This window comes from Drosophila teissieri, chromosome 2R (genome assembly GCF_016746235.2).
Source record: "Drosophila teissieri strain GT53w chromosome 2R, Prin_Dtei_1.1, whole genome shotgun sequence".
Taxonomy (NCBI): Eukaryota; Metazoa; Arthropoda; class Insecta; order Diptera; family Drosophilidae; genus Drosophila; species Drosophila teissieri.
In genome coordinates, this window is record NC_053030.1 from 19,409,277 (window position 1) to 19,685,919 (window position 276,643).

The 276,643-nt window shown below is 44.6% G+C and overlaps 35 protein-coding genes across 52 annotated transcripts in view; 19 read left to right on the forward strand and 16 right to left on the reverse strand.

Annotated features, from left to right (window-relative positions):
- The first annotated feature begins 10,161 nt into the window (after window positions 1-10,161).
- Window positions 10,162-11,209, forward strand: LOC122614509. Its single transcript, XM_043789074.1, has 4 exons — window positions 10,162-10,306; window positions 10,360-10,578; window positions 10,641-10,903; window positions 11,021-11,209. Exons 1-4 carry the CDS (start codon window positions 10,162-10,164, stop codon window positions 11,207-11,209), a joined length of 816 nt encoding a protein of 271 aa, XP_043645009.1.
- Window positions 11,210-16,596: 5,387 nt separating this feature from the next.
- Window positions 16,597-16,834, reverse strand: LOC122614551. Its single transcript, XM_043789114.1, has one exon. The coding sequence runs from the start codon at window positions 16,822-16,824 to the stop codon at window positions 16,657-16,659; it is 168 nt and encodes a 55-aa protein (XP_043645049.1). The 5' UTR covers window positions 16,825-16,834; the 3' UTR covers window positions 16,597-16,656.
- An 826-nt stretch (window positions 16,835-17,660) lies between these two features.
- LOC122613299 (5-hydroxytryptamine receptor 2B) lies at window positions 17,661-24,678 on the forward strand. Its single transcript, XM_043787410.1, has 8 exons — window positions 17,661-18,210; window positions 20,080-20,213; window positions 20,680-20,789; window positions 20,870-21,059; window positions 21,235-21,372; window positions 22,306-22,650; window positions 22,933-23,487; window positions 23,691-24,678. The coding sequence occupies exons 1-8, from the start codon at window positions 17,874-17,876 to the stop codon at window positions 23,787-23,789; spliced, it is 1,908 nt and encodes a 635-aa protein (XP_043643345.1). The 5' UTR covers window positions 17,661-17,873; the 3' UTR covers window positions 23,790-24,678.
- Window positions 24,679-38,588: 13,910 nt separating this feature from the next.
- LOC122612676 (RING finger protein nhl-1) lies at window positions 38,589-61,093 on the reverse strand. Of its 9 annotated transcripts, XM_043786432.1 has the most exons (14): window positions 60,731-61,093; window positions 58,376-58,468; window positions 54,096-54,236; window positions 52,988-53,123; window positions 51,050-51,192; window positions 49,682-50,983; window positions 48,159-48,173; window positions 46,269-46,975; window positions 42,850-43,128; window positions 41,037-41,825; window positions 39,911-40,070; window positions 39,445-39,585; window positions 39,158-39,234; window positions 38,589-39,078 (listed from the first exon to the last, which is right to left on the reverse strand). In XM_043786432.1, the coding sequence occupies exons 3-14, from the start codon at window positions 54,228-54,230 to the stop codon at window positions 38,865-38,867; spliced, it is 4,098 nt and encodes a 1,365-aa protein (XP_043642367.1). In that variant the 5' UTR covers window positions 54,231-54,236; window positions 58,376-58,468; window positions 60,731-61,093; the 3' UTR covers window positions 38,589-38,864. The 9 variants fall into 9 exon arrangements, with proteins under 9 accessions (XP_043642367.1, XP_043642371.1, XP_043642370.1 ...); XM_043786436.1 differs by lacking the exon at window positions 48,159-48,173 and having other exon boundaries at window positions 49,718-50,983; XM_043786435.1 differs by lacking the exon at window positions 48,159-48,173.
- Window positions 61,094-69,294: 8,201 nt separating this feature from the next.
- On the reverse strand, window positions 69,295-70,865 carry LOC122614109 (E3 ubiquitin-protein ligase Topors). 3 transcript variants are annotated; one of them, XM_043788590.1, is made up of 3 exons: window positions 70,790-70,865; window positions 70,500-70,677; window positions 69,295-70,418 (listed from the first exon to the last, which is right to left on the reverse strand). In XM_043788590.1, exons 2-3 carry the CDS (start codon window positions 70,610-70,612, stop codon window positions 69,410-69,412), a joined length of 1,122 nt encoding a protein of 373 aa, XP_043644525.1. In that variant the 5' UTR covers window positions 70,613-70,677; window positions 70,790-70,865; the 3' UTR covers window positions 69,295-69,409. The 3 variants fall into 3 exon arrangements, with proteins under 3 accessions (XP_043644525.1, XP_043644526.1, XP_043644524.1); XM_043788591.1 differs by having other exon boundaries at window positions 70,500-70,658; window positions 70,790-70,807; XM_043788589.1 differs by lacking the exon at window positions 70,790-70,865 and having other exon boundaries at window positions 70,500-70,731.
- A 421-nt stretch (window positions 70,866-71,286) lies between these two features.
- Window positions 71,287-75,775, reverse strand: LOC122612225 (E3 ubiquitin-protein ligase Topors). The gene is made up of 4 exons (XM_043785686.1): window positions 74,873-75,775; window positions 74,355-74,815; window positions 72,816-74,287; window positions 71,287-72,609 (listed from the first exon to the last, which is right to left on the reverse strand). Exons 1-4 carry the CDS (start codon window positions 75,269-75,271, stop codon window positions 71,732-71,734), a joined length of 3,210 nt encoding a protein of 1,069 aa, XP_043641621.1. The 5' UTR covers window positions 75,272-75,775; the 3' UTR covers window positions 71,287-71,731.
- Window positions 75,776-76,096: 321 nt separating this feature from the next.
- LOC122614105 lies at window positions 76,097-77,291 on the forward strand. Its single transcript, XM_043788585.1, has 3 exons — window positions 76,097-76,370; window positions 76,429-76,786; window positions 76,843-77,291. The coding sequence occupies exons 1-3, from the start codon at window positions 76,182-76,184 to the stop codon at window positions 77,013-77,015; spliced, it is 720 nt and encodes a 239-aa protein (XP_043644520.1). The 5' UTR covers window positions 76,097-76,181; the 3' UTR covers window positions 77,016-77,291.
- A 367-nt stretch (window positions 77,292-77,658) lies between these two features.
- LOC122613595 lies at window positions 77,659-79,409 on the forward strand. Its single transcript, XM_043787830.1, has 3 exons — window positions 77,659-78,007; window positions 78,072-78,666; window positions 78,761-79,409. Exons 1-3 carry the CDS (start codon window positions 77,795-77,797, stop codon window positions 78,991-78,993), a joined length of 1,041 nt encoding a protein of 346 aa, XP_043643765.1. The 5' UTR covers window positions 77,659-77,794; the 3' UTR covers window positions 78,994-79,409.
- A 10,256-nt stretch (window positions 79,410-89,665) lies between these two features.
- LOC122613186 lies at window positions 89,666-93,530 on the reverse strand. The gene is made up of 4 exons (XM_043787235.1): window positions 92,914-93,530; window positions 91,568-92,806; window positions 90,706-91,441; window positions 89,666-90,525 (listed from the first exon to the last, which is right to left on the reverse strand). The coding sequence occupies exons 1-3, from the start codon at window positions 93,528-93,530 to the stop codon at window positions 90,952-90,954; spliced, it is 2,346 nt and encodes a 781-aa protein (XP_043643170.1). The 3' UTR covers window positions 89,666-90,525; window positions 90,706-90,951.
- Window positions 93,531-93,593: 63 nt separating this feature from the next.
- LOC122613188 lies at window positions 93,594-171,379 on the reverse strand. 2 transcript variants are annotated; one of them, XM_043787237.1, is made up of 5 exons: window positions 171,185-171,379; window positions 169,707-170,010; window positions 146,592-146,637; window positions 135,985-136,034; window positions 93,594-94,076 (listed from the first exon to the last, which is right to left on the reverse strand). In XM_043787237.1, exon 5 carries the CDS (start codon window positions 93,939-93,941, stop codon window positions 93,594-93,596), a length of 348 nt encoding a protein of 115 aa, XP_043643172.1. In that variant the 5' UTR covers window positions 93,942-94,076; window positions 135,985-136,034; window positions 146,592-146,637; window positions 169,707-170,010; window positions 171,185-171,379. The 2 variants fall into 2 exon arrangements, with proteins under 2 accessions (XP_043643172.1, XP_043643171.1); XM_043787236.1 differs by lacking the exons at window positions 135,985-136,034; window positions 146,592-146,637; window positions 169,707-170,010; window positions 171,185-171,379 and adding an exon at window positions 101,213-101,694.
- Window positions 137,640-140,584, forward strand: LOC122613185 (V-type proton ATPase 116 kDa subunit a). Its single transcript, XM_043787234.1, has one exon. The coding sequence runs from the start codon at window positions 137,790-137,792 to the stop codon at window positions 140,523-140,525; it is 2,736 nt and encodes a 911-aa protein (XP_043643169.1). The 5' UTR covers window positions 137,640-137,789; the 3' UTR covers window positions 140,526-140,584.
- Window positions 171,380-181,775: 10,396 nt separating the features above from the next.
- Window positions 181,776-182,146, forward strand: LOC122614049. Its single transcript, XM_043788511.1, has 2 exons — window positions 181,776-181,905; window positions 181,962-182,146. Exons 1-2 carry the CDS (start codon window positions 181,810-181,812, stop codon window positions 182,043-182,045), a joined length of 180 nt encoding a protein of 59 aa, XP_043644446.1. The 5' UTR covers window positions 181,776-181,809; the 3' UTR covers window positions 182,046-182,146.
- On the reverse strand, window positions 182,076-182,603 carry LOC122614048 (diptericin A). Its single transcript, XM_043788510.1, has 2 exons — window positions 182,444-182,603; window positions 182,076-182,386 (listed from the first exon to the last, which is right to left on the reverse strand). Exons 1-2 carry the CDS (start codon window positions 182,558-182,560, stop codon window positions 182,141-182,143), a joined length of 363 nt encoding a protein of 120 aa, XP_043644445.1. The 5' UTR covers window positions 182,561-182,603; the 3' UTR covers window positions 182,076-182,140.
- A 1,207-nt stretch (window positions 182,604-183,810) lies between these two features.
- On the reverse strand, window positions 183,811-184,337 carry LOC122614102 (diptericin A). The gene has a single exon (XM_043788580.1). It carries the CDS (start codon window positions 184,281-184,283, stop codon window positions 183,963-183,965), a length of 321 nt encoding a protein of 106 aa, XP_043644515.1. The 5' UTR covers window positions 184,284-184,337; the 3' UTR covers window positions 183,811-183,962.
- Window positions 184,338-184,833: 496 nt separating this feature from the next.
- LOC122614709 lies at window positions 184,834-185,222 on the forward strand. The gene is made up of 2 exons (XM_043789340.1): window positions 184,834-184,948; window positions 185,025-185,222. Exons 1-2 carry the CDS (start codon window positions 184,895-184,897, stop codon window positions 185,154-185,156), a joined length of 186 nt encoding a protein of 61 aa, XP_043645275.1. The 5' UTR covers window positions 184,834-184,894; the 3' UTR covers window positions 185,157-185,222.
- Window positions 185,223-185,474: 252 nt separating this feature from the next.
- Window positions 185,475-186,120, reverse strand: LOC122614727. Its single transcript, XM_043789372.1, has 4 exons — window positions 185,999-186,120; window positions 185,800-185,945; window positions 185,666-185,747; window positions 185,475-185,606 (listed from the first exon to the last, which is right to left on the reverse strand). The coding sequence occupies exons 1-4, from the start codon at window positions 186,099-186,101 to the stop codon at window positions 185,557-185,559; spliced, it is 381 nt and encodes a 126-aa protein (XP_043645307.1). The 5' UTR covers window positions 186,102-186,120; the 3' UTR covers window positions 185,475-185,556.
- A 748-nt stretch (window positions 186,121-186,868) lies between these two features.
- On the reverse strand, window positions 186,869-187,322 carry LOC122614670 (small ubiquitin-related modifier). The gene has a single exon (XM_043789290.1). The coding sequence runs from the start codon at window positions 187,263-187,265 to the stop codon at window positions 187,026-187,028; it is 240 nt and encodes a 79-aa protein (XP_043645225.1). The 5' UTR covers window positions 187,266-187,322; the 3' UTR covers window positions 186,869-187,025.
- A 738-nt stretch (window positions 187,323-188,060) lies between these two features.
- Window positions 188,061-189,751, forward strand: LOC122613104 (juvenile hormone epoxide hydrolase 1). Its single transcript, XM_043787112.1, has 3 exons — window positions 188,061-188,597; window positions 188,656-188,860; window positions 188,933-189,751. Exons 1-3 carry the CDS (start codon window positions 188,197-188,199, stop codon window positions 189,731-189,733), a joined length of 1,407 nt encoding a protein of 468 aa, XP_043643047.1. The 5' UTR covers window positions 188,061-188,196; the 3' UTR covers window positions 189,734-189,751.
- Window positions 189,752-191,025: 1,274 nt separating this feature from the next.
- On the forward strand, window positions 191,026-193,138 carry LOC122612570 (juvenile hormone epoxide hydrolase 1). Its single transcript, XM_043786278.1, has 4 exons — window positions 191,026-191,305; window positions 191,516-191,715; window positions 191,832-192,039; window positions 192,208-193,138. Exons 1-4 carry the CDS (start codon window positions 191,108-191,110, stop codon window positions 192,994-192,996), a joined length of 1,395 nt encoding a protein of 464 aa, XP_043642213.1. The 5' UTR covers window positions 191,026-191,107; the 3' UTR covers window positions 192,997-193,138.
- Window positions 193,139-193,771: 633 nt separating this feature from the next.
- LOC122613116 (juvenile hormone epoxide hydrolase 1) lies at window positions 193,772-195,448 on the forward strand. The gene is made up of 4 exons (XM_043787135.1): window positions 193,772-194,022; window positions 194,085-194,284; window positions 194,339-194,549; window positions 194,608-195,448. Exons 1-4 carry the CDS (start codon window positions 193,813-193,815, stop codon window positions 195,409-195,411), a joined length of 1,425 nt encoding a protein of 474 aa, XP_043643070.1. The 5' UTR covers window positions 193,772-193,812; the 3' UTR covers window positions 195,412-195,448.
- Window positions 195,449-195,741: 293 nt separating this feature from the next.
- Window positions 195,742-196,891, forward strand: LOC122613285 (microtubule-associated protein RP/EB family member 1). The gene is made up of 2 exons (XM_043787389.1): window positions 195,742-196,145; window positions 196,204-196,891. The coding sequence occupies exons 1-2, from the start codon at window positions 196,016-196,018 to the stop codon at window positions 196,818-196,820; spliced, it is 747 nt and encodes a 248-aa protein (XP_043643324.1). The 5' UTR covers window positions 195,742-196,015; the 3' UTR covers window positions 196,821-196,891.
- Window positions 196,852-197,920, reverse strand: LOC122613284 (coiled-coil domain-containing protein 130 homolog). Its single transcript, XM_043787388.1, has one exon. The coding sequence runs from the start codon at window positions 197,837-197,839 to the stop codon at window positions 196,889-196,891; it is 951 nt and encodes a 316-aa protein (XP_043643323.1). The 5' UTR covers window positions 197,840-197,920; the 3' UTR covers window positions 196,852-196,888.
- Window positions 197,921-198,186: 266 nt separating this feature from the next.
- Window positions 198,187-201,955, forward strand: LOC122612586 (methionine--tRNA ligase, cytoplasmic). The gene is made up of 6 exons (XM_043786300.1): window positions 198,187-198,420; window positions 198,507-198,628; window positions 198,705-199,540; window positions 199,599-199,703; window positions 199,767-200,918; window positions 200,980-201,955. Exons 1-6 carry the CDS (start codon window positions 198,318-198,320, stop codon window positions 201,725-201,727), a joined length of 3,066 nt encoding a protein of 1,021 aa, XP_043642235.1. The 5' UTR covers window positions 198,187-198,317; the 3' UTR covers window positions 201,728-201,955.
- A 241-nt stretch (window positions 201,956-202,196) lies between these two features.
- On the forward strand, window positions 202,197-211,973 carry LOC122612124 (protein dopey-1 homolog). The gene is made up of 11 exons (XM_043785526.1): window positions 202,197-202,331; window positions 202,886-203,136; window positions 203,273-203,451; window positions 203,503-204,735; window positions 204,811-205,111; window positions 205,170-205,938; window positions 205,995-206,103; window positions 206,159-210,456; window positions 210,562-210,757; window positions 210,813-211,155; window positions 211,221-211,973. The coding sequence occupies exons 2-11, from the start codon at window positions 202,984-202,986 to the stop codon at window positions 211,440-211,442; spliced, it is 7,803 nt and encodes a 2,600-aa protein (XP_043641461.1). The 5' UTR covers window positions 202,197-202,331; window positions 202,886-202,983; the 3' UTR covers window positions 211,443-211,973.
- LOC122612125 lies at window positions 211,942-213,374 on the reverse strand. Its single transcript, XM_043785527.1, has 4 exons — window positions 213,141-213,374; window positions 212,413-212,480; window positions 212,187-212,349; window positions 211,942-212,119 (listed from the first exon to the last, which is right to left on the reverse strand). The coding sequence occupies exons 1-4, from the start codon at window positions 213,259-213,261 to the stop codon at window positions 212,019-212,021; spliced, it is 453 nt and encodes a 150-aa protein (XP_043641462.1). The 5' UTR covers window positions 213,262-213,374; the 3' UTR covers window positions 211,942-212,018.
- A 432-nt stretch (window positions 213,375-213,806) lies between these two features.
- LOC122613127 lies at window positions 213,807-215,138 on the forward strand. The gene is made up of 4 exons (XM_043787151.1): window positions 213,807-214,097; window positions 214,175-214,260; window positions 214,413-214,566; window positions 214,745-215,138. Exons 1-4 carry the CDS (start codon window positions 213,911-213,913, stop codon window positions 214,876-214,878), a joined length of 561 nt encoding a protein of 186 aa, XP_043643086.1. The 5' UTR covers window positions 213,807-213,910; the 3' UTR covers window positions 214,879-215,138.
- A 129-nt stretch (window positions 215,139-215,267) lies between these two features.
- On the reverse strand, window positions 215,268-217,427 carry LOC122613126. 2 transcript variants are annotated; one of them, XM_043787150.1, is made up of 3 exons: window positions 217,292-217,427; window positions 215,849-216,358; window positions 215,268-215,718 (listed from the first exon to the last, which is right to left on the reverse strand). In XM_043787150.1, exons 1-3 carry the CDS (start codon window positions 217,344-217,346, stop codon window positions 215,393-215,395), a joined length of 891 nt encoding a protein of 296 aa, XP_043643085.1. In that variant the 5' UTR covers window positions 217,347-217,427; the 3' UTR covers window positions 215,268-215,392. The 2 variants fall into 2 exon arrangements, with proteins under 2 accessions (XP_043643085.1, XP_043643084.1); XM_043787149.1 differs by having other exon boundaries at window positions 215,268-215,721.
- A 1,479-nt stretch (window positions 217,428-218,906) lies between these two features.
- Window positions 218,907-225,977, forward strand: LOC122613781 (kelch-like protein 17). Its single transcript, XM_043788160.1, has 6 exons — window positions 218,907-219,251; window positions 222,578-222,772; window positions 223,179-223,362; window positions 224,007-224,103; window positions 224,241-225,573; window positions 225,630-225,977. The coding sequence occupies exons 2-6, from the start codon at window positions 222,747-222,749 to the stop codon at window positions 225,841-225,843; spliced, it is 1,854 nt and encodes a 617-aa protein (XP_043644095.1). The 5' UTR covers window positions 218,907-219,251; window positions 222,578-222,746; the 3' UTR covers window positions 225,844-225,977.
- Window positions 225,978-226,570: 593 nt separating this feature from the next.
- On the reverse strand, window positions 226,571-229,356 carry LOC122613782 (prohibitin-2). Of its 3 annotated transcripts, none has more exons than XM_043788162.1 (7): window positions 229,277-229,356; window positions 229,032-229,176; window positions 228,294-228,640; window positions 227,995-228,228; window positions 227,714-227,791; window positions 227,549-227,648; window positions 226,571-226,849 (listed from the first exon to the last, which is right to left on the reverse strand). In XM_043788162.1, the coding sequence occupies exons 2-7, from the start codon at window positions 229,162-229,164 to the stop codon at window positions 226,725-226,727; spliced, it is 1,017 nt and encodes a 338-aa protein (XP_043644097.1). In that variant the 5' UTR covers window positions 229,165-229,176; window positions 229,277-229,356; the 3' UTR covers window positions 226,571-226,724. The 3 variants fall into 3 exon arrangements, with proteins under 3 accessions (XP_043644097.1, XP_043644098.1, XP_043644099.1); XM_043788163.1 differs by having other exon boundaries at window positions 229,300-229,319; XM_043788164.1 differs by lacking the exon at window positions 226,571-226,849 and adding an exon at window positions 226,996-227,343.
- A 4,745-nt stretch (window positions 229,357-234,101) lies between these two features.
- On the forward strand, window positions 234,102-240,571 carry LOC122613861 (putative inorganic phosphate cotransporter). Of its 2 annotated transcripts, none has more exons than XM_043788273.1 (4): window positions 234,102-234,431; window positions 238,781-238,917; window positions 238,989-240,074; window positions 240,148-240,571. In XM_043788273.1, exons 1-4 carry the CDS (start codon window positions 234,344-234,346, stop codon window positions 240,310-240,312), a joined length of 1,476 nt encoding a protein of 491 aa, XP_043644208.1. In that variant the 5' UTR covers window positions 234,102-234,343; the 3' UTR covers window positions 240,313-240,571. The 2 variants fall into 2 exon arrangements, with proteins under 2 accessions (XP_043644208.1, XP_043644209.1); XM_043788274.1 differs by lacking the exon at window positions 234,102-234,431 and adding an exon at window positions 237,535-237,629.
- Window positions 240,572-246,876: 6,305 nt separating this feature from the next.
- Window positions 246,877-252,484, forward strand: LOC122612337 (putative inorganic phosphate cotransporter). Of its 2 annotated transcripts, none has more exons than XM_043785882.1 (4): window positions 246,877-247,310; window positions 250,190-250,380; window positions 250,666-251,742; window positions 251,803-252,484. In XM_043785882.1, exons 1-4 carry the CDS (start codon window positions 247,262-247,264, stop codon window positions 251,977-251,979), a joined length of 1,494 nt encoding a protein of 497 aa, XP_043641817.1. In that variant the 5' UTR covers window positions 246,877-247,261; the 3' UTR covers window positions 251,980-252,484. The 2 variants fall into 2 exon arrangements, with proteins under 2 accessions (XP_043641817.1, XP_043641818.1); XM_043785883.1 differs by lacking the exon at window positions 246,877-247,310 and adding an exon at window positions 249,197-249,270.
- Window positions 252,485-252,843: 359 nt separating this feature from the next.
- Window positions 252,844-254,892, forward strand: LOC122613329 (putative inorganic phosphate cotransporter). Its single transcript, XM_043787455.1, has 4 exons — window positions 252,844-253,027; window positions 253,104-253,240; window positions 253,339-254,436; window positions 254,499-254,892. Exons 1-4 carry the CDS (start codon window positions 252,967-252,969, stop codon window positions 254,694-254,696), a joined length of 1,494 nt encoding a protein of 497 aa, XP_043643390.1. The 5' UTR covers window positions 252,844-252,966; the 3' UTR covers window positions 254,697-254,892.
- Window positions 254,893-255,330: 438 nt separating this feature from the next.
- LOC122614510 (mucin-5AC) lies at window positions 255,331-260,170 on the reverse strand. Its single transcript, XM_043789075.1, has 4 exons — window positions 256,787-260,170; window positions 256,544-256,729; window positions 256,200-256,486; window positions 255,331-256,147 (listed from the first exon to the last, which is right to left on the reverse strand). Exons 1-4 carry the CDS (start codon window positions 260,168-260,170, stop codon window positions 255,331-255,333), a joined length of 4,674 nt encoding a protein of 1,557 aa, XP_043645010.1.
- A 12,636-nt stretch (window positions 260,171-272,806) lies between these two features.
- On the forward strand, window positions 272,807-274,167 carry LOC122613366 (probable 3-hydroxyisobutyrate dehydrogenase, mitochondrial). Its single transcript, XM_043787509.1, has 2 exons — window positions 272,807-272,923; window positions 273,004-274,167. The coding sequence occupies exon 2, from the start codon at window positions 273,006-273,008 to the stop codon at window positions 273,978-273,980; it is 975 nt and encodes a 324-aa protein (XP_043643444.1). The 5' UTR covers window positions 272,807-272,923; window positions 273,004-273,005; the 3' UTR covers window positions 273,981-274,167.
- A 1,221-nt stretch (window positions 274,168-275,388) lies between these two features.
- LOC122614871 (multiple C2 and transmembrane domain-containing protein) overlaps window positions 275,389-276,643 on the reverse strand; it is a 7,561-nt gene continuing 6,306 nt past the window's right edge. For both annotated transcript variants that reach the window (XM_043789575.1, XM_043789574.1), the window contains exons 11-12: window positions 276,627-276,643; window positions 275,389-276,568 (exon numbers count right to left, since the gene is read on the reverse strand). The exon at window positions 276,627-276,643 is cut by the window's right edge and continues 191 nt beyond it. In XM_043789575.1, the coding sequence (XP_043645510.1) occupies window positions 276,488-276,568; window positions 276,627-276,643 (98 nt within the window). In that variant the 3' untranslated portion in view covers window positions 275,389-276,487. The remainder of the gene's footprint in view (window positions 276,569-276,626) is intronic.

The window sequence follows — 276,643 nt, forward strand, 5'->3', positions numbered from 1 at the left end:
TTTCTTTGCTTTTCTTTTTTTCCGCATTCCGGGCCGAGAGCAAAACTCATCATAATCCAGCGGCAGCAAAAGGTTATCCGAAAACACACAGAACGGCACATTTGGGGACTTGTATCTACGTGTGTCCCGCCACTTGTGAGATGTTCTTGCCAAGAAACTTTTTTGTTGACGCCGTTGATAAGGACAACAACTACTCAAAGCTGCCAGCTGAGCCTTATGTCCTTATATATCTATATCTATATGTATATGTGTATATATTATATTTATGGATTTTGGCAAAGGTGGTTGGTGGGTGCCAAGCCGCCAGGCGGTACATTGCTGGCCAATAAAACTCAATTTGCCATAAAATTGTTTCACAGTCTACATAATTATAACAGCTATAGACGGGCATAAATTTGATTTCGCAATTTACGATAACGCCGAGCTGCCAGTTTCAGTGCCATTTAATATAGCCGAGCGATGAATGTAAAATGTACACAAGAATATTAATATCTGAGTGAGGTAAATTTAATTTCACTTCCAAGGCAAACACCTTTCCTTTATCGCCTCTTCCCTCTTGCTCACACCCAGCTGCCTCTCGCTCTTTCCCACCCTTTCACCCACTTTCACTTGCACTTTCTATTACTCCGTCAGCTCTCAACGAAAATCCACTTGCCACTGCGCGAATTTCATTGTCCTGCTCATGGCCAAAACTGCTGCCTGCGAAATCGAAGGCGTGGCGCTGGGCTTAGAGCTAGTTAGTGGTAACAAAAGCAACTTAACCTGGCCAAAATCGCTTTAGGATGTGGTCGACCTTAGCTGCCATGCCATTCTCTACAAAGGGAAATCATTGGGGGCTCCGAATTCAATGCGGAATTTGTTTGAATTTGTTTGAATTTGTTTGCTCTCGGACCGCCCAATAGCAGCAGTTGAAATTCGTCACAAACCTGTTCGCCGTATACTTTCAAATTATGGCAGAAACAATAAAAACTATGAGAGCTTTTTGATGGGGGGGAGACCAACTTAATTGCAAGTCCTTGAGCTGCATTCGTAATCGAAGTTTTCCATTGCAGTTAACTATTGTGAAAGTGGGTAGCGAAATGAAAGTGCCACCCATCAGCCAACCAGCAAACCAAGCGACATGGCAAAGACAATGGCTCACTTACGGCTCTTAGCCGTAGCTGGCTGTTGGCCAAAATGCATTTGGGCAAGGAAATCCCCTGCTGATTGCCGCTGCTTTGTGGTGGATATCCCACAGCTCTCTGGCATTATCCGAATAATCGCAATCACCAGAAGGATGCTTTGCAACGGTAGCAGCAGCAGAAGCAGCAGCAGCAGCATACGTTGCGAATACGCAACGGAATGCCTTGCAAACCGGAATGGCTGAAAGGCATTTCATTTGCGCCACATTTGTGTTGTGTTGTGTTGCACATTTTCAATTATAATTATTAACAGATCGCTATTTGGCTTTGGCTTTGACTTCGTCGGGGGAATTATTTTACATTGTCTTTTTTTCTGGATTCCTTTTTGTAACATTTTTTTCCGAGCCCAACTCTTTGCGAAATCACCTGAGTAATGCACTTGATGCTTGCGCAATTTCCCCTTCTGCATTGTCCTTGCGCGTTCTGTACTGAAATCATTTTTTTTGTTTTTAGTTTTGCAACCCTCTCTACCGGCTGCTCTTGTTGTTGTTGTTGTTTTAAGTGGTTGTTGCTGGTTCTGGGCACTTGTAGTTGCGATTGCTGCTCCTCCCCCATTTTGCCAAAGGCATCTTTTAACATTTAATGATGCTGCTTTGTATTTTAATACGCTTTGCCTGCCTGGCATGCCCACAGCCCACAGCCCCCTGCCCACCTTCTTTCCACCTGCCCCCCTTTTATTTTTTTCTTGCCCCAACCCAAGCCAACTCAATCCATGTTACCACACCCACCCACCTTCGCTGCTCTTCAGCCAGCACGTGCCATAAGCAGCGCTTTGAAAACTTTTAAGTAGACAAGCCATGTCCTACGTACCCCACCACCCCTTTTTTCCGGAGGTGCACCATTCTTTCAACATCTTCTATTACTTGTCCTGCCTCCTTTTTTTTGCGCTTTAAGTTGTCTGCTCAGTTCCAATTTTTGCAGCCGCCTGCCAAGGTGTTTGAAGCAATTTGCGTCGCCCGTCTCGGGTTGCAGTTGTCTGTCCGGCTTCTCGACTTCTCGGCTCCCCAGCTTCCCGGTTCTCTGGTTCTCTGGTTCTCTGGTCCTCTGGTTGGTTGTCCTGGCCACGTCCTTGACAGCAACTCTTCGGCCTGGCCAGCCCAAAAGCCTTCACCCAACGCCTCTCACGTCGTGCGGTGTGCAGATTGTGCCAATTTCACCTGTTGCCTGCAGGGCGGCGTGGGAATAAGTGCACAGAAAGAAATATCAACAAATATGGGCTCACAAGTCAAGACTTAAAATACATATGTAAGCATTATTTATTTCATTTTGTATTGAAATTAATTTATTTTAAACCAACTTATTGACTTTACTTTAAATCTAGGCAATAAAATCATTATTTTGTCTGCGTGCAACACTGTGGCATTTTCAAAAGCGCAAAGTTTTGTGGCGGTTTTTTCGTGGCTCCTGAGATCAGTGGTTTCGCGGGGGTGGAGGGAGTTGAGGGGGTTCCGCACTTAGCCGGAAATGAGGTGCATGTGCTGCGCCTCCTTCTAATGCAATTCCAATTTAAGTTGGCCCCCAGTTTCAATGCATTTCGAATCCCCGAATCGCACTCGTGTACCAGCGAAACGGAACGAATCGAAACGTAACAGTAACAGTAACAGTAAGAAATGAATGAAAACTTTCTGCCACTTTGGAAATCACAAAGTAATTGCATTTCGAAGAAGAATTGCCGAACAATTTAGGAAATTAAGTTCCAACAAAGTTTCGGGCGAAAGGTTTAATGCGCCCGATGACGTGAACCAAGTGAAACTTGGCCGGGTTTCGTAACTTTCCACGAGGGCGCAATTTTCACTCAGCCCCAACCCATCTACTAACAGGAATGGCAGTACTGCATCCTGACCTCCTTGAACCCACTTGGCACTTGGCACTTGGCTGCTGGGGTCAATCTGCATCAGCAAATGGAATGCAGGCGGCACCCACGCAAATGCAAATGACGCTGCATGGGACACATAGTCATTACAAATTAATTTCACACGTGAGTAGGTCGCTGCAGCTGAAACATTCTAGCAAAATCAGCCAAGACATCGAGCAGAACGAGGGAAGACAGCACATCGCACATCGCACATCAGGCATAATGTCAGTCATATGACATTCAATTAGGAAAGTTGTTGCATCCTGATGAGTAAATGTGCCATATAATGTGTGCCAGGCTAGCTGAATATTCCAGTTGAAGGTTTTATCCCCCTTCCTTCAGCCAAGTGTCACGTCATTGACGTTGACTGGGCGAAGCTAATACACTTCGCTTATGGCAGGCAAACACTACCAGGAGGTAATTCAGTTCTGGGCTTCCAATTTCTGCATCAAAACAGGGTAAACACAATTGGTCAAAAAGTCGGGCTGTTTTACAGCAAACGTGACCAACAATAATGAACTTAGTTTAGGCCTGGTTATGATGTTTTCAAGCTGGTTCTGCAAAACGAAACGAGTAACTTAAAGTGGCTATTATAAATCACAGTAAATAAAAAGCACTGTTTCTTAGGCATATGATTCCATAGAATGGAACTTTTTTTCGCTGCAATCCGAATGCGACTTTTCAGCTGGAACTGTTACGTAAGTCAAGGCGCCACATGGTTCACTTCGAGAGCCAGTTCGCAGAGCTTAGTTATCGCATCCCTGGTGGCACTTCCGCTGCAGCTTTCCTCTGCTGTTCCATTGCGAATCAATGGAGCTCAGGTGGGTTTCACTGTGTCTGTGTGTGTGTGTGTGTGTGTCTGGATGTGGGAGTGGACAATAGCTGGCCGGAGCTGCAGCGGTAAATCTGCTTCACTCACCTAAATTGCAGCTGCAACAAAGCGGTGTCCTGCCTCGACCGCTCCTCCCCGCCCATTTATCACAATGGACGATCCTGTGGTGGCGTTAGTCAGTGGGTGTCCTTGCTGAAATTTAATTGTTGCATTTGGCCAGGGACAGGATGTGCGTTAGTGGATGGCCAGACACCTGCTTAGCTGGCACTTCATCTATCCTGTGAAATCCCCTCAGCTTCCTAACCCTTCCTTTGTATCTCCCCTGTGACTGGATTTTCGTCCTGACTCCCCGGTTCAATCAACTGGCAATTTTTTGTGCACTGCTGCTTCTTCTGATGGTGATGCTGCTGCTGGTGCTGCTGCTGGTGCTGAAGGGACTTTCGGGCAAAATGAAACTGCCAAGAATATATCCCCTCGTTAAATATTACACATCAACAGCAGAAGCTGTTTCAGCTTCTGGTTCAGTTTCCTGCTACTGCTGGTGATGCTACTGCAGCAGCTTTCACAGCAATGAAAACAACGCGAATCGTTTTTATTAAAAATTTCATTTTCATTTGCAAAAGCGAAAATGTGGCAAATATGAAATATGAGCAATAAATGGGCGAACGTCCATCAAAGTCCTTGAACTGGCCTTCTTCCATTCGCCGAGTGCTACTGGACACCACTTGCAATAATGCTCTTTTGCCGCAGGCTAAAAAAATACCAGTAAAATATATATAATATATATTAATATATATAAAGAAAAAACCATAATAAAGACAAATAAGCGTCCGAGTTCGAAGAATTAAAATAACGCAGACCAGTCGAAGAAAAATATGCGAAAGCCAAGCCAAGGCAAGCGGAAGTGGAAGTGGAGCAAAGAAAACATAGCCGAGAAAATTTATTAAGAGCAGCAGGAAATGCCGCTTCCCAGCATTCGGCGTCCATGAGGACTATGCTCGAAATTAAATGGGCAAAAATCGAAACGGAAACGCCGGAAACAAGCTAAGGATATCAACACACAGAAAGAAAACCTGTGATTTTCCTACCAATTACATATTGGGATTATCAAACTCAAACTATAAGTAATCATATGTTAAACATTTACCTTAAACGAATAGTAACAATTTAATAATCATTTTAATCCCATTTTTAACCCAAAATGTATGTACCCAGATAAATGGTATTTTTTCAAGGAAGTGCTCTGCGAAATTCTCAACACATTAATTGCAGGATTTTTCGGACGGCTTTCGCTGGAGTGTTGGCCCAAGTCAAAATGTCGGCTGCCAAAGTAATATGGCAGAACAATTTTTTGATTAATTTAGAGCCAGCGGGCACGGCCCCGCTTTCCGCCGCTCACGCACACACTCTCACGTGGTGGGAAAACGTGGAAAACGTGGAAAAGCGTGGGAAAACATGGCAAGGGTAAAGGCGGTGGAAAACTCGAGTGAGCTCGAAGCGCCAAGCACCGCACTCTGTGCGCAATTAGCCCCACAATGGCCGAGCGCGTCGAGTGAGTGGCTCGCTGAAAACTGGCTGGCTGCGTGGCAAACTGCCTGGCAGGACGTCGCCAACAGGTAGCAGCCAATGCCAATGCCACTGCCACTGGAAGTGGAACAGCCAGGTTGCAGGTGCAGGGGCAGTTGCAGGTGCGACACGCGGCCAAAAACCCAAACGCAGAGAACATACTCGGCGGCACTTAAAATTTAAAGCGTTTCGAGTGTAATTGCGCGGTTGCCGTTAACGAGCCGCTTGTTAAAGTCCAGCGATGCCAAGAAAAAAAAAAATAAACAAGAAAGGAAGGCAGCCTTGGCAAGCCGAAGCTTGTATACCCTTGCAGTAATTATATGCAACACAAAACAATCGATGTACATAGAATAAGACAACTTTTTGATCAAAAACAACGAAGAAAATTGAGTATGTAGAGGGAAATTAGCTGGAAGACTAATGGTGAAAGTAACATAGAAACTTATGTATTAGAAGTAAAGGTATTATTATGTTGTAAGCACTTCTTGTATTTCTAGAAATGCTTATTGATTTAGTACACTTTATTGATAAGTTTTCATACATTAATGATGTTTGCATTTGTGTCCCGATTTCGATTTGATAGGAACATATATAACTTCAGTAAAAAACTACAATTCCCGCTGAAAGGGCATTGAAAGGCAGAAAATTGTTCGACACAGCCCCTTGAGCAGACAATGTTTTAACCCTGTTCAGCGTTACTCGGTGCTGATGAAGATGTAGATAAAGCTGGAGGATTGGATTGGAGCGGGAATGGCGGAAACAGTGGCCACGCCGCTCCGCTGAAAATGAAGGACTTATGCAACTGGTGCGTAAAGTGCATCCGACCAGGAGCTGCCTCATCATCCGCAAGAGCCGCAGAGTTCGACGATGGCTGGCCGGTTGGCTAAAAGTGACCAGCGACATGGCCATTATAGAACTCGATTCCTGGCCAAGGTTCCTTCTGATGCTATTGTTGATGTTGCTGCCGTTGCGTTCCTGCCAGGGCATTAATTAACATTTCAATGGACGACCGCAGTGAAAGAATAATTTCGCTGCATTTAACTGAACGACCTTAAAGTGCGCTGGAAAATGGTAACCGCCGAGTGGAAAAAGGATGTAAGAGGTGGAAAACCGACAGGCGTTTTTCTGCGCATAATTCAACTTTTTGTGGACCCGCGGGGGGGTGGGGGGAGAGGCCCCACAGCATACAATTCGGGGCATTTGGGCCAGAAATGTGCAGGTCCAGCGAAAATGCAGGAAGGTCGTCCGTCTCTGGGCCAACTCGGCGTAATTTACGGACAATTCACATATGAAAACCGCAGAAATCCGATTTTTGCAGGCGTAAGAGACGACATCTGGCCAAATTAATCACAAATTGGAGCGGCTAATTGACACCTGGCCGTAAAACCAGGACCCCCCCAGGCAATCGGTCAGTCAGCAAAGTGGCCGCAAGACCGCAGCCTAAACAAACAATCCACCGAGAGATATAAAACAAAAAAAAAAGAACATAAAAACAGGACGAAAATAACGTTAACAATGTGCAGCAGCAGGCTCGAAAGGGTGCAAATGGAAAATAAACAAGGTTTATACAGAATCAACATGCGCTAAAGGCGGATTTAATCGGGGGATGTTGTGTATTACGTTTTTTTTTTATTTTAAAGGTTTCCTCTGATTGATAGCCACATTGATAGATGGCCCACTGGAGGAGTCATTTCATTTTACTGCGGCCAGTGGAGTAATTAATATTTACCTCTCTCATTGTTTGGCCCTTTTTTTTTGTGTTGCCTCGGCTTTCTTGGGCTTTCCACTCAGCCGAGTTTTTCCTCTTTTCTTCAACTTACAAATTACGCACTAATTAAGCAGCTTTCGCCGACTGCCATTTTTCAAAGTCATTCGCGCACTCAACAAGGCCTGGACTTGGGTTAGTTGCCATCCGAAGTCCGCATCCGCATCCGCATCCTTATTTCGTCCCTGAATTCGAATCAGTCGCTCTCACCTCAGTTTTGTTGTTGTTGGCAGCGCATTAGGCGGCAAAAGTTAATGTGCATAATTAATTCGCTTTTGCACTTTGCTCGGCTCCCCGTTTTGTTTGGCGGTCGCTTTTGTTTGTTGCCCTGCTGCCCCAACTCAAGTCGCATAAATCAAGTTGAAACGCAGATAGACCGCATCCAATGACAATTCTCAAGGTCATGCCCACCGAAAAAGCATCCATCATACCGTGTAAGCGTATAATATTTTTTAATTGCCTTTGCCACCTGCCATTCCCTCAGTCATAGCTAGAAATTCAATTGGCATTACATCAGGCACAATAAACAACTTCATTTGCAATACTTACTGCCAGATAATTGAATGGCTTTCAGCGGGAAAACCAAGAGAAAAGCCTCTGATGCTGCGAAGGTGGCTTGGCATTTCAGGAAGCTCACATGCGCGACACGACTCGTCTAACATGCAAATGCCAAATTCAATAAACCGAATGGCAGGCAACAAATAGACCAAATTATTACATAGCCGCACGCACACACACACGTGGCTGTGAAGTGGGGGTGGGGGGGCATGCCACACCCCAACGAGCGAAACCGCTGAGCTACTTAGCAAAAGCCGAAAAAACCCGTAGAAAAAATAAACCCACCAACGTGGGGGAAAAACAAGAGTTTTCCGACTCAAATTGAACGACAAAAGTGCGTGCAATTGGCAGCCATATTGCGATACGTAACCAAACCGAAAAGGAAAGTCACCCAACCCAAGCCAAGCAAACCACTCAGCCCACCCACTAAGTGGAATATACTTCTACTTATTGCGGCCATAAGTCGCACGGGTCGTATGCGTGATATGAGTGTAAGTTAAACAGTATGTCGCTCCCCTTCGAAATCGAGCAAAACTCCGCTCGGCGGCCCCCGGGGAGTTGTGTAATCATTTCTCGACTGACAAAATTCATTTAGCAACACCCTTGCAGCTCAACTTGAAACTTGATCAGCAACTTACACACATTTTTTTTTGCATTCACTTTGCAGCGATGGCTCCGAAAATCGGTGGCGTTTTTGCCTTTTGCCCCCCATTTGGCAGATTACTTTTGTTTTGTTTTTAGCTCTCGCCTGGGTCGGGACTATTAATAAATTTCTCACCCGGGAATTAACATTTACAGTTAGCTGACCGAACAACTTTGGCCGACAAACTTCAATTGCGTCACATTTATCAAATCGCCGGCCCCTCGCAGCTCGTCGGCCGTTTAAGCAGCCCCCTGGGAGTGGAAAACCACTCCACGAGCCTCCAATCTCTGCTCGCATTTTGGGCCTTTTTGTTTTTCACTCAGCACACAGAGAAATATGTGGCTGGAATTAAGCATTCAGAAAAAAAATAAATGCAATTAATTATCATATTATTAAACAAAAACGTCCTAGCCCTAACATGCAACTTAAGTTTCGAAGCAATGCTACAAACTAAATAAGTATGAATAATAAGTATGAATAAATATGACATTTCCTGAGTTTGGTTCTTATATCTATTTGATTAAATCCGGAACTAATAACAATTTCTCTCTGTGCATTGCAACGCTTGAAGCGATTTTGATTTCGGCGCTGAGTAAGTGTATAGTTTACAGCTGCCATGTCAGAGGACCGACGGCTTTAAGCTTTTTGCATATTTCGGCTGCTGCTGCCGCTCATAAATAATTCAAATAATTTACACGCTTACTTGAAGTCCATGTGCGTGTGAGTGTCGGTGTCAGTGTGTGTGTGAGTGCATAGTGTGTGTGTGGGTTTTGTGTGCGGGTGTGGGTATGCCACATTATGTGGTTCATTGGTTTGGGCCAAAAACTGCAACCAGCCAGCAGCAACAGCAGCAGAGCAATCAAGTACGTACGTTGATGCTGCAGCTGCAGTTAACTAAACTGAACTCAACTGAACTCAACTCAACTCAACTTTCCACTACACACGCACATGCACACACACACACACACACACACACGCACACATGCAGCTGCACCGCACTAACATAAACAGAAACATCTATATAGGACTCTTGTTGGTTACTGCGGTTTGCATTTTCATATCGTACTCTCTAATATTTCACAACAAGTTTTGTTGTTGTCCCCTTGGCTGGCGCATAAAAAGGCGAAGCTGCTGCGTTTTATGTTGTCACGTTGGCTGCAAGTGCCCCAAAGGGGAAATCCCCCCCCATTTCCACCCATATATCATTGCACCCCTCTCCCTCACGTCACGTACCACCACACACACACACACATACGCACCAGTTTATGGATTAAGTAAGCACAAAGAGCGCAAATGAACTTTTCTTGCTCTCGCTGAAATTTGCAGTTTTAATTTTTGATTTCACTGCGGACAGGAACGTTGAAAGCGAAACTTATATGGCTGGAGTTTGTGGCAACTAGGGTCCCTTTGATACACTTAAACTAACAAGTAGAAGCTACTAAAAGGACAAGGAAAATCGCTAGTAATATTAGATACTTAATAACTCCCAATCCAATAAATATAAATCCAAATAAATGAAATACAATTTTATAAAATACTTTAAAAATTAAAGAGCACATTGCTATTCCAATTTGTACTACATTATTTAATTTCATAAACATATTACTTTCCCTCTTTCTGTAGCACATGCTATAAGCCATTGGGAATTCAGACGCAATTAAGCATTTTCCAGTGCGCGATAAGCGAATTCCAGAAAACTTTTAGGTTGTTTTCCTAAGCTGCTTCACCCGACTGCCAGTCAATTGGTGGCATTTGTATAGAATGGACGCAGCTTATGTGAAATTTATGTTGTGCCAGTGCCTTATAAATCGGGCGGATTGGGGCTTGGCCCTTGGCTGCATGAACATCGTGTACTCCTTTTTCCTCTTCCAATTTTGGTCGGTGGAGCTCTTCAGATGCCTCCACAGTAAGTTCATTGTGCCCAAGAAGGAACTTGTAATAACTCTGACAACTACACAGATTATCCAATCAAGTGGGTTTTGTTGTACGGATTCAACATAGTGTTCAATGTGATCGTCATGACGAGGATAGTGAAGAGGGAGAGTATCTCGGTCTTCTACTGGATGTGCGAAACAGGTGCCCTCTTAATATTCCGCGTACATTTCCTATATTACAATGAAGACGACTTTTGGCTAGCCAAACATGACTATTACCACGTGTCCAACTTGGTAATCGATGGTGAGTTCAATGCCAAAAAATATAATCCGAAACTGAAATACTCCCTACATGTATTCTCACAGTTTACATTGGACTGTCTCTGCTGGCTATGATTTATGTTATATGTGGCTTGCGTTTGAATCTGGAGGGCCAATTCCCCGAGGCGGAAATGGGCAGAGATTGCAAATTCGATCCAGAGATGGCCAAAAGAGCAGCTCAAAGGCATAAGGAGGAGTTTCTAGCAATGAAGGAGGAGGAGGAGGAGAAGCAGAGACAACTGGAAAGTGATCTAGAAATGGAGGAATCAAATCGCAAAGCCGCCTTAAAACTTGCTCAACTCGAGGAGGTGGGATCCCTCTGCAGCCTGGAGATAATCCCCACTGCACCCGATGAGGAAAATGTGTATTCCAGTGATCGAGAAATGGAGGAATTAAATCTAAAATTCGCTCAGCTCGAGGAGGAGGAGGGATCCCTGTGCAGCCTGGTGATAACACCCACTGCACCCGATGAGGAAAATGTGTATTCCAGCATTTTCCTTTCGCCAGACTTTCCCGGACCTTCAGCTCCGCCAGAAAGTTCACTTTCCATCGAGCCGGATTCCTGGTACGAGATCAATGATACAGCTGCCTACGACGATCAATACAATGATTAATCATTTCCTAGTATAGATAGCTATAAGTTTTTAGATTCACTGGCAACATAAACAATCTAAATGGAAGTAAATAACATTTTCACTTGACCCCCAAAAAGTCTGACCGCAACTTTGGGCAACAAAGCCCAGAAGCCCAGAAACGAAGAACAACAAACAAACAAACAAATGGAGGAAAACTTGACTTAACTTTTCCGACGGGGCTTTTGCCAGGGAGACGGGTGGTGTGGGGGGGTTTCCTCTGTTGGATAAGGGATTACGATCAAAGCGTTCGATTGAGTGTGTCAATAAATTCCTGCCAGTCGACCGAGTGTAGAACATTTGTCCGGCAGCGGCGATAAATAGTTGCCACACGCTTTCGTTGCCCGGGAAAAATCCAAAAGAGACAGATCCCTTTTCTGGCCGGAAAGTTTCGTGTGAATTTAGTGCGGCTCATTAAGCCGGACAGTGTCAGTCATGTGTGTATGTTTGTCCTGCTGCCCGGCCGGCGAATGCCAGTGGACCAATGGCTTTCGGTTCAAACTTCATTAAGCTGGCGGAGGAAATTGCCGGGCCATTGTCATTCTTATTCCCATTCCCAGTCACAGTCCCATTCCCATTCCGAGTCCCAGTCCCACTCCTGATCCTGATCCTAGTGCCATTCGCACTGTCACTGCAGTAGACTTCGTTTAATAATGGCCTGCCGGGCATTTGTCAACGGGATGCTTTGGGAGCCGGGCTTTAAATGAGCGCGCTCATTAAAAAAAATTAATGTTTGGGATTCATTAAAAGTGTCAAAGTGCGCACATTAAAATTATATAAAACACCGGGGTGGAGCGACGCCCATCGTAACGAAGCGAACGTCTCTCGACTCTTGTCGATTTTATTAACAAAACAACGCATTAAAGGCGCATAAAATGTTGACATAGCACCGCGGCTTTCTTCCTGTCTGCTCATAAAAACCGTCTCATATTGACAGCTCAAGGACTTACGCACACAGCGATCCCTTGTATGTGTGTATTGTATGTACATACATATGTGCTATGCGTACACATATCTTGTATCCTGTCGCAGCATCTCATAAAACTAAACCGCAATTCATCAGTAAATTCCATTCTATGCTTTCTTTCGTTTTTTTTTGTGGTTTTTGGCGGAGAATATGCTACAATTTTATGCGTCTCGTAAAATGCGAAAAAAATTGTTTTTATTATAATTATTATGTTAAGCATGGTGACGAAGCACGTTTATTGCACTCGCCCATAAAAGTGGCTACCTCGATGAAGTGATGATGCTGTCAGAAACTTAGTTGCTCTTCGGTTTTCCCCCAATGTTCACTCGAAACTTGCTGCTGCTGCAGCTTATCTGCTTGCCATTTATAATGGCAAATTATTTGAGATTTTCGCTTAACTTTTTGCCATTTGAAACAATGACACACGCATTGAGGAAAGTCAACAACCTTCGCCTTTGCAGTTGCATTGCGTCCTTGCAATAACCCGCTGTTATCTTACACTGTAAGAAGTTTCCTCATATAGACATGGTTAGAAGTTTCCCGAATACTAGCTTTATAATATGAAGAGTTTTCATGATATTATAGTGTTATATCACAACGAAGGCATTCCAAACTTAGTTGGTAATCCAGAATGCCATAGTTTTTCGCTGCGTGTAGTGATACCACTCGAAGGGGCCGCATGTCACGCACTGGAAAATGCTTAACGCTCCCCAGCACCCCACTCAAAAGTTCGATCCTGGAAAGGGGATTCACATAATGGGAGTTTTACGTGCTGGCTGCTCCGAAGGACGTCGCGTGTATGGTTAAAGTTTCTGGCTCATTAGTATGATGCTTAAAAATATTAAATGTGCGCAACTCGGGGGCATCGCCAAAGCAGCAAAATAGTTAGTTTTAAGCGCACATTAAGATAGTTGCGGTCATGGAAATGAATTGCAATGCCTGTGGTTCTAATGCCACTATCCACAAGATGTGGCAGCTTCAATCAGGGCCCACGCGTCGTATGCGCAATGGCCAAGCAATTGCAACAATCAATGTTTTATTGTTGAACAAATACGGTAGGCAAGACTCGATGCCTCGATGCCTCGATGCCTCGAAGCCGCAAGCCACAAAAGCCAGGAAGAAGCTGGGAAAGCGGGGAACAGCCGAGCAGGCAAATAAATGAAGGCCGTAATTATTGGCAAGGAAAATACAGACGCCGGAAACGGGGCCAAAATGTCACGTACTGGCAATAAACCGCTGCTAATTTACGATGCTGCCCGGACTGCTGTTATGGTACTCCCGATTCTGGCCAAAGTCCGAGTCCTGGCTGGAGTCCTGGCTGGATTCCTGCTGCTCCACGGCCAACAGCCACAGCCAACAAAAGGCGAAAGAGCGGAAGTCAAAAGGCAAACGCCTAAGCAGTTTGGCCAACTCAAGAACTCCGGAATGTGGCGCATTACGGTCGCTGCATAGAAATGGCCATCAAATTGACGTCGGCCCACCAGGGCGAACCTATCGAAACTGCCAATAACCAGGACAAAGGCCTAATGCGCATTAGCCGCCCTGGAACGTGCATTAGATATATTAAAATCGCTGCTGCGAACCACGGCAAGGACCTGAGGTCCTGCGAAGCCTGCATTGTTCGCCATTGCGTTTTGTTTGCATCCATTAGCGGGCAACGCACTGGTGCAGAAAATCGTGTACCGAGGGTTTTCCCATTTTCCTCGGCTCTAATTTCCCAAAAAAAAAAAATAATTGCCTCGAAACTCAACAGGCAGCAAAGAGCGCTGAGTGAAAAACGGATTTTCGAGTTCGAAAAACGCTTTCTCTTAAGTGGAGACTTGCCAGAATTGGCGTATAAGAGCACAAACTCAGGCGCCTGCGTCGGCTGGGGGCCAAAAGTCTACAGGAAAATCAGCTGGTTTTCGGCGATTCCATCTACTTCAGAACGGCCACATTGAAGCAGTTTGTCAATAGTTACGCTGAAGACGCGACGCGTCTGCCGAAACGTTTAAGCAAAAGCGCCGAGCATAAAATCTGAAAATTATTCAAATAATTCTATAATTCAATAATTCGAAACACCCCCAACGCCGAAGACTGAAAAGCCGTAATCAAAAACAAACTCTGAACACTGAATGCTATGAAAACGGGTATTAAATGCTGTTTAAATGTTAAGTGAAGTCCTTACAAACGCGAGTTATTACTAACCTTTTTATTCCGCCTAATTGAATAACCAAGGCCCGCATAATTAGCGGACGAGCGAAAAAAACCGAGACTGAGTACTAAATGTAAAATAAAAAAGATAAATACAAATCAACCATAGGCGCGCACACACACAACGCCGAACGGAAGCTGCGTCCCTGTGTGCGTGTGCTTGTTTGTGTGCGTGTGTGTGTGTGAGGTCCTCAGGAGCTGGGGAACATCATAATCATCGTTATCAGCTGGAGCAGCGTCATCTTCATATCCTTGGTGGTCGCCAGTGCTGCTGTCGTCATCGTTGTCACATCCCGGCATAAATATTTATGTTGACGAATCTACCTGCGGCAGCGCGTCGCTAATGAAGCGGGCGAAATGAAAATGAAAGGACATAATTATGCTTATGTGTGAGTATAATGAATACGAATTTCATTCCACAAGGCCAGCAGCAGCAGAAGCAGCGGCAGCAGCAGCGAAACTACCAACAACAGCGACGAGTGCACTTTGTTCAACGAAAATCGCTGGGGGGAATTTTGTGCATTTTCGTTTGTTTGTGCTTTCCGTTACGCTTGAATGTCTAGGACTTCTCCTTTTATTTATTTTCAGCTTCTGTCCAGGTGCTTTTCCCCCCTGAATTGCACTTTTCACTCATTGGGGCGAGTGGGGGGATGTGCGGGGGCCTGGTTTATTGCTGCCGAACTTAATCAAGTTGTGGTGATGGTGGTGGTAGTGCAATTAGGCAACTGCATTAGAGCAAACTTTCCGCCGGCAAGTTGGTAACTTGAGTGCAAATTGCTGTCGTCCAATCATCTTCATAAACTTGCCGGGCGGCCATGAACTCGCTGTCTTTGTGTGGTAGCCAATCCATTGTTTCCACTCAGTCGCTAACTGAGTTATGACCCCATTCATACACAGACATATGTGTGCACCATCCCTTCACCCCTCCTTTCCTACTAATTGATATATTGTACGAGTCATTCTGGTGATCATGACCAAAAGGCAGCTAAAAGATTACGCTGACACAAGTGGAAAAAGAAGGAAAGCGCACTGCCAGCAGCAGACATTCAGCAGAACTTTTTGTATATTTATTAGAGTATGAATTAATTCAAGGGTGTGTGTGTGGGTTGTGTGTGTGGTGTGTGTGTGGGTTGCGGGAAAAGAGTTAAGCCTTCGAGGCATATTCCGAATCAGATTCGTTGAATGGAAAGGGGAGTGGTTGGGGGGTAGGAGGAAAAGCCACCGCAGCCCGACGCGATTTTCCTTTTTCTCCTTGATTTTTTTTCGACTATTCCCTGGAGGGAATTTTGTTGCAAACGTTAGCACATCTTTTTTTTCACTCCACGCCCACTGTGTATGGCGAATGTAATTCATGTACACGACCTTGTTACATAACACAAAAAACAAAAAAAAAAAGAATAGAAAAATGAATGGCTGAATGTGAGTCTCGCTTTCATAATTAAAATGCAGAAAGATGTGGCCCAGGGTGGCGACCTCAAGATACCCAGCCAAATGCCCAGAGGAAACAATTTATGTTTTCGATTAATTGGTTTTTCATACACAATGCACATCCATATAGCGATAACTGAACCAGATGTTTCAAATACATCAGATTCAGAATACTTTAAGGCTGCACTAAATAAACTATATATTTTGCTTTATGGGTGTGAGCCTTGAACTCCAAACCGCACAGACATTTATAGTGCTTTTATTATTAGCAGCTTAAGCTGGCGTGCCAAGAAATCCTCCGCAAAAGGATGACGATTACCTTGACTATGAAAATATTTCTCACACATGAGCTGCTCGAGCGCATCGCACAGCCCTCCTTCCGTTTCCGGTGCCCCTTCCCCCTTCCCACTTCCCATTAACGTTTTAGTCTACGGGCAAAGGCGAAACCGAAAGGCAGCCACTATATATTCAGCGAGGGTCGCGCGAAGTGTTCCCCGCGAATTCGACTGCAAACGGAGATTGAGACTTCCGACCGAGACTGCAATCCATCAAGCTGCCTTCGCAGCTGTTCAGCTGTTCAGGTGTTGGTTGACCCGAGTGTTCGCCTCAGACTGGTTAACTGCCTTCACCTGGGGACACACCTTGACACAGACAAAGGTCAGGGCAGATGTGTGTGTGTGTGTGTGTGTTGGGCGCCACAAAGGCCAAGTGGCATCCAAAGCCCGGCTACGACTACGACTATCCGTAAGTGAATTAAGCAGGAATGCAGAAAGCAGATGCCTTCGTGTTTCGCTAGTTTATTGTTCGTTCTTTGTGGAACCTGTTCTTATAGTTATGCATATCAGTTCCGCTCCAAATTCCGCGGTTGGTTCAGGCCAGGATTACCGTCGTATCTGTCGTATCTATAGGGCTGCCTTAGTTCCCTGGCAAATCCGGGCAGTGGAAGCAGCAGCAGCAGCGAAATCAGCAGCAGCAACTGCATCGCAAATCCAAGTGTTAGCGGCCACATTCTAAATGAAACTGAGCTGAAAAACAAGCTGATAGCACAAACAGCGTCAGCAATAGGGAAATATTAATAGCACACCGCAAAAAACAATATTAATCAGAAATCATTGATCAGATATCGAAAATAATGATGTAACCTTGAGTACCGAGATTGAAATACATTTTTGGGAGATAACAATATGTAGGTTATAGATTAAAGCCGTAAAAAATCAATATGAGCAAGTGTATGATAGCATATATGTGCCATTAAATTTGTAATTCAAGTGTTGAATCTTTTTAGGAATATATTTGATAAGCAACCATTCAAGCACGGTTTTGGAAAGTGTGGGGGATTTTCCAGCTGCAATCGAGATAACGATTCTGGGGGTCAAGGGACTGGCTCACAGTGGGTTGGCAGCTTGTAAAAACGGCGTGAAAGAGTTGGGCCCGATTGAAATGATTAATTAATTGGTGGCATCGAGGTAAGCTGAGCGCGTCCAGACGACCATCATTTATCACGGTGTGGTCTTAATACGAACGCCAGCAGCCCAGCTTTACGGGGAAAATGGGAAATATGGTTGGGGAATTGTGTTATTTTAGGGCGGGCACACATTATGATTTCGTCTAAGGCTTTTATTTCTTGTTTTCCATAGACTTTTCCACCATTGTTTGCCATTCATCTCTGACTCTCCATTGACTCTCGCACCGCCCTATGTTTTGCAGTTTACGTGTTAAGTGCTTGGCAAGCACGATTAAGGCGCTTTATCACCCGCAACAACGGCAGCAACACGAACGACAAGCACGCCAGCAACAGCAGCAGCAACAGCAGCAGCAGCAACAGCAGCAACAGCAACAACAGGAACAGCAGCAGCAACAACAACATCAGCAGCAACAGAGTCAACAGCAACAGCTGCGACGGCAGCAACATCAAAAGCAGCAGCAGCAGCAGCAGAATCAGCAAGCCATCCCGCTGTAGTCACACACATTGACACGCCCCCAACCCAGATTCATACACGTACATATATATACAAACATAAGTATATAGCCGGATATATATATACATATACACGCGAGATGCTGAAAACTGTGACAACAGCAATGATGGCTGCCAGCAATGACGATGTGCCAGCGAGCATTTTGGAAATAGAACTGCCAGCCATTTTGCTCAACGAGAGCCTCTTCATCGAGCTGAATGGCAATCTCACCCAGCTGGTGGACACGACCACCGCCAATCTCAGCCAAATCGCGTGGAATCGCAGCGAAGTGGCAAACGGTAATGGTAATAGTAACAGCAACATTTTCGACCTGGTCGATGACGAGCAAAAGCGGGCGGCGGTCGAGTTTTGGCTACTGGTCAAAATGATCGCCATGGCCGTGGTGCTGGGACTCATGATACTCGTCACCATCATAGGCAAGTACAAGTACTTAATCAAAACCAAATTTGGATCCAAATTTAAATTACCAAAGCGAAGTGGGGGAGTGGGTATGCACATTAAATTATCCTCAAATTTATGCCATGGGGATATGGCTGTGAAAAGTTTCCATATCGCCGACAAAAAAAAAGTAACTGAGCTGTAAATGAAGTAAAATTTATGATGCAGAAGATTTTTATTGCGCCCTCTTGGAAGATTTTTATTGATTTTTGGGCTTGCAGAGATGATTTGCAGCCGCTTGCTCTAAGCAATGGGCCTTTTGGAATTTCTCGAAAGATGGGCGTCGGGTGCTCAAGGATGGTGGCTGATTGTTTTGGTTGGCTAGATGATGTACGAGGAGTTCTTTGAGTTAAGCGCCGCAAAGATGCCGGCAAAAAAAGGAAAATGGGAAGGAAAAACGAGGAAAAGTTTCCAAAAAGTGTTTGCCGCGGCACGTGAAAAGCTATTAAAATGGCGCCAAGGCGTCAAATGCAAATTACGACGAACACACACTTTCTGGCACACGATGTGAAAGAGGTGTGATTATACAGCGAGAAAAATGCTCAGTTGATTCTGGCAGTTTGCTAGTATTCGAATATTTCCTATATGCAAAAAGGAAGTGGGAAAAGGGACTAACTTTAAAAAACTATATAAGGTTTAATAACATAGTTAAGCTACTGGAAGTTAGGTGCATATTAATAACTTTAAATAACATACTAAAATGACACCCAAACTAAATTAATTAAGATTTACTTCCAACCGCATAAGGCCGACAAGTGATGATATCACATTGCACGTTTGCCACAAATCTAGTAATTAAGTGATTTTACTAAGAATTCAAAATCATAATTAGTAAGCTAGAAAACAATTACTAAATTTGAGGCAGTAATTACGGGCATGTCCATTTATCATGTCGGGCATGGCAAAGCCATTTACTCAAAGGACATAATTACCCTATTTATTCCCAGACATTTTCTTTGCATACTCTTGTTGCACAGACAGCTCAACTTAAATAAGGTTTTAATATCAGCGAGGATTGAGGGCTGCGGGGAATTCTGACAGAAAGCAATACCTAACCAAGCACCGAATTCATAAACATTTTCCTCTGTACGAGCACACACACACACATACACACATCTAGAGCTGGGAACACACGTCGTATGAGCAATATTGCAGTGCATTTTCTGGCAGGGGCCAAGCGACGACAAAACGTTTTGACAACCTGCAGACAAGCTCGCTGTCTCAGCAGCTCCAGTCTCCCAGGTTCTCCGAAGCTCCAAGGGGGGCTGCAAGGGGGAGGGGCTGGAAGTGGTGGGTCTGGTTGGTGTTCGGGCGCCACTGTGGCTGCCACGGCAAAGAAGGGTATGGATGAGATGAGGTGGCAGTGCGGCAATTACAATTTGCCAAGTTGCATGCGCTTAATCAAAGCAAGCAACGACAATGATGATGGCGATGATGGAGCTTGGAGCAGCCATCCAGTTCTCATTTGCATCCCACAGGCGCAGTGGGGGGTTGCAAGGTAGAAAGGCAGCGGGGGGGGCACATGCACGATTGCCTGCAATTAGGCCGGAAAATGAAGACTCCTTTGACACGAAGCCTTTGCCACTGATTGATTTTGCACGTCTCCGTGGAAAGTTTTCCATCGCCCATTTCCCATCTGCCCAAAAAACGAACACACATATGTAAGTTAATGACTCCCGGCCACTCAACGTTTCCAATGAACTGCATTCGCATTTGCTTACCCATTCATTGGCACTCGAATGGAAAACTTAGTGCGGCATTTACCGCTTCACTTAATATTATATATATCAATTTATCAATTTATTGCTTACTGATGGCGCTCCTTTCTCATATTCAACTATCCACAGGCAATGTATTCGTAATTGCCGCCATTATACTCGAGAGAAACTTGCAGAATGTTGCCAATTATTTGGTTGCATCTCTGGCAGTGGCTGATTTATTTGTTGCCTGCCTCGTCATGCCGCTTGGCGCCGTCTACGAGGTAAGTACTACACAGAAAGAAATAATTTGCCATTAAATTGCAAAGCATTATCTAGAGAGTATTGTAGACAAAGGCAAGGCGAACTTGTAAAAATGATATGCAAAATAGGAACAGTAAGAAGCCATTTTAAATCCATATACATTTGCACACATTTCCAATTTATTGGATAGTTAGACCTTTTAGGGCATTTCAAGAGTTTGTTACTGTGTACCCCCACTGGTATTGCAGAACCAACTCGATTACCCTAATGGAAACTTGAGCAGGAATGCTGGCAAATGAAATTAGGCGCCAAAGAGTTGACACTGGCCCAGGGCAACCTCGTTTGCCGGGCGACTAATTGTTTCAATTGCATCATCGCAGGCAAACAATGTGTTGCTAAAAGTCACTCCTTTCTGTCTCCTTTCTCCTGATTTCTCTACGCCCTCCACTGACTCTTCAATGACTCTCCTCGTTGCTGTGCCGGTAGATAAGTAATGGATGGATATTGGGACCGGAACTGTGCGACATTTGGACGTCTTGCGATGTCCTTTGCTGCACAGCATCCATACTGCACCTGGTGGCCATTGCGGCGGACAGGTGAGTGCTGCCATTCAGTCATCTCTTTCCCGTTGCGACAAATGGCAATTTGAACTTCCTTCCTCCTCCTTCCGTTGCAGATATTGGACCGTGACCAATATCGACTACAACAATCTGCGGACGCCGCGACGCGTATTCCTCATGATTTTCTGCGTCTGGTTTGCGGCGCTGATTGTTTCCCTGGCCCCACAATTTGGCTGGAAGGATCCGGATTACATGAAGCGCATCGAGGAGCAGCACTGCATGGTGTCCCAGGATGTGGGCTATCAGGTGAGCAACACTGATTGCCGCAATCTGCAGTGTGGGGGGTTTAGTTAAGATACCTGGTCTAAGTATTGAATCATTCATTGGGTTCGTTCTCAGCTCATTTACATAGATATATGCACATGCCTTACCTTGCAACTGATTATAATAGACATTTGTGTTCCCTTTCTGCTTCCCTTAGATATTTGCCACCTGTTGCACCTTCTATGTGCCGCTGCTGGTGATTCTGTTTCTGTACTGGAAAATCTACATTATCGCCAGGAAGCGCATCCAGCGACGCGCCCAGAAGTCATTCAATGTCACACTAACCGAGACTGACGTAAGTGAATCAATGACAAGACAATCGCAGTTAGAGCTAAGTGCCTCACCAAACGCGAGTGATGAATGCCAAGTGTCCACTTAGCCAGCCAGCCTCCCATGGAGTAGAGTGGAAATATTACTCATACGCCCAGTGGCACAAATAATCATACATGTGCCACAAGTTCCATTCTGCCACATCCCTTTTATACTATTATTTCTTCGTTTTTTTTTTGGCTGGCTAAGTGGATGTTGAGGTTGCTGTTCGAGAAGTGTATTTGCCTGCCTTCCATAATGAGTGTGTCATTAACAGAATGTCGGGGGAAGTCCTCAGTGCTCAGATGCTCAGCTGCTCATTAGCATGCCCAAGTGAGCACTCGAAGCGAGCCGCTGCCGCGAAAGCCAAACAAATGCCGACCGAGATTTATGATCACCCCAATGTGTGGCGATGTTTGAGGGGCAGATAAATACACTGGCAATAAGGCATTAGAAACTTATCATATAATTTAGATAATAATAGTTAAGCGTAGTTACTATTTCCAAAGTAACATTCCTAAGCTGATCATTTATATTGAAATATTGGCTTACACAAAAAGCAGTACTTATAATATAATGATTATAATAATAGTTAAGCTCAGTTACTGTTTTCTAAGTAACATTCCTAAGCTGATCATATATATTGATATATTAGTTTACACAAAAAGAAGTCATATTTACATTTTAAGTTTTTTATTTTGTTCCCAAAGAAATTCGTATATTTTTGTCAGTGTACCTAGAGCAACTAAACCCAAAGGAACGTCGAGAATTTCGCATAATGCATTTGATTTGTTTTCATTTCGTTGACAAGACACAAGCCAAATGTGCTTCCCCCGAAACGTTTTCATCGAGTTCGTAAACAAACAGTACCCATAAACTAAGTACTTACCTTATTTATTTCTATCGATCTTTCGCGCAGTGCGACTCGGCGGTGCGGGAGCTGAAGAAGGAGCGCGGCAAGCGGCGGGCGGAGCGGAAGCGTCTGGAATCGGGCGAGCGGACCCCCGTGGACGGCGACGGGACGGGCGGCCAGTTGCAGCGACGTCCGCGCAAGCGGATGCGTATTTGCTTTGGCCGAAATACGAACACGGCCAATGTGGTGGCGGGATCGGAGGGCGCGGTGGCCAGATCGATGGCGGCCATTGCCGTGGACTTTGCCAGTTTGGCCATCACGCGCGAGGAGACCGAGTTCAGCACCAGCAACTACGACAACAAAAGCCACGCGGGCACCGAACTAACCACCGTGTCCAGCGATGCGGATGATGTAAGTACGCCCATTGGGTTGGAATGTATAATTAAGAACTGCAAGTAGGGCTACACTTTAAGACTGGTTATATTTTTTCATGGCAAATAAGATTTAAGTTGTACCAGCCGAACTACAAGAAAAATCGGTAGAATTGAATTTACTTTCAAGCAGACAGATTTAATAACTGAGAACCATTTAAGTGCTTAAGCAGGTCCGTCTTATATTCATAGTCATTTGTGCTCGTGGCGCGCCCTTTGTTCGTGTGAGATTAACCCGTATTACCCCCGCTTAACCCCTTAGTATCGCACCAGCAACGCGAATGAAATCATCACGCTGTCGCAGCAGGTGGCCCATGCCACGCAGCACCATCTGATAGCCTCGCATCTGAATGCCATTACGCCGCTGGCCCAGTCCATCGCCATGGGTGGTGTTGCCTGCCTGACCACGACCTCGCCCTCGGAGAAGCCAGTGTCAGGAGCAGCAGCAGCAGCAGGAGCGGGAGTAGGAGCTGGAGCAGCAGGAGGAGCGGGAGCGGGAGCTGGCGGCAGTGGGAGCGGAAGTGGTGAGGAGGGGCCGGGAACGGAGGGCAAGAGTGCCGGAGTGGGACTGGGCGGAGTGCTGGCCAGCATTGCCAATCCGCACCAGAAGCTGGCCAAGCGGCGACAGCTCCTGGAGGCGAAGAGGGAGCGGAAGGCCGCCCAGACACTGGCCATCATCACCGGCGCCTTCGTCATCTGCTGGCTGCCATTCTTCGTGATGGCGCTCACCATGAGCCTGTGCAAGGAGTGCGAGATCCACACGGCGGTGGCGTCGCTCTTCCTCTGGCTGGGCTACTTCAACTCGACCTTGAATCCGGTATGTAAATTAGCTCCTGGCTCGGGTATCCTTGGATTCGCCTTCAAGTGCTACCCTTTACTGCAAATAGCTTTGAAATCCAATACCTTTTTTTTGTGTGACATTTATAAATACCTTTTTAGCTTGCTATTAAGAAACGAATGACAAAAAATGACTTTATTTTTAACATTTTCATTGTCTATAAATAATTTCCATTGTACCAGGTCATCTACACCATCTTCAATCCAGAGTTTCGACGGGCCTTCAAGAGGATTCTCTTCGGTCGCAAGGCTGCCGCTCGAGCGCGCAGTGCGAAAATTTGATTTCAACTGAAGGATAACGAGGACCAGTATTTGTAATTAAGGTCGAAGGAAGGCGAAGGATTTTCTCCTGGTCTATACAGACGGGCAGACAGGCAATATGCCACGGAATTGGCATTGTATAAAGGCAAACTAGAGAGTAGAGACGATGTTTTAGCAGTGACAATCCTAACTAGCTGTAACTAATTAACTAAAATTCCTCACCACACACACGTGCCCCAAAAAGACAAAAACGCGATAAATGAAATATGAATAGAAACCAATCGAGAAATGAAATCGTGGAATTATGGTAGCTGATACTCACTAACTCTAAGCTATGCGTATGTATTAGCAATTAGTAATTTATAGATATTTCTAAAGTCTTCCCTGTGTCTTAAAGAAACCCAAAAGTAGTACGCTTAGATACCCTAGAAACCCTAAGTAGATCGGATGAACAGTGATTGCAGATCGAAGATAGTGATCGGTGGTTATATATACGAGTATATATAGGCTGGGTCCAAAGAACTTCTTACGCTTTCATATTCTGTGTTAGTTAAACGCGTTTGTTTTCTAGCCTAAGCTGCAAAATGCTCAATTATTTCAATTGCAAAGGCACATTTACATAACGGTCAATATCAACAATGATTATCGAATTTACACAGCTAACTCATAACGACACTAAAAACCAAATGCAAATCGGAAATGTTGCATAACAGCAGAAAGGATAAACCGCTAACGCAATGGCTAATTAGGCAGTACACCCAACTTTGTTCGGCAAAATTAGCATAAATCCGAAACCGAAAGCTGAACTTTCGTTACTATTATATTTATCACACACATACACACACACACACGTGCCACTTGAAATCCAGGAAGCCGCAACAAAAAGTTTGACCCATGAAACACGCATTCATGCTGGTACACCATCACACACACACACACACACCTATATATATATATTAAATATAGTATATTTATTGTTAAATTTTGGAAAAGTTTTCTTGTAAATAAACGGACTTACAGTTTTAGCAAATAGTAAACCAACCGAAAAACCTGCAACCACAACAAGAGCAACAACCACTCGAATAACAACCATGGATATATATATATATATATATATAGATATATACACGTCGGTCTGTATGTAAGGGCCATTAAGTCAATGCTGCAGTTGAAACCTAATACGCTTCGGTATGCACATGTATGCGTACCCACACATATGTCTATCTGATATGTAAATGTATTTGTATTTGTATTTGTATGTGTTTTGTCAGTCAGTGTGTGTGTCTGTGTTTATGCAACTTCTCGATGTGTACTTGATGTCAAAGTTATTAAAATTGTGTTTTATCAAAAGCGTACACCTGCATTCGATATTTTATTCATGGATCTGGGATCAGGGATGAGGGATGAGGGATATGATGGGGATTTATTCGAGGGTTTTTGGTCACTCGATGGGTGGGGTGTGTTTCGGTACTCGGCTCTAAATTGACTAACTTTTCAGCCCAGTGCCGACCGCACGCACGTCTGTATTGTTTGTAGCTGGGCGAAATGTCAGCGCATTGAAATGTCAAAGTTCAAGTGCACACACTTACGCCCCCAAAAAAGTGGGTGTGGCCGGTCGGGCGGCAAGGGAGATGGATTACGCATTATCAACGCCGGAACAGGCCAAAGCCGACAAATGGCCCAAAAATCGATACATCATGCAGGGCCACCCAGCGGCTCGGCATGCGGAATTGGAATTCGTGTAATTCGTTTCGGTACTTCACGTTCCCCCCTCGCACCATCACGTACTTTTCCCATCCGACTGTCTCTGGCTGCAAGTAAGCTCATTACCAGTGGCCCTCTGCAGATGGAAAATGGGAAATGGAAAATGGAGCGGGTGAGTGTTGAGTGCCTGGTCGGTGCTTAAGAGCCGAAACTCAGGTGTGCCATTCAAGAGCCATCAGTCAATGGGCCGTAACCACATTTGCCACTTCACCAGTGCTGAAAGTGCGATGAAAAATGTGGAATCGTATTAGAAACATAAGCATGCAACGCGATACTTTCAGTAGTTTAATTCCACTACCTCAATGTAGTCCAACAATTATGAGATTCACTGTAGATCCGGACACAATCAAGTATGCCAGGAATAATATTTACCAACACTTTTAATTTCCTGTTGGCACGGGGACAAATGTCCTGCGGCAGCGCCATTATTAAAGGCAAAAAAAAAAAAGAATTACAAAATCTGCCTGGAAAGTGAGTGAAAATTTCGGCTGGCAGCAAAATTCGGGGTAATGACAAATTAAATAGCTTCAACTTGAGCAGTCGGGCCATGCAAATAATAATAATAATGCCACTCGGGAACTTTTCGAATGGAAGCGAACGGCAAATGAAGCAGGAGCAACTGAAAAGGACGAGTGTCCCAAATGTGTCATATCATCGATATATCTACCTCACACACACATCCACACACACACACACAGACACACGCACACACATGTGAAGGTGCGTGCCTGTGTATGCGGGCCTTTATTAGCCTAGTAGCATTATTAATTTCCTCTCTGGCACACAGCAATGGCAATAGCTGCAGGATAATGCCAATAAAATTCGTTTTATTAAAAAATTCTTTTGCCAAAAAATTCCATAAATCGAATAAATATCGAGTGGCACTTCGGCAATCGTTAAGGGATGACGGCGGCGGCAGGCGGGGCATTTTTCGCAACTGGGGGCAGTTAATATGCCACATGAGTGGGGCAGGCATTCGACAGGCGGCAGTAGGACCAAAATCCCGCTCTGTTTGCTTGGGCATCAATTTTTTTTTTGAAGTCTCCTTGAGCCGCCGCACGAAGCGAACTTTGGCCAAGCAATTCAAAAGGTATTAAAAGTATTAAAACGAAAATAAGTGTGGCCCAAGTAAATATATATATACATCTATCTCTCTATCTAACGGTGGTTCGCATTAGGATCCTTGAGGATGTGTGGGTAACTTTTAATTGAATTGCATTGAGGGAGTGCAAATTGCTTTAGATGATTAAGGGCTTATAGCCATGGCTTTTACTAAGACCCAACCACATGCTTATGCACAGGGAAAATAACCTTACAGTTTAACTTGATATTAGCTTACTAATTTAAATCAAATATTTTAAAACATTCTTACTGACTACTTTTAAGCAGCTTTAATTATTATTACGTTTATTCTATTACGCATATTCTTGCTTTTATATTTCTTTATAATTCCAGGTTCTTCAGCAGCTTACTTTTCAAATTGAACTTAAATTAACATAATATTTATATTGTTAGGTATGTTCCAGAAACTGTATTGCTTTTGCGCTTAACTACAGTGTTTTGTGACCTGATACTATCTAGGTGCTATAAACCTGAACGCTATTCATTAAAATGCTGCAGGTGAGACAGCTCATAAAATCGCGTTAACATCTCGGTGCGGTAAAAAGGAGAGATGGGTGAAAAAAAGTATGCAGTTAAGTACGAATACTTAAAGCTTCTGGCGCCAAACAAACTCATTGCGAAGTTGTTGACACCAACAGGGGGAAGGGGGGTCCATTCAATGGACTTGGCTTGGCCAGGACACAAAAGATGAGTGTCCACCGCCCTGGAAAACTTCGACTTTGTGAAGACTTTTTGCAAATTGCGGCCAAGTGCACTTTTCGTTGCCTTCGAATCTGATGCCGCATTGTGGTGCCTGCTCCAGCCATGGACATTTGACAGGTGGGCAGGTTGGACAGCTTGTTGGCGAGGTGGAGGTTCTGCGGAGGTCCTGTGGAGGTCCTGCAGAGGTCCTGGAAGGACAGGACGGCGAACTACGGCTGCTGCCTGTCTGCACTAATTACGAAATAATTGAAATCATTACGCAAAATGAGTGCCAGCAAGTTAAAGTTCCCAAACGGTAGGGTAGGGTTTCAGTTAATGAAAGCACCAGCTCAATATCTCAGCGAATGCTCTGCCATCTCTGCTCTATCGCAAACACGAGTCCTTGGCGCACTTAAATCATCGACGATTGCGGCTATTGCAACGAATCGGAAATATTGCAGTTTGCTACTTCAATATGTACGGCAGAACCTCGTTAGATGCGACACCTGCCAGACTGCATATATTTCCAGATAAAAATGAGTATATTTAATACTTTATCGACAATTTGAAGCGTCGAAAAGTGTGGCCAAAGAGTGACGACTGTAGCTGCTGGAAGTCTGCTATCGCTGTTGGCCAGCAGCTTTTGGCGCTAACAACTAGCGCAAAATGCCAAAAAGGACACGTACGTAATGAACACAAACACGTACGAAGCAATAACGGCAGGAACATCAGCGACAACGCTCCAGACTTGGTCCACAGATAGGACCTGGCTTAAAGTTTCAGCTGGCAAAGTTGCAATAGCGCAGATGAGGCAAAAAGACAGGACAGCCAGCCTTTTGGCCAAGCACGAACGGCAGAGCGGAAGAAAAAACTCAAACTTGCTGGCAAAAGTTTTGCAGTTGCTGCATTTGTAGTTTCTCCTACCCGAAGGGCGTTGGGAGCGGTCTTGGGTCTTGGGCTAGGGTTTCTCCTAGGTCCTGTATCCAAAAGTGGGTTTGGGCCAGGAGCAGAAGGATGTGCAGTCGGCGTGACGCTCAACGCCAGCGGAAGTTGCCAGCCCGTCCTGTCGACTGTTGCATTTTGGAAGCTTCGAAGCTGCCAACTGGGAATGGAGATAAACACAGAAAAAAGGGGAAAGCCCATGGGATTTATTTTATTAGCCACTTCGGGGAATGTTAAATAAATTGTTGAATATTCATATTTATTAAACCTTTTTATTGCTTTAGTGAAAGTATAACAAGTTTTAGTTGATAATGAAAATATGTTTAATTAAATGCATTGTACAAGACCATTATAGATATTGTTGTACTAGTAATTCAATAATTATTACAAATTTAAACATTAAATTGAATTGTTACTGTCCTAGTGGATATTACCTAATTAAACATAGAAACTTATAATTAAATTAATGATATACATTTTATATGTACAAGTAGGCTACCCCTTTCTTTCAGTGTACGAGTTAGGAAGCACTTGTGGGTAGCTGCTGTTGTTGCACTGGCAGTTGTTGTTGCCGTCCTTCTTGTTGCCAGTTACAAGTGCCGTTTGCTTAATTTTTATGCACTTTCCAGGGTGTGCATGTGTGCGTATCTCCCGAGCGTGTGTGCTGGTGTAGTGCAGTTATAGCTCTTGTTGGTTTTCTGCATATTTACTTGGCGGTGTAAAGGGGGGGAGTGGGGCACTAGGGGAGCTATTGCGTAAACGAGGCGCTGCCCTGTTGGGCTGCCAAGTTTCGCACAGTTGAAGGGTGAACTTTCCGCCGAGCGGCGTGGCCTTGGCTAAGTTCAGACACTGACATTGTGACTTCCGTGCCAGCCGCCCACAGCCACGATAAATGAACCCGAAATTGAAATTTAATGTAGCATCATCGGTTGCAGCGGCGGCGCAACATCTGCACGGGCATCATTTGCATACATATGTAAATATACGCAGCTGATGGGATTTATGGCCATTACCATCACGCGATCTGATTTCAATGGAGTTTCGAATAATTCGTATTAACAGAGCTCCTTACATATAGACGCGTATTTCGTATATCCATCAGCTTGTGAGTTTAAAGAGTGCTGGTCTTGTGCCATTGCTTGTAAATTTTTAAAGGATTTTCTTTACAGCTGTAAAATGTATTGCTTTCCTTTATCAATTAATACCCAATTTCAGAAGCAAAACATAATGCTTACTCATTTTTTTAAACGGTTGTTGAACTTATTGATTTTCACTCAAAACAAAAAAAAAAACGAACGAACGATTGGCAATTTGATAAAAGCTTTTTCATAATAGACAGCTAAATTATAAAAAATGTCAATGAAATGTATGTTGTAAACATATCACATTTTCAAAAACTAAGCAAAAACAACCAATTAAAAGACGCATCAATTATAATTCGATATAACTACAATTTAAGCAAAAAACCAAAGAGAACGCTATAGTCGAGTTCCTCGGCTATCAGATACCCATTACTGAGCTAGTTTATAATTTCTTTGGTAGTTCTTAATGCTTGTTTATCATTTTACCCGATAATACTTTTTAGAATCAGCATTAACAACTAGAAATCAGAATGCATGTCAATAAGGCCACTCCCTGCAATCTGGTAAGTAATGGCCAGAACACTTGTCTGGTGGTACAATGTGCTCAGTCCTTTGGTCCTTGTGGTCCTTGCATGTCGCTGTGGCGCCACCGACATCACACCACGCCTTTTTCGCACCTTTCTGGCTTTGTTGTGTGCCGCTTGCGTGTTTGTTTAAGTTTTCAGATTCGTTTTCGCTTTCGTTTCGCCATTCATCGGCTGTCTCGGCTTCCCCCTCGATTCGCCTTTTTACCTTTAAAAGTCTACACGCAGCGTAGTGCTCTATGCGTTTTGGCCAAATGCTTGTTTTGCTGTTTACCCCACAGAGATTGAACTGTGTGGCCAGAACTCTCTTATACGCCAGCTCTTATACCAGTGCCACTCGCATCACGTATACGCAGCGTGGCCTGTAGAGTTGTGCCAATCTTATCAGCCACGATGCCAGGTGATGGAAACTCTGGGGCTGCAATTGCCGGTAGACTCGCACTGTCACGTTCCTTCTGGCAGCGCCTTTAACCAGTTTCCCTCATTATAATGAACTCGGTTCCCATTAACTTCCTTTGCTCATTTATCTTTTTGTGTGCACTGCGAATAGGGAAAATCAAGAATCTGTCTAGATTTCTTTGTCCCGCATTTCTACAGCAGCTGTTTTAAATAAAGCGGTTGAAAATAAAAAATTATATTAACACATTAAGTATAAAATTTTACACTAGTTTATCACGTTTTTCGATTTAATAAAATTTTAAGGAATATGTTTGCCAAATATTTTTAACACGCCCAGTTTGTTATTTGAATAATTTGTATATATTTAATTTAGCTTTTAATTACCCAACAATGTAATTTTAATTCCTAAGTTCACTCTTAAAGAACATAAGTTGCATTATTCCTTGGCATGACTTTTCGCAGCCACATCCGTTTGACGTTAATTAGCGGTTATCATATTTCTGCTCCACCACACACCGCAATCAGCCAGTTAGCCAATGCATTGCACCTGGACTCGTTTATTGCAATTTATGGCGTGCAGCGGCGACTTGTTACCCGACTTTTGCCTCTGGCCCGGGCAATCGAAATGGAATGAAAAGCAAACCAAAGGCAGGCACGCCAACCGACTCCAACTCCTAACTCCAACTGGGTTGGCATTTCCGGCCAGGTCGTGTCCAGAAAGCAGGACCCACCCATTTTGCCCGTCTCATTTTCGATTTTCTGGCTGGGCGTTGCGTGCCATTTAGCCGCAAGCTGTCATTTTATTGTTAGCCAAATACAAATCAAAGTGCGCTAATAACAGTCAACAGCAGTGCCAGCACGGGCGCCTCCTTTCCTTTCCAAGTGGGCGTGGCCGAGCGGCCCTGGCATGCAAGGCAAAGTTGACACCTACCGCCCACTCGAAAGCAGTGGGTGTTGGTGGGTGGTGGGCGGTGGGTGCTGTGTTTTTGGTTGGCGGCTAATTCCCTTTGATTGCAGTGCAAAAGTGTGAAATTAAAATTCAGCGCGTGCTAAACCTTCTGGGCACAATAGTTCTCTTGAATGGCTGCACATAACAAAATTAAAGGCACTTTTGTTTACTTTTGTTGCTAAAGAAACAAACTTCTAATTGGACAAAACGTATTAGCAAACTTTTCGTTTAATATTTAATGTTATGAGTGTGTTGTATACTTTTAAAATAAAGAAATATATATACATTATTCATTTTGTAACGTGTAACTGTGTTTACTTTCGTTTCGCTTGCTCTTGTGTTTTGTCAATTTTCTGGATTTTGGATTTTGTTAATTTTTGGCACGTCCCTCGGCTGCTCGCTGCATTTATCTCTTCATTCAGCGACTGCTGGCCATGTTAATGAAGTGACTAATGGCCAGCGTAGTTGGAAGTAAACAGTTTTCGCAGCCAAATCCTAGTACTCGCGATAGCTTTAAGTGGAAGTCAGTGAGTGTTAGAATCTGGCCCATTGAAGCGCTGAGCTTGGCCCAACTCCAGGACTCACACATGCGGGAAAAGTGGCACAGTGGCAACCAAATCCCACTCAGCAATCGAGAGTCGGAGGGAAATGGACGAAGGCTTCAGTTACAAAGGAATCCGCATGTTGCAGCTGTCGAGTGACCCCCCGACCAATATATCAGATGTCAGTGGAGCTTTGGCAGCATTTGAAATGTCCAGAGAGTCCAGACAGCCCAGCCCCGGGAACATAAATTGTATCCGAAAGCCCTCCATTGTTGGCCCAGTGTGATTGTGATGAATGCCGGCAGTCGGCCAGTTGGTCGGTGGAGAATCAGGTATCCAGGTATCATGTGTGTCCTCCTGGGCCAGGTGGGGCAAAACAAATAGACGCAAAATCCCAAATTAATTTGCAGTGACCAAGCGGCGGCCATACCATACACACATTTCTTGCACAATCTGCAGCCCTAACTAATGGCGGTGCATATATCAGGGCCACACCACACCGCACACACAGCTAATAAAATGGCCTCATTATGCAGGTAAACGTGGCCAGCCGCTCCTTTTGATGTTTTTATGCCAAAGCATTTAATATCAATTTTCAGCTCCGACATGCAACAGGGCCGAACATGAACCGGAACTGACCCGCCGCTGACCTCACGTACTCACTCGTATCTGAATCGCCTTTCGTGTGTCTAATCGCTAAATGGCCAAAACAAAATAACAAAAATAGCCCAGGCTACCCCAGAAATAATGTCTGCTCCAATTGTTGCACGCCATCCATGCAGGCCAGTAGTAGTCAGGCATGGATATATGTGCAATACGAGTATATACATTACCAACTGGCCACGCCCCCAAATTGCATGCTCTCACGATAATAGCTTACTTTGCATACAAATTGTTGGCAGCGCCTGTGGAAAAATTGCCTCAAAATAGCCCAGTCTCATGTCAAAGTTGGCAATAAATTTGTAATACTTGCCAAAAGGCGAGCAAACTGGGCGTTCTCGGTCCAGAACCCACCCACAACAACAACAATAACAACAAGAATGAGAAAAAACATAGAAAAGGGCTTACAAAAGGCAAGAGACCACCTTGGAGAATTTATTTAGCCAGGCCATAAATTATGTCGGCCTCAGAAAATAAGATCAGATTCCTGGGCGGTAACCAAAATATTGACAGGAGCTTTAACTACTCCAACAAATTTTAATTGCCGCGGTGGCCACACTCGCAAATCCCTGAAAACACTCACAAAAATATAGCACAGATAAGTTTATATCTATATCTTCAATTGTATAGATAATTTTTACTTTAAATATTACAATAAATGTTGTTTAGTTACTTGAAGCGCTCTTAAAGTCTGAATGCCGTTGTAAAACCACAGAGCTCCAAAATTCAGCCAACGAAATCGAGGGACGGCACTGTGGGGAATTTCAATTTAACACCAAAGGACGCTGTATGATAAATTGGCCGATACAAAGAGTTATGAACACGAGGTGACCCCGATAGGCATTTAAATATAAATCAAATGCCAGGAGTGAATCCCCCTTCCAGGGCAGACAAACGACCATTGCCAAGGTCACTGCGGGACCTTCCTGTGTTGCCAGTGGTTCGTCGGTTTTTATTAACATAAAGTGGGAGTGTGGTGCCCTTTTGATGAATCGAAATAGACCCCGAATACGAATACGAATACGAATACGTAAACGAATAATATCAATGCGATTTCTGTGCTGATTTGCGAGGCCTTTGTTTTTGTGCAACAGCGAAAATGGAATAGACGAATCCGGGGCTGGATGTGATAAATGGATTTCACGTGGCGCATGATAAATGTTAATTCGTCAACAAAAGCCAAGCAGCTGCTGATGGCGCTCCTTTAGCCTGCTCTTCTCCCAGCTCCAGCGAGACTTTGACCTCTGATCCACGCCGTGGGTTACATATACTACACCATGCGAGCACATATGGTCCACAACTCGCTCCGTTGGACAATACACACAATCTTGACCTCACCCATCTGCTGAGCCAGGTATCATCTCAACAATCAATGTAATTACCTAATGCAGGGCCTAAAAACATTGCCATTGATTGCGTAACTGCAAGTTAAATCCATTGTTGGATCTTTGGCTCTAGGCGCCAGCTTACGATTAAGCTTGAGAAATACTCGCTAGTTAATTGTTTAAGTACATGGATACCAACTAAGTTGATACCTACATATACTAGCAACATTAGATAAGCTGGGCTAACATTTCGCATATTCAATTAAATTAAGTTATGTGTGCAAAGTGATTAAGATATAATTTGCCAGTTCTTTTTACATCTCCCTTTATTGTTATGACTTAGCCTGAGCTGTGATTATAAATTGCCTGAAAATACATCAAATCAAAACTCACCTTCAAAATTGGCAGTACCATTCCACGTCGAAATCCATTTAGAGCTCGAAACGGTAAGCCGCTTTTGGTTTGAAGTTTAATTTTCTTTTACTTTGAATTACGCAAACTAAAAAGCACTTTCCAATGTGTTTCCCCTTGGCTTTTCAGCACCCCATGCCCCATTTTTCCATTTCCAGAACTCTCTGAAAGTTAGTTCTTCTCGTCTACTTCGCCTTTGTGTGTGTGAGTGTTTGGAGGGAAAGCGACTTTTTATCTATTGCAGTGCTATTTACACAGATTTTACCGTGTGACCCTTGGCTCGAAAATATATTCCTGTTGATTCTTCGAACTGTTGGTAGTCGGGATTTGGCCATGAATGAAAAGTGGTTATTCCGAATATCTAAATCTCTTTAGCAGATGTGGTCTCGGCCGGATCTGACCATATTATTTATTAAAATATTTATTTAAATGCAGCCAGCTGCTCTCTTTTTGCCATGAGAACGAAAACAAAAGCCAGCTCAAAATGGAAATAATAAAAGTGAAAAGTTCTGGCTGCTCTGTTGGATGCATATAAAAATGTCTGACACGTTGCGAAAATAGTTGGGAAAAAGGCTGGTTTAAAAAATACAAACTGAAACAACAGGAGGCAAAAACTAACAAACGGCGGACAAATGGCAAGGCTAAGTCCAAATGAACACAAAAACAAAATAGAACAAAACAAACCTGGCTAACATACACACGTACACATACAGAGCCCCTCTCACAAACACACATGACTACGTAGCTGGCCATAAAAAGTCACTCAAGTGGTATTAAATGTACCACCAAGTGCAGTCGGCATCGGGAAATGGGAAATGGCAAGTGGCAAGTGGCAAAGGAAACTGGAAGGAGAGCGGAAACGGATGCTGGAAGTCAGGTTGGCGGGGGGCAGGGTGGTAGGGTGCAGAGTGGTAGGGTGGCGGAATGGAAGCTTTGAGGAGCACCTGCCACAAAAGGTTAAGAACACTCACACACACACACACAAGCCATCAGCATCGCATGTGTGAGCTCTCGAAATAGAGAAAGCTGTTTTCCCTGGAATCGAGTCGAATCGACTCGACTTTCTCCGCTTGCCGTGTAATTTTTGATTGAAACCGAGTGAGCCACTCATCGCTCCTGCGGCCCACTTATTTATTTGGAAACTTTTTTGCGGCCATCCGAGGCATTAGGCATTCCTTTACACTTAACTGCCAAAAAGGTGGCCAGCTGTTGCTTCTGGCCTTCGGCCAATCCGAAGCTCAATGGCGCTGCTTTTTACACAATTTTTATTGTGCACTGGCACGAGACAAACACCCTAAAAAAAATGAAATAACACCACTGCACTCCTCCCTCTGGAAAAATAAAAAGCAAAACTCAAAAAAAGGAACCAGGCAAAATAAAAGTAATAAGCGAAAAAGGGTTTTTCATTTTGACCAACACCCGTTTACAGCTGGGTCCAGTGGCACAACAATGGCGAATGTTTAGAGAAATTAAACCAGGACACGACTATTGCGGTGCACCGAAGCCTGCATTACCCTTGAATCCCCACTAAAAGGATGAGGAAATCGAAAAGGTGCAGAAAATGGGAACACCTGTCAGCGACAGCCACTAACTGGGTCAACTCAAGTGACCAGTGACCCGTTTAAGCAGTAAACTAATTTTATAAGCCTTCAAAAATATTTTCAAAAAAATATATCAAATGTATATAGCTCTTCTCTCTATTGGCTTGGGAGTGATCAGGTATACAAAAGCCAATTACAGGATTTTCCTTCTGAACGCCCTGAATCACTAATTGATCCTTTTCGGGTTTTTAGAGACGTTGCCTCAGAAATAACATTGAATAACTAATTGATCCCAATGCCACATTGTGGACTTGTTGAGCCAATACGTTCTTGCCACCAGCCACATTTAATTCGGCACCATGCTTTCGATGCATGCATAAATATCTAAGTAAAAAATCCATTTGCCATTCCATTTGCCATAAACCTACAACTATTTTGGCACTGAAATGTAAGCGAAAAACCAAATCCGGCTGCCAAAAATATATAAAAAACAAACAAAGTGCTCGCTAAAGCCCATCGTCCGAGCACTTGAACAATTTTCACTTTTATGCAACTTTCGCTTAAAGCGAATGCACACATACGTAGTGTACATATATTTATAGAGATGGTTTGGGATTCGAGGCGGTGCATAAACTTTTACCAGCTCATAAAACGAGCAGAAACAAGCGAACAAAATCGAATGCCCGTAAAAATTGCACAGCAGGGTCAGATTCCGATTCAGATTCAGATTCATTTAGAAGGAGGTTTTGCTGCTGCATGGTGCTTAGATTGCGTGGTTCAGCGGATTGATTTTCCCCACACTGGTCGCCCAAAAAAAAACGAAGCCGGAATGTGCAAACAAATGAAAATCAAACGCTGGGCGATGAAAATCACAAGTAACGGCCACCTTGCCACTTGTCCAACTTGGCGCAGCGATAGTAAAAAGATTAAGCTTTCCCCAAAAAGTTGCTTAGCATCGCTCATCCGCCCCGTTGGCGATTGAAAGTTTCCAGCATGCCGCTGCATACTTTACGGCCCTCCAAGTTTTGGAGCTCAACGCCATCAGGAGCGCTTTTTATGGCGCCCTGCCATGTTGGCCGTCGTTAAATAGCTAAGTTGCCGGCATCGCCCGATGTCAAACGTGTTCCAATTAGACGCCCAGTGCCCCGCCCACGCGTATAGTTAATTTAAATGAAATTTGTAAATTTCGTTTGACGGCACGTGACACATGCAAATATGGCAAATAAAAATTACAACTCATAAAAATTGACTCCCCTCCGAAGCGAAGTCATCATTTTGCACATGAAACTGTGTAATACAAGGGAACTACACAGGAAAAGTGTTTCAATAAGTTATGTTAAATTTTATTAAATATTATAATACATACTAATATATTATGAAATAAACTAGTTTCTCACAAATATGATATATAAAGTTTGCGCTTAATTTCGTATTAAATTGTTACATTTAGGTGTGCATTCTTTTTCCTTTGTGTAACATTTGCCAAAATGTCGCTACTTGTAGCTGCCAGCTGCCACGCCCATACGGGCCATAAAATTGTAGAATATGGGAGGAGAGGCAAAAAGCCAGCATGAAACTTGACTACGCGGCACTTTAACAAATTATTTCTGTGCTTTAAATTCTGCATGCGTTGCACACACACACCCACACACACACACATTCCACAGCACACCCATAATTTGACGCTTTTTCTATTGATGCGAAATGTTGATTAAAATGCTGCAAATTGTATGCACTAATTGAAAGGCAAAACTGTCGCATAACAAAGGTAATGGCCAGAGGGTTGGATGTAAAGCGGAATTGCCGGCTTTATCAAAGAATGTACGTCTAGTCAATCAAAGGTTAATTGCAAATTGTTGCAAATCAAAGAATTTTATTGCGGGGAAAGAGGATAAGGGCGTAATGTGGCTGTTGAAGGGCGCCATAAGTTGTAGTAAGTAAGCCATAAACTTTCATCGCAACTCGAACGCACACCCTCGCACTCGCACTCACATGCATTTTAATCACATAAAACTCACTTATCCTGGCAACATTTTGCGTCATTTGTAGGAGGAAAGTGTGAATACGATAGAAGCGGTGGATGGATATGCGAGCACTTTAAGAAATGGGTATATTTCACCAGCTGTTAATTGGAAATTTAATTAATTATTAATGAAATATAATAGAAGATATACAAATAATAAGGCTAGAAAGATTTAAACATATATTTTGTTAAATGAAGGAACCTAAGAACAATTAAACTATTCAGATTTCTACCATAACCAGGTTAAATTTTCTTAATTGACTTATGAAATGTGCAGAGTATTTAAGCTGCCTGCGTTTTTTTAGCTGACTTTATGCCTTCCCTGTCCTTTTTTATCTAACATATTTGCGTGGGAGTATTTGCACCACATACATGGCGTATGCGGAACATTTGCCAGCAAACAAATTTATGCGGCAACATATAAATCCTGTAACTGTAGCTGCCACAGTTGCTGCTACCAATTCGGTTGCCACTGATGTAGTTCTTGTTGTTCTTGTTGTTACACACGCCACACGCAGCTGGCAGTTGGCAGTTGGAGGCAAATAGTTTATGCGAAAAGCTCAGAAAAAAGTTTGCAATTTGCTGGCACAGAACATCTTAATTTAATAAAGTGCCCCGGGGGCAGGAAAAACCGGGGGGGGGGCGTACGGCAGATTTGGAAATTGTTGGGCTGCACGCAGATAAATCTCAATTAGGGAATACTTGAATGCAGCAATAAACAGTTGGGGCCCCCCATTCAAAATGTACGTACATATATACATACATATATATACCCAAAAGGAAACGAAAATTTCATTCACTCAAACTCTGTCGAGTTTTCGCTTTTTTATTCAAAGTTTTTCTTTTTCCTCTAGTTTAACATAAAAGTTTTTCGGTTTCTTTTTTTTTTTGTAGCTGCTTTTCCTCCATTGCTAATTGACACAATTTCTAGGCGTAGAAAGAGGGACATTAATTGCTTTGGCACTTCGTAACCAATAATAATTAAAGAGCAAATAAAAATGGTCGAATCATGATGATGATAATGCAATGGGTTTTCCCTGGATTGGATTCTCGTGGATTCGTGGTTTCCGATCAGAAGACTTGGACGCGGTGATTCTCGCGATCGCAGACCAAGATGTTGCCGTTGGACATGATGGCCACGCCCTCGAGTCCTTTGAACTCCGAGTCGCCGGAGCCCCAGGAACCGAAGGTCTTCAGGAAACTGCCATCCGGATTAAAGATCTGAATGCGGTTATTGCCCGAATCGGCCACGAATATGTAGCCCTGATCGTCCACGGCCACACCGCTGTCGAAAAAAAGAAAGAACACACAGAAGTGCGACCTCATGACTTTGCCAATTAAAAATGGTGATTCGATTTGCTTACCGTGGGAACTTGAACTGGCCATCGTCGGATCCTTCGCCGCCCACCGTGGACAGGACCTTGCCGTTTACGTCGAAAATCTGCGGATACGGATACGGATACGGAAAGAGGTGACAGGCACGGAAGGTGCAGGAAATTCAAATAAATTGCGAAAGAATCTCGATGGTGAGCATATTTTAATTAAAATTGTTCACATGGCCAGACAGGCATGAAAAGCCCAAGGGACCCAATGGCAAACAGAGGCAAGCAGTGGCAAATGGATAGGAGGGGGGTTGATGCTATTGGCTCACCTGAATCCTGTGGTTATTCGAATCGGAAACAATCACACGATTCGTGTTCGATACGGCTATATAATGCGGATGCTCAAGTTGTCCCTCGCCACGGCCGCAGGAACCGAATTTGCCAACGAAGGAACCATCGGATTGGAAAACCTGACGAATGCGAATATTCGTTATAAGTTTGCAAATTGAAATGGGCAGTGCTCCTGCACTCGCAAGGATGGACCATGCAGTCAAAGTACACAAAAACTCGAATATACGTATGTATATTTATATATGCTAGTTAAGCTCATGAAAATTGCTGCTGGATGCTGCAGCTCGAGTGTGACAAATTGGGCAAGGCTCGAGCCTCTGCGCCGCCCCAAACTTTTGCACCTGCCCCAGCGAATATATAAATATTTGCATGCAAATCGAGACCGAAGATGGCTGCTAAAAGGATGGGGTGCATCCTCCATTTCGTCCTCGTTCTCGTCCTCACCTGCACTCTGTGGTTCTCCTTATCGCACACGTAAATGAAGCCGAGTGCATCGGTTGTTACGCCCCAAGGATAATTGAATTTGCCATCTGCGGTGCCCTGCGAACCGAAGGCGCGCAGGAATCGTCCTTGCGGATCGAGCACTTGTATGCGATGATTGTATCTGCAATCGAAGAGAAAGAGCAGTGAAATATATAGTGCCTCATTAAAGTTAAGACACCCGTCGACCAAACTTAAAACTATGCTATAAAGTATCTTAAAGCTTCTTTTATATCTGAAAAATATTATTAAAAGCAACAAATTTAAGTTATATAAAGCTTTCGAATTCCACCAATTCGTATGCCTTACTTTCATACACGTTTACATTAACTGGCCAATTTATAGGGCCATCAAATCGGCGAATTCCCCACGTTAATTGTGAACCGGAGCCAAAAGAGAGATCTCATTACGACGGGTCCCCGAAAAAGGAAAAGATTCGCGGGTTGCCAGCCAAAGGGCGACGCCTTGGAATTCCAAGGTGTTGGACGTGGATTTTTGGTTTCCATCCGTGGGCCATGCCACTGGATGCCGTTCGGCGTGGGCTGATGGGTGTTGGGCTTAGGTCTAAGCCGCTTAACGTGCAAAATCAAAGTTGACTCGCACAATGAGGATACCCCGGCTCTCGGCGCTTAACGAGATTTTGCGTCAAACAATGACAGTGGCAGCCGGAGGCAGGGTGATCGGATCTGGGAACTGGGATGTGGCATGTTGGGGGATGTGGAAAGGTGGAGCTACCGGGAGCACTCGTAAAAAGGTTGCAGATAACATGTGCAGAAGCGTCAAAAACTCGCACTCCGCCGGAATGAACCCGGCACATGTTTCTCATTAACGCGGCTATTATGCGCTTAGCCCTGCCAATTAGAGGAGGAGCTAGAAGCCTGGAATTAATCATGCGCCTTTGTTTCGGCTTAATTAAAACACAGACTGACCACCAGCAGCTGCTCACCCACTCGGAGATTAAGTAGCCAGCGCCAAAGTAGCCAAGCCAATATCAATTTTTTACTTTTTCATACCCTGACTTGGAGTCCGAGCTATTTTATGAATTACTGCTTATTGCTTATATATAGTAGTGTGCTACCCCTTAACTTACCTGTCGGCTATGATGTACTGGCCGATGCGGTTGACGGCCACGCCGGCGAGGCAATCGAACTCGCCCTCGCCGTTGCCGTACTCGCCAAACTCCTTGACAAAGATGCCATTGGAGTCGAAGACCTGGACGCGGTGATTGCTGGAGTCGGCGACCACGATGCTATTGTCGGGGCCGACGGCCAGGCCGCGTGGCCATGTGAAGGATCCGGGCTCGCTCCCCCGGCCCCCCAGCTGGAACAGCTGCTGGCGCTTGCGCAGGTACACCTGTTTAGGGATAGTACCTGCCGCTCCGGTTATACCGGCTGCTGCCACTGCTGCTGCTACCGTAGGGGACGTAGGGGAGCCTAGCCCGTTTTTTGACCCGTCATCGTCGGAGGAGGCCAACTCGTTGGCCTGACGCAGGGGCAATCCCAGACTGAGACGCCGCGACACATCGCTGGCGGTGCTCCGTCCGCTGCTGCCGCTCGTACCGCTCGTACCGCCGTAGCCGTGCGCATGCGAGGACGACGCCGCCGCCGCCGATGACGTCGAGCTGCCCGCGTGCGTATCGCGTGCGCTGCCGCTACCGCCGGCCGAGTCCTTGCTGCTCTTGTTGCCGTACTTGTTCTTCAGGTACCGCGCCCACGAGCTCAGCGCCTCGCCGTCCTTGCTGTCCGTCGCCGAGCTGCCGCCCAGTCCGCCGGACCGCGACGATCCCGCTCCGCGATCGGTGATCGGCGAGTTGTCGCGCGACTTCAGCGCGTGCGAGGAGCGGCTGCGGGACAGGTCGCTGCTGCCATAGCCGCTGTACCTGAAAGGGCATCTCGGATATTTAACACATGGTTCCGGGCACGAGCCCACAGGCATTGGGGATGAGATAGATGGATGGATGGAGATGGAGTGGTACTGACTGATTTTGAATTGGATGAGGCGCTTTCAACTGAGAAAAGGAGCTGCAGTCATAATTGTGATTATTCAAGTATTAGAAAGGATCAAGGTCAGCTGCCCAAGATTTAGTTTATCTATAATTTTGTAATTAAATGATAAAGCTTATTTCTTCTACCGCAATTTGGGACAGTATAAAGAATATTTTATAAATAATTAAATTTATTCCTAACTGCTAATTAGCAACTCCTTTCCCAGTTAACTGATCTGCATGAGTCTGGTGCATGATAACTAGTGCTGCGTATGTACAGAGAGATTCAGAGAAGGGGAAACTTCTAGATTGAATTCCGGTTAATTTCGGTTAATTTAAGAACGCGCAGAATTTTGTTTTCTTCTTAACCACAGGTGAATAATGACTAATAGAAACAAAAAAACGGTACAGAAAGTAAAAAGAACCAAAAAGTAAATCTAAAAACTTGAATTAGTCTAGAGTGCAACATGAACGAGAACAAAACGTGGCGAACTTCGGACGTGGCACGCACAAAACTCAACTTAAAAATAGAAAAAACGATAAAATCAAATGTAAAAGTAAATCTGTAATTTGTAATTTAAGTGGTAGAAAAAAATACAAATATAAACCGGGGGACAGCACACACGCACAATGAAAGCGCCCAGCGCACGACAAAATACCATCGGCGGCTATTTAAATATTTAAATATATTACAGCCGATAAATCACCTATGTACAATTCAAGGCTCTGTACTCAGGCAAGCAAACTGCATCCGCAACTGGTGCATACATAGATCTTGAAAACATTTTCACGATCAGTTTTGATTGGGAATACGTTTTGCCAGCATGAGTACGGAGCCCAAATAGCTGGGGGAGGTGGGGCGGGGGAGATTGGAGATTGGTCAGGAGTTTAGCTGAAAGATCTGGTGTCTCACGCGCACCTTGAGGCCAGGTAAGCGGACGGCGAGACCGTGGTGGGGGACACCGGCTCATCCAGATCCTCGTCATCGTTGCCAAACTGATGGGACGAGCGGCTGCGCGCCAGTCGGGTGCGTCGCTCCTTCATGGCCAAGTACCTGGAGCGGCCCGTTCCATAGCGACTGTCCGAGTCGTCGCCGGTTCCGGTGGCGTCCTCATCAAAGGAGGCGGTGGGCGTGGATAGCGAGGGTTGCGTTACAATGGCGCTGCTCTTGCTCTTGTTTAGAAAGCGGCTTGTGTAGCTGCAAAAATGTTGATTCGGTTCGGTTTTTGGTTTCTTTGTTTTTTTGGTTTTTGGTTTTGGTTTGGTTTGATCCTACGTCTTTTGGTGTTGTATACGTAATTTTCAACAGTCTTTTAACTTAGTAGATGTGTGCTTTTGCTTTTACTTTTGCTTTTGCTTTTGCTTATGCCTTTGCCGTAGCTGTTGCTGTGTGTCTCTTTGCTCGTTTTTCAATTAAGACTAATCCCGCTTAATTAACTAACTTTTAACTAGGTCAGGTCCGTGTCTACAGTTGTGTGTGTAGTTCGCATTTATTGGCCATTAAATTCTATTAAATATCGCAAAACCCGAGCACAAAGTTTATAATTAAATACACATTTCGCATTATCGAAAGTTCAACAAAGTAGTTGGGGAAAAGTTCGGTTAAGTACGTGAAATTATGGCGCCAAAAGGCGTCCTTGTCTGTGAGTGTGTGTGTTTTCATGTTTTTATGTTGCTGGGTGGTTGGGCGGGTTAAGAAACACAAAAAGCAACAACTACTACAAAAATATCAACGAGTACCGTTGCACGGATAAAGAACATAAATTAAATGCTTAAATCTAGGTGAGTGCGAGTGCAGAAAACCAGCGCAAAATGGAGCCAAAACAGCACAAGCAACAGGCAACATTATCGTCAGCAGCCCAAAAAAGTAGGCAACACTTTTTGCTGCAGCTCGCTTTACTTTAAAAAAATGACTGAAATTTGCCAGTGACTCGCTGCTGTTTACACTGTTCAATTGCCAGCGATAAAAAATAGCTTACACAATGGGAAGTCATGTACTCGAATGCGACGTTCATCCGATACCTGCTGCCTAATATTAAATATTGGCTTTATTTTACTGTGTGTACTTATCATAAAAACTTTGAACACATGCTGGGTAGTTAAAGCTTGTATAAGAGTTTTTTTCTGCTCGATGTTGTTAAATGAATTCAGTTTATTACTTAACATAAAACATGAGAGGCTACAATTTTTATGGGATTTAATTCCGTAATAAGTGTCTAAATAAAATCATTAAAATACTAATATAAACATTGCTATAAACATTGAAATAAATATGAAACATTTCAACAAATGATTTTATATCGTATTTCCACATATGATACTACTTAAATACTTCCACAATTAAATCACTAGGTGCGCATATTGAAAAACCTTTTTAATCGGATTTGCGTTGCAATTGATATTGATTTTGATTGGTTCTTTTGAGGAATTTTCGTACAAATTTGAGCTCTAAGTTGCCCAATTAAAACAGCATTTTTATGTGGCCGAAAGCATAAATCCAGCTATAGTCTGACTGAACAAACACCTAGGGTAAATACGGCAGACTGACTGATGGACTCCTGCGAAATGTGTATATACAAGTATATATGCTGCCACTCGGACTGATGGCAAATAACAATTTATCGCATTGTTCCCAGGCAGTAAGAGCGAGTGAGAGTGATTAGGTGGATGGGAAAGTGGGAAGTGGAAATGGGGGATGGGGGAGTGGCAGTGGGGATGGGGTGCGAAATTGGCGGAGGGGTGCGAAGGACTGTTGTAATTACATTACGCTAGATTTGTTTCAGAAGAAAAAGGGTTCTGGTTCGGTGATTGTTGTCGTGCAAAAGTAAAATTAAAGAAGTTTTTGTCGCCCAGGCACAAAGGACTCGCATCGCATCGCATTGGGCCTGAACCGTTCGCAATTGATCCCTTTGAAAAGGGTATTGACAGAGAGACATAAAGGCGGAAAAACAGAAAAGCGGACGGATGGTCGGATGGACGGATGGGAAAGCGAGACGTAAAGTTAATTTCCAGCCCTTTGAGTGGCTCCTTCTGAAAGGCACCATCATCACGAATCTGTTTGCCCATTAAAGGTGACTCCCAGCACTGCTCAAGTTGGCGAACTTGTTCAATTTTATTTTCAGCTAACATTCAAATATGTAATCAATAGGGTGGGTAAGCACTAAGGCACTCGTTCAACATGAGTTGGTTGGCTTAGTGGGTATGGGTTAGGCGGGGGGATCTTGGTACTTTGGGATATAAGTATTTCAAAACGCATTCATCGTTATGGGTTAACAAACAATTGAACTATGAATTGCATTGAATTCGGAGTCGCCTTTGCCTGAGTTTCACATATAGTGTATATAGTTTATATGTATATCGGGCTAGACATCGGCAAGTCGCTTTCGGTAGCGAGCCCGGCTGGGTCTGCTTATGTACGGTATGCTAAAGGGCAGTGCACTGCAAAGATCATTGTATAGAGAACACAAAAGAGAAAGAGAGTGATAGAACGGTGTGTACTGTGTGAGTGGGTGTGTACTGTGTGTGTGTTTATCTATCCGGGAATTGCATGTTGTGCTTGTGTGCGTATGTGTGTGTTTGTCGTTTGCTATGTGAAGGTTATGAACTTGACAATTAGACGCCACACAAGGCGTAAGAGCAACAAAGTGGCCAATGCCATGTTAATGCCAGCACGGAGCACTTGTACAAAGCTGCAGCAGTGAGATACAAGGGGATACAAAAGAAAGTCTTAGAAGTACTCAATAAAGCGCATGGAACTCGTGGGTGTAACCAATCCGAAACCAAACCAAAAACACAATTATCCATTAAAGCTTATCCGTATTAAAGATTAAAGCGGCTCTGCAACTGATTACCTAGTTCAAAGTGTAAATTAACAGCAGGCCGTGTTTTTACAGGCATTTTACAGGTAATTCAATTAGTGTGGCGAACAACGAGGCAATTAATTACCGAACTGCAATATTTGACACACAATTTATTTTCCATGCCCATCAGATATGTATCTTAACTTTGCGTGTTCACAGTGGCAGCTACTAAGCTATTACACAGAGAAGAAAAAATTCATAAGTTTTTAAAACTACACTTTCGTACTTAATGCGGATAATAAATAAACGAAAATTTGTCTAGGGATTTTTTAAGGAAGTAATGTCTGACAAAAAGGAAAGTGCCACAAAACCTGTGAAAGTTTTTATCCTCTGTGCGGATAACCATATGCTTTTTCACATTATTCGAACCTCATTAAACATGCAAATTAGTCGGTTATAGAAACTTCGAAATCACAAAAAAACGCTAGACTTTTTTTTTTGTTTTAAAGGAATAGAATGGAATGTTGTGTGGAAATACCTGCTTCCGGTGCCGCTTCCATAGCGATCCTCGCTCTCACTCGTGTGATGTGGCGCTGGTACCGCTCGTGTGCGTCCGCCGGTGGTGCCGCTGCCACTCCCATAGCCGCTGCTCGAGGGCGTGGCATAGCTACTGCGCCCCGCTGCCGTCGATGAGCTATCATCGCGGGATGCGCGCCGCGCCTCCAGGCGATCCCGGTAGGAACCACCACCAGTGGTGGAGCTACTGGCTGCCGTGGTGGAGCTGGCGGCGCTGCTGGGCGTGGACTTGGTATTGGTGCTGCTGCTGGCCGCGCTGCTTTTCGCCTTGGTCTCCGGTTCCGATTCGGATTCGGACTCCGAGCTGGTCTCCTCCTCGCTGCTGGAACTGGACTCCGCCTTCTTCTTGTCCGCCGAGCCATTGGTGGCATTGGCGGTGCTATGCTGTGGCAGGAAGCGGCTCACAAAGGGCTTCTTCTCCGGCACTGCCGTGGTATCTCTGGCTGTGGAATACCTGGACGAACTGGGCGCCTTGGCATTTTGGCTCGTCGAATTGCTGCTGGATGCGGCAGGTGCTGCCGCAGTTGCGGATGTGGATGAGGATGTGGCTGCCACAGCCGCTGCTGCCGCCGAACTTGCCGAGCTCTCGGTGGAGGCACTGCTGTCACTGCTGCCGGATCTTTGGGTCTTCTTGACCGCTGCCACCTGGGCGGAAACGGGCGGCTTCGACTGTTGGATTGTAGGAGTGGGAGTTGCATCAGAGTCTGTGGCGCTCGCGGTCTGAGTTAGTTCGATTTTCGGTTTTGGCAAGCGACGGAACGAGTAACGAATGCGATGCGGATGCGAAATAGAGAGATTTAAAGATAGAGAAATAGAAATGACGATGCTGAGATGTGGACTGCTGATGGGCGGGTGTCTAGTGAAATGGGGACTTACAGGGAGCCTCACAATCGCAACTATAAAACAGCAGATTGCTTAAAACTGACTATAAAAAAATTAAAGGAATTTGAATTTGCACAAGAGCTGAAATTTAATCTGAGCGTTTAAAATACTAAGTGAAAGCTTTAAGTTGAATTATAAACGTTTAGGAAATCAAATTTACTCAATAAATTGGTTTAATTTTAAATTGCCCCAAGCCTGGTTACAATTATATTATTTCGCCATATTTTGCTTGGCAACATCTATAGATTTTGAAATCGTAGAAATACGGCATAGCCCGGCATACGAGCCTTTTCATTGCGTTTTATATTTCGTCCACTTCCTTTGATGTGCTCCTAATTGATCAGACAACCTTTTCCTATTCCCATTCAGCAAATGCCAAAAACAAGACAAATATGCAGCCACCGTGCACTGTGTCACTGAAGCACAACTCCCTGTATATATGTATGTACATATGTACGTATGTATATGCAGGGTAGTGTGTGGCATATTCATTCACACAGATACACACGCACACACTGGCAACATGGGAAACATTGTTAAACTGACGGAAGCAGCAGCATCGCTGACACTCGCATGATGGTGAAATATTCGCCATTGAACCCGACTCTATCAGCCATTTTCGGGGGGCGGCTGCCTGGGGAGGGGGGCGTGGCAACAATGTGTGAATGCATGACAGGCGAAAAAAGAGGGGGTGGTGAGGTGGGGATATTGGAGGCGGCGGGCGGGTAAAGAAGTACATACACAACAGAAATATTTACAGCGGACATCAGAAATTGTAAACCAACAAAACGGCAACGAAAATATAAAGAATGCTTGAAAAAGTTGTCATTATAATGAGAACGGGAGCAAATAATATGTTGGGAAAAAAACCAAGAGATGTATATCTTGTTGATCGGGGTCTGCGATTTATTCAGCTCGACACCATTTACCAAAGAAATTTAGTAACATTTAAGCAAATTAACATCACTACCACATCGGTTCTCCACTTGCAAGAGTGATTCGCGAGATATGTAGATATAAACATAGATAGAAAGATAGATAGATAGATAGATAGATAGATAGAAAGATAGAAAGATAGATAGATAGATATAGATAGAGAGAAAGAGGGAGAAAAAGAAAGATTCGAAAGAAAATAAATGTTACATCAAAGGAATTTTGTAATTTCTGCTTGCTTTATTTGCGTTTAATTTTTGTGCAGTCTCTAACTAACGTTAAGGTAAAGGATGTTAAACTACATAAATAAAAATAGATATATCCATATATTTGTATACAATATTGTACAATTCTGATGTCCGAGCTTTGGGTCGAAACTTTACCCTGCATTGCATTCAGATTACGATTACTTGGTGGGGGCAAAAGGTTCAGACCCAAAACAGCATTAGGTGAAAGGCGCTCACAAGACAATAAACGTAAGTAAACGAAATGGAAATAATAATAAACAATCATAGTAAATAAATAATGACTGGGAACTTAACGTACACATAAAATAACAAGAACAGAAAACCAGTTGCGTAAATCAAAATAAATAAAAACCAAACGAAATGGGACAAGTTCGGAGGAAATGCTTTTGGTTAGGTTAGATTAAACAGTAAAAGTAACGATGAACAGTTTAGTTAGGTTGCTCCTTCGACAGGATCGACAAAAAAATAAGGATAACACTTACGGAGCGGAGGGGAAGTGTGAACGATGGAGCACAAATAAAGAACGAAGCACACATGGCGTATACGCAATGAACGTTTTAAGTTCTTTTCGGCGGGAGTTTGCACAACACAAGGGTAAAATACTGAGCTAGGCTACAGTGACAGCGATCCCAACTATACAGTCTACACAGTAATTTGTAACTACCTACACGAAAGAGACTTGCTTTTCTTAAAGTGTATGCTTTCTTACCTAGTGTACATTTTGATATGAATTTTATCTTGTGAATTTGACCTACTCCTGATTCTGTAACCCCATTCAATCCTCCTCTTCGTCCTCATCCGTGACCTCAATCTCCTCCTCTGTGTACTCCTCCTCTTCCTCTTCTTCTGGACTTTCTTCTGCAGATTTGTCTGTTTCTTCCACAAGCTCCTGTTGGCTTATGTGGTCCACTGGGTTTTCCTCGACTTTCTGGGCAATGTCATTCTCGGGCGGAAGCACATTGATCACTGGCAGATTCTGACTCTCTATCTCGATTACTCTGCCTTCAACTGCCTCCTGCTCGTCTTCACTCTCAGTGGCTGTTACCTCTTCGTACTCGGATGAGGATTCTTCCTCCTCTGTGGCTTCAGAAGAGGTCGGCTGCAGTGACTCTTCCGGGAGGTTAAGCAATTCCCTACCCGCATCTTCTACAGATTGTTCTACTTGTTGTTCACCCTCCTCCTCATCATCCTCCTCCTCCTCCTCGTCTTCATCTTCGTCTTCCTCCTCTAGATCATCCTCCTCCCCTTCATCGCTGTCACTGCTTTCACTGGCCACGCCTTCTTCTTCTGTATTTGCCTCATTCACACTTACCTCGGCTCGCGTCGTGGATGCCGCACTATTACGCACTGGAGACGCCGCCTGGTTGGAGCTGCCATCACTCTCCTCGCCTCCACGATTCTTCAGAGCTGCCACCCGCTGATCGCTGGCGGTGTCGCCACCGCCACTGGACGTCGATGTAGCTGCTCCACCTGTCGATGATGAGCCGGCATTCTTGCGCTTCTGGCGCGCCAGCTCCTCCTCGTCGGCGGCGGCGGCGGTCTGCTGATTCTTCTGCTGCTGCCGTTGCATGGCCGCCTTTTGGGCCTGAATGGCGGCTTGAACGGCCGCTTGAGCTGCGGCAGCGGCATCGGATTTCTTCTCCTTCTTCTCCTTGCCGATATCGGCCAGACGCTGGACAACGCGCGAACAGTCGCTCAAACGGATGATGCCGCTCAACTGGCCGCGGGACACATCCTCGCTGTCCAGGACGCGATCCTTGCGCTCCTTGAGCTCCTGCTGCCGCTGCTGCTGCTGCTGCTCACTGTCGGAGTCGTCGTTCTGGTGGGATCTCACGAATCGCGAGCGGAAGCGGGACGACTTGCCCGCCCTGCCCGACGAACCATCGTTGTCGTAGTCGTTCTCATAGTCGTAGTCGCCACCACTGCGTCCATAGCGGTCGTTGTTCGCCTGGGTGGCGCTGCGCTGCGGGCGTTCGCCGAACTTGCGACCGCCCAGAACGGGCTCATCGTTGTAGCCACTGCGCTCCTCCTGCTGGCGGAACTGGGTGGCCAGGCGGTGGTCGCTCTTCGAGCGCATCAAGCCCGGCTGCAGAGCACTGGGCGGTGCCAGGTGGGAACTGCTAACCGAACCGCCACTTGGCGTCGAGTGAGGCGCTATGTTCAGGTCACCGAAGGTGGCCAGGTTCATAACCAGCTGGTTGGGATCTATGGAGACCAGGAACCGCACTCGCCGACTGTAGTCGTTATTCTCGTACTCGAAGTGACGCAGGAACTCGACCGTCTTCAGGAAGATCTCCTTGGTGTCCATCAGCTCGCAGTCGTCCCACTCCACGGTCTCGTTCATGTACTTGTCCACCGTGTCGCAGTTGCTGGTGATGTTCGTGATTTCCAGATCGAGATTCTCCTTTAAGGTGGTCAGATTGCGCAGCTCCACGGCCAAGTAGCGATCGATCTCGCCCTTCAGCTGGTCGGAACGATCCTTGATCGCCTTGGTGATCCGCTGGTAGATCTCATCGATCTCCTCCGTCACACTGATGGCGTTCGTCTGCAGGCTCATGGTGTTCTTCTCGATGATCGCCAGCGAGTCCTGAAGGCGGTGCAAACTGCGACGGATCTAAGGACATACCATGGATAAATGTAAGTTAAGTCGATTTTAAGTAGCTCAAGTAGCAGTTCTCACCTGTGAGTTGAATCGCGTGATCTCACGTCGCAGAATGTCCATGTGGGCGCTCTTGCAGTCCTCGCAGATCTTTTTCTCGCAGTGTGCACAGTGGGACAGATAGGCCTTTTCCGAGCAAACGCCGCAACGCTCCATAATTTGACCTGCAAGAGGCGAAGGGGGAAGACACACAATTACTTATCACACCTGACTGCCAAAAAGTACACTCCACTCAAAAAAGGGGCATCGCAAATGACTTTCCGCCCACTTGGGTTGGACAATAAAATGCCAAGTATGCCAGCAGCAGCTCATCAATTTGCACTCTTGGCAACAATCTTGCCACATGCCACGGATGCCAAGCGGAGTGGAGGGTGTGAGGTGTGAGCAAATGTCGAGGCGGATGTCTGTTGCATTCACTAATGCGATTTCAAGAGCACGAAATCAACTGCACCTAAGCGCCAGTTATGCAGCTATACTCGAGTGCATATCTCTGCACTGCGACAACTTTCCTGATCCTGATCAACAGAGACAAAACCAGGATTTTAAGAATTTTTTCTACTGCAAAAAATAGTGTTGATTGTTCGAGAGCTTAAGGGTTAAAAATAAAATGACTTGGAATTTTCACTATATCATTTAAGCTCTGTTACTCATCATAAATTTAAAAAATCGTAGGAAGTACGGATTTTTGTAAGAAGTTTTCGGTGAGCCTTCCGTTCGCAGGGGGTCACATCCCTTGGCAAAGGATCCTGTGGCTCGTCGACTACAGGATGCCTTCAGTGGGGCAATGCAAATAACGAGCCTCAGCAATGGAGCTGCAATGCAAACATGGCGATGAAGATGTAGATGTCGTCCTGCTGCTGCAGTCACAGCTTGAAAAAGTAAACTTTTCTGCATCAATTGCTGGCATTGGCAATGCCTGATGAACACCCCCCTCCCCCAGTTGCTTTCCCAGATTTCTCGTCCTCCTGGTTGACAATAAACCGGTGGAGGAGAAGATGGAAGGGAAGCTGGAAGGGAGTGGCTTGTGCCAATAGTTGGCTTCTGTATTTTCTCATGTAATCATATGGAAAAGTGAATTTGCAAATTCCACATGAAAGTTGTACGAGTGCTCGTTGTCCTTTGCTATATCCATAACATGAAAAGGATTCCTTTGTTTCACACATTTGCATAGCTTAGGAAATTTGTGCAGCAAGAGTACAAAAAAGAAGAGTTTCGTATGCACAGTAAACATTTTTCAGCTCTACTAACGAACTGGCTGAATAAACACTATTAATGAATTTCATTTAATATGCCCTCAAAGGTGAAATCTATGTCTGAATTCACTAACATTTAGCTATTTTAAATTGAATTGCAGTCATTTTTCTTTCTGTGCGACAGTTAAGCTAAGAACTTTGTCTGCCTTATTAACTCACACTTGATCCTGATTGCAGCTCAAAAGTTGCAAGCCATTTGCATATTTACTCACCACCATCGAGTTTTGTCAGATGGAATTGCGTAGTCATGCCTAAGAGGAGGTTGTTCCACCAATTGGTTTTGGCCAAATGCAAATTGCTCAAACGAAATCAATTTGGTTTTGCTTAGTTTTAATTGCTATCAGATGGTTGCTATCAGGAGCGTCTGACTTTTTAATTGGAAAGCCAAACATAATGGCAAATGATAGTTTTTCGGCCTTGCTTTCCATCGGCATTCCTCGCAAATTTTCCGCTCGTTGTATTTAGTGGAATTTAATTAAAGTTACAACAATGACTACAAGGCAATGCTTTTTATTAATAACATTTTTGTTTGCCCTTTGCCTTTGTGCACTCAGCGTTTTTTTTTTTTCTTGTTTGCGAACTAATCTGTATGCCAGTCGGAATTTGCCAGCCAATATTTAATATTTATTACCAAAGGGAGAAATTTGCATTGTTTCTGGCATTTACCAAATAAAATAAGAAATACAAAAAAAAAAAACATATTTACCTGAAGTGGGATCGGGCAGCTCTCCGGTGATTTCGATGTGCAGCTCGAGGAAGCGTTGCAGGGTGACATTCGTTGGGAAGGCCTGGACGCCATTGTAGGGTATCCGGTGTTCGGCACGACACTCCGGGCATTTCACCTAAACGATTCGCAGCAATGGCAATGGTGTTATTAGTCAAGGGGATATAATTGGCCGAAGGCGCTAATTTAACGCTAAATCCCTTTTAAGGTAATTGAAACACTGTTGAGCAGCGGGCTTTTGGCAGTAAGCTGCTTTGAATTTCAATTGCATAACCCTAAGCCAACTATTAAAAGCCATTGTTCTGTATGATATACTCCTATATATATTTGTATATATACTCGTATATTTATTCGAATTGTTCGCAACTTTAAAAACCTTGCACATTTCGTTAGTTGCATGTGCAGGCATCTTGAGTGCGCTTTTCATATCCTGTCATCTCAATTTTGCCATAAAGATCCATTTCAGTTGTGGCTCTTTCATTCGCATGACAGGTATTGCAGCCAGTGATTTCCCCCCTTTATTAACATTATTTTTGGATAGCATTTTTCTTCTTGAGTTTGGCCAACACAATGAAAATGCTTTCCAATTATTTGCGTGGCGCTGGCCAAAAGCCAAAACAAAATTTATAAATACACGCAGACTGAGGCGCTCTATAAGTAGCGCGGCACACAGATACACACACACACACGTACAACTGTGGGTTCATTCGAGCCTACATATGTATGTAGGTGTGTATGTGTGTATGTATATATGCACGCCTTTCTATATAATTTTTCAACAAGATATCTACGCAAATGCGCCGCAAGCAACAAGATAAATACAACATTTTCGGGGGCGTCTTGTTGGGCGCCTCTTTGTTTTTCCACCCATTTTATTTTCCCCCATTTCCCATGCGAGATTTCAGCTTAAGCAGTTACACTGTCGCAACATTGGGAATCTACTATTGCTGAAATACCATATAGAAGCTTAAGCTAGTGCCAATTTTTTTGCAGTGTACATCAGCGATGTGTGACGTCGTCGGCAATAACCAAATTGCCGCTCGCACACAATGCAGCCGCACAGTGGGATGATTAATGATGATGGGCTTACCTGGCGTCGCACGTAGTCCACCAGTCCCTCCATGCAGGGCTCCATGCAGAAGGAGTGCTGGCATGGCAGCAGCTTGGGGATCCGGTACCTGTCCAGGCAGACGCAGCACGTCAGCAGCTGCTCGAATTGCTCCATGGCTCACTGACATGAAAATTGGAAATCGAAATTTAGACAAATGCAAAACACTCATTACAGCTGATTCGATTAGACCGCACAAAAAGCGCTGTCAATTTGATATTCATATCATTATAAATTCAGGACTCCCCGGCCCTTCCTAAGCTCATCATAAGACGACAGACCGTCTGTCAGCCGGTAAGCCTCGCCACAAAAAAAAAAAAAATACAACAAAAAAAGAAAGAGAAGAAAAGTCGCAAAAATCGAGAAAAGCAGGATGAATCCGATTGCCACGAAATTCTTGCATTTGAATGAACACGACAACGCAACGGCACGGGACTGAAAGCCAGAACCCAAATGTCATACAATAAATTGACCATTTCGTTGTCGTAAGTCGCGAGCCGGCTTCATTTGGCCCGGGTAAATACACTAAGCCACAAATCTGCTTATGGCTGCTTCATTAAAAGCGGATCTGACAAGTTTATTTAGACGAAACCGAGATGCTCAACAGTATCAGATGTTTGCCCACCCACCCATTCCACCCACCAACGTTTTGCCCCTCATCAGCAAATGAAAAGCGACGCTCTCAGCTGAAAATTCTCTGTACGTTGTGTATCCCTAATTTCGCTGCACATGACTTTTGACTTCTTTCGAATGCCAGTCAACATTTTCATTAAATAATGAGAAGTACATACGTTTAAAGGACCTTGGGAATGGCATGGATAATAAGGTAATTGCATTTATTAAACCATTTTAATTTCTGATTCACAATGTTAAACGTGCAACATGATTCACTGCGACTGGCAACAAATATTTGCATTAAACGTTTCACTTTTATGATGTTTACTATATCCATGACGTGAAAATAAAAATGAACTATATAAATCAGCAGATGAATATTCATTTCTTTGGCAAATTCAAATTTTCTGTTTGTTTTATATCGTTGAATAAATAAATGTGCACTTTTTTGTAACAAAAATTGTATACGTTGGTTGTATTCGAAAATGGTTTGAATATTTGAAATAGCTTAGTTGAAAGGGACTTTACAAATGGATTCTAAGTAAGTATCTTTCAGTAATAGCCAATCTGATTGAAATAAAGTTGAACAAGAAAACGACTCTAAACAAAACCCTCTTATTACGAGTAAACTTGTCTGTGGCCATAAATCACATATTTAAATCAGTTTCCATTGCACAATTTCATAAGCTACTTGCAACATTTTTTCAGCACTCTGCAATATCTTTCACACATTTGGAAAAGGGAACATTGCTGGCCGCAGTTGAGATTTTAATAATAAAAATGACACACATTTCGTATTAAGAGGGAAGAAAAGCAAGCGGCAGCCGCATATATGAGGTATAGTATAAATATAAATACGATTTCGCCGTTGCTGGCAATATGCATCGCGTATACGCCGCGTGTGTCGCGCACAAAAACGCGAACCAATGCGCACTTCCTGCTCGTAAATAAACTCGAAGTGTGGGCGGATGAGGATGTAGCCATGGAATCGTGGTACCGTGATGTCCATGATGTCCATGATGCCCACCGCTAATTGTCGTGCGCCTGTTTGCCATTATTGTCGTGTTTGGCTCGGTTTGGTTTCGGATATTTAAAGCATCCATTTAATGCGGCCAAAAGTTCACAATGAAGCTATCGCAAAAAAGCGGATATATGTGCGAGTATGTGCTTATCGGCATATGCGAACAACGTGCAATTAACTGGAAAATGCGCTTAAAATCAAATTGAATAGAAATTCTGTCGTCCTCTCAAATTGTGCGTGGTAAATAAAGGCAAAACGGTTGGTCCTTTCAGAAAGTGCAGGTCCTTTTTCTGGTTTCGACCGAAGTGCAGTGTGTGTGTGTGTGTGTGGCGAAACTAATTTAGCCATTGCATTTGTGAATCGCTGCTGAAAGGATTAAAATGAATAGCGAAAGCTGCTCGCCAGCATAATGAAAGCCACCAGAAGGCGGCATAACTACCAAAATCCAGCCACCCCGTTTTACATTTCCATTTAAAGGGTGGAGAGGTCATTCATACATATACATATACTCGTATAAGTATAGTGCTGAATGCATTCGCAGGCTGTGTGAGTGATTTTCAGAAATACCAAACCAATTATCCGTGAAAATGTTAAATGCTCTTGAAGCTGAAATCTGTGTTTTCTGGTTTCCTTTGAATGCTCGCACGGCTCTTTGCCTTCATTCAAATGCCAAATTGACGGCGACAGTTGTTCAATGTTTTGTTTACAGAAGAAAAGAGCACGAGAAAATCATTAACCTTGGCGGGGGTTAAAATTAAGTCGAGTTATGCGGCAGGAAACAGTAAATGGGCGAACAGGAAACGGAAACGAATCACTTGACCCTGGGAAAGTTCTTTTGCCAAATGTGAAAAACTAAAATGGGTCAAACTTCACGCTCTGTTGACAGTTGGTGACAGAAAATCATCAACGCAAAGCACTGAGAACTGAAAATTGAAATCAGCACAACAATATTGAAATGAATTCGATGAAATTTGGGTCAGCCAAAACTGAGCAGAATTCTCACACAAAAAATAATAAAAAAAAAATTGAAATACATAGAAACCTCAACAACTTACCAATTGAAATGGAAAACTATTTGGCAATCCTTGCTGTTGCTGTCAAAGCGGCACTCGAAGGCAATCATAAAATGCAATTGGTTTTGGCAATGCGAGAATCCTTAAAACTCAGTCCTTTTTCACTCGTTTTTGGGGCACTTTCATTTAATGAGTACAATCGTTTTCCGTTCGCCTTTCTTTACTTTCAATATATCTAATTTGGTGCGATTTCGTTTAGATTTTTTTCTTATATTTCTTTTTTTGTTTCGGTTTTTGCTGGGCAACAGGGCCTAGTAGAATTCGATTGGAAATGTAAAAAGCGACTGATGGCAAGTGAAAATTGCCAAGCACACGAGCTGAGCAGTCTACAATATTTTAAATATATACAATCTGCGGCATTCTCTCCCGATTTCGCTGTGTATCTGCAGATATATACCGTCTATATATCGCCCGAGAGCGAAACAAAACAAAATGCGCGATCGTCAGAACCGAAAAGACACAAACGCAAAAATATATTCTTGGCATGCGTGCGTATGTATCTGTATCTATACGGTGTGGCTGCAGCACCATTAATGAGATACAAAGATACAAATGAGTACTTCGCACTGCATGTTACTTCCAAATGGAGTTCCCTTTTCTCGCCTCCAACCTGGACATCGGCTACTTATTGGCTTTACCATGAAAATTTTCCTCCATTTCCATTTAGTACGAATACATGCACGCACCCTCTTGACGTCATCAACTGAGCTGATTTTCTCATTCGGACGCACGCCGGCATTTTCCATCTATATATCTCATTGCTGGGCTATTTGTGTGTCTATTTTGTGTATCTCGCTGTAACGGGCCCTAAAAATACATTTCATTGAAAATTGGAGCGGACATCGCTCGAATTCGCCTGTTCCGTCAAACTAGTGAAACATTTCTCAGTGCCAAGTGAAAAGTTGATACTTCCATCAGAAGTTTTCGCCAACTTAAGTAGCAGTAAGCCATCAGTATATTTCATATTCCATTCAAAAAGTTGTGCCTAAAAGTTGCAATTATGCTTTTCTCAAGTAGCATGTTCAAAATACCTTGCATGCTCAAAATATCTGTATATATTTATTTATTACATTTAATTGCATAATATCTTTTCAGTCACAACTTTTCAACAGTTACAAACTATTTTGTTTGTTGCTTATATTGTTGTCCCACTTTTCACATTAAAAATCATTTGAATAACTTTGATACTTTTACAATTAAAACTTGAAGACGGTTGCAATTTTCACTTTTACCAAAGTATTGTTTTTTTCCGTGCATGCTTCTCAAGGTCAGAACTTCGCTGCTCCGGCTCTGTATATATCTCTTCATCTCCCTATGGGAATCTACCGAAAATAGAACTCACTAGCCCGGAATTCACAGACTGCAGCCTGCACTCCTAGGCCAAAAGCGAGGAAAAAAAGAAAACTGCACTGTATTTTTGGGCTATAAATAAACGGAGCAGACAGAGAAGCAGATGCAATCGAAACTTTTCGAAACTTTAGCTGCTCACCCAAAGGAATACTAGAAAAACTACAAAGTATTGTGACGTTCCAATTTCTGCGGTGATAACTTACGTTTCCAAGTGGTGTTGTTTCTTCTTATTTTATACTTGGCTATCCGAGGCGCCCTTGAAAGGGGCCTGCTCCTGTGGCTGTTAACTCTGCTGGCTGAAATTAAAAAGAAAATATATATTACATTTGGAGGTAAAGGCAATTGTCAGTGCCAATTTTGATGAGTAATCGATGGGGTTCTTGGCCAGAGCTCAACAGGAAATGCAGCAGTGAAATGAGAGAGACAACCTGGCGACACCAATTGAATTGAATGGCCGCCATTTATTGGTTAGCTCGATTTCGAAGAATTGGGAGACGGGGTCGAGTAGCCATTTACCTGGCCATTAACACGCTGCGCATAAGCCGCATCATGCCAACTTAATTATACGGCCTCAAAGGCTGCGGCACGCAAAACAATGATGAAGGTGGGCGGTGAAAGTTGGAAATACGAAATACATTGGTTGGCATTGGATGGTATTGAATGGTGTTCGATGGGGCGCGGTTGACAGTCGAAGATAATGAAGTTCGGAATGCGCTTGAGGTTCGCTTATTGTGCACTGCGACAGATAAGCTCCTTGCTGGGCCACACACTCTTGACCAGGTTAATGAATAATCAGCTGGAGTCGCCCATATGGCTGCGAAGGTAGATCATTTTAATTAACTCGCCGTGGCCGAGTTCCTTGCAAACCAAAAGGAAACAATTAAACAATGGAAAACCAATTTCCGAAACTATAATAACATGATTGCATCGAACGCGTAAGGGAAATTAAATAGAAATAAATTGTTCACATAATTGCATTGATTTCCCTTACAATTAATTTTCCTTAATGTGCACAATTCTGAGCTTCATTGCGTTACTAAAACGACACCGTAAAATGTGGCGTGGGAAATTATACATCAATTCATACACTTTATGATGATTTCGTTTTTAATTATCATTGCACACAAAGTGTATTTAATGATCCGATTATATTTGCTTTTATTCGTAGAAATAACTAGAGACCTGAATATAGCAATGTATAAACATAATACATAATTCATACTATTTTAACTTTTAAACTTCAAATGATTGGAAACAATCTGTTATTTACAATAATTCTCACATATTTCGCAGACATACTAAATTAAATTAGTGCTTTTTGTCTGTTAAAGCAATAGGTGTTTAACTTTAGGTCATTATTAAAAATGAATGGATTATTTATTAAGCCCATAAACAGAAAATATAACAACATTACCAAATCTTATGTATGGCTTTTACTTTAAAGTTGCCAGTTCGCCACTTTCTAGCAGTTGTTAATTTAAGTTGCAAAAGTTGGCCAGTAAATTCGAATCAAAACTAGTTTATGTGGATATCTATGGCCAGGGAACTGCAATGGCACTTCTTTAATGCTGCCAGCGACCTTGAACTTCCGCCCAGCTGAAGCACACTCGAAAAGAGCGAAGGATGGATGGGGTTGGGTTGGGGGTGGTGCTTTGGGGGGCAGATGAAGTGAGATGAAAAGAGCCGAGTGCTCGCAATAAGGCTAAAAGGAAAACTGGAAAAAACTGTTGCCTACTTTCAGGCGGCACATAAATTCAAACCCGCAGACGCCTCTCTCACTCAATCTTGCGTATTATTTTTATTTTTATATATTTCGAAACGAGAAATTAATTGTTTTGTGTGAGAGGTGTGAAAATAAAAATAAATAAGACTAAGCGCACCGCAAACATTTCAAATGGAAGGCGAGAATGGAAGAAGGAGCAGGAGAAGGAGAAGGAGAAGGAACAAGCAAAACCGAAACCGAAACAAAAGCAAACAAAGCAATCAATGATAAGCGAGCGGCGGGCAAAAGACAAACACAAACAGCAGAAATGGAAATAGAAAATCTCTGAAAATGTCGCTGATTGAATCGAACTAAAAATAAGGCAGCAACACGGCGTATGAGCAATGTGCGTCTCTGTGTGCGTGCATGTGTGTGTGGGCAAATTATTGCCATGCTTTCAGATGAGATATGCACCCACACACACACATATATATATATACAATATAGCGTATAACAGATCCTCATCAAGATATATTTGTATACATGATTATGTCAAAATGTGTTAATAAATTTTGAACGCGAAGCCGAAGCAGATGAAAATAATTTTGACAGCTTTTCACGAATGTGGGAGTGTGTGCACACGGTGGCATGTTGAGAAAGCCGAATTTCCTGCCAGGTGACATTTTCACAAGCTCCTTCTCTCGCCGAGATTCTCACGCCTTTCGCCGTTTTCTCGCCTCGCGTTTTTTTTTTACATAATCAGCAACCATTGAATGCGTCGAGCTCATCTCCATTTGAATGCGTTTCCAAAAACGAGTTTAAAATGAGGACGCATCCTCCACCCCGTTCGACTCACTTGCGTTGGTTGCTTCTATTTCCTGATGGGTCGCGAAACTCTTGCAAATTTATTCGCATGCCTTGGCGGCAAAAGGACTTTCACTGACTTCACTTTCAAACTGAGCTTCGATGCGTGTATTTGCCTTGGCTTATACCAACACTCGCGTCGCGATTACTGGTGCTTCTTTGGACAGGATGTGTCGCACCCTCACGCACTGCGCGAAAGGTGAAAGATCTGTGGGCAGATCTTTGCACCCCTCCTATATACACTGTATAGAAATAAGAGTATATATGTGGATATAGGTGGATGGGAATCGAACTGGGCTATGGCTATGGCTATAGCTATTATCGGCGTATCGGCGTATCCGCACGTCCACTCGCGAGCGTGCCAGAAATGAAAATGAATGTTTTTCTCTGCTCGACTCTCGGGCGCTTGATGATCAGCCGTTCTTGAGGTGAAATTTTATAAATATAACCTGAGGCAACAACAAAAGTGCCACAAATATTTCTGCGTCTTCTTCCCACTTTCACGTAGCACTTTTGTTGTTTCCCAGCTTCACCCGACCCCAACGAACCTGTGCAGGAATCATCTATATCTATATATTATATATGCACCATAATTGTCTGTAAGAATTCCTCTCGCTTTTTACAATGTCGCGCAGAAAGTCCAAGAGCGACAATATATTCTTTAATACGTATTGTTTAATACGTACTCTTACCTGTTATTGTTCTGGCTTATTTCGCAGTTATTAGAGTACGATTTTCACTTTTCCTTAGTCCAGCGGAAAGAAGTGCTGAGAAAAAGATCGACGCCCACGCATTTCAATGGCGGAATGAATCATTTTCGAATTTTCTTAAAAAAATATTTATAGAAATTAAAGGCGTCTATTGATACTTATATAGAAAAAGGAAATTGATGTCTTAGCAAATATCACGCGAGTTTTATGTGGTTATAGAATAAAGACTAATTTAAAGTGTTGAAAGAAAGACAAGTGATTAATTTATTGAAAGGTATGCATCAATACATATGCAACTAGGTATAGTCAACTTGATATATTTAACTACTAGTTATATTCCACTGGTTATATTCAAATAGATTTATTATTTTTTATTATTTTATATATACATCATAATGTCTTGCATTAAAGCATAGAGTTCTTTAATATAACTAAGTAAACGCTTAGTATGCTTAGTGTTCTATAAATACAAAATTCCCCTCTGTCATCGCATGCAGTATAATTGGTCTGCATTTTGCCATTCTCGCCAGACATTCGGTCTTTTGTCCGGTCATTTGCTTGTCCCACATGACATCTTTGTCAATAGGCTGATGAATCGGTTTGGCCGTTAATACATTTTCCGAAAAAATAGCGAGCTGAAACAAAGCCGCAGCGGCAGCCGCAGCCGCAGTCAAAACAAAAACAAACCGAACAAAAAATGCGAATTATGAGCGGGCCAAAACAAAGATGTCAACACGTTCGCCAAGGCAGCTCAAGTTGTTGACGGACTCTAGGTCAGTCCCCATTGACCATAGCTATATCCTCTATTACACGCTGAGAAAAAGTTACCAACTGGTAAGCATTTTCATTTTTGGATAATTAATAATTGGATAATTAACATATATGATTAAGTTGCGGAAAGATACTTTCTTACAGCAAACGCGCAAAAAAGATGTACGTTCAAAGAGCCACTATTAAAAACTAAAATAATAGTAAAATAGTCATTTCTTTTCAATGCTGTTAAGCCAAAGAATTATGTTTTAAAGATTTTCGATTGAAATTACTTACTTCCTAGAATTAATTAAGGATTTTTCCGTGTGCAAGAAACTCAGCGCTGGATTTGTGCGCAGTTGCTGGTTCTCGTGAAATGGAAATTGAAATTGCGTATTGCGGACATTGCATTGTGAACATTGCAACAAGGCTATCGGAACGGCGACAATTGTATAGCACGAGTTAAGACCCATTTCCATTAGCAGCGCGTCCGAAATAGCGGCATCCATTCATTCCCAGCATATTTGAGAGCAACTCATTAGGCCCGAGCATGATTAATTAGAACTGATGGATGGCCAATTGACGGATGGCATGGCTATGAGGTCGCGTACCAGGAGCCAACAGTCCACAGCCAACAGCCAGCAGCCAGGACACATTATTGATGGACACGTATGCAGGGAATCCGGAATACGGATCCTCCAGTGAAAGCCACTCGAGCAGTGGACACTTGGCATTGCCCAACCAGCGCCTTGTGCTAATTGCCCAAGAAAGGGCAGCCAATTCAGTCAACGCAACGCAGTGGCAACGTGGCAAAGTAGCAATAATAACGAATTAGCAGACAATTTCAAGTATTAGCCAAGTCCAACTAACTAAGAGGGTGGTCACAAGAGTTGCTAGTTGATTGGAATTTCACAGCAAAGTTTAATTGAAATCGGCCAGGGATTAGGAAAGGGGCAGAGTTTAGGATTATGTTTTACAAAGGAAATAGGAGCAAATAGCTTCCTAGCTTATCTCTAAATTAATCAATTTAAAAGATACTCAAAAACATACAGGTCATCAAATTAAATGGCATGTTTAAGCACATTAAGCTTGCATTCCTGGGGAATTAAAATTTTAATTTAATACCGGAATGATTAAAAATTAAATTCTGGGAATTTTTCCTTTTTCCTGGATTCGCTTTCACAATAATCCTTAGGTGTGCAAGCTCGCTATGAATTAATTTTTTTATTTTTAATAATATTTATTTTCTGTAAGTTTAAGCATATTTACATTTATTGTTACATGTTTTTGGTTGTAACCTAAAGCTACAGCTTTCAGCGAAATAATAATTGAGTTGAATTTTTAAACTTCAATTGGTGTGAAATTCACATTCTGCGAATTTGTGCTCATTTCGTTAAACTATTTACCGCTCTGAGAAAATTCTATTATAAGCGTATGCTTCAAGGGAAATGATAATTTAAATGTAATGTTACATGTGGCAATATGGAAATAGAAACTAAATTGCCTGAGGGTTTTCTAAGTGATTTCGGCTTAGGAAACTGGCTAAGCACACCTCCACAAAGATATGTCCAACAGCAGGGGGCACCCGAAAACAAACTATTTCCAGTCAGACAAATGGCGTTAAGCACATAATAACCAATTTCTCTAAATACGGCCATAATTATGAACGCCTACACACAATCTTACATGCAAAGAGTCCTGGCAAACACACACACACACACACCTACACACACGCGAATGATCCTTGTGAAGTGCCGCTGCTGCTGTTGTTGCTGTTGTTTTCCTTGTTGCTGCCTACTTCATTTGGGCGCGTTTGTTCTCGAGCGAGGAAGTGAGAGAGCGGGAGGGGGAAAACAAAAGTGAAAGGCATGGGATGGGGTGAAAGTTGGTAAGTGAGAGCGGGCAAGGGCAAGGATTTATCGTAATTAGGCATGCATGAGCATATGCTGTCGTCTAAGCTCAAGGATGACTCTCATCCTCCGCGATATTTTCTGGTGCACTGCAAGAAATTTCAAATCAATCTGTTATTTTTAAAGTAATCACAAGTAATGATCTTAGGAAGATCATTTCATTTAAAGTATTTTTACTACGTTTATTCCAATTGAAACATTTCTGTCATAAATTATTTCCTAAATTATTCCCCCATTTCGCAGTCTACTTTTCGATTTATGCTGCCAATAAATTTTAGATAAGTGAATCACTTGTTAAAGCATGCATTTATTTATGAGCACCCATTATCGCAATTAAATCTTCATAAATAAATTGAATACTTGTTTAAATGCCATAAAGACCAGCTCGATTTATGTACAGTTCTGCCAATTGATTTCCCTCTGTGTGGACAAACCCAGACTTTGGCAAACAGCAAGGAAAGGGGCGGAAAAAGGGGCGGGGTGATGGTGGGAAAAAGGAAAAAGGGGCCCCAATGTACATAATTAATTGTGCTGCTGTGTTGGCAAACACGCGGGCGCCGGAAAGTAGGCAACACGCTTTTTTTGGCAAAACGGTTCGCCGTAATTGATTGCCTCTTGCACGTCACACAACCACACACATATACACACCCGCACACGTACGTACACACATATTGAGAAGCCAAAGCGGTGTGTCAATGTGTGTGTGTGTGCGGGTGGGTGTGCAATTTCCTGCGGAGCTACAAGTATTTTGAAATGAATATTTCTTTAATTAGTCCGCTGCTGGCACTGCCATTTGCTGTGGCTTCAAAAGGGGTTTGGATATGCTAAAAGGCCAAGCCACAAAAGACTTGACCGCAAATAATAATGCACAAATGCTGCCGCACCGCAAGTGTTTCCAGGCAACACACGCACACACACACACCCATACACACACATCCACTCGCAGATGGCCGGGTCGGAATATTTTCTTAAATTAACATTAGCAACATTCGGAGCTGCCATTAAGACGGTCGCCCAGCAGCCATTTCAAGTCTCTCGCAAGCTGAACCGAAAAGGTCATCCCACAAGTACGGTCAAACTTCAATAAGTCGAATAATAATACTAACACAGAATATTTTTGATAAAAAAAAACAAACAATTTATTACAGTTACTGATAAGATAGCTAATAAGATATGATTCTTTTTTCCTACCCCGTTCACGCTGTCGAGGCTCCACTGCGCGGTCTTTGGACTGGCGAAACTCCGTTCGGTGGCCAAAAACAGTTAAGTGTAAACATTGTCCTTGGCCATGTTTAGTTTGGCTTCTTTAAATTATGGCCGGCAGCCTAAGCAAACTACAGGGGTCTCATTGCCGGAGGAGCGTTATTACCTGGCGCCAGTCAAATTAGCAGGAGCATAAAAAATAACGTATACGCAACGTGGACCTTTTGGACTGCACGTGTTTATAACCCGTTTGCTTCAACTGCCACGCCTGCTGCTGCTGCTGCTACTGCTACTGCTACTGCTACTACTGCTGCCAAAACAAAACGTCAAATGTTTGTATAATGGCAAACATTAACATTTAACCTTGGAGTCACAAATTACCGGATTCTTGTCACCTTCGCACGCAGCAGGCAGCCCGAAAAAGCGTAGCAAAAAGAGGAACACAGAGTGGAGCCGTGAAGATGGAAAGTTTGTTGTCCGCAACTTTTTACCTCAGCAAGCGGTCCGCGTTGGCAAGCCCATAAAAAATCCTGCGGAGAGGCATCAACAGCCACGGAACATATGCGCCCCCAACTCACTTCGATGATGATGATAAGAGTGCGGCACCACGACACACCAAGGCAACGCAGCTTTTCTGGCATTCCCACATCTTGCCAGCCCACAATCCAGGCATCCAGCCATCCAACCATCCAGGCATCCTTGCAGCCTTGTATCCTCGTGTCCTGGCTGCCACCGCAGCAGCATGACGTCGTCCTCGCCGCCTTGTGATAAATAGCTTGATTTTAAGCGAAAGGCGCGGGAGTAGATTTATGACACACGCATTTTCCCAGCCAAGAAAGTGGAAAGTCAGCGGCAGCGTGAAGGAAAAAACACGAATATATAAAGTCACGCAACAGGCGAACGCAAAGTAAAATATCGGAAAATCGCACATTTCAAAAATTATTATATTTATTTAAGCGTGTCATTTAAGTAGGCTTTAAAGCACAACTCTCTCTTCATAGAAAAACGCCAACAAGTGGAGCTCAAAAAACATTTTCCATTTGGAGTTAAAAGGAAAATATTTCTGCTTGCCAAAAATGCAGCATTAAATTCGCTGCGTATTAATATTTATTTACGCTAAGAAAATGAAAAATGATTTTCCAGCGGATTTTACTATATATATTTAAGCAATTCAACGAGAAAATAAAGAGCTCTTTAAACGGAGATTGCCAGCGTTATTTTAGTGCTGAATCATAGCCAAATATGCAAAGTATGCGTGTTTATTGAAAAGTGATGCCTGTTTATGGCTTTTCCACTTCAAATCGCATACGTAATCGAGGGAGTCGCTGCTTAAGAGTTAAGCTGCGACAATTTCGCAAAAATTGAATCATTTCGCAAGAATCCGTGAGAAGTTTTTGATTGAGCATTTAAAGAAAGCTGCGCGATTGGGTTTCGTGTTTGCGTCCGGATTCGATTTCGAATCGCTTCGCGGTAGCCATGGTATTCCTGGCAATTTCCTCAACATCGCCAGCCAGCCTTCCAAGCAGTTTTCCTAAGCAGCTTACTCCCCCACTCACGCACACACCCTCCCTTCCACACACACACACACACACACACACAAACACTTGTGCACGCTGGCGGAGAAACCTCAACAATTTCAACATCCGGCTTCCGCTGCAATGTAATGGAAACTCGACGCGAATCGAAAGCCGTGCCTCCGTGCTGTGCCAACATATTAAAGTTGGCAAATGCCGAAAGGGGGAAACGGCCAAATGCACTGCCATAAATATGCACTAACACACATTGGTAAACTATAAGATAGTAATCATTCAGCAGGTAAACATAGAGGAAAAATATTAAATATACAAACAGGAAATGCCAAATTAACTATGATTAAATCCTATCCTATTCAAACTTACCAAAGTTGATTAAATCTATCTAATAAAATACAAAATTCATGCAAACTTCATACACATACTCACATAATCTGATAGTGAATATCATAAAAGTTTAAACATTTAACTTATTCCCTTTTCTTAATAACTCTAGTAAAAGCTAGAAGTCATGAGGCAGCTATACCCCTTTTTCTCCAGTGCAAAATCAGCATCCACGGAAGAAGGACGCCGGTTGCGGAAATCCAAGGCAAGACAAGAATGATACCGATTGTGGCACATTGCAGCGGGATATCGAGTGGCACGATGGGTTTTACCCGCGGGTTGGCAAGTGCGGCGATCCAAAGGGCCGACAGGTGGCCGGAGGATGTCCGTAAATCAAAACTTGGGCAAAAGCATTGGGCCCAAATGAGAACTCATAACTGCCTATCAGTCAGTGGTGGTGGGCTTGATTAATTGCTCGCCGCGGCGAATGTGGATATTATTTTAATTTGGCAACGCCACGCGCATAATTCGAGATAAACCAGGGAACAGCGGACAGCGAAATACACTCGGAAGCAAACACTTATGCGCGATAATTCGTTTGGGGTGTCGGCGAAAAAATCGCAGCAAAATCGCGGCATTTGTATGAATATTTTATGCAGATCGAGCCAGGCATTTACATGAAATGCACATTAAAGATCCCTCGTTTGGCGCCTGCGAGGCAACGGTGCGTATGCGTGATATCTGAAACGTTTAATTCAACGTCGGCGGCGTAATTTGCAACTCAAACTTAAATCCGGGCAACCAAACTACTTTCAGCTTTCAGCCTCACAATTACCAGGCCGCCCCCATTTCAACATCTCAAAATGCAGTGCAAACTGGCGCAAAGTTTTGAATCGTCTCGCTTTTATTTCTTGCCTGTCGTTCTCACAAAAAAAAAACAGGAAAAGGAAAAATGGCAAGGATGTGGGTGGTGGAAAAGCGGGCTGTGTGACTGTGGGCCAAGTCAGCAAGTCAAATAAAAAGTTTTTCGTCAACATTACGCAAATTAGTTTGTCAGTCGAGCCAAGCAAATGCAGCCGACAAAACCCTAATGACATTTAGACTGAGGGATAACTTTTTCCAGAGCTAAGCGCAGATCCTGGCGATGATGGAGTCCTTTGGACAGCTTCAAGATGCAGTTTTCCCCCCCACAGTTGACTTCGCCTCGACGCCTCAACTTTTGCACACTGGCTGTGTGGAATGATTCGATTGGATTTCGGGGATTATCCCTTGTGCAGTCGAGAGTTGGGCAAACGAATTAGTAAATTCCATTTAAATCGAAGTTAGTCGAATCCTTATGCTGGCAAACTGGTTGGGAAATAATATTGAATTACAAACAATTTAAATTTCAACAATAATGTAGATTAAGAATTAAACGCTCTTACTTATAATGCGTTGAAAAATGCAGAAAGTTTTGTAGTACAATTCAATAAAAGTGGATACTCTTTTCATCTTCGGTTAAATGCGCCAGTTTATGCCTCCTGACAATTATGATGATTCGATTCGATTTCGGGGGCCTCATTCGATATGCATTAATGCTTCTTTGTGCCAAAGGAATCATAAAATCAAATATGCATTGAATTACCGTGCAGGCAGGACAATTATATTATACCTTTTACCCCAAACAAAAAATTCGAAGAAAAAATGAGGCAGGGGAAAACAAGTAAGCCGCACCGAAAAAGGGAATATTTAACTCAATTTTCTGGACCTGAATTTGCTACCACAAGCAGCTGGGGCGCCTCCGCACCCACCCGGCACCCACCATTGCCCATTCCTCCGGCGAAAACCCTAAATCGGCCGCATTTTTCACTCAACATTTTTGCTTTTTCTTTTTTTTATCTTAGCTCCCTCGTTTATGCGCAAAAGTGCGTGTAATTCAATTTTTCATGCGCCATGTGACAGGGGATGTGGATGTGGGTGGCGTGGGGTTCTGCTTCTACCTTTTCAGGCGAAATTAAGACAAAGGGAAATATGCGCTAAAGGCATATTTGGCACGCAATTTTACATGGCCTTATGTCCTTATTGATGGGCCATCCTTTTTTCCAGTTATCGTTATCAATTTTTAATGCCCTTTAAACCCTTTTTTTGTGTGTGTGTGTGTGTGTGTGATTCGAAAGGCCATTGACAAAGACCTCGACGCACTCGATTGTATTATACATGAGATGAAAATGTTGCAACAGGATATTGTAATTAGGGATCCCTCCTAGCGCTGGTTGGGCATCCGGCGGCGGCGAGCACGATGGGTGGACGCATTTCTTGGATGATTCGGCACGGCGGCGGGAGTGCCGATGGCAAGTGGTGGTGGTGGTGGTGGATTCATGCCACCGGAGCCAGATCCATTTCCGTTGGGCTGGCGCACCGCACGGTTATGGGTGTTGCTATTGGCAAAGCGCAACACTCGTCCGCTGGCCAGGATTAAATCGCTTCCTTGACCGCCGGCACCTTGAGCGGCTCCTTCGAACATGCTGCGCTCGATGGCCACCTCGAGTTCCAGATCCTCCAGCGACGGCGGCATGCCAGCGGAGGATGAGGCATGCTGATGCACTAGTTGCTGTCCCGACTGCTGGGATTGCTGAACCGCCTGCTGGGCTGGCTGGGCCACCGCCTGCGATGGCTGAGTCGCCGCTTGCTGGGCCTGGGCTTGAGTTTGTGGATTCAGCTGACCCGGGTTAGAGGCTGCAGCCTGTGAGCTCGGTATAATTCGGGCTGTCACCACCTGGCCGTCCATCTTCATCAGGAATGGAGCGCTATAGCGCTCCACCATCATATCATCTAGCTCGCCGTAATCCTCATCCTCCAGCGCCAGATCCGCCTCGAAGCCACCGCAATCGTCGTAGTTGATGCGACGCGTAAAGTCCACAAAGCTGTGCAGTCTCGAGGACAAGAACTCGCGATCCCTGGACAGCGACGAGGTACTGGGACCATTGTCATCCTCCAACAAGGCCCTGTACTGGGTGTTGCACTCGTAGGCCATCAGGTCATCGTACGGCGAACGGGCAAAGTTGATCAGTTCGTGGATGAAGAGCTCCGTCTTGGCACCAAAGAAGTGGATCATTGACTTTCGGAAATACGTGCTGTCCAAGCTGAGGCGAGGCAGCAGATTCTTGATGGTCTCGTACAGATAGAACACGTCCGCCTTCCTGTTCCTGATCAGCACCGATACATCGCGGTTCACCCACATCATGACCCTATGGACCTCGAAGGGATTGCGACTATAACAGAGGGCGGTAGTGAATGAAAGTGGCTGAAAGTTAAAAGTTCCTCCCTTTAATAATGGGGTGGCCCCAACTCACCGGAAGTATTGGGGTGACCAGCCGCGAAAGTCGCTCGTCTCGCGATCCGGCAGCGAATATAGCGAATTGGCGTAGACATAGACGCGCCACTGGACCATGTGCCGTGGCATCATTCTTCCTGCAGTCCTAGTCAGTCACACTATGCAATTCGCAGAAAATCTAGAAACTTTAGACGTGACTGAAAAATTCCTGGTATTGTCAGTCACAAATTGGATTTCATAGTTTCCCCGCCTACTGTCGCTCACCAAATGGCCCTTTCCCAGCCACATATGCAATTTGATAGTATTTACCTTATAGGAACTAAACAATTGGCTCGTTCTTTAAACAATTCAACACGCACAGTTCGAATTGAAAGTCAGCGAAAAAGTTATGCTTATTGCGCAGGCACAACGGAATTAAGGGCTCTGTTGCACGTTTCGATTCGAGGGGCATCTACACGATGCGATTTGGCAAGTGGGGAAAATATGGGACTGTTCAGACAATGCGATAAATCAACCTGCCAATCGTAGAAAAAAAAACTTTTAAATCGGAGAAAAGCGTAAATTTAAAGAGATAGTTCCACCCAGAACAGCTTTTAGCATGCAACAAATGATAAAAGAGGAATGTTTTACATTTAATCTTTACATTTATTATGTATTTGATTCGTATTACAGATATCCTTTGTTCATTGTATGTTGAGTACACTAAATTTCATAACTGGCCACGCCCACTTATGCAAAAAACATTAACACCCTCGTCATACATTGATCAGCGCTAGTTCTACGATTTAAAAGCTACGACAGCAAAATTAGTTGTCATCGTTTATAGTTAGTTAGTAATTGCTGCGGTTAACCTACGTGAATACATTTACAATCGATGTGGGGATAGGAAAGGATATGATCTTCAGAGGGATATCGAATGCGTATTTGGGGGTGGGCTACATGTATGAGAGAACATTTAAATAATGTTGCATTGGATGGGTGTGTAAACATAATAGATATTATATATATATATATATAGATAGATATTGATGTTTAAATATGTACAACTTAAAATGGCAATCCTAGGCCTAGAGTACATCTAGTTTGAGCTTACGCTTACTGGTTTTAGTTGCAGTTACTTACATAGCAATTACAATTACAAATATTATTATTTGGGTTTTCGGGGATTTCAGGAATCGGAACAAGACAAGACGGAAACCAGTTAAACATTCCCTTAAACTAGCAACTTAAATGAAAATCAAAGAGTGTGGCTTATGCTAGATACGGCAGTAGCCCCAGATTCTCCTCTTCTTCATCGTGGTTATCGCTATCATCGTCCTCCTCCTCCTCTTCCGCCTCCTCCTGCTCCTGCTCTTCCTCCTCCGCAGCTTTCTCCTCTTCCTGTTCGTCTTCAACTTGATCTTCATCCTCATCGTCCTCCTCATCTTGTTCTTCGGTGGCAGTGGCTGTATCCTCGGCGGTTTCCAACTCTGCTTCGCCAACCACATCGATGGCGGCCTCCAGCGAATAGCCATCCCGTTCATTGCTGGCCTCCGGATCCGCATCTGTATCGAAATAAATATCCAAATTGGCGTCATCCGCCGCCAAAGCTTGAGGGCTACCGCACATGGTGTTGCGCAGCATGCCTATGGAATTCTCTGCCGAATTAGAATGCTCGTTGAAGAGTCCGATCTCCACGGGTTGCGTCAGAGTGGACAATTCGATTAGGGAGTTGGCTATGTCGTGCTCCTCCATCGCCGGATTGCCGCGCATTAGGGGATCGCCGCCGGAATAACCCGCTGCGCCCCAGGCAAACGAATTTATTGGATCCGAACTGGATGTGGCTGTCGAACTGCTGGCCAAACTGGCACTCTGACTGGACTGATTGCTGTGGCTGCAGGTGCGACGCCGCTTCGGTGCACTACAGCCCGGTTCGGTATCCTCCCTCGTCGCTGGAGTCCTCCCTGAATTATGTGGCGCCGCCTGCTGATGCTCCTCATCGGGCAATTGAAGCTCCAGTTTTAGTGGTTTCCTATCCTCCAGAGTGGCCTCCGCTTTGAGTGTCGCCCGCAAAGCACTGAGCTGCAGGTTTACAGTGCTATCATCATCGGAATCACTGCTGGAATTGTTGTTGTTCGCGTTGGGTTGACCTAGAGAACAAATTTGTATTATTAATACACTTTCATACAATTTTCTTTAAAAAAAAGATGCCACATTTGAGCAGATTTGATAATAAATACTCTTTTGGAGATCATTCTCTAGTTATTTCCGGTTCAGATAGTGTGGTGAAATACCCACGTACGCAAGCTCCGGTCAGCATACAGATAAGAAATGTCTAGTTTCCCAAACCACTCACCCGACGACTCGCTGCTATCGCCACCTGATTCGTCATCGGACGAACTAGGGCTGTCACTGCTGCTTTCCGGTTGCTGCTGTGGCTTCTGTTGGCTCTTCTGCTGCTGTTCCACGTGTCTCTGCAGCTCCAGCATTGCCAGCTGCTCGTTGCTCAGTTGGGGCTCCATGTTCTGGTCTTTGGGTTTCCGCTTACGAGATGTCCGTTTCTCTTTTGATGCTTTCTTAGCGCGTTTTCTATTCGGCACCGGCTTGCGTGTTTTTTTCTTGGGTGGCTCGGAATTGGTGGTACTGCTCGCACTGCTGTCCTCATCGCTGCTGCTGCTGAAGTGGAAGGAGGAGCTGCTGCAGCTGCTGTTGTTGCTGCTGCCACTGTCACTGCGCGCAGGCATGGAGGACCTCTGGCGTGATCTCTTCGAACGCGTGGAGCGCATCGTGCGCAGCTGATCGAGACGACGTGCCTCCGCCATTACCAGCTTCCAGTTCTTGCCTCTGTTGGCCGCTGCGCCACTTGTGCTGGGGCCCATGAACAGGCCCTGATCCCTGGCGGCCGGATCCACTGGCGATTGTGTCGCCCGGTTGTCGACACTTGCTGCCGGCGCAGCTTCGTTCTGCTCATTGACAAACACCACATCGGAGTCACTATTTGAGTCGAGGCTCACCTGCTCGGGAGTGCGCAGGTGTGGTGGCTTCAGCTCCAGCACAAAGACGCACTCATCCTCGTCGCCGGAACTGCTGCTGCTTTGAAGTTCGATGTGCGCACTCACTGGAAGAGTAGCGCCTGCGTGCCTCCTGCTGGGATTGCTGCCATCATTGATGGCCGCCACCTCTGCATTTGCAGCCGCATCGCCATCGTCAATCTCGATGACCTCTGCTTCCTCGCTGGCAACCGCCGCTGGCCGTCTCATGCTCAGGTTGATGGCCACCGTTTGGGAGCCCACATTGGAAGTGGTTGTGCGGCGTATGGAGATGCCCGGCAGCTCACTGCCATCACTGGCCATTGTCACGCTGAAGGAATGTGTGGCACCCGGATTGGTCACAATCACACTGGTCGACGGGCGTACCCTTGGGGGGCTCCAATCGGCGGAGAAGTCTGCGTTTACGGCATCCGCATCGCTATCGCCGACCTCCAAATGCAGATCATCACCGTTCGAGGACTGTGTCTCCACCATGTCTAACAGATCCACCTCCACTTCCTCGGCCACTCGGGCCGAATACTGGACCACATGGTCGTAGCCGATCATGTCGAACGGGGAGCGGGCAAAGTTAAATAGTTCGTGGATGAAGTGACTGGTGCGCTCGCCGAGGAACGGCGACAGTCGGCGACGGAATGTGGGACCAAGTATGTTGGTCATGGGCAGGATGTCGTTCATCAGCGTCATCACAGTGTTTACGCTATGTGCGGCATTCCTCAGCAGGCACATAATGTCGCGATGTATCCAAGGCATCAGGCGATGCATCTGGGCGGGATTGTTTCTATAACCAAAGATCACAAATCGAAATCAGTATGGGCAAGTATTCAGTAATGGGTATTCAAACGGACCTGTAAAAACGGGCGCTCCACTCTCGAAAGTGTCCCGTCAAGCTGTCGCTGACGGGCAGGGCATACAGCTTCCTATCGTACACGTAGCGTCGCCAGAGCTGGCTCAACGAGCCGGACGTGGCTGCATCCTGGTCGTGCCGGTAGTAGTTCATCAGCTCCACGCGATACGGCTCGAAGCGGCTGTACGAGTGCCTGCCAGCTGCTACTTCTGCAGCTGGAAGCACCTCTTCACCAGCAGCTCCAGCCGCAATGCCCGCCTCAATGTCGTTGGTCATGACGGCCTGGTTCTGCACCAGCGGCATGAACCTGGGACGCCTCACTATGTGGTAACGTAGGGAGGGATGTTCCGTTGGAACCGGCGATGAGGCCTGCACCGGATAGCGATCGTAGTCGTCCAGGGTGCGGACATTGTGTATGATGGTCCTGAAGGGCTGCTTGCACAGTGGACACTCGGGCTTTATCTGGAATGGAGAGTAATTGGATTAGGACTTGCTTGCTCTGGCCAGCGGACTACTCACCTTGCTCCACTCGCACAGGCACCTGAAGCAGAACTGGTGCATGCACGAGTCCGTGAAGCACTTCCTCTTGCAGCGGGACAAGCAGATGGCGCAATTGGGCGGCGGCGAGGAGCGCTCCGCAGTTCCGTTCTCCTCCGTGGCGGATGCACTGGTGCCCGGCTCACCGGTGGCGTTAGTATTATCCGGACCTGCGGCTCCTGAGGCCTCCTCGCCCTCGTTGTCGCCCGACTCACTGCCGCTCTCGGTGAGATCGGCGAACTTCATGGCCGCAGCCGGAAGTGTACGGGTTCCGGCATTGGATCCTTCCGATCCCGGCTCCACAATCACCGATGCGCCCACCTCATCCGCTCCCGAATCGTGCACGTTGCCGGCATTGCCTCCGGGATTCTCCTCCGCCATTCGGGCGACTATATAGCGGCTATGTGGGCTGTAAAATCGGCCGGAAAATGGGCGAGAACTTGGCTCGGAGTTTTGTGTCTACTCTGCCCTCCTCACTCTCTCTCTCTGCTCCTCTCGCCCTCTCTCGCTCGCTCTCGCTGGCACGCTACTCTATCATCTGGTTCGCAATTCGGGTCTCATGCGTCGTTTTCCAACGGCCTTTTCCGGGCCAGTGGCCACATTATCCGTATTCCCTTGCGGTCTATTTGGTGGTCAGTGGTCTGCCCCGTGATATAGCACTATTTTCAGGCCAGAATTCGCACTATATCGCTGCTATTTAGACACCTGAAAATGCAGGAAACCCGACTTTTTTGTCCACTATGGTAAGACCGTTTGTCGCGTATTGGAAAATGCTGCAGAGCACGGAGGTTGGAATACTTTTGAATTACTTTTCAATAAAAATATGAATTGAAAATGTTTTGAAAATATATTGTATGTGCTGTTCTACTCCCGGAAACTGATTTAAATAGCAGGGTTTTTGTCTCTGTCACAAAAATGACATAATAGTCAAGTTCAACAGTGAACTAGACCAATTTCCTTATTAGAGATGAAATGTCACAGGAGAATCACAATTTTCAGAACTTATTATTATTTTAGGAACTTATTATACGTAGATCTTTTACATAATTTTGTGAAATAGCCATGTTTATTTGGAGTTAAATTAAAAAGTCTAGTAACTTCTTTGTAAAAGTAGGAAAACCAAACATTTATTTTGATATTTTTTTTGAATAGTTTGGTATTTAATGTTTTGGTATTTCGTGTGCTGAGCCTGAACTGTTTGTGTTATCGATAGCTCTTTACTTTATTGCCTTTTTGTGGCGTCTGTTTCAATTTGTTTGTTTTCAATTGTTGGTCAAAATTTGGCTGCAAAATGAATAGACGCAACAAGCGGACGTCGTATTACCAATACGAAGTATATCTGGACTTCATGGAGGACAATCCCCTGATGTCGCTCAACAAACTGAGTCGCACCCAGGACGGCAAAAAGTGGAAGGAGCTCAGCGATCTGCTTAACAAGTGTCCCACGGGTCCAACTCTGTCACCTGAGGAATGGCGAAAGGTATGTTGTATTCACAGATAGATGGAGTGTATAAGCCGACAGTATTCCACACTTATAGCGCCTCAACGACTGGAAGAACAGCACACGCTCCAAGTACCGACGCAGCATCAATACGGATGACAAGAACAGTGCAATGACTCCTCTGGAGAACAGAGCTCTGCAGATTTTCTCCTCCGAGGCGAATTCTCGGGAGGCTTTAACACACCCGGGCCATCAGGAACTGGTGGAGGAGCCTCTGGAGCACGAGGAGCAGGATGATGAGGAGCCCGATGAGTTCGATGAGCTGGAGGAGGAGGAGGAGCCGTACCAGGAGTTTGAAGCAGAGCCTCACGAGCAAACCAACCCAACGGTGATCAATGGTCATAGTGCCGCAAAAAGGCTTAGGCTTGATGGCGCCAGCGAGATCATCTACGAAGGTGGGTAGTATATATATTTATATATATATCTTATTAATGGATAGCCTTGATTTCAGTCACAAATATAACATCGCAAGAATCCGTCGCAAAAGAACCGGCTGTTATCTATGGAAATAAAATCGAGGAGCAGCTGAAACGCATTTCGGACATACACGAGGCCTCACTGCACTTCAAGATAGCCCGCTTCAAGTACAACAATCCCGGATTCGAATACGTTCCGGAATTATAGCCCAGTTCGATCTGCTAGCCATGCACATGGAGCACTACAAAATGTGAGCTTAGAGGGACCTGCTAATTCCGCCACGAACTAAAAGTCGAGAAACTTTCAATGAGTAGACCAGTACGCATTCGTTGAAAGTTCACCAAACTAATTCTTGAGTAGTCTGTACATTATACCAATTAGTCGTTCTTAAGGCTGTTGTTATGCATATCGTTCGACGAAATACTTTTCGCACATATTTTTTGAAATGTATTATTGAATTTTATGAAACCGCTAATAAATATTGTGACGAATCATTGTTTCTCCTTAGAAAAAGTATATATGTTCACAGGTATATGTTTAAATACAAAAAAAAACTATAGAAAAGTTATGTTTCTGGTCTTTGGGTAATTTATTTAAGTTTTAAGACAATTTGAATTTTATGAAACCGCTAATAAATATTAAGACGAATCATTGTTTCTCCTTAGAAAAAGTATATATGTTCACAGGCATATGTTTAAACTCAAAAAATATATAATCTTTTGGTAATTTACTTAAATTTTTTGCACATCTAGCTATAACTATCGCCTGGCGACAATTTGCATTATCCCACCCCGCCAAATGCGCACCACTGGCGCGCCGAATACAACCCTGCGCTGACAGCAGCAAAATGCAACTAGAAAATCCCAAACGCCTGTAATTGTTTGTGAACACTTTGCATCGCTTGGTGGCGTCGATTTGCATTTGAAGGCTTTTGCCAGCGATTTTAACACGGCATCGAGCACACAGGGACAGAGCAAGGATACCGGATGAACGGCAAGATGGACCGCCGCAAGAAACGCACCTCCTCGGAGCAGTACCAAATGTACATCGACATGATGGAGAGCGACCCAATTTTCGCCACCGGACGAGTGCCGCGCGATTATGACCTGAACTACTTGACCAAAAAGTGGAAGGAGCTCTCCGACCGGCTAAACAAGTGCAGCTCCGGACCCACACTGACGCCGGAGGAGTGGCGCAAGGTACGACAATCACCACATACCCGAAATGCTTGCTCTAATCCCGAATTTGCTCCTTTAAATACAGCGTCTAAATGACTGGAAGAACACCACTCGCTGCAAGTACAGACGCAGTCTTTTGTCCACGGAAAAGGACATCTCGATGACCTCCGTGGAGACGCGCGCGTTGGATCTCTTTGGCAAGGTGCCCACCACCGGCGGCGAATCGATGCTCAATTTAAAGTCCGAAAAGGATGAGCACGACGACGAGATGGAGGAATTGGGACAGCGTACTTCGGCGGCATTTCAAAAGGAACTGCAAGCCGCCGTGGAGGAGGCCATCAACGATGAGGTGGACGAAGAGGAGATGGTGGAGGAGCATGTCGATCACGAGGACATGCTGGAGGAGAATCTGGCGGAGGCCGGCATCACCGCGTCCACGACGGCGGTCAATACGGGCGGTGGCACGTATCGCACTATTGTCGTGGACAACACATCCTTCGAGCACGTCGAGGAGGAACCCCAAACGGTGCAGCCGCACGCCGTCGAATATGTCACATCCCGCAGGCCTGCTGCCGCCGTCATCAATCCGGGAACGGCCTCCTCCGGCAATAAGCTTATCAACGGCGAGCTGCCCGTCAAGCGGATGCGGACACAGCCCAGGGAGCAAATTATCTACGAAGGTAACTTCTTCAGTTTGGAATAATATTATCATAATCCCCCTTGCCTAAGATGACTTAATTGATTGATCATTGTGTGTCTTTCCATCTGTTTCAGTTAAAAATGCGCCGCGTTGCATTTCGAACATGCAGGCCGTGCCGCCGCTGCACAGTACAAAGCTGGAGCGGGAACCCAGTTCGCTGACGAGCGCGCTGAGCAGCAGCGATGCCCAGCAGATCGCGCACCAGCTGAAGCGACTGGCCGACATCAAATATGAGACACTGCAGTTTGAGATTGCGCGCTTCAAGTTCAACAACCCGGGCTTCCAGTACGATCCGCCGTCGTTATAGTGTACCAAGCAGCAGGGCGAGATCAGTCGGTCTAAGCAATCAGCAAAAACTCCAGCACCAGCAGAAGCAACGGCGAAAGGATCAGCATTGGCAAAAGCAATGGAACGAGCCAAGTCAGCTCGAATTGTATAGGTCTTTTACGACGAGCTCATCGAATTTCGAACGTTTTCTAGCTCTCCCAGTCGCGTGCGCTCCGCCGGAACACAAAATCGTAACTTATAGTAGCCAGATTAGTTTAAAATTGACATAGAATTCTATTGTGTAAACAGTTATTTTCAACTTTTCAAGCACTTTCACCTACGATATCCATATGAATAGGACTTAAATTGTAATATCTAAAGTAAATACAATTGGACAAGTAATTTTAACGCGTTGTATGTAAATGTAAAGAATAAAGTTTACCAATGATAAATATGCGCCCCGCACAGACGTGCTCCACCTTTTGCCTGTTGTTGCACTTTTAGGTTTATTTATGACGCCGTGGACGCCAGAATCGAAGCCAACACGAAAAGTCCATTAATCAAAGCTAGCGAGATGGCGTCGACAACGCATATATGCATTGTGCCACGGCTTCGCTGTGGCTTTGGCTTTGGCGTTGGCTTTTAGTTTGGGTCATTTTAACCTGACCGCCAACCGCCAACTAGTGGGCGCACTTTGTAACTGTCAGCAGCGCCTGGAGGCTCCGATGCGAAAGAAATCACTTGTGGCTGTTATAGTCTTCCGATGCTGATGCAACAAGTGCCGATCCAAAGTCCTCGTCTGCTCCTCCTCCTCCTACTCCTTCGCCTACTCCTCCTCCTCCGCTTGGATAACTGCAATGGGCAATAGATCATTTGCAGGCCGTGCGCTGCGAATCATAAATTACCGAAGACCAAGGTGGAGCGGTTTGGGGCCTCCACCATGGGACCTCCGCCATGGGACGACGCACGGCGTTCCGTTAGGAATCGCTGGCATCGCGTTGATAACTGCACAACACGTCGTATGCTTAATCTGTTCTCTTTGTAAGAGTGCACTGAACAAATTGAACAAATTGAACTGGAAGTCGACTATCTGAATGGTTTTTATTATTTCTCAACTTAAAAAAAGCTGTCGCAAGCTTAACTGAGCATGGAAACATAACGATATTACTTGATGTTCTGGGTTGTTCATAGATTTTTCTGAGTGCATCCCTTCTGCAATGTGGTGTCGCCTGTGTGGGTGCCGCTCGCTCTTTGATGAAAAGCCCGCTGGCAAAGCTGATTAACCCGCACACACACACACACACATTTCGGCGGGAAATGAGTGTCTGGGACCCAGATGTCTTCTTCTCACATGGCCATGAAATGGATGCTTCATCTGGGACTGGGACTGGGACGGCGAATGCGACTGCGACTGCGAGTGGAACCAAGTTTGAGGAACTGATGTGATGGGTCGTCGCTCAGAGTGCATGCCCAGTCCATTAAGCAGTTCGTGTTGCACTCGTTTCGCTCTGCCATCCAGGGCTATATGAGTCCATGGATTTGGGACTGGATATGGGTATTGGCTTGGCTATGGGTATGGGCATGGGTATGGGTATGGGCATGGGTCTGGGTACGGGCTCAGGGTCTAGGCTTAAAATTGGGTTTGGGCTTTGGCCAGGGCCAGGGCACACATGACGGCCAGCGTGCAGAATTGACCCCATGGGCGGCAGCTATAAAAATCCAGCAAAAGAAACTGCACAAACCAAAAGCCGACCAGAATGTGAGATTCTGGGATACGTAGACGAAATACCCTTCGAATGAAGTGAACCGTTTGTAAATAAAACAGGCAACAGAAAGCAGCTACTATAATATTTAATTACTTTTAGCAGCATGAAGGTACATACTTGTTAACACCCCATGAAGGATATTAAAACTGCCAGTTTGGGTAGCCGAAAGGCCCAACGTGTCCTTGCCCATGTATATTGATGAATGAATCCGTCTGGTCATGTTTTTAGAATGACCAACTCGCAACTGACAAAACAACGCCGAACTTTGCCATCCTGAATTTGGTCATTTTTTCGAAATAAAGGCAGAATGTGGGCACCTTCAAATTGAAGCTTTAAAGTTGATGGGAGCCAAAAAAAGCTGCTGAATGGGATTATGGAAAAAGTTGGCTGGCTGTGATAAAAACACCCAACAGCTTTAAGGATCAAGGCATAAAACAGATAGGCTCGACTTTATACACATTAAGACATTTTTAGTTTAAATTATTTGTTGATAGAAAACTAATGGCCTATAAATATTTCGACTTCATAAGAGTGTTTCTCAATTTTTTCATTACTGGTGACACCTTACGTCTTTTATTGCCAGCACAATCATGTGGATACGTGATGGTACGAGTGTGGCATTAGGTAGAGGCCACTATCATGGTCAAGGCACATATGCATGCTGGGAACCGCCAACTGGCACTGGCAAACTGGCGATCTGGCAACTTGCAACAGGCCACTTGCAACCTTTCGACCATTATTCTGGCGCAAAAGTGCAAAGCGTTTTTATGCCGGCGATTATTACGCTTGATCCTGAAGCACCGAAGGGTCAATTGATGTTTGTGATGACGCTGAATTGTGTTGATGTTGCTCGTCGTACTCACAGCAACAGCAACAGCAACAGCAACTGCAACTGCCACAGCCACATGCAACATGCAACACCAATGCGGTCGTTTGCCCGCAATTTGCCTTGGAATTTTAAGCATAGGCGAATATCTGCCATTTCTTTTATTTTATATACTTTTTTTTCCTCTGTCTTATGCATTTTTTTTTTGTTTTTTTTTGCCATGTACCCGCTGTTGCTGTTGCTGCTGCCGAAAATTGCAATTTCTTGGCTGGCAGCGATGAAGCATCATCAGCAGCAATATGCGCTGTGCGCCGGACCCACTTGATATATCACTAGGCACAGATAATGCCCCGCAGCCAAATCAGACCATCATCAAAGCCGGCTTACGATATAGAAATTATTTATAGGCCATGTTGCGGAGCCGAACTGAAGGCGGTGTCAGCAATCGTAAATCTAAAGATCCTTTTCTTAAAAGCTTAATTCCGAACAATTATTGTATGCCGACCGGGATCTCTTCCTCATATCAACTGTGATGGCTCCCAGTTCCAGTCCCAAAGTCCCAGTCGAAGTCCCAGTCGAAGTCCCTGGCATGTTGCTGCTGTGGCTGCTGTTGCTGCTGTCCAGCATCTAATTATATTAGCATGATCTATGCCATTACGCGCACACACATCCATATGCGGCAATTAGTGCGCTGGACGGCGAACAAGTACAACTATCGGCTAAACAATATGGCCAGCGGGCGTTTATAGCCAACGACAGGCCATTATTGACGCCACTCGATGGACTGGCCATCATCGATTGCTGCGGTTGCTCCATGTTGCTGCTGCTGTTGTTGCTGCTGCTGCTGTTGCTGTTGATGCTGCTGCATCTCCTGCTGCATGCAAATTGTCGGCCGCCTAAACGCTTGGCAAAAGTCGAAAGGGGGGCCAAACTAAGCTGGAAAAAATATGAAGCGCTGAAATGGCGCCCTCTCTGCCGAAAGTCATAAACACGCACTAATTGCAGCCGTGATTTGTTGCACACTGCATTAATGGCGCTCACAGGACCCGTGCAGCAAAACAGCAACAGCAACTGCAGCAGCAACAGCAACTGCAGCAGCAGCCGCAGCACCAGTAGCTGCAGCAGCAACAACGACTCAAATCGATGCCTAATTGCCCATAAATGGCAGTTTTCGTTGGCGACATCAAAGCTCTAAGCTTTCAGCATTTTCAGCCCAAGTGGTCTCGCTCTGATTTATAAACAAAATTTAACAACCAAACCGCGATTTAGGGCATTAAAAATGATGTAGTTGCCGCTGTTGGCATGATGTTGCTACTGCAATTAGGCGCCGCTCCGCCAGGTGGGGTGGTCCGCCATGTCGCCAGTGTGGCGATCGGATCGAATGGATCGAAACCGTCGATATACAAATCGATTGCTTGATCTCTCACTTGCAGCGGCAACGTGCAACGTGCAACGTGCAGCATGCAGCAGCAGCGGGCGCAGGTCCAGCAGGAATCAGCAATCGCAACATGAAAAGTTGCTCGCGTGGTCAGCGCCAATTACTTAGAGCATATCAATTATATTACGGCAATGCATTGTAAAATAAATGCCCAGAATGATAGCTAGTTGCAGTTGCTGCTGATGCTGCATGTTGCCTGCTGCTGCTGCTGCAGTTGCTGCTGATGCTGCTGCTGCTGGTTGTAATTGAACTGCGCGTATTGCGAAATTATTATTTTGTGCATTTGCAATTGCAAGTGCCTACTGGCTGGGGCACTGCACCACCTCAACCTTCCATCCTGCGTGTCTGTTCATATGTTTTCATTACTTTTGCCCATTATGCGTGTACGTGACGCACAATTTGAAATTGCCAGGAGTTGGGAGTCGGGAGTCGGGGAGTGGCGAGAGTTGGGGAGCAGGAGCCAAAAGGCAGCATGGTTGAATGGCTGAAAGGGAGGGCTTATAAGCCGGATACCCGGCGTCCAAATGCACACAATCCCAGCCAGCATTGACTCCAGCAACTCCTCCTCCATTCGCAGCCAGGTCCAATCCATTCCACCGTGGATCGTCGTCTGTTTGTGGCTTTTGTTTGCTGTTCAAGTTTACAATTTTAATGCACTGCCACTTGACTGTTGACAGTGGTGCGTTCATGTTGCTGTTGCTGTTGTTGTTGCTATTGCAAGTGTTGCTGCTGCCGCTGCTGTTGTTGCTGCTACTGCTTTTGCTGTTGCTGTCGCTGCTGCAAGTGTTGCTGCTGCTGCTGCTGCTGCGGTGCCTCTGTGTGCCAGTGTGTGTTGGATTATTGATTTTATGCCCTGTACGTGAACGCAACCTTGCCGCACTCACTGGTGTTGCTGCCTCTGTTGCTGCAGCATTTAGCTCTCATTTTGCAGCGAAATGAAATGCATGTTTATGTTTCCGTTTCTGTTGAAGCCATCATATGCTGATTCATGGTGTCGAGGGGGAGCTTTATTATTCTTTTTCGGAACCAAGGTTAGCTAAATATGTGGAAAAGTGGGAGCTGGGCTCTTTCAGGCAGCGAAACATGGAAACCTGATGACACACACTTTTTGAAGGCATTTAGGAAGAATAATATTTGTATTTAGTCGTTTTCTTCAGAAATCGATACGTTTGAAATTTTATGCTGCAAGAGTGCACGCTATTAAATCTTGCATTATTCGGCTTGTGCTTAAAGGAAACATTTTGTTACCATTTAAGTACAAATATTTAGTATTAAAATATTAATTGCTTTCAATTTGAATTTTAATTACTTTCCATTTTGTTTCGAAGCTACCTTAAGTAACTATGTGAAGCATAGATTCCTCATTGTAACCATTCCAGCTTCACCTATTTTGTTAGATTGGCTTGCTCCCATGACAAACCATTTGGCCAGCCAACCTTTGGGCCACCTAGATCTGGGTGACCCAGCCCCATTAAGGGCAACTCCGCTGCCAATCGCGGCCATAAGGGGCCAGAAATGGATTCCCGCACTGACATCGTTAGGGCGCAAGAATTGCTGCAATTGCTGAATATGATTGAAGTACTTTCGGAGGTAACGAGGCAGCGGCGACGAACATGGCCTCCATATCAAGCTGGCATCAAACAATTTCAAATGGATCGAATGAGAAATCGACGGAGCTGGCCAATTGAAGCTGCAATGCTGCAGTTGCTCATGTTGCTGCTGCTGCTGATGTGGCTGCTTTGTATGCATGCAATGAACGTGATCGGTTGCAATTTCAGCGAGTGGAGAACAAAGTGGCCAAACCGAGAGGATCGATGCCGATCGGAGCGACAATGTTGCAGACGCACAGGACGTGGCTCCGATGTTGCTGCCACATTTCACTTGGTCCCGATGATTGAAATTCTAAGGCCAGTGTCGGCATCTGGTATACTGCATCCGAAACTGACTCCCAGACGAAGTCGCAGTCCACAGCCGTCCGCAGCTGACCTTTTCGCATGAGAATCATCGAGTCATCGAATCATCGACGGCACCCGGTGATGGATGCACTGCCACAGCCAAGTTGATCTGCGCCCAAAGGAGCGTGGCACGGGGTATGGGGCAGCAATGTCAGCCGCAGCTGTCAGTACGTGCAACTCGTCTTGGGCAATTTAGGTGCGAGGAAAGTTGGATTCCTTTCCCAAACGCGATTTTTCCGAGCCTTCCCGCGGTAGTACTATGAAAATGTACTGCATAATTAAATAATAGCTAAATGGAATTGATGGTATTTAACTGTTAATTATATTTCAACTATTTACTTATTATTTATTTTAGCATATTTAAGGAATATGCTTTAACGACAATTTCTGTTTTGTTTAAAATTCTTTGTATATTTGTAATGATTTTTAGTCCCATTTTAAATGGGTAAATTGCCGGAAGAGAACTTCCATCGCCACAACTTATTCAAACTATGTTCCCAACTATTTAAAGTGCAATTTTCGCTGGTTACATAAGCAGAGTTCACTGTACGCACCACGCGACGGATAATTGCGCTCACCCATCGAGCAGGGGAAAAAATAAGAAAAGTAAAGAAAAACCAGGCTGGCAGGGAAACTTCTTGGATTCGTCAATGTTGTCGTTGTTGTCGTTCCATTCCGTCGTGGAATTTCACAGCGGAGCATGGAAATTTGTTCGATGGCTTGTCTTTCAACCAACTCCCTTCCCCTTCCCACCCCTCCCCCTCAGCCGCGCTCCAGCATTTTTGTGTTTGTTTGATTTGGATTTGATTTGATTTCCAGGCAGAGCAGTTCTATCACACTGAACGAAAATGTATAAAATTAATAAATAAATGCATACGATGCATATGCAAAATCCGAAATTGCAAATAAATACAAAAATATTTTATACATATATTTATATATTTCCTATTATAAATATAAATATAGATTTTAACCCATAAAATAAATAATCATGAGTTTAAACACGTATCTAAATCCCAAATGATGGATGATGCTCTTTAAGTAACTTTTAAAAGACATAAGTATACTCACAATATGAACTTGTAGCTCGTTCTTTTCGCTCAGTGTATACCTTCAGCTGCTGCACACCTCAACCCCCCGGCTGCCCAGCGACCAGAGCTATTCAAATGGGCTCTCTCACAGTTTCTTGACCTTTCTCCGTGTGACGCAGTCGCCGTTCGCAATTGTAACTGCACATGCGCGCGCCTTGCTCCTCCTGTCCTGCCCCGCCCCGCCCCCTTTTCCACCGCCCCCAATTGGCCGTTTGGCAATTTTGCAACTTTGGCGCGACTGCGACTCCTTCTGCCCCCAGTTGTTGTTCTTGCGGGAAATGCGATTGACGGTAATTGGTTGACGTTTGTCTTATTTAAATTTGTTTTCTTTGGGATTTTTCAACGTCGCTGCTGCTGCTGCTGATTCTGATTCTTCTGCTGTTGCTGTTGCTGCTGATGCTGCTGCTGATTCTACTGCAGCTACTCCCGCCTGATTCTTGCACGCTCCCATGATCTGATACCCTGTAAAATGTCGATCGTGTATAACCGAATGGAACCAAAAACGAGCTCATACGCAAATTCTTTAGCAGAACTTACAATGCTTCTTTGTGTTCTATCTAAAGTTTATGTTTAAGCATTTCATAGTTTCAATTCAGGTAAAATTATGAATGTATTATATAATATATTCAGATTATTTAATATTTTCTTGAGCATCTAAAGAATGCAACATCTTTGGCTTACTTTGCATTTTTGTACAGGTCATCTGGAAGACGGTTTCCTTACAGAACTCCTAGTTTCATTTCTGGTTTCCTTTATGGACTTTTCTCAAGCTGTTGCATCCCCAAGATCCCCCTCTCCCCCTCCCACTCCCCTCCTCGTTCTTTTGCAACTTCCACTTGGTTCTGTGGCGCGCGGCGTGCAACTTTAATTGAAATGAAATGAGTTTCGTCGATTTGTGTTCTAGGAATTTGTTTTTGATTGTTTTCTTGTAAATTTGAATGATTATCGAGCCAGTTGTTGCAGCCGTTGTTGCAGTTGCAGTTGCAGCATTTGTTGCAGCAGTTGCGCAATTGCTGCAGACGAGCGGGTACAAAAAAAAAATGAAGGAAAACAAAATAAACAAGCCGACGAGCGGAGCGTAATTGCAGATCACATGGATCAAAGACCCTAGGTCTTTATAAATCTACGACTTTGCAATGAGAGTTGGCAAGGGAAGTTTGCATTTTTCAGCTCCTCCTCCTTTTTTTGTTCCCAACTCTTACCTCTTTCTTCTTCCTATTTTTTTTTCCCTGATCGATAGCCGGGTAATTGAGCTGCGAGAACTTTTAATTGTGTGCTTGTGTCGCGGAAGCGTTTTCGAACTGGGCCAGAATTTCCAAAGCCGATGCCACAGCCAAAGCCAAAGCCAATTTGTTACCGCTATATCGCTTCACGTATCGCTTGCATCGCGATAAAACTGCCGCGCTAAACGCAGCCACTTCCTCAAGTAAATACTGCAACACGGACAAAAAGTTCTGGCGGCTGTAATAATCCCACTTCTGCTGAATTTAGCTGCCTAATATATCCGGTGGCAAGTTGTACTAGAATAGCTAATATTCGATATTGGATTCATTAATCTGTTTAAATTCCATGTGACCAGTTTAAGTAGCCTGCAGCTAAAATGCTACTGTCTCCATGAAGCTCTATTTACTCTCATTAATTTGACTTAAAAACGGAATAAACTTCAAAGCAGCACATTTTGATGATATGTTTAGGATAATATAAGCATTTCTTTCTCTGCATTGCCATAAGAACCGCGGGAAAACGATGCAAACGGCCGAGATTGAAACCGAAACTGATGCGTAGTTTAGGGCGATTTACACACAGTTTAAACAGACATCCCGATACAAATCGCCACTTCTTCGGAGGGGGTGGATCGTCGGTGAGGGGGCAGTGGTGGGGCAGCTGGGGATGGAGCAGCTGCAGGTCCAGTCTTCCTGGTGCCATAACTGTAGCAAATGGCCAGGCAACATGCAGGTCCCCCAATCTCGGTTCTTAGTTCCCGACCCGCCACTAAACATCTTAACCTTCTGCCGCCTCATGGCTACAAAATGATATTCATGCATAATGATAATAAAGCCCCTGAAAAAATAGTCTATTTTGTATTTTCTAAAACAAAAATGGTTACATTTGTATAACACTATAAATATAACATTATATTAAAAGGTAAAGGTTGTAATAAGCTGTGGAGATTTAAAATTTAAAAAATGGAAATACAGGGTTAATTCCAGCCTGAACTTGAGCCTTGGCCGCACTCTCAGCTTTAAAGATCTTCGGCGTGGGCGTCTGTGGTGGTTATAAATTGAACATTTGATGAGCAGGGAAACGTTTATGGTTCTCCCCGATCTGCAGGCTCTTCCCGATTCCGATCCGTATCCCAATCCCAATCCCCATCCCCCCAACTGCCGAGTTCCCTTGGAGTGCTCTGCCTTTTAGCGCTTGCATGCGGCTGATTAATTGTGCCAACGTCATAAACGTGATGATATCGCAATGCAAGCGCATTTTTCATGTTATTCAATTCATTGCCCCCAGCTCCAGTTCCTGGCCCAGCTGCAGCTCTAGTTTTTACACATAAAATAATTATCAGTAGTAAGCTTTATACTCCTAAGAACTTTTACTTCCTGTAAATGCGAAAAACTGACAAACTTCAATTGTTGTAATATTTTCCAAATTATTTCATCTTTCTTAAAATTTAAACAACCCAAACAACGCTCAGCATTTTGAAATATTTGATTAATTTTTTGTCGTGTACACACAATGTATTTGCATAGCGCTTGCAAACGAAAGACTCAAGCAGCGAACTCGCGTGGCAGCCGTTCGATATTGCAACTAATTACCGGCATTAACGCAATTTCGTCTTCATAAAGACCCGGTTCCGCATTGCTCCCTCACCCATGATCCCCCTTCCCATGCAACTGAGATTTAATTCGATTCTTTGCCCAAACGCGGACAGGTGTCTATGAGGCAGGCAGGTGTTTTGGCTCATTGTCTGCGGCCAGGAAGCATTTGCCATGCGTTCATTTATTTAAACTGATTTTTTTCGCTATTCGCTTTGCGTTTTCCTTTTGTTTTTCCTTTCAGAAAACTGCGCAATTTTCATTGGTTTTGGTCAGAGCGGGTTTTTGCTTCTGCTGTTATTGGCACCTTTTACGGCCTAGTATCGCAGTGTATTTAGACATGTGAGATCACATCAATTATTATGCATAGGTGTTCCGTGGCGGGAATCTATAATTTCCATTGAGTTGAGCTGGTGGGGTATTGCATATGGAGATACTTATACTTAAGTAATATTATAAATTCCAAACACATTTTTTGGGCGTCTCTATTCTTACATGTTTGTTAATCGCAGAACATTGTTACTCAGTTAGATATTCTTTATTTCTGTATTTATATTTCTATATTTAAGCTCATTTTGTATACTTACCTATTGTAAAATCATTACATACTATATATACACAATATATAGAATATAGAAATTCCATTAACCCCATTTGGTTTTTTCACCTGCTTACTGGCAATTATAAATGGCCAATTCAGGTTATTGAGTAAATTTCCAGGCCGTTAAGCTTTCATTGGATAGTTCAGCCGCCCACAATCGGGAATCAAGACAACTTTCAGCGCTGGCGATTGTTTTGCATATACATTTATTTTTCTGAGACATTTATTTAGACACAAATACAAGTTATATTATAGTTTTACATATGTATGTATATCGTATATATACTCCCTATGTGTAGGCCATATAAGCTGGGTAATACAACTAAAATGTACAGACTAAACGACTAAGACAATGCGATTGCGAGCAGATCATGGGGAAATTAATATTCCCGGGGATTTCGGGGGAGGGGGGAAGTATCTGGCTCTGAGCAAACTAATTACGAAACTAGAGCTGTTCGATTATGGTTTAATTGCATTCAATCAACAGTTTGCACAACATTTAAATTATGAGGAGGAAATTCATTGCATTAATTAATAAATTCATTTTAGCTAGCTGTAAGTGTTGCATAACATTCTCTAAATGATTGATTATGGTTTGTTCGATAATATTGACTTACTATTAGTTACATTTGCCTTTTGCTTTTGCTATCCTGTTTAAATACAGTACTCATTTAATGCATACATAAGTATCTCGTTTGTAGACAACTAAGTTTTTTGTGGATTTTGAAGTTCGTTTTGTGAGTTTTTTTCTGAGCAGCGTGAATGGCTTTTCGTCCAATTGGAAAATGGTTCGCAATAATTATTAAATTAAACATAAAATTAAAATCACAATTTTATAGACTTGATGTGTGTTTGTGTGTGTGTATGTGTGGGTTTTGTGTGTGTGTGGTTGAATTGTAGTTTGAGTTGTGTGTGTGTGTGTGCTGGCAGCCTTTCAATTTGTCGTGGTTCCATCCGGTCGAAATATTCTCATCAAATACTCCATTGGAATCTGGTTTTAAAGCATAATTCTGGGCGTAGCAGGGAAAGGCACAATTCAATATTAATTAAAATTGCTGCTGCAGGCTAAATGGTGAAAGCTGTACAAACGAAATGGAGCGGAGTGGAGGGGGGTGGGGGAGAGATAGAACCATTAGTTGGCCGTTTGAATTGTTTGTTTAGTTTTTAGTTTGCTGTTGCGCTGGCTTAGTTTGTTGCACGAATTTAATAAGCAAAAAACAATCAAAACGCAGCACGATTTGCATGGGTATCCAACTCACCTGCAGGAACACACACAGCGTGCCAAAAGTTGTAGTTGCTCTTCTTTTATTGTGTTTTATTTCTCTGTGTTTTTTGTATTTGTTTCTGTTTCTGTTACTGTTTCTGTTTTTGTTTCTGTTTTTTCTGTATTGTGGGGGTCGATGGCAGCTAGAAACGAGTTGGCAACGAATCATCATCATCATCATCATCGTGCTGCTACTTCCTCATCGTCATCGTCATCCTGGAGATACATCCATGCAATCAGCCTACAGATACAGCGTCGCCTGCTGCCGCTGATCGAAGTGATGGATGTAGAGCTTCTTCTTCGACTTCTCCTTCGAGGGCCGCAGATCCCAGACGAGGTTGGACAGACTCCTCGGCCGGGACAGGCGGCGGGTCTTCTTCTCGGGCAGCTTGTTGGAGTCGCCCGATGTCCGGCCACCGCTGCGGGATGAGTCCAGCGTACCTTCACGCGGATTGTGATGGTTGTTGCTGCTGGAGCTGCGGCTGTGGGGCAGCGGCAGCGGCAGTGGCAGGGGATGCGGACTGGACAGGTAGCCATGCACGTTCAGGATGCTGCCGCACTTGAGCACCACATCCGGTGGAGTGCCCGGCGTGGCCGGCATGCCCGATGCAGTGCCTCCAGATCCGCCGCCTGCTACTGATGACTTGCCGTGGGCTGAGATCGTCGGCGGCGTCACGGAGGAGCAATTGTTGTTGTCCGGCGTTAGCTGCAGACTGCTGAGGCTCTTGTACCTAAAAGAAGAAGTTATTTAAGCAACGCAAGTTGCATATAACAGAGTTATTGAATTGCAGTTGATACGCTGTATCTCAAGTTCACTTGACACCCTAGTACTTAATATAAAGAAGGCTTTTGCTTACCTGATGTGAAACAGAGGCGACTGCGGCTCGAGGGACTCCTTGCTCGGCAGATGGTTGTTGGGCGTCAGCACCTTGCCGTGATGAGGATGCGGATGTGGGTGTGGGTGCACACTGGCATGCGGATGGGGATGGGGATGCGGATGTGATCCGTGCGATCCGTGGGAACCGTGGGAAACGTGATGAGCAGCTGCGACCGCAGATGCGGCCGCATTGGCCACCGCATTTGCCGTATTCCCATTGGGAGTCGGCGGCTGCTGGGACTGCCCGTGACTGTGACTGTGACTGTGGACGTGACTGTGACTATGGCTGTGACTGTGACTGGTGCTGTGGGTGGTGCCCGTGGAGTTGCCATTGCTGCTGCTCCCAGCACTGTGGGCGTTCTTGATGTAAAGCTTTGGTAGAGTGGGACGCTGGCGCTTCTCCGCCGGCTTCTTGCCCGGAATCGTTTCGATGGGCGGCGGCACCGGCTTGATGTCCTCCTGAATATGGCCATGATGGTAGTGATTCACCACGTGATGGTGGTGGTGATGATGGCCACCACCGCTACTGCTGTGCTTGTTCGACTCCAAGCTGCTGTAGTTATTATTGCCGGAGGTGGAGGCCTGCTGGTGAACCGGAGCTCGGATCAAACTGCAATAGTTGCCACTGCCGCTGTCCGTGTGATGGGAACGCAGAGTGGGTGACTCGCAGATGGGCTCGAAGCGGGCCAATCCCTTCGAGAGCGGCGTCAGGCCCCTCACATAATCATATATGTGATCGATCTCGTTGTACTCCTCGGCAATTTCGCTGCTGCTCAGTGCCTGCTGCTGCTGCTTGGACCACGAATCACAGCTGGCACTCTTGCGCAGCACATAGCCACTTTCCGCCAGTCCACTGGCCATGCCCGCTGCAGATGGCAGCATCACCACCGGCAATCTGCCCCCGTTGCGACTATTGAACTTGGAGTCCTTCTTCTCCTTCTCGCTCAGCTTGAGATCGACGATCTGCAGGCGATCGCGGGCATCGGCCAGCAATCGCTGCGCCTTGTCCAGGAAGCGCGAGTACTCGATGAAGTGCTCCAGCTGCTCCATGTTCTTGGCACGCTGCAGCTTGATCTTGGCGTTCAGCGGCACCGGCACCAGATCCGTGTCCTTCTGCAGTGGCAACGCGAATATCCTGTCGATCTCCACGCAGCCCAGCAGCCGCAGCTCGGGCACAAATGGCTGCTTCAGACCCTTGGGCGCACTGCCATGAACGAGTCTGTGGATTGAAAGTTTAGATATTCGTTAGCAACTAGTTCCTATATCGTATTTGAAACTACTTAATACTAAAATCATTAAAAATCTTATATTATATAGAGAGCTCACCTCACGATGACTGGCATCCGCTTGAGCAGCAGATTCTTGACGGTGTGCACACCGCTGATGCTGTCCTCCCTGGCGATGGGCGAGAACTTGGCTTTGGTATCGAGTGGCAGATTGATGATCTCGTCCTTGATGTTCCTGCACTGCAGGTACTTCCCGTTGTCGTTCATGGTGGTCAGCAGTTCGCCGGCGTGGATGGTGCGGTTCATCTGCTGGCATCGGAAGGTCTCACGCACCAGGACGCGGGCGTTCCGGCGTCGCGATAGCTCCAGCACGGAGTCAATGCAGCGCGTGGAGCGACCATCCTCGCTGAGGAGCTCGAAGTAGCCGCCATAGGTCTCCGGGATGAGCACCTTGGCGCCCACATTGGTGGGCTTGCGACCCTCCTTGATCTTGATGGGCTGCGCCAGGATCTGGTACTTCTTGCCGGCGCTCAGGAAGAGGGCGGTGCTCTGCAGGGATGGGGCCGACAGGGTGGGCACACCCAGCGCCTGGTGCTGGCCCTTGAGGATCTTGGCCACCGCCGGCAGCGGCTGCTTGGAGAAGTCGCACAGGTAGACGGGCGTGGCATCGCCGAAACGGGAGGCGGCCAATATGATTTGGCCATCGGTGGCGGCCATGTCGCGGTTGAAGAACGATAGCAGCTTGCTGCGCGCCAGTTGGACATTAAATGAGAGTAAGTTTCATTGGACTGGCTGCGGATGCAGATGCTCCCCGCCTACGGCTCCTTGCTCGCTCTCCAGCTGCTCCTGCTGTTCCTGCTGCGAGTCCTCCTCCTCCACCGCCTCCTCCTGCTCCTGCTCCTGGTCCTGGTCCTGGTTGGCGTTAATCTGATCCTCGAGAGCTCGTCGCTTGGCCAGCTCTCGGTGGCGCAATCTCAGCAGCTGGGCGCCGCGACTGCAGCAGGCGTGCTTGATTTCCTCCTCGTGGGCGGAGGCAACTGCTGTGTGGTCAGGATAGAGATCCTGGTTCGGGCCCTGGTACGTCAGCAGTCGCGTGGATGTCTGCAGAGCGTAGTTGAGATACTGCATTCGGTTCGATTTCCTCCTCCTCCGCTGGCCACAGTGTGCGAATAGTCCTTTTCAATTTGCCTGCACGCCTTTCAATTCCCTTTGACGCCTTCGCTTGTTGCCAGTTGGTAAGCTGCTTTACCGAAGCCTTTTCTCCTGCAAAAAATCAAATTAAATGGAGGCACATTAATCGATGTAATGCCACACTCGACGACAAGGATATAATGGTATGCATGTTGCAAAAGTTTGCTATCTTCCCAGCAGAATTATAGCTATGCATAAAAAAGCGATCTATTTGATACCCTTCTTTTCAAATGTTCTTAAATTTTAACTCAAATTGTGGGGAAGGCTTTTTTATGTAAGATGCCTCTGGCACTTAGGAAATTTGTTTCCCATAGAGTCCATTGAATAATCATAGAATGTTAAGTGTGTTGTCACAGAGTTGAATAATAAATGCCCACACACCTTTGCTACCCAGTAGACATTAGGTAAATGAAATGTTGCCTACAAATTTCCCCCTTCTCCAGTTCGAAGCTGAAATATTCCTGTGTCCGCAGATCAGCTCTTCTTGAAGTTCTCACACAGGGATATATACATATATATGTATGTATATATGGGCACCGATACAACGACAGGGTGTTATTTATGGGGGCCATAAAGTGGGGAAGAAGACTTTAACTGAAGAAATGGCAAAGTGCACAAAATGAAAATGCAAGCTACAGAGGAACGTGCATATACATACATATATATGTACATCCATACAACCATATATTCCATGGAATAGACAAGACGACTGTGCGACAATGCCAAACATGCCATTAACAAAAGGGAGGTGGAGGAGGTGCTGGTGGAGGAGGACATGGCATGGGCCAACAGCCTGCGGTCCAACAAATGGCAAGACATTAAAAGTACTTAAAGGATATTTGCATATTTTATGGCCAAACATAAATGCGGCTGATTACGAGACGTCGTATTGCCTGGATTGCTGGTGGTGTTGCCAAAATTGCATTACGGAAACTGCCAACGTTTCCAATGCAAAAATGTAGCTAGAGTTTGCTTAAGTTCTCATGGTTCTCATTACTAAAAATGAATAATAAAGTACGTTTCAACATGAAATCTTTGAATCTTAACTTGTCATCACTGATTGCTTGTCATATTGCAACATTTGCACGTATTCCGGGGGGAATATGTAGATAGAAGTCCAGTGTGTGGAATCCACTTCACCAAATTAGTTGGCAATTAGCAAAGTGACCGCTCCTGCTGCGGTCCTTATGCCATTTCTCCCTGCCAACAGACTATGGTTTCCATCTACCAGGAAGGGCATCCATCTCTAATTGCCGTCACATCTCCAACTGGAGCATGAATAGTAGTAGAACCCCAGTAACGACATCAGTTGGGGCCGTAAAGAGTCCGTCATAAAGCATTTAACGAGCCCTGCGGAAAATCCTTCACCTTCCCCCAAATGCAACTGCTGCGATTATTGGGTCATAATACCATAAACCTAACTGTAGTTGGTTTATTAAATCTTTCTTAGCCCTGGCTGAGGCATTTAAATGTTTAATTGATTTGTAGTGCGAGTGATTTTTCCGGGATTATCAAACAAAAGCCACCAGCTAAGCCTTTCGATTCCACTGGAAAAAAATCTAGATCAAGAGCACATATTTCTATCGTTCTTCGTACCAAAAACCATTTTTTACTTTATGAAAATATCTGCTTTAAATATCTGTATTTTAAATGTTACTTCCAATTAATTAAAGTTTACGTTTCTTCCTGTGTGCGGACATGTGAGGCGTACATCTTTGGACTGGCTTTGGCTTAGGGGATCTGCTTTCCAATTAATTGCCAGACAAAGAGTGAGACTGCAACACGGCCGGCAATTAATTTTCACCATGGAAAGTACCTTTTCCTGGAGCAGGAAAAACACACATACGGAAACCTGCGAAGGAGAGCGACTGCCAGTTGCCAATTCTCACGCTCAACGTGGCCGAAAGCCTTTGTAACTTATGTGGAAACGTGACATTTTCTCGGCTACTGGACAAAAATTGATGCCGCCGAGCCGTCTTGGCTGGAGCTGAATCTGAAGCTGAAGCTGGAGAGGATTGGTCCAGCATCAGCAATCTGTAAAGCTGTAGCTGTAGCTGTAGCTGTAGCTGAAGCTGAAGCTGTAGCTGGAGATGGAGCTAAAGAGCTGCAGCAACTGTCTTGTTTCCTGGCCCGTACGTGTCTGGATTTTTCTTTGGTTTTTATTGCGGCTTCTGTTGGCTTTTTGTTGGTTTTGATGTCACACAATGACACAGTTTTTCACGTGCAGAGCGCTCGTAATTTGTATTTGGCCCCGTCTCGCATTTAAGTTGATCTCATCGAAAATGTCTTAATTAATTTGCACTGGAAAGTGGCACAAAAGCAGCTGCCCCAACATCCACAGAGGATTCACAAAAAAAAAAAAAACCCGGACCAAAAAAAAAAGCGGAAAAAACTGGAAGAAACTCACTTAATTTATGACTGACACGACACAAGATGACTTGGCATGAAGCCCCACAAAAGGTTTACGATTTTTTCCTTTATTTTTCTTTGCCCCAGCGGAATCCTTTTCAACATCCTGTCTGCCTGTTGCTATTTGTTGTTGCTGTTTCCTGTGCAACGCGCCAATAGCCACCGCCCCCGAGGGGCCTCAAAAACAAAAATAAAAAATAAAAAAAAAATTGAAGAAAAAAACACTTGAGCAAATGAAGCCCCCAAAGAGTCAATATGTGGAAGCGCGGGGGGGCGGCCATTATGCACATACATATGCTTATGAAAAATATGTAACCCAAGACGGAGCTCGAGCACATAATGAGATACCCAGAACACACACAAAATATGCAAAAAAAATATCTTAAAAACGTGAACGAAACGGAAAGCTTTAAGAAAAAGCAAAAGGAAGTGGAGTAGTATGGAATTAACCGACTTAACGATACACTATACACTTTGAACTTACAATATATTGCTTGTTAAATACTAACACAAAACTTGAATCCTTTTTCAAAATAGCCGATCGAAAGCTAAAGCACTCAACAACCAACCAGGCAAAGTGAAATAAAAATGTAAACCAATTTTTGGGAATTTGTCTAACCATTTGCGTGACGCTAGAATCGTAGAAAGTGAGTGCACATATAAGTTTTATATGTGGTAAAATAGTTTGCACGACTCGAAAATCCTTTTCGCACAATCCTCAGCACAATCTGCAGGCGAAAAAGCAGGCAAGTGCGATAAAAGCCACGTCAAAAGGATTAGGGCTGTGTGTGTGTGTGTGTGTGTGTCTGTAAACGGAAAATGTCTGTGCATGAAGGTGTGTGGGTGGCTGGGCTTTTGTTTGTCCCCAACAAAAGCAAGAACTGGCAGGAAGAAAAAAAAAATAGATGTGTATAAAAAATCGCAAGCAGAAGGAGTCCACAGTCCGCAGAAACTGGAAAAAAAGGAAAAGTGTAAGGAGCACGACCTGCTTGTAAAGCAAAGAGCTCATAAAAGGAAACTCACACATACACACATACACACAGTGCACGTGAGTGTGTGGCACATTAATCACACTAAAGAGTTTTACAAAATGCAACTCAACTCGCCGGCGAAGCCAAAGCCAAAAGTTGTTGCTGTAACTACATGCTATTGCTGTTGTCACCACTTTAAGCCGCGGCTTAAAAATCGCGTACAGCTCGTACTTCTCGTACTTCTCGGCAAGCGGCTTACGGCTCGGGGCTTTGGCGGCTAAGAATCCGCGGCGTCCACCAACGCCAACACTTGATGTTCGCCATCGCCCTACAGTGGAGCCTCTGTAGACTCAACTGCAGCAGGGCTAACAAAAAATGTTGAAAGTCCTCTGAAGGATTTTTTATAACTGGCTGGCTTTTGTTGCATACTTTCAGGTGTTTTTTCAGGACTTCAAATCTCCACACACTTTTGTGGTATTCCCTAATAATAATAACTTGGTAATAAGCCTATAGATTTGGTTTAAATTTAAAGTGCAACCTAGCCAATCCTGACTGTATTTCTCACATATAAATGCAATATTCCTGCTGCAAAATCGGCTTTTTGTGCTTCGGTTTTCTTTATTTGATTTCACTTCCCCTTTGTCAGGTATTTTTCTGTGCGAAAGAAACACCTTCAGCCAAAAGCCCCCCCTTTTCGCCACCCATCACTAGCCACTCCCCCAGCGCCCCCTTTTTCGCACTCTTCCTCTGCCAGTTCTCAGTTGCCTTATTATGTCGTTCTGAGCACTTTTGATTACTTTTTATCCGCTTTGGCCGCGGGTTTCATAGCCCACAGCATTTTGCTTTTGTTTGCTGTTGCTGTTGCTGGTTTATATATCCAATCCCACCCTCCCCCTATTTCCACCCGTATCGCCACGCCCCCCGCCCCTCTTCTGGTGTGACTAATGACGTTGTGGACCACGGACAGCGATTGCGTTAGCTTAGCCCCATCCAAAATCCCATCCCCAACCAAAACCCCAACTCCAAACCCAACCCCAAGCCGTGATGTAAATAAATGAAATAATATTCTTTTGCTGTTGTCCCGCCATGAAAAATTAACGCTGACCACTCTTGACTTCTTTTATTTTTCGTCTCGTGTTGTTTGCTTTTCTTTTTTTGGTTTATCTGTGTTTTTTTTGCACGCTTTTGGTTTCTAACTGCGGACAGTTGGGATTTCTGCTTTCATTTGTCAAGTGGCGTTGAATCGTTCTTCAAATACTCTGTGCTTTAGGGATAAGCACATTGTTAGTAATCCCCTGCAACGCACGACATTTTTGTATAAAGTATTTATTTAAGCACTATTTAATAATGCTGTATAAATACAAATATTTTAAAAAAATATTCGAATTTGTAGTATTTAAACTAAACCTTATTAGGGTATTACTATGTGTAATTAGAAAAAGGTTTTTCCGGTTAAAGAATTAATTTGCTTTATCCCAATAAAAGAGGAAATAAAACAGTGTTCGCCGAAGGAAGTGGAAAAGTTTGCTAGCTCAAGCTGTTATTTGAAAAGCATTAATCACATCCATAAAATTCCTACTGCTTAACTGGAAACAGAAGATAAATAGCACCTAAATAGATTTCCCACTGACGTAGATGTAGATCGCATCAAAAGCGGAAATGGAGTAAGAACCCATGCCAACTAAAATGATTAACCAAATGGAATTCCCCATGGCATTACAGTGCTACTCATTTGCCCTCGATAACGGCAAGTCCAATGATTCGAAATTCCACGGTCATCCCCAATCCCCGATTCATAGTAATAAAATCGAAACTCTGGGAGAATACCTATGCGAAACTTGAGTGTAAACACTGCTTTGTTTCCAATTTTTCGCATTGTGAGTTACAAATGAGGCTCAATGTAATATGCAGGTTTGTATGACAAGTGCGTCGTATGAAGTTTACTATAAGTTCAAAATAAACAACTTGAAATATCCATATAAATTGGTTCATTCGTTTGCGGAATTTAAAAATGGAGTTTTTGAAGATATGCTTTTGATGTATATTTATTAATTTGTTATACAATATATGACCTTCCCTATTTGCGTATGCTTATGATATTCCCGATTGTTTAATGGATTAATCACTTGGGGTCTAAAAGCTTCTTGGAAGGTTCTTCTCGGAAACTCAAACCTTTGGCTGCCTCAAAGATTAGTAGCACACATGCGTGTTTCTATATATATTTTTGATTTGCTGCCAAATTGAACAACCCGTTGAGTCGCGCCCAATTCCCCGATTCATCAGCGGGGGCAGCCACAGCACAGAATCGAAATCAAAAGCAATTAAAATGCAAAGCCACAGAGCGTCTCATAGGGTAGAAATGTATAAAAATGTGACGTTGATGAGGAGTTGCCCCCGCCGATGATTTTGTATTTTTTTTTGTCGTTTTGGATATATATTTTTTTTTTATTGAAATGTCGACATGCTTACTAATCAACGAAACGGTCAATGAGTGGGAAAGAACCACGAGAACTTCTCCTTTATTAATCATGCGGTGAATGCACAAAAAGATCGGGAATTTCGAGGGGGGTTTTGGGGATGGGTTGGGGCTACCATGTCTGGGGACAGGAAATCGAAACCGAAATGCAGCGACAGTTGGCCCTAACGTATTTGGTACGTTTATACCGCTTTTAATTCAAAACGTTGTCAAAGAACCGTTGGCCATGGCCTTTTGAAGACGCCTCGGATCCAAAATGTTCAGTGACTTTAATTTATGCCCCACGAGTGTTTATTGTATGCATATTCTTTTGCCCTGACACTTTTCTTCGTTCTTTTCCACCGTTCGATGCCAATGAAAGTTTTCGTTGTAAAAGGGAAATCCCTTTTTTGGGCTGGGCCAGGTTTTGTATTTTTCATTTTGTGGGTTGGGCCATCATCTATCCCGACCATCCTCTCCATTGACCCAGAAAATGAAATACAATAAGAAAATGTTGCGCCCGCCTTTTTTCGTTTGTACTATAAGTGAAATTTTGAAAAACGCTATCAGCCAAAATGTCTTTGAAAGATAGTTTCCACGCGTTGGCGTTGAGTGATGGTAAAAGTGGCTAAAACGAAGATAACGACCGCCAAGGAGGGCTTACATCTGCATTGAGTTGTCAGCTACAAGTTGGGCTCTCCTCTAATGAAACCGATAATGAATGGGTTAATAGCTACCCATAAATAAGAATTGTTGAAGAGGCGAAGATGCATTGAAGTTGTCCGGAGCAAAGGCATTAATTATCCAAGTTCTCAGGCTTTTAATGGCGCTTTTAATAACTGTTAAGTGGTAAAACGATGAGGAGTACATCTTATAATGGGTTTTCAAACATTTTAAAGAAATGCTGTTACCTCAAACGAACAACTACATTTATAAATAACAACTTACAGATCTTTAGTAAGGGATTTTTATGTCAGGAACACAAAAACAAAATGGAATATTGATATTCCGTATTTAAATAATAAATAAAATCATTTGTTTAAAAAAGAAACAATTAATCAATCAAGGGCTGATTTCCTCAACTTTATATATGAGTCATCTACTTAAGATTCCACTTTTATTAAATTCCCAAAAATTCATCCAACCCACAATGACCCCATTTCGACATCCCCAAACCGATTACATCTCCCCCAAAGTCGAATCTAATTCACTGATCAGTAAATATGTGTCACTCATTGGCATCTGATTATACTCGCAGCCAGCTTACCCCAAAAAACGTGAAGAAAACACTTTATTTATATCCGATATTTAACCCAATTTCTAGAGCATGACGCTAATTGTATTTTAAATATTATTTGCCACCGATTGCTCACCTTATGCGCCACAAAAATACTGAACTGAAATCCACAATTTGCCGTTAAGTTGAACAAATACAAATTCACACTGTTTTGTTGAACAATTAACACGCACACAATGATCGAAACTCTCTTTTCTATTTGCTTTCGTACACACTCAATTTTTTCGTTGTTGTTACCAATCAACGTAAGTATTTCGTAATATTCGCTGAACTGTGAAAATTTCTTTTTGCACAAAGAATTTGTTATTTTTGTTACTTTCACACTGTGACGAAACGCGCGGTGATACTAGTATTTTGTTGCGACGTTAAAAATTTGCATAAAAACGAAACGAAACGAATTTCGACTTGGAGCTGAAGAAAAAATCTCGCGTGGGTTGCTGCGCACGCGCACAATATCTTAACTCACTCTCGATGCTGGGGGATTCTACTATTGCCCGGAATATGTGGCTGAAAGCGTTCTGAACTCGCGATCGCATGGGACACCGAACCGGTCGGAGCGACGAGCTCCAAGCTAATGAAAAGCCGAAGTTCTGGGATACCGAGAGTTGAGTGGCCAGAACGCAGATAAGTCCGCTGCCGGCGTCGCAGTCGCCGTTGCCGTCGCTGTCGCTGTTAACTGGCCCGCGTTAACAGGGCTATGTTAAACCGGTCCTATATACATACGCATGTATGTGTGTATGTTTGTATATATGCAGAAGTATATACACGGCTTTACCATCCATCCATCCATCCATCCATCTACCGCTTTGTTTTGGGCTCTAATTTCTAAGCAAACGCTGGACGGTGAGAGATTCGAGATTCGGGAACTGCAGACTCGAGACTCGAAACTCGCGACTCCAGAAGAGATTCCCTCAGATAAACGGCAAACAGTTGTTTAATAGTTTTCTTTGAATTTTGAGCATTTTTATGTTGCTGCTGCTGCTGCCGGCCGTTTGATTTGTTTGCTGAGAAATGCGACTCTCGCAGGTATTTAAGTTTCATTAACATTTCGAGGGATTGAGGAAAGGTCTGTTCGTTCGGTCGGTCGGTGTCAACCTTTATTTGGTGGCATCGTAATATTCAGCGTCTTTGTGTGCGGTGCGTGTGAATCTTTTATGGTTCATTAAAATTAAAAGCAGAGCTCGCCTTTTCTTAGTTTATTTATAGCTGAAGATTGGCATTTTGGGCGGCACTGTGGGAGATTCTCTTTCTCCACCGAAACTTGGTCGAGGCAATGAACTTAGTTCATAATGCATGCTAAAACTGGCGATTTTCCAGGCGGGGAAAGGAGGGGGGAGAAGTTGGTGAAACTGTCACAGATATGATTTACGGCAAGTAAACTTTAGAATATTCAATCGCTCTGCCACACAAAAACCTTTCAAAATGCCGCAAGGCCAAAGCCATCAAAAGAGCCATAAAAAAAGGCAAAGCATGAAATATGAGCACAAATTATGAACAGACATCACGTCAAAGGATTAACAAGACCGAAAACTCTGCGCGGATTTCAAGGAAGTCCGTCAGCGAGGGCACAAAAAAAAAAAAAAAAAAACCCAGAAAAAAAAAATCGATAAAAATCTAACAAAGTTTGGTTGCTTCGCTGGGCGCGTTAAATGGTCAACACCCATATATTGAAGGGCCGTTTGAAGTCAGTGTTTAAAATGCAGATTATGTGCGTTGATTAAATATTGTTTTTTAATTTCTTTTTCGCCCGGCCGCTAAAATTAAAAATGCTCAGCGACGGGCGTGTGGGAAATGCATTGGAAAAGATTTGATTTTCTGTGCTCAGCATGCCGAGCACGTAGCGCTGCATAATAAAAAAGGAAAACACATATAAAAGTGAACAAAAAATGCAAGAGGGTGTGAGAAACGTTGCGAGGGACGAAGGAAATTCTGAGCGGAGGGACGGCGAAGAGGTTCTTATCGGCGCAAGTTCGTTGCCTGAGTCTTTCGTTTGGGACCTTATCAAATTTGTGGAAATCGCTTATAACGGTAGAAGGGATTTATCAGGAAACAGTCGAGAGATTTGCATAACACACAGCGAGCGAGCAGACAGCTAAAATAAATCTCCAAATCTCCAGCCTTTTGTTCGCCTTTGTGCGTGCGCCAATTCTGCGAGCAACCCACACACTGCTGATCATCGCGAACCACTCTCCTGCACCACACCGCACCACTCTGCACCACTTTGCACCACTGCGCTCCCCACTCACTCATGCAAATGAAGCGGTGGCTGAGACTGCGATCTAAAATTAGCTGCAACTTTTGTTAGGCTTCAGTGACTCTGGCGAAGCTTGCACTTTTGTCGCTCTTTTTATTTTACGTTTCGGTCTTTATTTCACTTTTTGAGCGTTTTTTCTCGCCGCCTTTCCTCTCGCCGCCTTTCTTTGGAAAGCTTGTCCGCCCGTTGATTGATTGCCCCCGCTGCAGATGCGGGCTGGGTCTTCCCTGAGTGGCCAGCGTCGCCGTGCGGGCCTAACCTTTGTGCCCCCCCTCCCTCCTGCCTCGCACTTCTGGCCTGTTCGGCCGACTTCATCTTACCCTACTCTGCCTCACATTTGACTGCCGACTGGCCCGGCTCTTTGAATTTTACGCTTAATTTGGCTTTGATTGATGTTTTAGCGTTTGATTCATACGAAAAGTTAGTTAATGCGGCGGTTCACTGAACTCGCCAACTGCAGTGGTCAAGCGAGGGCAGCTTCAAGGGTTTCAGGTATAAGGTATACGTCTATTATCTTTTCAAAGATATCACATCCTTTAAAATAAATAATATACATTGTTTTACACTTTGTTAATTATGAACTTAACTTTTTATAATTTCCCTTCTTTCTTTTACCAAATTTCACCAAAATGTACTGCATAATACGACTGAAATACATTGAAATATGAGATTATTTTGCTTCTTTTAACTATTGATCTTTGTAATATCCAGTTACGTTTGTTTGGCAATCAATCAACATATTTTTTGGAGATAAGGGATCAAACAAGTTTATTAAGAACAAATGTGTAATCTTTATTCCATCTTATTTATATTTATTTTACCTGCATTATTTGTTTTTGACAAATATTGTACACTTAACCCACGCCGCCAGCGTTATTTTCATAACTCAGACATTCCCCAAGCTGACAACTCAACTTGCATTCTCGAGCTGCCCCTCCCCGCATCTGCCACTACCTGTGGCACCACCTGTACAGTCCACACCCCCTGGCACCACCATGCGTACACACATTCATCAAGAGAACAGCTGACCCACTTTGCCGCTGGAACTGTGGACTGCCCTTTTGTGATTTGGCCACAGGTTGGAAAGCAATTAATTACATTACAACGCAAACGTGGACTTGGACGTGGATGGGGATGGGGAAGGGTTCGGGGACTACCGCCACTATCCACCAAACCAAACCAATACAAGACACCAATAACCACCAGCACCACCTCAGAAAACAACAGCAATGGAATTGTTAACAGCGTCAATCAATCAGCAAGCATTTCGCCAGTCAATGGCCTCAGTGGAAGTCAAGCAAATATATAGAAATATAGAACCAGAAGTAGAAGTAGAAATATTACGGGTGGCAGGAATCGGAATCGAAGCGGCGACTTCACGCTCCGGGTGCCATTATCATTATTTATTTGGTGCGACAAACGTTTCGCCACCAATTAGGGCGAGAAACGCGGACATTTTTCATTCTTTATGGAAGCGACAGGAATGGCTGAAAGTTGCCAATTTGGCTTTCGTTTTCGGTTCACTTACGGCCATGGGTAAAAAGTTTTCAGGCGACTTTCGGTTCTCGGCAAGTTAGATACAGTAGGAACTCGCAAAGTGGAGAATGTTCTGAGTTGCATAGCTCATTAGATAATTTAAAAACCGCTTAAGTTAAAAATGAAAAACTACAATTGTTTTGAAAACTATTTTTTTATTTAAAATGGATTTTTTTGTTTTAATATTCTAATATTTGGCATGTTACCTGTTTTTCGGAAGAACATAACAGCGATCGCTGTGGCTCCCTTTTTCAAACTTTTCGAGCCTTAATAGGGCTGCAAGTTCTACTGGCAGCAGCGACTAAAAAGTGGCTGAAACAATGCCCTGTTATGGATCCGCTTAACAAGGATGACTGCTCCCAGCCAGAGGCAGTAAAGTCAACCGGCAGAGCGGTGGATTCCATATTCAAATGCGAGCAAACATGCACAGCATCCGCATCCTACATACAAAGGGAAAACGAAATAACAACACCACCAAGGGCAGCTCCACCAAAATCAACAAGAAAACCGTGCGGGGAAACCAGGGGAAAACCCCGAAAAAACAAGGGGAAAAGTGGAAAAAACACTGGCGAAGAAACGACTTTCGGCATCACGTTTCACGAATTCGCAGCAGAACACGGCTCCGACTTCTGGCACATTAAAAGAAAACAAAAGCAGCGAAACACCCAAAGCCCAAAGCCCACAGCCCAGAGCCCAGAAAAAAACAGCACACCACACACAAAAAAAGATTGAAATAAACACGGCTCAGAGCCAAAGCAATAAGTAAAAGTTGCTGCCAAATCGAAGAACCAGAAGAGTTGCATCCGCAGAAGAAGCGGCCGTAATCTTTGTAATGTATGCTCCTCGGTGCGACTCATTGTTCGACTCCACCTCCTCCATCTCCTCCAGCTCCTCCACCTTCTCCACCAGCACTGCCGCCTCCACCCGCACTATATCCCGGCTATATCCCCTCCACATCCCCGACTGCGCCATATGCCCCTTTCATGATCGGCGGTTCTGCACGCGCTCACGTTTGGGAGCATCGAGAGCAGCGAAATATTAGGGGGAAAATTGGCGTTAGAGGAAAACAAATCTTGCATTTGCAAATGCCTCTGGGCGACGAGCAAATGCTCTGGGAAACGCCAAATAGTTGCTTTGAGCCAGCGACTGTGATCAAATGCCAGAAACTAATAGAATATATTATGTTCAAAACGAAAAAATATATAGATACAATGACATTAATGAATGTTAATGAATGTTAAAAATGCCAATTAAATTTTTATGCTATCTCTACTTTTGATAAACCAAGCTATTGCTACTTTACTTATTTTTTTCAAACTCATACTCTGACAAGAAACTCAGTATGTTTTACATTTTCTTGCAGTGCACGTCATCTCAAGTAAATTTGGCATACAGACAAGAGTGCGAGCAATCAAAGAGACAGATAAGAAAATGCAATCAATTGAAATTCGCATTTAGGTCCCTACGCAGAGCATTTCCACAGCGACGTTTGCTACTGCATTTTCCATTTTAATTTCTCCGCCGCGGCGGATAAAGTGAAAATTCGCTGGCTGTTCTTATGGCTTTTCAGCGATTTTCCCAATCCCCTTTCTCTGCCGCCGTGCAATCACTTTTTCTTAGCTTCCAATTGACATTTTGGCAGTCATGCACTTCCTTTTCCCTTTTGCTAATTTATCGCTGCCACATATGAATGTGTGTGTGTGCTTTAACCCCTTTTCTTTTCAAGAAGATATAGCTACCGAGTGCAACTGCAGTTGCATTCTTATCGAAACCGCACAATCAGCAAAGGGAAAAAGGGAAAAAGCCAATCACTGGCTCTGAACACGATAATGATGATGCTGATGCCGATGATGTGGATGCTCTGGATGATGCTGCTGCAGATGCAGTGGCTGCTGCTGGTGCTGCTGCTGCTGCTGCTGCAGTTGCGGATGCGGATAAGTGCAAAAGTTACAATTTCAAAACAAATAAATTCATGCTGCAGGCTAAAAAGGGCAGCCCAAATGGTCGAAGAAGTCGCTGTCCCCAGCATTTCGCCCCAAGCAAACAAATCAAGGAGCGACCCTCGACTCGACTCCACTCCACTCGACTCAACTCAACTCTCTTTACGCCGGCAGTTAAAATGCAATGGGGCTTGACTTCAATTGTTCTGCTCAAGAAAAAGGAAGAACGGAACGAGACGACACGCTTATACATATATACACAAAAAAATGCAGCAATTATTTCTTGACTCGCTCGCACTCGAACGCTTTTTGTCCTTTTTCTTGACTGCACTTGAAAAAATACCTTCTTTCTAATGCTAAGAAGTTAGTTAGCAGGGACAAGAAAGTGTCTTTAAAAATCGTAAAAAATATATGTCTAAGTTTGGATGTCTAGTAACCCTTTATAGTATTTAATATATACACAAGTAGCTAATAAATTCCTTTCTAACATTATGTGTTTTTTGTGGGTATACTATCTGTACTTTCCTGGGTGGCTGATATAATAATAATCCATTCCAAACAATCCCACTCGGAACTGCTGACCCTCTCGCTGCTGCTATTTGTTTGCTCATTTGCTTATTTGCATGGAAGCAATGGCAATGTCGTGCTCGCCTCTGCCCCTGGAACTCGGGTCCGGTATTTGTGTGGCTTCCTGGCAGAAACTCCTCTCGAATTGTGGTCCTCGGCATCCATATGCATGTTTTGATTTCGTTTTCAATTTCAGTTTCATTTGTGGGTCTTCGGCAGGCTGTCTCAGCATGCAATTGTTCTTTTTTGGTTTTCTTTTTTTTTTTTGGCCTGACAACTTCTGGTGTATTTATATTTGTTTTCTGCTGATCTCAAAGTCAGCACATTGAACTTATCTAAATGCCAGCGGGGCAGAATACGAGTTCTAACTTTGCAGTGCATTCAATAAATGTTTTGCATTTGCATCCTGGCTTTTGTTCCCCAGTTGTTGGCTCATTTTGCTGGGACACTTCTGTTTGCTGCTGCCTTTTGCCTGTTCGAAAGTCTCACAAAATATTTCGAGCAAAATTCTCCTCTTTTGGTTGCTGCTAAACTGAGGAATATACATATGTTGTGGCATTTCGCCTTAGTCATGTTAAAAACATAGAAAAAAGAACCTATTCCGGGAATTTGTCATTTTCTTTGACTAAATTAAATTCCTGTGGATCAGATAGGTTTTCAAAGTTAAAAATGCATAACGCAACCCCATTCCTCGCTCTAACATTTCACCTTGAACTTGGAGCCATCAGCGCTGGCATCTGGGCAAGGTCAGTTAGGCAAATTCAGCGAAATAACTAAACCAAACCAGTCGGTGAGCCAGCCAGTCGGCCCAAGACCAAGACCAAGACTGTGCCCATTGCCATTACAATGGCCATTTCCCCCTGAACCACCCACCCAATTTCGTGGGCAGGCTGCTGAGCAAAGCTTAGACTAACGTAATTTAATAAAACGTTTAACCGATTAGATACGTTCGGTGTATGCACTAAAATGTATCCATTAGATACGCTATCTGGTCGGGAGTGCTGCAGATACGGCAGGCGGCAAGTGCAACGAACGGGCCAACGAATGCCGCCGAGCAGCCAAAGCGTCTCTGGCAGCAAAAGTGGCAGCCAGCAAACAAAAGTGGCAGCCAGCAGCCAGCAGCTGCACTTGCCAATGCTAAAGCCAAGAAGAGGCAAAGAAACACGGCCGAATCCAAACAGACAGAGTCCAAAACGCTAACGCTAACGAGACTTTGGCCACGCTCGCCGTCTTGGCCAGGTTGGTACTTTGGCTTCACTTCGGTTTAGACCAAAAACATAGGACGCTCCCTTTTACCGCGAGACGGTTTTACTTTTGTGGCTCTTTATTTTGTTCCCCTGCTTCCTTTGCTTGGCTCACTACTAGCTGCAAGAGCTCTTGGCCATGGTAAATCTGCGCTGCCAATCGCTAAAATTATTGCGCTCAATCTTTGTTATTAGATTAACTTCTATTTTGTTTTCCTATTTGACTTTGCCATAAAAGCGAATCGAGCGCGGCCCGCCTGCAGTAACTACCAAAAAGGGTATTTACGACTTGCTCATAATGTTTGGCCATCGAAAAGGAAAAGGGCTCTGCGGAGGGCAAAGAGGCCAAGGGGCCCTTCAAATTGGCTGCAGTTTTTGGTATTCCGAACTGATTGGACTGTGACGGGGCATGTTCGAGTTGGGTCTAATGATGTTTGCCTTTGAAATATGATAACAAATTTTGTTTGCCTCGAGATGCTTACTGGCTATGTTAGTAAAGGAGGTTCTCAAAACAGCTGGCTATTTTTTAATGTAAGCGAAGGATGCTGAGCTCAGCCTGGGTTACCTGCCGAAATTGATTGATTCCTGAAGGATTCTAGGACTGTTTAAATATTTATCACTAAACGGATGAATGTATGTTTTTTTTAGCCTATATAGAAAAACTCAACCGAAAGAGCATTCCCAGTTCGATGCTAACCAGCTGGTAATGGCAACTTTCTTGTTATCTGCTGCTGCTGCCGTTGTCTTGGCCATTTGAAAACTGAAAGTGCGCCCGGTCAGCGTCTAAGTTGGCATCGCAACGAGCGGGTTACGGATCTTAGTTAGCCAGATGCAGAGCCAGTGCCAGAGCCTCTGACTCCGAGAGGCAGATCCATGGCCATAGTAGCCACGGCTATGGTATGGTCATAGCCATTGCATTAGCCATGCCCAGACCTCTGCATTCGGTTTGGCTTCATTTGTTTTTACTGCCTGGCATTTTGTAGTCATGTCCATTACAAAAGCTGCTGCTTTGGCTCCTCTGACGCTGCGGTTTGCTGCCCATTTTTCCATTTCCCCCCTGCGATGCTTTTTGCCATCTTTTGGCCGGGCTTTATCAGTCTGGAGTCTGCCTGTTTTGGGGCTTTTAAATTGGTTTTGTGTTCCCCTGCTACTCGGCTAGTCAGTCGTCCTGCCTGCCCAGCTTGTGGCGCATCAATTGTAATGGCAATTCCACTTGGCAGCCTCGATTCTACATAACATTTGCGGCATTTAGAAAGGCCAACTTTCCTTTGTTACTCCAATCTGCAACTGTGATGCAACTTTCATTGCAACCTGCCTGTCATCTTACGTCATTAGCCGCGTTCTGGCGCGATTGCCACCAAATATGATTCACGTCTCCGCCTTTGAGCGGCTAATGAATGAGAGGGAAACTTTTTTGGACGAAGTCGGTAAAAAAATGAAATCCTGGCAAAGGATTTTCCACAATTTTCAATTAGCCTTCTTTTGTACATTTAAAGACAAGAACAATTCACTATTGAAATGCATAAAATAATATTCATCTGTACTTTGTGTAAGTTCTAAAAACTTGTTGTGTGAATCCGCATTCACAAAATTCGTGTTACTCAAAGTTGTTATGAAATATTACCAAAATGACAAGACTTCTAGTAATCTTTTCTTCTCCGTGTTCGTGTGACAAGTGCGGTGTAATTGAAAGAAATTAAAAGAGAAGAAGGTAAAAAGTAAAAAAGGCGGTCGCAAAAGCAAAGGCTGCTGACAACAATGGTAATGATGCCCATGCCGTTCACGATAATGTGCCGCGGAAGTGGGTTAAGCGGCTTAAATGCTCTGCTCCTCCGACTTCCTCGGGCCAACTTCTCGAATTCTTCGCTACGTGCAATGCCGTCGACATGTCTGACATGGCTGAAAATCCGGCAAAAGAGTTGGAAGCACTACTGGTGGAGCTGGAAGAGCTGGAGGCTGGAAGTGCCGGAGCGACGGAGGATTTCTGGGCTGCATTTAAATTGCGCACGCATCAAAATGAAGCTGGCCGCAATTAAAAGCGGAGAAAGTGAATCCCGACCCCGCCTTGAGATTTATCTCTTAACTGCTTTTTTGTTGGCCATTTGGGAATAGAGGTAGCTTGTACTCACGCGTGCCACGATTCTATTTGGGTTTATGGGGTCACCTGCCCTTCGGTCTCGCGGCTCGGACTTACCTGCAAATAGATAGAAATCCCAGATAAGCATTAACAACATTTATGTGTAATTTGTTTTAACAACAGCGCACAAAAACAAACAGAAGAAACTGATTTATAATGGCTGGACTAAATGTTTTATGTTTTTATTAAGTGAAAATTACTAAAAATAACATTTTTTTTCCTCCACTTTGATGGCTCCAAAAATATAATTCTGGTTTAGTGGCACAAAGCACTTGGAAGTGTGCAATTGTCTGCCGAAAGTTAATAAGTGAACTTGACAGTAAGCATTGGAAAGTGGGCTTGGCGTGACAAATTGAGTAATCACATTTGGCAGTAATAATGCCAACTGAAAGTTTTAACTTGACAGAAGAAGTTACGAAATTCGGCTTAAGTGCATTTTATATTGCGTCGTCCGTTGCAGAATAAGAGCAAATACGTAGTTTTAAGATAATGGATAATTAAGTTTACCATTTTATGTTTAAGTATATTTAACAATTAAAACCGCATGTTGAATTAAAAATGAATTTTTCCAAGTGGACTTCCAACAACAGCAGTACAGTAGCTTAGACTGTACTATATTTTTCACTGATTACTATTCATATCACACCTCTGACAACATCGAAATGGGATCAACAAATTATAAATTTCCCCGCAATTTATCTGAGTTCCCACATTTGAGCAACAGGTGGCGCATAACCGACACTATACAAAGCTAGCGAAAACTAGTTTGCCGCATCAATATCTAGTCTCAGTCTGGTCAGGTTCGATCTGATCATCTTTTGCAGGTCTAGACGTCGCCGCGATGATTCCTTAATGAAAACTCGGCGCCTGCTGCATCTCCGAGCCCCGCCCCTTTTTGAAAGGCGTCAAGTGCTTCAAATTGGAAATTTAATACAAGAACTTTCCTGCACCTAGCTGCAGTTCATTGAAAATCACCCAAGCTGTTGCTTTGGCATTTTCCCCCAAGTGCAAAAATTAGCCAAGACAAAAGCTTATTGAACCCAAGAGAAGCCCCCACTTCATGGTCACCGAATCAACGCAAATCGCTGTCAATACTAATACATCGAGCCGCCAAAGCAACCGTCACAAAAGCTTAATTATTTAGACCATTCCAAGCCGACGAAATAAAATACAAAAAAAAGGAATCAAATCATTTGGATTTTTGTATTTTGTTTTGATTCACACGCTCTTTGATTCCAAACAATCGGCCTGCGTCAACGTCAATGTCCCCCACAATCCAACAAACCAACAGTCAAACAATCCAACAGTCCGGTTTGGTCCGTCATCTGTCGTTCACGCTTGTGGCCAGCAAATTTGTCAAGAAAAAATAAATAATACAACAATACGCGAAAAGTGGCAAGGAAATTTAGATGGCAACAACATAAGGTCAGCATGCTGAGCCAGGGGAAGCGAAATTAGTTTAACAAATGTAAATGAGAGAAAGAAATGGGTGGGGACGGATAAATTAGCCAACAGTTACTAGGAAGTTGAATGCCCCCGTGTGGCCATTAAAAAGGTCGAAAGAAAGGGTTGGACTAAGATGAAAAATATTAAACCCAAAACGAAATTAATGGGAAACACCCATGAGAACTTACTACCATTTCTTGATTTCTGTAGAAAAGGACTGGTAATCGATTAAGTAGTACCGCTTGCTTAAATCATCACAGCTTAATAACATGTTATCTGACTTTTCAATTTGATATCAATTAAAAAGTTGGTTTAAAAAAAGTTGGTATCCACTTCAGAGTTAAAGTCAAATTTAACAATCTACGCCCCTCCATTTATCTCCAATCAATGGCCAATCATTTGTAGAAGTATTTTCATATAAAAACCCATACAACTTTTAGCAGTTGTCAGGCGGGAAACAAATTTGAGCCTATAATTATAATCGAACAGATCGACAGACAGCGAGCCAGATTGGGAATCAAATAATATGCCATTGCCATTAAACTAAATGACATAAGCACAAAGATTTACGCACTCGCGCAGAAACAAGAAATCAAATGTTGTCAGGCAGAGCGTCAAAATTGTAATGAGACACAACTTGGCCCACACACACTTGGCCAAAAGATGTTAGTGAAGAGGGGGGATGGGGGGATGGCCACGCCCCGGTCTTTGAAAACGTTTTTGATTAAAGAAGTTGTCACAGTGGCTTAAAGCGAACAAAAAGCGCTTGTCGAACAAAAGCGGTTTTGATAGGTGCGCGTGGGCGCCTTCTGCCAGCCCACCCCTGCCCTTGCCACGCCCCCTGCCCCCCTCCATAAAAGTGTATATATATATATACCTATATCCCCCTGCCCGCTGACGATTCATTTATTGGGTTTGCCAGCTCTATTTGCATAGCTCTCCTCCGTTTAAGCCTTGAATCGAATTGTGCGCCCTGACTTCGTGCCAGGCTATTATTGTAAAGACTTACGAGTATCTGTATATGTAGCCGAAAGATACAAAAAGTATCTGAGGCGACCGTTAAGTTAAAAGCTCACAGCGGTGACCTTGCCTTGGCTCATAGAGAAATCTCTTTGAATGCAGCGAACAATGGCGACGAATTGCCGAAAACCAAACGCCACCGAGATTGCAGCAATAAATAATTAATAAATTTCTCTGCTGCCGATTCGTGGAACAAAAAAAAAACAAAATGGTTAAACAAAAAAGATGTATACGTACGAGTACGAGTATATAAAAAAGCAGCCCACGTGCAACTTAAATCATTGAAACCGGGAAGCAATTACCGTTATGTCGTCGAAAAGCCATCAAGATATTCAACCATTCACAGTGCGTTGCATAAACATAATGTTAGTTTAATGAAAGTCTATTGGGCCATAAAGATCTACTTTTAAAAGGTGCTATTGTGAATGGGAGTGGAGGTATTAAAAATGAACAAATACATTTATATCAAATATTAAATAAATTGCTCCCTAAGTAACTAAGTAACTTTAAAAAGATTATAGCGAAAGAGTAGGATACAGATTTTCTTCAAAAGTATTTCTAATCTGAAGCTGGAGTTCGCAATGTCTATGGATGAAAATTGACTGACTAACTGAATGATTTATGAAATCCTTTTAGACCTCAATCGATATATTCACGTTCCGCACTGTTTCTGCTTATGCACTTCCCATTAATAAGCGCAAGAGGGGAAGGGGGAAGAAATCAAGCGTGGGCGGGCGAGGATAAAAAACTTTCATTGGCCGCCTTCAATCAGAATAATGAACAGCTACAAAATCTGCAATCAGCGTAAGAGCCGCCGACTCGTTGTTTTTGCTATTTTATCTTTTTTTTTGGGATGAATAACCTCGGAAATTGTGATCGCTTTATAGTAAGCCAGCAATTGCAGTTTTTATCTGATGGGAGATCCCTGTGGTTGCATAATTTCAAGGGGCATTAAAGGCATGGCAAAGCTTTTCAAATGCTGAATGTGAATGTGCATATCAGCAAACTTTTTATGAGCTTGGTAGTACTTTCAGCACACTTGGTTAAATATGAAATTAAATACACTTGGTAGAAGCGAAATAGTTTGCTTGATTATTTAAAGGTTCCTGCTTTTTCTCGCTGTGCATTTCTATATAGTGTTTTTATAATGCAACGTGGGCTTTTACGGCGGCCACTTTTGATGCATTCGTCGTAGGTGTCGCCTGTCTAAGGCTTAAATTAAGGTTTAGGGCTTACGGAGATCAGAGATTTCCAGGGATCGAGACACCGACCACGCCCGCAAATTGGTGGCAACAGATTTGCGCTCATTTTCGCCGGCGATTAAGTGTTGGCAAATGAAGAAGACCAATGTTAAGTGCGAGACATTTTTGTCGGGCAATTAGTGGAGCATTTGTTGCTCGAACTCTCGGCGTTGTTGTTACTGTTTAGCGGGTATGCTGTGCTGACAGTTAAATAATAGAAACGTGCCAAGTTGCAACTGCTGGCTGCAATTGTTGCTGCATGTTGCTGTTGCTGTGGCTGTTGCTGCTGCTGCGGCTGCTAGTTGTTGCTGCTGTGCCGCCAAGCACGTAACTCAATAATGCGCACATTCTAACAGCCAGAACAACAACAACAATTAAGCTAACAATGTACCACACGCTAGCGTCGAGTGAGACGGAGATAGCGTGGAAGTAAAAGTTGTTGTTAGTGTCGACTCGACATAATGAAAATCTTCTGCCGCCCCATTCCCTCCTTCCCTCCCCCCCTTCCCATCACCCTTGGGAAATTGTCTAATGAAAAGCTGCTGTCGACACAAACGAAGCGTGGAAAAGAAGTGCAGCAAAAAAAGAGCACTAAGAATTGCGATTGCATCGGGTTTTTGGAGCCCCGGGGGAGGCGTTGGGGGGGATAACTCGGGGTAAGTGGTATCGATTAAGCCTTAAACTTGATGCATTGCCGCCATCTCAGTGTGTGTCGTCAGCGTTTTAGTGGACAGCTGTGATGGAAAGCCTTTCATCAATTTGGCATTCGTCTGGAAACACGACAACGGCTTTAATAAGCCATCAAACACATTGTTTTCCATTTAGATAATCGGAATTCGCAAAAATATTTAACTTTGGCCGAGGGAGTTGCGTTCTGAGCAGGCACGTCGAATGCCGGCTAAGATGCGTCGGATTTGGGTCATAAAATAGTTAAAAAGCAGTTGTATTCATTTGCTTCTTTAATGGTGGCTGGAAAGCATTTAAAATTACTTTTATTACTAAAGTTAGTAAGTGAAGTAAATTAACATGTATTAGCCACTCTTTGCCCATTTAAGACGGCAATTCTTTAGTTTTATTTTGGCAACTTAACGCTCCACATTTTACATCGCCGACTTAAGCCAAATGTGCCTTGTCTAAGCGCACTCTTAACATTTATATGCACCGGATTATTTGCACCAGTTGGATGGCTTCGCCCAAAAAAATTGTTGGCTGCCAATTGATAATGGCCTAGAAAAAAGAAATCCGCATAGAAGGCCAAAAGTATTAAGAGGTCGTGCTGGAATTGCCGCTGTGTCAGCTGCCAAGTGTTAATTACATGGCTGGCACTTCGATTGCCAATTTTCCAGGCCGCTCCCCAAATGTTGCGGGCCGATCTTTTTTTGCATTCAGCACCAGAACTTGTTAGGCCTATGCTTTGCTTGGCCATCATAATAGAATAGAGAAATTATTATTTGCGCCAAGCGAAATTGGCTTTTTTATTCCGCACATATTTAAGCCCGATTTCTTTGCATGTCCCCATCGCTGACTTATGTCCATGTTTTTCCATTTCGGCTAAACTTTTCCAGCAGCAATGAATTATAGAACATTACGAGGCAAGTTCCATTTAACTGCAGAGACAGCAAATTACGCTCGGCCCCCCAGAGACGTAGAGGGGAGTGGGGGTGGGGGGTCGAACTTGGGGGCAAGGTGGCTGGAGATTTGCTTGGGTTATTTGTGGCAAAGTTGCAATTTTCCAGGCAACTTCTGGGGCGATGTCTTCGGCGTATGCAAACAAGCCTGGTTGCGGGGGAGAGCCCCTTGGCAAGCCACAAACTTGGCTAAAAAGGTGAGTGAGCGCGTTCGTTGCACCCACTCGCTTAGAAATGAGGGGGATATTCCTTGGCAATATCTTGCCGGATGAGTAGGAAGTGGCAGTGCTCTTCTCCGACTCCTGCAAACGATAAATTGATTGATTTATGCCTGGGATTCTCCGCTTGCAGATCGTTCTGCGAGCCCCGTTTTAGGTTTACATACACTTGGTTAAAGGTATTAGCACTTTGTCATCGCTTCAGACAAAAACTGCAGAATTAGTGCGCACTTTTTGCAGATTCATATAATCAGTAGCGGATGACTGCGCTTATTTTAAAATGATTAAATATAACTCTACCACGTTTTTTGAATATATACTTGAAGTAAGTAATGGAATTTGACACCCATGCAGTTGCTAACCCATAAGAGCATTGCATTCTTCGGCTTCCCAAACCCAGCCACCATTCCTGTTTCCCTTGAGCTGGTCATGGTTTTATTGTGCTTTTTTGGCGTTGTACATCTTGTTGCTTTTAATTATGGGCGTTGCGGCGGAGAAGAGAGTTCTCTTCTCTGCCCGCCAGCCATTAGCAATTTTAATTTATTTATGTATGCGACCAACTAACTCCGACTCCGACTCCGAGTCGAACTTAAGCCCACAGTGCAAGTTGAGTCAGAGTCTTCAGAGGCTTCAGACTTCCGAGACTCCAGAGTTCCCAGTTCCCAGTGGCGAGGAGTCGAAGTTCTGGCGGCACCGACTGCTCGTCATGTCTTGGAACGAATGCTGGCATAAATTAATTTCAAATGCACACAAAACATGGTCTAGAACACAAGTTGGCTAACAACCGAGACATACATCTACATCTACAACTACAACTACATCTACATCGACGTCTGCACTGCCCTTCCCATCTGTTGATTTTAATTACGATTTACATTGCATTATCATCGTGATTATCGACACAGATTGGTGGTCCGATCGCGTAACATGGCGAATTTCATGCACTTGACCCTCAAGCGGCTACGTTTTTTTTTTGGCAAATCATCGAACATAAATGTGGAAAGAAAGAAACTGTGCAAATATTACGCATTCGCTTAATTATAGCGTCAAGCGTGATGAAAGTGAAAAATCCACAGCAACGATTTATTTAGCTTTGACTAATATCGTCAGTTGGCAGCTTCTTCGGTTTACGGCAAACAAAGATTCGACTTGTTTGCTCCGCTAGACCGAAAAAATTCCGAAAAAATACAAAAAAAATGAAAAATATTAGGCAAAAATCGTATAACCTTGGCTTAGAGCTCTTTGCCTCATGTTCTGACCATACGTGGGATAAGCTGATAATTATCGCGGCGATCATTATCATGATCATTTGAGATATATGGCCATACCGGCATTGCGTCCATGGGCTTTTATTAGCCAATTTGCATATTGATTGCATAGACTCAGGCAGTCAGTCACGACGTATAGTAAATATGTTTATTTGGCCAATCAATTTGTTATTTATGCTCAGGCACATCTGTCAGTTGGTTTGGACACGTGCTGCATTCTTTTCCTCTGAATGATACAACTACCCGAACTTTCCCCAGTTTCCCCAAGTTTTCCCCAAGTTTCCCAGCGAAGTGCTTTTCCTTTGTTTTCACACACACACACATATACACACACCTCTCGATTCGTTTGAGCCGCAATCAATTATAATATTGAATGCTCAATCTCGGCTGCACTTCCTTGACAGAGCCCCGGCCACGCCCCCACTCACGCCCCGAACGTGCAATTGAAATGTCCATTAACTGGCTGCGATAAAAATCAACGGGAAAGAGAAACTTATATGGGTATATTGGTAGGAATGCTTTAGCATCCATTGCAGCCATCGGAACCATTAAGACCGCTAGAAGTCGGGCTCCCACCTCGCGCAGATGACTCCGCTGACCTTGGCGCTCTTCTACACCACAATGATGATCGCCTTCAACTTGATCCGACATCAGCTTAATATATCGCCAAATGGCTGATGGTATTTATGGATCTCGCTTTAATGGCGCTTTTTTTGAGCAGCTGTCCTAAAATATTGGCACACATTCAATAATTGGATTTTATGTGGCATCCTCGCGTGGGAAAAGCCATATAATATTTATGTGCGGAGAAGGGATGTGATTACTTTATTTATTTATATTTTAAACGATTTTCCTTTAAATTTGTAAATTTTACGAAAATGTGATAGATGCAGCTTTTATATCTTAAGAATGATTAAGGATTCAGGTAAAATCTTATCTTATTTACATCTCTGATTACTCGAAAACTTGCTTCAATGGAATGTGCGATGACCTTGGCCTTCGAATCGATGATCCTTGCCTGCATGGCCATTTACCCGACCCCATTCAACCCATTCCTCGCCTGACAAATAATCTCCACTCCAAGCCATTTATTGTCTATAGTTACATCATCCGGCAAGTACTCGCCATTGAGCTCTGCTGGCAATTACAGCATATCGCAGCTTACCTTGATGCTGACATTGCTTTTGTTCTTGATGCTGCTTTCAGATTCTTCTGCCCAATGTTTGTGTTTATATCTATTTATTTTTAGACATGCGCTAGACGGCCACAAGATGAGACATCAAAGTCCCACCTGAGTTCTGAGTTGGCTGCATGATTAACTATTTGCACGCCAGCAAAAGATTGAAAATCGCTTGCCTGCTTGTGGCTGCTTAAAAGGTAATTAATTTATTAAACAAACATTTTGGATTTGTGCTAGGAAGTACCTGTTGCTTGGATAAATAATCTTCTTAGGAATAATATTGTTGGATAAATAGTTGTTCTTCCCAAATTGTGTATATGATGTAGGTACTTAAAAGTGTTTGTTGTTTAACTTTTTTGTACCTGATGATTTTTGTTTAATTCGTTTTCCCATGTTAGCTAAGTGCCATATTTATAAATTTACAAATGATTTCTTAGTATTAATTTGAAAATACTAATTGAACATTAATTACTAAAACCGTATAATCAATAAGTGCGATTGCGTATACGAGTAGTTTGTTATTCACCTCAAACCAAACAGTCGGTGCCACATTAATTGCTATTTTATTTAGTTAGTGGGTCATGCACCTAATGAAATTATGGCTTTTGCATTGTCCCCTGGCCAAAGAGTTATTTGGGCCCACTCTCATTTGCTCTCTGACCCGTTGGCCATAATTGAGCGTAATAACCAAAAGTTAAGCCGGAATGCCAGCCGCTCTTTTGCTGTTGTGGTGGTTATTATTGTGTATTTGTGTGGTTTGGCCCCATCTTTGACATTAACCCACAACGGCAGCGGCAGCTCCAGCACCCCACATTGCTGCCTCCCCAATCCAAACCCCCCATTTTCCCCCTTTTTCCACCTTTTTCCAACCCATCCCCATCCGCATAGCTGTCTCACGTCGCGGCCCGCAAATAAAACGTACGAAAAATTTAATTCAATTTAATAAGCGAATATGTTGCGTGCCATGGCTGCAAAGACATATCCACGGTCCTCCATGTGAGTATTCGTATGAGTATCTGTATGAGTATCTGTATGAGTATCTGTATGAGTATCTGTATGAGTATCTGTATGAGTATCAGTATGAATATCTGCGTGAGTATCTGTGCGAGTATCTGTGTGTAATGCGACGCATTCGTGCATGGCCCACCTCAACCTTCTCCACAATCTATCTATTTCTTATGTGGTACATGTAGAGAAATTATGGTAATTATATTCAATAGGTTTAACTCCAGTAACAGACTTTTTCACTTAAATGTAAATAAATTAAATCTATAAAATTTAAAGAAATAAAAGTTTTAAATGATCTGCTGATTCTATTTTATTATATATGTACACAATCTAATATAAAGTATATATCTTGTTTGAAATGCCTTGTGTGACTTGGCATGCTGACCTAGTACCCAATATAATTTGCCACCATGTATTCATGCGTGCTTGTAAGTGTTTTAGTGTTTTTGGCCTGCAGGAAGAGCCAGCCGAGAATTTGGGCCAAAAAATATGGCCTAATGGGACCACGAGTGCTTTGTGGCGCGGAGGGGTCACGTGAGGTTACTTGGAGGAGTCGAAGTTGGCTTTGTGTGTTGGCCAAATGTGAAAATAATCGTAATCGTAAAAGGCAATTAGCGCAAAATAGCTTTGACACTCATTCAGTCAGTTGGTCATGTGGGTTACCCCGATTGGCTGCCTTCAAATCGCTCGCTCTTGTTTTGTTTTTCTATGTGCTTTAATTTAAAAAATAGTATTTTGTTTTATTAATCAGATGTGGGTCAGAAATATATAGCTACAAAGTACTGAAATCTTAAATACATAATTTATTTTAAAATGGTTACATTTTTATTTGAAACCCAAATCAGAGAGTTTAAGCTACATTGTATTCATTGCCCTTGGGTATCTGCAACAATATGGTAAATTCAGTGCACTATTTATGCTTACACATTGATGATTCCCCCCTTTGGCTAGTCCTTTGGCGTCCTCCCATCGCAAGCAAATCCATTTTCCACCCCATGGACTTGGAACCTCCCGCAATTTCCTCTCCAGCGGATCTTTTGCATATTTCAGGTGAGCCCAATATGCGGCATATTACATGGCCCAAATGAACGAGCTATGTAGCTGGCTGACTTGCTGGCTGGTTGGCTGACAGACACCCGGGCGATTTTGATTGTGCGGCAACTTGAACCTGAGTCATGCGCTATGTGGCAGCGGTGTTGTTGTGCTGCTGTGCTCGGGGCGGCTGCTGGGGCACGGGCACCTTCAGCAGTGTCATAGTCATTCAACAAAATTGGGTCTGTTCCGTTTTCGTGGGCTCGTGTGTTGCAGCCGCACACCTGGGCAGGCACACACAACACACACACACCACATGGCAACTGAAAAGCTGAAAACTGAAACAAAAACTGGCTGGCAATGACATGGTAGATGGCAGTGCCTGGATAACCGATTACTCAATCCCCCCAATCTGCCCCTCAATCTGCCCCCCAATCTGCCACCCAAAAAAACAACAACAATGGCTTATAAAAATTGATAGCGTCCGGTGAATGATTTCGAATTTTTGCTTATTTCACTCGATCTTTTTGCCTCTATTGATTTTGATTTTTATTGAAATGTTTTCGTTGTTCTCCTGCTATTGCTGCGGCTGTTGTCGAGCCGCTTATATTGACATATTTATGGCTGCTGCATGTAGCATATAGCAGGCAGCCCCCAAAAAATAAAAATTGCATTTGAATGCATAGCATAAATCACGAGGTGCGGTGCGCCAACTTGAACACACCTTTTAACACATTTTTCGGGCACTTTTTTTGTGGTGTTTCGGTTTTGTTTCGGTAATGAATGGATGTCAAGAACCTTAGTCCTGGCCACGTTTATATAAATTAAATGAAAAACGCTGGGGGTTGCCAGCCAGCCTCAATTAATTAAACGTAAGCAGGAAGAAAATGTAAAAACCATTTTGGGCAAATCGACAAGCGTCTTGAACCCGTTTTTCATATAAATCAATGGCAATGTCAACGCGTCGAGTGCTTGGGAAAAATGTAAAATATTGCCAGGCGGCTTGACAATTCACGCGAAAAACTAGCAAAATAGCAAACAAAAATATGTTTCAGCCGAGCGTAGCAACGAATTTATGTTTTCTGCCATAAATTTCCAAACATACGCCCACCTGGGCGCAGCTTGTTTATGACCAGTCCGGCCAGGTTGGCAAATAATGAAAATGTTTTCCATTTCGATAGGCAATTTCCGCAATTCCTAAACGCCACTGCTGCAGTCGTTACTGGCCAAATGTTGCTCCAAATTATTGAAATTGACTGCTCAAATGTGTCGCACAGGTCGCGGCTTTTCTCGTTCCGAGCCATTTCCATTTCGCTTTATTCCCATTTGCGGTCTAAAGTGGCGGACTTTTTGAGTCTCGCCGGCATCGAATGGGCTTAAACTTTAAATGGTTTTAGTTTTTGGGAAAGTTCAGGGGGAGCTAATAGGCTTTCCCAACGGGCAATTGAATTTTGAATGTTATTTAAGGTATTCTTGCTTTTAATGCTTGCTTTAAAGTGACTTTAAAATGGCAGAACATATATTTAAATCTTTATGCCTTACCTTGATTTGATTCCCAATCAAGAATGCTACCCTGCTATTTTGTTGCCAGTTAATAATCACCACACATGTAACTAGTCCATAAAAAATCAAAACTACAGTCCGGCCAAGACTAGAAAGCCTAAAAACCGCAGAGTCCAAAGAATGGGGAATGGAATGGGGGTTGCCTACGAAGGCCTCTGATATTGAGGAGAAAAATGGCCGCCAGGCTTGTGAAATTTCTTACTTGTCTGCCGTTGTGTTGGTATTGTAATTGCCATTACCATCGTTGTTGTTGCTGTTGTTGTGGTTGCTGTCTGCAGCTAAATTGAACAATGCCACTCAAAAAGTTAAAGTTCTGTGGGTCAGTAGAATTTTCTCAGGCCGCAATCAGCGCAGAAGAGCATGGCAATCGGGCCAGAGACGTGGACACAGGCCAACGGAGTCGACTACGCATGCCCAGATGCCAGGCCTCGGATCTCGCGGAGAAGCTCTGCACTTCTTGGCGGGAAGAGCCATGGATACGTAGTACGTACAACATAGATAGCCGTTGAGGAAGAGGTGAGGTGCGGAGCCAAGAGTGTGTGTGCCACTAATGAAACCATAAAAATCAACCGCCGCACGAGAAGAGCAGAGATGAGCAGAAATCTTCAGCTTACAAGCTGAAGTGTACGACTCGTACACTCAGGGAAAACTTATGCTAACATCTATTTGGAGTTGGAAATAAAACACTGCGCTTAAAAGCAAATGTTGGTTAGAAGCTGTGCTGATTTGAATTGATATAAAAATATATTATGTGGGGATATCAAATCAGTTTTTATTATTTATTGATTTAACGTTGTATTAACTTGTTTGTAGCAGTGCCTACGGCTCGGATCGGGTCAGAACGTATGTATATGTGGGTAATTTGAGTGCGGGACTAGTTCAGGGCTTAATGCTGACCACAGAACGGGCTGCACGAGCTGGAGTTGGAGTTGCATGCAAATAATTACCGAAAGGAAACGCAGACAGAAACAGATGAGGGCAACACATCTTCACATGATGTCTGCTGTCTGTTGTCTACTGTCCACTGTGTTTGCTGGGTTTGCTGGGTTTACTGGGAGTGGAGCATGGTGGCCAGAGAGATTGAATATTTCCTGCGTGCCCATCAAGTGAAATCCGTCAAAATCATCTTGCCCTGTGCTGTTGACACAGGTAATTAAGCTTAATTACAGCATGAGAACTACATGCTGTATGCTCCGTTGACAGCGAGACAAAAGTGCACAGCTACACAGTGGAAAAAAGTGTGCGAGCGACCTCCTACACAGAGATGTGTATTTGGGGGAGGGGTTTGAGTGGCTTGGGGCGACGGAAGCATTAAGCGTCCCCCACATAAAAACGAGGCTAATATGCGTATTTATGATACACACTCAGCACACACACTTCACACTTTCACACAACAACCACGGCCATAACGTGTCATCATTTTCACTTTTTTTTCACATATTTATTTGGCTTTTATTGTGTGTGCTCCATGGGTGCTGTCACCGTTCTTTGGGTTAACTTTTCCTTTCCTTTCCTCCGCTGGAGTTTATGTTTTTATTCGGTCTCGGCCCTCGTGACATAATTTCGCTGCAGTTGCCGCCACAAATTTATCTTACTTACAGCAGTTCCCTTTCCTTTGGCTTCCTGTGTCACTTGAAAGTTATCTGCCCGGGCGACTTTCGCAATTTTGGCATACTCCAAGTCAGGGTAGTTTTATAAAATGGATATATAAACAAAGAAAACATGGATATTACAAGACTAGCAGTTTACATTAAGCTATATTATAGTAAATATTTTTGTTCATTATAGAACTTTTGTTTGGTGCCTTTTAATATATGTATTTGTACCTCTATTTGTTTATTTCATAAATTCCAACTGACTGATCTGTTTTCCAAGCGATTTCAAGGGCACTCGTCTGCGTTTTTCTTTGTCGCCAGCAGGAATTATCTTTGGTGCCAAGAGGATCTGGCAAATCTGTAGTCTGTGTCTGTGTCTGTTGTGTTGTGTTGTGTTGCCTCCCGATGTGAAATTCCTCATGCCATCATGTGTGCTGGGTGCCTTCTTTCTGTTTTATTTTCCCTTTGCCACATCAATGGATAATTTACAAGTCACGTGTGTGTATGAAATTGAAACAAAATGCGCATAAATTTTGTAACGAAGCGAACGTCAAGGCGAGTCCAGGGACAGGGATCTCCAGCTCCAACTCCAACTCCAGGCACAGCTCCACATCCATATCCAACTCCAACTCCATCTCCTCGGGCATCTGTCTTGCCACATACTATACTATATGTATTTTCCTTTCTGGCTGAGGGGCTTGTCTTGGCACAGGCATTTAATATTAATGAGTTATAGCACATATAGCCTGGTCTATATGTTTGACGATGCGTTCATTGCTGTTGCCTGCTTTATTTTTCTTGATTTTATTTTTGCCCATTTTGCAGATGTTGTGCTGTTGCTGTCGTGTCTAGTCCCTTCGGCCCGTTGAGAGTTGCATTTAGTCGGGGCACCGCGCTGCATGTTCAAGTGGCAAGAAGAGCAACCACAACAACAACAACGACGGCCGACTGAGTGACTAACTTGGCCATTAAAGGATGTCTTGGATGTCTGGGATGTCTTGGCTCTGTTGTTGTTCGCTGCAGGCCTCCAACCAATTCGTTCCGTTTCGATTTCTATTTGGTTTATTAATGCAGATACATTTATGGATGCAGGGCCATCCACACCCTGGAGCAGACAGAGTGCTCTCGCACGCATTTTAACCAAGTCATTTCCGTGACATACTTCGTGCCACTTCAACTTTTACTCTTTTGCGGCTCTGTTGCTCGCTGTTCTACTTGATCGCAGCCCCCAGGCTACGGATGACATCAGCCCCAGCCTCACGTTGGAAACACGATATCAGAATCAAAAACTGCAGAATCTATAAACTCAATTAGACCCAAAAGGACCCCCCAGGGCAATCGAAAACACACATCCGTTTGCGTAAACCGCGGGTAGTTAATGGAGTTTAAAGATTGTATAGCAAGTTATAAATATTTAGAGAATTATTTTGTAAAACGTTTGACAAACTACAATTTTAAATTATTTCAATTCATATTTCCTTGTTTTCTACTCTCCCAACCAAAAAGATACAAGTCTATTCACAGATTGCTTTGGAATTTCGACAATCTTGCGCACTCGAGCCACCCTCTGGTAAGCCGGGCATAATAAATTCGCCCAATGCCAAACCCACTGCACCACTCCCCCACTTGGCCACCATCGCCACCGCTGACAACTTGCAGACATGTCAGCAGGCACTGTCGCAGTTGCAGTTGCAGTTTTAGCCTCATGGCTAAAAGTTGCCTGCTCTCGCCGCAGGTTTGTCAAACTTGGCCGACTGCAGTGCAGCAGGCCGCTCAAGTCCAACTGCAGCTCAGCAGTTTGTCAGCCAGTCAGTCCGACTATCCAGCTCACCGACAATCTGACAGTCGGACAAACAGACAAACGGACAGACAAACGAACGGACAGACAAACGGACAGACAGACGAACGGACGGACAAAGTCCCCGCTGCCATGTGCCAACGATAAGCGACAGACAGCGAACGCGGCAGAGACGTAATTGACACAATTTGAATTTATATATTTTCAATGCGACAAAATGCCGGCAAGGTGACTAAGCCACGAACGATCCGAATCGCAACGAACGATCCTGCAGTGGCCGAGCCTCTTTCTACACTCGCAAAAATCAGGGATGGTCTTGAATCTTTCGATTTTAATATCTTTGGAAATTAATAGTGCACTTATGCATTAGGTGCAAACTATAAATAAAATAATATGCATACAAATTTGAAGAAATCGATTTTCTTTCAGAATGCTACCAGTTGGTTGAAAGTTTGTGTTCAAGTGTCAGTGGTTGACTGTCCTTGGGGACTGTGGCGACCCATTAATCATCCATTGACCAAAAGGGGTGTGTATGTGTGTGTGTCGTGCTGCTTTTGTTTTAGGCCAATTGCTGTTGCCAAACACAAACATATTTCGCTTAAGTAATTAGCCCGGCAAGGCAAATTGAAATTGCAAAGCCTTTCTCTTTGCAGCATCGGCAAACAATGAGGAAGTAAATGAACCGAAACTAAAAGCCAAAAATACAAAAATCCAAAAATCCCCAAGATGAGCCAAAGGGCAGTGTGTCAGAATGAATACCGATAGAGTTATTGATACGGATCGGATATCGATGTGGCGTGAAACATTAGTGCTGTAAGTTAATTGTTCGCCACAACTGTTTCTGTTTCCCTTGGCCTCTTGCCTTTTTTGGGCTAAACAATTGAAATGTAACGCTGGGACGCGTGAGCCAAGTAAAAGGCAGCCACGCAGAATAGAAAGGTGTTAAATTGGCAACTCTGGGAGTGGGCGTGTGCCTGCAGATGCTGATGGAGTTGGAGATGGAGCTGGAGCTGTAGCTGGAGATGGGGATGGAGATGGGAATAGGTAGGTAGGGCGAGATGGGGTTAAAGTGACACTTGCCGACGGAGAAAACGTTTTCCAAAAGGTCATTCACTTGTGGTCAAGTTCTCTCTCCTGCTCAACTCCAAGCAAAGATATCGATTTACAGCTGTCGTGTTTTCCACTTTTCCCCCTTCCGTTTAATTGCACTTCGGATCTATCTACCCGTCAATCTATATGTCTATCGGGATTTATTTTCATTTCATATTTTTACTGACCATCAAAATAGTCGTCTGACTCCATACGACAGTTGACTTTTGTTTGTTCATATGGTATTCCATTTGACTTTCTGCTGTCAACCCTTTTTTTAAAGTCTTTAATGTCACAGACAATGTGTTTGTTTTCGCACTGAAGTGCAGTATGTGGAACCCTTTTTATAAATTAAATAGTTCTTTTTAGTTCCTCATCAATTTGTTCAATTGCAAATTAAACACTTGATTCGTTTATTTGCCACTGATTGCTTAAATGGATACTTTTCATATAGCTTAACTGCAAATGATTATTTTAATGTAATCGTAGGATTAAACTAACTTTTCTCATTTACCAATTTAATATACAAATACCATATTCCGGTTATTCACATTTATTACCCAGTTTTTTATTTTATTGAATACTTAATTTTCTTTAATTAAACATTTTTGATACAATGCACATTCAATGCCTTTTCAAAAATAGTTATTTTGTTTATTTATTGTGTAGCTTCGGCTTTTAGCAATTTCTTTAATATTTTTCCGCAAACTCCTTGTTGAGTTCAATTATTTGAGTATTAAGAAAGCACAATTCATATATATGCATGGTCTCACCAATTTTACCTACATTTATTGTGCTATATTTCAATGGTTTTTTTTTAATCTTCGATTGCTATTTATGCGCATTTTAAGCTTGTTATTTTTTAATCACACGCCCACGTTTTTGCTGCCGTGCCTGTTGTTGTTATTTCTATAGGATTGTTGCATTCCCAATTCCCCCATAATAGCCATCTCTTCGATTTGGCCATTGTTGTGCGAATTGGTATTGAGTATCTCTGCAGCACATTGCACTGTTTATCGCCAGTCTAGCATTGTTGTTTTGGGTTTGGCGGCTGCCAGTGGAGCTCGTATATTAATCAATGTTGGTTCGATCTCCGCTCGACCCAGTTAACAATTAAAATTGTGACAGGTATGTTTGATGTTTCCGCTGCTGCAGACATAATTAAAAATTAATATTTAATATCGGAACGAGCTGCGGCCTGGGCCGGGCGTTGCCCCTGTGACTATTTCACTTAGCTGGGCCCTGGCCTAATTATGCCCTCCGCTTGATTAATGAACCGCAATTGAATTGAATTAGGCCCTGTGATTATTTTTTCCGTATTAGTGGGTCAATGCGGATTGAGTCAAGTTCGATGGGCCTGTCAATTCGATTCCCGATTCACGCAGCTCTATTTAGCATATAAATCGAGAAACTCCTTTGCCAACCGACGGCCACGGCTGATTGTAATAAAGACATGGCAATCGAGCAGCAACGCCCGCGCCATGTCAGCGATGTCAACGTTTTTGACGTCTCTAAAAACCAATCAACTCTCAAACTAAATCAAAAATCATAAAATATTCGACGGGGGCGAGGAGCGAGGAGTTGGGATGCACACACATGAGGCGTAGGAAGCCAACTGCAGCTGACAACATGAGGAGGAGTTTCGGTGGAGTATCGATGGATGGAGACGACAGCGGATGGGAGTCCACAGCAATCCCAATCCCTGCCAGGCAGACCTGGTACTCCTTGCCTCCTTTATAAATAAAATTTGCATAAATTTAATAAACCTTCGCCTCGTCTACGTTTCGGCCACAAAAGGCTGGCAACTCAACTTAACTCAACTCAACTCAACTCAACTCATCTCCTCCGCCGACTCTGCGCACTTGTTAAGGGGCCAAAGGAGATTTTGTGATTTACCGATATAAGCCAAACCGTTGAAGCGGTTTGTCGCAAACAAAACAAACGAAACGCCAAAAGGAAAACCTTTGGAAAATACAAATACAAAAAAAAAGAAAAACGAACGGAAAAATGGCAAAAATATATTAAAAATAAATCCGCAAAACTAAAGCTGGAGAGAGAGAAAATACCCCGTTGTCTCACCCAGAGACCCATAAATAACCGAATCCGCATCCAAAGTCAGTGGCACAAATAATGATGTGACATGGGCCCCGGCCGGGAAAATGGCAGTGGAGCCAACAACCTGGCCGAAAGCAATCTCCACGCAGGCTCAGTGGCATCATCATTGCTGCACGCATAAATCGATTGCAGCTTGTTAGTTGGCCCAATGACAATGGTGCCCCAATGGATGGGGCTCCTTTGCATATGGAAAGATGAATGATGAATGCTCTTTCCATCTACGAGCAGCACTTCCTGGTTGGTTGGTTGCTTTTGGCCAAGCTGCCAGCCACACAAATTAATGTCAAAGTCAAAACGAAAATGGTATTTGGCAAGCGCAACGTGCAATGTGCAACGTGTAAGTTGTATGTTGCTAGTTGCTAGTTGCGAGGCTGCCAACTTGCGGCTCACAAATCGCGCCATAAATTGCAACCATCGGAGCTGTAAAAGCACGGAAAAATGACAGAAATGCGTTTATTGACCAAATGTGCAGAGTACTCATCGATTACGAGGCCAGGACTTGCCTTGACCATAGCGCATGCGTTGCGGCTGCTGCCTTTTGGGAAATTGCAACGCACCGGCGGCGGCACTCGTGTCGTATACGTAATATGTTGCCTCTGCTATGCCGCACATTTGCTGTTGTTGTTGTTGTTGCTGCTGCGTGTGCCATACACAAATATATCGCCAGCGATTTATTTATAAACATTTTCCCAGTTAAATGTCACCGATGCCATGAGGCAGCAACAGGACTGTGTGCAAATATTTTGATCAACAGAGATGATTGAGTTAGCCAGTATGGATTTAAAGCTAGCTTAGCTACTGATTGGTATATAAAGCTCTAGAAATTATAATATTTCTTGAATAAAATGTAATTTAATGTTATTAAATATTTAAATTGATTTCTTTAAGATTTGTATCCAACTTTTAGGTACCCTTTACCGAATACTTCCCCAAATCATTAAACAAAATCTTAAAGAGTCAGGCCTAATCACATTCTAGCCATTGGGTTGTTGCTCTTTCAGCTGTCTGTTTTAGCCAGCATTGCCGGCACTTGGCCAAAAACGGGTATCTCTTAGCCGTGCCAATCCGCGGGCCACAAGTCCAAACTATTTCTGTGACTGCCAAGCGCTAAATGTGTGTTACTTCCGAGCAATGTCGTGAGTCGCAGCCGCAGACACAGGCGTACATGTGACAGGGAACACGGCAGGGGCGGGGAGAAAGGGGGGGGAGGGGGGGGGATGGGGCACAGCCAGCAGGCGACTCTAATGCATGATTTATAGTAAAATATTTATTTTTACTGTTAAGTATACGCCGCAGACGGTGCAGTGAGCAAAAATGCGACAGGCGTATGGAATGCATCTGGCAGAAGATCTTTAACTGCGAATTAGGAAGTCTTGAAATTATGTAACTAAGTAAAAGTGGTATCTTGAGCATAAACGTTTTAAAAACTATATATAGAATAATTTACAATTCTACAAATATTAATTTGTGTGCTTCAGCTTTTTTAGAACTATATAGTTTAATGTTCCATAAAACTTTTAATGGTACGTAAAATTTGACAAGAATTTGTCCTTCAGAAAAGGTGGTATTTTTGGTTAGTGTATCGAGGCATGAGTTGTCGCATCTCTTGGGGTGGGTGCCCAGCTCCATATGGACCGGGGTCTTGGAATGGAACTCGGAATGGGACTGGGACTGGGACAGGTTGCCACTGCCACTGATGCTGCTGCTCCTCTGCTCCTCTGCTGCTCCTCTGCTGCTTCTACTGCTGTCATTGTTTGCGGCCTTATCAGTGTGCATGCAAAGGAAAGAAGACCCAGATGAAGTCTAACTGTTATTCCTGGCTGAAGATGGCAGCTTGTTAGCTGGGGGATTCTCGCTAATGTCACTCATACGACACGTTGCACAGAGGCACAGGCAGCAGGAGTAGCAGAAGCAGCAGCACAGCAAGTGGCAAGCTCCGCCGCCAGATAAAATATGAATGTCAACCGTTGGCGCATATAAATCAGAATGCTATCAGCTGATGACCCCATTCAGAGCACAGAGCGCAGAGCACATCGCACAGAGCGAACCCATGGCTTTTCAATAAAGCGTGTCAAGCATAAATCATTGATGATATCGTCTCCATCAGCAAAAGGGAAAGAGTTCGGCTAGGCGAATTAAGCCACAAAACCCCATTGACAAGGGGGCCAACAATAAGCGATAGCCATCAGCGCCATTGATTTTGCATTGAGGTTTCTGAGGTTTTTGGCCATGTGCTCTGGTCTTAAACAAAAGTGTCATAAATCTTGCAGCCAAGATGCTCGTCGACACACTGTAACGAATCTGAAGGGTTTTCCCGCAAGTGCATTGTGGCCCTGTGACAAAGGGATACTAATGCACGTAATACGTGCCCCTCTCAATGGTTGGCAATTTCAGAAAACCGGGCCAGAAAGCAAGTTCGAGTGCTGGGACGTGTGGCAGCCACAAAGTACGATGCGAAATCCGCTGCCAAAAGATCCTCAAGCAGGCAAGCCTCTTACAAAATTGATTAACTCGATGTTGAGGCTGAGGCTGAGGCGACAAGCAACTTCCTGTCCCATCCATTTTAATGAAACCCTTTTTAATCAGACCAGCAATCGCAATCACCTTTGTAGCGTAACCAAAAACTGAAAAGAAGATTAATGACAAACAGCAAATTGCGCTCAATGTCACATTAATTGAGGCAATGAGCGCATGAATAAATTCATGAATTTACACACCAGACCGAGCCAAAAAATCAACAAAACCACGAATAAAAACAAATGGAAAAACAATGACAAGGCGCCAACTTCTAAGCCACAAAAATGCGCTTTGAGCCAAGGTCGCTTACAACTTTTGACGGGCTGATTGCGTGATAAAGATGAAGATCGTCGAGAATCACTTAAATGTTTTATTTATGTCGAAAGTAATTAATAATGAATTGAAAATAGCATTCCCTTTATATGTTAACTGAGGCTTAACTGCAGCTATGCTGTTTTAATATCTTAATCACGGCGGTAGTTAGTTTACCTAACACTACGTCTATGGCCCTGCCCCACTGTCAATTTGCTGGCGCGTGTTTCTCGGCTTTTGGCCGCCATCAAGTGTGGCCAAAAATCGGTTGGCGTTTTCGAAAACCATCCATCTGAACAATCGGGTGGCAGCTAAATGCTGGCGGTTCGCAGCTAGCCACACATATAACGTGGCAACACACTAGAGGTGGAACACACCCAATTTGGCTTTCGGGCCTTTGACGCTGTCTATTAGCCGGGTTATGAGCAAATTACGGGAGCGCCGCAGCCATAACCAATGCCATGCCCCACAGAAATCCACGGCGGAAAAAAAAGGCTAATTGCACCACAAACACACGTTGCTATCGCTGGTGGTGCGCCACTCGGTGGTGCGGTGGTACGATGTTATTTCGGTGGAGCGCGGCCTACGCAGCCTGCGGCCGTTGTTTAATATGCAACAAATCAACGCGCCAATTGTGGCGTAAAATATTTACATTGTCCCCCGCCGCGGGGCTTGCAACCCAAGCCACTTCGACCCCGTGCCGCCAGCTGCCGCCTTTAAAAGCCACGAGCCTCTCCACACAGTTTCCTACTTCCAACTCCACATCTCTGATGTATGCCCATCGACCTCTTTATCCAATGCCTCACTGCTCCATCATTCACTAGAGCAAATTCTCGTTTCTATTACTCATCTCGTAGTTTAGTTTTACAAAAACAATTTAAAATGTTGGTTATACATAAAGCATATAATGCAAAACCTCTTATGAACACGTTATCTCCCCTGCAGTTTGTCCATTTTTCAGCGCGTAATCACCTACTCGGCTACCAGTGAATTCCGCTCCCCTCAACTCTTTGATTTGGTTTATTGCGTTTAATTTGCGCATTGTTCGTGTGGCTTTTGGGGATAATTGCAGGCATCAATTGCAGCAGCCGTGGCACCCACTCAGTGCCACAGAGGGGCAATCAAATTGCCAGTGGACAGTGGCAATCAGATTGCCACAGCCACCGACACCCACACAAACCACCAAACCACCAAACCACTAAACCACCGAGCCACTGGAAAAATTTGCTAAAACCACAAACTGTTCAGTTTGGCTTTCATTAAGTTTTCAGCCGCTTTTTTGTTTTGGCAACTCCATAATCAACGTCCAATTCGAAGTTGCCCCCTAATCCCGACGTATTTGATTTAGCCATTTGTTTGCTGTTTTATTTTCACAATGCTGTGTTTGCATTTCTCGGCGAGTGCTGTTCGTGTTGTTGGTGTATCATTAATCTCCAACATAGAACCAATCAAACAGCAACGCCAAAATGTTGCGATGCCCCACTGTTATTGATGATGTGTTGATTAGGTTCTGACAAACCCATCGCGGTCATGTGAACAACAATCAAAGTACACAGTTTCACTTTGAACTCGAGCCGCACTCTTTGCTGGGATGCGGGAATGGGAGGGGGCCCCCCGCCGTGGGGGTGAAACATTTGGGCCTGGACGCCAGTGCAAGCCATGTGTGTGCGGTCATAGGCGAAATTTGGGTCATGTTTGCCCGTTCATGTTGCCAAACGAAAACCAAGAAAAAATAAATAGGAAAAAAACAACGAACTCAGGGAAAAACCTTAAGCCGAAGTCATGCAAAGCAGCGTGTGTCTAATGAATTGCCACCCATATGCAGTCTTTTTTATAGCCTTTTTTTCATCAGCGGAAAGTGGCTGCCCAAGATTTGTGGTCGCTGCAGTTACGCAGTTACGCCAAAGAGCTGCCACCGCTGCAAGAATAACGGCGAGTGTCTGTCAATTGTACGATATTTATGGAACATAAATCCGACCGAAGGGTCATTTACTAATTGGTGTTTTGGGTTTTGCCTTAATGGGTAGAGGTTTTTATGGTCGTCGGGCTTAGAAATGCATCAGTTGGGATCGTGTTTTAAAGATACCTCCATTGCAGTCTTTTCTTACAGCAATGGCCGTTTTATGTTTTCGAGAACTTTTTATATCTATAGTAAATCTCCTGGCGTTTGTTTGCTAATTTTATGTGTTTTAATTAATACTTACTTGCACGATTTCTCCTCTTTTACAACCAAATAAATTCTCTGATTTCAAGGGAAAATATAATCAAACTATTAAACTATTCCACACGTCAGTGAATCACATCCCATCAACGACCTTTGATTTCATGGAACTCGCCACAAATGATTTCCTTTAAACACACAAATCATCTACAATTATGTCCGAATTCCAATTTACAGTGAACTTCCGTAACAACCCTCGCTGCGGCCAGTGGCCCACCAAAAACAAAATAACGAGGAAAGATCTTTGCATTTATAATTTCATGGCAGAATTCCTCGATAAATTGATATATATGCTGGTTCACTTCGCTGCCTGACTTGCTGCCCGACCATGGCCAGTGCCACGCCCCTTTCGGCCCACCGAGAGCCCGGCTAATGGCATGGCCAATTGTCGCAAATTAGTGGAGGCCAGCCCAACACGCACACATGGCCAACACACACGCACACACACACACACACGCAGAGGGAACAGGTGAAGTGGAGTCAAGACAAGACAACTGGAGTCAAGACAAACACCTAAAGCCAATCCACATGAGCACCCAAGCTAACGGTACACCGGCAAACAGAAGATGGCCAAGAAGGCAAGAAGACGGCCGAGAAGCCGGAGAGAAAGAACAGCTATAAAGAAGTTTACTGCTACAATTGGCAAATTGAAAATTGCTCGCTGGTGGCGGCGTTGGAGTTTTGAGCCCAACTCGAGGCCCCGGCCAAAGCTGATGTTCAAGTTGAAGTTGACCGGGCCAAGGCGGAAGCTTCAGACCAAAAGACCCTGAGCGCGCCTAAAGCTAAGCCCCCCCCCCCTCCTATCGCTCACTCCCTGCGATGCGTTCGTCTGGGCAGATAAGCTGACATCCACAACGTGCCACAGACGATGATGCATTTGCCAAGGTACTCGCAACTAGTTGCCGCATCAGCCGCTGCACTCGCCGCGCCAGACAGAGACGTTTCAATTTCAAACGAGAGGAGCTCTTTCAACCGACTCCAGAACTTTGAAATACTCTAAGTGGATATGCATTTTGCATACCTGTCGCCTTTAATATATAAATATGCACCTATATACATATTCAGTTAATACAGAGCTATCCTAGCATTGTTAGCTACCTTATTGTTTTTATAATTTATAATTACGAACATATTTATTTATAAACTGAATAGAAATATTCAAGATACCCTATCCGTCTAACTAAAAGGTATTCTTAAAAAGCAACAAAACGGTTTTGGCCGGGCCAATCTGGCAGGCAGACATTTTAATGAAGCCGCCGTCAGGCAGCATTTGAGGCAGCCACTCTTGGCCGTCTGGCTGGTAACGGTGCCAAGTCCACGGGTCTATATAGCGATAAGTCAACGCACCGGCGTCTGAGGCCGAAACGAATGACTTAAGCGACGAACCTGCTGAGCCAAGTTGGTGCGTTAGATTACCTAAGTTTTGGACTTTGCCCTATTTATAAACGCGGCGGATACTTTAAGAACACCCCGAAAAATAGGGCCAAAAATGTCACTTTCAACTTTCGCTACCAGTTTTCCCTGCCAACACATCAAACTTGACCCAATTCTGTGGGGTAACACCCACACGGCGTTTTATGAGTCGGGTTCCCTATAATTAAAAAGCCATGCAAACGAAACGAAATGAAATGTTAACTTCAAAGTCCACTTCATTTGGGATCCACGCACTTGATTGGCATTGCCACACTGAAGCTGAAAGAGAGAACTGGGCCCAGTCTGTTTAGGCGTTAATTGCGGGTTCTGGCAAATTACAGACTTGGCCAAGAGGCCAGAAACATGAAATGCACTTTCTCTTTGCCGCCGCGAAAAGTGAGTGAGTTAAAATGGATTGTTTTGGATTGGATTGAATTGGATTGGATTGGGACTTGAGATAGATGTGCGCGGGCGTAATGCCAAAATCGATGGCAGCTGCTGCTTACCTTTTGTTTAGTCTTCTAATTGCTGCCGAAGATCGCCGATCACATTACCACTGCAAAAAGCAAAAGAGAAAAACACATGAGTAAGCAAAAGAGAAATGCAAATTAGTTTATGAAAATACTCAAGCAGACAATGAACTCCTCAACACGATTCCCCTTATGGACACAGCTCTTCAAATACAAGTATGAATCTCGAAAACTACCTTTGCCGTCAGCTACAAATTGACATTGTTTCTGTGTTTATTTTGGACACATTCATGTGGTGGCAACAACACGTGTTAGCTCGTTGTTCTGTAAGTGACTTTGATTTCGATTTGATTTATTGCCTGCAATTGTCGCACACAGCTGAAAAGTGAAAACTTTCCGCCGCGTTTTTGTTCACTTTTGCTTTCGAAACTTTCAATTCGGTGACTTAATTTCTGTGCGGCCAGAGGTCTAATGAAATCGAACTGCCGCTTAACAATGGCAATAGCACTTTTATTGTCAGGCCATTGCTTTGCCAAAGAAATTATCAAGTGCAGTTTCGGCTTTGGCACTTTTACTTTCATTGTCGTGGAAGTGCTAACAATCGAGCGAACGGGCTCAAAACAATTTCCAATTGAGTGAGTAATGCCTATTTTCCTTTTAGCATCGGCTAATGAGTCGAAAATGCTTTTCGAGCCCATTTTAAAGGGTCGCCAGTCAGTCACACAGCCAAATTACCAAACAATTTCAATGGCTTTGTATGTGAAGTCGATTTTTATGGGAAAATGTTTCACAGCCAAAATGAAATGAAGCTCCCACAAAGTGCTAACAAAAATGTTTGTGTAAGTAATATGTATCAACAAGAAAACAATAACGCTTTGTTTTCCTTGTATAAATGAAAAACCATTAAATATAGCTTAAGTTTGATTCAAATTCCAAAGCTCCATATGAATACTTTCTATTCTTGATCTTTTTTGGTTACGGCTTGGTCGAATATGTAAATTTATTCCCGAATTTGTAAACAAATCTTTATCGTTAAACTAAATGATCATAAACTGCTGCCATAAAATTAGTTCTGTTATGTCAACAAATCGTTTGAATATCTTTTATTCTTCACGAAAGTCTTAGCGTTGCTTTGATTTATTAGACCTATTATTACCAATTTCTTTGGAACGTTCTCAGCACTCTAATTTGTATAATAAATCCGTGGAGCGTTTTGTAACAATCTAATTGAAGTGAGAACTTAGGTATAAAACCCACTGATGTATAACATATTAGGTATAGGGCAATTACTAACTATATGCAAGAATTCCCACAACTTCTGTGCAGCCTGACAATGAGTTTTCCCAGCCGAGAAGACAAGGGCATAAATTGCAGTTGGCCAGTTTTTGGTTCACTCTACCGTGGCGGCAACGGGGGCTGCGGAGTGGGCGGAGTGGGCGTGGCCGTAGTGGCAACTGCAACTAGTTTGCATGCAAACCATGAAATTATCTGCAGTTGATCTCGAGCAAGGGGCAGCTTGGTCTTGGACATGTTTGCTACTCGAATTAAAAACAGAAAAAAAAGAACCAGAAAATAGAGCCAACAATAGGAGAGGCAAGCAAACGTATCAATTAGCAGGAGTCAAATACCCGAACCCAAGTCGAAAAATAAACAGAGGTGGCCGGGTAAATGTTTAGCAAAAACTTTGTTCACAATATATATAGAAAATATATATTTTTATAGGAGTTAGTTGATAGTATCTTGTATCTTTATTTAGGAAACAAAGACAGAGAGTGTCACATTTCGGTACTACATCTATTTTTGCAATATATTTGTCGTATAACCACAAGACACTCGCCACCATGAGAAAACTTAAGAAGCCGCAGACGAAAGTCAAGTCCTTCTTCCGCAGCGAGGACATGGACCTGTGCCAACTGCTGCTGCACACGGAAAACGCCTTCGATTGCCTCATTGAGCTGGGTCACCACGGAGCCGTGCAGTTCAACAATGTCTACGACGAGGATCGCCTGCTGAACCACCTCTACACCAAGAAAGTGTCGCAGTGCTATGAGTTACTGCGCGTCGTGGACAACCTGCACGCCCAGATCGTCCAGTTGCATGTGAACGAGGTGTTCTATCCGGATGTGGATCTAGAGAATCGACTGAGGGAGAAGGACCTGGGCAGGTATAGGGATAGCCTGAAGCGCATCCATGTGGAGGCCAGCGCCGTGACGGAGCACTACTACCGACTGGAGAGTCGTCGCAATCGCATGATCGAGCACTGCTTCGCCTTGACCAAGGCCAGCAAGTATATGACATCCGACATGGGCAGCGAGCTGCTCTATTCGGAGAGCACGATAATGACCTTGGTGCAGGATGCCACGACCAGCTCTGGAGCCTATCAGTCGCATCTGAACTATATGATCGGCTGCATCCGGGCTGATAAGTTCTATAGCTTCGAACTGCTGCTCTACCGCCTGTTCTCCTTCAACCTGATCATTCGATTCTCCGAAATCTCCACTCCGGTCTACGAATATCACTATGGCCACAAGCCGGAGAGGGTACGAAAGTTCGCCATTCTCATGATGGCCAGTTCCACGTTGATCTGGCCCAAGGTGCTGAAGATATGTGCGCACTATCATGTCAACCTCTACGACTGCCCCAGTTCGGTGAGCCAGCGGGAGGAGAAGGTCAGGGAGTTGGGCCAGGAGATAGTGAACGTGGAGAAGGTCCTCAAGGAGGCGGAGTTGATGCGTCGCCAGATCCTGGAGGTGGCTGGTCTCGATCTCTTCGTGGTACGTGTGAATCTGCGCAAGGCGCTGCGGGTGTACGATCTGATGAATCGCCTGAGATTGGTGGGCGGAGTGGAGGTGCCTCGCTATCTGCTGGCCGAGGTGTATATACCATCGTCTGATGTGCCCGAAGTGAGGACCATCCTTCGAAATGCCTCCCGCATAAGTGGGGGCGCAGATAATGTCAATGATGACGATGATTCATCGGATGATAACCTGCAGGTGGCAGACGAAGATACAAAAACCATGCCAAATGCTACTCCCTATCCCATGGAAGCGGACATCCAGCCGGGCGAGGATATGGGTGCGCGGGCCATACTGATAAAGAAAAACCGACTGGTCAATCATATGCCACCAACGTACTTTCGGCTGAACAAGTTCACCAGGGGATTCCAGAACCTCATAGACGCCTATGGCATGGCCGATTACAAGGAGCTGAATCCCGCGCCGTACACCATCATCACGTTCCCCTTCCTGTTCGCCGTCATGTTCGGTGACCTGGGTCATGGCATTCTGCTAATCTTCTTCTCCCTGATCATGATTTGGAAGCACAGAATGATCGAAAAGTATCAGATTGCCTCGACCTCCGAGAACGAGATCCTGAACATCCTATTTGCGGGACGCTACATAATCCTACTCATGGGCATATTCTCCGTCTACATGGGCATCATCTACAACATAGTCATGGCCAAGAGCTTCAATCTCTTCGGTTCCAGCTGGAGATGTCGCTACAATGAGACCACCGTGTATGATCCCGCCTTTCATGTGACCCTAGACTCTTCGCATCCGCACTTCTACTCGGGCGATCCGTATCCAGTGGGCATGGATCCAGTGTGGGCCGTTTGCGGCCAGGACTCGATAACCACGACCAATTCGTTGAAAATGAAGATGGCCATTGTGCTGGGCATTACGCAAATGATGTTTGGCCTGGGCCTAGCTGCCGCGAATTGTGTGCTGATGAAGCGGAAGGCAGATCTCATTTTGGTGGTCATTCCGCAGATGATCTTCATGTTGTGCCTCTTCGGCTACCTCGTCTTCCTCATCTTCTACAAGTGGCTGGCCTTCGGTGGCCACAAGCCGGCGCCCTACAACTCTGCGTGTGCCCCCTCCGTGCTGATCACCTTCATCAACATGATGCTGATGAAGAATGAAGAGACGGTGGCTAACTGCCTGGATAGTATGTATCCTTACGAGCGCTATGTGGAGTACGCTCTAGTAGCGTTGGCCGTTTGCACGGTACCCATTTTGCTGGCCGGCAAACCGATATATCTCATGCGGCGTCGCAAGAAGATGGAACAGGAAAGGGAACGGGATTTCAAGAGGATGCGCCGCCAGACGATCGCCGAAATGCGATCCACGATGCGGTACACCGACGATGATTCCAGCGAGACCAGCCGGCAGCGGAGCGTTGACAACGAGGAGGAGCACGAGACGTCGGAGATCTGGATTCACTCCGGAATCCACACCATCGAAACGGTTCTGGGTTCGGTGTCGCATACAGCCTCCTACCTGCGATTGTGGGCCCTCTCCTTGGCCCACGATCAGCTGTCGGATGTGCTGTGGCACATGGTTCTGACCAAGGGATTCGCGAACAGTCTGCCACTGTACTATGGTGTGCCCGTGCTGATGGCCACTTTCTTCGCCTGGGCCATACTCACAGTGGCCATTCTGGTGATGATGGAGGGACTGAGCGCCTTCCTGCACACCCTGCGGCTCCACTGGGTGGAGTTCCAGTCGAAGTTCTTCGGCGGAGCGGGCGAGTCGTTCAAGGCGTTCAGTTTCCCGCCCTCGAACCAGCGGAGTTAGTTCTCTTTCTTACAGTTTCCTACAGTTTATAAATAAAAATTTATGGTTCGAGCATTTAAGCGATTTCTGACTTTCTAGATAACTGTTATTATTTATAGCTCAACTTATTAGTTCGAAACCCTTTTGCAGTTGAATTAATTGCCCCATTTTAAGATCCTGTTGAAGAACTACTGGCAGCCGCTCCAAGATCGAGCGTATATTTTGTGGATGGACTTTAAATGTTGGCTCCCCCTATCTTTTGGCAATTAACTGTGGCCAAGAGCAAGCCGAGAGCTACCCACGCCCGCTGTTTTCGGACTTGTACATTCCTTTGCAATTAGCATTGGCCCGGGTCCATGCAAAAGGCCATAAACCAAAGCTGGCTTTAAACAATTTCCATTTGTTTGCTTTATGCCACTGCCAGCTGCTGCTGCAGTTGCTGCTGCTGTTGCTGCTGTTGCTGCTGCTGCTGCTGCTGTTGCAGTTACGACTGCTGCCGTGGCAGGCTTCCTTACTGCGATGCGGGCGCTGGAAGTCGTCGACCCTTTGGTGCTGCTCTTGTGGCAGTTTAGCTGTAGTGCTGCTCTATTCTACATCGCAGTTCTTGTCGAATACCCTGTTTTTGCAGAGGAAAGGGGTATAGTTTTACAGTGCCTTATATATTGGAAATTGTATGCCATAAATGCAGAGGCAATAAAAATGCGTTTTATTGTATCCTGCAGGCTGAGATTGATTTCTTTTAATTAGTGTAAGACTCCTTCGCTCATAAAAGTGGTGATCAATTTTTAAGCGTGGCTTTCTAAAGTTTACCCTAAGGAAAAAAACCAATTTCTAACATTTTTTTTAATTAATCGAATTATTATTTATGTTAGCTTTCGTTTAAGAGATAGCAATGTACTACTTATTGCTTGCAAAGACAGCTCTTTTATTTTAGTGATTTAAATGTAATACTTTCCCCTTTCGTTTGTATGACAACCATGTACCATATTGTTGGGTAATTCCTTGTCGAATAGCTTGACAGCCACCTTCTTGCCAGTTTTCCACACACACACGAACACACACAGCCGAGTATTTTAGTGTCTTTGCTGCTGTTGTTGCCGCTCTGTTTGCCATTAACACCCACGCCAGCAACTTTGCTTGCTGTTCTCCGGTTGCTGGTTGTTCGTTGTTGGTTGGGCCAAGACTCGGCATAAATTATGAACAGCAACCGATGACGCATGCAGGCCGACCTAAGTAGACTGGCTCGTGCATAAATAACTTTCGTTAGCCACATGGCCCGGACTGCGAGTGCGACTGACTTGGCCTGACTTTATTAGATCGCTGCCACGGAAAGCAGAACTAACTCGATGCCAGTAATGTGCAGTAAGTTTCATGACCAGAGCAGGTTTTCGGCCAGCTATGTAGCACTCTGAGCACTCTACGCAATTGCCAGCGCAAAACAGGCTTTGACTCCATCGCTTTGGCTATAACTTTAAACCGCAGCACGCGCCATTGTTTAGGTGCTGCAGCAAAAAGCAGCAAAAGGCAGCAAAAAGCAGCAAAAGGCAGCAACAGCAACGGGCCGGGTGGGTCAAGTTTGTTGCCCAAGTCTTTTGTTTATACTTTCCTTGATGCGGCCGCTGTGCGTGGCTCTAATGCTGGGCCCAATGGCCAACTGCTTAGCACTTTTATGGCCAACAATTGTCAAGTCTCTAAGGGGCAGCAGATTGGTTCCACGGCAGCTTAGAACGGCTGCACTGAGAGAATTATGTAAAAGCCATTTAAAGAGCTAAATGTTAATATGTTAGTTTAAATCTAATAATGAAAATCATTAAGAATATGTTTAACTTACTGAAAATAAACTTTAAGATAAACTAAAATATACTTTCGAAGTGATTTCGATGTTGATTGTTTAGTCATGAACTGCATAATATTTTCGCGCTGTGTGCACTGCAAGAAAAGCAAGGTCGCATTGTTGTCTGGGGAGAATCAATTTGAGACTTAAATGCGGATGGCTTTCCGTTTTCTGCTCGTCAGTCGCATCACGTCACGTCACGTTCTGCGACTCATGCTCTTGGGTCGTCAGTTTTTTGAGTGCATTGCCGCTGCCCTTTAAAGGGTTTTGCCCATGGATGTTGCTGCTGCAGTTGCAGATGCTGCTGCTGTTGTCATTGTTGCGGCAGCTGCAACAGCAACAGAGAACAACCATTGTTGGCACTGCGACTGTGTCTAGTTCTACTTTTGGGCCTTTACATGCGCGGCCGTAACAAAAAAGGTGTTAAATTCAGCCCATGGATTGGCCCAAGCGAACTGCTGGCCAAAAGCCAGAGATGGCCAGAGAGGGCCAGCGTTGGAGCCCAAGTCAATGCACTCTAAAGAATTCGCTGGCTGGGCAGAAGGACATTTGCAGCTCCAAACTTGGTGGCTGAAGCACCTCAAGTGCTTAAAGCGAATAATCCAAACATTTAAATGAAGTCAGCACGATGAAAACATCAAGCGAATACAATAACATGCAGATTTAAGTGTAAACATCTGTGAGCTATTAAGCCAATTAATTAACTGGCTACACAATTTGTTGGCCTGGCACATTTTGGTCATTTCGCTCGACGGGCTGTCAAGTGGAAAAATGCCATTTAATTCGCCACAAATTGTGCATTGTTTTGGGCCTTAATTAAAATTGTCTTTTGTTCATCTTCGTCTTCATCTGCCTTTCGACTATTTTTTTTTTTTTGTTTTTTGCAGAACGGAAGCTGACAATTGACCATTAAAAGAAGGCAAAAACAAGCAAGATCTGCTAATGCGATGGGGAAAAACTTTCACTCAGCCGAAATGTTTTAATTAAAAATGGCAACAAAAAAAACCCACACACAAAGCTCGAGAAAGAAATTAATTTAAACTAGATATTGTGTGTAACCGGTTGGGAGTTTGCATTTGCAATGCTCAGCTGGAAGAGTGAAATTTCTCAAACGCGCCTTCAGAACCCATTTTTGGCATTTAGCAGTTCATTAGCAAGATAGCTGCAAAATATGCATAAAATTAATCAGATGGTACCAAATATGGACCACAAAGGCGGAAAGTGAAAGAATACAAAATTACACGCGTGATTTGCCCAAAAATGGTAAAAGAAATTTGCGAATATACATAAATATAATGAAATTTATTTATTTTTATATTTTAAAAGAGATGCTACTCTAAATAATACTTAAATATTATGTTGCAACTTCAGGTGGTTTAAAAAATTATTATAAAATATATGCAACTTTATTTAAAATTGCCATGTATTTGACATCTTTAATGGTATGAAATTATATGAATTAAGAATGAGAAAATCATTGTTTGCTGCTGTTTAAAAGAACACTTAAGTGGATCACACGCTTAACAATTCCCGTTGGGAAATATTAATTGGGTTTAATGTGGTGTTTTTGTGTCACCGGCCAGATAAGAATCCAAAATTAGTTAACTCAAAGTGATGAGATGAACTCCAGCAGGAAAATACAAGCGGCAGCCATGTGACCCTCATTAAAAGTGAGTTTCATGTATTTATTCCTTTGATCTTGCAGCGGCGACCACACAAAAACTGCGGAGAACGCTTTTGATTATTTTCACAAGCGGTTTCTCTCCGCCATCTTAGCCTTTTGTCTTGGCCCCAAAGTCATGCATAATGAGAACCTGATGTATGGCGATATACTATATACTGCCCCGTATATATGTCAATTACAGCACGATCTTTTGGCAAATTCGCGACACATCGCCAGTGGGTCAGAATTCTCAAGTCTGACGTCTGAGCTCGGAGCTCTGATACCGATATTTATGTCACCGGCGACAATAAATTTGTCAGCTTTTTGTTAACCGTTAAGTAAACGCAATGCATGATTTGTGTTTTGTAATGAGGGCGAGTGAGTGAGTGAGTGAGTGGCGGCTCGAAAAATGTCGAACGAATTCGAATCCGAATCGGAATCGGAATCCGAATACGTATCTGTATCTGTATCTGTATCCGCCGACGAAGATGAAGTTGAAGCTAAAGTCTCGCAGTCGAGGAGTGAACGAAACGGGTTTGAGTTCAGTTCATAAAATATTCATGATATGCCAAATGTTTGCTTTCATTTGACTTTTTGATTGTTTTTGTTTTGCTTGGGTTTTTGTTTTTTGCTTTTTGCCAAACGAAATTGTTCAAGATTGAGTCATGAAATATGGTTGGGACATCAATATTCAATAGGCAAAATAATATTGATTACTCGGAGACAGTAAATAATTTCCATAATTCATTTATAAAAGAGGAATAGAAAATGTTTTACTAGTGGGCTTGTTTTTGAGCTCACAAATTTAATTCAAATGTGTATTATACGTGGGCATTGTAATTAACCAACGAAAATGATTGAAACAAACAATTTGAAGTGTGACCACAAAAGCGGCATTGACCATTCAAGTGCTCAAAATTCGATGGCTCTCAACACATTGTTTCGATCACTTTTGGGATGCAGTGGCAGCAGCAGCAACAACACCCATTGTATTAACACCAACAACCACAATGGGAGCATTACCAATGGCAATAGCAACACACCAATTGCCTGACCTTCAGTGGGCCACTTGAGGCACAGCTTCTGCAGCTAAAACTCGAACTCGAACACGAAGTTCGCTGGCTGTCAGCCATTTGAGTGACTGACATGCAACACTAGCAACAGCACTAGCAGCAGCAGCAGCAGCAACATCGCAGCAGCAGCAACAATCCACAATAGCGTGCCACAGACAGCCGAAAACACCAATTGGTGTCAAAGCAACAAAATGCTACCGAATTGCAACTGCCACAGCAATGGGAATTTCTCGCTGCCGAAATTAGCAATAAATCAAAGATTGCGAGCTCGGAAGGCGGCTAACTAATTTCACTAAAGGGAAAATGCGCTGCACGAAGAAAAAATTATAATCAAATAGCAAGAAAATGGTTATTAAAAAATACATGGTTTTTTAGAATTAATTTTACATTTACAGAATACATAAATATTTACAAACAAGACATAATGTTATAAAATAAATTGAAAAAATGCGTATTTGTTGGGATTTTTTTTCCCTGTACATCGTAGCACTTTGCAACCGTTTTGGGCTGCCGAAAAACGCGCAGAAAGGCAGCGAAAAGCACTTGGAGATTCGTGGAGCTGCCCACGCCTCTTCAGAGAGCAACAGCAGCCCGCCAGTCACATAAATAAGTCACCATCAGAGTCAGATTCAGATTTAGATTGAGAACGAGCGACGCTGACGCCGAGCGCACACTTGGCCATAAATCTCGAGAAGCGTGGGCAGGTCGCAGCCCCCTCTATCCTCTATCCACTATCCCCAAAGCCAAAAGCCCAAAACATCCAAAACGAGACAGACGTAAGCGGCAAATGGGGCCACGCCTCATCGAGCATGTTGGCCAAAAGAGCCGCAGATTGAGAGGTGGCATCAAGTGCGTATTAAACACTCTGGTAGAGCCATAATCAAGCTAATGCCATCTTATGACTCAACTCTAAAGCATCTCCTTTGCGGCTAATGGCAATAAAAAGAAGAGTGAGCATGGTAATATTGGTTGATAATCTGTTTATGGTCAACAGAACTAGGCCTCATTACCATATGAGCCACTGCGAGCTGTCACAAACATACATAAGTAAGCCAGAAAGTTGCCGTTAGGCCAACGCACTTAGCGCCAACTAAAAGCGATGGAAATTCAGAAATTCACTCGCAGTGGAGCATTGGGGTATGCCCCCCAATTGACACATTTGGCACAGAGCAAAGCGTTGCTTTCTGGCGCCGCATTTGCATTTATTTTTAATAAATCGCAAGGAGTAGGAAGACATGCTCTCGAACTCATGCGAAACCAGTGCCAAATGGGAATGTCTATTAAATCGCTAAACTAGATCAAATTTCTTCTAAGCAAACATAATAGTTATACATATTATTATTATTATTACTGTCGCACTTAAGTTATAAATTCATACGCTTTTGGTTTATATAAGTTTGAGCACATAAAAGCACATGCTAAAAGTGTAAAAACAAAGGCTTCTAGCTTGATTGCCGTTCAATATTTGCAAAAATTAATAAACAAATAAGCTCGAGTTTTGTTGATCCCCAACTTACCCAAGCAAACACGTCGAGATGCGTCAAAACCAGTTCGGAAGCTTTTCTGTAACGAGCAGAAAGGGGTAAAACATATTTTTTAGTAATTTGCAAGGTACTAAATCAAAATTCTAACAAAATACTTCAACATTTATGGGGCATAAATCTGGTGGGGAGTGTGTTCAGAGTAAACATAAATTGATTTATTCACCAAGTCACGTCGCAGCTTCGACTCAAATTATCACTTGCATCTGATGTACGAGTTGTTAGAGCAAACACTTTCCATGACAAATTCGAGGTGCTCATACGAGTATATAAGTGCATACGTGTGCATATGGCAACAATGGTCAGCACATGTACTACATACACACACTCGTACAGTGGCTAGCTTGTTAACTCATCCAAAAAGTAAACCACATTCTTGAAAGCATTAGAAACTGAACCAAAAAAACTGAAAAAAACTGAAAAAAAACTACTGGCCAAACAAAAAGATGGAGCCATGAATAGCCGCAGCACAAAAACATGTTCAGCGCGTGTAGCTGCAGCAGCAACATCAACTTAAATGGCAACAACACGGGGGGTGGGCGTCTGGGCGATGGGCGTGGCCGGAGTGCAAAATGCAAAACAACATTGAAGACGAGAAAATCTGGCTACTGTAATTTGTCTGCCCACCAAAGACACGACCCCCTCGCCTCTGCGCTCCACCGCCGAATTTCCAAGCCCCTAAACTTGGTTGTTGATCGCGTTTGGCCAGCCGGTTGTTGTTGCTGCTGCTGACTTGGTCCGGGCCAGTTTGCAATTGCTGCTCTACTTTTGAGTGTGTGCTCCACCACCCCCTCCACGGCCAGCGCCCCTGGGCCGCCCCTCTACCCCCGCTGCCCCTCTTTTGGCCGCTTGTATTTGCTTCCTAAAGTTGCCGGCGTCGTTGGCCGCCTTTTGTCGCTGAGGTCAATTTTTATGTTGCAGCCATTTTTCAGAGACACAGCTACAAAAAGAAGTAAATAGAAAAATTCGTGTTCCTGCACTGCTAGAAAATTACTATCTTATCATTTAAATTTATTTCTCTAATTTGTAGAACTAGCTAAGCTAGATATTTCATTCTTTTAGACAAGCACCAAAAATAAAATGTATTTATGCCAACTAAATATTATTCTCTCAGTGTAAGCTCTATTTTCCAGTCTCAGTTTTAATAACTTAAGCCGTTTTTATACCTCTTTTACGGAATCTGTATTTGCGCTTTATAGTAATTGTGCACTGTTTTTACCGATGTTTATAACTATTTGAGTGGGTTTCTGATTTTCCTGGGGCTGTCCATAATATTTTAGAGTTTCATAAATGCAGCGGCAAGTTGTCATTTTTAATTTTACAGGATATAAATGTGGTCCATATTCCACCGAACAAGCTTCTTTCTCTTCCATTTTCTATTTTTTTTGTATTGTACATTTTTTTATGTTGTCTGCTGCACTTAAAGTTACGTATGAGCATTTTGTGTAGGTCTAGTTTGCTAGCTGCTTTTTGCCACTTTTTCTGGCTTTGTTGCAGACAAACTTTTTCAACTTGACACTTGAACCGAAAGAACTCCAGCCGAATGAACACTCGACTACAAGAGGCGGCCTCGATGGCCTGACACTTTCAGTTGGTAATTAGTTTTGAGGCCATGCATGTAAAATGCAATTTTCCGCCGAGGATCTGAAGGAGAAGCTGCTTGAATCGCATAACCGAAGAGCGGCAGAATTCACTCAACTGAAATGATGAATTTCGGCTAGACAATCGATGGCATAATCTAGCATTGAATAAGTTTTTCTGGTGCTTTGTTTACTGGCAACCTTGAACTGTTGCAGACTGAAACGAGGATTGCAACAGTGGCTGAAGTGACTGGCAAATGATTGGGCCAGACTTTCGAGTGTCTGTCAATCAAGTCGAATCCGAATTAAATCATTGACAAATAACAATAATCAGTAACAAGGCTGTAACCTGCTGCTGTTGATTTTCCTTATTGTTGCATGCCACATGCAATGTTGCTGCTGCTACTGCTGCTCCTGCCGCCCTGCAGCAATGAAAAGTGAAAATTCTTGGCTGGCTGCTGAAAACCGAAAACTGAAAAAGTTTTGGCCCACCGGCGGGGATTCCAACATGTTTTCCAAACAAATACGAAGAGGCGCCCTTTCTCCTCTTGTTGATTGCAAACTGTGCCGTCGTCATGTGCCACATTTGCAGTACTTGCAGTAAGCTGAAAGTAAAAATGAAGCCCAGTGAACTGAAACTGAAACTGAGCATGCAGCATAAATATGTGAATAATGCATAAACAACTAGAACACATTGCACTGGCAACAGCAACAGTTGCTGTGTTGCATGCTCACATCGCAAAAGCAACGCAAAAACAGCGCACACAAACAAAAAACCTCGAAAAAGATTGCTCAACTGCAAAAATAAATATGAACATTTACTGGGAAAAGTTTATGCACAGGTAATTAGAGCCAGCAGTTTTTGTTTGCCACTGCTCATGTTGAATGCAACTGCGAGTGCCTTCCTTATTTGCACCCAAAAACAGGAGCGTCCAGACTTTGTTGCCACTTTAATTAAATTCTTCGGCGGGGGCAGCGGATTCTTTGGCCACAAACAATTTTCAAATGGTCTTTGTGCGCATTTTTCCATTCATAACATGAAAGGTAGCCGGCAAAGTAGCAAACTTCAAAAAGAAAATTGCCATACAATCAAACGAATCGTACACACTCTTGAAAATAGGGAAAAAACTAATAAGGCCAGGTACTTGCAGCTATGAAACTTGTGCTCCAAGTTCAACACAAACTTATTCCAATAAAATAGTATCGTGAAGAGCTTCCATCTCAAGCAAATTGTAATTTGTTCTTGAGATGTCATCCGCTGCCCGTGCTATCTCTAACCCAAATACCTCAATAACGAGGGGCCGGCTATAGGGCATTGGATAAAAACGAAGGGGAGTTTTCACAGTTGCGGACCAGAGTTCATGAAAACAGCATAACTGCAGCCGCAGTTGCAGTTGCAGTTGCAGTTGCAGCTTTCCGCACTCAAAGCCAAAAGCCCAGAGCCACCCACTCGGCGTTGAAGCGGGTAAATAGGCCAACGCGAAGGGGGTTACAGCCAAACAACCAAACGCAGGGGGGGCTGGGGAACAGGGCCCAAGGGGCTCTTGGCTAACAATGCATATGACAAACTTTTGTCAATTTATTAAGAAGCAAAGAAATATGGTTTCTCCCGGCGAGCCAGGCTAACCTGATTCCCAGGAGAAGCCAAGAAGCCAGGAAGCCAGCCAACGTGGTCAGCCGGCGAAAGAGTTTCCTGCTGGATGCTGGTTGCTGGATGCCCTCATGGTAAAAGCCCCCTTGTGAAAAGCCCCTCGTGCATTTTCCTCATGTAACCACTGATACTCATCATCATCAGAAGCAGCAGCAGCAGCAGTTGTTGCAGCGGCCAAGACGCAGTTCAAACAACTTTCGTTCGCATAAATTGTTGATAACAAAGGACGGGAATCAGTGTTGGCCAAACCAAAACTGGTTGCATTAAACGTTTAGTGCACAGTGACAAAAATGGGAAATCAATGAATAAACTTCCAATTAGAAGTGTTAAAATATTCCTTGAATAATTATACGTTTGGTCTTCATTTAGACCATTTATTTTTACTCACACATTTGTTATCTGTTCTTTATCAAAGGCTAAGCTCAACTGTGTATCAATAAGTAATTTAATTAGATTTTTCTCAGTGTTCTGTGGCAGCGGCAGTTATGAATTATGTCAAATGGCATAATTGCCAGTCCAGCTTCAGCAGCTGCTGCACTCGTCGGCGGTTTTTAGTTTTCGGTTTGAGTTTGAGTTGCAGTTCGGGTCGGAGTTTTGGGTCTTGGCATCGCTCTGGCAGGAAGCAATAAATTCTATGCATTGCACTCGATACAATTTGTAGCTGATAGGATGGAATGGCGATGGCGATGGCCGAGATACTGGGCAAACTGGGTCCTATACCCAGCTTGGGGATCGCCAGTAGAAAGATACATAGATGCCCGTAGATAGATGGCTGGCACAGATGCGGAAATGCGAGGAGCAGGCTAATGAACGTGGCTCTCTGCCTTAACGGTTCTGCTTAAATTGTTGGTAATTTACTTTTTCAGCAGCATCGGCTGCTGCCGATCATCAATTTATGCATTTATCGCTATACAGTTATGCTACGCATCTTGCTATCTGCTCCACATAAACATATGTACATACTAATACTGTACTACTAGTTGGTACCCCTTGTGTTTACCCAACTTTCCCTTGCTCGCTGGAGCTTTGCGAGCAGATTTGTACTCTAATTATCAGGCCTCATGAGCTTCAGATGCTTTATGGCTAAGATTTCACACTCACGCTGTTGAGGGTACCCCCCTTTTTGGGGCATTTCCCCCCCAACGGCCCCTGCTCGTCATGCACTTGAATCCGAATCTGAGAACTCGACTGGTGAAAAGTGAAACCGAAAAAGGGAAAACTCTGTGCGAGTAACATGAGAACCCCCCGAAGACTTTTACCCTTTTAACAACAAATGGAAGATGGCCAACAGAGGCGGCACTCGGCACTCGTGTGTGTGTGTGTTTGTGTGTGCAACTCATATTGAGGTTATTAGTAACAAGGTCACTGCAGCGCACACTAAAAAAGTGGGCGGTGTTGGGAGGTAGGAAGTTGAGCTGCAGGCGGGCGAAGTCGCATGCACTTTGGCTCACAAAATGATAATTTATGTCGGCAATATTTGAATACAATTGAAGTTGCCAGCCAGCTGGCATAAGCAAAATTTCAAATTTTCAATTTCCCTTTTACAGCGAACGGGGTGCAATGGGGGGCAAAAACAATGAGCAATCGGAAAATGCACATTTGAAATTCAATGTGTAACTGTAGCTGGCACAAAAGTGGCAGAAAATAAATGTGCACTAGGAAATTCAGTCACTTTTGGCTCAACATGTGCTTTTCAAAATTTTATGTCATGCTCTAAGGCCCCAAACAATGCATAAACATTTTTCTATTTATTTCCATCATCTAAATGTGTTCATGGAAAATGCAAAATATTAATTTATACTTGCAAATGCAGACAAATGTACGTCCAGCTGTTTTCCCCCAAAAATATTTGATTTTTATTTTGCATGTTTATTTGAGCCACAAAACCTCAACATCAAGCTCGCAAACACACACATGACTTCACATTATGACATCAGAGGCGAATTCTCGGGGATTCTTTAAGCCTCTTTTGATACGCAGAATGACAATCAAAAACCCATAATTAACCAAAATTAGCGGGTTATAACATCATAACACAAAAACAAGAAGTAAAGCAGCAAACTGAAAACAAAGGCTGATGGAAAAAACATAAAACATATGAAGCCAAACAAAAGCATAAATTTCGCATTCGATGAAGAGGCAAAAAGAGAACATGCACTATGATGTTCAGCAACGTAGGAATGGGTAGAAAAAATATAAAATATACATGGATAATATAATATGGATAATTAGTAGTTTATGTATTTGGAATTTCTGTTTAATTAATAACATATTTGTTATTAAAATGCGGATTATTTGAATGCAACTTTTAATATTTAAACCATTTGAAATAACCTATTATTTTTCTTATTTTGCTCTTAGCTATAGCTTTACAGAGGGCGTCTCGGATTAAATAAAATCAAAATTGTAGTTAATTTGCATGATTCCTGGGCGTTTCAGAGGAAAAGAAAAAAACAAAAACATCAGCAAGAACAAAGCAAATAAATTATGCTGAGCATTTCGAAAGAACTTTGTGCAACACATCGAGGGGCTGGCCATAACCACCACGACCACGCCCACCATCAAGGCCAAATACCTTCATTTTTTCGCTGTATTCTTTTGGGCTCTGAGAATTTATTGCGAAATTGATGCGGCCGAGAGCTTGTTGCAACAATTTGGCTTTCAGGCAGCTCCGAGACATTGTTTTATATATTTTTTTTCTTGTTGTTTTTGCGCCGAGTTGAAGTTTGCCCACTGACCAAACATTTAATTACAAAAAACGTCGCGACCTGCAATAAATTTCATTCCGCAGTTGCAATCGCCTCCTTTGCCCGCAGGCTCGGCAAATAAATACATAAAAATTGCCACTTTGCCCGCCGCAGCCCTTTTCCCTTTGTTCAGGGGCAAAAAAAGTTGCTGCAGCACTTATCCGGCAGTTGCGAAAAGGATCATCCTTATCCTTGGTCTTAGCCTTGCATAAATATGTTTTTATTTATAAGATGGGCGGCAGGGACTGAAACAAAAAGCCAACTTATTCAAAGCCAGTGAAATTTGTAGCCCTGGTCGGCCTTTTGTTCCGGCTCCCCTCCATCTCTACCCCCCTCTTTACACCCTTGCGCATAAAGAGTTGGCGAAAAGAAAAAATATATAAAAAATATATATATATATATATGTATATAAAACTGAAACTGAAACTTTGTTGCCGCTTCGATGCGCCTTTTTGCCGGACTTGGTTGCCCCTTTTCTGTTGCCTCTTCAGTTAACAGAATTTATTTTTCTCCAGCTTTCCTCCACCTCCCCCCCCCCTCGATTTTCCCCCGCTCCTGCGACTGCAGGGGCAATCTAAGTTGCTGCACTATAGGGAAATTCATGTCGGTGGGAGGAATAACTAACTGATAAGAGTTTTAATCGGATCATCATCAACTTGTTCGCGCAAATTTTTGCTTCTCGCCTTTTCAGATGGCAATATGGATGGTAGAAAAGAATGGAAACGGTGGGGTATTGTTTAATTTTATATATTGTGAAAGGGTTAAAGATAAGAATATATTTTCAAAGAATTTAAGAACGCATTTCCAGCTGTCCTCCTAAAATTCATAATGAAGAGCTCTTATAAACCTTTTAAACGAAAAAAATCATTACTTCGAACCTGTAGAAATTAATTACGAATTTATGAATGAACTTCAACCCCTTGAGTGTCCGACATCCAATCAACTTTTTCACCTCCTTCACATTGTTGTTTGATATGCATTAACTTTCGCTTGGCCAGCCAACACTCACTCACACCTGTTAATTGCATTTCAGCCACAGTGAAATTGTTGCAATATTACAATTTATATTACGAAAGTGACTTACATCACATTGGTTGTGTCCACTCGCCCGCAACTGCCACAAACATCTGCTTCCACCATTCTGGAGATTCGCTGTCCTTGTGGGTTAATTTCGTTTTAATTAAAACACCAAATGTGCAGTGGCAATGGCAATGACAGCATCAGCTCTCAAGGGAGAGTCCTTCGACATGGGAGAGTCCTTCGAAACTCCCACTTCGAAATCCACGTTTTCCTTCGACAAGTTTTGTGCTGACGACGCCCATGCGGCGTATACGTAATATAATGTGCTTGGCGACCATTAACGATTGCTGCTGCCACAGAATTACCTAGGAAAATTCGTGACCTCAGCCAACAAGCGAGCAGCCGGCACTTTAATGCCATTGCTAGCCGAAAACTCCCCGTTCGCCAGTTCTTAGCCACTTTAATCAAGTGCACAAGTTGAGGAGCTTAACTTGGCCGAGTCGCTTTATCAGGCCATGTTGTGTGCATGTTTATGGCCAGAATGGAATGGTGCGGCGGAATACCGAAACACCGAAACAAAGGGGCCAAAAGGGAGCCAAAAACAGCAGACAGCTTTGCATGCCTATTCGCTTGGTTTTAGCCCGATGTCAGCCAAAGTTTCATATGTCATAATTTTATCAGCCAACTCGCTACGTACGTACGTACATATGTGTGATGGCAGCCCTAAAGTGGAAACATTGCGATGCCATTCATGACACGCAGGCATTAAAGCTTGCCACAGACAACTGAGGTGAGATGGGAAACCAGAGGGTTGCGGATTCATTTCAGCAGCCGACGAGAGGAATACTCTAACGTTAGTGGGTAACTGTGGGATGTGTATATATGCAAGGTAAATGCGCTTACATTGTTGTTCAAATGTATATTCTTCTGTTTCCTTGAAGAATTAGAAACTATTAGAAACATTCTATTTACAATATATTTAAAATATATCTGATTGTTGTAAGTAAAAGGCTCAAGGCATTGAAATGGTGCATAGACCCCATTTCAGGGCAGAATGACAGGCGGCAAAGTCAACTCGACTCAACCTCAAGTCAAGTCGAGTCACAGGCAGGTGCACACACACACACACGCGCGCAAACACACACACACACATGCGAGAGTGTTGAGCATGCTAACAGGTACGTTTGCTGTTGACTTTGATTATGGCCAAGGGACCTGGATGGACTTAGGGGCAGGGGACACGCTGCGACTGCCTTGAAGGGTTCTGGCATTTTATTAACTATTAGCTTTAAGCGCCCCAAGTCCGCCGATTCCCCCCGTGGCATACAACACGCAACTTGCAACACATTTCTTCAATTCGAGCGCAAAGTGCAACAGCAGCAGCTATAAGAACTATGAAAAATATTATGTTATTTTTAACACACTGAAAGCGTGTGGAAAAGTTATTTTTAGACGAGTCGCCACGCCACAAAAAAAAAAATAAAGTGGTAATACGAGGAAAAAAGGGGACGATGGAGCGGTGGTGGTGGATGGAGCAGCAGGGAGCAGCAATGCCACAATTTGCGGCAACTTGAACGCTGCCGCAGCGGCAAGACTGTGGCTTTCTCGTATTTTTCTTGGTGGACATTTTCTCCATCGCATTTTCCACTGCTCCTCGACTTCTGCGCTCATGATTTATAATAAATATGGCCAATAAATTGCGCTTTTTAAGTGTATACTTGCTTGCAGCGCGCACAGCTTAACGATTGAAAATCGCAATTTTAATAGAAGAAAATGGCATATTTGTTTAACATATGATTCGGTTGCAGATCAAAAACCAACAAGATATTTTATTCTCTTGCCCGAAATTGAAAATAAAGTTAAGCTCAACAAACACTGCCACAAACACGTTGCACAAACAGCGAAGTAGCAACAGCAACAGCAAAAGCAACAACTGGTGACAAAATGCAACTAAAAAAAGCAGCGAAAAATGCAAACAAAAAACTTCAATAGCAAATGCATTTCGTTGAAGTTTTTAGTGCTGCGGGGATTGCAAAGTGGCAAATCTAAATCGAAGTGTGGCTCGTTGGAAAAACAACAGAAGCACACAGAAAAATTCAATCATAATATTGTCTGGTATATTTTTCGAGCGGCCGAATGCCTTTGATGCTTTTATTAAACTTAAACAAATAGCATCTAAAATAAATACTTTTCAAAATATCAGAGTGAAGTGGATCAACAATTTTTTTCCGTGTACTTGCAGCCGCTATGCTTAACGCATATTAAAACAAACAAAGATACACACACGCGAATGCAATTTCATCGATGGCTTAGAAAGGGGTGGCTGGCATTTGAGGGGAGGAGGGGGGTTTCCAACAGAGACATTGATTTGTTTCCCTCTCAAAGTTCGACTTTCAGACTCCTTGGGGCAGACAACTCACGTAACGCCAAGTTGGAGGTGCAAAAAAAACACATCGCCAACAACAAACAAACATTGAGAAAAAACATAGAGAAAAAATCGCTTGGTAAAATACACACCGAGATTTGAGTGCCAAAAAGTTTTTGAATGGAATTTACGACTCTGCATATTAAATCATTTGGAACACGGCAAGTAGAAATAAAAGAAACGGCTGGAGAATGTAAAATTTATGGGGAGATAGGGCAGACAGCAGCAACAATTGCAAATAAAATATTCATCGGACGGGAAAAACAAATAAAATCCAGTAAAGGACAAACGAGGAAAGTTTATTGAATCGTTGTCTTTTTTTTTTCTTGTTTTGCGCAACCGCTGCCCACATTTTGTCATAAAATAGTTTAGGTTTTTCGGTTTAAAGGTGAAAATACTCAGCTTGTACATGTAATATAACCATAATAAGCATAATACAATACTTAACATTGTTGTACAGGCAACAAGATTCTCTGGCACCCGTATTAAATGGTATTCAAGTCAAGTTATTTATATGAGAATTGTTGATGAGCCCGCAAGGAATTTGTGGCCATAAATTGTTTTAATTAATCTCAGGCGAAAGCGACCTTCATTAAGGCTTGAATTTCCGTACCCCCGCCGCACTCCACTTATCCCCGCCAATCCTTTCACTGGAAACCCTCTTCAGGAATCGGCTGGCCCACTCCATCATTATCGCCCGGCATTTCCGCAGACGCCTTCAAGCCATTTTTCATTGTAATCCAAAACCGAATCCGAATCCGAACTCAGTGCTGCGGTTACCACTTCGCTTTTTGTGACAGTAAATGTTGCTGGCACCGCGGCAAGGCCGCAAGTCAGCCGAAAAAAAAGAAGGAGTAGAGAAGTGAAAAAAGGTTTTTCACACTTAATTGGTAGCACTGAAAAGTACAAACACTCACGCTCCCAAAATGTATACATCTATGTGTCTACTTATAGACCGAGTTACCCAACCCGCAGCACCGGTGATAAATTAATGAATATAAACTGCAGCCGAGTGGGAGAGAACCGAAATTGCCACACAACTGCTGGTTATGAAAACTCGTTTCAACTCCTAAATATGTAGCGCATAGATGCAAAAAAAAAAACCAAAAAAAAAAACAAGAAATCAAATGTAATCGAAACAAAAAATATTTCAGTAATTTAAAACGGAATATTTAAGCCAAGTGACGTTCGGGCTTATTCGTGAAATATGTGAAAATAAAATCAAGTTGCGGCAGGTCAGTTAATTTGGTTTGCTGCGCGTGTTGAAAGGCGAACTCGGTTGAAAATGCCAACTGAATACTGTCGACAAATAAATAAAGTAAAATGAGATGTGTAATTTATGCATAAGCTTGTGTGCGAATTGAATGTGGGTCTAATCGATTCGAAATGAGTGGTAAAAGCTTGTTAACTGATCTGTCAATGAGTGAGGTATGTGAGCTGAAAAAAAGTTCATTTTTGGGTTTACTAATACTGTTGTACTGTTGAAAATATAACTAGGATAACGCCTAGGATAAATGCATAATAGTAAATGGATTTATATATGTATTCCATTTATTTATTTGCTAATAAATAGCCAAAATGCTCAATGAATTTCCTCAGAAGTTAGGCACTCTGGCCTGCTTTCCTTCTGACTTAATTGGCATTATAATTAACCAGATTTCAGAGCACTTATGCTGGAGATTTTAGCCCCATCCCAGCTTTTCAAGTCCCAGAGCCTAAAGAGAACTCTGTAAATAGCTTTGAAAATTCAAATAGAATTCCTACTTAATCGAAGGGGTCGATGGCTGTCAACACTTCTCGCCCAAACCTTTTAATCCCAATTATATCTACATAGAGTATCTATAGCCCTTCTTGCGCCACACAAGCAGATGGACAACAAATTGCATAATGGCATTTAAATGGCCCAGACGCATAAATGTCACAAAATGCTACAAATTGCCTTACCAAATGAACATCAATAAAAGCACTTTATGTCGCAAGTCACTTACAGACACAAATGCAGATGTCCACACATACAGATACAAATACAAGCACAGATACAGATACAGATACGCACACAACGTCGCCCAGCAGCGATAAGTAGCTGATGAGGGCAGTTGGCTCCTGGCTGGTCAACAAACATGGCCAACATGTCTATTCAGCAGAATGCAAAAAAAAAAGAAAAGAGGACATACCTCCAAAGGGAGTCGCCACCGGGAGACGACGCTGGGCAAATGGAAATGCGGACAAACCTGGACTGCGGAGTCCTAGCACAACCAAGCCAACGAATCGAATCGAATCGTATCGAAACGAAACGAATCGAATCGAAACTCAATCAATGATCAATGAAAGGACCTGACTGGGGGCCCAAAGGGAAGGGGGCGTGGCCGGTGGCGGCGGTGCGGCTGCTGCCTCTTGGCGGCATTTAACATTTCCGTTGTTCGGTCTTTGGGGAGGCCCCAAGCAAAACGAACAGAACATGGTCGATGAAGAGCTGCACTGCAACAAAAAGGTGGCACATGTGCACATATCAAAACCTAACTTTAAGCCTTGTGTCAGTTATAAGCCTATTGTGTCAGAATATAAATGTTGCAATGGTCGGATTCAAAAGAAAATTTATATATATTTATAGAATTTTTTAAAAAGAGAGAAAGAATTTTATACAATAGAATTGGAATAATTATGGAATGCCAGTTTGTTTAACTGCAACTAATATATGGAGTTTTCAATTTGTTGGTCTGCACTTCGATTCCCCTCTTTTCTGCGAGTGTAGCTGTTAGCCTGCGGAAGCTGACGAGCAACGGATGTCACTTGCCACTCCCCTCCCTCTCCTCGCCCTTGATTAATTCAGTTTTGTTTCAGCTGCATTGCTGCAATGGCAAATATTTTTATTGCTCTCGAATGCTCTTGCTGCTCGACACGAACTAATCGCTTTGGCAAATGCAAATTTGCATTTTATGCGACTGCAACTGCGACGAGATTGCACTGGAGTGGCGTGGAGTGGTGTGGAGTAGAATGGAGTGAAGTGCATGGCAGTGCAGAATGAGAAGCTCTGTCTGTTGACTTTTATAAATGGCCATATCCATGGCTGATTAGCTCCATCTGGCCACTCGATTATGAGGCTGCGGTGGCCGGTGCATCGGTGGCTGCCACCGTATCCTGCCACATACATACATATGTACATAGGTAATTAAATGGATCGCCTTTGCTTCCCTCACTCACTCTCTCTCTCTTTCCATCTCTTCCTGGCCAATTGCCAACTTCCTGCCCGCAGTCATATGGCTTACAAATTATGAGCCAGCTGCCAAACTGACAAACGGGCCAGAAGCACTAAGAGCACCATCACCATGCCGCCGATCGATTCCCATGGGATGCGTTTCGTTTCATTTCGTATCATTTGGCTGCGCTTCTATGGAGTTGGGGAGTTTGCCGAGTTTCGAAGGGAAGGGGGAAAGGGGGCCTAGAGTGGCTCAATGGGGAGCAATTTGTTGCGGCGACAGAAAAATATTTGCAAATTAAGCCGCTTGGGAGCCGATCTAACAACAACTCAAATGGCAAAATCGTGATTAAATCTCATTTGCGTTGAGTGCTCGGATTTGGCAAATATTTCCGATATATGCAATCAAACGTTTTTACGGTTGGACAAATTTGGCCAAATGCTTTTTGGCATTGGCCAAAGTTGGCTTAGCTAATTTAATTAAAATATGTTAAAATGTGTTGATAATAATACGGCTTACTGGCTCAATGACCCATTAGCTGTAGATACTCAAATTAATTGACATGCAAAGCTAGGCACTTAAACTGCATGTTAATTATAGTTTGGCTTTGAGTGAGTAATCCTAAAAATCATTCGTAGCTTACAAGATACTTTTGATACTGCCAAAATACGTTGTGTAAATTAAACTAACTTTTGCATTTTATTTGTTATTACTTGCCAGCAGAAATCAAATAATTGTGCATGTCCATTCCAGCTGCTGCTTGTTTTCATAAAATGCCAAATATACTTTCACGAAATCAAAACTGTCAACTGCTGCTCCACTACATCCGCTTACAACCAGCACCCTTTTTTTTCTTTGCGGGGAATCAATTTCGCATGAGGAACTCGCCATAGCAATGCGTTTTCAATTGAACTGTCGCACACGTGACAGTAAATGGAAAAAGTATTCGGGAGCAGCAGGCGAACATGAAATTTTCATCAGCACCAGATGATGACAGCTGCTGTTGCTCTGCTGGGGTTAAGCTGATTTGCCCGAAGCGAATAAGTTGATACACCAGATACGTGGCTGCTCTTGAACTTGCGAGGAAGCGAGCCATATGCGAATTTTTAGCCCTGATGACAGCGCGAATAACTCGCGTCGCGATTCGCCAAATCCTCTCTTTTTGACCTTAAACTTCAACTCAAAAAGGCGAGAAAAGCGAAAAACAGAAAAATAATAAAACAGAGAAAACAGAGAAAAGGCAACGCGAAGACACGGCCAAAAGCACGCAAGCCGGGCCAAAAGCAAATAGCCGCCAGCTCCAGCCAATTAAAAATTTGCTAAATTAATTTTTCCTCCTCCTTCTGCCTTCCAGTTTTCAACTTTGAATAATTTTTCATTCGTTGCGCTCTCCCGCATTTTTTTGGTGGAATTCATTAGGATGGCAGCCGTTGGCTGTCCCTTTTTCTGGTTTATCCCATCTTTATTGCTACACTTGACATTTTGTCAGCAGTTGTGGTATATTTAATTTCATTTCGGTTTTTATTAAATGCGGGCTCAGCTCTTTGGTACAAAAAAAAGTGAGAAGGGGATGGGGGGAAAGGGCTAGCTGCACTCGCTTCTAAGTTGACATTTATTTGTGCATATTGCGTATACGCCATGTGTGCCAGCAGAACATGGAATGGCACGGAACCGGCGTACAGCATGCAAAACTCTGCCATGGCGGTTAGCCAAGTTTGTCACAAGTTCTGGCAACCGACCACGCCCCCCCTGTCCGTCCGGACCACCGCCCCCAAACATGTGTGCAAATGTTTGGGTGTTTATCTTCATTTCGGACTTTTGGCTCAGGGGCTCTTTCAGCTGCTACAGTTTCCAGCCGCATTTTGCTCGGAGTTTGCATTTGGGCAGCATTGAAGCGGCTCCGTACGGAGTGTACAGATTCAATTAAAACCCTGTCGAATTTGAAATTAATTTAAGAAAATCATAATCTAGCAGTGTGCTACCGAAAATGGAAATGCTAATGACCAGGAAATGGCCACAAGATGGAAAAGCTTAGCTCGATTAGCATCGCAATTTAAATGAAAGTTCATGCAACGTCCTCTATTTCAGGGCATGTATTCAAGAAAAGTGTGACAACATGGTTTTTGATATCAAAACACTTTGTTAATTGAAATTAATTCCAGGATATCATAGGTCTCAACAGCAGTGTGTTTGTTTACCTAAGGAGGAATATTTTAATGGCCTAGAAAAGGCCCGAAGATGAAATAGCTAGAAATGAAATAAGTTCACTCGATTAGCAATTAGAACCCAGGGAAACTGAAGACACGATCTTTGAGGGCCAAGAACTTGGGAACTCCAAGCTGAGAGCTATGAGCAATGAGCAATGAGAAACCTGACAGCACGATTTAGCGACAGCAAAAGGGCCAAGCTCAGGAATTATGGGCCATATTTTGCGGCTGCAGCTGCAATTGCTTGCCAACAGTTAACAGTTGCTGGATTTGCGGATTTGCGGATTGAGGCTCGTTGACAGTTGGCCCGGTCAAATCGAAACCGATTTCTAGCCCCGAGCGGCGGTCGCATTCCTTGGAGAACAATAACAAACTGAATGAAAATTGTGAGCATCGATCACGATCTGACAGACTGACAGACTAACTGACTGGCTGACATCACCCGCGGCCAGTTTATGAAGGGAAAAATCTGATTTTTGATTGCGCCCCCTCTCCCTCTCCAAAAACCTAAGGTCACCGGCTTGAGGTAACCACAAGATTTTCTTGGTAAACGAAAATCCTCTTTCTTTCACTCGCTGTGGCGCAATTAAAACTTGTTGAATTGCTTGAAATTTAATGCAGCTTATGCTGCACACAATTGACAATAATTTCTAAAAGCAGTAGCGGCCACAAAAAACAAACAAGCAACAGCCAACAAACAGCAGACAACGGACAACAGACAATTGCCACATGCAAGCCGAAAAGTTGAGTCACTTTTAAACCGATTATCAGCCCGAAACAAAAATGCTTTCAAGCCCAGTCCGAGCCACACTGCTGGCTGGTCTTGCTTTTGGGTTTAGCTTTTGCTTTTGGCCGGACTCGGGCCACAATTAAACAATTGCAACGGCAACAAACAAATTTATGAGCAACTTACTGCTTTTATTCTCGGTTTCCTCTTATATCCAGATAAGCATAAAGCTGCCATATGGAGAGGCCACAATGCACAGGCAACAATTAAGTTCGGTTTTCTCCATTCGAGACAACATGTCAAATGTCATTTGTCTGGCAATCACGATCCCAACCAACGTATTGGATAACTCCGGATTGCAGATTTGTTTCAGACAGCCAGCCAGCTGGCGTAGCTTTCGGTTATTCATTCTCTTCAACACGAAACCAATCAGCTTAATGACACGAATCAATTAAAGCCTTATGCAAATCGGATGACTGATTTCGTTGGAGAAATATTAGAAATGCATTAACATTAAATAATAAAAAATGCGGGCAAGTTCATTGGACTTTTATTAATGACTAACTGAAATTAAAATGCCTATTTGGTTTAGATGCCAGCCAAATTGATTGGCAGAAAGTGCAGCAATAGATTGCCGCAGCTAACTTGCCACATTCCCACTGCTGAAGTGCATGCAAATATTCGCATATCTTTTGACTTTGATGAGCGCCGCCATCAAAGGTTTCCCCTTTTTCTAGTTCCTGCCCCCTTGGGGCAGTGCACTTCCTGCCCCTTAACCCATTACTTTCTCTGCCTTAACCCTATACTAGTACTCTCCACTGCAACGATTGCTGACAAATCATTTGGTATTTGACTGCATTTTCCCTTTGTTTTTGTTTTTGTTTTTGGTTTTATGCGAACACATTTTTTGTTAGTTTGGCATTTTTACGCTGCGGTTGCCATTTTGGCATGTGCCAAGTTGCCTTTTTTGAGCCCCATATGTCTGGGTTGCCAACTGTCTGGCCATCTGTCTGTCGATTGTTGTTGCAACTGCGACGTTGACTGCGGCTGCGATGTCGCAACAAAAGTGCTAGGAGGCGAGGAGTGGAATTGTGGAAATGTGGAAAAGTGGAAAAGTTTACCTGTCGGTCCTGTATCGAGGTATTTGTCACTTTTTTGGGCCAATTTGACTGCGCATTGTTGGTGTCGCTGCCAATTCAGTTGGCCATTTTTCACACATATCAATATTCTTTTTCTTTTTCAGTTTTTCTAGCGCCCCTTTGGTCGCTCTGTGGGCGCGTGCCCCAAATTGCACAGCCATGTCCGGTGCACAAAAAAATTAAAAGCGATATAAAAAGAGTGAAATATGCATGAACTGGATTTATGTAGAAAAATGCTGCAAATTTATTTCATAGTTCTTTGTCTGCTTTTCGGCAACGGCTAATGAAATTATTTACTTAAGGCACTGTGCCATTTTCAGCAGCATTACATTTTATCTGAATAATTAAATTCTATGCCATTTTCCCAGTGAAATAAACACATTTTCCCAGCTGTGCTTGGAAAAACCTTCGAATTTCGCCACATGGTTCAATTAAACAAAAAGTAAGGTGAAAAACAGTGAACATAATTGAATTTGTTGAAACTTCTGTGGACTAAAAGTACACTTGTATAGCGGAGAATTTCCGCCCCAGGAGCTTGGCTAAAAGCCATTTTCCGGGCTTACATAGTCAGCTGTGAATTTTGGCTAATGCTAACTGAAGCAATCGAGAATGAGCCACGATTTGTAGCCAAATTATGAATTGCAAATATTACAAAATAATCTCTGTGAATTTCAGCATTTCAGCATTCGACAAAAGAAATTTGAAATTGAGTGGTTTGTGGAAAGGGAAAATTATGTAAAATGTGCAGAAAAACAAATATTACAAAAAAATCATCAATTCGTGCCCGAGTCATTCAAGTTCCCCCCTCGAAAATAGTTTCTGCACTCGATGATGTTTTCAGCACTCCCCCTGTGCATTTTCCACCTCTATTCCAGCTTTTTCCTCTAAGTTGTTTGCCTTTGTCCGTTCAGTCTGTTTTTTTTTGTGCCCAGACTGTCACCGATTGGTTTTTGTTTTCATGACTTCATTATTGTCTTTTTCTTGAACAGTGAATTTCATAACATCAAAACCAATTTCGGTAAGCTGCAGACTTTCATTGCAATCTTGAAAAATGGGAAAATAATTGTCGGAAAACTGAAGTTTTACACATCATCAATGTTGGTAACTGTTATTGAAAATTCGAAAAAGCCAACTGGTATTCAAAAATTAATTACGTTTTAATAACTACATTTGATTGATTTTCTAAAAGTGTTTATATGGTCTATAAATTCATATCTAATACTGTGTGTAATTTGTGGTTTTCACTCTTCTGAGAAATTCGATTCTTCACTAATTCTTTCTTGGCAATTTCTGGGCCATAATTGATTTGCTAAAATCTTGATACGGCAACTTGTAATTGAATATAATTTGCGGGCATCGATTGCGCTGACCTGAATCTAATCCCCCACTGAATCTCTTAATTTGTGGCTCTTGATTTCATATTCTTTTTGTATTATTCTGTTCTTAAGATTTTCCTTTAGTTATTTCCTGGCGAAGGTAGAAATTCATTATCATTGCCATGGGCTTCTCAAAAAGTAAAATAAAAAGAACAAAAAATAGGGGGAAGTTAAAGAAGAACTTCACGATCTGGTCGGCAAGCGCAACAACAACAACAGCAACAACAACGACATACTTGCCACATGCAACATGTTATTTAAGCGTAAATCATTTCTCAACGTTGGCCAAGAAGAGCTGGCTGGCTGGAATGGCTGGCTAAAGTTGCGACTTTGAATTGGAATTTCGATTTTTCACAAGTTCACATGTTGCTCCCCGCCATTTCCTTGGCCGTGGTGAATCCACTGGAGCGCGGAGCTGATGATGATGATGATGATGATGGGGATGATGAAGCCGCCAACGCCGCCAATTACAAGCTTAGTACAACAAATACATAGCAGACACAAGAAGAGGCTGCCTTTTTCCATTTTCATTTTCACACGCGGTCATTAGAGTTGAACCCACTTAAGAAGAGAGTGAGACTCGGGCTGGAACTCCTATTTTTGCTCATTTTTCACACAGCAACAACAATGGCGCAAAAAAAAAAATTGAAAATAACAAAAATAAAAGAAAATCTTTTAAAAAAGACTCCTCTTGAAGCTCGGCAATTGGCGGAGAAATAAATTAAATTTAACTTGCATTTTCCCCGCCGCCGCGAAGGGCCAAAGTTGTTCTCATTCTACCACTTGGCATTGCATGTACGAGTATCTTACAGATACTCCGCTCAGTTCAGTTCACTTCGGTTCGGTTTGGTTTGGTTTGGTTCTGCCCTAGGTTCTCCAGCTCCGCTCCAGCGCGTTCTGCCATATGCAAATTAAAATTAAAAGCCTTTTTGTACTGCTTAACTTTATTTTCTGCCTTCCCCTCATTGCTCCGGCCACTCGAAGGAGGACCTGGAGTTGGTCATGGACTTGCTCTTGGTCTTGGGGTTTGCGGCTGGTCTCGTCCCTTGCCTATGACTTTACAATTTGTTTGGCCTGCTGAGGCCGCCGATAGGCCCTCTGAAGTGTGAAACATGGCTCCGCACAAATGTACACCGAGAGAAATATTCATCAATCCCAAAAGTGCCCACAATTGATGTAATGGTTTGCTCAAAAAGCAAATAAATTTAAGGAACGCATGAAACACCTTAGTATGAAATGTTTGCCCTTTAATATTAAATTATCGTTTATTTGATCTTTTTTCCCACAGTGTAGCCACACAAATGAAGATTCAGACACACAGATACAACTCAGCACAAAATGACTGCGGACAAGCGGCTTCGTCTTCGTCTTGGTCTTGGTCTTGGCTTGTCATTCCAGCGACTCCCCCACCTCCGCCACCTCGCCAACAATAACAACAACAATAATATTATTAACAACAACAGCAACCAGCACTGCCACAATAACTATAACAGCAACAACAAAGTCCGCTGGCCAACACCGACTTCATTGGATTTGGCCCGGCGCTCTGAACTGCGCTGAACTTCTTGAAGCGGAAGTTCAAGGCGTTCACTCAATTGTATCGTGTAATGAAATGTTTTATAACACCAAAACAGACACCCAAACACCAGTCGGCACTTTTTAAGCCGGTCTCTGATCTTGGCCTTCTGGAGTCTTGAGTCTTAGCTCTTGAGATTCCATCCAATCCAGCATTTTATTCCTCTGTGGGTCATTGGCTTCACAGCCAATTCGCTCGTAATCGTCAGCCATTTGATGCCTCATTAGCATTAATATATGTAATATTTATGCAAATATTTACGCGCACCTCCAGCCCTCTGGAGAACTTCTGTTCCTACCTGGCTGGTTCACATCATTTGTCATTGGAAAACCTATCAGTTTATAGCAGCTAATTATGCGCCAAGAATCAAACTGAGGGAATCTGCGGGAATTCTATGAGGCAAAGTTTCAGATACCCTCTCATTACCTATTAATGGTAGAAAGAAGCACGCTTTAACAGGCTTTAAATGTTCAGCTGGGATTAAAAGCCATATGTCATTACGAAACTTTGCCTAGAAGACATAATTCAAAATCCTGTCTCATCCTTAGAACCTCTACGTTTTTTTTGTGTGGGCGGCCAAGTCTTTGCTCGTGTTCCCTTGGCAGAGCAGTCTGTCAAGAGGAAATCTCCCATATCGCCGCAGCTGAAGTGACAGCCAGCTCCAGTAAAGCTGACTTAACTCACCCAAGGTTGTAGACCTTCGGCGAGCGAGAATACCAGCACCAGAAAAAGAACCAGAATAACCGAGCAAGGGGTTTTGGAGCAGATGGAGGAGTAGGAAGAACAAAAAACGAAATGATAAAGTATTCCAAAGGCCGGGGCAGACAACATACAACACACGAAAATTGACGTAACTTATTCGCATTTATATCACTCCTCTCATCGGTGGAGCCTCCAATATAATACCGACGAACCATCGGCACCGGCATCGGCATCGGACATGGCTAAAGATTCAGATACAGATACCATCATCAGTGTCGGCTCACGCAACGAGCATAAACAACAACTACGGCCTGGCGCGTCAAAATTAATACGTTTTTAAATGCCAAAGCCACGCAGCTTCCTGTAGAGCACAGAATACCTTGGCAAGGGAAGAGGGAGAGGGGGGAAGGAGGGAGGGGTAGAGATCCGAGACCCTATAGCCCAGAGCTCAAAGATCCAAAGATCCAAAGATCTTCGGGTGCCCAGTGGGCCCAGCCACAAAGTTGCCAAAGTCTTACGCACATGCGTGTAATTGTTTTTATTCAGCCCGTCTCCGGTTTCCAGGTCGCACTCAAGACCAAGACCGTCCGAATTTGGCGGAGGAAGTTTGAAGAGTTTCGAAAGAGTAAATTTAGTAAGTAAATATAACATTTGGTTTTGGGATAATCACTTTAATTTATGTAATTTATAACTATATAGTGCATAAAAGCATAGAAATATAACATTTGGTTTCGCGAAAATCTTTTTACTTTAAATCATTCATTCATATAGTGCATAAAGAACCCAAAGCTAGTATAAAATATTATTTTAAATCATTAAGCACTGTATAAATATATAATAAAATAATAATAATGGAAACTTTAACTCTGGAAACTCTCTTTCCGGCCCTCGCAAAGTAATGATGACTGGAGCAGCGATGGCAAAGTGAACACTTTACGGAAAAGCCAAACCGAATGTAAATTGAATTTTAAAAGGCAATTTAACGTGCGCGCCTGGCCCGACTGTGGGCATAATTAAAAATTATCTTCAATTTAACGCTCGACAGGGCAGAAATGCTATAATTCCTGATCTACGCAATTTATTTATTATTATTATTTTCTTCCCTACCGTTGTTCAACTTTAAATGGTGTTCGATTCTTTCATTTTATTTTTTGTTCTTAATTAACCGATACCAAAAGCCGAATAAGCCGAAAGCAAATATGAGCTATGTGGTGCATTTGAAATTATGGGAATCCGATTGCCGTGTTGATTTATTGGCCTTTGCGATAAGCGAGCAAATTGCATTAAAATTAATGCCAAATTAATTAGCTGCAAAAGGAAAAGAAGGGTGAGGCAAAAGTGGTGCGGTTCCCATTGCAATTTCATTCAGAACTATTCCGCCCACAAGCGGCTGCATTTAGTGGAATTTAATTGCATTTCTGTTCCGGCATTCAAGTGGAAAATATTTTTGGTCCCACTGAAACTCGAATCTTCATTGGGGATTACCGCAGGATTATGGCGGCAAAGGAATTCATTTTTGGTTGAAGCAAGAAGTTTTGCAAGTTTTGCAATGAAAAATGTTTAAGCCCTTACTCAATGTCCAATTTCATTCAAACTGTGCATTTAATTATGCGGAAATATGTGAAATATTTTTCAAGTGTGCAAATTTATAAGCCATTGTGTGTTCTTTCTCAACTTCAGCCAATGGAAAAGTGCATTTTAATCTCGTCTCTCAATTATAACTTTGTTTTGCTATGCGAACAGTTTCCAATTTACATAAATCAAGTTGATTCGACCTAAGCCAACCAGTGCCCACGTGCATCATTTGCACACACAATTTCATCTATGAGATAGGTGGTACAGTGCGTTTCGTTGTTGTAGTACAAAACAGGCACCTTTCAGCCAATATAACAGACCAGTCATTAATATTGGAAAATAAACGTTCTGCATTCAGAAAACGACTTATGGTTATGTCTGTAACGTTCCGTGCCGCATCGACAGCTGGCGAATAAATGTTGTAAATAAAATTGTACGTCTTTTTTATGATTAATTCGCTGTCATTTAATTGCCACAAAATGCGACAAAAACAGATAAAATGCCAGCAGAAATGGTCAAACAAAAATATTATTCGACGCGTGTATTTGCATATTTGGCAAAAAACTTTGTCCAATTGGCTTTTGAATATTCGCGAGTTGGTCAAAACACAAAACGACAAAAACGCATCAGCAACAGCAACAGCAACAGAAATAACAATAAAGCGTGTATTGGAATTTATGCAAATGTTGCACGCGTTTGTTGATGTTTGTTTGGATAGTTTTTTTGGAGGCGCGTCCGCAGACTTTAAAGTCAGTTTTAAGCGAGCAGCATCATCATTTAGTTAGTGTGGTCGTAAAATCTCTGAAACTTTAATTGATTTGCCCCACTCGCGCATGCCGAGCACGTTTCGCCGGGCTACCATGTCGTATGGGTAATATTTACTGAGCTGCAGCAGTGGGCGAGTAAGAGGGTGTAAATATAAACGATTAAATAATGGAAAGATGCTGATTAGATGGCATTACACACGGGATGTGGGATATGAGGTGGCAAATGAGATGCAAAACAATCCAATTTAATTGCAAATTTAAATTGAAATTTTGCCAAATTTGCTTAAAGGCCCCCCAGAGAATGCAAGTGGGATGAAAATTCCAATGAGGATTGTAATTAATCGCAGTTCAAAGATATACGGATAAGAAACCATGAAACATAATTGCTTTGCATTTACTCACATTGTTCAGACATATGTAGTTTTGGTTGTTTTGAAATTGTCTCTCAATTTGTTTGACTTGTTTCCACTTGATGAGCGTAAATTGTAATTAATAATGCAAAATGTCGACACAAAAACGAAACCGGCTTCAAAAGTAAAAGACACAAATATTCAATAAAACACATCAATATTTATGAGCGAAATTTCCATATTTTTGGTTACACACTTTCATTCAAAAAACACAAGCACAAATATTTTCGGAAATTATAAACCAAATTAAGTGGTTTTTCGATTGCAAATTAAATCCTTGTTGTGTATGGGAAATGCTGAAATAAAAAAGAAACACAAAATAATGAATAAATTAAGAGTTAAACAATATGTTGGACATGAATTTAAACATTAAAGCTTGAGCTGCTAAAATGTTAATTAATTACAAAAATTAAGTATTAAAAGTAATGCATTTCAGTCCAGAGTCAAGCCATTTTAATTATGAAAAAATCTGCCGGCAAACAAATATCTGCAAATTTTCCTTTCTACTTGGCTAACTGCCTTTCGTCTTATTCGCTGGATTCCGGGGGGATTAAGGCTATATCTGGGGTTCTAGGGCTCAAAGGAGAGTGCGCAGGGGGACAGTGGCTACTAAAACTGTCTCAAGTTAATCGCTTTTATTTATTTTCGCCCTGTGCCAAGCGAAAAAAGCCAAACACACGCACACACACACACGCGGAAACACACACATTCAGCGACTCGGGAACCTTAACTGCAACCGGTTTTTCCACTCGCACACACACAGGGATTTTTTCTTATAACTTTTTTTTGCGCGTTTTTAGCTATTTTCTTCTTTTTAATATAAACTTTTTTCGTTTGTTTGCTGTTGAAGAATTTATGAAAATCATAAAACAAAAGCGAATTTCATTCCACATGTGCAGCAGTGTGTGTGTGTGTGTGTCGTGTTTAGTCTGCGCTTAGTTCCGCTCGTGTGTGTGTGTGAGTGTGTGGGTAAGCGCTTAGGTTGCAGTTGCAACAGATAGACACCACAAGCACAGGCTTTCATGTCTAGCCAGGTAGCCAGCTAGCTTTAGGTAGTAAAGGTAGCTGCTCTTGGCCAGGTTAACACGCCAGGCCTGGCGACGTCATAAAGTCAGCTGCCGCTTCTGTTTTCTTTTGTTGTGACTTGCTGCCAGCCTTTTGTTGCCAGTTGTTGCTGCTGCCGCCGCTGATGCTGCTGCTGCTGCTGATGTTGCTGTTGCTGTTGCAGCAGCAACTATTCGGTTGACAGAGGCTGGCAGCCAGCTTTCAAGGCTGTTTAGAAGGCAGCCACACTCACACTTGCACTCACACACGCATTCGGCCACACTGGCATTCATTTCTCCTGTCCCCAAAATCTTCGAATTTAAATGTCTGGCAGAATATTTGTTCGCATATACTTTAGTAAACAGGCTACCGTTTATAATTAATTCAACAATTTTGATTGGCTTTTTGTTTTTGGCTTCAAATTACCGTTTTCAATGTGCGGGAGTAAAACGTGTTTTGATTTTATTGCTGCCGCTGCTGCTGCGATTGATGTTGCTGCTGTAGCAGTTGCTGCTACTGCTGCTGCTGCAAATGATATTGCTGCTTCTTTGGGGTTTCAGTTTTCTAAATCGCGGACACGAACTGAGAGATTTGTATTGGGAAAACCAAGACGCAAAGAGACGCAGCGTCGAATTCGACTTCTTCGTTCGGCTGGCAAAGCTCAACTGAAATGCCAAACAAAACGCATTCGCGCTGTTGGCCAAGATGAAGAGGAAGAGCTGGCCACGAACTGGTTTTCGTTCATCGCCGGCATGGCCCGAAGTCGAAGGCTTCGGCTTTGGCTTGTAGCTGTTGCTCTTTTCATTTCGTAGTAGAAAATAGTAGTAGATTTCAGATTTGGTAACATAATAATAAGTGGCCAAGAGCCAAAAAAAAAAAGAAAAAATCCAAGGCAATTCATCTTTGGCCACAGCCAAACAAATGAAGGCAATTAGCTCCGAAAACCAAATTCTTTTTTAAATCCCTTCAAATGACTTGGCCATTTTTCAAAGCCTCTCTTCGTGTTTTGGCCCGCTCTCTCTTAGCTGGAAAACTCACTCACTGCTCTCTCTCTCTCTCTTCGGCGGAAGTAAAACTGCATCAGCCGGTTTGTTTACCTTTTTTACGTGTCATACTGTTATACCGGCAAAACAGCTGTGACTTGGCCAACACGCACACACACACGCACACTCCCTACTTCCGTGGCGGTGACTGTTTGTGTGTTGGTACGTTGGTTTTTTTGGTTCAAGTTAGTGGGTGGTTGCCATGGCGTGTTGATAAATAAGCAAATAAATAAATAAACAGTTTCAAGTGTTTGCCCAAATTGAGTCAAATTTTCACTCTTCTCGATTGCAATTGCTGCCGCAGGGGGAAGTAAATTGAAATACTTTTGCCCGATTGATGACTTCATTAAGTGCAATTGCAACAATTAGCCAAAGTTTGGCCACTCGATACACTTGGCTTGATTGGCGCCCGAAACTTATTTCCAATTTGTCAAAAAGCTGAATTTCTAGTAACATAAATAGTGTATCTGCCAACAATAAAAATGATTATAAAAGGTATGTGCAATTACATCGATTATCGGGTATTAAATATACGAGTCCATTGGGATTATTCACCCATTTTGGCTGACATGTGTGCATATCTAACAACAAACTGACCGTAAATGCCTCAATTAATTCAAAGTCCCTCGACGAGTTATTCCATATGGAATTTAACTAGCTAACTACGTATGTGGGTAACATGAGGCGACTTATCTTAAATCAATTCAGAATCGATTGGGTTAAATACATTCAATTGAATCGCTAAATCCACGACAAGCTTTGGAATTGTGACAGATAAACATAACACAGATACTCGTATCTGTGTCTGCTTTCAAATCGCTGGCCTCAATTATTTTCACAAATTGTAATTACTTCATCGAAACAATTGAATTGTTTTCCGGCTACTGTTTTTTTTTTTCTGGTTTTTTTGGCCCACACCCACTCCACACCCCGCACTCTGCAGCCCCACACCCAGAAATACAAATGGTATTGAACACGGTTCGATTGTGGACCTTTTTCTTGGCCATTTCGGTTATTTCATAACTTTATTAATTCATTTGTTCATTGTTTTCTCCGCTGGCTTTTCCCCCCGTTGTTTACGGATGCCAATTCAAGCGCGACAAAAGACAAGAAGCCGCAGCCCACCACCAACCGCTGGTTACAAACAGCGGGCTTTCAAGTCGAGCCAAAAGAAATTCCAATTAATGAAAATGAGAACAGGCAGGGGGAATCGGAGGGGAAATCGGTGGGGAATCGGGCAATAAAATTATGCAAACAGCAGGTGTTGGCCATTAGGTTTTCCAGTGTTTTGCTGCAGTCGCCAATTTGGGTCATTAGCAGGTGTTGTCATCTCGTCCAATTTCCTTCTTTTATGGCCAACCAACCCGTCTCTGGCCGACCAAAGCCACAAACTTCGCCTCCAGCTCTGCGCAACCAATCAAAGTTATTAAAACAAAAGAGGAGCATACGAATTTTTTGTTGTATTCCATTCCATTCAAATTTTGTGTAGTTTTTTTTGAACCAGTGGAACGGGGCGCATTCGAAGTGTAGAAAATTTAATTAACTGCTAAATTAAATACACTTTTCGGCATGCTTTTCGTGTTGTTCTAAGCTTGTTCTTTTGGCCGCTTTCGGGCCTTTTGTTTTTGTTTTTGGTTTATTGTGTGGCTCCCCAAAGAATGGCGAACTCCGAACCAGAACGGGCTGGAAACCACTCACCACCCGCAATGGAGCGTCCACTCTGGGGTTGCTACTATGTACTGCTGCAGTGCGTCGGAAGTTGTCGCCGGCAGTCAACAAACCATAACGCACAACAAACAACGGTACTCCTCCGACCAGCGAAACATTTAACGCCGCTTGGCCCCCCCCCGCAGCTCTTGCGTCTCTTTCGCCCCCCCACCGGTTGCATATGCCACATGGAAAGAGAGGTGAATAATAGAAATTCATTAAAAATTTCCTTACCGCGACGCTCAACAAATTAGCCCAAGCTTGATAAGTGGCTCAAAAGAAAATAGAAAAAAGAAAATAATTAAAACCACAAATGGGCGCTGAAATGTTCCAAATGCATAAATTAAGAACTTTAAATGCGTATATCAAAAGGTTGATAAGTAGAGAATACTAAATTAACTAAATATTTAGCAAATTAGGAAAATATAAAAAAAAAGTTTTTTATCTTAGCAATAAAAAAATATTTTAAGTGCATGAAGAGCGTCATCTGACTTATACATTACACAACTTTAACGCGCATTAAATTCTTTTTTTTATTTCTATAATATTTTGAAAAGTGCACTTTAAAATAATAGTTATTACTGCATCAAAATAGAAGCATTTAGTCCAGGACATTGGCAATATCAAAATTATCGATCGTTATGAATAGTTTTAGTTCGACTTAAATCGTCCATTGTTTGCGTTTATCAATTTCCCGGCCATAAGCTGTCAATTTTATGGCCGAAAGCGGCGCTTCTCTTTATGAGTTTCAACACCCATTCTCCAAACATTTTTCCCCCCTTCAGTCAGCCCAACGCACTAAAAGTAAATTTATGTTGATGATTTTGTGCGCGGCGGCCTATTGCCATAGTCAGAAGTTGGAGTTTCGGTATCTGCACCCATTACAAGCGAAGTAAAAGGGTATACTAGGCTAGTTTGATAGTATGTAACACTGGGAAGAGAGCGTTTTCGATCGTAGTATGTATGTATATATGTTCTTGATCAGGATCAGCAGCAGAATCCATTGCCATATCCGTCTGTCCGTTTGTCTGTCCGTCCGTATAAATTTCTTTGCTGTTTTACATTTTGTTTGGAAACTGCTTCAAATCGCACCATTTACAAATAAAATTATAAGCAAGCAACGAACTTCCTTCAGCTGAGTAGTAGGTATATGATAGGCGAGACACTGACTGTGGTTTTGTCTCCTGTTTTTTCTATTTCGCTGGCGGCGCACGCAGACCGAGAGCCTCAAATTGGAGTTTGGATCACAAGTTGCGAGCTTCTATATAGTAAATGTGTATATGGAGAAGGAGGGGGGGTGGCATCGCGGGGCAGACAATGCAGTTTGGACCGCGGTCACTGGACTGCTGCCCACCCAAAAAGGCGGCACTAAATTGCTTTGAAATGCCGTTAGAACAATAATTGCGCGCACACCATACTGCCAACATATGATTGGAGCGTGGAGATAGAAAAGCCTTTGCTTTGCCAATTTATTGAGTTGTAAAATTTTGGAGGACGGCGGCGAGGCAAATGGCCGACTGCAGTGTGCAGCGTATTAAAAATAAATAAATTAAAAGATGTAAGCCAGACGGAGGCTGCGCTCATTAGGGGCCAGTAGTTGGGGCCAGATGGAGCTCAAAAACCGAGGTTTCGACCCAACTGCAGACTAATTGCCCAGCGGAAAATGGTAAGGGGAATTCACGCGAAAATTCTAGCCAAAATGTATAGTTGGAAAAGGGGCAAAGTAGGTTATATATATGTGAATTATAATAAAATATAATTCAAATAGTTTGCTTTAGTTAATGCTAAAAATATGTCAGTCCGTAAGACCAACTATTTTGTGGCAGTGCACTTTTGCAGAGACAGTGACGAATGCCTCTTCCTTATTGCAAGGTCAGTTGGCAGCCCACTGCTCTCTGGGATGGCGGGTTCTCGGGATCTGGGGATCTTGGGATTCCCCTCCCACAAGCTGGTGGATGTGGGCTGGGAAGTGGATGCAACTGCAACTGGAAGCGCGACTGCATTGATTGATGCTCTGCCAGCTGCCGTTAGTCGCCGACTTGAACCGCCAAAGGAGCAAATGCAAAACTTCACACCAAATTGGCTGAGCCTAATCTGTCCCATACCCATGGAGGAAATTCCAAAAATAGTCAGCTAGGCCAATTGGCAATGGCCCCTCTTAGTGTGTGTGTGTGACTGTGTGTGTGTTAACAATAAACATAAATTAATGAAATGCTAAAACAGTCGCGGCATCGCAAGCAAGCAGCGAACAAGCAAATTGGAAGGGGACATGTTTATGGGAACTGATGGGAAGCCAGCTTCCTTTTCCTTGTCCTCTTCCTCCGCACTGCCGCACTGCCTCACTGTACAGGTCGCACTCGGCGAGTGTGTCTCTCACCTTGTTTGGCGCATTTCGTGTGGCCATTTTCGGGGTAATTTGTTGTATCTCCAGCGCTTAATGTGAGGGAATTTGTTGGCATTGTGCTTGGATTGTGTTTATTTTATTTTTTCCTCGGGTACCAGCACTAAATAATTAAAATATCCCGAAAAGGGGAGAGGAGGAAACAAACGGGAAAAGACAGGAATGTTAACGACTCTATAAGAGATGCAAACAAATGACACCTGTGGCGGAGGAAGAAGTTCTATCCTATAGTAAAAGTAAAGTCCACACAGCGGTTTTTCAAATTGCCTTTTTGAGTAATTAATTATTAAACATTGTAAGCCCGAAATAGCATTATTCTGGTAAGACATTCCAGTGAACTTAGCACTGAAATTAAGATAAAAGAATATTTCCACAGAAAGCCTCACAAGATTGTTTCAAAAGACATACAAAGTGTGGTCAGTCTTATTTTTGCGAGTGTTTGCGGCTCAAAGTGTCTTCCTTCTTCAGCTGGCCATGCAAATCATTAGAGTGCCTCGGCAGCCGCCGAGAAAAAGATGCCACAGCACAGTAGTTGAAGCTCATCATTCGGATGTGATTAACTTAAATACACAAGACATAAATATTTAAACGCTTGCGGCCATGGACATGGAGCGTTGAGCGAAAGCGGTCGTCGACAGTCAGCAGTTTGGTCAAATGAAGCGTGTTAAGTGCGGTTTCAGGGATTCCAAGGGGGCGCAGGCAGGCAGGGAGGCGTGGCTGCATGGGGGCATTAAATTGCTTTTAGCTGGCAAAACGGTTAAACGGCTTTATGCAAATGCCCGGCTGGCCGGGACTGGCCAGTCCAAGCCAAGAAGACCACGCAGAATTAACAGCCGAAGAAGCAAGTACTTGGCCATGGCCGATTGTGGCACCTTGTTGATCAATAATTGCCACACGACAGCTAAATGGGCTTTAATGCCACGTTAGCAGCGAAGGCCAAGGCAGAGCGGCGGCACAACAGCCGCATCCCAAGGAAACGCAAATCAAATTCTAATGATGTTGTAATGCAGACACCCTGCGATGCAAGAAAAAAGCCCCACAAAGTGGGCTGAAAATGGGAAAGTGGAGGAGACCCCCCTCCCAAACGATTTAGACAATGCCCAGGCACGCAAATATTTCTGAAGCAGTGCAAAAGTACAGGCCGCAGCTGTGGATTATATTATTAGAATTGAACATGCAATCTGACAAGTGTTTGGTCCACGAAGGAGCAGTATGGAAAGCAGCTGGAAAACGGTGTGGAGCGTTGATACCCTATACTTCGGTGGGAGCAAAGGATAATGCTATTACGGCAGATTTATGTAAGCCGCTCCTAATGGCATCTCAGCTCATGAAAGTAATAGAGCTTAAACACTATTTTGCATCTAGTTAAAAGCCATTTAACGTTTTTAGGTAGACTGTAATTGTGCATATCCCCAATGGTGTGTATGCAACTTAATGCACTTAAAATGTCCATTGAAAAGTGGAATACCCTACGCATAGAGTGCCGCGAATCGCTTCCTGGTTGGGCCCAGATCTCGGCCAGGCTAATTGCCCGGCCATGAACATAAACATCGCCCCGATGTTCGAGGGAGGAAGCCGAGGGACAGGACAGGGACAGGGACAGCGAGACTTAGCCACGGCCATCGTCATCATGGGCGATTTATGATTGCATTTCCTGTGCAACAGCAACTGCAACTGCTGCAACTGCAACTATGTGCTGCAAGCCAAAAACCGAAACGCCAATTGATCGGTCACCGTTGGTTTGTCGCCCATGGTGCCACCATGGGACTAGTTGGTGGCCAAGCGGAAATGCCACCACGATGGTCGCCACTGGTGCCGTTCTCATTGATATTCCATGGAGACGGGACGGATTTGCCGGCGACTTCGACCCTATGTCTAATAAGGTATTAATAAGTTTTTGCCTTGGCCAAGACCAGCCAATTGCCGTTGCCGTTGCATGGCATTCTTGGGCTTCTTTGTTGGTTGTTAGCCGTTTGTGCTTATGCGATCGTGCTGCTGAATTTGAAATGCACGATTACGAATCCACACTGGGCAGCAGTTATTGTACGTACTGTCAGCTTATCTGCCCATAAAGAGGGATTATTTTTCTGCGAATGATGAGATATAAATCTCTTACATGCACTTTATTATTCGAAAGTATTTATTGATAGTAAATTAAGCAATAAACAAGCCAGTTGTATTCATTAACTGGTATATGCTTTTTTATGAGTGAAGTGCACAAGCACATAGAACATTTGAATAGGTAAATTCATAACATAAAAACCTAATATCGCAAACCTAATTGCATTCGTGCAACATCTTTGCTGAGCAGTGTAATTGTGAGAAAATGACACCGGCAATCCGACTGATGCAACAAGCTAAAATTAACGTATGAATGTCAGATAACTGCTGTAGCTTTTGCTGTTCCTGATGGGTTGATGATGTTGCTGCTATTGCTATTGCTGCTGCAACAAAGGTCAGCCAGCGCGTGCTGTTGCTGCTGCCAGTTGCCAGTTGACGTGACCCATTGTTGGCCAAGTCGAGCCGGCCAGGCCAAGTCGTTCTGGAAGTGAAGTTGAGGCTAAGAGTGGTGATTAATCGGACACATGACAAAGATGCGTCAGGTTGTGGGAACCGCACGGAGTCTGCGACCTTAGCCGAGAGTTGGGACTGCTGCTTCCGAGACTCACAACCATCGATTGGCAACCACTTGGACTTGCACTGGCTGGACTTGCAGTGGTCACTTGTGACACACTCGAACGGGCTACGTGAGATTGGCGAAATTGGCTATTGGGAGAGTGTGGAGATGGCAGTGGTGGGGCATACTAGTGCTGGGCCTGCTGCTGCAGATGCCAATCGAGAGATAACCACACACACACAGATACTAGCACACACTCAAACTGGCCTACAATTTCAATACAATATTTGAAATAATTGGCCACAAATCGTCATTGCAGTTGCTGCTGCCGCTTACCCGTCGCTGTGTTGCTGCTGAAGTTGCCTCTGCTGCAGTTGCTGCTGCTGCTCGCAGGCCACAAATTGCAGTCGGCTTAAACTACTGCTGCTGCTGCTGCTGCTGCTGCCTGACCTACGACACTATGCCTCCTCCCCCAAATAAACCGCCTCAAATTACTATTGATACTGATAGCAACTGCAACTGGCAACTGGCAACTGGCAACTTGCAGCAGCACTAGCAGCATCAGCAGCATCAGTAACTTTTGTTCTTGTTCTCTTAATGCGTTACGGTAAATATTTTTGTCTTCATTTTTACTGTTAAGATCGAGATGAAGTTGAGGCATCACTCCCTCCTGTCTCTTCCTGCTGGTCAATGTTTCTGGTCGGTACATTGTTGCAGTTGCAGTTGCGGCTTGCTGCTTGCTGCTTGCTGCCTGCTGCTGGACGTCAATTAGCCAAGCACTCTCCATGCAACACATGCGGGCCGTCATGCCCAATAAACAAAAGTCGGTTCAGTTTGAGGGGCTTAGGGCCAGGAGGCTTGGCCAGGTGCCAAGAACTCAATCATTGCATTCGTTGAAACAATTGACGGTTGCTTAATGTGCAAAACGTGAGTCCAATTTGCATGACAACAGCAATTGCTGCCTGAAACCGGCAACAGCCGCAAGAGTCAACCTTCATTAGGTGAGATAAAAGGCATAAGTATTCCGCAGCCAAAGATCTGTGCACCTTTTGATGTCGATTTATTTTGAATCTAAGTCGAACAATTTATTAAACTGTTGCCCATCGCAAAATTGGCTGATCTTTAGGGATGGCAAAAATGCACCCTCAATGCTTAATCATATATAATATTATACATCAAATATTTAGGATAGTAACTCTAGCATAAATGTGTATGTTTTCACAGTGGTTGTCTTAGGTCAAAAATGTGACATACAGATCCGAAATAAATAAGACATAACCTTAACTATTCTTTGAGTTAATCAATAAATATTAGACTTTATATTTAAGTGCAGAGTTCTAGAGCAGCCAATCCCCATATAATAGCAGCTTGGTGACCCCGATTCGGAACCTCCTTTCGTGTCACGCAGCCATCGCGAGAGACTCACGCTCCCCGGCGATGTTTCATCGGCTGCTGATGGCGCTGCTCCATTGCATAGGTCACGTGTTCCGTCGTGTGTCTGGCCAAAATATCAGCAATTGAACTATAGACATTTTGGCCAAATGCAGTAAGCAGGCCAAAATGCCGCGATCCCGCTTTTTCGACTATCGGGAGCGGGACGAAGTGCAGTGCAGTGTTGCAGTTGCAGGTCGGCGCATCTTGGCAAATGTCAGAGGCAAGATGCAAGAGGCAAGATGCAAATGCGAAAAGCCAAGCCAAGCCAAGTCTGTGTGGCACCTGCTAACTCTTGCACTTTTCGCCTGGCCATTTCTTTGGCCGGCTAGCAGACAGTGTCAGTCATAATTAATACGCTTAGTTTGAGTAACTTAGTCGCGCCGGTAGGAAGGGAAGTTCTTTGGTGTTCTCTGCTGTTCTTCGGTGGCTTCATTAAAAAGCCATTAGTGGGAGATGAATTTCGCCGCCTATCATCCGCCACCCTTGGCAACTTTCTAATTGGAAACTTTTCCTATGGAGAGCATAAATTTTAGCAATGTTTGTTCGCTTTCCGATACAATCAAAGACAAGAGCCAAACGCCGAGTGTTGAGTGTGTCAAACAATTTAGTTGCCTTCGGTCCAAGAGGCAAGTTTTGCGTGGGAAATGCCGTCGATCGTCACGATCAAAAACGGCGACGGGAAAACTTCACCGTCAACTTGAGGTACATGGAAAATGCAAAGTTGATTTTATCGCCGACCCTAACTCGGTCTTTGGCTCTGTGTTACTGTCTCGGCCTAAACTGATTTGCCACTTGACAAATGAGTTAACTGCCACACATGTGCAATTTGGAAAACAATCCACCCACTTTAGATCTCCTCTATCCCCCTATCCTCCATCCAATCCCCTCACTCATCTAGCAATTTTCCGAACAAGCCAATTTTCCCCCGATTTCAGACGAAAATGCAAAAGGAAAACAGAGCGAGGCTAAACAAAAGAAATTCTACCGCTTTTGACTTTGACAATTTGCGCATTGATTCAGAAAATAGCTCTTCCATTGAATTGGAGCACTCTCCATATGAAAATGACGTGGAAACCAGCGAGGAAAGTGCATCTGGGATGGGGTCAGTTGAGGCTCCAAATACTCTAAATTCAGAAGTTCATTTCCTGCGCTTATAAATGACATATCAAGCTCGAATCGTACGTATTTGGAAGCCATCTCTTGCCCCAGATTGTTGATCTCTGAATAGTAAAGGGTATGCTAGATGCAGGGTATTCAAAATTGAGCCGCAATTGAAGCTATCAAAAAGGAACTTGGCCAGTTGGCCCAAGACGGGTTGAGTTGGACTCAAAAACACAGCAGTGGCAAAGCGCAACCAAATTTCTGTTTCGGTAGTTTTCTTTTTTAGTTTTGCATGAGGATGGGGGCTAGGTGCAGGAAAAAAGTCATCATAGTCTGACCTTCATTGTTGAGCGTTGCTTCTAACATTTAAATTTGTTTTGCTTTTCCATTATTTTCGGGCTCTGCGCTGTGCTGCTTTTGTTTTGGCTTCTTTTCGATTTCAACAGAAAACGTGCCAAATTTGCCTGCCAGTTGCACGTTCCCCTCAAAAATTTAATACAGTTCAGCTGGGTTGGGCTTTGGCTTTGGCTCTGGCTCTATAGCTCTAGCTTTGACCTGGTCTCCGTTCCAGGGGCTATGGTCTCTTGTCTGGCGGCCAGCTCTTGACACACATCCAGACATTCGGTAGTCGGCCTTATCAGTTTCTTATCAGCTGGTTGAGAGCTGTTTGGGAGCTGTTTGGGAACCGGGACCAAAGCCGTTTCAAATCGGGCTGTGAATTTAGTCGCATGCCGCTGCTCTCGGTGAAATGTTGAACATACTGCTCTTCTGGTTTTTACTCCACATATTTGGCCTCATCCAAGGGCGTTCTGTGGGTGAGGGGTTTGAATACTCGGACGACGAGGTGAGTTTTTCCTTTAAGATTTGCTTTTTATATATTACACTTTTGTGTGCTTGTAGTTTTTTAAGCCGCAGCCAGATGAGACTATATTTGCCTATAATCAAACTGATAAGGAACTACCCTGGGACCTCACCTGGAACTGATTATTTGTAAATATTTGTAAATACAGTGACTTGTAATTGTGAAAACATATTTTGTAGCTTTTATTCAATAAATATTAGACAGCTCTTTGAGCAGCCTAGAACCTAAAGGTGTACACTCCTCCGGCTCCCCACTGAGGTCGGCTGTTGCCATAAGGTCCGCCAAGGTGCTGGGCATACGATCCCGTGGCATCGAAGGAGTGGCGCCCATTTGGACTCTGCCAAACAGGAGCACGTCCATTGAGGCTCAGATCGAATCCCTGCCTTGGGCTTCCACCGCCGCCTCCATTCAGTTGCAACTGGCGACGCACTCTGTGCAGTGGCACATCGAAATTGGGAGTATACTAGAATAAATAGCTTATTAAACTGCGCTCCAAGTGAGACGTCTCGTTATGACTTACTGCCAGTGGCTCCGGCTGCAGATTCACAATCTCTCGGGGATCCGGATAGGGATAAGCCCAGGCGCTCGAGATGGCACAAGCCAGTCCAATGAACAGAACACTGTAGGTGAAATGCATATTGATTTGATTAGATCTTGTCAACTGAATGCGTCTAGAGTCGAACTCGGCCCTTATATAGCTCGGATCTGTGTCTTATCAATACCCGCAGATGAGGTTCCCCAGTTGGGAATCCCGGTCCAGAAGAAGGTGCAGTGGTTCACCAGTGGATCCCCACATCTCGTTGATAAGGAGTACGTGTAGGCTACACAAAGAGAGGCAGACGGCAAAGTGAATCCCATCCAGAGACAATGAATAACGAGGTATTTGGATTGAGATCCATTCCTGTGTGGCAGCTGTGAAAATAAGCGGAAAAATGTGGTTTTATGGGTGCACATAATATATGTATATTTGTTACTATTTAATAAAAACTAACTGTACTTCCGAATCTTTGTTAGCATTAAATCATTCTAATGAAATAAACAGTGATTTTTAGAGTCTAATACCTACTTGAGTTATAAATATGGATTCCAGTAAAGTTGGAAATCTTTCTTTTATCATTTTACTACAAACTTTCCTTCTAATGATTTGTGTTTTAAGGCATATAATAAATCTTCAGCTATAGTAACACACTTCTGGTTTTAAATCTCTTCTAATCTTTAACCACTCCACCTTCTTATTATCAAGAATACCCCACTTAACTTTCGCCAAAAATTTGATTTCCTCCCAAAAAGCAGAAGCAACACAAAATTACCTTACAGATTCCGCGGCCCAAAGCAAAGCTCAGTTTCCCAAATCGATTCATCATCTTACAAGGTCAACTCAATTTGGCCATTCTTAGTTCGAATTAATGATGTGAAAAGCTTTGGTAATCCCCAAATTTGGTTGTAAAAGAGTTTAGAACACAGAACAGCCTCTTCACGAGTCATTTTTTAAACACTTGGGTGAATCTTATTCGCTTTCGTTGGGGATGGCGTAATATTTGAATCTTGGGGTTAGGCTGCGGATGTTGCGGATGATGCGCCGGCGGCATGATAAATTTCCATCGAAGGTTCTCTCGACAGTTTACGCAATAAATCCAATTAGCAAAAAACATTTTGTCTTGGCAGGTTTCATTAAGACCGCCTGTCATCGTAATTTGTTATTACCCAACGGAGTTGGCCAAACAAGATGTATCAACAATTAGCCAAACTGCAAGATCATCTGTGACCCAGCCTCTGTCTCTATCTCTGTTTCTGACTCTAGAAGTCTGCCAGAATGTTCCGGGGTAAACAAACAACGCCAAGGACATTGATGGCATTTGAGATAGTGAAATTATGGTCAGGTATGCATATCGTTGTATTCGGTAATATATTTCGCAATAATCTGAACGTACAAAGTGGATATGGTTTTCAAAAGCTGGATTCGGATGACAATTGAGATAAGAACAGGTATAAGTAAAATACAAATTTGTGAGGTTTTTTACAAAACTTGGTTATGGAGTTTAGAAATTCGGGAATCTGTAGGTGTAGGTGGTGCCCACTTTCCAGTTGGGTTCCGAGTTGCCATATGGTCCTCCCAAGCGCTGGGCATATCCTCCATTGAGTCCAATCTCGTGGCGTCCGTTGTCGCTGGTCCACACCTTCTCGTGTCCCTGGACCGCAAAGCCAAATCCATCGCCCCTCTGGCCACCGCCTCCTCCCTCGAGATTGAGTGGGTACTTAGGTGGTGGAGTGGGAGGCATGGTCATGTCGTCGGGCATCGGATATGCCAAAGTAGCGGCGATTGCGCAGCAAAGTACGGCGAAGCTAATGGCGAACTGCATCTCGTTTGATTGCAATGGAAGAACTGAAATCTTTCGACTGATAGCTCTGCTGCAGATCCGATGCGCTTTTATAGGCCGATTTCTAAAAGGAATCCCCGATGTCATCCTATCTACTCAGAAGGTATACTATGTTATTGTTCCATAATTGGAACACAAGAGTGATTGTCGGTCATAAAAAAGGAATCCCCGATGCAAAAACAAGTACCATCAGGTGATCTTTCTTGAACACACTCCTTACACACAAACTGGACGTTAAATAAATACGTATTTCTAGATTAAATAGGTAGCCTTTTGTTCTATAAAGTCTTTAAATATGTATCTTAAAGAACACTTAGGAGACCATATCCCAACCTTAAGCCTCTTATAAATAATTAAAACATTTATGATTTCCCTTACAAAGAATAAAACGAAACTTCATCCTTTTCACAGTTCCATGGATTTATTTTAAAACCTCTCCGCTGCGACAGATAAAGAGCGATGTATGTTTGTATGCAGGCAAACAAAAAAACCAATATAAATATTTAATAAGTGATAATTGATTAAAAGCAGAGGTTGAGCAAACGTAAAAACAGTTTCCCATCAGCAGTCGAGTGCCGAGGCAGCGGAGAGAAATGTTGTTACAATCGATATTAATGAAAATATTGGCCATTTTTTTGGTCTGCTGGGTAAGTGCAGTAAAGGAAAAGTATATACAATGAATCCAACAAAATAAAAATAAATATATGCATATTTACTCTCCAGCTGGGACGCGTCACCGCCCAGTCATCTGCCGATTATATGGAGCTCGAAATCGGTTCCAGAGGTGAAGGTCCGCCGGAAAAGACCGAATTTCCCTGGGGAAATGATGACCAGGATCTTGATGCAACAATTTGAGTTTCTTAAGATTTTGTAAAATAAACAAACATTTGTAATGCTTTATTAAATCTATTATAAAAAGAATCCAATTCTTATCAGTAATGCTACTTGCTATAATCGAAACTTTACTATACTTTTGGGATCATACAAATATATCACTATTGTACTGTTTAATGTATTACATTATTTTATCTCTTACCATTTTTCTCTTAACATAATTGTTGTCTTACTTCCGTATAATTATATTGTATATATTTAATTCTAATACCAAATGAGCATTCTAAAAGAATTAAACCCCAACACATTTTTATGGCCTACTTTTAGGCAGAAAATAATTTATTAAGTAGGTTCGGGACCAAACTGAATCGTTTGCAAGTAACTTATAATTTCAAATTACCATTTTTACAATTTTTTCGAATTACCCAAAGTAATAACTCAGTACAATCAAAACAAGGCTGACATGAGTGACTGTTGAAAAGCAGAATTAGATACCACTAAGCAGATTGTCAGGAAAACAAAAGACTTACCAGCTAAAGGCCAAACCGGAAGACAAGCACACGGAAAAGTCATGCTCATGAAAATTCCGTAAATAAGACATATTCTTTTTTTCTAAAATGACAGGTAAATATAATTGACAGGTTTTCATGTCCTACAACTTCACCTCATTCAGTGCAAAGCACAATAGAATCGAAGATACTATCTGGCATAGCATTACGACAGTAGTTCCAATAACTATATCTCTGTCAATGGTTCCGGCAAAAGTGTGATATTTGAACTGCCTTCGCTGGTGCTCGGGTGGATAATTTACTGGAGAAAAATATATAAACATTAAATAATAAATAAAACATGGATTAACTGACCATAACAATCCAGAACGTAGGCGTAGAACCCGAAACCACTTAAAAGGTTCCATGCCGCCAAAAATGCGATGAAAAACCAACGCTCACTTGATCGATGTGGCATAGTTTTCCTACGTTTTCGGTTATAAATAGTATTTGTTTAATGGGTAGAAATATGCTGAATAACTTTTCCAAGCCCGCCCCACAGTGGAAATCAATTTAGCGTCAGGTTCAATGGACTTTTACGACAAGTGCGTGTCAGCTGGATGAAAAACTAATTGCGACCATTAAGACCACGCCCCCTCGCTGAAGGGTGAGGCGGTTGCCATGGGCAGCGTTGGTGCCAAACTTTGGCCGTAACTGGAGCACTCAATAAAATGGGAATTAGCCCGACGGAGCCGGCATTAATGGTCCGCGATTCGGGTCCGGAATAGGAACCTCTCCATTTCCCCCGGAGGTGGCACCTTTGACACGCTTCCAAGTATCAATGCGATTTGTTTGCGGCACGCGAACAAACTTTAGTCTTATTTTTCTATTTTTTTTTTGTTTTCAGCTGCAGTGCATCGGAAGTGAATTTGAGTCCTTTGACTGCGGCATGGTAATTGCGTTAATTTCGCTCGAATTACGTTTCACATCATTGTTTTTGCCACGGCGGCCACGCCTCCTTTTTGCTGTCTTGCATGTTTGGCGGCACTTCTGTGGCTTTTTCGAGTCTCCTTGCTCCTTGCCCCTTGAACCCCACGCTAGTTGCATGTCGACAGCATTATTGGTGCCCTTACAATTTATGCGAATTATCCCCGGCCTTTGATGCACACGGAAATATAAATGTGTAACATTTAAACATATTGGCACAAAAGCTAATGGATGGAATATCCAACATACTACTAATGATTATCCAACATAAATATGACATATTTATAAATAAAACATTTTTACAATTTGTATCCAAATATAATTCTTTCGGTGTATGACTAGCATATGTCGCCTGCTACCCTCTCGCAGTTCATTGCCTTTATTAACTTTATTATGCTTTCATGGTCTTCGTGCACTAGGTTCCTTCTAAAACATCCACTATGTCATGATCCTCCATGGCCAAAGAGTCGAATGTGTCCTCCTCCCGGATTTTCTCGCCATCGAAGACCAGAATCAGAGACTCAGAGGAAACGCCAAGTGCCTGGGCATATTTTTGCTTGAGAAGTGCGGCCAAAGGTTCATCCGTGTTCACATGACACTGCAGTTTATGGCCATTTGAGGATAGAAGCCAAATGGTCTTGCTCTGATTGGCCATGAAGTGGAAAATAAAAGTACTAGGACTCTATTTAGATAGTGATCGGAGCCACGTGGCCTTCTGATCGGCAGACTTCATTTCATTCATTTTTTCGCTTTTTTGTTTGGAGCCACATCATCAGTGGCAGAAGAAGGGCTGAGATTTACGATCAGTTGCCGGCGTAGCGCTTACCAATAAATAAGTTCCAGGAGAGCTTCGATAAGATAATGGTGGCCTATAAGTAGCTGGGACTATTCCCAAGTCACCATCGCACTTGTCTCATATAGTATGTACTTATGTGTGGGTCAGCCTATCTCGCTCCCAAATCAATGGGCTATTCAAGGTGCAGACTCGGGTAGCAAACCCAGTAGTATCGGGCAGACTAACCGCAGTGCACCTTGGTATTGAGTCATTCAGAAACAGCTAAGATATATAATATATAGTATAGCTTCGGCAATTAGCTCAGTACAATATATTTTAGGGTACAAAGCTTTAACAATATTTTAATACATTTGTATTTGTATTTTATTAACCATTTAAGGAAATGCATAAAATAATTGGCACTTAAAGGTAACCCCAAACAAGTAAGCAGTGCCCATTAACCTTTGACTGGAAGCAGGCCACATTGTAGCCAAACCTATGGAGCAAAGTTCAAGGTGACAATATTTGGAACCACTGTGCGCGATAGCCAGCTATCTAAACGAATTTATAAATATTATACGAACATATACTATAACGGCGACAGCGAATTTCGATAGAGCTTTGCGAGACAATGTGGGGAATGAGTATATGCGCCGGCAGTCAGTTCTTTGGCGGCTTTCTGGGTGTACGGTCGTCTTTGTTCCAGATTCAAATTCGGATTTGGAATATCTAACCATTATCTCTTTTGAGAGGTACGAGGTGGCTCATTTGAATTCATAACGAGTGGGAGCTAATTGCGCCTGTGGCCAGAATGAAGTGCCTGATAGTGTTTGGGCTGATTGTGGCCCTGTTCGGTGCCTTCGTGGGCTATGGCTACGTGGTGTTCACGGATCTGACCAAGCCCCTGCCCAAGCCGGAGTTCAAGGACGACACCTACTGGGGTCCTGGCGATGCCAAGGACTTTGTGCCCGACGAGAAGATCTACGAGTTCAAGCTGCAGGTGCCCCCATCGGAGATCGATGATCTGCGAAAGGAGCTCAACCGCACGCTGAGACTCACCGAACCGCTGGAAGGGATCGCCTTTGAGTACGGATTCAACACCTACGCGCTGGAGCAGTTTGTGGACTACTGGCGGGACAAGTACCTGACCAAGTGGGATGAGCGCCAGGAGCTGTTCAACTCCTTCAAGCAGTACAAGACCGAAATTCAGGGGTGGGTAGAAAAGCTTTGATTATATGGATGCCATGCTAAATATGTAATACCCCCGCAGTTTGAACATTCACTACATTCACGAGAAGGTATCGGAGGACGCCCAGGAAACGAAACACGTGTATCCTCTGCTCCTGCTGCACGGCTGGCCAGGATCAGTGCGCGAGTTCTTCGACTTTATACCCATGCTCACCAAGCACTCAAACATCACGGATTACGCTTTTGAGGTCGTGGCACCTTCCCTGGTGGGCTACGGATGGTCTGATGTGAGTGGTATTGGTTTTCCTAAAACTATTCAGTTCTTTAGTGCGTTATAATAATCTTTTTTATAACTTTAGGCTGCAACTCGTCCCGGTTTCAATGCCGCTGAAATGGCCACGGTGATGCGCAACCTGATGCTGCGTCTGGGCCACAAGAAGTTCTTCATCCAAGGCGGAGATTGGGGCAGCATCATTGGCAGCAACTTGGCCACCCTGTATCCGGAGAACGTGATCGGTTACCACTCGAACATGTGCGTCCTGCACTCGCCACTGGCTATTCTCAAGGGAATCTACGGCAGCTTCTACCCGGAGAAGTATCTGCCCAACAGATTCTTTGTGGACCATCACTTCCCCGTGTGGGACAAATGGCTGGAGCTGCTGCAGGAGAGCGGCTACTTCCACATCCAGGCCACCAAGCCAGATACGATTGGAGCGGCTCTGACCTCCAGTCCCGTGGGCTTGGCCGCCTATATCCTCGAGAAGTTCCAGACCTGCACGAATCCTGGCCTGCAGCAGGACTTTGGCGCCATAGTGACGGTCTTCGGCTTGGAGACTGTGCTGGACAACCTGATGGTCTACTACCTGACCAACTCGGCCACCACGGCGGCTCGTTTCTATCTGGAGAACGTGTCCAAGGCGTACAGGGATCTCCAGCTGGATCGGGTGCAGTCCCCGGTTCCCATGGGCTGTGCCCGCTTCCGATTCGATCTGCCCTCGGTCACCGACTGGCAGCTGAGGGACAAGTTCCCCAACCTGACCCACTCGATGTACTTCCAGCAGGGCAGCCACTTTGCCGCGCTGGAGATGCCGGCCATGTTGTTCAATGACTTTACCGCCTTTGTGGCAAAGATTGGCCTCCACGGTGAGGTGAGGAAATAAATTGTTTTACTATACTTACCAAACGGTCTTTGTACTTTGGCTGGGATAAAGATAGCTTTAAAGTTGGTTACCTGATGACAATGTATTTTATGGGCGGTTTTGCAGTAATGGGTGGGAATGGGTCACATAACATGTTTCTCAATTAGACTGCAATGGCTGGGTGTCAAGATGTCAATTGAACCATATTTTACGCGACTTTATTACTTATAAAAATATAAACATCTTTTTATTTATAGTTTATAATTTTCATTCAACAAAATTTTGCATTTCCAGATTATCAGTTGATAAGAACTGTTAAAAGCGGTTATATACTTTTATTCTCGTACCCTTTACTCGTAGAGTGAAAGGGTATACTCGATTCGTTGGAAAATATGTAACACATAGAAGTATATAATGATCTGGTCATGCATCTGTCGTAGCACCTCTTAAGTATAAAGTTAAAATTACTTCACGATCCCGTACTACAGCAGATTGTAAACAACCATTTTGAATGTAACCCGTAGTTAAATGCTATTGATTGTCTATTGATTTTTAACTTATCAAAGCTTGGCGTGTTGGTAATTGGAAATCCCAATAATTTAGTTTATTTACCTTATATATTTTGTATTTAGTTAAGTGTCATTAAACATTTTAAGTCTAAGTATGAAATGTTTTTTGTTTCGTGGGTTATATACTTTTATTCTCGTACCCGTTACTCGTAAAGTGAAAGGGTATACTCGATTCGTTGGAAAATATGTAACACATAGAGGGAGGCATTTTCGACCCTACAAAGTATATAATGATCTGGTCATGCCAGTCTGTCCGTAGGCACGCCTCTTAAGTATACAGTTTAAAATGTACTTCACGATCCCGAACTACAGCAGATTGTAAACAACCATTTTTGAATGTAACCCATTTGATGTCATTAAATAAATGCTATTGATTGTCTATTGATTTTTAACTTATCAAAGCTTGGCGTGTTGGTAATTGGAAATCTCAATCATTTAATTTATTTACTTTATTTATTTTGTATTTAGTTAAGTGTCATTAAACATTTTAAGTCTAAGCATGAAATGTTTTTTGTTTCGTGGGTTGACCCACTGATAAATGGAACTGCTGATCATCTTCCTAAAGTAACTGTAAAGCTTTAGTTAGCAAATTGCTCTCCTTCAAAAGCTTGCCCAAATTCTCAATTTATTTGCCATATCATGCTCGCATTGCATTGCAGTGTAGAAGACGATCCACATGAAATCCACAAGCGGGGCGAAGCTTTTGTTTGCCGGTAGTTTGCGATTTACAAATCATTTGTGCTCGACGATCGCACGCGATCAGTTGCGTAGTTGACCGAGGTCTCGCCAGATATATCATATATATAGAATATAGTATAGACACACCATGGCGAATATCTGGCCGCGGATCCTGGTCGGAGCTGTGACCATCCTGGTGGCCGTTGGGTATAAGAACTATCGCGATCTTTCGGCGCCCGGCAAGAGACCCGATCTGGACAACCAGGAATACTGGGGTCCAACGTTGAAGGAACCCTATCGGGAGAACAAGGCCATCCTACCCTTCGACATCAGCGTTAAGCCAGAGGTAAATGAATATACTATACCATACCACTAAATAAATGTGTATAATGCTTATAGCTTATAAAAAACCAAATCATCATGATATGCGTTAAACATATTTATATTCATGCTGGTAAGCAAGTATCATTGTACCATATAAGATCATATGGAATTATAACAATATATATTATAATCATTTTAACAATCTTATATCCTTCATCTCATCTTACCAAAGGTTATTGAGGATCTTATCAGCCAGCTGAATCGTCCTTTGAAAGCGCAGGCGCCACTGGAGGGCGTGGGCTTTAAGTACGGTTTCAATGCCAACGAATTGGCCAAGGTGGTGAAATACTGGCGGGATACATATCTGGCCAAGTGGAGCGATCGGGAGCAGTATCTCAAGAAGCTGGATCACTACCAAACGGAGATCCAGGGGTGAGTGCGCGGCATTACTTAGGGAAATCCGAAGTCTTTCACGCTTAATTAGTTGCCTGCATTTGCACATTAACCTGAGAAGTTAACCCCAAATGTATTTTTTCCCATTTTTGCAGTTTAAAAATTCACTTTATTCATGCCAAGCCAAAGCAGGTGAAAGGCCAGAAGCCCAAGAAGGTTCTGCCTCTGCTTCTGATGCACGGATGGCCGGGAACTGTTCGCGAATTCTACGACTTCATTCCCCTCCTGACCACGCCCAGCGATAAGAGCGACTACGTCTTCGAGGTTATTGCACCCAGTCTGCCCGGCTATGGATGGTCCCAGGTTAGTCTTGCTTCCTAACTAAGTATTTATCAATATATCTTCTTTCAAACCTACAAAAGTCATAAGCTATAGAACTTATCTCTTACTCTGACATTAATATATAGCTTTAAGGTAGACAAGTTATTTAAACAGCACTCACATACTAATTGAATATTTTCCTAACTCCAGGGCTCTTCCAAAACTGGATTCGGTGTGGCTCAGGTGGCGGTGGTGATGCGCAACCTGATGCTCCGAGTGGGATTCGATAAGTTCCTGGTGCAAGGTGGCGATTGGGGCTCTTTAATCGGCTCCAATGTTGCCTCACTTTTCCCGGAGAACGTGCTGGGCTATCACTCCAATATGTGCGGTAACAACAGCCCCATGGGACAGTTGAGGCTGTTGCTGGCCTCCTTCTTCCCCAGCTGGTATGTGGACAGCCAGTATGCGGACTTCTACAAGGGACTGGGCCACTTGTTCGGCACCATACTGGAGGAGATGGGCTATGCCCACATTCAGGCCTCCAAGCCAGACACCATCGGCAATGCTTTGATCGACAATCCAACTGGTCTGGCTAGCTATATTCTGGAGAAGTTCTCCACATGGACGAATACGGAATTCAGATTGCTTCCGGACGGCGGACTGACCAAGAAATTCACCTACGATCAGCTGCTGGACAACGTGATGATCTACTATGTGACCAACTCCATTACCACCTCCATGCGCCTGTACTCCGAGTCCATGGTTGCCTCGCAGTTTGCCCTGGCCGTCGATTCTGTGCCCATCCAGGCCAAGGCTGGCTGCGCCCGTTTCGCCCATGAGATCACGCATGTTCCCGACTCGGTTTTGGCCAATAAGTTCCCCAATCTGGTGCACAGTAGCCACCACCGGGATGGAGGTCACTTCCCCGCTTTTGAGCTGCCCCAGCAGCTGTACGATGACTTTGTGTCCTTTGTCCAGAAAGCTAATTTCTCCTCATAGAATTCGTTTATCATTAGTTATACATAGGAATCCATTGTACACTTTCATCGTGATTTTTCAAAGAAAATGTAATGTTTGTTGCGAAAATTAAATCAAATCGGCTTGGTGATTTTATTTGCCTTATCTGCGTTGAAAACCGAAAGTTAAAGAGTTTTTTGTTTGGAATACACGAGTGGCGAGCAAAGGGGAAATGTGTGTTTGCTTTCATAAGTACACATATGTAGATATATCTAAGCTCAGAACGATCTTACGTAACTTATACCTAGGGGCTATAGACTATAGTCGACATTGGTATACCCTTTGCAAAGAAAACTAAATGGCATTAAGGATATATCGATGAAAGGAACATGAAGGGTGCAAACATGTCTAGCATACCCCAGTGTAGTGGGGTATTTTTTACCTAAACTGGAAGCCCAGCTGCGTCGCAAAATATAAATAATTCGACGGTCTCATGCTCAATATAGCACACACAACTATATAGTACATACATACAACCCCTCCGGTCTTTCCCCGAAAAAGCTTCAAACAAAAACCCGGCATGACGAGCCGAAGCTTTGACGGGTAAATAAACAAACAAGCCGGTTTATTCGAGTCATCCACGATGTGGAAAGCCGCTGCTCCGTCTCGGTGGAGACGAGTCCGAAGTAAACCCGCGATAAGCCGCAACTGATCGGTGTAGGGTGTTCGGCGGTCACTCAAAGTCGCTTATCATCGTGAGCGTGGAAAACGAGAGCTGTGCCCGCGATGATATGGTAGAATCGTCGGAATCGTAGCTGCAATCCGAGGCAGTCTGAGTGGAAGCGCTGATAGAAGCAGATGGGTGTCACTGGTAAAATTCTGGTCTTGATACTGGCCATTGGCGGTGGGTTGGTCTATAAGAATGTGACCCAGCTGTGGGCGGACTTGCCTGCGCCAAAGTTGGATCCCCAGGAGTGGTGGGGCGATGAGGCGCAGCCCAAGGATTACGAAGCCTATTTGAAGAACAGTTCGGAGGTGATAGGCAATAAGCTTAGTTATCCGGATAAGGTGAGTGTGTCTATCTACTATTTTATACTATATATATATAAACACATACGCACCATCTACAGACCATTGCTGATCTGAGAGAGCGTCTCAATCGCACCCTGCGCCTTACGCCTCCGCTCGAGGGCGTGGCTTTCGAGTACGGATTTAATACGGATTACCTTAGGGAGGTCGTGGAGTATTGGCGCGATGACTACCTGCCGCGTTGGCGCGAACGCGAGGTGTTCCTTTGGCAGTTCAACCACTTTACCACCGATATTCAGGGGTAAGATAAGGTGCCCACTTATCATATCCACAGATAGTAACAATGGGTTTCTAGGCTACGCACACACTTCCTCCATTTGATGGTTTATGATGACAACAAAGTGGGTAAGCAACACTACCCGGTGTTGCTGCTCCACGGATGGCCGGGATCGGTGCGGGAGTTCTACGATCTCATCCATTTGCTCCACCAGAGCAACCTGGACAAGAACAACAAGTACATCTTCAACGTGGTGGTTCCCAGTTTACCTGGTTACGGCTGGTCTGAGGTGGGTTTTCTCGAATCTAAAGGGTATGTCATGAGCTCAGCTATCTCTTATCCTGCAGGGCACCTCAAGGAAGGGTCTGGGTCCCGCTCAGGTGGCCGTGATGATGAGGAATCTTATGCTGCGCTTGGGATACGACAAATTCTTTATCCAGGGCGGAGACTGGGGCAGCATCATTGGCAGCAACATTGCCACCTTATATCCGGAAAACGTGCTCGGCTATCACTCGAACTTGTGCAACAATATGAGTCCCAAGTCGCTGGCCAAGGGTTTGTTGGCCGAATTTTGGCCCAGTTTGTTTGTGCCCTCTGGCTTTGAGGACTTCTTCTTCCCGAAGTCCAACGAACTAAGGTACCTAATGGAGGAGAGTGGCTACTTCCACATCCAGGCCACCAAGCCGGACACCATTGGAGCCGCCCTCACCGATAACCCAGTGGGTCTGGCCGCTTACATCCTGGAGAAGTTCTCCACGTGGACGAATCCCAGCTACCGATCTCTGCGGGACGGAGGACTCACGAAGCGCTATAAGATGGATGCCCTGCTGGACAACCTGATGATCTACTATCTGACCAACTCCATCACCACTTCGCAGCGACTCTATGCGGAACAGTATGCCCAGGCACAGCGGGACTTGCACCTGGAGCGGGTACCAACTCGGGTGCCAACTGGATGTGCCCGTTTCAAGAGTGACATTATGCAGTTCCTGGATTTCCAGCTGAAGGATAAGTACACGAACCTGGTGCACAGCACCTACCACAAACAGGGTGGACACTTTGCCGCTCTGGAGGTTCCGAAGGTCCTCTACAAGGACTTTATTGACTTTGTGAAAACGGTGGAACGTAAGTTTAAAATTAAGACACTGTAGATATTTGCCAATAAAGGTTTAATTGTTTTTCAAAAAAGGCGGTTTTCATTTGGTATCGATAACTTAAAAAGCTAACTTATCTGGTTGTGATCCTGCAAATGTACCCTTTTCTAGGTACCCGAAAAAATAGTATTTTTAAGAAGAAATAGCCTCTTTGTGAAAAGAAAGCTCAGCTGTGTTTTAAATTTAGTGTATTTTACACATACGCCACTTTAATATTTATAATTATGTATAGTTAATTTTTATCATTATCAGTTTAACATTTTTTTTCCCATGAAATCATAAAATACCAAAAAGGGTACCGTGTTTTAGGGCCAATTACCTCCCATCCCTGATCCTGGAGCATTACAATCGGGAATCGGAGTTAACGTGACTGCGCAGATTGTCAAGAACATATAGAAAAATTAAAATTGAATTATATTAAAATTTATTTATTATTAAAATTAAGCATCCAGGTACTTTGTGTGAGAAACAGGCTGGTCCAGAAGCGCACAGAACCAAATCTTATACCACAATCAAGAAGTTGGCCATAAAGTTTGGAAGACAAAGAAACTCAAAAAAAGGAGTAACAGTAAAAGGGTGACATTTTCTGACAGACAATAAAATGACTGATTTAAAGTTAACTGTGGCACTGACCAGCGTCAATGCGGAGAATATGTCCCGGCACGATATGCTCCAGTGGGTGAACAACATGGTCCAAGGCCACTTCAAGAAGATCGAGGAGCTGTGCTCGGGTAAGATCCATGAGGTCCAACATTTTGCAAGGCTGCTAAGTTTGTTGGTCTTTCCCAGGTGCTGCCTACTGCCAGATGATGGAGATGATCTTTCCCAATTGCATTAACCTGAAGCGCGTCAAGATGAGCGCCAAACTGGAGCACGAGTATCTGCACAATCTTAAGCTTTTCCAGGAAGCCTTCAATCGCTTGAAACTGGACAAAACGGTGCCAATCGATCGACTGATCAAGGGACGCTTCCAAGACAACTTTGAGTTCCTGCAGTGGTTCAAGAAGTTCTTCGACTCGCAGGCACCGGGCTTGGAGAACATCAAGTCGCTGGCCAATGCGCCGGCGGTCAAGCCCATTAAGCCGCGCCAATTCGTCAAGGAGAGATCTCCAGTTAACGCCAGTGATGATGCCCTCAAAGAGCTGATTGATGAAATGAAGACCCTAAGCCTGAAGAGGGAGGACATCATGGAGGCCAGCAATCAGATCTACAACAAACTGCGTCTGGTCGAGGATCTGGTGAACGACATGATCAACAACAACCAGCAAGTTGAGTTGTGTAAACGCATACAAACGGTGCTCTACAAAACGATAGATGGCGAGATCAACGAAGAACCCATTGAAGTTAATGAGGATAATGGAGATGGTGGCTCTGGATCTGCGGATCCCAACGACGGATTATATTAAGCAATTATCTCTTCTACACGTTCTGTTTTTATAATTATTTTATTATTTATAAACAAAGCATTATCAAATCAGCCGTTGGAATCATTGTCTGAGGAGGAGTAATCACCCACTAAACTCAAGGGCTTTTCGTTCGGGGTTGATGATGTAGTTTCGTCCAACTTTCTACGCCGGATGCCCAGATCCTGTAGTTGGAGCTGGGTATTCAGAGCCTTCTGTCGCTTGAGTCCACCAAAAGTGGTGGCTGTTGCTCCCGGAAGCGCTGGACGCATAAGCAGCTCCAACCGCTGCTCTGATTCCCGTTCCAGTGCTGACTTGGTCTGCAGCTTCATCAGGGCTGCCATTTCTCGATCCTGTGCTGTTTCGGGGAGCAGAGCAATGTCCAAACTGCTCTTGGCCAACAACTGTCGATCCTGCTCCTGCTGACCATTGATCTCTTTCTTCTGCTGGCGAAACTCGGCGCGTAGGCGACTATTTGCCATATAGCTGTCATCCCATACACTCATGTTGCGCTCCACCAGCTTCTGGAGCACGGGTTTGGCATCTGCCCCTGCCTTGGCATCCTTGGCTTGATGCTCTAACTTGTACATGGCATCGTCGAAGAGACGTTTTTGCACCTCCTTGGTTTCCGGTACAACTTGCTCGTTCTGCAGGGGATCCCAGCGGTTTTCTTGCCGTCTAGCCCCCGAAAGTATAACATAGTCCAAATTGCCGGGATCCGTCTGGATCTCGAAGTGATTGTCGCACAAATGGCACTTCATTCGAAACTTGAAAACCGGCGTAGTGTAGTACATGCCCACCTTGGTCTTCTCGGCATTGTAGCGCACACCCATGCCGATGTGGTTCTTGCATCCATCGCACCAGATATTGTAGGGCATCTCAAAACGGATGATGATGATGCCCAGGTGAATCTTTCGGGCCCGCTCCCGCAGGGCGTGGGTGCCCTGGAACTTGTTGAGACCGCCCTTCTTCGGATCATAGTCGGGCGGATAGTATTTGTTCTGCCCCTTGCGTTCACCCATTTTTTAACTGCGCAGGATTACTTAAATATTAAAACTAATTAGCTCGGACTTTTTGGTCTGAAATGTAAATAAATACTTTTGTTTTCGTCAAATCAGCTGTTTGAAGCCGCTGGTGATGGCACTATTGGTGGTTCGAAAAAAGCTAAAAATAGCCAGAAAATAATATGCTTGATCTATTAACATTAATAACTAGTTATTATTAGACATATATATCTGATAATATAAAATGTGAGATATAAGATTTAAAGATGTACCATATTACCTGTTATTTAAATGCCAATCGTACTTCTTCAATTACTAAAGTTGGTTTCAAATGAAATAGATAAGTAATCGATAACATCACAGGCGGCGTGACAGCTTTTCCATTCGTCCCATCTCCAAAATAGTAGTTTCTCGTGGGCATCGTCCGAAATTTGGTTGGATTTTTAACCCTTTTGCCACGTAAATTGAATTAGAATTAGCGTCCGAACCCGGCAAAATGATAATCTACACGAATGAGGGCAACCCGCTGGGTTTGCAGCTGCTAATGCTAGCCAAATTCGCCAAGCGGCCGGTGCAGGTGCAGCTGGTTAACCTAAATGGTGAGTTCTGCCACGGATTCCCTTCAAATTCTTGGGAATGCCCTTTAATGACTCATTTCTGATGCAATAACTACTGTTGATTGCAGATGCCAAGTACAAGGACTTGCTAGTGCTGCCCACTTTGGAGCTGGACCACGGATTGCGCCTGTTCTCGCCGGCAGCCATTGCCAAGTACCTTCTCGTGGACGAGGGGCAGCGGCGCGATGAGGTAGGCCTTCCGAAAATTACTTATTGGGCCACGACCCCTAAAGGTTAAACTAATTTCCGCTTGTGTTTTTCCACAGTGGCTGGAATGGTCTGCCACGTTGCTAGCTCCGGCTTTGGCCCACCACATGGCTGTGGGCCACAAGGCAGATGCAAACGCGCTGCCCGTGCTGAATGCCCTGGTCAAGAAGCTGGACGACAGCCTGAAGGTCACTCCCTACCTGGCTGGCGACAAACCCAGCGCAGCCGATATCGCCGTTTGGTCGCTTCTAGCTCCAGATGGCACTCTGAAAGGAGCACAGAACGTGGACAGCTTGAGGGATTGGTATGGCAGGGTGAAAGCTCTACCCGAAGTACAGGAAGTTCTGGCCGAACAGCCGCTGAAGGATCTCACCTTTAATGCGCTGCAGCAGTCAAATCGCTACGGTGGCTTGCATCATGTACCATTAAAACGTCTCAGCCTGGCGGATGCAAGCAAACTGCTTGTGGATTCCACGCCAACGGTGGCGGATACGGTTACGGATGAGGAAATAAGCGCGGCACAGGCTGCCTTTACCTACACAGCTCCCAAGGAGTTCAAGGAGGAGCGAACTGTTCTTCCTAAACCCGGTGAGCGTAACGTGCTCATTACTTCGGCGCTTCCCTATGTCAACAATGTGCCACATTTGGGTAACATCATTGGTTGTGTTCTGTCTGCGGATATCTATGCCCGTTACTCGCGCTCTGCTGGTTACAACACACTGTTAATTTGCGGCACGGATGAGTACGGCACGGCCACCGAAAACAAGGCCCTGGCAGAGAACCTCACTCCCCGTGAGATCTGCGACAAGTACTTTGAGCTGCACAACGCCATATACCGCTGGTTCGGCATTGGCTTTGATTACTTCGGTCGTACCACAACCCAAGAGCAAACAGAGTAAGTTTTGGCTGCTAAGGCAATGATATCCTAATTGAAAAACCCTTGTTTTTCACAGCATTGTGCAGGAAGCCTTTAAGGATGTTCTCAAAGCTGGCTACATAATCACAGAAAGCGTGGAGCAATTGCTTTGCCAAAAGTGCGATCGTTTCCTGGCTGATCGGTGAGTATTTATGGTACTCTGCTTTAAGCTCAAACTTATTTATATTCTGCTATTTTGCTACAGATTTGTGGAGGGTACTTGCCCGCATCCCGGCTGTGGCTATGAGGACGCCCGTGGTGATCAGTGCGACAAGTGCGGAAAGCTGGTTAACGCCACTGAGCTCATCCGTCCCAGATGTAAGGTGTGCAACAGTGCCCCAGTGCTGCGTTCCTCCGACCAGTTGTTCATCGATCTGCCAAAGGCGGAACCACAACTCAAGGACTGGGTTGATAAGTCAGAAGGCGGATGGACGCATAACGCCAAGGTGATCACAAGGGCGTGGTTGAAGGAAGGTCTCAAGCCGCGTTGCATTACCCGCGATCTCAAGTGGGGCATTCCCGTTCCGCACGAGGGCTTTGAGAAGAAGGTCTTCTACGTCTGGTTCGATGCTCCATTTGGATACGTGTCCATGACAAAGCGCTACACGAAGGAGTACCAGCAGTGGTGGCAGCCGGCCAAGGGTACAGACGTCGAGCTCTTCCAGTTCATGGCAAAGGACAACGTGCCGTTCCACTCGGTGGTGTGGCCCAGTGTCCTGCTGGCCATCAACAAGGGGCATACACTTGTATCGCACATCATGGCAACCGAGTATCTGAACTACGAGGACGGCAAGTTCAGCAAGAGTCGAGGTATTGGCGTATTTGGCAACGATGCCCAGGAAACTGGCATTCCAGCTGATGTGTGGCGATTCTACTTGGCCTCTGCGCGACCTGAAGGTCAGGACTCCAGCTTCAGCTGGAATGATCTGGCTGCTAGAAACAATTCCGAGCTGCTGAATAACTTAGGAAACTTTGTGAACCGCGCCTTGGTCTTCTGCGAAAAGAATTTCAACAGCACTGTTCCCGAAGTGATCACCACTCAGGATGAACTTGTTCTGCTGGCGTTGATAAACCGAGAGCTGCGTGGCTACATCAACTCCATGGAGAAGGCCAAACTTCGGGATGGCATTCGTCATTTGTTGGCCATTTCCCGACATGGCAATGGATACATGCAAAGCCAACAGCCGTGGGTGCTACTCAAGGGCACTGATGACCAAAAGAAGCGAGCATCTACGATAATTGGTCTCTGTGTCAACATCGCCTGCCTCTTGGCGAATCTCCTCTTCCCCTACATGCCATCAACGGCCAGGACTCTATTTGGCCAGCTCAACGCGAAACAGACGCCGCTCAATGCTGAGTAAGTGTCTCTTAACGGAATGATAAAGTTCATATTAATATTATAACTTTCTCTATTGTAGGAAACCACTTATCACTTTACTGCTCCCCGCTGGTCACAAAATCGGCAAACCAGCTCCGCTCTTTGCCAAACTGGAGCAGTCCTTCATCGACGAACTCAAGGGCAAGTATGGCGGAGCTCAGGACACAAATGGTGCTGCTAAGAGCCAAACCAGCGCTGCTGATTTAGAGAAAGCCGTGCAAGATCAGGCGGATAAAGTGCGTCAGCTGAAGGCAAGCACCAAGGATAAGGCCGTTTGGCAACCGGAGGTGACCAAACTGCTGGACCTTAAAAAACAGCTGGAGGAGGCTAAGAAGACTGCATCGGCCGCCACGCCTGCCACGGCTGCTGCTCCCTCGGGTGGTTCACAATCAGTTCAGGATCTGGAGAAGGCTATCCAGGAGCAGGGCGACAAAGTGCGCAAGCTCAAAGGCAGCACAAAAGACAAAGCCGTGTGGCAGCCGGAGGTAAAAATCCTGCTGGACCTCAAAAAGCAACTGGAGGCGGCTCAAAAGGCGGCAAAGGCAGCTCCTGCAGCAAACGCAGCTGCTGCTTCCTCGCCCGCCGCCCCGGCTGATGCTGCTCAAGTGAAGGCATTGGAAGACAAAATAGCCCAGCAGGCAGAAAAGGTCAGGACTCTGAAGGCCTCTGGCGATGCCGCCGTGTGGAAACCCGAAGTTGATATTCTGTTGTCCCTCAAAAACCAGCTGGCGGCACTGACTGGAACACCAGCCGCTGGTGGACAGGGCAAGGGAAAGAAGAAGAAGTAAACCTCATCCTTCCTAACTAATAATCACGCTGGACATTTTTACCTCAACTTTTCTAAGCAGGCATTCGATGGCAAATCCTTAGTCACGGACTGACACAGTTCAATTCATCTCCTTTAAGTTTTGCGCGTGCATTTAACAAACTTTTGTATTTATTTGAAGTATGGCTAAATATTCAGTTAGTAATTTATTGAGTTTGTGAAAAAAAAATAAAAAAACCTTGACTTTCAACGGAATAGAATTTTAAATTTCGATACTAGATTACCAAAGCGGTTATCGATAAGCATTGTAAACTTATGTGTCACAGTGATTTTTTTAGCTACGGTAAGTGTAGTAGTTAAACTTGCCTATTTTAGTTGCTTAGTAGTTAAATTATTTTACAAATTAAGTTAACAAGTGTTGAAATGTTGTTCGCAGTTTTGTTTTAAAATTTGGTACAAATTAGTTATCGCGGCTTAAGAGTATCGGTGAAGAAGTCACGGTTATCAATCGGAGGTCCATCGCTAGCGAGTTACAGCAAAAAATTTGCCATGTAAATGCAACACGAAAACAAAAGTGCAATATTAAGCAATGTAAAATGTGCTAGAACTGATTAACTTTAGCTGTGGTAAGGGGAGAGTAGTTGAAAACAATTGAGTGATTTGCGAAAAGTGAAAACATCGAACGAGCGACTCAAACAAAGTGTGTCTGTCCCGTCACGCGCCCCCCTCCCCCCGCCAGCCCAGCGATTTCCATGAAAACAGCAGAATATTCGTCATCAGCTGGTCCTCTCTTCTTTGCTCTCTCCGCAGCCCGCAGACTAACTGCACTTCGCTGGCGAGAGAAGGAGAAAGACAGAGAGAGTTGAAATTTATTCAGAAACTAATTCATTTTGTTCCTGCCACGCGACACTACTTTCAACCCGTTTTTGCAGTCGAGCGAGTCGAGGCTTCCAATATATATGCACTTGATATAGGGTCAATTGACAGACCCTTCAATTAGCCAAAAGAATAGCCAGTTTTTCACAGGTGATTCGCTTGCCACACTGCTCAAATATGCAATCCATTAAACTTTTAGTGAACTAAGAAAGGAAATCACCCAATTGTGTGGGAGTTGGAATTCAAGGACGCAGCGCCGAGGGCAACAAGTGTTTGCTAATTGATTGCCATTGATTATTCACAGAGAGCTCTGCCGCAAAAGCCAACCCATCAAGAAATCATCGAACTCAAGCGAAAAAGCAAAATTTAGAGCCAGCTAGCCCACTGGCAAAAGACGTCGCCATGGAATCCGCGGACGCACTCGTCGAGGAGCAGAAGCTCATGGCCGAGGCCAAGTACCGCACATATGTGACCAATATCGACAAGGCGCTGCGCAATTTCGAGTACTCCAGCGAATGGGCGGATTTGATATCGGCTCTGGGCAAGCTCAGCAAGGTATACATTCATAGTTGCATCTGTGGCAATCCCGATAAGCGACGGAGCAACTGACTCACAGCCGTTTCCGGAAACCCAACCAGTTCAACAGTCTTATCTCGACTTGTTTTTAATTTGTGCTCCCCTCTTTCGACAGGCGATATCGAGCAATACGCAGTACCAGGTCATACCCCGGCGACTGAAGATAGCCAAGCGACTGGCCCAATGCATGCATCCCGCCCTGCCCTCCGGGGTGCATCTGAAGGCCCTGGAGACCTATTCGGTGATATTCAGCAAAACAGGACCGGAGCGCCTGGCCACGGAGTTTATATATAGGTCAGTGTGCTTGATAACTCTGTTTGTTTTCTTACTAATTGGTTTTTTCAGCGCTGGGCTTTTCCCGCTCCTTGGGTACGCGGCCATGAATGTACGTCCCGCCCTGTTGGCTATCTATGAAACCTATTTCGTACCCCTGGGTGACAAACTGAGGCCCGCTCTAAGCGGTTTCCTGAATGGCGTGCTACCTGGCTACGACTGCGGTCTGGATCACTTCGAGCGGATTAGCACTCTACTGAAACAAGTCTGCAATGCCGTCAATCCCATGCACTTTTACACAGTTCTTTGGGAATCGGTGGCCAACAATGCGGCCATTCGTCTGCCGGCCATCACCTACCTGCTGGAGCACTTTAACAAGCGATTGGACATGCAGGAGCAGATCTATATTATGGGACACAACCGGGAGATCATGATGTCAGCTTTGTGTGTCTGCCTAAATGACTCGTTGATCCTGGTCCAGCGAAACACCCTGGAGTTCCTGCTGCTCGGCTTCCCCATGCATACGGTGCTGCTCTCTGAGGATGATTTAGTCAAACTAGTCACCAATGGGCTCAATACTATACTGCGTAGAGACATGTCGCTGAATAGGAGATTGTTCAGCTGGCTGTTGGGCAGCGAGGTGGCCAAAAACTCGCCTACCTATGATACCTTATCGTTGGACACCTCAAACGCCCCCTTGGAGGAGGAACCGGAACCATATTTCGTTAAGCACTCGCGTCACATTCTAATCAGAGCGTTAATCACCACCCTGCGACTGAGCTTGGAGTGTGCTCCGATGGATCTAAAGCCCTACAGGATCATGCTCTCCCTCCTTGATAAGGCAGAGATTGGCAGCGCAGTACTTGACTATGTGCTCCATGACATTATTCGAGCTATGTACATCTCGAGTGGCAACGCAGAGGCTTTAAAATCTGCCAATTTGCTGTTTGCCACCTTTGACCCAGCTTATATCTGGAGCTACATGACCAACATGTTTGAGAAAGCCTGCCAGCAGGCGAACTCCACGCAAGACAAATCCCAGGCGGGTGAAACCCCCGGAAAATATGCATGCGACGTGGGTTCCGGGGATCCGTGTGTACTGGAGATCTGCGTGCTGACAGAATTCCTGCTGGAAACCGTTTCTCTTGAGATGTACACGGAAACCACCAGGGTGTATCTTCCCAAGGTGTTCCTGGCCATCACTCAACTTCTGTCGTTACACATGGATCACGTGAGCAGTAACGAGATCACGGCGTCGCTAAAGCTCTGCATGAAGATCGTTTCGAGGGTTCAGCCCATGATAACGTAAGTGAAATATAAAAAACAAAGACCCATCAGGCGATCCTTATTAACGCCCTTATCTCTTTGTTTTCGTTGCAGAAGTCCCATAAAACTGAATAAGCTGATAGAGCAGAGCGGTGGCTCATCGTCGGATGAAAAGATTACGATGAATTCGGCTAGTGAGGCCGGCAAGGCGGAAATGGGAGTGCAGGGTAGTTCCCTAGAGAAGAGCAAGTCTGACTCTAGACTAAATCAGTTTGCGGAAAATACGCTGCACAGCGCAGATCCCAACGATGAAGAACTCATCCGTCGTTCAGCGTCCAATCAGAGTGTGGGGCGTCAAAGTCCCAACAAGAAGAAGGCTAAGTCAATATCTCGCCTTTCTGAGCTGGATAAGGATGTGAGTAACTAAAAAACAGATATGTCATAATCTCTAAGTTATCGTTTCTTAAAAACAGATCAGTGCCTCGGACACTGGCCAGCAGTCATCCTCAGATCTGGACACTCCGCGGAGCATAAAGAAGCTTAAGGCCAAGGCCAAGGTGCCATTCATAAGGAGCCCCAAAAAGCAGAGACCCAAGGATATTGTATTGATTCAATCAAATGCATCAGCAGAAGTGGGAGATGGACATAGCTCAGAAGAGCCCAAAAGTGCGCCACCGGATCAGACGCCGCAGTTCCAATTGGATGAGGAGAGCCGGGCTACCCAACAGCGTGGATTCTCGATTCTAGAGAAGTGCATCCGACAGTATGAGATCTTTTTCGAGGTTTACTTGTCCCGAAAACTCCTTCAGATCGAATCGGAACCTAAGGAATGCTCTGTTAAGGTTCAGCTACAGCGAACCACAAGCACCATCCATACTTCAAATCTTTTCATGGCTGAGCAGGTGCTGGATCACGAGTGCCCAGTGAGGCAGTCACAAATCGAGCGACTGTTTAACTTACTTCGCGTTGACATTGTGCCGCGTTCCAAGCAGCTACAGCGATTGCTCAATCGATCTTTGCCGCTGCCCGCCAGTGCTAGTGAGCTGAGTAGCGACAGCGAAGCGCAGGAAGATATGCAACAGAGCCGGCTCATCGATGGACAGACCCAGCGCAGTGTGCAACAACTAGCGGAGCTCCAGCTCAGTCTTTCTCTGCGCGGGGCTGTTAAGCTGGCGTCCACTCTACTGGTCGAGATGTCAACCTTTCCCAACTGCAATAAAAACGTCGTGCTGGATAAAAATGGTGAGTGCTGAAGACTATTTTATAGCGATTTAAACATATTCTTTATTCCATTTCAGAGCCTGAGTTGCCCAACTGGTTGAAAGTCCTATGCCTGGTGGCATGCTTTGCCCAGAGCGACAAGGAGCTGCAAGTGGCTTCCATAACAACATTATTCGATCTAATAAGGTGAGCGAATTGAAATATCAAGGATACGTTGACTATAACTTAATAATATCTTCAGCCTACTGCGCTCCCAAATCGAGCACACGACTAGTCCCGGAGTCACCTTTGTAGTAATGCTGCCGCTTTTAAAGTTCGGCCATGTCAGCTATATGGAGCAGCACACGCGCGTCTTTCAATTGGTCGGCTCCATTTTGTGGGATTACCTAGGAAGCGCAGGCATAGATCCTGCTCAAATTGCAGCCCTCCTTCATCAGCTACACAGCTGCCTCGAAAGCGGTCTGGTAGAAACGGTTATCGGCAATAGAATGCAGTCGCAGCATTTGCTTCAAATGCAACCACAATCGCGTTCAGACTTGGGAAAAGCAGCCATACGCAACTTTCAAATGGAGCGATTGGCGGAAGCGCAGTTACTCTGTCCTACGGAGTCCACGGAAAGATTAAGAGAGAGTCAGGCCCGGAGCTTCAAAAAGTTCGAGCTGCTGTGGCATCTGGGCAGAGATAAACAGACGGCGCGCGGTTTCGAAAAAACGCTCTTGAAAGTGCTGGACACCCTCGCACTACCACATTACATGTCCGAGCGCACTTTTGTGACCAACTGGCTGCAGGCATCGCTCCTGCGTGGGGATCTTGCCCGTCTGACCAAGCCTCTCTACAAGATCCTACTTTCGGCCAGCTCCAAGCGCGTAGGCATCGTCCACATGCAGCAACTGTACCGTGAATCGGAGACCGAGGTTACACCTGCTTTCGAGCGCGATGTATACGCCATCAGTTCGGAACAAGGCAATGTAAAATACCATCACATGGAGACATCCAGTGGGAGTAAGAAAAAGAGTCCCATTAGAAACTTCCCAAAGAAGATCTTTGGAGTCACATTAAGTGGAGGAAAGGCGAACAAGGTATCAAACTTTGTCAGCGACAAATCAACTGTCGCCACTTGCGCTGAGGCAAGCCAGGATATGAACACCATAGGTCTGATAATCAATCCACTTGAGAATGCCAACGACTTTGACGACGAAACGGATCTGGAGGAGCCCCGTATTGAGATCCCACACAAGGAGACCCCGCTGGAACAGAAACTAGCCAGCGCAATGGACGAGAGTGAGCAGCCTTCGCAGGAGCAACCAACTCAGCAACCAGATCACAGTCTTCAATATGACCAGGATATCACAGACCATTCGGACAGTAGCGATTTTGAGTCGGACTCTGAGCTTCGCGAAACGAGCATTGAAAAGGAAGACAGCCTCACCGTCAGTTCCAGTGCAGGAGTCAGTGATGATGTCAAGCGCTTCGTGGGCGATTGTGAAAGTGTCACTGACGCCTTGACTCAGCACGAAAAGATCAAGAGCCGCAAGACCTATCGTTTAACCAGGGAGAAAACCCCAGGAGAAACCAGTCTTAACTCGCTCGAGCAGAAAGATCACGATAGTATTTCTGACCTGCAGGCAGACGCGCTTCCCGCTGATGAATATTTCAAGGAAGACAAGAAGCTGGGGAAGCGCAAGAAGCTGCTCACATCTGGGGACAAAAAACGTCTAAGCTGCATTTCAAAGACCTCCACTGACAGCAACATCAGTGGCTCCCATGTGGAACAACCAGAGCAGGAGGAAGAATCAGAGCCCGCAACCGAATCCACCATCAATGTAGAAGACAAACGACGTAACCTCAGCTTGGAGACCAGTAAGCTTCAGCCCGATATGCAGAAAACCCTAGAAAAGGGCAAGCAGAATGTGGAGATTCTACGGCAAAATAATGCAGCAGCAGCTGCTGCAGCGGCGTCGGCAGCAGCAGAGGAGCAGATCAGTGTGCGCAGCTCAATGAAGAGCACCGTTTCCCTGACAGATGCGGCTCACCTGTACCACAACCACCTGCTGATTTACCTGGCTATTTACGACACCCGTCAGACCTTGTATGCCCTGCAGACACTTCGCAACATTATTTGCTGCGACAAACGTACCTTTCTTTGCTTGTCAATCACCACATCCTTTTCGAGCGCTAGTCTGAAGCAGCTGCTCGTGCGCCATCGGAAGAGCATCTCCGGCAAAGGATTTGATGGCAGTGTAGGAAACTCCGAGTATGCACAAGGATATCGTGGCTGCATGCAACTGGAGCTGCTGGTCACGCTCTGTTTGTTCTACGCGCGTGGATACTTTCAGAAAGAATCGCTGGATGCCCAGCGGCAGCCTCCAACACTGCAGGACATTGTGAACAATCGGAGGATTCAGCTGGAGAGCATCGAACTGCTGACCCTGATCTGCTCAGAACTTATAGAGATAGTCAAGGGCATGGGCAGGGGTCTGGCCAACTATATTGCCGATTTGTTGGCACGCGCTAAGCTCCAGAAGGTGATGCTGCACTGCCTCAACAGCTCTGTGTGCAGTTATGGTCGTAGAGCCAACACTAACAGTGGAAGCTATGCGGAGCAGGTGCTGAGCTTCAACGATCCTCAGGATGATCAGCTGCATGCAGACTGCTTCCAGCTTCAACTGCTACGTTTGCTGTTGGCTGTAATCCGCCTGGAGCACGAGGTTCATCAGCTCCGCCAGGATACGCCACCCGCAGCTGGGGAGGACTCAGCTGGCAATGCGTCGCCCACTCGCTTAGCAGAAGGAGCGACGGCCAATGTGAAGTACCTTCCCAACTGTCTGATTAGCCAGCAGCCGATGTTCCTGGCCGCAGTGTTGGGTGCACTGCAGCAAGAACGGTTGCGCCACTTGCACCGCAACTGGACGGATTTGGTGACGTCTTCGCTCAATTGTTTTTCCTTTGGCTCACTCACGAACATTGTGATCAGCGTGGTGCATCAACTGTGCAGCAATCTCGACCGCATTTCCAAGATGGGTCTACCCCAGCAGCGACACTTCCCTCCGGACTATGTGGTATCCCAACTGGAGGCTCTAACCATCTTGTGTCACTACTGTTTACTAGACAATACGCAGCAGACGGCGTTGTCGCACCTGTTTAACCAAGCTTACCCGCAGACCAGCTCGTCGGCGCAGAGTTCCAGCACGGGTCAGTTACTCAACAGCATCGTTCATTCCTTCCTGTCGGCCAGTGAGTCCTCCACTTCAGCGCCGGCTCCAAGGAATCCCCAACTGCAGGCTGCTCGCAATGCGGTCCTATCGCATCTCCCAAGAATAATGAGCAGTGTGGCTGCCATATGGGACAGCGAGCTGGGACAATTGCGACCGGTACGTCAGCAGCTTCTAGAGTTCCTATCCCCGGTTTCCCTGCATCACGGCTGCAACTTCCTCGCGGCTGTAGCTGTCACCTGGCAGCAGCGGGGAGTCGCAACAAATATGAGCGGATTAAGCATCGCAGAGCAGTTCCAGAAGAACTCCGTGCTACAGGCATGTCCTGCCCAGCTTTCTTTGGTTTCACTAGTATCCAGCATACGTGTAATGCCCATGGACTCCTTCGTAATGACATTGCACCATGTTGTGCGCTCACCGCCGCCAATTCACCGGCCACCTGCCCAGCTCAGCATTGAGGTGAGTGCTCTGGAGCTCTTCTACTTCTACATGAAGTCGGCACCTGCGCCTCAATTAGCGGATGCCTGGAGCTCGCTGCTGGCCCTCATCCGGGATGGCTTGAATCTGACACCACCGGCGCAGTTTGCTTTGCTGATGCTGCTCAACGAGTTTGTCCAGCGCTGCCCGCAGATGCCATTCCAGGACAAGAAAGAAGTGCGTGAGCTTCATGATGTCACCTCTCGATTGGTGGACTCCCTCTCCAGCGTGGCTGGATCCTGTCTAGAGCAGACGACATGGCTGCGTCGCAATCTGGCCGTAAAAGAAGATACCGATGGGTTAGCGAAGGATAACAGTGTTGGCGGCGGAGGTCTACAGCAATATTCGCTGCAGGCTCAGAGTGTTCTCGCAGCGATACTCTCAAATCTACTGGACGTGGCCTATGGTTCGCAGGAGAAGGACAAGGTGGTGAACATAGTGACGCCGCTGCTGTACAACATTACTCCGTATTTGAAGAACCACACTGCTCGCAACGTTCCCTTTTTCTACGCCTGCTCTGCTCTGCTGGCCAGCCTGAGTGGCTACCAGTACACTAGGAAGGCTTGGCGAAAGGATATGCTGGATCTCTTGCTGGACAACGCCTTCTTCCAGATGCATCTCTCGTGCCTGCCGTTCTGGCGCATGATCATGGACAGCCTGATGACCTACGACAACACCACGTTCCGGGAGCTGATGACCCGCGTCTCCCTCTCGCAGGCGGGCAGTCTGAACATCTTTAGCTCCCGGGATCAGGAGTACGAACAGCGGTCCATGTTGCTCAAGCGACTCGCCTTCGTTATCTATTGCAGCGAGTTCGACCAGCACAACAAGTACATGCCAGACATCCAGGGTAAGTAAACAATCAGTAAATAGAACTGTAATTACTTTTTATTGCTCAGTTGCATCACTTTGGGGAATTGACTGACATCAGCACTAACATTTTATTTTTTCTTAGAACAATTGGCCAACAGTCTGCGGCTGGTTCCCATGGGTCCTTCCGTGCAAGCGGCCGTTTTCCTGTGCTTCCGCGTGCTGCTCCTTCGCATGTCACCCGACCACGTCACCTCGCTGTGGCCCATAATCATTGCGGAAATGGTGCAGGTGTTTCTGCAAATGGAACAAGAGCTCAAATCGGAGAGCGAAGAGCGGAAGTAAGTCAAACACGAAATTAAAAGGTCATCAAATTAATAGTATCATTATTTGCAGCCAACAAATGCGCATGCCTTCTGGGATTGATGTGTCCTGGTCCGCTGCTTCTGGCGCTAGCAATGGTTACAATTCGCAAACACCGATGCAGCACTGGCGATCTGTACAGTTGGAGGCCTGCAAGCTGCTTGAATTGGGATGTGTGCTGCCCGCCACCAAGCTGCCACATTTCCAGATGTATCGATGGGCCTTTGTGGGCACCGAGTTCGATGTTCACGAGGAGGAGGTGCGCCTGCCAAACGGAAGCCTGGAGAACCTGGCAACCTTGCCCAGCGCCATTTATGTGCCGCACGTAAGGCGTGTGGCCAGGCTGATGGACATGAAGTACACCAGTCAGTCGCCGGTGAGTACTTCCTTCTCACATCTTACGCGTCACCTAGCTAACCAATCCCTTTGGATTTGTTCCAGATACTGCAACGCCCCAACAATAGACACCTGATGTTGCACTTTCAACAACTACAATCGCTGCAAGAGCTGTACGCTTTTTTCACCACGCTTGGTATCAGTTGTCCCCAGCCGCGTAACTTTGCCGACACCGACAACGATGTGGCTAATTGCTTGAAGGAGATCGAAGAGCTGTTGGCAAACGATTTTCTGGAGAAGCTGCCCAGCATAACCACGCCGAGATGAAAACCGGCCGTTGCCCACCGGCAGACACAGTCGCAGATCCAAGCGAGTGGATCACAATTCGAGCTCAAGCTGAACCTCAACCTGGGTATGGAGTCTGCCATGGAGTCGGGCAGTGCTGGCCAGGCTGTGCGCATTCTGGCCGCCGTGCAGGCTAAGCTAACTACCCAAAATGCCGAGACGAGCTTTACGCAGTCGCAAAACATCAATAACAGCAGCAACAATAAGAAGACCAACTTTCCATTTTATGTCTAAGTAAGCAGATTGGAGCAGAAGACGATGCCGAGTATGATAGCTAGCTATATAGATAGAGAACTGGATCCAGAGTATATAATTGTCCGTAGTGTGATCGATCGTTTTAAATGTTGAATGTTTAAGAACGCGGTAGCCCAATAGCCAATAGCACCCTGTATGTATATGTAACCAATGTATTTAACTGTTGATAGTTGATCCCGAGTCGATGTGAGTAAGAGATGTGCGTTAACGACAAACTGCAATCAAATAAACAACAAAGCATTTTATTGCATACACTGAGATGAACGGTGGGCTTCCCCAACAATTAATGTAGAATATTAAGAACTAAACCACATTCAAGGCGCGTGGCGTTTGCTTGCTGGCTTCGCTGTTTTTCAGCTGGAGGTAGAAGGAGTACACGAGTCGGGCGCTGAAGAGGATAACAACTGAAAGTGTAAAGGCGAATTTGAATGACGTATACATTTTTGTTTACACCATTCGGTGGTCACATACGAAGTGTGAGGATGTAGATAAACAGGGCCCCTAAAGTGCTGTTTAATCCGGTCGCTTCACGGTATCCTCCGTAGTGGAAGATAACACCGAACACGGCAAACGGAAAGGAAATCACTTGGATGACAGCGAATATCAGCCAGACGAGCACCAGTACTGGCTTTTCCTGGAAATCGGAAAGGTGTATTTGCTTTCGTTGGGTCAAAAGGAGAAGTGGAAGTGTATTTACCTTTAGGGTTCCTATCAGTAAGCATATGTTGGCGACCACAACTATGGCGAATCCAACGAAGTTAAGAGCTGCAGGGAATTGAATGATGATTAATAAGAATAATAAAATATATGTTTGCAATCGCCAGTAAGCGTGTAAAGTATATATAGACTTAATAGTGACTCAATGTATTCAAAACAATCTTGCTTCTTATCTTACTACATCAACTAAAACAAAAATGCTTATGCCACCTCAAAAAAATGGTAAATTTGTTATTAACTCATATTTTACTTAAACTATAAAAAAACTTTTTCAAATATCATTTGAAAAGTTCCATAGAAATGCTTCGAGTCATAGAGAAATCGGGCTTTAGATGTTTTGGTGACATATGGTATTTCAACTGTTAATAACGAATACTATCATTTAACATTTTTAATTAGTTTTACGGCATGAAAAGCCAAATTATTCAATTTTCTATTCGTGATGGAAAATTCAAGTCAGAGAGAAAATGAGCATATACACATCTAGAATGAAATGTCAGCTCGAGTTTGGCGGCGATGCCGTCATCGTTGGAGGCGATTGTATCCAAAGTGGTTGTGAATCGGAACGCGTTTGTCTCGAATGGATTAGCTCATTCGTTTATTTGGTATGTGAGCACCATTGGTGTATTGTCTGTATATGAAAATAGCGTCAGTTTGGGCAGCCCGCTTGTGATAATAAACAAATGCCACGCCTCGCATTTCTCCTACCATTTGGAGCTACTATCACGCTAAAAGTCGTAGACACTAGCCAGAAGATCGCAATTCCCAGGCACCAGCCCCGCAATTCGCTATTGCAGGGCCCATTTTCCACCGTCAGCGCGATTTTCATTTTGAAACTTGTTTGTTTACAGTGAATTTTCCAATTTCCCCAAATATAGTATTATGGCACTAGAACCGGTTTGTAAAAACACAACCGCACTGGGCAAGAATCAAATAACAACTGAAACACCAATGCCTATGCCGCTCAGAAGAAACAGGTTCTTTAACTATCCAACAAGAAAATACTTTATTTTGGAGCGCTAAAAATCTATTTTCTGTATGGATATGTGTCTACTTTATGGTGGAATGGGTAACATGTGGAACTAAGCTTCAAAATGTTGATAACTAATTACTTATTTAGTAAATATTATATATAATATTTAGCAGCAATCAAATTCGTACATTGGAAGAGTTGCTTTTAAAAAAGTTAGTTTAAATATTTCTTTACAATTAAGAAAAATAATAAATGCTAGCATAGAAAAAATAAAAATCAAATTTAAAAATCATTTATGCACTTAAAAAGTCACACGAACGAGTCACAGTTTCCAAGCGAACTAATTGCAACTGTCTGGCAACGCCGCGGTACCCAAAAAGCTTTCAAGCGTCAGTGCATTTGGGGAATTGCGACTTATTAAGCAATTACATTTTCGCTACGCCGGCGAACTGAAGTTAAATTGTCTATCCGCATCCGCACTAGCACTACATCAAGGAATCCCAAAATGCTGTCCAGGGTCTTCTGCATGCGTCTGAACACCTATGGTGTGGTCATTGGATGGCTGGGCGTGATTCTCTCCTTCTTGGCCACGATCCTTTTGTCCGTCGCCCTGGGATTCGTCGATGAAATTGCGCAGCAGATCGCCAAGGAGTCCAAAGATCCCGACATGACGACCACCCAGATTCGCAGTAGTAGGTTCTAAGCAACAAGTGCACCCCCAACAAACCGCATATATTTTATATTTCATTGTTCTTTGTGGTTTTTGCAGTGCTAATCATCGTGTTCAGTGTTTACTTGGCGCTCAAGGTGATTAATCTTCTGGCTTCGGCCATGTTGGTTGCAGGTACCGTTAAGGTAAGTGCTGGTATCAATGTGCAATCTGCATTATCTCCTATATATGTGAACTATATGTCAAGAGCTAGACCTCTTAAAAACCCCACTAGTCTGTGGAAAACTGTCCTAACTGGGAATAGAGAAGTTTCTAATAGAGTTGTCTTGCCCCACAGGAACGTCATCTGCTCCTGGTGCCCTGGCTGATCAACAATGGAGTCCTGCTTGTCTTTGGAATCGTCGCCAATATTGCAATCTTGGCCCAGGTCATCGAAAGTACGCCCTTCGTGAGCGCCCTTCCTCTCATTTTGGTGGATGTGGGCCTGCTGGGTAAGTGAATCACCGCTTTCTTGTACATACATACGTTCCAGCTATATCTGGAAATGGGTATACACATTCTCTGTTATTGCGGAATTGTGTTGCGCTTATCGCTCAACGGTCTGCGATCGTACAGTAATTGCACATGGACACGATGCTAATTTTTCATCATTTCACCATCTCGTTTCAGTGCTGAGCTGGTATCTGTACTACGGCATCTACTCGCTCTTCAAGCAGATCCAGGCATCCAGTGAGATCCAGCGCCCGCTGATCCCGCCGCCAACCCAGCAGACCAACTCCTATCCCAGCTACACCAAGATTTAAACCCTGTCTGAAACTTTCCATTTGGCGAGCTCTGATTACGTCATATACTGTTCGAATGCTATCAACGGGGCTTCCCCGACTAACACAATATTTCCCTAGCTAGTAACACCAAAATTATGTACTACGTGGTATTTTCGTTGCATCAGAGAACGAATATCCGTGTGTACATCCTATATATTTACTTCAACGCGATCGTTGTCTATACGTATATTCCATATTTCGATTGGCTACAGAAAAAAATATATATTTTGTATACATAATGAGATGGGAAATTATTTGGATGGCGTGTTAAACTTGTTCATTGACTCGAAGATTTGGGATAACTTCTATATTGAATACAGCAAAACATACCATTCCTTAAATTTTAACACACACTTGTTCGTTTTTGCTGCGATAGACTTTCAAACATACATATATTTCTACACACACAGAGGGCATAAATTAAATCGAATTTTGGGGCGGCATACGTTGCAGCTACCTAGGTACCTAATCTGCTGCTCCGGCGGTCTCACTGTCATTTACCCAGACCCAGCCACATGTAGCTGGGATCTATGAACTGGGAGCCACGGTATCCCTGCGGATTGCGCGACACCAGCGATCGAATCTTCTGGGACGGCCTGTAGTCGCGCAGGGCTTGCAGGAGCTTCGATGTCTTCCGGTTGTGCTCCTGCTGCTGCTGCTCGGTATCTGGAGGGGCGTCGGGCGGCACGGGGGGCAGGTGCAGTGGGTGGGGGTGCTTCCCCTCCAGCATTTGCGTCTCGGACTCACCCAGTTGCGACTGCTCCGCGAAGCGCAGGTTCGCCTCCAGGCGGTTGAAAAATCCGCCCAGATTGGTCATGGCTCCTGGAAGGCAGAACGAATGTCACTAGCAGCGTTATGGTTCATAAAGTGCATATTATACAAGGTGTATCAATAAAATAAATATATAAACCTAATCCAAATATAATATATGGCCAAATCCCAAATTTACCAGCACTGATCGAGGGCATATATCGAAGCGACTCCGGGACGTCCTTTCGTTTCCAGCGCAAGTTGTAGGCGTAGGGATACGGAAGCGGCGGCTCCTCGTCGTCGGGTGGCCAGTTGGTGGGTTCCCTCTTGGGCTTGACGTCCGCAAATGGAGGAGCCGGAGATTGCCACTTGTGCTGCAGCTGCAGCTGCTTGCGGTGCTGAAGGTGCCACTGGCGACCAAACAACGCAGGATACGGGCCGAGATAGCTATCTCCGAATTGGTTATCCATTTCCGCTTCACTGGTTTTTGGCGGCGGATTTCCGCCATCGAAAGGATAAAGGTTGTCCAGAGTGCGTGACGTCGTCGGCGACGCGACTGAGTACCTGTCCACACTTCCAGTGAAACCCCAGTCCGGATCCAACTCCCAGTCCCGTTGCCACTCCGCCGGAATTTGGCGGTCACGACCAGTTGTGGGTGATGTCGCTATCGCCACCTGTGCGCCGCCAAAAGGTGCGTTTCGCAGTGGACCTGGCGGTGGAGAAGCATATCGGCAGACGGGCCCCATTAATTGTGTGTGCTCCCGCAGGATTTGGGGTAGTCACTTGGGTACAAACAGGGGGTTGGCTTCGCCAAAACGACATGACATCCAATTTCCGCTAGTGCCCTACAGATTTTAATTAGTGATAGGCGCAATGGCGGCTAATAAAAAGGTCAGGTTTCCATTCGAAACAAGTGCCGAGAAATGAAAAATAGCCGAAAATGTGAGATAGTTACGATGAAGTTCGCCCCACGGGATTGATGTCATATCTTTTTTTTGAAATTCAATTAGCAGGGAAGAACAATTTACCTGAAATAGTACTTAAATATACATATAACTAAGAAAGCAAAAAATCGTACATTTTTAGTTTCTTAGATGAGTTTCTAAATCATAACATAACTTTGATAGGAAAAGTAGTTTTTACAGTTTCTTACTTGATTTTCTTTCTTTATGGATGGGCTTCAAATTGAAATATAAATCACAAAATATGAGTTTTATGGATCAATTTTAGTAGGATCGAAAGATGTGCGGTTTATTTAATCGGTGAAGCATAGTTTCATTGAAATTAATCTTATAATTGAAAAATCTAGGTTTCTGCCATTTTTTAACGCCAATAACCGTCAATTTATGTAATCGCAGACTAATACACCTTTTAATGGTACCATTCTAGTTTAGAGCGGAGTAAAATGTTTTTAATATATAATAGTATAAGAGCAATATGTGGCAACATAGTATGAGAATAGCATATTCTAAAGAAAGCTCTTTCAAGAGTTTATTCCATATACGTGGGTTTTATTTGAGATCTTTTAAATTTTCAAATTTCCTAATACCTACAACCATGATCTCCACTGATTTAGCTATTATTTGTTAAATGTTTTCTGTCTGTTGTCACTGAAAATGGATCTTGGAACTGATGGACTTACCTGCAAATAGCAAAACCATCAGCAGAATCCGTCGCCTCATCACCAGGTGCGACATTGTGCGGCTGATTTTCGAGGTCCGTCTTCTGGGTGCTGTTACATTTTACGGATACACCGATGCTAAATAGTTTGCAAACACATTTCAGACGATGGTGGCTATGCTTTCACGGTATATGGCTGCTCCCACGGCGAAGATCGAGTTCCACGCCGGAGGAAGGACGACTAACGGCCGAGTTGCTCGCATCGAGCGCTTTTATAGCTCCTCGCGGGCAGCGCACCAAACCCAACTCCGTCGGAATCCTTTCGGCCACCACGACCACGCTCCGCGCAGCGAGCACCTGTTGCCCGACGAAAGGAGCAGGACGACAGGAGGACAGAAGGACTGGACGGCGGGAGGGGACGGGATGGAAATAAAGGACGCTAGGGACATGCGCACCAGCTGGTTGGCAGTGTCACCTTTGCTTGGTTTTTGAAGTGCGACTTGAGCTTCTGTAATTTTCTAATATGCACGGAAATGGCGCACAGCATTGGCAGCAATTGGGAGTCGAGTGTCCAGGCTGGATTCCAACCCACCATTGATGCGAAGCCAAGCCAATAAGTCTCAGGTGTGCCAAAGGACCCTTTTTTTTTTGTATGCAATTATCTTGTCATATTTCGCAATTTCTCCAGCAATAGTGATATTGCTCCAGGTGTAAGCCGGTCTTGCCACACGCCTTTGTTCCCTCGCAACCCAGACATCCATCCATCTATCCATTCATCCATCCTGGGTTCCTGCATCCGGCTAACATGACGTCAAAGGCTTTCGAGTTTGGCCACCGTATTAGCATAATTGGGTCAGTGGCTGACTTCGGTGGCTTCCACCGGGCATTGTGAGCCACCGTGCATCCAACCATTGAATCTAGGAACTGCACCACCTTCGGGCCTTGGCCGCTCCACGCTCCACGCTCCTAATTGGATTTGCATGCAGCTTCTTTGTGACACGCTGGGCGTCCTAATGGTCCAGAGGTTTGGTTTGGCCAGCTTTGCTTTGGCTCGCTTTGGTTTGCTTTGGCTGGTGGGTGACCCCTCTGCTCCAAAGGCAAAGGTTCACTGGCAGTCGGTTGGGGAGCTGAAAGTTTGTCTCCACAGCGTTTGAGAAACTTAGAAGCACTAACTGTTTGTTAATTAGGCTTCAATTACAAGTTAGCTCAAGTCAACTCACGGCGCATCTGCATTCGTTTGAGTTATTCACAAACGCACAAAGTTACACTTTTTAATCGATTTAAGGGAATATTTTAATTTTAAGCACAGTTACGATTTTATTTTATATATTATATTTTGACAGCAAACGAGTCATATGCAAGTAAACACATTTTTGCTTGACTAATTTCAAAGTATCAAGGCTGCTGGAAAATAATTTAAAGTATGAAGATAAACAATTCTAGACTTAAAAAAAATATCCACAACAAAGAATTTTAATTTTGATCATAACAGTTAATTACATTTTTTTATTTATTATATAAAATTACTTTTCTAATTTGGCTTAAACTTACGTTTGATTTTACCAAGTATAGAAATGTATATTTTACAAAACAATGGCCATTTTATTATAAAGATTTCCAGTGTAGAGCGTTAACAAGTCGTTGAGAACGGCGAGCTTTTCTGCTGTTCCAAATTCCAAACATTCCGCTCAAAGAAAAGCTTTGGGGGTTTGGTGTTTGGGGCTCCAACGGATTCTCGCTCAGTCGCCAGTCGCTCTTGAGCTTTCGTGCCGCGAAGTTGCCGTCAGCACAGCGCAGTTGTTGCAGTTGCGACGAAAAATAATTGGCTTCACAGCAGTTGAAATTCGTAGTGAAAAGTGAACTCCACCCGGAAAAGCTAGCGAAGAATAAAAGCCACCAAAGAATAAAAGTGCAATTAAGATCAGGAAACTCCTGGAGGAAGAGCAATATCCGCGGAAAAAGCCATCAATTTTTGGATAAAGGTGCGGCGAACTCCCTTTTCGTTTTTCTTTTGGGGGGGGAGAGAGGATTATGTGCACATGCCGTTGCATCTTGGAAACTTCCTTTTTGGCCACACCACGGAGTTTTTCACAGGCCAGTGCGCCGGCGCCATGGGGAAAACGGCTGTTTTTCACATTTCCCGCGCTGACAGCAGGTTGACGACCCACACCGATAAGCAAACCCCAAACCCAAAACCCCAAACCCAGACCTAAAATCCGAAATGCCGGCTTCCACACTCACTTTCGTTGTGTGCTTTTCCCAGCCCCTATCGCATTTTCCACGCTTCCACGTTCCCTCGTTCCTTTTCCCCCTTTTTTAACATCTGGGCTCACCAACAGACCAATAGACCAATAGAGCAATCTGTCGGCTTACGCTGCGTATACTTAATAATGGCTGGCCATTGGTGTTCTTGTTCGTTGTTGCCGCGCTTGTTTACTTGGCCCACATCCCCAGCTGGAACCCTCAGCCAAATTCGGAGGTGGGCATCTCTTTACCAAGCACGCACTGGCACTTGATGTTCGACTTGGGCGCGGGCGTCTTCGAGAGCCTCTTGTTCTTTCCGCTAAAATCGAAAAAATGTGCTAAACACTTTTGGGAGTTTTTCGTGTGCGACGAATTTTGGTTCCACTGCAAAGAGGTATTATTAGTATTAATGGTATGGTATAATTTCCTATTCTACACATATTTGTAGGAAAACTGTAGTTCTTTGATACCTTAAGACCACCTGCTTAATTATTAAAAGATAATTCAATTCTATCACATTTCCATACGTAAATAATATATGAAATATTATGAAATACTAGATTCTGTGAAATTTGTATAAATCAGCTAGCCAGAACACTTAGGTTCGGCTTCATTAGACTGGCAAGCGTTGAGCAATGTATCCTATTCTCCCCACCTGAGTTAGCTGCTATAATCTGCATCTTATTCACCAATTTTTAGCTGTAACCAGCGCTGAGTCCGCAGCTAGATCTCGCGATTTCCGCTCGATTGCAAAAGCAGTTGACCTTGGTGGGTCGCAGAATATTGCATTGCAGCAGCAGCAAACTTAGCAGGTTAATCATCAATGAAGCGTGCAAGAAGCATGCTGGAGGCCCTCCGATTGTGCACTGTGATTTCAGTTGGCCAAGTCACGTGGAGGTGTGGAGCATAGACATAATGGATACCTCTCCACATATCCATAGGTGGCCAACAACAAATTGGGCGAGTGGTTGGGCAAAAAAAACTACAACCGGTTCAATGTTTGCACAATTTTTCTGTGTGGCTCCGTGTGTTTTGGGTTCTTTTATTTGTTTTTATATTCCGCGGTTCTGCTCCGTCGCCAAAAAGCATTTAATATTACTGAATGAGTGCGGCCGGTGTTACTCCAGTCGTCGGTTTACCCACATTTCGGGCTCTACGTGCGGAGCATGCTGGCCATTTAATTTGAATTTCACACTCGAAACCGCAGATGTTGCTGGGAAACAGCTTCCAGCTCTCCCTCTCTCTCTGCGCTTCTTTGATAATCATATTTTTAGTTAGGTTTGTTTTTTTATAAATAGTGCCACCCCCTGCAGCCTGAGTCAGCGACCCCCAGCTCATCGAACCGCTGAAGGTCAGCGAGAGTTACACCTTTGCTAAAGCCCACTTCCTGCTCCACCCTCAGCACTTCCGGTTCCTGAACCTGCCATTGCGTGTGTGTTAGACATGATTGCCCCTTTAAGTACACAGAGAGAAAGCCAACTGACTTTGTAACCCTTCACCAAAATAGGATTTTTATTCCACACCATCTTTCTTACTTTCACATCATATTTAGATTAATATATATAAATTTCTACAAACAAGATTCCACCTATTCCTGAAAATATAATAAATATTTAAAAACTACTGTTGCTCAGTAAAGCTGCTTACCTTCATACATTTCATAAGCTAAATTTCCCAGCTCTTCGCCGCTGTGCATAAATGAGCTCGACTAGCATAATTCCATTGTTTTTTGTTGGCCGCAAACAACAGTTAGCCGTGTTAGCTTAGTTACTGAGACAACCGCACCGCATTCTGACCCTGGCTGACAGCCTTTAATTACTCATACGCCGCGTGTGACGCAGAGTGCTGACCCCGCCCAAAAAAAACCTGCCTGCAGAATGCAACTCAGAATGCAATCGAGGGCTGTCCCACGATGGCAACTGGCCTGCTTTTGTTTTGGCAGCGCAGTAAACATTTAGCCTAATGGGGCTTCTTTTCAAACTGGGGGGTTCTGAGGCGCTCAAGGGGGTTTTTTGGGGCGTTTTGGGAGGGTGCTGAACAGAAACAGAAACAGTCGGCGTACATTGCCCTCCAGCACAATTGCGCCCTCAAGCATGGCAGGCCGCCTCGCTGGCTGTTGCTCAGTTAACTAAAAACTAAAAAAAAAAGTATAAAAACAGCGGATTGAAATTGTCGTTAATTCGTGTTGTGCGCAAAGTGAAATTTTGTATGTTTTAAGCGGCTGATGGTTGTTAATGCTGTTGCTACTGCTTTTTCGCTGCCTTGTTTTGTTTTGTTAATGCAGCGATAAATTCGTGACGTTAAATTCACAAACATGTGCCAGAGACACGTTTTGTTGACCCCAAAGAGCACTTTCCAGACGTGATCAAGAGAAACGCTCTCTCCACTGTTGAAGAACTACGTTTTTTGGTTATATTTTCCTATAACCAACACCCTCCATTGAACCTGAAAATGTTTACAAAAAAGATAAAATTACAGACAGGCTAAATCTACATAGCTACTTTTGCATATTTATCAAGGTCAATGAACGCCTTAATTATCTTATGCAAACGAAATTCGACTCAAAAAAAGTTTAAAATACTTTATAATTCAACAGATATTGCATCAAAATAAACATTTTAAAAGCTGTCACATAAACATTTATTAATTTACTCTGCTGCATTATGGCTGTATTACTTTTCTTTCTGTATTCGAATCGCGTGGCTTTTTTGTTTGCCAGCAAAATTGCCGACAAAATGCGCAAGTTGCATGCGACAAGCAATTTGGCGAGGCCACATCCTGCCCCATTTCCTGGGTCCTTCAAAGGCTCCCCCACGCATAAGCACTTCACATCCCGAGAACAAGCATTAACAATGGCTGGGTGCAGGGAGGAGGCACTTAACCCAGTTTTTAGTTTCATTCAGATGCTTCCTTCACTTTGACATGCCAAAAAGCCCGAATGATATCATATCCAGCCAACCACCAATCCCGCCATCCGTCTGACCCAAATCCAAAGCCATTCTCTTCCATGCGGGCGGCCACAACAATTGTCCACAGTATTGATTTTTGGCTCCCCCCATTTCAGCTGAAGTTGGAGCTGAACTGCCAATAAAAAGACTGAACCGTACCGAACTGAAGACACCAACCAAGGACCAAGACGAGGATATGTTTTAGGAGCAAGCTGCAGCACAGAGATAAGGGAAGTGCCGCACTAACCCCATCATTAGCATAAACAACGGCCAGACGAAGTCGCAATGTTTCTGCCCGTGAAATCCAATCAGTAAGTACACCGAAAATAAATCTTAAATACTAGCTTATAATAGGTGAAACTTTATAAAGAGTGGTAAAGATATTACCATATACTTATTCAAAACGACTTTGTACTATGATTTCACTGCTCGAAGTTTAGTACATGATTTTTGTTTAACATTTTCTGTGCACCAAAACTGAAATTCAAGTGGCGACTTGGTGCTTCATGTTCGCTCCATTCAACCCCCAAAAATGCCAGCCCCCTCGAAGTGACATGAGCATAAACATGTAGCATAAACAACCCCCGGCTTTGCAGCAGTGGAGCAGTTCCTGTTTCTGTTTTCGCCGACACCTTGTCGCCGGCATTACCATTATGTTTACGCGTCTTGATTTTGTGGAGGCGATGATTTTACGAACTCATTAAAATCTCCTTGCAGCTCTGGCGAGGCGAGTGGCAACAACGAGGATGTCACCACCACCAGCAACAATTCCACACAGACGCCCAGCGATCTGAGTCCACCGGGTCCCAATGAGGAGGTGCTGCCCCAGGCACATCACCAGAATCCGGGCCACTGCATCGCCTCCTTTGCGGCCATCAACCAGATGCGGAGCAATGCGCAGGTGAGGATGATCTCCAAGTTATGGTCATGGCCAGATCGATTGCTACTTTGGAAAGCAGCCATAAGACAGAGTTCAAACTCATATATACCATTAATTGACAGATCTTGATATTGCCGTACTAATTGCATTAGGCGGGAACATAATTAAAATACTCGTATATATTTAGAATGGGCGCGTGATTGAGGTCGTCGCAAGTCCGACTTGACGCTGGCCCACATGGCGCATACATAATGTCTTTCGCGCGTTTCTCTTTCATTTTGGGCAGTCGGCAACATTAATTGCGACCGATGCCGCCCCCTCGCACAAAGTTCAGCTGGGTGAGGCCATTAGAGCAAATTGCCATTTTACTGGCCCAGCGGGTGGATGAGTTGGCCTTAACCAGAAGCGCGCCATGATGTAAGCGACACGTTGCCTCCGACATTAAAAAGTGCCTCCACTATCGGGTTCATTGACTGCCGCACTGCCTGTCGAAAGTTATTGATGGAGAGTCCTGGCAAGGCTTCAAGATGGCGGTGGGAGTGCGGGATTTGGAGTGCAAATTGAGCACGTAGTCGGGCATTAATCGGATTTGTAAAGCGACACTTTGCCCCCAGTCTCAATAGCCTTCCCAGCGCCATTCACACTCGGTTTTCTGCCCATTTCAGCTGTGCGATGTGCGCCTGGAAGTGGGCGGCGACACCATCAACGCCCATCGAGTGGTTCTGGCCTCCGTGTCGCCCTATTTCTATGCGATGTTCAACGGTGAGTGAGCTGCTGTAACCAAAAGCAATCCTTTCCAGGAACTTCCAGTTCAGCTAGTACACAATCCTATATATTAGATATCCAATCACTGAAGCAATACGGTAACTGATCTAATACGTACCCATCTCATTCACCAGACGACATGCTGGAGCGCACTCAGGGATTAGTCCGACTGCACGACGTGGACAGCTCGGCGCTGCGGCAGCTGATCGATTACACCTACACCGGCGAGATCACGATCACCGAGCAGAACGTGCAGGTGCTGCTGCCCGCCTCCGGTTTGCTGCAGATGCACTCGGTGCGGGATGCCTGCTGCAAGTTCCTGCTGCGCCAGCTGCATCCCTCCAACTGCCTGGGCATACGCAGCTTCGCAGATGCCCACTCCTGCAAGGAGCTGCATACGCGATCGCATAAGTACGCCCTGCAGAACTTCCAGCAGGTGGTGGGCACCGAGGAGTTCCTGCTGCTGCCGTTCGAGGAGGTTCGCGAGCTGATCTCCAACAGCCAGCTGAACATCAGCTCCGAGGAGCGAGTCTTCGCCGCCGTTATCAATTGGGTGAAACATGACCTGCCCGCGCGACGACTCCACATTGCCGAGCTGATGTCGAACGTAAGGCTGCCGCTGGTGAGCAGGGATTTCCTCATGAGCTGCGTGGAAACGGAGACGCTCATGCGCGATGACTCCGAGTGCAAGGAGCTGCTCCTGGAGGCCATGAAGTACCATCTGCTTCCGGAGCAACGCAGCATCATGGGCAGTCAGCGGACCCAGGAGCGTCGTCCGGAGGGCATGAAACCCTACGTGTTCGCGGTGGGAGGGGGCAGTCTCTTCGCCATTCACAACGAGTGCGAGGTGTACAATCCGCGCTCCAACTCATGGAGTCCGGTGGCTCCAATGCTGTGGCGACGATCCCGATCCGGTGTGACTTCTCTGCACAAGCAGCTGTACGTCGTTGGAGGCTACGACGGAGTCAGTGATCTGGCCACGGCGGAGAGCTACAATCCTCTGACCAACAAGTGGAGCAACATCACGCCAATGGGCACGAAACGCAGCTGCCTGGGCATCTGCTCCTACGATGCCCTGATCTACGTTTGTGGTGGTTACGATGGCGCCTCCTGCCTGAGCAGCATGGAGCGCTATGATCCGCTCACCGGCATCTGGAGCTCCTGCCCGGCGATGAGCACAAGGAGAAGGTACTGCCGACTGGCTGTGCTGGAGAATTGCATCTACAGTCTGGGCGGCTTCGATTCCACCAACTACCAGTCGAGCGTGGAGCGGTTTGATCCCAGGGTGGGTCGCTGGCAACCGGTGCCCAGCATGACGGCACGAAGGAGCAGCTGTGGCGTCGCCTCCACCGACGGGCATCTGTACTGCATTGGTGGTAATGATGGCACGATGTGCATGTCCAGCGGTGAGCGATTCAACCTGCGCAGGAACAGCTGGGAACCCATCGCAGCCATGCACTCGCGAAGGTGAGGAGTTCAAATCAATGGTGCATCCTCCCTTTATTAATTGGGTTCTTTTACAGATCCACCCATGAAGTGGTCGAGGTGGAGGGCGCCCTATTCGCCTTGGGCGGCAACGATGGCAGCTCTTCGCTAAACTCGGTGGAGCGATACGATCCGCGGCTGAACAAGTGGAGCGTGGTCAACGCAATGGTGGCTAGACGCAGCTCCGTCGGCGCCGCCGTCCTGGAGTGCTTCCATCTGGAGCGCGGACTGGTGCAGACGACGAACTTATGACCCTTGGCCAGCATAACCGAGTCCTTCGCCGCAGCTGCAGCCAGCGGCACTAGTAATGGCAGCAGCACCATCAACGGCATTGGATCCGGTGCTGCCATACCACCCGCGTCAACGGGAGCGGGAGGCACTCTGACCGTTCCAAGCCGTGCCGAGGCTGCTGCCTTTACGGCCAACATTGCGCTGAGTAGTTCCGCGCCCTCGGCCAGTTCCACGCTGCGTCGCCATCGGAGGGAGACACCCGGGCTGGCCGAGAGCCGCAGGACCAACAGCAATGCCAGCAGCAGTGGCAGCGAGAGCGGAAGTACCAGCGGAGCCAGCGCATCGGGAGGAGGAAAGCCACCGGCGACGGCCTGATCGTGGTCCATGTCGCGTCGCTTTTAAGCCACCTTACAATTACAAATTAACACTTACATACAAAGCTAACCCCACGCGCCTAATGCAGGAATTTGATTGTTCGAGTTCGTTATGGATAGACTTTAAGAATATTTATATGACTTGGAGACCCCGGGCGGTGGTTCGATTGCTCAACCAAGAATGAAAATCGCAGTGGATGCATGCCCATACAACACACTCACACAAGTTTCTAGTCAAGATCTCTCACAGACACACACACTCACACACAACATGGGAATGCCGCGGGGACACAACTCCTGGAGAAGCAACCTAATCTGCCTACAATTTACATAGATAAACCTCTATACACTTAAATTATATACTGTATACACTCTTATGTACTATTCTTATGTATTTTATACACGCAATTAAAACGATAAGTAAGTGTTTCGTAATAATATGCGACGACGTCGGCGTTCTGTCGTCTGTTCTTTTCTATGTTCGATTTGTACTAGGATCTTGACAGGAAGCCCCCGCTAAGAAGCGGATCACATCATCCGCTCGGCCATGCTGCTCGCCACCTTGCCCACGTTCTTCTCCTTCTCCGCCGGCTGGGCGACCTGCGAGGCCATTTTCCGGGCGTCCAACCAGTCCTTGGGCAGACCGGTGCCAACTGCAAAGATTGGGGGATTGGGATTAGTGGAGGGATCGCTGCACGGGGACGCCGCTTCGTTTTTTCACGAGTGTGTGCCCCGGCAGTTGGAGCAAAATCAAAAGTTGGTAGTTGGTATTTGGTATAAAGGGACACAACGATCGTCAGACAGTTCTCAGTACGCATTTATTTTCAGTTTCCGATTCACGTGACTCTCGATGATGGGACATGGAAAGTTAAATGCTGTTGCGACCATCTGCCCGCATTGGTATCATTGATCCACAAAGAACTGTGCCGCGTTTCGATCCTTGGCACCCAGTGAACGGATGTGGGATGAAGCTGCCGCCGGGTGACAAGGACTTTGCACTTGGCAGACAATTCGTGAAAAAATGAAGCCGATGCGCCGCTTGGGAGTGGTTAAAACTAAACGGTACTTAGGCTCTAGCTCAAAAGGAATTGCATAAAAATTAATTAACAACGAATGCGGATCGCCTCCTAGTCCAGGTCATCGGCTACTGGGTTGCGCGATCGGGAGAAACGTTAACAGAACGAAATTTTGGTGGCAAATAGGAAAAGAGATGGAGTACGGAAAACGCGTTAGAAATTACTCAATTATAAAGGCTATGTCTAAGTTTTGGCCAATGTGATTGAAACCAAAAGCACAAATGTTTTCAACTTAAAAGTAAACTCTTTTTGTTAATCAAAACGAGAGCTATTTACTTTTGTAAACCTTCTCAGTCATGTCATCGAAGCCAGAGTCCTGGATGTTGAGCATCAAGCTATCCGCCGACAGATAGACCTTGTTCTGTGAGCTGGCAATCTGTTGATTGGGAAAACGCAATTAATTACTTTTAAATCAGATAATGTTATAGAGTATAATCCTACCGTGCGGGCAATGCTTTGAGCGGCACGCAGCTTGCGCAGTTTCAGGTAGGCTGGGTTCTGCTTCACGGCCAGACCTAAGTAAACATATCAGTTAAGGAGAACCAGTAGGTGGCAATAATGTTGGCAAACCTAATCCCCATTTACATGTTTCTAGAAGGCCAAAAGTACACGGTGAGCAAAGAAAAACAGTGCAGTTTTTCTAGCTCACATAATACTAACAGCTTATTAGTCAGATGTAGAAGGGTAACGGATATTCAAGTTAGTGTTTTGTAAAAGGATATCATTTTGGCAGCCTCGGCTTCTCCCTCAGCCTGCACAATCTTCTGCTGCTTCTCCTGCTTGGCGCGCTCCACAAAGAAGACAGCCCGCTGGGCCTCCTGCTGGGCCACTTGTTTGGCCTCAATGGCGGCAGTGTATTCCTTGCCAAAGCTCAGCTCGGTGAGGGACACATCGTCCAGAATGATGTTGAAGTCGCGGGCGCGCTCCACCAGCTCCTTGCGAATCAGCAGGGATACCTTGTTGAAACAGACAAATACTATATACAAACTGAATAAACCATGGTAATTTTAAAGATATCTACCTGCTGACGCTGGGTAATAAGCTGCGAGGCATTGAACTTTGCAATTACGCTCTTCAGCACCTCGTTGCAAATGGAGGGCAGCACCTTCTCGTCGTAGTCCACGCCCAGCTGCTTGTGCAGATACGGCAAGTTCAGTGAATCGGGGCGCGACAGCACACGCAACGAGATGTTGATCATCTGCAGATCCTTGGAGCCAGTGGGCGAGGATATTTTGCGGGGACGCGAGCGAATGTCATAGATGATGGGGTACTGGAACCAGGGGATGCGCACGTGCAGGCCCTCGGAGTAAATGTCGCTCTGGATGCCGCCCAGACGGCTGAAGATGATGGCGCGGTGACCACCCTCAACTGTTGAATGGAAAGTGAATTAAGTGAGTGCTTTTTCTCATATATATTACTTATAATTACTTTGGACTTAAGACCCTAAAGTAAATAGAAATCTAAGTGGAGTTTGTTATGCAATCAAGGGAAGATGAAATGTGGGATTGGCTGACAATGACAAGTAACAAGTAAGTGAGGATAACTGATATTCCTTACAAGCATCTTATTAGATTCTAATAGGAATATTGCAAATCAGATTGTTAGTTATGAAATCCGAGAAACAGCAGAAACACACACACAAAGGCACATCTCTCTGCACTCTGTAATCATTTGAGGTTATGTGCACATGCCGCTAGTGCCCGTGTTTATGCCTTTAATCATTAAATCGGTGGATATATCCGATCGGCTATATGCTTACCGGTGTACAGGGACTGGCTGACACCATAAGCGGCAGCGCCCACGGCGGCCAGGACCTTCAGTCCGATTCCCAGTCCCGGCGGACCACCTTTGCCCAGCTTGCCGGCAAGATCGTTCAATTTGCTCTGTGCCATCTTGTTTGTCTTCTGCGGCGAGGAATTTCAAAAATAATTAGAAACGTCGTTAAACGCAAAGCACTCTCTATGGAATTTGTAATAATAATAGACGTATGATTTTTAGCCGTACAATATTGGGAAACTCTCACGCACGTTTGGTTCGGTGTGACCGTATGCGACGTTTTCATATAATCATTCGCTATTTTTAATCGATTGAAATGCAATGTAATAGCTACTATCGGTTTGTGTATTTGCTAACGAAAAATGACCCGAATTTTAAAATTGTTGCAATATATTACATATATTTTATAATAACTGACAATTTGAAGGCAAAATGATTAATAATACGCTTTTCTAGTTAGTTATATTACTTTCTTTTCACTGAACGAAATATTTGTGTAGAAGTATTACAAGTAGTATGAAAGACTATATCAAAAACTTGAAAATTTAAATTTGGCGCTTTTTGCACGCGACTTGTGCGCGTTTTCCGCGCGGCTTGGGCGCGACTTGAGGAGTTAAACTTTTAAACCCTTTCGCAAGCTCTTTAACCAAATAAAAATAAAATGTAATATATAAAAGTAAATTATATACATATGAACTCCATTACTTGATACTGCTCTCTGCCTTGGAGCTTTGAAAACGAACATATTTACATAATTAAAGTAAAGTAAAAAAGGAACTCATGGTGCGTTACCCCCAATCACTTAGAGCTGCGGCCAAAAGTTATAAATAGACATATAAAAGTAGTGATGGAATCTGCCAGGGTCTGTTTTTTTTTTTGTTTTTTTTGCAGCACTTAAACTCACCTGTTGTGAGTTTTTTGTAAAATTGTGACAATTACAATTTCAAGCGAATAGCTCCAGTGTGCTGGAGCGGAAAGGAATTTAAATCGTCCGGAGAAATTATTTATGCCTCTTATCGAAATGCTCGTGGGCCCTCTGGTTTTTGATTTCGTCGTGTTTTCGCAATCTGATTCCAGGATTTACCCTCTGCGCAGTGTTTATTGATTAGTATTTATGGCTTAGTACCGCTGATACGGAAGTGGATGATTGGGGGCCCACAATTGCTTTATGGCCCCTTGTCGCAAATTGGCCACTGATGGATTTGTAATTAATTTGGGGCCAGCATCGCGATTAGATAAGGGATGTTAAGGTGAAGTTAAAGGAGAAGGAGAGACAATGTTTTGCTGCTGTCAAGTGGCGTGGAAAATTCCTCGAATTAGCTGCGCTAAAAGCGCCGAAAATCGGTTGGTTAGCTGACGCACCTGCCACCTTTCTTTTGATCACATCATATTAAATCACGTTAAGATGCTAACAGGTGCGCCTTAATGGCTGCTAAATTTCGATCTGACGTCGAAAATTCAACTGCGGGCCTAAGACAACGTAGACCCAATTCGATGTGGTTCATTTGGAATTCGCAGCGCAAAGTTTGCAGCAAAATATATGACGATGACGTGTGTATTTGCACTCCCGGAATCCCCCAAGGAAATCTACATACTAAGCTTCACACTGAAAATAAATTTCTGTGTAGTTCCTGAAACAAGAAATCAGTGCTTTGTTTTATGTTCCCTTGGACTGAAACATACTACAAAGTTATAAGTTTAACACACTGAACAATGAGCTTAAAGATGTTGAAAAGCAGTGATACTAATGTAATTAATCAAATATGGGTGTTAAGTATTAATTTCTTTGCGTGCACTTAATACCTGATGAGTTCGGTTGAAAGACCGCAGAGACTCACAATCGGAATACCCAAGTTCTGGAGGAGAGCTGAGCATATGTATGTACATATGTGGAAGTGGGTGGAAGTACCCTAGTCAATGTCATCTGAGCCAAAATCGACTATCAGCTGGCAATTAGCATGCGCAACGAGCCGCTTGAAAAGCCAAATGCGATCGTTCGGCCGACTTTAGTATAGGCCAACATCGGATCGGTCGTACTTAGCTTAGTTATGTGCTATGTTATTGGCGGGGCCAACAAAGCTTGCCAATTTAGCGGCAGTTCGTTCGGTTTCCATTGAGCGACGACGGGCACTTGAACTTGAATTTCCATGTGACACGCCGAGGGGGTGTAAGCCTATGGTTGCCTATGATTGAGGAACTAACGTCGACTTGTCGTTGGCCAAGTTCAAGCCAAACAGCACGTTTTGCATATTAAGAACTTGGGCATCATTCATCACTTGTGCAATCAGATGCAGACTGAAAGTCTATATAGTATGTACATGTATGTAGTACGAATCTGTAATCCATTAGAACAACTGCTCGTTTTGCTGGGCTGCAAAAAAAAAATGTGTAACGGATTGTAATTGGTGGAATAACACCCGACCGATAAAATCCGACGGAGGATGTGTAATTGCATTGACTGGCAATTATTCCGAGCCAATACTCCGCCCCCTCTGCCACCTGACATGTGAAATGTGAAAAGCGAAAAGCTGAAACAGAAACAAAAATAAAAACAAAAGCACAGACATCATACGGATTTGGCAGTGGAGCATAGCGTGATCACTTCGCTGGGGGGTGGAAGTTCGGTTGGGGATCGGAAAATGCTGCATCATTCGCCAGCGGAAGAGCTGCTCTATCTGTAGACCTTTCCAATTTACATAAACCCTAATCGATGTGCATCTCTTAGGGAGCTATTTTAGTTACCAATGAATCTATTAACAGATCTATTAATATTTCGGGAACCTTTTGTGCCAAGCACGAGATGGCTGAATCCATAAAACATTCGGCTATCGAAACACAATTAATGCGCTGCAGCCAGCACAGATTTCAATAATGCATAAGGGCGATTAAATAGCGTTACTAAAACCAAAGTTAGATTAACTCAATATGCTTGTAATGGATGTGAACAATAACATTATGGTGAAATCGGTGATCACTGCGGGGGTTTTTATGGGATAAATTCTGAACAGTGCATTTGATGGTAGTTTACTAATTATTATTCAGTTTCAATTCTCAATTTCTCTCACTTTATAGAATTTGTGCTGTGTTATAATCTTAAATAAATAAATCATAGCAAAATCTCCATTGATTTAAATTTTAAAATTTAAAGCACAGTGCTAGCATAAAATATTATACCTCGGCGTTCAACTGACACAATCAATGGTTTGCAAAAGAGATTCGTATTATATATGATGCGACTCACTCCTATGGTCTGCGTAGCGCCCTTGATAGTGATTTTCCTGTAGAGTGAGTAGGGTATTATATCCACCAAAATACCCACTAAAAGTGTCTAACGAAACCTAACCAATCGATTCGTGACCCGACCATCAGCAAGAGCCCAAACTACCTTCGCTCTCAGATGCTCGTAACTCGTTTGATGAGCAGAGATGAGAAACCCAAACAGCGGCATCATGACAAGTGTATTAGGAGGAGATCCGCAGTTCCAGCCCCCCGCCTGGTACTGAGGCGGTACCAATTCCAGATTGGACACGATATCTGATATCATCTGAGCGGACTTAAGATCGTTTAGCACACCTATTCTGGAGCACGCGTCCACTTGATTCGATGGTTTCAACCGATGCCTCCGTTGTTTAGCGACTGAAGATAATCAGTTTGTTTTCATTTCCAGGGGACATGAGACGGGCATGTGCCCAAAATAGGCAGATACATCGCTCCAACGCTCCAACGCTCGCGGAGCTATCTAAAGCACTTGTTTGCTCTGCTGACGCACCATTAGATCGAACTTTCATTTGCGGGGCCGTAAATTTGGCAATGTGATGTGCGCGAATCCACACAAAGTCGGCGATACAATGAGATATCTGTGTACGTACGCGGCGTGGTAAAGATACTAAGTTGCAAGAAATGCCAGTTATTGTCTTAAAAAAAAAACCCAACAATGTGAATCGCTTTATAGCGAGAGGTAGATGAGATCCCAAACGAATTCCATTGGAGCAGCCAGGCATGAACTATGCATAACTAAGAATTTCAATCAGCACCTGCACTGTGCGACGACAGCCGAGAACATTTCTAATTGGGCCCGCGTCTTGCGCGGATAAAAGTGAAAGTGCCCTAATGTCAAGAGCACTGCACTCCACTTCAGTCCAATCTCCAATCTCTGCCAGGAATTTCCGAATACCCGCAGATAGTTTGATAGATCGTTGAGCTTGAAGTTCCGTGGCATCCACGAGTACGGCAAGTGATCGCTTAACCAGTTTTCAAGCTACGCCACTCTGCGCTCTTTTTGTTCGTATTTTTGTTTTCGGCTTTTATTTTGTATTTTGTATTTTTTCTTTTTGTTGATCGGGGTTTCCCTTGACGCCCAATAACTCAATCTGTGTTTACCAAAAAGGTATCTGTGCTTCATTCACTCGAATAGCTGAAGACCCCCAGTCTGCCGGCTGTAAATTTTCCACTGGCCCATTTCGCTGCCATGGCGGTGCGTTGCAGGCCATTCGCATCGCCCTCGGGATTGATACCAAAGAATATATCATTATGTCAAGATCATCAAATGAGCCTGCTTTGATTGGGTGCGAGGTCCGGCCACTCGACGCGAACGTAAACGCGATGTGTTCTACATACACTTGTACGCTTGCGGAGTCCCTGACAAGTCCGGGTAATCTAAAGATGAGTTCGATAAGATTCGATTTCACGGATATCTCGACCACAACGCCCACCCCACACGCTGTCCACGAAGCGGGCAAGTGGTCTGCTTCTGGGGAATTTCTCTGTCCGCCGGATTTTTCACTTGGAGAGTGCTTTCCATGGAGTGCCTACTGGCTAGCTGGCTTGTTGGCTTGCTAACTGGCTAACTGGCTGGTTGGCTGGCTCAAATCTCCGGTGACGTATTTTGGAGCGTGCGAGCACGGAGCGTGTGTTTGAGTGGCGATCGATCGAGCAGCGTATAAATGGAGTCCGCGCGCCGACTCATTGTTCAGTCGGTCTGAAAGCGCAGCGTCGTCGAGAGCGGTACTTTAGTACACTAACTATAGCACATAGTTGACATCAAATTGTAACGATCCGACGCCATCAGAACATCGAAATCGGGCAGTAACGAAAGCAATTGCATCGGTTGTGAATATGGTGGCATTTGCTTCGACCGCTGGCAAATATTTAATTACCACGCCGCATTAAGAGCGGCCCAGGCGTAAAAGTGATAGAACAATCCAACGAATACACTGCCAACACTCGTTTAGAAAGTAATTCCCTTGAGAGAGTAATCACCAATAGTCAAAAGCCAATAGCCAAAAGCCAGTCATCATGAAGCTCTTGTGTTGCGGTGGCAGCAATGGAACCATGGACATGGAGGCCAAAAACTCCACCAAAGAGGATGAGGCCGTGGGCAAACGTAAGTGGAACTATGGTTAGATAACCCTTAAGTAATTGTAATTACTGGTAGGTGGCGATGAAAGTTACTTAAGTTGTGCACATTAAATAGTTTGATTGAAACCAATTTAGCAAGTGGCTTACGACATGGGCGGTGTGCGAAAAGATTCACTTTTTTGTTTGTGCCCACAACAAACACGTTTTACTTTCTGGAAATTATATGGTTTATACTCTAATTTATTTTACAAGCCATAAAAGCCAGTGACCATTCAACCGAGAACTTTAGTTCGGAAGTGATTTAACGATCTGTTGCATCATGAAAAGTTATATAAAAGTCAGCCCTAAAGAAGGCGACTTTTGAGTGTTTTTTCAGTGATAAAAGCCAAAACGATAGGATCAACGTTTTGCCGAAAGTTTTCCAAACCTGAAGCTTGCTGTTCGATTACGATGCACAATTAATTTTGAAGTGCGGCCAGTTTGCTAATTTGACAAAATGTGATTAAATCTTAAGTGGCAGTGACGGTTAATTATTTGTTGTTGTTACTCACCTTATTTCACTTTTTCTGTACAAGTGTTTTCTTGGTGCCAAAATCTGTTTTGCTTGATGGGTGTTAGTCACTACTGGAACGAGTTCGACTTCATTATTATTAGAGGCTGGTCATTAAATCTGAATTAGTTTCGATAGGATGAGAGGGGCCTGTCCGCAGAACGGAAAAGCTGATAAATCGGACAGACAGGAAGCGGTTTCGTAAATATAAATCATCAAAGTTCGTATGCAAATCGCGACCCAGGGCACAAAACCACCCAGCAAACCGGATCATTTCATTTCGTGCTCTTTTTGTTTGGGTGTACGGGACAACGGGGCGTATGTGGAATACGAAAATCGCAGGTAAACAAACGCAACAGATCACAAAGAATGCTCCAATACTCGACAGGCTGTCTGAGGCGAATCCAGTTTAGTGCCGGCGACTAATGAGCAACTAGTGCACAAATACTGCTACTAAACAACAGCAAACATCAGCTGCGGATTCAGACTCAGACTCCGATTCAGAAACACATTCAGATTGAGATTCAGATTGAGATTGCGATTGAGAGATACGATTCTTTGAACAATTAGAGTCGGCCGCGTATATGGCGAAAACATAAATCTCGCATATTTCCTATTATGTTCCTGCTTTGACTAAACCAAACGAAACGAAACAACAACCACACGGCTGTCGAGGGGGAAGTGTATGTGGCTAGTTGGATATCTTGGTGAGAGGCGGGGAGCCAAGCCTTTAGGGATAAGGCATGTGGCTAATTAAATATGCACATTTATCGCTAATAAATCGAATATCTTTATTTAGAGCTGCGTGCAATTATCGGGCGCCAAGTGGCCTGCATGCAAATTCATTAGCACTTGACAAAATGAGAAAAATGCGGCAAACTCTTCCGTCAGAGCATAAATTACACATGTACGCTCGAAATAAGCAGCCAAGTTTGGATTACTTGTAATTGTATATTTAAATAATTTCACTAAATATTCAAATTGGCAAGGCAGGCGCCATGGCGCCCGCTAAATAACGCAAAAACCTCACATCGAGACGAGGCTGACACCGCAAGTCGGGTCACAAATCACGGGTAGAACGGAAGGCTGTGGAGCTGATAGGCCACCAAATGCACGGGGAAAAATTGTTTGCACTAAAAAAACCTATTTCAAACCGATGCAAGTAGATGACTGCATTTATATTTATTTACTTATGAAGTAAGTAACTTTTTCTCCAGTTGTTTTACGACCAAACACCACTTTTTCTACTTCTGTGTAGTATTAGAATTCAGTCACTTGACACACATACACAAATCCAGTATACACCCATTCAAAAACCATATTTTCCAATACAAATTAGTGGTGTCCAATGTAAGCCCCTGCGTTGTGGGTGGTTCTATCGGTTTGGAGAAACCCGCTCCGCCAGTTTGTACCAGATACAAACTCGGCCAAAAAGCAGGCTTATCAGCCGTCCATCCATCCATCCATCCATCTATCCAACTGTCCATCCGCCCGGCGGCACAAGGTGGCCAAGTGAGTGGGCCTTGTCTGGGGCAAGTTGTGACATCTTGCCACTTGACGGCCATTATCCCCCGAACACCAACGACACCGGGCTATCATCGAATGAAAACCCTATCTGGAATGTCATCGAGTGGCGCTCGCTATCTGGTCAATGTGGAAGTGAAGTGCCTGGACATTTGAAAGTCGTTGGTCTTAACGCCTTCGGCGCGGAGTTTCCACCTGTCACATTTGCCGTCTCCTTATCAGCCCCAAATGATAGGGACACTGAGTCCCCAAAGCTATGAGATGATTACCCCAGAAGCGTGTCCAGTGGCCAAACTGAAATCGATTCATTGAGTGACTGCACATCAATGTGGGAAATGGAACGCAATTAAAATGCATAATTCCGTTTGCTTGATAATTACAGCTCTAATTGCGTGACTTGTGGTTAGCGAGAGCTTTAAAGTTTGATTCTGGTGCGTTGTAGGCACTCCACACCGTAGTAAACAATAACATTGCAGCTTTAGCCAGTTGGCTTTTGGCGCTTGAGCTTTGCCATTGAATGCAAAGCTTCGCTATATGGAATACGATCCAATTGCCAACCGCTTTCAAGTTCAAAGCTATCGGTTAACGATTCGAAAACCGTATGTAGGCAATAAATCGCAGATAATTTAGGATCTATGATAGGATCGTAGCATGCGCTGGCCTTGTGATCAGCATAATGCCTCAATGCCTGAATGCCTCAACTGGTTACATCAAAAGCTGGAGATAAGCACACCCCCAGGGGTCGAAAGTGGGTTGGTGTTGTTGGGGTGGTGGGGTGCAACTGGCAGGAACAAGCAACTGCCACGCGCTTTTACACTGTCAACAAATCAGAGCGACAGCTAACGTCACAGTTCCAGATACAGATACAGATACAGATACAGTTGTAGCCGCGAGCTATAGCACTGCCATATACAGATAGGCTTACCCATATAGCCACAAGATTACCAGGCGATGCTGGTTAGATGATCTGACTATTTGCGCAAAGCACCTGCTGATGCTCCGCCAAGAAGCCATCAGTTAGTGAACAGGCTCCAAGCCGAACGGTAGTGCCTTTGCCTCAAATCCCACACACTACATTCATTCAGAGTTAATTAGTTAATTGGCTCAGTATGGTTACCACTGTGAAGAATCGTCGCTTTGAGGATGAAGGTGGGTCCTAATTCAGGGTGTTGTCCAAAGAGCTTCAAGGGAAGAAAGCTTAGTTAGGAAAATAGCTTGGCTTAAATATAGAAATAGGACTTTCGTTAGGTGTGTAAATTACAAAGTAAAGTGTAATCTGTAAATTAATATGAAAATAGATTGTGCATTTATAAAAATAAGTGTGCATAGCTTGCATTTCTTGCCTGAACTTCTAAGTTTATGTATAATTAAATGTAATATATTTACAAATTTATTTAATCGACCACAAAAGAATCCCAACATTACCACAGCTTCTTTCCAGCAGCTCGAAAAAGATAGATTTACTATGAATAGCTCTCTGTCAACTGGCGAGAAATTGCGTAGGAGCTCTTATCAGCGTTGATAAGAGAATATCCATAAAAGACGAGCCCCCGAATTCAGTTGGCACATAGAAGTGCAAATGGGGATTAATTCGGGATTTTAGAATAGCCCGCTGTAAAGCGGTTGTAACTGGCTCTCCTAATGGCCCACTCCCAGCCTGTTAATCTCTGACAGCCAACTCGAGATTAAACAAACATCGAGCACTAGCTCCTCTACATCCAGATATAGTTTCATATCTGACTAGCTTGGGGTGAAAGGGGTGGAGAGTGGGAGGTGGTTGGGTGGTTCAGGGGCGCAGACATAGCCTCTGAAGTGTGGCCGACAATTTGGCGCCATATCTATGAATGGAATTTTTTTCGTAATCCAGAAACCAGAAACAGAAGCCGCCCCCCGAATGCAAATAGAAAGGCAAATAATTGTGTCTCCTCGTCGCTTGTCTGGCTGATAAGGGATGATAAATTTATGCTTAAATTACGCCCGAAATGGAAGAACAATTATTAGGGCAAATAAACCGGCGGTCGTAAATCCATTCACCTGGGGGTAGGATCTGGGAACGTAGAAGGAAAGTTCGTGTCCGTGTCTTGGCGACCTACAGGTGACCTACAGACACATCCCCGCAGTTAGAACATATACTTGTACATATAGGTACATGTGTCTATGATAATGCCGCTGATAATGCGGCTGATTAGCTCTGCTAATCGATGGGGGTGATTGCCCATTGACTGGGCTGAAGATCAATATGGGTGTCAGATTACCCAGCCTTACCTAATCGATTCGATTGCTTTCTGATTGCTTTCTAGACTCCGGCTTGGGCATCCGCCACTTCCAGATCTTCCTGCTCTTCTTCGCCCTCACGGTGGCCTATGCCCTCCGAGTGAACCTCTCCGTGGCTGTGGTGGCCATGACCGATGCCGCGTCCGTGAATCCCGATTTTCCCGTAAGTATATGCGTAAATCAGTATTAAAGCTAACCAAATACTAAATTACTTTTCGATCATCTTTCCTGCAGGAGTACAACTGGTCGGAGAAGACGAAATCCCTGCTGCTGAGTAGTTTCTTCTGGGGCTATGTGATCACCCAAGTGCCGGCGGGTCAATTGGCGAGGAAATATGGCGGCAAGGTGATGATCCTGTCGGGACTGGCCATCTGCTCGGTCCTGAACATCCTGACACCCATTTGCGCCAGGATCGGAGGCTGGCAGCTGGTCTGCGCACTGCGTGTGGTGGAGGGTCTGTGCCAGGGAGTGGTCTTTCCCTCCACCCACACGATCCTCTCCCACTGGGCGCCGCCCAAGGAGAGGGCCACGTTGGGCACCTGTGCCTACTCGGGTAACCAGTTCGGAACGATCATCATGCTGGCCACCAGTGGTGTAATCGCAGCTTCGCCCATCGGCTGGCCCAGCATCTTCTATATCTCGGGAGGAATTGGATGCGTGTGGTCGGTGGTGTACTTCTTCTTTGGCGCAGGATCGCCACAAGAGTGCAAGAGCATCTCGGCTGAGGAGAAGAAGCTGATCGAGATGTCGCAGGCCGACGAGCTGACCGGTGACCAGGAGCGGCCCAAGGAGCTGTTGCCCACGCCCTGGCTGAGCTTCTTTACGTCACCCGCCTTCCTCGTGCTGATCGTCGCCCACTCGGTGCACAACTGGGGTTTCTGGACCCTTCTCACCGAGATCCCCAGCTACATGAAGAACATCCTGGGCAAGGACATCAAGTCGAATGCTCTCCTCTCCGCGCTGCCCTACGTCTGCATGTTCGCCATGTCCTTTGTATTCTCATCGATATCCGCCCAGTTGAACAACCGAAACTGCATTTCAAGAGTGACGAGCAGGAAGCTCTTCAACTCCATTGGTCTGTGGATTCCCATGGTCACCTTGATTGGCTTGGCCTACGTCAACCCAGATCAGTCCGAGCTGGCCGTGGTCCTTCTCTGCTTCACCGTGGGCATGAACGGAGCCACCTACCTGGGCTACAACATGAACCACATCGATCTGTCGCCCAACTTCGCTGGCATCCTCATGGGCATCACCAACGGTGTGGCCAACATCATGAGCATCATTGCCCCGCTGATCGTGGGATTCATTGTCACAGATGAGGTGAGTCTACCATCGATGTATAATCAATGTCAGAGTTCCTTGACTAACCCCAATCTCCCGATCTCCTTTCCAGCACGATCCCGAGCAGTGGCGCATTGTGTTCTTCATTGCGGCCGCCTTCTACCTGGTGGGCAATACTCTGTACGTGATCTTCGGCAAGGCGAATGTCCAGCCCTGGAACGATCCTCCGGCGAAGCCTCGTCGCAACTCCACGCCCCAGGTGGAGTCGCAGCACTAGATGCACGGATGACGGGGACTTAGTTAAATGGGTACCGAAACTACTAGTCAGCTAGTTCCGCTCTCCTATAAAATCCAAAACTATCTACCCTATTTGCAGCCGGGTGCAATGCATTCTCGCATTGGCCGTGTATATTTGTAAAGTGTATTTGTTAACTGTGACTACTTCGTATTTGCATTCCACTCGTCTTAAGTTTTAGTTTGTTAATGCTATGTGATAGGATTACCCATGCAAAAAAAGAAAAAAACAAAAAATTCAAGAAAAAAAAAAACAATAAAAAGAGCATGAGCAACATGTGAAAAGAAAACCACAGAGATGTTTGATTCCCACATGTGGTGGGGCTTTAATGTGGGTGGGAAGTGTTCGGTTTTGAAGGTCAAATAAAACAATATATTTCGCTTGTTTATTTTGAGTTCAGTGCTCAAATTAAGAATTATGAACTTAGAAAATCTTCCAGCGCTTTAGTTGTACATTTATTGATCCTCTTGGAACTATGCTATTCTAAATCCTTGTTTTTGAGATCAGATCAAGTCAAAATGTTTAGTTTAACCACTATTTGTTAGATATAGTTTTTTTTATTAATTAATTGTTATTAAGTGAAGAATCCGTACATCATAATATGGTATCCTAACAGTTACATATAGTAAAATGAAGCTTTAACACTTGAGTGTCATTTAAAGCACTTATAGCCTCCATAAAATGGAAATAGAAGTATTCTTTAATCTAGTTAGTTTATATGGATTTTTTTTTAAAATAGTTTTGTCTAGTATATGTAGATAGTTTGCTTGACGATTTTATGAATGAAAGAGCTATCAATGAAACTTGGGATTTGGCTTACCAACGCCCCAAAAAGTATGCTACAAAAATAGAGATCGCCGTAGAGATGTTTTGTAGAGTGTAAGCTACATATGTAGATTACATGTAGAATTAGCTTATGTAAAGACAAGTTGCTAGGTGATCAACCGCAACCAATATCTACATTGTTAGGAACGTAAATCTGACGTTTTGGATATGGGATACCATATTCTACCATATCCAAGAAACACGTGCTGAGTACAACCTGGAATGTTCGGAACGTTTTGCTGACGCAGCAAAGATGGCAGACTAGAAATCGCAGATTTGAGTTAAATACTTTACTCTAGGCTCCGCCGGCAGATAAAGTTGGATCACAAAACTAAGTCGAGCTGGCAAATCAATTTTGCAATCATTTAATCCCCATTTCGAGCGTATCTCGCATATTTGAGTGCCGTGCACATTTTATAGCTTCGAACTCGGCGGGCGACTGGAAAGTGGGGAACGAGGCGACTTGGGTTGTGTTGGGGGGATTGGGGAACATTTCAGTGGCGGAGCGAACTTGTTGATAAGCGGAATTTGAATAAATGCTTTTTTTTTTCCTCTTTCAAGCACGCGATATGAACAAAGGCAGTGTTACGTATATGTGGCGACTTCTGTATATATGTACTTAAACGTATATATTCAGACATGTATTTTTAGTTGTGTGACGGGAGTGAGCGAGTATTTGAGTCAACCTAATTTAAATTTGATTCCCAGTAAAACTATCATTTCGAATCGGATCTCGTGCTGGGTAAGTTACGAGTTCTGGGGGCTTCAGCAATTCACATTTTCCAACCACATGTGCAGGAATCTTGAGCTCTTAAGCTATCGCACGATAAGGGAATCCATTAAATGCCCATTTAAAGAGGGTTATTTTTATGAAATCTGAAGAGATCTTATCAAGTCGCAATAAAACCGTACAATTCTACCATGTCCTATCGACCAACTAATGTTCTACACTGTAAAAAATATAATACTACCATATATTAGAAAAGCTTAACGAATAGGAGCTTCTCTCCGTTTAAACTGAAAAGATAGGAAATCTCTGCCAGGTGACCAAAAATATTTGTAAAGATGGCATTATTAAAAGATCTCAAGGAAGTGAGATTTTCAGTTTGCTCGGTGCAGGGGCTCGATTGGGTTTCTGGCCTCGGTTTTTGGCCATCATCATAAACTGGTTGGTTGGATTGCGGGAGGGGTAGGGGGAGGGGGACTGGGGGGAGGGGATCAGTTCGTCCGAGGCCCGAAATAAAGTGTGCAAATCTCGACCAGAATGGGGAATGAGCAATGCGTGATAGTCGGCCGACACACTATGAATCGGCAGTTTCTCGCGTGTCTCTCTCAGCGGCGCTCCCCAGTGGTGAAATCATGCACAGCACACCCATCGGTCTCCAACTTCCCCCACGCCCCCCTCGAACATGCTGGCTCCATCGCAAAAGTGCACAGAATGGCAAACTCATTTCGCGACTCGTTTTCGACATAAATATATACGAGGAGAGCGAGCGAGGGAGCGGCAGCGGGAGAGAGACAGCACATGGTTATCACGTGAACGGGGCTCCAAGCGTTGGAATCGGGTGCCTTCGTCGTGTGCGGGAAACGTGATCAAAGATCGGCCGAGAGAGAGTCGCCCTCTCGTTGGCGCTCTCGTAGCTATGGGTGTGTGTGTGCGTGTGCATGCGTGTGTGCTTGTGTTGGTGCGAATCGGATTGGGGCCTGCAAAATGGCAAAAACAATTAGCACAGTGCGGCGCCCCATTCTCTCTCTCTCTCGCGATCACATTCTTTGTCCCCCTCTCTTTCACCCACTCTCGCTCCCTCTCTCCCCCTCTCTCTCTGTCTCTGTCTTTAAGGTTATCGCTTAATCATTTTTGCACTGTTAACGCAAATAGGTGTTGTTTGTTGTTCTTGTTGTTTATTTGCAACAAATTATATTCGTATATTCGTATTTATATTCAAGCGAGTATTCAGCTGCCAGTGCGGCGATAATGAATTGTTAATTTCCATTTCACAGCCAACTCGATGGCGCTTTTAACTAATTTTCGATCCTATTCACATTTGCCCAGTCATCCTGGGCACTTTTCGCGTGATCTTTGGATCTGGGCTTTAGCTAGATAGTGACTATGTAGTTTTAGTAGTTCTAGTAGTCCGTGATGTCACGCCGCAGGTGATAAATCAGCGCTACTGTTCGGGTCGCCTGCAGATGATAACACTTGTGCGCTTGCACAATAGAATGTGATATACGCCTTTCTTTATGGCTCCTCGAAATCTTCCGTGCGATAAGATTCTGGAATCTCGAATCTCGAATCTGGAAACGAGATTCTGCAGTCGCACTGCGGCCACGAGAGATTTGTCGAGTGACTCAAGGCAATTTTGTCCACCTCCGGCGGAAATAACCGCTCCCAAATGATCTATTTATATGCGATTGTAGCCACGGTCCACAATCCAAGCGACCGCAATTAAGTTGAATAAAAATTTTTGATGAAATTTTTTCCGCAAATACGCGTCTTTGAGTGTTTGCCAATTGGCTGACCCACAGACATTTTTCCGCGGCCTCCGATGACAGGGTGCTAATAGAGAGCCACGCCCCCGAATGTGCCACACCCACCTGGCGGATCAATACCCACTTTCATGTACATATCATCGCCGATAAAAGTTTCCAGTGGAGAACCCACGCTAATTGAAATTGGCGGGTGGCAGTGGACAATCGACAATGGACAATGGACAATTGCCGCTGATTGGACACAATTCAATTACCTCGCCGACAGTCGGTAACTCAAATATGCTATAGGAATTCACACAATCGCCCATCGATTTGATGCCCCGCTGTAATGAGGCATTTGCCCAAACATTTAGATGCCACCCAAAAATATAAATTCCAATATTGTGATCAATTTAATTCGACTTGTTTGCATGCAAAACCCACGCAGCCTGGCCAAAAACAAACGACGATCCGATACTCTATTCAATTTATTCGAATTTATTGCCCGCCCAACGGCCAACTGATATTGATCAATCTCAATTACGGCTATCTTTAGGAACGGAAAAGTTTCCGTTTCAGCTATTTAAAGATGTTGGGTAACCGTGATTGCTTTACGATAGCTTCAATTGACACAGAATGTGAGGTGTGTTAATACACTTTCATTCATTTCGTTATGTCACTTACATACGTAATCCTTCTTTTTATAAAATTGGCATGGCATGTCTTTTTTAGTTACCCTTTTAACAGAATACATCCAACTCTCAGGGTCAAGTGCGCCCTATTATGAGATATACCCTCCATAAAGGGTGCCAACAAAGGCAATTTCCATAGAACAACATTTGCGGAGAGCATTAAAATGCTGTCGGCGCCATCGCCTCAAACAATGTCCAAGTGTCCCGGGGACATCGTGATTAGCACTGGAAAAAAACTCCCGACGGCCAGTGGACAGGAGCCAGAAGCATCCATACCATCCGCTCGCAATTAGCCCGTTTAGAGGGTTTTTGTTTGGTTACACCTGGCGTATACGTAATGCGGCGTAAATAATTTCCCAACTGAGCGATATATGTATATTTGAACAATTCGTGTAAGATGTAAGAAAGGGCTGCATATTAATTAGTCCAGAACAGGGCTCACATGTGGGGGTGCCATATGCCATATGGTATAGTGCTTTGCATCTGACCCCCCATCCCCCCAATTCCCCATTGCCCCTCGCCGATGATTAGTTGACGTCAAGCGGACTGACTGACTGTTTACCATTCGTGAGGCGATAAGCTGTACTCTGCTGTAACAATCGCATCCATCAGTGCCCCCGCCTTTTCAAGTGGGCGTGTCACTTGATTAGATTGCCATCAGCGGATGGATCCGCATGCTCACTAAATTTAGCCAGCCATAAATCCGTATTTCGCCCAAATCACTTACTAAAAACGTCCCATTAGAGGCGATGGCCAATTAATTCTTTAGTCGCAGATCCGCTGCTGATAGCCGGGTTATGGATGGCCGTGGGCCACGGGGGCTTGGCTAATCGAATGGCCAACGAAATCGGAAACCGATAACGTGCAAATGTCTCGAGATTCGCAATCCGGGCAGTGGACAAATAAATGAACGTGCCTTGAAACGTGTGTGCCATGTGCCAAAATTGATTTGCCATCAACAGAATGCACGGAAAACAAATAAATATATCATATGAGCAAAGGTCTGGCACTGTCATTGTTTTCGCTGTTTGTTTGTTCAAGAAACTCAATCATTAAGGCAACACAGTATTGCTGCGGAAAAATGAAGCCCTCTACGATGAGCAGCATTTGTCACTTTATCATAAGCTGTTATAACTTAATTAATATATATTTCTTTATTTGAAGTTATTAAATAATGCTCTAAAAGAAATTAATACTCTTTATTTCAGATATCCAGTGAGCTCAAGCAATACCTATTCAAAGGAGAGGCGTTTTCACTTAATCTTTACTTTGGATTTAGTTCGATTCAGTTCATTAATCTTTCATTTGCTCACTGGTATGCCCAAAAATATATACTTTTACCCAGGAAAATGTGTACAAATGATTATTTCTTTGTGTGTAAGAACGGGCTTGGGAGTGGGGGGCCTTATCAGCCAGCGGCTGTCGTCATTGGCCCCTGACTCCTGCGCCTGCCCCTCCGCCAGGCCCCCATCCCTGCGGCGATTGCCAGAATCAGAATGAATTTGCAGAGCGTTTCCTGGGGGAAATGTGGGCAGAAGTGTACAAATGTGGGCAGAAGTGGGCACAAGTGGACAGAAGTGGGGATCGCCGGTGGTCGGTCGGCTCACATTTACTTAGTCGAAAATCAAAGTCTGAAGTGTCGGGCGCTGATAAGCATAAATAATTTGTTTAAAACATTTCATTTTCAGCAATTAGATTTTGATAAGACGTGTGCGCGGGCAAGAGCAATGCGAACAATAAACTAGAGTGCCATAAAAACAAGAGAACTAATTAAACCGGGCGGAGTCGAGGGGAATTTCGTGTCGACTTGAAATCAAAATGGCATCAATCAAAGGGTCTGTGTGCATGACGAGGGTGTCCATCGATCAGCCAGCGCATTGTAATGGATCGTCTCGAGGCTGGGTTATGTCATTAACCACAGAGTGAGTTCTCGGAAGATGAAATGGCACTAGGATGACTGAGGCTACTTCGTTCTTATCAGCGGAATGCGATGACCTCGCCTGAGGTTTTCGTGGCACGTTATCTTCGGCTGGCTCATGTCATGTTGTTTACCTAGGATGCCGCAGGATGCAGTCGTCCATTCATGCCACTAGTCAGAATTTGTATCTGGAAGATACCAGATCTGCCGCACTCTCTCTTTCAGGAGAAAGAGAATGTGAGAGAGAAGCTGAGCAAACGATCTGTGTGACTAATGTTACAGCGCGCTGCAGGCATAATACCCAGAAATGCGAGGTTCGCGGAGCGCGGAGCGGGTGGCGGTAACCACTTGGCCCGAACTGATAACCATGTGCTGGTCTTGGTGTTGTTTACTTACTCCCGTTCGTTCGCCGGTTCACCCAGAGAGAAATCCACATCGAAACACATACACACACACATGCGTATGCGGAGTATCTGTGAGTGCCAGCGTGTTCGGTTTGACTGATAGCGGAATTGGAACTCACGCGATACAGATACACCATACACCATACACCACACGCTCTCTCCGGCGATTTACGAGTGTGTTGGTGAGAGCGGCTGGTCCGAGTTCGATCATATTTATAAAAGAATCGACCACCGCCAGCTACTCAAGCAGTCGCAGTCGTTCGCCAGAACGTTCAAAACCCGCTCGTCGCTGAACCAAATAGCAAATATCAAATAGTATAGCCAGAGTTTTGAAAAGTCCTACGGTTAGAATCGCTGGATCCGTAATCGTTTCGCTGTTCGCTGTTCGCATTTCGCTTTTCGCTTTTCAAACTAATAGGGAAAACACGCGCAAAGAAAGAAAATCGTGCGCACACACATGTGCGGCAACTTCATGACGGAACCGGAAAACGCTGCGTGAGAAACCGAAAAATTCCAGTGACCCAAAGCAAAACCAAACGCGAACGTTAACGTTTCGAAAGCAAAACCAAATAAGATCTAACAGATTATATATCAGATATATAAACTCAACCCGCGCCGCACACATGACAACTGCATTGACCATGGTGAAAACGGGTGGTAAATACGCCAACGGTGAGTAGTACACACACGCCCCCACCGAAGATCTACTAAGCCCACCTCCAATCTGCGATCTCCGATCTCTCCAAGCTCCAAGCCACATGCATCATATAACAACTGTCCCAAGCACGTGTCTTATGTAAGCGTCGCGATCGTTCGACTTGATCCGAGCTCGTGTTGCCGGAAATCGCTTAATTGGTTCTCTAACAGCACTCCCATATTCCATCTCGATAGAGATACAGTATCTGAGCTCGCTCCATTTCTAGAATCACTTTTGTTCCGTTTTTTTCCATTTTTTGTTTGAACCCAGCCTGTGGAGCTGTGGAACTGCTGAACTGAACGCGATGCTTCAGCGATTCAGAAATATTCGAATCAGTAATATCAGAAATAATTGTGCAGTTTGTACGAATGCATAGACGACCTCCACTGCACAGAAATGCATCCTCCGAGATACAATTAAATTTTTGCTCATTTTATTTACGTGCGTTGTTGTTTCCTTTGATTTTTAGTTGCGCTGACAAACAAAATAAAATCACATTTTAGCACTTTCGGGTGATAAAAATAAACAAAAACGAAGAAAAACGAGAATAGAGCGGTGATGATCTGCTACCGTATATCTGCTGCGCCAATGAAATTAAGAATTTTAAATAGATCCCCCTTCCATGTGCCGGGCATGCGGGGGAGGGTGACATCGGGATGGGCAACTGGCAGTTTGCTCGGTTGGTTGGTGGGTCGGTCAGCTGATAAGCCGCAGTAAAGCCAAAGACAAATTCGCGGCTGTTAACGAGTCCGTCGCCATCTGTACACTTACACGTTCCAAATGCATGTGCGCCTCTCAGTTACTTGGCCATTGGCAGGGTCTAACGGTAAACATAATGGTGGGTGGGTGGCTGCTATAGCGGGAAAAGCGACGCTGTAAGCGGCGATTATCTTATCACCCCCAACGCTCGGATGCCTTCTGCCCGCCGCGCCTGGAAAACTCGACGGCGTTCCAGTTTTATCGGGGCCCCGTGCTATCGGTTATCAATACGGCACACTTGACTCACTTCTCACTTAGTGCTGTGTGTCCTTCGATTGTCCCGGCCCCAGGCGGTGACTGTACCCACTGGGGACTGGGGACTGAGGACCGCTGCGGACCGGCAATCAATCAAAATATACGCGAATATACTATAAATGGCAGCCAATAAACACTCCAAGCTGGTGCTGGTGCTCTTGCCTTTATGGCGGCTCATAAATGCTGATTGATTTGGCTCGGCATATCTACATACATATGTATGTATATATATTCCGCAGAAAATTAGTTTGCAATCGCTATTGTGATCGTTGTCTGATTCTTTTCTGGGCCGCACCGTCGCGAGACAAAAAAAAAAGCTCTATATATCTTGGCCATAAATTCGACGGGGCATTACGCCTAAGGGGAAGACATTGCGCAAATAAATTTAAAAACGTGTCAGATAAAGCGTTCTCACACGACCACGAGTCATCGCATACGGCACGATACAATCGCGGCGAAAGAGACGGCACGCTGGCGGGGGAGAGAGATGGGGGACGAGCGTCAGAGAGAGATAGAGGGAGCGCCACTCAGCAAGAGGAAATGGAAATGGAAGTGGGCAGCGGTAATGGCAGTGGAAGTGGAAGAGAGAGCTCAAAGTTCGGACGTCAGTTTGGTTTTCGGACAGCAATTCAAATGTGAAATTACTGGAAACACAGTAAAACTCGTATAGCTTGAATCACCATTTAAGGTCTTATTCATGGAAAAGTATTTATGGAAGTTAAGTTGCTCAAGTTATGCTATCAACAAGTCTTAGTAAGGCACTTGGTTTTTTTTATCGGCCAAAGTTGTTATCAAAACATCGGTTTTTGAAATTTTTGTAAATAAAAATTATAAATTCCCCTGAAAGTTTAATGAAATATCAGATTTTGGATGTGCGAACTGCAGAGACTTAGAGACTTTCGACTGTAGCTGTAATTAATGGTTAGCAATCAAACTCGAGCTCCGGGGTTCAATAGACCCCAGAGCCGTGTAAGGCCGCGTTGCAAGGTTGCCAGTGGTGAGGCGGTGTTGCAATGTGCACCACCCTGCCACCGACCACCGCCCACCGCCTACCGCCAGCCCACTCCTATTTATAAAGACTAAGCCATTTATGGCCAGAGTCGGAGCAAAGTTGGCCCAAAGTCGGGTTTAAAAATAGCCAAATGCACGAAAACAAATCCGCGTAAGGCAGCGACCAAAACCGAAAGAGATACATATGTGAGTACCATGTATGATGGCATGCCGCGGGCGGAGGGATCGGCTCGTCACGTGAGGATCGCCCGACCGATCCGCCGGTTGCCCCGAGAACAGGTAGTGTAGTGTGTGTGTGTGTGGACCACACGGTACTACCTTATACTCTATACTCTATAGTTTAGAGGTGGTATAGTACAGCACCGTCTCGTTGCATTTTACACAACAATAGCAAAGGAGGACGTCTCTCAAAGTCCAATGCTCGATTCTCAGTGTGTTTGTAGCCAAGTTTTCGGTCGAGTGGGTGTCTCTGTATTCGTGTGGCTGCCACCCATCTCTTTCTGGCCCGCTGGCGAGTGCGTGCGTGAACAAGATTTTGACATAGTCAAAGTGTTTTATAAATAAACGCGCCCCACATACTTACATGGCTACCAGTTTGGGGCTTACGGAGCGGCCAACACCGCAGAGAAAGAGAGCCTGTGATTGAGAGAAACGGAGAAACAGAGAGCTGTTGATAAGGGGCCGCGAGAGAGCGAGACGGCGAAAAAGCGCCACATGTGAAGCATGTTCCCCCTCCCCCCTTCCAACCACCCGTTACCAATGCTCCCCACTTCGTAGACCTCATGGCATAACCAACTCATCCGATCTCTCTACCTCTCCACCATTGCAGAGAAATTCATCGGGGTGAGGCATGTGCAGTGCATCCTGTGCTTCTTCTGCCTCGCGATGAGCTACGCCTGGCGGGTGAACCTCAGTGTGGCCCTGGTGGCCATGACGGACAACAGCACCTCCCTGGCTCAGAACACCACCGGTCCCAATGCGCCGTCCAGCGAGCCCGGTTTCGACTTCTTTAATTCCGAGGTAAGTGCGGGAACTTCTGAACAACTGATCTAATGATCTCAAATTCTCCAACCGATCTGAAACTTTGTAAATTCTGAGTTAATACTCATGATTTTTGTATTATCATTATCATAACTATTACACTAAACCATTTCCGAATGCCACATAGTGTACATGTTATGTGGTTTTTGAGGTTTGCCGTTTGAGCTTGAAGTTGACACTGCACCATAAGTTTCCTATGTGTTGGAGGATCTTAGAGATAATTGCCTTGCCCGAACCCTAACTCACGTATCCTATCCTTCACAGCGCTACTACAACTTCACCCAGAAGGAGAAGGGCAGCCTGCAGGCCAGCTTCTTCTTTGGCTACATCGTAACCCAGGTGCCCGGTGGCTACATCGCCCAGCGCTATGGAGCCAAGACCATGCTGATGTACGGATTGGGTATAGCCGCCATGATCACGATGCTCTCGCCGATGTCCCTGCAATTCGGATGGGTTGCCCTTGCTGTGATGCGATTCGTGATGGGCCTGGCCCAGGGTGCAGTGCATCCGGCCACGCATGCACTGTTGGCCAAGTGGTCGCCGGCGGAGGAGCGAGGAATGCTGGGAACACTCTGCTACTCGGGAGCCCAGTTTGGAACGGTGGTGATGCTGGCCACTAGTGGCTTCATCGCCGACTCCGTCCTGGGATGGCCGAGTATCTTCTATTTGGGCGGAGCATGCGGCTTTATTTGGATGATCTTCTGGTACCTGTTCTCGGCCAGCACTCCGGAGGAACACCGTCTGATTTCGGCCGGAGAACTGAAGTACATTACGGATTCGCGTAGCGATGGCAAGATGCAGTCCGCCGAGAAGCTGGCGCCCACGCCCTGGAAGGCCATCTTTAGTTCCCTGCCCTTCCTGTCCCTCCTGGTGGTGCACTGCACCCACATGTTCGGCTACTGGCTGCTGCTCATGCAGATCCCCACGTACATGAAGAAGATCTACCACGTGGACATCAAGCAGGGTGCGCTGCTCTCCTCCCTTCCCTACATGGTGATGCTGCTCCTGAGCTTCTTCTTCGTCTGGCTATCCAAGGTGCTCCAGAAGAAGGAAGGCATGTCGCTGTCCTTCAACCGGAAGATCTTCAACAGCATTGGCCATTGGATACCCATGCTCTCGCTGATCGCTTTGGGTTATGTGCCGGCGGATAATGCTGCACTGGCGGTAACGCTGCTCACCTTGACGGTGGGAATCAGTGGAGCCACCTACCTGGGCTTCCAGGTGAACCACATCGATCTGTCCCCGAATTACGCCGGAACGCTGATGGGCATTACGAATTGTGCGGCAAACGTGATGAGTGGAATCGCACCAGTGATCGTGGGACAGATTGTCGTCGATGAGGTGAGTTAGATGGCTAAAATATGGAAGTGAAACCCAATTAACTCGCCTTTTTATCCTTAGACAAGCGTAACTGAGTGGCGATTGGTGTTCCTGCTGGCTGCCGCCTTCTACTTCCTGGGCAATCTTCTCTTCGTCATATTTGGACGCACGGAGGTGCAGTGGTGGGACTCCCCACGCGACAATAAGGAGGATGCGGAGCAGGGCACGCCACTGGCGCCCAATGGCCAGGTCAAATAGAGCCTGCGAAGGCATGTCCATACCGCATCCAGAATCATCCGGGCTGTTGTTTCTTAGATTCGTAGGCGTAGTTAGTTAGTTAGACACCAGACAAGCTGAAAGTTAACTTTAGTGACGATCGCGTGCTTCCATTAGCGATATTATACGGTAATTGCTTAGTCCTAAGGCAGCGTAAATTATTATTGTTTGCAGTATTTCCATAATGTACATAATCCCAAAAAACAAAAAAAAAAAAAAAACAAAAAGAAGAAAGATAAACAAACTATCAAACAAACCAATTAAACGTGCAACTTGAGACAACGTTCAGTGTAAATAGGGACAGAGCCCGCGACGAGCTGCAGCATCAACTCTAGTAATTGTTATGTTTTAGTGTTAAGTTAGGCATTAACGAAAACCAAACTTGTGATGAAAAAGTAAACTAAAAAAGGCAAAAAAGAATGATGAAGACAACACTAGCCATGAATAAAACAGCTCAATTCGCAGCTGTGAAACAGTCAAAATGTAACGAAATCATTTGTGTTTTATTTGAACTGGGTTTTGAATTTGATAGACAGCCACCTGTTTGCTATCGATTGAAGAGCACTATCAACGCTAATAAACTATCGAATAGTGGCGTTGGATTATAAGATGTTTTCACTAGTCGCGGATTCTCCGCTTAGCTAAAGTTTCGGGAAAAAAAGTAAAGGTATTTAGATCAAATTTCTTTGTTGTTATTTTTATGATAAAGAAACAAGCCAATGAGATTTATAAACAATACAGTAATATTAATTAATAATATTGTTTGACGTCCACCCTGAACTTTCGTTGCACTTGTTGGAGCGATAGTTTCGATAGTTCCACCTCTACCATTGTGGCCAGCAGCTGGCACTTGTCTATGTTATCAGCTGTGTTATGTTTAGACGCTAGTTCCATCCATTCCACGCCGCCCCTCGCAAGAATCCAACACATCACCTGAGTTGGCTACGTGGAAGACACGGCACCTGCAATATGGTGCTGGGATGCCTGCCATGCTGTAATCACAATGGCTACCAGCAGATCGGGAACACTGGTGAGTGATGACATGACCTTCTGGCCTTTGTTTCCGCATCCACATAAATTTCTCTACTTTCGCGCACTTTTTGCAGGTCCTCGGTTCGGAGTGCGTCATCTGCAGTGCGTCCTGGTGTTCTTCGGACTGGCCGTGGCCTATTCCCTTCGGGTGAATCTCTCCGTGGCCATTGTGGCCATGACCGATCGCAATGCCAGCAATCCGGATTTTCCTGTATGTATGCAGATAAGCTGAATGAGTCAACAAATATTCTTGCATGCAATATTTAATGGGGACCATTTACTTATTTAAATCAACTTATAATTGCGCAGGAATTCGACTGGAACGAGAGTACAAAATCGTACCTGCTTAGCAGCTTCTTCTGGGGCTACGTGGTTACCCAAATTCCCGGAGGCTACCTGTCCGCCATTTATGGCGCCAAGTACATGCTCTTCTACGGCGTGCTCATCTGTTCCTGTTTGGCATTGCTAACACCGTTTTGCGCCGTAAGCGGTGGCTGGAAACTGGTTGTGGTGCTCCGTGCGGTCCAAGGACTCTGCCAGGGCGTCATATTCCCCTCGACACATACGTTCCTATCGAAGTGGGCGCCAGCAGAGGAGCGGGGTCGCCTGGTGGGCTACACCTACTCGGGCTCCCAGTTTGGAACCGTCGTAATGCTGTCAGTCAGCGGGTACATTGCCTCATCCTCACTGGGCTGGCCCAGCACCTTTTACATACCCGGATGCGTTGGTATCGTTTGGTCATTTGTGTGGCTTTTGTTATGTTCCAGTACGCCGGCGCAACATCCAACGATAACGCCAAATGAGCGAAGGTTCATTGAATCCTCTGGACAGGCGAGGAGACCCTCGGATGCAGGCCGCGAGGAACAGCCACGTCCGCCGACTCCATGGTGGAGCATCTTCACCTCCGTGCCATTCCTAGTGCTTGTCCTGGCGCATTGTGCCAACAACTGGGGCTTCTGGACTTTGCTCACGGAGATTCCATCCTTTATGAAGAACGTACTTGGCATGGACATCAAGAATAATGGACCGCTTTCAGCGCTACCCTACTTCGCCATGATCCTGCTTACCTGTGTCTTCATCTGGTTGTCGGATGCACTGAAACAAAGAGGCACAGTAATACCCTTGGGATTCTCCAGGAAGTTCTTCAACACGCTGGGAATGTGGCTTCCCATGCTGGCACTAATCGGACTGGGATACATCACCGAGGGTGAGGCTAATGTCCGGCTGGCCATTGGCTTACTCACCGCTGCGGTGGCCACCAACTCGGCCACTTATCTGGGCTTCCATGTAAACCACATCGATTTGTCACCCAACCATGCGGGTACACTGATGGGCATTACAAACTGTGCGGCCAATTTTATGAGCATACTGGCACCCCTGATTGTGGGACTAATAGTCTGGGATGAGGTAGCGAAATGGTACTTTTAATCTTGAATAGTTTCTTAAATGGTTTTCGTTATCCTTTCCAGACAAATCCGGCGCAATGGCGAATAGTATTCTTCTTCACCGCTTTTGTTTACTTTGTTGGGAATCTGCTGTTTATGCTATTCGGACGCACAAGGGTTCAACCGTGGAACAGTCGCCCTACAACGAGAACTCCGACGCCTGGAGGAGGAGAAGAACGGGATGAAGGAACTGAGGCTCGAAATCCGCTTCTGGACGCGTAAAATATAACACAAAACGTGGCCTAAAGATTGGTTGTAAATGTGAAACATTTGTACCTTGAAGGCGAAGCATTCCTTGGAATTGATAGATCGCAATTAGTATCGTATTACTAGTTATACACACAACACATATTTATGTCTACATATATACGGAATATATATACAATTTACATATAAAGCATTAAAGCATTAATTTTGATTTTTCGTTTCGTTTTTATTGGTATTTGTATTTGCATTGTTGGTACACAATGATGTACATATGGTAGACTTATATGCTGGCTATGTGGTATCCTGACATAATGCTAACTCTAAAGTCTACAAACTAATTGTTCTAAATGGAAGTAAATTGGGTTTTTGAAAGGGAGCTCAATGCAGGGAAAGTTTCTTATTCAAACTTCTTTTTTAAAAAAATGTATGTATCTTTACTCTTCGATATTTCATTATTCTTTTAAGCTGCTTATTCCTAACATATTTTAGTTAAAGCTAGGTAATTACAGCGGATACGGTTTTGTATTTTGGGCCAAAGCAACTGGAGGAGCTGTCCTCCATCGTCCTGGACCCCTGAACCCCATCCGTATCCCCTCTGCCCCTATGTACATGATGAATCTTTCCACTTTCCGCTGCCGGAGGAGTGGGCTCACTGCAGCTTGTGGTTGGCGGGCAGATCCTCGGAACGGATGCAACGTCCGCGGTAGCAGATCTCCGTTTCGGAGGTGACTTTGGTCGACGTAGACGTGGCGTACACCACATGCTCCATTAGATCCTTGTGGAAGCTGTCCTTTTTGCTCTCCGCCACGGTGGCTTCCGTGGTGGTGGCTTCATCCGTTGGCGCTAGAGTCGTGGTTTCCGGCGGAGTGGCTGGACTGGTTCGCCGGATGCTTGTGTACTCCTGGCGACGCTTGCCCACGGCAGCTAGGGCGGCGGTAACTGCTTCTCCTTCACTTTCCTCTATGGCAAACAGATCGTGCAGCTGCTTCTTCACCTCGGAGAAGATGCTTGGCTGCACCTCCAGATCGTCCACATCCGCTGCCGTGTCCATGCGACGCGTGGCACTCTCCTCGCTCAAAGGAAGAGTGGAGGTAATGGTGGCCTCCTCAATGTCTTGGGCGGTGGTCACCTCGTACTCCTCGGGCGTTGTGGGGGATGCCACTGTGGTAGTCGCAATCGAAGACTCTGTCTGCACTTCGGTGGTGGGCGTTAATGGAGTGGTGGTCTTGGGTAGCTCCACCTTTTCGCTGGCTGCTTGGAGGGCATTGTAGAGCTGAGGTCCCAGATTCTGGGACTCGGCCGTCTCGAAGTTCTCGGCGTTATCCGAGCCAGATAAGCGGTTCTTCTTCTGCCACTTGCCACGTCTGTTTAGGCGACTAAAAGTGGTGCTGGTGGTTTCAGTGGTCGATTCCTCGGGTGCTTTGCCCATCACTTCCTCCAAGAGCTCGGCAAAGGATTTCTCTGGCCTAAACAAATGTATTTAGTATGTTGTTTGGTTATTGAAAGCAAATTTCTTACTTCAGATTGGGTGCCATGATGGTGGTGCGCTGAACCGCTGATCCACCCAGATCAGCAGCCACATTGATATCGAAGGTCTCTGGCTGATTGGTGGGTCCTGCGGTCACAATCTCCGGCTCGCTCTCGAAGTTGTGGGTTTCCGTTTTGTATTTGGGACTCAGCGGCTTGAAGCTGTTCGAGTTCGAGTTGCTGTTGCTGTTGGCTGTTTCCGAGGATGGCGACCACTGGGATTCCTGGCCTTCCAGTTGGAAGGTTGGCTTGTAACGACGACGGTGGGTGATGGGTGCCTTGTTGGGTAAGTTATGTTAAAAGGAGTTTAAATATTTAATAATGAACTCGCATACCACTGTGGCCTCCTTTTCCCTCGTCTCCTGGTTGTTGTAGCGACTCAGCTTGCGGAGATGGCTCTTCTGGGTGACGGGTTCAGCTTCCTCCTCGGGCGCCACTGTCGACGAGGATGCGGGATGAGCAGGGCGACGCTGTCGCTGACGCACCTTAACCACTCGACGGGGTGGCAGTCGGGAACGGATCTGAAGAGGGTATTACATCTATTAGATAAGGTAGAATGTGGAAATCTAAGATCTTACCGATGGCCTCTCCTCGGAGGGCGTGGTGGAGGTGACTGGTGTCTCTGTGGTTGTGGTTGTGCGCAGACGCGGATAGTTTCTCCTCACGAACGGCGAGCGACGTGTTGTGGTGGTCAACGGAGCCTCGGTGGTTGTAGTGGTTGTGGTCGTGGTTGTGGTTGATGGAGTTGTGGTGGCCAGCGTGGTGTAGATCGGGCTCACCTCGTTGCGCACGATGGCCTCGGTTGGATTGAGGTCCTCCTGGTTGGGGAAATAGCCCGGTCCATAGTTATCCTTGGAGAACTCCTGGTAGTGCTGAGCAATCTGCATGGGTTCCAAAAGATTGGCGGGGAAGACGCTCTGCTCGTTGCCGCCATCGATGCTGTTGCTCGGGGTCACCGTGTACACTTGCTGGGACTCCGATGCGGGTCCTTCGGTGGTGGCCTGTACATCGTAGGAGCTGGGAATGGCGGTGGGACTGGTGGGTCGTCTGGATGAGGCCTTGAATACCGGATAGTTCTGCTTGAGCACATCCCGCTGGTAGTCAATGTCCTGATCTTCCTGTGGCTTGCCGTTCTTGGAACCTTTCCTGGTCTTGGTTTTCAGAGTATGGCGCTCCTCCGTTGTGGGCCTGTAGCGGATGCGATTGGGATTGCGGATGAGTGGGTTCCGGGCGCTGGTGGGACGACGAGTGGGGGTCACTGCTGACTCCTCGCCACCATCTCCGCTGCCGGTGGAGGCATCTGGGGCGGTGGTTCCTCGGCTGCTGTATGGCCTCCTGATGCGGTGAGTGGGCTGTTTGCCACTGGACTCGGACTCCGAATAGGAAACAGAGGAGGTGACCTTGGTCACCGCTGGCTTACGAGTGCGCAGCACTGGTCTCCTGGTGGGTCGCGTTTCCGGTTCCGGTTCGGCCAAAGGCGTGGTTGGAATTGGTGGCTGCAACTTGTCCTTCTCCTGCAGATTGTTGACCAGTCCGGGAATATCCGGAGTCAAAGGCGGCAGCTCCGAGGGCACATGGTAGGGATTGGGCTCGTACTCAACATTGCTGTTCTCCAGAATCTCGTTCTGAGCTTGACTGTAGCTTGGGCGATGGTTAAGTGGCCCCTGCTGAATCACACTGTTGTAGCCCACATCGGATGTGGTCACAGGAACGGCAGCGGGTGTGTACTGGTTCACCCTGTGCTTGGTCTTGATCCTCTGGGTTGTGGTGGTCGTGGGCAGGGGAGCCTCATAGTCCGCAGTGCTGGGCGTGTATTCGAAGGGAGGGTTTGTGGTGTGCGGACGTTGGCGGAAGGCATCCTGTTGCCGGAAGTACTGTTTCATGCGGTGCTCCTCCTCGGCCGTGGACGAAGTTGGAGGACGGGTGGTTAGTCGTGGCAGCGGCTCTTGCACCGGTTGCTGGACATACTGTGGATACAATTGGCCACTGGAGCCAGGGAACTCGATCTGTGGTCGCGTGCTGTAGGTGAACAGCGATTGCGGAGCAGCCGTCGTCGAAGTGGTGGATGTGGTGGTGGACGTGGAGGTGCTGGAAGTGGAACTGGTGGTTGGCTTGCTGCCCAGGGTCTTGAAGAAGTCATCGCCTCCAATTTGGTTGAGCGAATCGAAGGGATCCTGACTTTGGGCTTTGGTTGGCGAGGGACGGTAGAGGGACTGCTGCTGCTGCTGCACCTGGACATTCTGGGGTCGCTTCTTCTTGTGCCTCTCCTGCTTGGCGGGAGCCTTGGGCGAGCTTACCTCCTGGATGCCATCCTGCACGTAATAGTAGCTGAACTTGTTGCCCCGCTCGGGTACTTGACCTTGAGCCTGGATCTGGGATTGAGTGGTGGTCTCGAATGGATTGCGGGTACTGCTAACGCTGGCATACGGACGTTGGGGACGCGGAGCAGGTGATATTTGCTGGCTGGCAGCGATATCCTTTGCCCGGTTAATCACAATAGAACCCACATGGGGTTCCGGCAGCAGGATCTTATTGAAACCGTTGGGTGTGCGGTAGCTCAAGGGCGCCACAAAGAAGGAGACATCGCTCAAATCGCGACTGGAGGTGAGTTGCGACAGATAGGGCAGATCGAACTTCACATAGCCATCGGGAATGGGCATGCCAGCTGGGCCCACAAAGATTTCCGGTGTCTGCTTGGTGGGGGCATCAATTACGGAGATGCTGTGCGCACTCCGCAGCGCAGCAACCACATCCGATTGGGAGGGACGGGAGCTGGATCGCAACAGGAACATGGCCAGTGGAGGCTGATGGGCCTTCGGCTTGGGCTTCGCTGTGGTGAATTGCGTCTGCGTCTGCGATTGCAGCTGAGGCTGTGGCTGTGGCTGTCTGTAGTTTTGGAAGATGCTTTGCGGCAGGCTGGTGGTGGTGCTGGGTCTTGTGGTCGTGCCCGAGCTAAAGAAATCACTGCCCACAGTGGGATCCTGGGTGTAGAACTGGTTGATCTGATAGGGATTCACGGCGGGCAGACCGGGATTCACATTGAACTTGTTCACCTCGAAGTTGGAGTTCGATCCGGAACCCGCTGGCTGACGCTGCTGGTTGTACAGGGTATCGTAGGGCACATAGAGCAACTGGACATCCTGATCTCGGGAGGAAACTGGCGCCGACGACGGCGCAGCCTTGTTCGATCCGAAGAGCGTATCCGCTTCGGGATCCACGGGAAACACTTGCGGGGTCACACTCTGCAGTGAAGCTTGAGTGGGCAAGGGTTTTCCCAGGGTTTTCGGAGGCAGAATGTCCTGGATGTAGTTTTGCTGATGGAGTGGCTTGTTTAGGGCCTGAGCCAAGGGCTTTTGCGAGCCCAGCGAGTGGAACTCGGAGCCAAAAGGTTGGCTCTGCTGTTGTCCGAAGAGCGATGGCGGACTGAAGAGCTGCGAGGGACTTGGGAATCCTGGCGCTCCGGCTCCGAAGGTGTGCTGAATCTGGTAGCCCGTCTGAAGAGTGGGTGGTGCCTGAGCCTGTCCCTCACTGTTGCTGTGGAAGGGCATCTCGAACTTGAAGAAGGACTGCGAGGTGGGCTCCTGACCACCAGCTCCAGACGCCTTTAGCGTAGCGGGCGGTGGTGGTGGCGCCTGCCGTAGCGGCAGAGCCTGGCCAGCTCCATTGGGATAGCGCTGGAACTGGAAGGGATAGTCGAACTGGGAGCCCGGCTTGGTCAGATCGCCGAATCGCGCGCTGGGCGGAAAGGTCTGCGAGTAGGTCAACACACGGCCATTGCCCGTGCGATCCTTGCTGCCATCCAGCGGCTGGGCCAAGGGCACCCAGTCCAGTGAGTCCGTGTCGGATGTGGCCACATTCTCCAGTTGACGCGACCACTTGGCGGAGGACTCTTGGTTTTGAGCCAGACTAGCCGTGGCCAATAAGCACAGCCAGGCGGCGGTGAGTTGCATGCCTCGCTTCATAGCTAAAGTGCCTGCAAGTATTCAAAAAGAATATGGATTTGATGATACAAAATTCTTGTTTTATTATAAACAGAATTTAATGGAACGTAGTTAAAATATTGTTTAGTTTTCCTAGATTGCCCTTCATAACTAAGCTTGAAATAAACATTCCAATTTCGGAAACAGGGCCAGAGATCACCTGTTGTTTACCTGATTCGAAGGCAGTTTCGATGAAAACTTTGGTCAACTCAACCGACAATTATCTGAGTTTCACAATGCAAATGCTGAAGACATTAATGAATTGCAGATTGTTTTTTTGGGCCTATCAAAAGGTCACAAATGGTGGTTTCAAAATGCCAAAAAGAAACGATAATTCCAAGAACTCGAAACCGGAACACTCAGAACCGGTAACTAATTGTCCCTTGTAATTATACGAATCCAAATGCAAATTCGCCAAGTTCTTTGAATGTCTAATGAGATCTTTTCCCATAGGCTAGCTCCATTCGTTCGATTGCCACACCCACAAGCCCAAGGTCGCTGGGCGTTGGATGCAGTGGAATTACAAGCTCGATTCTGGGCGATTTGCATTTTTCACGATCGCAGGTGGCTGGAGGGGATCGAGTGAAAGGCTTCTCCCAGTTTCGCTGGCTGGCCGGGTTGTAAATCAAGAGATAATTGCCGGGGTCTTGGTCTGCGGTACGGCATCTGGATTGTAGTGGCTTGCAGTGGATTGGTTTGCTGGCGGTGTGGCAAGTGTAACTGTTGGTGCAACTGGTCGACGAGCGGACTGTGGCCATAACTGCTGCGGCAGCCAAGTGGCCATAATTGTGCGCTTGTTTTCATTTGGCCAATGCGAGAAATTGCAATACTTAAGGCGAAATGGCAGTTCGCTGTGGCTTTTGGCTTTTCGCTTGGCGCTTGGCGCTTGGTAATGCGCCATTGAGTAGCCATGATCCATGAATCGCGATCAATGATCGGCGACAGATTTCCTCATTGCAAAACGGTTTTGCATACGGCTGGGATGCTAATTGCGTCATCAGTCGGCGAATCGTAATCATTAAGTAGTTTCTTCGACTTTTTTTTTGTTTTTTTTGAGTCCAAGACGGCCAGAAGATTCGCCATATGAATATGAAAACGAAAGTGAGTCTGGCAACTGACCAAACCTGATAACTGACCACTGACCACTGACCAGTGGCCGGTGGCCAAGTGAGCGCACAACTGCAGATCTGCGAGCATCTGCGTCCAGCACTTTCGTTTTCACTTTTCCACTGAATTAATCGCACATATGCCCCCAACGAACGGATGCCGCATTAAATGGGTTAAACGAAAGCAAAAGTCCGCAAAAATCGAGCAAAAAAGAAAAAAAAATACCAGTAAAAATAACGCGAAATATATCGTAACAGCTACGAAAAACGGAACTTGCAGCGGTGCAGCCAAACGGGAGAGCACTGTCTACAGGTGGCACAGTGAAAGAAGAAAGTTCATTCGGCGGCCAGCTATTAAATGGGTACAGCCAGCTAGCCAGCCGAAGGAGTGGGATGGCAGGAAAATAATAAAAATTAGACTCACTTGCGGTCAATATTTCGTACCGCCGCCGACGAAGAAAACCAGTTATCAAAAGGTTCAACAAAGCAAACAACGTCACACCTCAGTGGGTTTTTTTTATCTACCTCTTTTTTTTTACCAGCGAGGCGGACTGCACTTGAAATCTACGGCGATCATCGAAAGTGAAATGTGACAATGCCCTCGGAAAAGGCGAAATGTCTGGGCTGCAGGTAACTTGAAATTTCAAATTTCCCTTTCATTTCGGAGCACACACATCCATGTACATGTTCGAATCGAAGCGGACTTTCCTCGCTGAGGGGGGCGTGACTGTGGTTGTCTGTCGGTTTAATCGTTTTGGTAACTGGCCAAAAGCCACAGAGCCGGATGTAAACAAGCAAGGAGTTAAGCCGCTTAAAACTGATTCGTAGTACATAAAGGGATTATGGTATGCCTCCTGGCATTGACATTGTTTCATCGCTTTGCTGATCATTTGGGTGTGATTTAATTGGATTACCAGTGTCCACACCCTGACACACCACACCACCACACACCACACGACGCCATCTAATCCGCGGGGGAGGCGACAAGGTCACTGCGGCTCCATTGTGAACTTACCATAAACAGCGGCAGCAGTCGACAGCTAACTAACTTGGCCCAAAAGATCGGCGAGGTAACTGCAAGGCAAAGCGAAACAATATATCATTAGTTGGCAGGCGGGCGAGTAATTAAAAGGGATGCAAACGCAAACGCCGTGGCTTACAAGATGTGTGATTTTCGGTGTGGCAATGCCACCTGCAGATACGTTTGTATCTCGGTTTCTAGAGCTATCTGGCTTTAATTGCATCTGGAGGCTGCAGTGCGGGCCACGCTCAGTTGGCCAAACATAAAACGCAAAAAAACCCACCTACTTTAGGGGTATTTTGTATTTTTCTTTGGTTTTTTTGTTGGTTTTTGGCAACGCCTGCGGATCTGCAGCTGGTTTACTAGAGCGCAGAAAAGCAAGAATGTGCGTGACCCACGTGACTCACTATTGGCAATCCACTTGAAACTGTGCCAACTGTCCGCCCGAAACTTGCACAAGTCGCACATTAAATACTGAGTGCCGAAATCCCCGATCTTTCAGTTATAGTTATGGCCAATTAGCGTGACTGGCTAACGATAACTCCGGGATTGATGGCCACCATATATACAATATGTATATTGTTTTTGCTGCTGGGCCTGCGAACGCATAAATTATGCAGAGCCAATGAACTCGTCGCCAAACAGAAAACAGCAAACAGAAAATGCAGCGAAATACAAATCCAAAACGAAAGCGACAATGAAATGCACTTTTCTGTCTGATGGCTGCCATTCAGGGGGCGTGGCTAGCCAGGCCTGCCGGAAAGAGCCCCTCGATACCAGAAGGAAAAACGGACGGAAAAGCGGCGATTTCTTGTTCGACTAATTCCTCAAATTTTATGCCACAGCGACCCCGAAGAAATGTTTGAAATTATTAAACGAAATGTAAATTTCACGCAACGCAGAAAAATGAAAAAACAAAAACTTTCATTTCGCTGCTGCTTTCCAAATGAGGTAAGTGCCTGTTTAGCTGGCGGTGGAGGTGGCTTTTTTTGTTTTTGGTTTTTGGTTCGCTATTGACGGCACCTGCTCAGCAAACCAAAACATGCCGCGAGCATTTAGCTTGCGTAATCCCAAGAATTTATGCTCGAGCATTTGAAAGCGAAAGTATTTCTCCGCGACATTGGTATGTATTTGGTATGCGGGGGTGTCGTGCTTGCGCAACACGTAATAAAAACCGGATAACCGGATACAGGCGAAATTAGGCCCTTAAATAGCACTTATCACCTGGCACATCGCATCAAATCGAATTGCGCAAATGATGGGCCAAGCTAATTACAAAACTATTGCCACAGTCGCTGTCGCTGTCGCTGTCGCCACTGAGCCGCAGATAAGTGTCCCAAAACAATGTGACAATTGCAACAGAGCAGTACTTAAGGTAGCTCCTACTTGCCACTACTACTCTATATATATGTATATATATGAAAAACCATAAAGCAAGAGCTGACAAAACAAAGCAGCGGCCAACTGGAGCAGCTGAAGAAAGCAAGAGTGGCTCGGAAAACGTATAGCCCCATGTACCCCTACTTGTTGGCCACATCTCGAGCTCGAGTGTGGGGCTCATTCTGGCCGAGACCAAAACCAGACTTGTGCAACACGGCAACTTGGCCGCCTGCCTGCCGCAGATAGATATATATACCCAGATGAACATTAGCAATCAATCCACATCCGTGACCAAGACACGGAGTGTGAGAAAAAATTCAGTAGGCCAAGACACTTCAACTTGTCGGTCTAGAAGGAAAACACAGAGACAAAACGGAGCAAAAAGCCCCAAATGGTTGGTTGGTTGGTGGGTTGGCTTGCCTTACCAGCCAGCCGGGTGCTGACTAATCAACTATGTGGGTATTCCAGGGGTGCCGCAGGAGGATTACGAGGCTCTTTCGGAGGCCGTACATGCAACTGCAAATCACGATTTAGATTCAGCGAACCAGCTATAAATGCCCGGCCTGGAAGGCATTTGAATTGATTTTGTTTCTTGCTCGGCTTAAATGCACTTTGAATCTGATCTTGCTGAATGCATGGCAATTAGTCACATTTAGAATTCAGTGCGTGTCACTAGTGCGGGATAATTGTGGTTTTGAAAGACCGCTGGGCATAATCGATATTAATCTCTGAAATTGATATTTTCTATATTGGCATAATTTAATTTCAATTTTTAGTAAGTTGTAATATAAGCTATGGTAATTCAATTTGTGAGTAATCAACAACAAACTGGCGCGCATTAGGTTCTGCAACGCATGCCGTCGAACAAAGCGAACTAATGAAGCAAGTTTGTGTCTTAAGTCTTTTGTTTGGCCCGCTGAGAAAGTCGTAATCCGGGCTCAGCGCTTGACAAATTGAACATTATGCGGTTGAGTAATTGAAAGCCGTGAAAGACGCAGACCACACGGCTAGGATCGCTGGGCACGTGCTGAGTGGCTGAGTGATGGAAGCTTCTGCAGCTACGCAAAGTCATTCGCACGTTTCACTTTCATCGGTTGGGAAAGGGGGTGGGAAGTGGAATGTGGAGGAGGCCAGTGGCAAATAAACACACACATCAGGCGCCACATTAAGACATGACAATAAAGAAAAAGTGAATCTGAGTAGTATTATATTTTCTTGACACTTTCGCGGGTTTTGTTTAGCCACTCCCCCCCGCTCCCCCCGCCGCTGCCTCTGCCACTGCCTCTTTTATATCCCTCTTTTATATCGGCTGGCATTGGCCGATGCGGCGGCTACGTGATTTCAGTCCGCTGCCAAAGGCTACGATGTGGACTTTGCTGGACATCGGACGTGGGACAGGCAATTGGCAATGGCCGGCCGGCGGCCATCGCCTGCGTTTATTGTAATTAGAAAGTATTTAATTTCGAAAACGCTGTCTGCTCGCACATAAAAAACAAAACCAACAATGTTGGCATAAATATAAATAAATAAAGAAATATAAAACGAAAAAGACGCGCTGCGGCGTAATTTATGTTTTTCCCTCCGCTGTTTGCCCCGTTTGTTGAAATGACAAACAAACGAATAAGTGCACACATTAGTTCCGTTAAAGATCAGATGCCACATCGGAGATTAGGGAAAAGAAATGACTGGCCCTGCGGAAGAGAGCTCTGTATGTAAATTGGCTCGATAAACAAGATTTTTCTTGTACGAAACATGAAATTTCTCCAGGTGAAAATTGGGTTAATGAAGTGGCCGTGGCCATGGAGTTGGAATTGGAGATGGAGATAGACTTAGAGATGTAGATGGAAAACCCAAACGAACCCACAGAATTGTGATGGACCAGTTTCTTTTCTTTTGGTCAGGGGTCTGGCCAGTGGCCACCTTATCTTTTAACGAGGAAGTCTGCCCATAAAGCTTGACTCAACTTGACTCTCTAGTGGATGGACGGCCGTTTGGCTAGATGGATGGACCATAAGTCTTTGGGCAAACAAATTGCATGCCAGTTAACGAGTGTCGGTGGGCAAAAACAAAATGAAATTTCCAAATAATTAGAGCATGAAAAAATAAACAGCAAAATTGCCAAGACAGCCAAATGCGTTTGAGTGTGTGTGTGGTTAGTTGAGTGAAGAGCTCAAATTTCTATTCGCCTTTTTTGGCAGCAAAAAAGAAATAAATAAATAAATAACACTTACCACTCTCCTCAGTTGCCTCTTCTTCTTTTTCCTGAACGGCGACTGATGTTTCTCTTTCACTTGGCTTAATTTAATTAAGATCCTAACTCGCCAAATTAGCAGCAATTCAGATTTATATTATTTATTTTTAGGTTTCTTTTCCGATTCACTTAGACTTTATCCACTTGAAAGGGCAGGATGCTCACGCACTTTCAGCATGAGATACAAAATCGAATGTTGCTGGTTCCACTGTGCGTATACGCGATGCGTATGAGTGTTACACTTACAAATCAAGTTATCACTATCTTGCGTTAACAGTTAGCCGGAGCTGGTTTTTAGCCGCGTCTGCATCGTTGGCGTGCCGTTAACAGACTGAAGAAATGAAAAGCGTCGCGGGCCAAAGTAAGTAAGAGTGGTTCGCTCGTGGTTTTTCAGCCAACTGCCTCCGTCGCAGTCGACGCCGGCAGCGCAGCTAGCAGATCAGTGGGCAGCGCAGTCGCAGTCAACGCAGCTAACGGCGCAACTAAAGCGGCTTTTACAGCTTTTGGGCCAACAAAAGACTTGGTCAAATGGAGAGGTATGGCTCCTAGCTGAAAAGATCCTCCAATGATTTGTTGTGGTTAATTGAAATTAACAAAACGGTAATGGGAATAGAGATTTGCAGGGGGGGAGTGTCCACAAGAATGCACTAAATGCAAATCGAGTTGGCCATAAATGCTGAAGCTAACATGTTTTAGCGTTAGTTGCGGCGATGCTGTTCCAGTTTTGCAATCTTTGCTGGCGACAAGTTTTTGCCACATTTGCTGGGAAAATCGATCCGACTGTGTGGGGGTCTCATGAATCGTGCTACACCCCTCGCTGACATATACTCGTACATTCGTGCAGCTTTATGACCATAACATAGCAACAACAATTCCATAATTCTGACTCAGTGCCATGCATCTAGCTTTTAATTGGCTTTTTAGGCTTTGCTCTGCAGCCAAGGTCGTTTTGTTGTTACACAAATTCCATTATGAGTTTAATTGAATTGTTTGTTTTCATTTTTTTTCTCTCTTGTACGCGTTTCCTCGTATTTTCGGTTGGTTTGTTAGGAAACCCATAAACCGATTGACATTTACCAATTAAAACGCGTAGAAACCGATTTTTTCTACGCCGACCTTTGCCGCATTTCTTTTGTTACAAATTGGTTACAAACTTCACAAAACCTTTAATAACACAATGCCAAACTGTGGTCGAAATGTTTTATTAACTGATTTAAGCACCATATCAAATAAATATACATATGCGTTTTTGCCAACTTTTGGCTTTAATGCGCTACCATTACACATTTTTGTGCGCAGCTTGTTGCCAAATATTTCTTTGGTCTGCTAGAATTGGCCTTAAAAAGGGGGGTATTTTTTTCAACTTCTTTTGGGGCAATTAAAATATTCTCATGCCGGCAGCCGCACAATTTCCGCTAAGCAAACAATTGTCTAAGTGAGACGTTTATGGATCGTGGAAATCGAGCTAATTAGCATATCGTTCAGCGTCCGCCATTATCCATTATGCATTGGGTAACCCAAACGCGATGTTCGGACGCTTTTCAATCGCATTTTTTTCAATTTCAATTTCCATTTCAATTTTGCAGCAGCCATCGCGACGGGCGATGAGTGCATTGACAGGAGCAGCAACTTCGTCGCCGCAAATCCAATCAGTCAACTTGTCATAACGCCTGCCCACCTCTCTGTCCGTCCCAGGTGGGCGTGAGTTATGTGCGGACTGATGACGTACGAGGAAGGTTTCCACCTCGCGGCCTGAGTTATGTGACGGGATCTTTCGGCGTTCGCAGATCGGAGATCATTCAACCGCGACTCGCGTCTTGAACTTCCGCTGAATGTTATTTAAGTAGTTGCCTTTGCAACTCTGTTTCTGTTTCTAGAACAAAGCACTTTCACCTGCCGCCTCGTCGATGGAGAATCAGATTCAATCGAATTCAATTGCTGGGGTAGGGGGTGCAATTAGCGTTGACCTTTTCACAGGTGGTGGCTGGTGTCTCATTGAAATGGCTCACACGCCCAAGGTGACGCGCTGCCAAATGGCAGAGGTAACAGATCGCGACCTTCAGGGCCCTGCTTATGAATGGCTTTTCCCAAGCTCTTTGCGCATTTTCCGCGACGTATGCGGAAAAGAGTAACGAGATTTGCATAAAATTCGACACGAACAGTTCCCACAGTCCGACATAAAATAGATCAACTTAATTGGCCATGTTTCTGCCGGCATAATTCAGCCCAATTAGCCGTAGAATCTTTTGGGCCAGCTGCAGGTGCAGATAACCAGCAGATTGCGATTCGCAACTGATGCTGATGCTTAAGCTGATGCTTAAGCTGATGCTGATGCAACGCTGACAAGAAGACATAAATATCAGTTATGCAATCGAAAGGAGAGAGCTGCGTTGTCGATGCGTCGACGCATCGAGAGCCGAATGCATTTAGGCTCACGAAAGTAAGACAACTTTTTGCCGCTGCTCTGCCCCTCGGGTGATGGCCAAAATGCTGGCTATTTGGTGCTTTTGGCCATAAAACGCTTCCTGCTCCCGCTGCAGTGCACTGGTCAAAATGTGGTCGAAATCTGGCAAACTGGATTGCCAGCGGAGAGCCTCTCGTGGCGAGAGGCTTCGCTAGTTTCCTTCCTTGTGTGTGGATTTGGGTTAGCCAAACATTTATCTGCCGCTCGAGCTGCTGGTTGATGTTGGTTTTTATGTTGATGTCGCCGCTGCTCGAGATTCGGGGATAAAAATCGGGATGGGGAAGTGTATCAGTGGGTGAAAACAGCGGGAGATTGCTCCAAACAATGGGATTTTAATCAGCTAATTATGTACGAGTTGTAAGTTAGTTTTCCTTGTTTTTAGAGTGCCTATTCGAAACCTCTTTTAATTGGTAATAAATGTACATTGTCTATGAAAAATTAATTACCTTTTTTTATTGAGTATAATAAATTTATTTTATACATTGCCGAGTTCATAAACTGCCAGGCAATTCGAAGAGCATTCATGCTCCGCATTTCTCTTTCATCAACTGCGCTTTTTTTTCTGGTTCACTCTGCCAACTGCAATTAAAATTTTGTAATACGGTGACCAAAAACAGAAAAAAAGAGCACAGAAAACAGAAAAAGATGGAAAATATAGCCCAAGCACAAACAGCATCGCGATGAAAAATTACGACAAACAGAGAAACACATTCGCTCTAAACGGTCGCATGGAATGTGTGTTGTTTTGTCGGGCGGCGAATAATTTGACCACTTTCAAATCAAAAGTGATTTTCAATTTCACTAAACTATAGGCCGGTGGGCCAGGGTGTCGGCAATTTGGGGACTAAGTGAGCAGATACATACATACGTATGCGAACACATAATAATTATGCATGCGGCGTATTGAAAAGCGCGAACCTTAGAAACGATTCAAAAACTCAGTCCGAATGAAATCGAAAATGAATTGAATCGAATTGAGTTGAGTTGATTTGGATTGCTGAGTGTGTGGCTGTGGCTGCGGGGGGATGATAATTTCACTTTCCTTTTCCCAAACTCGCTGCAGTGACTCCAACTGCATTTCAATTTTCCGCATTGGGCGTGTGTGTGTGTGTGTGAGTGTGTGTTTTAGTTTTCAGTTAGTTTTTCATTTTCATATCGTTTTGGAGTGGTCTCTTCAGTTGGCATGTTAATGTAGGTCCGAGCAGAGCGAAAGTCCAGCAGAGTCTAGCAGAGGGAAACAATTAAATCCCATGAAAGTGATTATCGAACGCAATTTCACTGCCAAAAATTTGTGGCTTAATGTAATTTCAATTACGTGCTGCTGGCCGGAAATGAAATCGAAGACAGGCTGCCCCGAAACCGCCTGAAATCGCCTGAAAAAAAATGTCAGTAGTCGCTCACGATGTCACAACCGCTGGCTGGCAAATTACATGGTAATGTGTTCCTCTGTGAGTCACGGCTCTACGCGGTGGCATGCAGATTGTTGCGACCTGTCGCATTCATCAAATTGCGTGCAGCGAGTTCAGGGCGGGTCAAGTAACCAGATTCAGTCCGATTCGCAGATATGTATAGGAATTCATGAATAATAAAACATACCACTAATTTGACTGAACTTCAAGGTATAGTACTGCCCCTGGAAATCATTTATGTTGCATCGTTAAATTTATGATTTATTTTTCTGGCCTACAAGATAATGCTAAGCTCTTGCAACGCACTGTACTGATTGCTTATAATGCATTGTTTGCAGGCGCATAAAATTTAATCGCAATGTGAATCATTTCAGCCGCCTTCAAGTGCACGCTGTTTTATGTTTTATGTTTTATATTTTCTGTTTTCTGTGTTTTGTGTTTCAGTGATTAGTGATTTGTGGGTGCGCGGTTGACGATGAGTGAAATTTCGCTGTCTGTGTTTGACATGGAAATTAGTAGCGGCAAACGGCAAGTGCGACCGCAGCGGAGAAATGTTATAATGTCTGCCTAATGAGCTTGGCACACCGCTGCGTATACTTGATGTACGATGTACGCATAAGAGTGTGTACAAATGCCATGAACATGAACATTTTCCAAAGCCAAGCCCCAAATGGTCCACTTGAAGACTCGTAGTTTTGCGCTTTAATGCTTCACTTCGCTTGTGTGGCTTCTTTGGCGCCTTTGGCTTTTTAATTTAACATTTTTTTTTACACTTTACTTTTGGCTTGTAAATTGTTTCAATTGTTGTTGCTGTTGTTTCGGCCCATATTCGTGTTAATCATTCGCTGAATTGCACTTTATGGCGTTAGATAAGGGTCTTGCCCGGTACTTTGACAATTGACAAGCGATTATGTAAGCGAGCGCTGCCGGGCAACCGATGTCCCCCATTCGATGTGATTTTTGCGCCATTGTCGCGATCTCGATCTCGAACTCGATCCGCACCACTCCCCAAATTGAAATGCACTTAGGCGATCGTCGCACGTTGGCGGATGCTGCAGACGCGCTGACACAGATAAATCATCAACAAATCATCAGCGGCGGTGCGAATAGAGATCGCTTGTATCTGCGATATGGCTTTTTACTAGCTCTCTTATTCAAATACGACTTTGATTGAATGTATAATAATTTACACAATGCTTTAATTGTTGCGAAATTTGTATGCCATTGGATCAGATATTTAAGGTACTTCAAATGAAGAGATATACATACTTAAGTATTTAGTTTGTGTTTAAGAGATCTATTCAATTTAATGCTTATGAGAAAGTCGGCTTACATATATTCTGAATATTATTTAGAGAAATTAATGTGTCATAACTAGATATATTTTAGTTTTTCTTGTGCACTTCAGCTGTTTTCCTTTGATAAGCATAACTCATTCGCTGACAACGAGGTCCGTGGGATTGCGTAAGATCGCAGCCACGACAGGCGGGCCGTAAATTGGACGAGATTTTGCGAAACGCAGCTCGAGCAGTTGCAATTTCATGCATGCCGATTTTTATGCGAGCAGCAACATTAACAAAAAAAACAACAGCATAAACAACTTTAGCAACAGCATCGAAACCTTATGACCATTGTACAATTTGGGCGAAGAAAAAAGTATCTGCGCCAATTGAGATTCGAAAAGCAGTGATATAAATAGCACAGGAAAACAAAATCGCGAAACATCAAATTGTTTATTGTGGGATCAAGTACGAGTATTGGCAAAGCTCTAGCGCAAGAAAGGTGCAAAAAGAAAAACTAAATAAAAAGTTGGGTGTACGATAACGATGCTCAGATACCCTAACCAGTTAAATAACTAAATTTATATTTTGCAGTTTACAGACTAAATACAAGCACTAATTCATTTAATATCTTTTAACTAATAAGTTACAATGGCCATAAATGTAACAATGCAGTTTAAAGACCCTAACCATGTAGTTAGGCCTTTCAAGGTCTAAGGTCTTTTCAGTTATTAGGCTATAAAGTTATGGTGGATCAAGGTACCACAGTACTTGAACCCTGGAAGTGAGTGTAAAGTGAAACATCAACAGTTTGGAAATTGATCGTGTGAATTTAGTTATGCACGATATTTCACGCAATTGAAGCGACTCGCAAGTCGCCATTCATTCAATCATTCAATTGAAGAAAGAGGCGTTGAATGAACAGAGTTCAAGCTGCGAAGGAAACAAATATTATTTACTTATTTAAGTTAAATGAAGATCAGAGATTCTAGAAGTTTTTTCAAATTCATTTAATTGAAACCGCCAGCAGCGCAAAAGCTTACAGTTTGGGCGGCACTGGTCTGAGCACTCAACGTCGAGCCGACACACCCACAAAAATTTCTATACCCCCCCTATAATCATCATGCACACAAGCCCCCCGAAGCGCCGAAGGTCAATGAAAGTAAATAAAATCGAAAGTTTTACTCACACTGATAAGCGAAACAGCGGCACGTGTCGCTCACTTAAGAAATAAATCAAATGAAAGCATTGGAAAGAACGGAGCTGAAAAGCTTTGGCCGGCGTCACTGGAACCTAGAGTTCCAATATATATAATGTGCTAGCCATATGGTGGAGAGCTAGAAGCTACATATGTACTTATATAGAACTTGTTTTGATCCAGCAGAGTTGTCGCTACTCTAAAAGAAACCATTAAACGGCGCATTTTTTAAGGAAATATATGGGAACTATATGAAATAAATTTATTTATTAAAATACTTTAAAGTTATATGAAAGTTTTATTTTAAACTGATTACTTAACTTTTTTCACTTAAAATCAATTGTAGTTTTACAAGGTACAGCTACTTTTTGTTACAAAAATCTAACTTTTCTAAATAAATATTAATAAATAAATACAAGAATTTGCTTAAAGTTTGTTGTATTATATATTAGCCAACAATTAGCTTATTTAGTGTAGCCGACAACCCTCGAGAAATCGCTGGAATGAGCTGAAAATAGGCGGCCGTCCAACGGCGGGGAGCAGTGTGCTTCTGACAGCGGTCCGATCACGTAGAACTTGCGCAGTTTCAGCCAGCAGTTTCCCCTCTAGATTTCTTAGACCAACAGGTGGGTGAGATCTAGTGGCTGGTTGCCCATTCGTGATTGCATAACACTGTGACACTATGATACTATGGAACTTTTTGCAGCCATGTCACTACGTGTGATGTCCCCCGCTATGCTGAATGCCTGGAGTCAGACCCTCGTGAGGGCCATGTCCACCCAGGGCGGAGCCAAGAACATCGGCTTCGTGGGTCTGGGCAACATGGGCGCCAACATGGCCAGCAACCTGATCAAGGCCGGCCACAAGCTGCATGTGTTCGATATCTCCAAGCCCGCCTGCGAGGGTCTGGCCGCCAAGGGAGCCACCGTCTACGCCAAGACGTCGGAGCTGGCCAAGAACTCCGATTTTGTGATCACCATGCTACCGAACAACGCCATTGTGGATGCCTCCTACGACGAGATGACCGCCGATGGCGTCAACAAGGACACCATCTTCATTGACTCGTCCACGATCTCGCCGGATTTGGTCAAGTCGCTGCAGAAGAAGATCAGCGCCAAGGGTGCCCGTTTCATCGATGCCCCCGTTTCCGGTGGAGTTCCCGGCGCCGAGCAGGCCACCCTCACCTTCATGGTGGGCGGCACCGAGGCGGAGTACAATGCCGTCAAGGCCGTGCTGGAGTGCATGGGCAAGAAGATCACCCACTGCGGCGTCTATGGCATGGGCCAGGCCGCCAAGCTGTGCAACAACATGATGCTGGCCATCTCCATGATCGGCGTCTCGGAGGCCATGAATCTGGCGGTGCGTCAGGGTCTCGATGCCAATGTCTTTGCCGAGATCATCAACTCCTCCACCGGTCGCTGCTGGGCCTCGGAGATCTACAACCCGGTGCCCGGAGTCTGCCCCACTGCCCCAGCCAACCGAGACTACGCCGGCGGCTTCTCCACGGCCCTGATCACCAAGGATCTGGGTCTGGCCTCCGGCGTGGCCAACACCTCCAACTCGCCCATCCCGCTGGGTTCGCTGGCCCACAAGGTCTACCAGTCGCTGTGCGAGAAGGGGCTGGGCAACAAGGACTTCTCCGTGGTGTACGACCTGATGAAGAAGGAGAAGTTCGGCGTTTAGGTTAACCACACAGACTACAGGTAGTGGTGGCTATAAACCACGTCACTTCCACATCCAAACCAGTCCTGCATTTAAATATATAGCACTAAGTTTCCTAATTTTCCAATTCTATTGTGCCTGTTGACTATGCCTGTTCTATGCAAATTATACGTAAATTAAAGACGTATCGTATTGAGTGAAAAAGTTCCATGCTGTTGCGTAATCGTGGGCTGGTCGGAATCGGTCTGGGAATCGTCTGACGAATGGAACTCCGAGTGCTGATAAGCAGCTACCAAATTCATCTGATTTGCTTTTTTTTATGGCCACTTTTGAGTCCCCTGCAAATACAATTCCCGATTAGGGGTTATCTCCAGCAGCCCAGCACTCGTGGCATTAGATTCCACATGGAGATCGCTTCTAATTCATAAAGCTTGCCAGGTAAACAGAGAAACCGAAACCGAATCAGAAACCAAGCCGAGCAAAACAAACAACATTGAAGTAAACGAATGGAAATTATGGCGTGGTTATCAAAAGCTCACCGATTGAGAAGCACTGGCGGTATGTAATTTTAGGTGCGTAGCATTAAAGCTTACAGTTTGAGAAGCTCCGCGTTGCCATAAAGAGCTCACAAACAGATTTTCATGAAACCATCTTTTCGGTAAACGAATATATCCATGTTCATAAAAATATATGTACATATACAAATTTTTTGGTTAAAAATAAAATATTAATTAGGTTTTGCTAATTAATTTTTTGTTTGCTTATTTTTGTGATTTTGGTAGGTGTAAATTATTCACTATAGATTTGTTGTCTAAACTTCCTTCATTTCTCAAGGAATTTCTGAAATGGGTACAACCTACATAAGTCGAAAAGAAGAATTCAAATATTAGCATGTGCATTTTAGATACTCACAGTTTTTAATATGCTTTAATATAAATATTTGTTTACCAAAAAAATGGGTATTTGTTGTGTAATACATAGAGATAAGTAGTGGAACCGTTGATAAGCCATATCATTAAAGTGGCTAGTTTAACACTCACACATTTCAGCTTTTATCTGTTACTAATTTTCAGCACAGCAATGCTTAAGTGACAAGTAAACAGAGAACCGAGCAAAACAAACAGATACAAAAGCGATTTAGTGACAGTATTTGAACGGATTTTAGGCGTTAGGTTGGCAACGTTCTGAAACAAGTTTGCTCTTCCTCCACTTCTCTAGAATCTGCATGCTTAATCTCAACCTTCTAACTTTTATAGTTATATGGACATCCCGTAGGGACAGATCCGGACAACAGACCCCGGATAGTTACAGTTTTAGCATCACTGCGAACAGTGGTCAATGCAAATTTGGCACAGCAACATCATTTGAGCGAAATCCGAAAAATATTTTTTGTTTTATTATTTTTACAATCATATATATATATGTATTTAAAAATAACAAACTTAACTTAGGTGCTAATTAATTAATTGAGTTGGTATGTATGTATATAAAAACTTTGTTGCTGCTCTCTTTTGTGGGGTATAAAATAGTTCAACTATCTAAAATGTATCAAATCGATCAATCGGAGTGGGTTACATAGCAATTAATTTATATATATTCTTTTTGTATGGCTGGGCCGGGGCCTTTAAAGAGCTGATTATCCTAGACAAAGTTAATAAATATAAGTTTTAGAAAATGTTTTGAACAATCTTTCCGAGTGAAATAATTACAATATAATTTGGTAAGGATAAGGCTTAGGATTAGGTATACATATACAGTAAAGGTATATAATGAAAAAGCGTCCTTAAACGAGTCGCGTGCAATCGAGTGGTAAATTGTAAATGGAGTTTTGGGGGGAAACTTCGGTGCGGTACTGAGCTTCCGTGGGTTAAGTCACATTAAGTAGTAAGCCTAGTTGCAAAATTCTTTGAAAATATCACAAATTGAAATACACAATAAATAATTAATCGCATTTGGATCCGCGCGAAAGGAATCTGGTAGTTAGCAATTTGAGTTTTGGTAAATATTCGAATAGATCTTTAAGAGAGGTTACCTTAGGTACATGCAATGTTTCAATAGATTCCTAGTAATAGATTCGCTATCCTTGTGTATGTACATAATCGCTTTGTGTAAATAGTTGGAGTTTTGCGCACATTTACATTAATATTCTCCCTTTGTGTGTGTGTGTATATGTATATATATATATATAATTATATTAAAATAAGTAAAGCATTTTGGTGCTGCATAATTGAGTTTTAGGTGACTTGCTATGGGTGGAACTGGTTGACTTCGATTCTTAGCTAGCTAACTAACTTTGGTGTCTAATTGAATTCGCTATGGCTCAGACTGAGGCTCTTGGCCTGGCCAAACTTGTGCTTCAACTGGCTGGTGTTGGCCCGGAAGCGCTGCATCAGCTGCTGCTGCCTTCCGCCGGATACGGATCCGTATCCGCTTCCGCTTCCGCTCCCGCTTCCTGCTGCTGCTCCTCCCAGTGCGCTGGACTGCAGCGGCGAAAGGGACGCCATTGCCGCATCCGCGCTGGTTATGGACTATGATCCTTTCAGCTTCTTCTTGGGATTGTTGCGCGTCTGATCGGTGGGTGCAGATGGTGGCAGCTCTCGATATTGGTTCTGTAATAAACCATATTATTTATATTACAATAGCTAGTTAATCAGAAAGACCACTTACAATCTCCTCGTTATCTG

Bases quoted from the DNA above. Each gene is read 5' to 3' on its own strand.
- LOC122614509 (XM_043789074.1), top strand. From the start codon at position 10,162: ATGGACGCAGCTTATGTGAAATTTATGTTGTGCCAGTGCCTTATAAAT. The intron at 10,307-10,359 runs GTAAGTTCATTG...ACAACTACACAG, and splicing joins GCTCTTCAGATGCCTCCACA to ATTATCCAATCAAGTGGGTT. The intron at 10,579-10,640 runs GTGAGTTCAATG...GTATTCTCACAG, and splicing joins GTCCAACTTGGTAATCGATG to TTTACATTGGACTGTCTCTG.
- LOC122614551 (XM_043789114.1), bottom strand. From the start codon at position 16,824: ATGTGGCCGCTAACACTTGGATTTGCGATGCAGTTGCTGCTGCTGATT.
- LOC122613299 (XM_043787410.1), top strand. From the start codon at position 17,874: ATGCTGAAAACTGTGACAACAGCAATGATGGCTGCCAGCAATGACGAT. The intron at 21,060-21,234 runs GTGAGCAACACT...TGCTTCCCTTAG, and splicing joins CCCAGGATGTGGGCTATCAG to ATATTTGCCACCTGTTGCAC. The intron at 21,373-22,305 runs GTAAGTGAATCA...TCTTTCGCGCAG, and splicing joins TCACACTAACCGAGACTGAC to TGCGACTCGGCGGTGCGGGA.
- LOC122612676 (XM_043786432.1), bottom strand. From the start codon at position 54,230: ATGGAGCAATTCGAGCAGCTGCTGACGTGCTGCGTCTGCCTGGACAGG. The intron at 53,124-54,095 runs GTAAGCCCATCA...CGAATCGTTTAG, and splicing joins TGGACTACGTGCGACGCCAG to GTGAAATGCCCGGAGTGTCG. The intron at 39,235-39,444 runs GTGAGCCAATAG...CCGTATCCGCAG, and splicing joins CGAATAACCACAGGATTCAG to ATTTTCGACGTAAACGGCAA.
- LOC122614109 (XM_043788590.1), bottom strand. From the start codon at position 70,612: ATGATGCCACGGCACATGGTCCAGTGGCGCGTCTATGTCTACGCCAAT. The intron at 70,419-70,499 runs GTGAGTTGGGGC...CCTCTGTTATAG, and splicing joins TGGTCACCCCAATACTTCCG to TCGCAATCCCTTCGAGGTCC.
- LOC122612225 (XM_043785686.1), bottom strand. From the start codon at position 75,271: ATGGCGGAGGAGAATCCCGGAGGCAATGCCGGCAACGTGCACGATTCG. The intron at 74,816-74,872 runs GTGAGTAGTCCG...TCTCCATTCCAG, and splicing joins GCCTGTGCGAGTGGAGCAAG to ATAAAGCCCGAGTGTCCACT. The intron at 74,288-74,354 runs GTCCGTTTGAAT...CTTTGGTTATAG, and splicing joins TGGAGCGCCCGTTTTTACAG to AAACAATCCCGCCCAGATGC.
- LOC122614105 (XM_043788585.1), top strand. From the start codon at position 76,182: ATGAATAGACGCAACAAGCGGACGTCGTATTACCAATACGAAGTATAT. The intron at 76,371-76,428 runs GTATGTTGTATT...CCACACTTATAG, and splicing joins CACCTGAGGAATGGCGAAAG to CGCCTCAACGACTGGAAGAA. The intron at 76,787-76,842 runs GTGGGTAGTATA...CCTTGATTTCAG, and splicing joins CAGCGAGATCATCTACGAAG to TCACAAATATAACATCGCAA.
- LOC122613595 (XM_043787830.1), top strand. From the start codon at position 77,795: ATGAACGGCAAGATGGACCGCCGCAAGAAACGCACCTCCTCGGAGCAG. The intron at 78,008-78,071 runs GTACGACAATCA...CTTTAAATACAG, and splicing joins CGCCGGAGGAGTGGCGCAAG to CGTCTAAATGACTGGAAGAA. The intron at 78,667-78,760 runs GTAACTTCTTCA...CATCTGTTTCAG, and splicing joins GGAGCAAATTATCTACGAAG to TTAAAAATGCGCCGCGTTGC.
- LOC122613186 (XM_043787235.1), bottom strand. From the start codon at position 93,530: ATGGCCGCCACCGATGGCCAAATCATATTGGCCGCCTCCCGTTTCGGC. The intron at 92,807-92,913 runs GTGAGCTCTCTA...TTCAATCCACAG, and splicing joins CGGATGCCAGTCATCGTGAG to ACTCGTTCATGGCAGTGCGC. The intron at 91,442-91,567 runs GTAAGCAAAAGC...TTCTTCTTTTAG, and splicing joins TCGCCTCTGTTTCACATCAG to GTACAAGAGCCTCAGCAGTC.
- LOC122613188 (XM_043787237.1), bottom strand. From the start codon at position 93,941: ATGCAGTATCTCAACTACGCTCTGCAGACATCCACGCGACTGCTGACG.
- LOC122613185 (XM_043787234.1), top strand. From the start codon at position 137,790: ATGAGAAAACTTAAGAAGCCGCAGACGAAAGTCAAGTCCTTCTTCCGC.
- LOC122614049 (XM_043788511.1), top strand. From the start codon at position 181,810: ATGTTGAACATACTGCTCTTCTGGTTTTTACTCCACATATTTGGCCTC. The intron at 181,906-181,961 runs GTGAGTTTTTCC...GTGTGCTTGTAG, and splicing joins TTGAATACTCGGACGACGAG to TTTTTTAAGCCGCAGCCAGA.
- LOC122614048 (XM_043788510.1), bottom strand. From the start codon at position 182,560: ATGCATTTCACCTACAGTGTTCTGTTCATTGGACTGGCTTGTGCCATC. The intron at 182,387-182,443 runs GTAAGTCATAAC...TATTTATTCTAG, and splicing joins TGCAGCCGGAGCCACTGGCA to TATACTCCCAATTTCGATGT.
- LOC122614102 (XM_043788580.1), bottom strand. From the start codon at position 184,283: ATGCAGTTCGCCATTAGCTTCGCCGTACTTTGCTGCGCAATCGCCGCT.
- LOC122614709 (XM_043789340.1), top strand. From the start codon at position 184,895: ATGTTGTTACAATCGATATTAATGAAAATATTGGCCATTTTTTTGGTC. The intron at 184,949-185,024 runs GTAAGTGCAGTA...TTTACTCTCCAG, and splicing joins CCATTTTTTTGGTCTGCTGG to CTGGGACGCGTCACCGCCCA.
- LOC122614727 (XM_043789372.1), bottom strand. From the start codon at position 186,101: ATGCCACATCGATCAAGTGAGCGTTGGTTTTTCATCGCATTTTTGGCG. The intron at 185,748-185,799 runs GTGAAGTTGTAG...CTGTCATTTTAG, and splicing joins TGTGCTTTGCACTGAATGAG to AAAAAAAGAATATGTCTTAT. The intron at 185,607-185,665 runs GTAAGTCTTTTG...GCTTTTCAACAG, and splicing joins TCCGGTTTGGCCTTTAGCTG to TCACTCATGTCAGCCTTGTT.
- LOC122614670 (XM_043789290.1), bottom strand. From the start codon at position 187,265: ATGGCCAATCAGAGCAAGACCATTTGGCTTCTATCCTCAAATGGCCAT.
- LOC122613104 (XM_043787112.1), top strand. From the start codon at position 188,197: ATGAAGTGCCTGATAGTGTTTGGGCTGATTGTGGCCCTGTTCGGTGCC. The intron at 188,598-188,655 runs GTGGGTAGAAAA...ATACCCCCGCAG, and splicing joins TACAAGACCGAAATTCAGGG to TTTGAACATTCACTACATTC. The intron at 188,861-188,932 runs GTGAGTGGTATT...TTATAACTTTAG, and splicing joins TGGGCTACGGATGGTCTGAT to GCTGCAACTCGTCCCGGTTT.
- LOC122612570 (XM_043786278.1), top strand. From the start codon at position 191,108: ATGGCGAATATCTGGCCGCGGATCCTGGTCGGAGCTGTGACCATCCTG. The intron at 191,716-191,831 runs GTGAGTGCGCGG...CCATTTTTGCAG, and splicing joins TACCAAACGGAGATCCAGGG to TTTAAAAATTCACTTTATTC. The intron at 192,040-192,207 runs GTTAGTCTTGCT...TCCTAACTCCAG, and splicing joins CCGGCTATGGATGGTCCCAG to GGCTCTTCCAAAACTGGATT.
- LOC122613116 (XM_043787135.1), top strand. From the start codon at position 193,813: ATGGGTGTCACTGGTAAAATTCTGGTCTTGATACTGGCCATTGGCGGT. The intron at 194,023-194,084 runs GTGAGTGTGTCT...CACCATCTACAG, and splicing joins AGCTTAGTTATCCGGATAAG to ACCATTGCTGATCTGAGAGA. The intron at 194,285-194,338 runs GTAAGATAAGGT...ATGGGTTTCTAG, and splicing joins TTTACCACCGATATTCAGGG to GCTACGCACACACTTCCTCC.
- LOC122613285 (XM_043787389.1), top strand. From the start codon at position 196,016: ATGACTGATTTAAAGTTAACTGTGGCACTGACCAGCGTCAATGCGGAG. The intron at 196,146-196,203 runs GTAAGATCCATG...GGTCTTTCCCAG, and splicing joins GATCGAGGAGCTGTGCTCGG to GTGCTGCCTACTGCCAGATG.
- LOC122613284 (XM_043787388.1), bottom strand. From the start codon at position 197,839: ATGGGTGAACGCAAGGGGCAGAACAAATACTATCCGCCCGACTATGAT.
- LOC122612586 (XM_043786300.1), top strand. From the start codon at position 198,318: ATGATAATCTACACGAATGAGGGCAACCCGCTGGGTTTGCAGCTGCTA. The intron at 198,421-198,506 runs GTGAGTTCTGCC...TGTTGATTGCAG, and splicing joins GCAGCTGGTTAACCTAAATG to ATGCCAAGTACAAGGACTTG. The intron at 199,704-199,766 runs GTGAGTATTTAT...ATTTTGCTACAG, and splicing joins GATCGTTTCCTGGCTGATCG to ATTTGTGGAGGGTACTTGCC.
- LOC122612124 (XM_043785526.1), top strand. From the start codon at position 202,984: ATGGAATCCGCGGACGCACTCGTCGAGGAGCAGAAGCTCATGGCCGAG. The intron at 206,104-206,158 runs GTGAGCGAATTG...TAATATCTTCAG, and splicing joins ACATTATTCGATCTAATAAG to CCTACTGCGCTCCCAAATCG. The intron at 210,758-210,812 runs GTAAGTCAAACA...CATTATTTGCAG, and splicing joins TCGGAGAGCGAAGAGCGGAA to CCAACAAATGCGCATGCCTT.
- LOC122612125 (XM_043785527.1), bottom strand. From the start codon at position 213,261: ATGAAAATCGCGCTGACGGTGGAAAATGGGCCCTGCAATAGCGAATTG. The intron at 212,481-213,140 runs GTAGGAGAAATG...AATTCCCTGCAG, and splicing joins CGTGATAGTAGCTCCAAATG to CTCTTAACTTCGTTGGATTC. The intron at 212,350-212,412 runs GTAAATACACTT...TCCGATTTCCAG, and splicing joins TACTGATAGGAACCCTAAAG to GAAAAGCCAGTACTGGTGCT.
- LOC122613127 (XM_043787151.1), top strand. From the start codon at position 213,911: ATGCTGTCCAGGGTCTTCTGCATGCGTCTGAACACCTATGGTGTGGTC. The intron at 214,261-214,412 runs GTAAGTGCTGGT...CTTGCCCCACAG, and splicing joins TGGTTGCAGGTACCGTTAAG to GAACGTCATCTGCTCCTGGT. The intron at 214,567-214,744 runs GTAAGTGAATCA...ATCTCGTTTCAG, and splicing joins GGTGGATGTGGGCCTGCTGG to TGCTGAGCTGGTATCTGTAC.
- LOC122613126 (XM_043787149.1), bottom strand. From the start codon at position 217,346: ATGTCGCACCTGGTGATGAGGCGACGGATTCTGCTGATGGTTTTGCTA. The intron at 216,359-217,291 runs GTAAGTCCATCA...CTCCACCGCCAG, and splicing joins GATGGTTTTGCTATTTGCAG to GTCCACTGCGAAACGCACCT. The intron at 215,722-215,848 runs GTAAATTTGGGA...TCTGCCTTCCAG, and splicing joins TATGCCCTCGATCAGTGCTG to GAGCCATGACCAATCTGGGC.
- LOC122613781 (XM_043788160.1), top strand. From the start codon at position 222,747: ATGTTTCTGCCCGTGAAATCCAATCA. The intron at 223,363-224,006 runs GTGAGGATGATC...TGCCCATTTCAG, and splicing joins AGATGCGGAGCAATGCGCAG to CTGTGCGATGTGCGCCTGGA. The intron at 225,574-225,629 runs GTGAGGAGTTCA...GTTCTTTTACAG, and splicing joins GCAGCCATGCACTCGCGAAG to ATCCACCCATGAAGTGGTCG.
- LOC122613782 (XM_043788162.1), bottom strand. From the start codon at position 229,164: ATGGCACAGAGCAAATTGAACGATCTTGCCGGCAAGCTGGGCAAAGGT. The intron at 228,641-229,031 runs GTAAGCATATAG...TCCATTCAACAG, and splicing joins CAGCCAGTCCCTGTACACCG to TTGAGGGTGGTCACCGCGCC. The intron at 228,229-228,293 runs GTAGATATCTTT...TGTTTCAACAAG, and splicing joins TTATTACCCAGCGTCAGCAG to GTATCCCTGCTGATTCGCAA.
- LOC122613861 (XM_043788273.1), top strand. From the start codon at position 234,344: ATGAAGCTCTTGTGTTGCGGTGGCAGCAATGGAACCATGGACATGGAG. The intron at 238,918-238,988 runs GTAAGTATATGC...TCTTTCCTGCAG, and splicing joins CCGTGAATCCCGATTTTCCC to GAGTACAACTGGTCGGAGAA. The intron at 240,075-240,147 runs GTGAGTCTACCA...TCTCCTTTCCAG, and splicing joins GATTCATTGTCACAGATGAG to CACGATCCCGAGCAGTGGCG.
- LOC122612337 (XM_043785882.1), top strand. From the start codon at position 247,262: ATGACAACTGCATTGACCATGGTGAAAACGGGTGGTAAATACGCCAAC. The intron at 247,311-250,189 runs GTGAGTAGTACA...CCACCATTGCAG, and splicing joins GGGTGGTAAATACGCCAACG to AGAAATTCATCGGGGTGAGG. The intron at 251,743-251,802 runs GTGAGTTAGATG...TTTTATCCTTAG, and splicing joins GACAGATTGTCGTCGATGAG to ACAAGCGTAACTGAGTGGCG.
- LOC122613329 (XM_043787455.1), top strand. From the start codon at position 252,967: ATGGTGCTGGGATGCCTGCCATGCTGTAATCACAATGGCTACCAGCAG. The intron at 253,028-253,103 runs GTGAGTGATGAC...CACTTTTTGCAG, and splicing joins CCAGCAGATCGGGAACACTG to GTCCTCGGTTCGGAGTGCGT. The intron at 254,437-254,498 runs GTAGCGAAATGG...TATCCTTTCCAG, and splicing joins GACTAATAGTCTGGGATGAG to ACAAATCCGGCGCAATGGCG.
- LOC122614510 (XM_043789075.1), bottom strand. From the start codon at position 260,170: ATGAAGCGAGGCATGCAACTCACCGCCGCCTGGCTGTGCTTATTGGCC. The intron at 256,730-256,786 runs GTAAGATCTTAG...TACCCTCTTCAG, and splicing joins CCTCCGAGGAGAGGCCATCG to ATCCGTTCCCGACTGCCACC. The intron at 256,148-256,199 runs GTAAGAAATTTG...ACATTTGTTTAG, and splicing joins ATCATGGCACCCAATCTGAA to GCCAGAGAAATCCTTTGCCG.
- LOC122613366 (XM_043787509.1), top strand. From the start codon at position 273,006: ATGTCACTACGTGTGATGTCCCCCGCTATGCTGAATGCCTGGAGTCAG.